Source organism: Delphinapterus leucas, chromosome 9 (assembly GCF_059928025.1).
Source record: "Delphinapterus leucas isolate spDelLeu-1000000601 "Yukka" chromosome 9, BTC_Dleu_Yukka2, whole genome shotgun sequence".
In the NCBI taxonomy this organism is placed as follows: domain Eukaryota; kingdom Metazoa; phylum Chordata; class Mammalia; order Artiodactyla; family Monodontidae; genus Delphinapterus; species Delphinapterus leucas.
The window spans coordinates 14893829-15182186 of NC_143137.1; the positions used below are offsets into that span (position 1 = coordinate 14893829).

General features: G+C 40.2%; 3 protein-coding genes across 7 annotated transcripts; 2 read left to right on the top strand and 1 right to left on the bottom strand.

The window, feature by feature from the left end:
- The first annotated feature begins 5425 nt into the window (after nt 1–5425).
- On the top strand, nt 5426–55201 carry ATP6V0A4 (ATPase H+ transporting V0 subunit a4). The gene is made up of 21 exons (XM_022589388.2): nt 5426–5762; nt 7103–7236; nt 8822–8900; nt 9179–9273; nt 16052–16177; nt 16699–16793; nt 17984–18110; nt 20303–20385; nt 20829–20922; nt 23154–23366; nt 26582–26732; nt 27377–27516; nt 28955–29112; nt 32657–32750; nt 36122–36240; nt 38257–38473; nt 41571–41672; nt 46810–46938; nt 50759–50876; nt 52407–52578; nt 54514–55201. The coding sequence occupies exons 1-21, from the start codon at nt 5426–5428 to the stop codon at nt 54605–54607; spliced, it is 2877 nt and encodes a 958-aa protein (XP_022445096.2). The 3' UTR covers nt 54608–55201.
- Nucleotides 55202–63725: 8524 nt separating this feature from the next.
- SVOPL (SVOP like) lies at nt 63726–126656 on the top strand. The gene is given in 15 exon segments (XM_089917350.1): nt 63726–64013; nt 64191–64282; nt 65804–65902; nt 71254–71325; nt 72907–73031; nt 75225–75288; nt 79477–79602; nt 80644–80772; nt 88115–88188; nt 92507–92519; nt 92521–92713; nt 93377–93488; nt 94195–94276; nt 96200–96270; nt 126017–126656. Coding segments are annotated over 15 exon segments (1509 nt in total). The 5' UTR covers nt 63726–63931; the 3' UTR covers nt 126192–126656.
- Nucleotides 119421–233682, bottom strand: TRIM24 (tripartite motif containing 24). 5 transcript variants are annotated; one of them, XM_022580180.2, is made up of 19 exons: nt 233020–233682; nt 194865–194983; nt 191348–191495; nt 187369–187501; nt 181698–181814; nt 178179–178293; nt 175075–175221; nt 168235–168352; nt 165560–165726; nt 160432–160605; nt 156356–156529; nt 153063–153198; nt 151506–151578; nt 150253–150421; nt 147654–147982; nt 146216–146348; nt 145173–145247; nt 143429–143578; nt 138941–142684 (listed from the first exon to the last, which is right to left on the bottom strand). In XM_022580180.2, exons 1-19 carry the CDS (start codon nt 233381–233383, stop codon nt 142475–142477), a joined length of 3051 nt encoding a protein of 1016 aa, XP_022435888.1. In that variant the 5' UTR covers nt 233384–233682; the 3' UTR covers nt 138941–142474. The 5 variants fall into 5 exon arrangements, with proteins under 5 accessions (XP_089773475.1, XP_022435888.1, XP_022435885.1 ...); XM_022580177.3 differs by having other exon boundaries at nt 165458–165726; XM_089917349.1 differs by lacking the exons at nt 138941–142684; nt 143429–143578 and adding an exon at nt 119421–121175 and having other exon boundaries at nt 165458–165726.
- Nucleotides 233683–288358: the final 54676 nt, after the last annotated feature.

Genomic DNA, 288358 nt, shown 5'->3' on the forward strand with positions numbered 1-288358 from the left:
CAAGAAGAGATTTCCTTGTCAGTAGAATGCTTTTGGTGCTGTTTTCATAGCTGCACTGTATTCTATCACACAGCTACATCATAATTTATTTAACCAGTTCTGTAATGTTGAACATTTATATTGTTTCTAACTTCTTAAGATCTTTTTCCCAAAGTTTTGTAATTTGTTTTTATAAAATTATGTATGCCTATCACAAAAAGATTAAATAATCAAAGATTCATAGCATGGCAGCTATAAAGCCTGCATCATTCTTTTTACCAATTACAGTGTGAGGACAAACAACTTGCTCTCACTGAAATCATTTTAAAGTTCTTCCTGACAAACTAGCTTCCTCTCTTGTCCATTACTAATCCTTTCTTCATGCAGCTTTCAGAGTAATTTGTTTTTTATTTTATTTCTTCCCCCCCCCTAGTTTTCATACTTCTTTTTCATGAGGAAATTCTCTGTTCAAACAAAAACAATTATACAGCAATACCATAGATAAAGGTGTTGCTCAGGGTGAAGCAGGGCATCTTGACTCTTCCTTTCCACTTCCCCAAAATGGGACCTGAAGAGGGCTGTGCAAAATCCCTAGGGTTCTGTGCCCCAGTTTAAAAACCACTCATCTGGCTCAACATCTTCATTTTGCAATGAGGGAACTGAGTCTCATGGTGGGGACTTATCGTTTGAAGGTCGCTCAAATCTCTTGGGCTAGCTTGATCTAGAACACACATCTCCAAAATTTTTCTCTGCTCTCTCTCTTAGGATGCCACCTAAGTACAAGTCATCTTTGCTCTTATTGAAATCTTAAAAAAAACCAAAAACCAAAAAACTTCTATTTTGAAATAATTGTAGATTTCACTGAAAGTTGCAAACATAGTACAGGGAGGTCTCCCGTTTCCATCACACAGTTTCCCCATTGGTTACATCTTACATAACTATAGTACAATGTCAAAACCAGGAAACTGGCAATAATATAAAGCGTGTATGTGGTTCATTTTATCACATGTATAGATTCATGTAACCAGCGCCACAATCAAGATATTAAACTATCCCATCACCACAGAGTTCTCCTTCATGTTTTACCCCTTCATCGTCATACATACATGTCACCGTCCCTAATCCCTTGCAACTATTAATCTGTCCTTCATGTCTATAATTTGTGTCATTTAAAGAATGTTATATAAATGGAATCATCCAGGGACTGCCCTGGTGATCTAGTCATTAAGACTCTGTGCTTCCATTACATGGGGCACGGGTTCGATCCCTGGTCGGGGAATTGAGATCTCACATGACACATGGTGAGTCCAAAAAAAAAAAAAAAAAAGGGAATCATCCAGTATGTGACCTTTTTTCACTAACATAATGACCCTGAGATCCACCGGAGTTGCGTTTATCAATAGTTTACTGCTTTTAGTGCTGAGCAGTAACCTATTGTATGGATGTATCATAAGTAGGAAATTTTGGTTGTTTCCAGGTTTTGGGATATTATAAACAAAGCTGCTATGATTGATGTACAGATTTTTTTGGGAACATAAGTTTTCATTTCTTTGGGTAAACGTCCATGAGTGTGATTGCTGGGTTATAAAGAAAATGCATGTTTAGTCTTTAAAAAAACTGTCAAACTATTTTCCAGAGTGATTGTAACGTTTTACATTCCCACCAGCAATGCATGAGAGATCCAACTTCTGTTCCTTTTTGCCATCATTTGGAATTGTCAGTATTTATTATTCTGGCTCTTTTAATAGATATATACTGATATTTCATTATGGTTTAAATTTGAATTTCCCTAATGGCTAGTGATGTTGAACATCTTTTCAAGCGCTTATTTGCAACCTGTATATCCTCTTTGGTGAAATGTCTTTTCATGTCTTTGGCCCATTTTCCAGTTGGATTGTTCAGTTTTTTTCCTGTTGAAGAATGAGAACTCTATAAATGCTAGATATGGGTTCTTTATCAGATATGTGGGTTGCAAATATTTTCTTCCAGCCTTTCTCTTGTCTTTTCATCCTTTTAACAGGGTCTTTTTGTTCAGCAAAAAGAAAAACATTTAAATCCATTTTATTCTTTTTATGAATTGTACTTAGGTGTCCTGTCTAAGAACTCTTCACCAAACCCTCAGTTCTGGAAGTGTTCTACCGTGTTTCTTCTAAAAGTTGTAGAGTTTTATGTTTTCAACTTATCTCTAAACCATTTTGAGTTAATTTTTTTAGAAGGTGTGAGACAATACCATGCAGTGGTTGTAAACAAGGATTCTGGTGTCAGATGACCTGTCATAAGTGACTGTGTGACCTTGGGCAAATGACTTAGCTTCTTTGTGCCTCTATTTCCTCATGTGTAGCATGAGAATAAGAACACTGCCAACCTCATAGAGTTATTAAGAAAATTAAATGGGCTAATACACATAAAGTATTTTTTTTTAATTGATTTATTTTTGACTGTGTTGGGTCTTCGTTGCTGCACGCAGGCTTTCTCCAGTTGCGGCGAGCAGGGGCTACTCTTTGTTGTGGTGCGCGGGCTTCTCGTTGTGGTGGCTTCTATTGTTGCTGAGCACGGGCTCTAGGCATGTCGGCTTCAGTAGTTGTGGCTCGCGGGCTCTAGAGCGCAGGCTCAGTAGTTGTGGTGCACAGGCTTAGTTGCTCCATGGCATGTGGGATCTTCCCGGACCAGGGCTCAAACCCGTGTCCCCTGCATTGGCAGGCGGATTCTTAACCACTGCCACCAGGGAAGTCCACATGTAAAGTATTTAATTGTGTTTTACAGCCATGAGAACAATGCCCAGCACATGGCAAGCACTCAATAGATACATTAGCTATTGCGATGATGTCACACCCCTGCTCTTATCTTGGGGTTCCTGATGCCTAGAATACCCTTCTAGCAGCTTCTTTTTGCAAAACTGGCTCATTTAAAAAATTTCCACACCTCAGCTCAAATGCCACCTCTTCTCAAATGAGAGAGCTCTTCCCTGACTATTTGTCTAAAATGATCTCTCTTCATTTCTCTAAAGCCTATCTTCCTTTGATTACACTTTTCATAATCCTCAATATCTTGCTAACTTATTACTTGTTTACTGTTTGTCTCCTTCCATCTGGACGTAAGCTTCATGAGGGGAAGACCTTGTCTCTTATCTACCACCCTATCCTCAGAGCCTAGAACAGAGTGGCACATAATAGACTCTCAATAAATATTTATTGAATGGATGAAAGAATTCAGGTCTTTTACAATTACATGCTTATTACAGACAATATGATTGTAGTTAAATTTTGGTTTACATCCTTTTTTTTTTTTAGGATGAACTTCCAAAAGTGGGATTATTGGGTCAAAGGACAAGCAAATTGACTTTCAGACAGATTGTACTTATTTATTTATATTTTTTGGTCTTGCTGCGTGGCACATGGGATCTTAGTTCCCCGACCAGGGATCGAACCCACGTCCCTAGCAGTGGAAGCTCAGAGTCCTAACCACTGGACAGCCAGGGAGTTCCCCAGGTTGCACTAATTTAGCGTCCTGCCAGTGGCATATGAGCATGCTGGCCTGCTGCACCTTTGATTTGGGGCTCTAGGAGAAAAAATAGCAAACCTGAAAATAACCTCTCCCTCCTATATTTCCACATGCTAAATAAATATCTAAGATCCTATTGTATTTTACAGATAAGGACACTGAGGGCCTGGGGCTAAATAGCTTCCCCAAGGTCACACATGTTAAAAGGCAGAGATGGGCTCCTGACCCAGGCAGTTTGGATGTTGACTCTGCTCTTAACCATCAAGACGTACTTTTAATTTTTTTATTTTTTTATTTTTTTGCGGTACGCGGGCCTCTCACTGCTGTGGCCTCTCCCGTTGCGTAGCACAGGCTCCGGACGCGCAGGCTCAGCGGCCATGACTCACGGGCCCAGACGCTCCGCGGCACGTGGGATCCTCCTGGACCGGGGCACAAACCCGTGTCCCCTGAATCGGCAGGCGGACTCTCAACCACTGCGCCACAGGGAAGCCCAGGATGTACTTTTTTCTCTATATGCTTCTCAGTGACTCCTGGGCACCAGGACCTGTGGGAGCTACTGTTCCACCCACTGACCGGAAGACACAGCACTCCCAGCTGGGGTGAAGAGCAGAAGGGAGGTGGGCAGGGGGAGGGGCAAGAAGAGGGAGGCACTAATTGGGGCAGGGGCTCCTCTTGCCTCCGGAGCTTATCTGATGGGAGAGGCAGAGTCAACACTGATGATGCCTCGGGAAGTTTTCAGTTCTAATCTTCCTGCTCTGCTTTGCGAATCCTGAGTTCAGTCTTTGAAACTTTGCCCAGGTGAGTCTGGACTCTTGAGTGGATCTGCCCTGTTGAGATGGGTGGGTGTGGTCAAGTTTGGCTTCTTAATACCCCGTCCTCCACTGCCCCAGGGGCAAAATTTCTGCTGCTTCTTAGCTGATTGTTTGCAAACTGCCTACACCCTGCTTCTCTCTGCTTCCTCCCAGGCTAAAGTTAGATTTTTCACCCTGTGTTCTCAAAAGCAATGGTTCTAATTTGATCATACACAAAAATCACCTGAGGGGCTGACTAAAAAGGCAAATCCCAGACAACCTGGGAAATGTGAACACTGATGGGATATTTGATATTAAGGAATTATTGTTGAATTTTAGGTGTGACCATAGTATTTTGTGTGTGTGTGTGTGTAACATACACACGGGAGAATCCTTATCTTTTGAATATTTTGATATTCAAATATTTTGAAAGAAAAATGTGATGTATGAGATTTGCTTCAAAATAGCCCAGAGTGGGTAGAAGTGGGTGGGAATTAGATGATACAAAATTCAACAACTCTTGCTGCTGACTGGTGTGTACATGGGGGGTTCTTATACTATCCTCTGTACTTGTGCATATGCTTGAATTTTTCCATAACAAAGTGTAAAAAACCAAAAAGCACGCTCCTCATTCTAGGGTACATTTTACAGGCACCCAGGGCCTCGGTGAGGGATCTGCTCACCTCACAAAGTGAACTCAGGTGGCCCCTGCAGAGAAACACATCTAATTGGCTCACTCTTCTGCCCCTCACCCCTCCACCAGATAAATGGGAACGACAGCAAACCTCAGTAGGAAAAGAATAAATCTCTCAACTGGCTCCGTCTCTTTACCTGGGCCACCTGGAAGCTGAATTTTAGCCATAGGCTATATAGATGGATTTGTTTGTCTATTCTCCTTTGAGAGTTAAGTGTTTTTGAAATTGTTGGTAGGGTAGTGAGTGTGTGTGTGTTTGTTTTTCCGAAACCATTTTTAAATGTTATTTCATTTCTCCACCGAAAAGGAGTGTTTTAATGTGAGCAGTAGATACGCAGGAAGTTGTCTCTGGGGCCCTTCTGAGGCCTCGAGCAACCTCTTCCCAAACCCTCCGCTCACTGGGGGGTAGGTTTCTTCCTCAGGGAAGAAAGTCACCGCTTCCTGGTGGGGCCCCAAGGTCATGGCCGAGGGCATAGGTGGGGCGGGGAGAGGGAGGGGGTTTGAGCAGGGCCGGCCGGCGGAGCAGGTTTGTTCTCGCTCCGGACAGGTCGGTGTTGGTACAACAGAGCCGCCTCCCGGCCTCTGCGGGCGCCCGGGGAGGAGAAGCCGCAGGAGGGGCTCGGCCGTCGCCGCAGGGAGGTCGCCTGCGGAGTCCCCGGCCGGGCTGGTCCCATCCGGCCCGCCGCTCGCCAGCCCGACACACCCGGCCCGGCCGCTGCGGCCCGTGCTGCCTGCTCGGGGTCCGGCGAAGGAAGCCGCGGGAGACCCGCGCCCAGGACCTGCTCGAACAAGGCTGGGTAGGAAGGAGGGGTCTCTACCTTGTGCTCTTTGATCTGCAAGAAGCTAATGTCTTCCGTCTCGTTTCTATGAAAACATCGCCGTAGTTACCAGAATTGGCAGGATGAAAAATTCCTTCATCTCTGGTGTCAAAAGGCAAAAATGGAAAACCAGACTCTGCATTCTGGAGGGAGGGATGAGGGTTAGCCTCTAGTCCATAAATCGGGAAACGTTTTTTGAGCACCTTCTTTGGCATTGAGCTAGACTGGTGATGGAGTGAAAAACACAGAGTTCTGACCTCATGGATTTTTCTGGTTAGTGGGCAAAACAGACACTAAGCAAGTAATTGCATACGATTATATTCTGGGAGGAATATATAGGAGGGGGCTAAGTTCACTGGGAGTGCTGGGGATCGGAAAGCTTATGGAGGAAGAGGATCCTGACACCCAGAGGGAGGAGTGACAGAAGTATTCGTGGTGTGGGGAAAGCAGGGTGGGGAGGAAGCCGTTGAGGTTCTAAATCTAGGGTAAGAAGGAGAAATTCTGTGAAGCTGGAGGGGAAGGCCGAGGCCGGATGATGCACGCAGCCCTTGCTGGCTACGTCAAGGGTTTTAGACTTTATCCTGTGGGAAAATGGGACAATGGAAGGATTAAAACAGGAAGGATAAACCCAGTGTCTGGCAAATAGTAGATTATATATTATAAAATGATAAGGAAAAGGGACTCCCTCTGGGAGGTGTGACAGTTCTTCCAAAAGGTTGGACTTTGAGGAAGACAATTTGGTTTGGCAGCAATAGGGCAGTCTATTGGGTCTTTTCCTTATAGAGGACATACAGATTTTTTAAAAAATTCCTGCTGACTGCACAGGGTTCTGTTGTATCAGCTGAATCATTCCCCCTGTTGATGGATATCTAGGTTAGGTCTATTTATTATAATTAGTATACACAGTGTTATCAGAAACATCCTTGTGAGTCTATTTCCCCATACATCTCCAAGTTTTTCTGGGTGAAGAGCAGTGGAAATTTTGGGTCAAGGATATGAGTAATATAAAGTTTGGTAGATATTGACAAATTGCTCTCTAAAAAGCTGTACAAATGTAACACTTCAAGTATTAAGTGTATGAAAATGCCTGCTTCCCCATACTCTCCACAAACGTGAGTTTTTAATCATATCTTTTAATCTTTTGCCAATCTGATAGGTGGTGAAAATTGCTACCTTGTTTTTGTTAATATTTTTAAAATCAGGAGTGATTCCTGTTGCATTTTTTAGTTCTGTTGGATTTTAATTTGACGCAACTAAAACCAGCTTTCGTCCTAAGGTTTTCACCCATTTGTTACCTCAAATACCTTTGTCTCCTGCAGACCAAGGCTGGGTCAAGATGGCGTCCATATTCCGAAGTGAGGAGATGTGTTTGTCACAGCTCTTCCTCCAGGTTGAGGCTGCATATTGCTGTGTAGCCGAGCTTGGAGAGCTTGGATTGGTTCAGTTCAAAGATGTAAGTACTGCATTCTTTGGAGACCAGAAGAAGGTGGAGTTTCTACTTCTTGGTAGTGAACAAAGTTCAGGGAGAAGAGCCCTGGGCTGGAATAGATGGAATTCGGTGTTTCTAGTTCTTCTGGCTGGGATTTGCGATAACACTGGGCAAGTTACTTGCAAACATGTTCTCCCTTCCTCCCTATGTGTCTCCTCTCTAGGAATGTTTTGAAACTCTAATCACAAAGATGGCACTGTATTTTATTTTCTGATGTACCATCTTCAGAACATTTGATATATCCAATGGGCACATGGATTACCAACCTTTTTCTCAGGGCAGAAACCAATTCTTCCTGACTAGTTAGTCTGAGGAAAAAGTATCCTGGAGTCCACAGTCTCTGCAGTGACATTCTTGGGCTAGACTGTTTCTTATTTTTTTTTTCTTCCAGTTTTATTGAGATATAATTGACCTGTAACACTGTGTAAGTTTAAGGTGTACGGCATAATGATTTGACTTTCATACGTCATGAAATGACGACCACAGTAAGTTTAGTGAACATCCATTATCTCCTGTAGATACGAAATTAAATAGAAAAAAAATTTTTTTCCTTGTGATGAGAACTCAGGATTTGCTTTCTTAACTTTCATATATAACATACAGCAGTGTTAGTTATAATTTACCATGTTGTATATTACATCCCTAGTACTTGTTTATCTTATAGTTGGAAGTTTGTACCTTTTGGCTATCTTCATCCAATTTCTCCATTCCCTCACCCCCCACCTCTGGTAACCACAAATCTGATCTCTTTTTCTATGAGTTGGTTTGTTTCTGAAGTATAATTGACCTACACCTATGACTATGTTAGTTCCCGGTATACAATGATACCAGGATATCGATATTTCTTTTCATTTCAAAATGATCACCATGAGAAGTCTGTTCACCATCTGTCACTATTGGACTGTCTTGAGTATGATGTTGGGTTATCATTTCCCAGAGGCAGTTTAGATCCTCACCAAAATCTTTTGAATCCAATTTAGAAAATTGAACTCTTTATTTTCTCACTAAGGTCAGGGTCAAAAGTAAGCCCTGCAGAGAAGGGTCATGTCTTGTTCTTTGTGGCCCTAGTTCCTAGCTCAGGACCTGACATGGGGCAGTTCCTCAATAACATTTATTGGGCTGAGCTGTGAAGTCACCACCACAAGGACACTGACTTTTTGTTGAAGACAGGGATACATTGCAGGGAGCTGTGCAGTTTTCAAGGTCCTGCCATATGCATGACTCCATTGAGGAATTCAAGGCAATTTGGATAGCCAGTGCAGCTAAAAATAAGGAAACCTTAGCTACAGGAGGACTCTTAGAAGTATAAGGAGGCCAGAGCTTAAGGCATTTGGGGGGTTGAGTGTAAGAACGTCAAGGTGTGTTTTGCCTGGAACTCTCCTGTCTTGTGCACAGAAGTATCTAGTCCTAAGACGATTCCAGCAACATTCTCCAGCATTAAAAAAATGTAATAAAATAACCAAAGAGAATATGTTGGCAGCAGTTGCTACTAATGTGTGCCTTGTTTCACGTGCCTTGTGGTTTCTTCCCCACCCCCCACCCCTTCTAGTTAAATGTGAATGAGAGCCGCTTCCAAAGGAAATTTGTGAATGAAGTCAGAAGGTGTGAATCGCTGGAGAGAATCCTCCGTGAGCCAATTTTCTGCTTGCTGTCTAAAAGTGAACTGGCAGGGAGGGAAATGGTTTGCAGGGCTGATGTCCTGTAATATGCCCCTATTTGTAATGCTACTCTAGGTGATCCTGGAGATGGGTCGGGGAGGTTAGAGATGGGATCCAGGTGCCCTGGCAAGTCCCCAGGGCCATTCAGGCAGCTGAGCTGGGAAAGGCACCTGTCCTGCTTGACCCCATTTCGTACGTATGAGAAAATACAATCACCTCGGGCTCTCTGGTGGGGTTTTGTCCCTCAGGTTTTCTGGAAGATGAGATGCAAAATGAGATTGAGATTCAGGTGCCTGAGAAGTCCCCGTCAACCCCTCTCCCACGGGAAATGATTACCCTGGAGGTAGGTTCTTTGCGACTTTACTGAGGACAGTCACGAAGTCTGTCTCCTGGGGCCTCTGCAAGCCTCTCATGGGTCCTTTACCCCGTTGCTGAAGGCGGGGAGGCGGATTTATGTGTTGTTCCACTTTTCAGTGTTACTCCCCCAGGAAAATCCCATGGTGCAATTTTTAGAGTCACTCTCCCTGATCCAGGAGAGAGCTCTCTTTCTCAACGTAGCCCTAGGGAAGCTCACTCCACTTTGAGGAGTGGTTTCCTTTGGGACATAAGATTCTTACAGGTAGCAAAGTTTTGTCTATATGATGCCACCGAACAGACCTTACACTGGCACAGTGGGAGGTTTTCTTTTTTTCTTCTTTTTTAAAACAACAGTCATCATGCTGTACATTACATTCCCAGGACTTATTTTATAACTGGAAATTTGCACCTTTTGATCCCCTTCACCCATTTCACCCACCCCCCTCACCCCGCCTCTGGCAACCACCAATCTATTCTCTGTATCTCTGAGTTTAGTTTCTTTTTAGGCTCCACATTCTACATGTAAGTGAGATCATACAGTATTTGTCTTTCTCAACCTGACTCACCTCACTTAGCAGAATGCCCTCGAGGTACATCCATGTCGAAAATGGCAGGGTTTCCTTCCCTTTTTTATGGCTGAATAATATTCCTTTGTGTATATATACCACATATTCTTTATCCACGCATCTGTTGGTGGCACTTGTGTTTTTCCATGTCTTGGCTATTGTTAATTCTGCAGTGAACATGGGGCTGTCGATATCTTTTTAAGATAGTGATTTCATTTCCTTTGGATAAAATACCCCGAAGTGGAATTGCTGGATCCAATGGGTTGTTTCCTAATTATCTGTCTGGTGGGAAATAGCTGATGCATTTGTTCCAGTCTGGATTGAGGCCTCTCCTCAGACTGGCTCCTGAGGTCAAGTGTGAGAAGACAGCAGTTTTCTTTAGCCAAGGTCACTGTGGCCGGTGGGTCCCTTCCTCTTTCTTTCTGCTTTCTGTCTAGTTGCTTTTATAAAACACTGAGTACCTGCCACACACAGGGCACCTTAGAGAGAAGTGAAACATGGCCTTGCCCTCTAGGAGCCCTCTAGAGCAGGTGGTAGAGAAGGCAGGGTGAGGCAGAGGGAGAGGATGCCAAAAGGTAGGCAGAACCAGATCCCAGAAGGCCCTGTAGATCTTTTTAAAAAAATAAATAAATTTATTTATTTATTTTTGGCTGCGTTGGGCCTTCGTTGCTGCGCACGGGCTTTCTCTAGTTGCGGTGAGCGGGGGCTACTCTTCGTCGTGGTACGCGGGCTTCTCATTGTGGTGGCTTCTCTTGTTGCGGAGCACGGGCTCTGGGCGCGCGAGCTTCAGTAGTTGTGGCACATGGGTTCAGTAGTTGTGGCTTGCGGGCTCTAGAGCGCAGGCTCAGTCGTTGTGGCGCACGGGCTTAGTTGCTCCGTGGCATGTGGGATCTTCCCGGACCAGGGCTCGAACCCATGTACCTTGCATTGGCAGGCGGATTCTTAACCACTGTGCCACCAGGGAAGTCCCAGCCCTGTAGGTCTTGATTAAAAACAAAAAAAATTGGAGTTTTTATTGTCAGAGGAGGAAGGGCTCCCTAAGGGAGGCGGGCAGGTAAGGAGGAGCTTCACTGAGTTGAACCTTATCTCTGGCTGGGTTTTCTCGTTTGTTTTTTGTTTTCTTTTAAGATAACTTAAAATTCTTGAAATTGTTGAAGCCATCAGTAGTATAAATCTAGATCCTCTAACAGAAATATGAGGCTGGCAACTCCCCTAGGAAATATTTTGGATCTTGTCTTATTAAAATCTGGACATTTGGGGAGAACGTTTTTAATCCATATGAATCGGATTTCCATAAAGTCATCTCCAGTTTCAGTCTTATCACTAGTCTTCTAATACCAGCCCTGTTAATTAACAGCTCCCCTCCCCGGCTGTTATCCCCCTTACCTTCCTAAACACCTAGAGCTGATCTTGTGGACTGTGAGATATCTTAATGGCTCATGTTTTTACCATAATCCTTTTTTTTTTTTAATTGACGTATGGTTGATTTACAATGTTGTGTTAGTTTCTGGTGTACAGCAAAGTGATTCAGTTATACATATACACATATATGTTCTTTTTCAGGTTCTTTTCCATAATAGGTTATTAGAAGACATTGTTCCCTGTGCTATGTAGTACGACTTTGTTGTTTATCTATTTTATATATGGTAGTGTGTATCTGTTAATCTCAAATTCCTAATTTATCCCTCCTCCCCTTCCCCTTTGGTAGCCTTAAATTTGTTTTCTATGCCTGTGAGCGTAAATAAGTTCATTTGTATCCTTTTTTTTTTTAGATTCCACATATAAGTGATATCATATTATATTTGTCTTTCTCTGCCTCACTTCACTTAGTATGATAATCTCTAGGTCCATCCACGTTGCTGCAAAATCACTCTAATCTTATTTCTGAGTTTTGGCAGAAGTTTTCCTAGTTTTCCAACTTTCTTCTTAACTATTTCATTCTTTTTTTTTTTTTTTTTTACAGTGTTGTGTTAGTTTCTGGCGTTCAGCAAAGTGGCTCAGTTATCCATATGTATAATCTTTTTCATCCTCTTTTCATTCCAGTCCCTTCTGCCTCCCTACCGCCAGCCTAATTTTTGTCATGGTGTCGCTCTATCTTGTCACTTCCCTGCTTGAGAATGTACGATGGTTCCCTTCTTGCCTATGTCAGGCCCATGCTGGCAGCAAAGCCCGCTCCCCTCAGCCCTGTCCTACCTCTCAAGTCCTCCGCTGTCCTCGGGCAGGTCCCTTGATTGTATACTCTTATACGATATTGAGGATCCCAAAGAGCTTTATTTATGAGGGTTATATTTACTGATATTACTGCATTAGGAACTAAAGCTGAAAAAAAGCAAACTAGTTATTACAGTGGGTCCCCTACATACGAACCTTCAAGTTGCAAACTTTCAAAGATGCGAACGTGCATCTGGTTCCAGCAAAGAACCAGAACCTGTGCCATCAACGTCAGGCGTGAGTGAAATTGCAGCTTGCCCTCCGTCTCCTGTTGCTGACAGTCCTTCAGCTCTACCATCTCCCACCTCCTCTCCCTTCTCCAGTCAGTAACTCTTCTTGCCTGTTCACTCGATGCCAGCCTCTGTATGCCAGCTGTTGTACAGTTGTACCTTTCAAAGTACTGTACTGTAAGGTTAAGAATTTTTTGTGTGTGTTTGTTTTTCGTGTATTATTTGTGTGAAAAGTATTATAAACCTATTACAATACAGTACTACATAGCCGATTGTGTTGTTAGTTGAGTACCTAGGTTAATTTTGTTGGACTTACAAACAAATTGGACTTACAAACGCGCTCTTGGAACAGAACTCGTTGGTAAGTAGGTGACTTGCTGTAACTCATTTAAAAATAACAATATCTCATTACATGTTAACATTTTTTTAACGAAAAATAATTGTATTTTCCAAAACAAAAACTTTAGTGAAAAAAGTGACGTTGTTTGCAAATTTCTTGAATGCATGGCTTAATAGAAGACTGACTTCTCGTGTCTGTTCTACTTTGAATCTGTTGGGATATGTTATTCTCACTGAAGTATGTAAAGAGAATTCAGCCTTGCACAATAGGTAGTTGGAAAGGGAGGAGAATTTTAATAGCCTTTTCAAATAATTGCAGATATTCTTTGATATTACATTGAAACTTGACACGCATGGAGACTCTTGCTTTTGTTAAACAGGTAACAAGTATTTTTATTTCCAAATTGACATTGGTTATATGTTTTAGACAGGAGCTTAAAAAATCACTTCATCCCAGTGAGTTTGTTATGGGCTGACTGGTTGGTTTGAAACTGTACACATTTGTAATAATAACCAGTTAGATAAGGGGCAGTCAGATGCGTGCCAACAGTCTTTGCTCAGTATTTTCCTTCTAGATACTATTTATTGTAAAGATGAAATTAAAACAACATGTGCTTATGAGAGTAATATGTGTCTTACCATTGATCACAGGGATTGGTTAGTTGATTCAGCTGATCTGGCAGTGACTTGAGTGTTCCTCCCACATTCCTAGAAAGGAGAATCCTGGCAGTACTACACAGTGGCTTGGGCCCTTGCCTTGTAGAATTTCTAAAGAGGCTTTCGTAGCAATCCTAGAGGGAATAATAATTCAGGAAATAAAATGTACCCACAAATCTACCATCTCAGCTTAAACTGCCTTAATTTTTCTGTTTTTATTCTTGCCAGCTGTATTTTTTATAACTACGTATCCATAATATACATTATAGTTTTCTACTTTTCCATTTACCATCATGTTGTAAACCACTTCTTAGATACTGCATAGTCCTCCAAAATATTTTTAATGGCAGCATTACTTTTAATGGAATCATTAAATGGATAGAGCAGATGGTTAAGAAATGAGGATTTTGGGGCTTCCCTGGTGGCGCAGTGGTTGAGAGTCCGCCTGCCAATGCGGGGGACATGGGTTCGAGCCCTGGTCCGGGAGGATCCCACATGCCATGGAGCAGCTGGGCCCATGAGCCACAACTACTGAGCCCGCGCTCTGGAGCCCGTGAGCCACAACTGCTGAGCCCGCGTGCCACAACTACTGAAGCCTGCGTACAGTAACAAAGACGCAACGCAGCCAAAAATAAATAAATAAATAAATTTATTTTTAAAAAAAAGAAGAAATGAGGATTTCATTTTTTTCCCCAACTTGTGCCACCTATAGTCAGTGTTCAAAATTCAGGGTAGTGATTGTTTTTGAGAGGGGAAGGAATGGGATGCAATTGAAGCTGGGTGACCAGTGTGTGGGTTCATTATGTGGTCTCCCTACTAAAGTATGTTTGAAAAATGTTAAATATTCAATTTTGTCTGATATTAAGGTGCTTTTTTTAGAAGATAGGAACTAACATTTGCATGGATATCTTTTTATTTATTTATTTTTTGTTTGTTTAATTTCTTCGGTAAGGGTGTCTCTTAGATGGATTTTTAAAACATCTAGCTTGATACTGTCAGTCTTTTAATAGGTGACCTTAATCCATTTTCGTTTATTGTGATTACTGAGTTACTGGCTCTTTGTTATACCATTCCTTTGTTTTTTTCCTCCCCTTTCCTGCCTTTCTGTAATGCCCTTCAACCCTTTTCACCCTTCTCTTGGGTTGAAAGCTATAGATTATAGTTAAGCTTAACATCTGGAGATACACGCTTAGTAAATTTTTCCCATAAAATCTGCTGCTGGTTCACTGCTCCTTCCTTTGTGGATTATATGTCTTTTTTCCCTCAATGGCCTTTAAGGTTTTGTCTTTGTTCTATAGTTTCACTACAATGTGTTTAAGTATGGATTCATTTGTAATTGTTTTTATTAAATAATTGGTGTATTAGGATTTTTAGAAAATACATATATGGTACAAAGAATAATGATATAGCAAATATCAAGTGTCACCACCCTGTATAAGATGAAAGGTGACTGCAGTGATGCTCTTAAAGCCCTCTGTGTGCCCCTCATCTCACCCCTCCCCTCCTCCCTTGGAGATAATCACTACCTGAATTTTGTATTTTTCATGTTTCTGAAATGAATTCATTTTCACTGCTGGGTAGTGTTTCTTTTATTTAATGTACCACACTTTATCCATTCTATTGTTGATGGATATTGGATGAATGAGAAATGAGCTTTCATATTTTAACATTATTTGCTAAATCTCAAATTGTGTCCAGTAGAGAGTTGATCCTCACCTGTTGGATTTTTTTTTTTTTAATATTTATTTATTTGGTTGCACTGGGTCTTGGTTGTGGCTCTAGGGCTCCTTAGTTGTGGCATGCGAACTCTTAGTTGTGGCATGCATGTGGGATCTAGTTCCCTGACCAGGGATCGAACCCAGGCCCCCTGCGTTGGGAGTGTGGAGTCTTAACCACTACACCACCAGGGAAGTCCCTACTCACCTATTGGATTTTGAATTTCAGTAGCTGTATGTTACATTTTTAAGATGTCTAAGTAGTTCTTTTTTAATACTTCCTGTTCTTTCATTTTATGACATGTTTGTTTAGTAGTTTCTAGTTTTACTTTTTAGTGGAAGTAATACCTTTGTCTATCTCTTCGAACATTCAAAACTCTTTCAGACTATTCTGTAAAAATAATTCCACCCACTGAGATTCTGTGTTCCGATTGTTGATTTTGTTGGTGACTTTTCCTATCATTAGATTTCTTCATGAGCCGTATTCTTTTTGTAGCCTCACTTGAAAGGGAGATTGGTTTCTTCTTCGTTTTTGTAATCTTGCCTTCTTTGCTCACAGAAGCCTTCTGTGCTTCTCTGTGTTGCCTTTTTCACTTGCTTGTACCTGGTTCTCCAGGACCCCCCAACTCAGAACTGGTGGTTTATCTTTTTATATCTTATGAGAAAATATATTTTGTATTTTATCACTACAACGTGTTTGGGGCAGAAGGAATTCTCAACATGTAAATTTATTCCAGCTTCCCCATTCAGTGTTTAAAATGGGGGAAGAGATGTGATTTGCTGAAATGCCTTCACTTCCTCATGCAGCTAACGTCCCTTCCCCCAGATTGTTTTCTGATCCTCCCCATTTGATGAGAGAACTCCTGTGAGTGGCTTTACTTACAGCTCTACAATCCTGCTGAGTTTGACTGGACAGGCCTCTCAACTTCAAGCTACCTTGTGATGCACTGAATACCGCTTTGATATTTAGTTATCCGTTACGGTTAATGTACAGTAAATGTCATAGTGCTTTCTGCCCGGCTTACTTTCTTTTCCCTCCTGCATAGACTGCTCTAGAAAAACTGGAAGGAGAGTTACAGGAAGCCAATGAGAACTATCAGGCTTTGAAGAAAAGCTTCCTAGAACTGACTGAATTCAAACATCTCCTGAAGAAAACCCAGGACTTCTTTGAGGTTGTAATTTGGGGACTATTTATTCAAGGGCCTTTTCCGCCAGAACCTCAAATTTCCATATCGACAACTGGCTGGTTTGGAATATGAATAAATTGCGCTGTTTCTGTCACATGGCTGGGCCGAGGGGGAGGGGGAGGGTTAGGGTGGCACGTGGTACTGGTTGAAATGAATGCAAAAATATTAAGGTGCTCACTAAAAAGTATGTGCCCCAAATGGCCCAGACAGAAGTGGAAGTCAGAAAAAAGCACCAGTTAGTTTGAGCAGGTTTGGGATTTTGGTAGGAAGAGACTGCGGAAGCTTTTTGATCTGTCAAGGGGCCCTCTACCTTTTTTTTTTTTTTTGACACACACATAAATCTTTATTTAAAACAGAAAAATAGATCAGGTCTAAGCAGTCTACCTTTTGAATTCTAACTATTTGTGGAAAATTGAAATATCATTAAAAGCAGACAAAACTATGAGGTGTGGTTTTAAGGTAGTCTAAATACATTTAAATGAAAATAGTGATTCTTTGACTTTCAGACGGAAACCAATTTAGCTGATGATTTCTTTATGGAAGACACTTCTGGTCTCCTGGAGTTAAGACCTACACCTGCATACATGAGTGGAAAGCTGGGGTTAGTGAAACTCCCTGCTCTGAAGGTTATGTGTAGATGGCTCCCTGGTCGTAGCTCAGTGCCCGGTGCAACATTTCCCTGAGTGTTTGAGTGAATGAATGAATGAATGGACAAATAGCGACCGGCATGAGGACTCTTTCACACGACTGTAAGGCCTCCACCAGTAATAAACCCAAGTTTAACCTGACCAGGTTAGTGGAGTTGCAGGTAGTGTTACCTTGTTTATGGTGATACTGACCTTCTTGGGTCTGAAGAGTGCGATGTGTGTATTGTCTCCACATGGGAAGGATGTAGTGATAATTGTTTAGATGGGGTTTCACAACTGTTCCCTGGCTTTGGAACAATTATGGGATACATGTTTTTTTTTTTTTTCCTGGTCTCTAAAATACTGTTTTCGTAATAAAATAGATTTGGAGTGTGAAGTTTGAGTGTAATTAGCGATGAGGTAGTTATGCAATCGTGTCTTCCACAAGTAGAGGTAATAGGATGTGATAATACCCACCAAAATGTGTGGTGATTCAAAATGGTGGGATTTCATTCAGTGTCCAAGTAAAACTGATGAAAGTGAGTTTTAGAATTCTAGTTTTTTATTCAATAGGTACTTGGGGGCATGCTATTTGAGGCACTAGACATTGAATTTGAAATGGCAAGGAAAATATGTATTGAAAATATTTGATCAGAAGGTAATACAGAATCAATGTACATTTAAAGTAATAGGCCGGTGAAAGTAACCATTCTAAAGTTCATTTGAAAAGTTCGGATCAGAAATTATCTAGATACCTAGATGACTGTAAAAGCAGAGGTGTATAGAAATCAATATATATGTTTCAGTTTTAGTACCTTATTTGTATAAACTCATAGAGGCCATTGTTGAGCAGATTGAACACTTGTTCCCTTTAGCTACAATGCTATAATGAATGGTCTATCATATTTTTAATTGCAAATAAGTGAATGTATAGTATTGGGATGATTAAGGAAACCCGGACATGTCAAAACAAACAGGAGGTCAAAAGGGACTTAGGGAAAGTTGGGGCTGGGATCCAGAGCGGCCTTGCGGCCCCTGCCCATCAGGGCTATGTCCTTACCTCCCGCTCAGAGGGAAGGTCATCCTCCACCTTGTGATTGCACATCTTCCTATCCTGCACCCCACTCCCTGTGCCTCAGTAATATGTCCTCTTCTGACTGCCCAGGTTCACGGCTGGTGTGGTCAACCGGGAGAGGATGGCTTCCTTTGAGAGGCTGCTGTGGCGAATTTGCCGAGGAAACATCTACTTAAAGTTCAGTGAGATGGACACAGTTCTGGAAGATCCCGTTACAGTGGGTATCTCAGCCTGCAGGAAATGTTTTCTGAAATTTTCTGTAGCCCCACCAGAAGGGTTTCATTCTCTCAAACACTGAGTCTTTAGCTCTATGAAGCTAATATCTATTTCCTTTTTTTCTCCTTTCTTTTCTTTCTTCCTCCCCAACCCCTCCTTTTAAAAAATACCCATGAAAGGACTGAGTCTTGTTAACACCTTGTAAATGTTCATTCCTCCAAATACCGTAGCTGTACCAGTTCCTGGAAACTTAGCTGTAGTAGTGCCACGTGGAATGGCAGCTGTGTCTTCATCACAAAGCACTGAGAACTGATTTAGGTCAGTGCGTCCCAAGCTCCAGTGTTCATGGGAGCATGAGATCTTGTTCAGTGTATCGACAGATTCTGATTCAGTGGGTGGTGGTGCCCGGGAGCCCGAATTTCTAATCAGCTTGCAGTTAGTTGCTGGTAGTCAGTGGGCCACACACTTTGAACGAAGATTTTGAGGGTCCCCTTCACTGAGTGCCACACGGTTATCGCTACTAAATCTGTAGGGTATGCTTCCTCCACCCTTCCGGCTAGTATTTAAATCCACTTACTTTTTAATTCCAAGAAACTGGGCTTATTCTAAAAGAGTCATAATCTTGTCTATAGTAGAGGCTAAAAAAATGTAATTTTAAGTTTTATTTCATGGAAAACAACTTCACTGTTAAAACAAATACAATTTAAAATAAGAAAAAAGCACTTGTTTAAAAAAAAAAACGCATTACCATTCTAATGTCTTTATTTTTTTCTTGTCTTTCTCGCTAGCCCATAGCCGTAGGCAGGTGTAATTTAATATGGTTGTAGTAATAGCATGGAAGTCATTTTTTTGTTGGCCTTCTCTTGATTTTAGATAACATAAATGCCCTCCTGTATTACTATGTGCCATTTATAAATATTATTTTAAAATTCGACATTGAATCATTCCTTTTCACAATCATGGTTTGACATGGAATAGTCTTGGTGGTAGAGAGAGTATTTACAAAGTAAGATGACTTTAGCCGCATGACATTGAAGATCACTGAACAGAGAGCATGAGATCAGAATGGATTCCTAGTTCTGGTGGATCCAGAGACAAAGAAGGATCTGAGAAATTCAGCAAAGGACTAGGGTTGAACTCCATGGTTGAAGGAACCTTTATTCCTTCAAGTAATGTAAAGCAGTCAGTTCCCCAAATCCTGAAATACTTCCCTGCTCCCATGAGCAACTAGCAAAGAGACAGTTCGTTCTGATATTATTTTCAGTTGGTGCCTCATATTTCCATTGAGTTGATGGGACATTAACTGTCGGCTATTAGACACTTTATTTCCAATTTTTCTCCAGAATATAGACACTATGATAAGCATCTTCATGCATGTGGATTTTTATTTTGAAGTATTTCCATGGTATGAATTCAGGAAATAGGATTTCTGGCTTAAAGGGTGTGAGCATTTTCATGACCCTTGATAGGTCCTGACAAATGGCTTTTCATTGGGGTCGTACCTGATTCCAAAGATACATCATACCCGAGTGGTGTGTGATGAGTGCGTTGGATTTGTTACCGCTTTTCCAACAATGGGTTTCATTTTGCCTTTACCCCCCCATCCCAAACTAAATAGAGTAAAACAGCACATTTCTTTGCTTACAGTAAACGTTGAACTTTTCCAGATATTCTTGTGAAATGCATATTTTTTCCTTTCTTGTGAAATGTCAAACTTGGACTTTTAAATTGCATTTAATCAGGGTTCGTATGGGCATACACTGAGTGTATGAGTCCAACATTAGACCTGGCTCTACCTTTGTTAAATATCAAACACCCAGTCCCCCCTGAAATGTCAATGTTGTGTATGAGTTAACTCTGGTGAGCTAGGTCAGCTCTTTTTATTTTAAGCCTTTGCAATATCCTGGTCCCTTTCTTCTGGGTGTTTTCTTAACACACCTCTTAAGCACAGGGCTTAGAGCTGAACACAAGGCTCAGCTGTGATCCAAATAGTGTAGCAAACGGCAAGGTGGTCCCTTTAAGGCTGTATCGGCCTTCCTGGGGGCCCCGCCCAGCCTGCCTCAGTGGCCTTGCCCTCAACCATCATGAGTTACGAACTTGAATCAACTGGGAGAAGTTTAAGTTTTCCAATTTTAAATTTAGAAAATTTAAAAATTTTCTAAAAATATATTTTTCACTGTTTTGATTTTCCAGAGAGAAGAAATTAAAAAGAATATATTCATCATATTTTATCAAGGAGAGCAGCTCAGGCAGAAAATCAAGAAGATTTGTGATGGGTAAGTGGCTATTAAGGGCTTTTTTTTTTTTTTTTTTTTTTTTTTTTTTTTTTTTTTTGCGGTACGTGGGCCTCTCAGTGTTGTGGCCTCTTCCATTGCGGAGCACAGGCTCCGGATGCGCAGGCTCAGCGGCCATGGCTCACGGGCCCAGCCGCTCCGCGGCATGTGGGATCTTCCCGGACCGGGGCACGAACCTGTGTCCCCTGCATCGGCAGGCGGACTCCCAACCACTGTGCCACCAGGGAAGCCGAAGGGCTCTTTTCATCAGCAATTTGGGTCAGAATTGGGTCAGGTTGTGTGCAATACATTGAATACAATACGTAGAACCTAGGGGAAGGCGGTCATCTAACCAAAGTGGGCAAATGATGGGTTAGCGGAAAAGAATGTGCAGAAGGCTTCTTGGCGATAACCCACGTGTGTCCTTTGAAATGTATGAAACACAGGTTTCGAGCCACCATATACCCCTGCCCAGAGCCGGCGTCGGAGCGCAGAGAGATGCTGGATGGTGTCAACATGAGGCTGGAAGATTTAATCACTGTGAGTGAGGTGTTCGGGCTGGTGACCCGAGCCGGGGCTGCCGATGGGCTACGTCTGCCATTTCCTTATAAGTCCTGTCTCCCAGGGCCCTTGCTCCAAGGCCGGCTGGAATGTCTGCTATGCTCTTCTGGCTGTTGCGGCAGGAGGCTTCATAATTAGGGAACAGTGTTCACTAAGCTCACGGTGATGATTCTGCATGTCAGTGATGCTTTGCCTGGGCTTAGAATTAACCACAGCCCTGGTCAACCTGCAGGTGCCCACCCCAGTCTGATAAAAGGAGGCTTTTATTGCCAGACTGGCCTAGGCCGCATCTGTGATATAACTCACTAGCCAATTAAGTCGACCAGCCAGTCTTGCTGATTCTTTTTCCACGGAATTGCCCAGTTGTGTGAGCCAAGCAATTAATTCTGTCAAGACAGTGAGTCTAGTTTCACATATGAACACGCCCCCAATTCATATCCTCTTCTCGAATCTGTCATCAGCTAGGATGGGCTCTCAACACATATGATTTTCTTCAATAAGCTTTGCAAGTAGTCACTGAAAGGAGCTGGGCCTACATCAAATCGCCTATTCCAGACCAGCCCTGTCCAACAGAACCCTGTGTGGTGGTGAAAACGTTATATAACCTGCAAGTCCAGTGCGATAGCCATGGGCCACATGTGACCACTGAGCACTTGAAACGTGGCTAGTGCAGCTGGGGGACGGGATTTTTATTTGTGTAAAATGCGGCTGCTATTTTGGTCAGCACGGTTCTAGGTCCTCAATGAGTACCTTTAGAAATTAGGTGTGTGTGTTTTTCGAAACTCCTAGGCTAACAAACATCTTTATCGTCCCAGAAAAAGCTGTGTTTAATTGTTCTAATCCTCTCTGTTCCCTCTTTGTCACTTGTCAGGGAGACCGTGGTTCCCTGAAGCAGTTACCCTTGAAGTCCTTTCCCCCCAAATACTCTGCTGGATTTTATGAAAACTGCACGAGGAGAATGGAAGTTATGCTAAACTTACATTTCGGATGACTTGAGTAGCCCCGTGTAGAGGTTACTGAAGAGGGTTTCTGTGTTGTATCACCAGAACAAAAACTAATTCCACTAAATAAATTCTGTGGGGGCCAAATTGCCTATTCATTCCTTCATTCATTAATTCATTTGTCATTTATTGGAGAGGTTATGTATGTAAGGCATTTTGATAGGTGTATTTGTTTCCTATTGCTGCTACAACAGGTTACCACAAACTACGAGGCTTAAAACAACAGAAATTTATTCTGTCACAGTTCTGAGGTGAAAAGTCTGAAATCAAGGTGTCAGCAGAGCCAGGCTTCCTCTGAACGCACTAGGAAATGATCTTTCCTTACCTGTTCTCCTATGGTTTGAGTGTTTGTATTGCCCCCAAATTTGAATGTCAAAAACCTAATGCCCAAGGTGATGGTGTTGGGAGGTGGGACCTTCCGGGAGGTGATTAGGTCGTGAGGGTGGAGTCCTCGTGGATGGGATTAGTGTCCTTCTAAAAAAGACCCCAGAGAGCTTGCTTGCCCTTTCTGCCATGTGAAGTTAGAATTTGAGGTCTGCAACCCAGAAGAGGGCCTTCACCCAACCGTGCTGGCATTCTGATCTCAGACTTCCAGCTTCCAGAACTGTGAAAACTTTCTGTTGTTTATAAGGCACCCAGTCTATGGTATTTCATTATAGCTGCCCTAGTTGACTAAGGCATCTTCCTAGCCTCTGGCGGTTGTCAGCAATCCTTGATGGTCCTTGCTTTGTAGATGCATCACTCTGGTCTCTGCCTGCATCACACATATCTTCCCTGTGTGCCTCCATGTCCAAATTTCTTATAAAAACACCAGTCATACTAGAATAGCGCCCACCCTACTCCTCATTTTATGACCTCATTTTAACTCGATTATATCTGCAAACACCCTATTTCCAAATAAGATCCCATTCACAGTTACCAGGGGTTAGGACTTCAGCATGTCTTCTGGGGAGGACACAATTCAATACATCGCAATAGTACTATAAGGAATTTAGAAGAAAAGGAAGATATAGTCCTTGCCTGAGGGTTTTAACCTCTAGTGGGGGAGATAAACTGCTCCTGAGAGTGAAAGGCCGGGTGAGAGCTGCAGGCCGGAAGAGGGGGCCAGGAGCAGAGGACGCCCCCGTGGCCGATGAGCCTCCATTGTTGCCACATTGTCTGGCATCTCCACGAGTGCCCCTTGTTTTGCTGTTGGTATTTTTTGCCCAGGTCATAACACAGACAGAGTCTCACCGTCAGCACCTCCTGCAAGAAGCAGCTGCCAACTGGCACTCCTGGGTCATCAAAGTGCACAAGATGAAGGCCATTTACCACATTCTGAACATGTGCAACATCGACGTCACCCAGCAGTGCATCATCGCTGAGATCTGGTTCCCGGTGGCAGACGCTGTGCGCATCAGGAGGGCGCTGGAGCAAGGCATGGTGCGTGGCGTGTGGAGCAGGAGGCGGGTAGTCACGTCCAGCCTGAGCAGCCTCTCTGCCAGGCCCTCAGCCGGTCAGCCTCCTAAGTCAAGCGAACCTCACCTGGTAGGATTGTCTCCTTTATCTTTGCGCCTTCGGTCCTTACCCGGGGCGTGGGCGCATGTCAGAAACTCCCACTCTTCTCAGCGTTTGATAAACATGCACCATTTCTTTGATCTTAGCAAGTGTGTACTGGGCACTGATGTGCCGTCGCTCTGCTAGTTATGCCTGTAGATACCACCTTTGTCTGGCTGGAAAGACAGATAACCAGGCACCTGCAATAACAGCCGGAACGCAGGGAGTGGATTGCTCCCTCGTGCCAGCCGCTGTGCTGAGCACTCAGCGCACCTTATGTGACTCTCACCGCGCTCTTGAGTCACCCCTCTAGGTGTTCACTGTGCCCCAGGAACTGATCTAGGGCTGTGCTGGCAGAACAAAGGCCTGCTCTGATAGACTTTCTCGAAAGGGAGATAGACAGCAGGCTTGTCCCTAACTAATGTGATTTCAGGCAGTGAAATCATGGTGAATGGGAAGTAAAGCAGGGGGAAAGTGAAGGGTGTGGGGAGTGAGGGGCCTGTCTGATCACCTATTCACCCCATTGGTGAAGAAGGGACCCTCTGCCCTAACTATTGCAAGCTGGCCAAACAGACGACACCTGATACTGGACAGATGAGGTTGGCCAGTTTGTCACATATACTCACAGCCCAGGGGAGGACACTGCACGTCACACAGGACCACATGGAGGTTGCACTTGGGACCTGCACTTGGGAGCAGAATGAATCAGCAGGAGCTATAGGAGAGGCAGGCTTTATAGTGACAGGAGGATAGGGGGACCCCTGTTTCCATGGGAGAATGTGATTATTAACTTGTTTGAATGATTTTCTGGGGTGGCAGGGAGGTGAAACTCATCGGGTTGAAGCCTGGGCAGTGTGCTGTTGGTCTGTCTGCTGGGATAACTGGCTAGGTGGGAAGCCTTTCCTGTTAAGTGGGTGGCATACCTGGTGGGAGCAGAGGAACGCATGGCTTGGCCTTTGGGGCCCTGAAGCTTTAGGTCTTTCTAATACCGTTCTAGGGCTGTTGGGGAGAAGGCCCCTCTGAGCAGCTGGCACTGGAGCAGACTTTCCTGCACGTCATGGGAAGATGAGGCAGGGTGGGAGGAAGAGCTTTCGGGCTGAAGGGTCTGAAGGGACCCAACCTGGAGGTCGGGTTGGATGAGGAGATAGGAGCTATCTTTATCCCCTCTGTACAGATGAGGAAACCGAGGCACAGAGAATGGAAGTAACTTGACCCCAGTCCTGTAGCCAGGAGGTAGGATTTGAATGTCCCCACACCGTGGTCCAGTAACTACCCAAATGGGGCACTTACACAGAGCGTTTCACCCAGACTGGGAGGGGCAGCTGCTTCCCGGAGGAGTGCACGGGCTGAGCCGTGGAAGGGCGGTCAGTGGGCAGGTGGAGAGAGGTGGGGTGGCCAGTGGTTGGAGCTGGGGCGCGGCAAGTTGAAAGGCTTCGAGTAAGGTCAGGGAGAGGCTGCAGGGCAGGTGCTGGTGGACGGACTCTCTAGTGGTGTACCTTCCTGTGCCCGAGCGACACGGTCCAGTTTGTGTTTTAGAAACATTTCACTGCCGTGTGGGGCAGACAGCGGGCTGTGGGGGAGGGCTGCCCTAACACAGGGGTCTGAACCCAACAGTGACATCCTGTAATCGTGAAGGGGCCAGACTCCTACAGGGCTACTTGGGACCATTTCTACAGCATCTCCAGTCCTCTGAGATAACTCCTTCCCGAGATCGGAGCAGAGGACCTGTGTGGGTAGGAGGTGAGGAGAGAAGTGGAAGGGAGGGGCTATCGTTATCATCATCACATAAGCAAGCAAAAGATACTTACTCCATGCCAGGCATTGTGTCAGCTCCTGGAGGGCATGTTTAGAAAAAAGGAGGAAGCCACAGTCCTTGCCCTCGAGGAGATCATAATCACACACATGAAAAGGCATGTAAGAATGGAGTGAGGATCTCCTCGACCTGCTGTGTGACCTTGGGGAAGTTCCTTAATCTCTCGGCACCTTAGCTTCCTCATCTGTAAAGTGAGGCTTGTGGTGATACCTACGTCATCGAGTTGCTAGGAGGATGGCTGAGCACTCATTTAGTTGGTGCTAAGTTGTACTGAGTGTACAGGTGGTAAGCACTGCTGGAGTTTGGAGTGACCAGAAGGTTCCTGGGGGCTGAGCTGGAGAATTGTTAATGCTTGGAGAAGGGAAGAAGAGAGAAGCCTAGTGTGGAGTTGGCTGATTTCCATGGAGAAGTAGTGCGGGTGAAGGTGTGAATACAGGATTAAATCAATGTTGTAAAGAAGTCTGGATTATAAGACCAAAGAGATTTGATTTCATTCTTTAGGTAATGGGAAGCCTTTGAAGAGTTTTGAGTAGGAGGGTAACATGACTAAAGTAGTGCTTTTTGTTTGTTTTATTAAAAGAATGATTACGCGGTCTGGAGTAGGCACTAAATGGAAGGGAAGGAGACTGGAGTCCGATGGTGAGGCTCGGGGCCAGGCTGGTGGCTGTGGGAATGGGAAGAGGAGGGACTTAAAGGGGACGATTAGCAAGATTTGGTGATTAACTGAATCAAGAGAAGAGACAAGTCTCGTGATTCCAAAGTGTCTGGAATCTGGAGATTGGAGATTACTGAGAGGTCAGGGGAGGACCTGGCTTTGGGGCAAGTTGGTGAGTTCAGTTTTAGGCTCCTGGATTTTTGTGGGGTTGTTGAGACATGCGTGTTTGAAAGCCTAGGCAGGCAATGAAAAGAGAATTGAAATTTCAGAGAGGGTCAGGGCCATTGGGAATCTAGGAACAGAATTAGGAAAGTGAGTGAACTCTTGAGAGAGTGAGTAGGAAGGAGGGAGGGAAGAGTAGAGGGCTCAGAAGTGTGCATGACATTTGCAGGAGCCGGAGAATGGAAATTACCAGAGAATCAGGAGGAACTCTACTCTCTTGACGCCTCTCCTGTAAGAGGAATGAGAAGAGTACTAACTTTACAGATGAGATCATGAGTCTCAGAGAGGTCAGAAAATTGTCCCAAGTTCACCCAGTAAGTGACGGCAGCAGGAGTAGGACTGTGAGATGTACCTGCTGACACCTAGCCTACGGCTCTCTTCCTTACATCCTCTTATATGTTCTTTTTGCAGGAACTGAGCGGCTCCTCCATGGTCCCCATCATGACTGCAGTGCAGTCTAAAACAGCTCCTCCCACATTTAACAGGACCAATAAATTCACAGCTGGCTTCCAGAATATTGTCGATGCATACGGTGTAGGCAGTTACCGGGAGATGAACCCAGGTAAAGGGACCGATGTATTGCACAACTAGGCAGCTTGAAAATGAAAACTGGATAAGATTTACCCCTATGGTGGCCTTGGCAGTTAATCACTTTGAACTGTGACATTCCTAAAATCTTATTTGGTTTCCTAATGCCCTGCATTGTCTTTTGCAAATGGTGATTAGTGAAAGATTTGCTCTTCGTCAAGATTTCACCTGTTCTCCCTTAAACCGTAGATGTATCAGGCAGCCAACCTCTGTTCTTGTTTCCTTACTGATTCAATGAGGGTCATCTGTAGGCATCTGCACAGTCCCATAGCTGTTGTGTGGGAGAGATGGAGATGGACGTAGACAGGACTTGTAGTCAGAAGACTGGAGTCACAAGCTGTGTCACTAAGTTGACTTGTAAATGATCATGGGGAGAGTCACTTAGCTGCTCCAAAACTCAGCTCATCTGTAAAGTGGGGAATAATAATACTTACTCATTGATGAGCTAGTGTATGGGGGAGCTAAGTGAGTGTCAGGGGTGGGGATGGTGAGGGAAGACAGAATCAGAAAGACACAAGGAACCAGCTTGTAGATCGTGGAGCGTGGTAGAGAAATCTTTGACGTGGGGCCCAAAGAATGCTGGGAGGACTCAGGCTGTGGTGGGTCTCACCTCTACAGCTCCCTACACCATCATCACTTTCCCCTTCCTGTTCGCTGTGATGTTTGGAGACTGTGGCCACGGAATTGTGATGCTACTGGCAGCCCTTTGGATGGTCCTTAATGAGAGACGCTTGCTGTCCCAGAAGACGACCAATGAGGTGAGTGTTCATCAAATGTCTCGCCTCATTTCTTGGAGGTTATAAGTGGAATATTAAAAATGTGTATATTGTTTTCACCACGGAAATAACATGTTGTTATAAAAAGTAAGAGAAAGATGGAAAGTAACAAAGGACCCAGAGTTCAACATAAAAACTCCTGGCCAAAGGTAAATCCTTTGGATGGTTTGGTGCAGTAGCATCTTTGTTTTTTGTACACTACTTGACATGCATTGATCTTTTCCTTTACTTTTTTTTCTTAACATTGATTTTTTCCTTTGATTATAAAAGCAATATATGTTCACTGCAAAAATTGGGCAAATACAATAATCTAACTACCTAGAGAAAATCACAGTGTTTTTTTTCCTGTGCTTATACACAGGTATATCATTTTCTAAAATTGGGATGAAATAGTGCATATTAATTTGTAGCTTCCTTTTTTTTCACTCAAAATATCACGAATATTTTTTTACGGCAGAGCCCTTCTCCTACGATCAGCCCATGATCAGCATTCTTATGAAAGGCTGAGAAATCCTGAATATCGGGTCTTCACTTGCACACTTGAAGTTTCCACATTTTCTGTGAAGTCCCTGCACAGCGTTGTGAAGGTTGAGACAACTCAAGTCCGCCTTGTTTCAAAGTTGATCAGCTAACGTCACTTTATGTCCACTGTAATACATTTTATAAACTGGAAACACGCTTCTCACTCTGTTCTGAATTTTAAGAATATCTGCAATCTTTAATACAAGTTGACTTAAGTTGAGTTAGTTCAATGATGTCATAGCAAGTCAGTCATAAGCAGGGTTAGTGGGAGAATCAACCTGTGACCAGTAGAGTTTTCCATGACAAGCATCTTAACAGCTGGGCTTTCCTATAATAAATATTTAAAGTCTCAAATGGACACTTCAGCTGTTCTGAGAACGGCTGATACACATCATCCAGTCCTACGGAAAACGCTTTACTCTTCTTGGTGGATGTGCTTAGACAGAGACTCACTGTTATAACAAGACCCCAGATGAGTGTAGACTTCACTTGCTGTAAAACTTAGCAGCATAGGAGGCAGGTCCCAGAAGCACTTGAGGCAGCCGCCACCCACTTTCATGTCCCTTCCTTTATAAGGGAGGCCTCAGCTGCTTCAGTTACGTTTTCTAACCAAGGCTGAATTAAAGAATATGAAGCTTATAGTGCTTTGTTTCCACAGGGACAGCTACCATTCTAGGACTTTTCTGAATCACCCGCAGAAGCTCAGGAAAATCAGGATGTGTGTGCCCTGTCTGTTTGGATCACTTTGATGCCTGCCTGGTCACATGGCCCCTCTGTGTGGGATGCCCGTGTGCCTTGCAGTGGCTGTCCCAGTGGTGCTGGCGGCATCCTGTAACACACGTCCCCGGGGTCTGGTTCAGAGCCCACTGACAATCGTCCTCTGTCTCCCTGGGGCCAGATCTGGGACACCTTCTTCCACGGACGCTACCTCATCCTCCTCCTGGGCATCTTCTCCATCTACACGGGCTTGATCTACAACGACTGCTTCTCCAAGTCTTTCAACATCTTCGGCTCTTCTTGGAGCGTCCAACCCATGTTCAGAAATGGCACGTGGAAGTAAGTTGGGACAGAGCTGGGTCACTCAGTGGCCATCCAGGTGGCCTCAGTGACAGTTCTCGTGGCGGGGGGATCCTACGCCTGGCCCTGCTCAGAGGTGCGCCCACCACTTCACCAGATAATTTGGTTTTATCTGTTGAGTGTGAGACCTTGTACCGCTTCCTCAGTAACTGCGCTGGTAACTGTAATGCGTGGAGAGAGTTTTTAAAACTTCAGCTGAATTAAGTAGGTATCCTGGAGTGCACCCCGTGTGCCAGGCACTGTTGCGAAAACAACGGTGGGGCAGGTATAAACTGGGCATCCGAGTAGTGGTCGTGGAAGTGAGGCTTCCGGGAGAAGGAGGTGGCGTTTGAAACATACCTTGCTTGGCAGGGAGTTGGGGATAGAGTGAAATTATGCAGCCACATACTTAGGACAGAAGGCTTCGCTTTAAGAAAGGCTGATGCAGGTCTGAACTATATATAAGTGATTGGTTTCCCATGTTCAAAGCCCCGGACTCACCAGAAGGGCATTTTTGTTTTGACGGCTCAGAGCAGCTTGATTGAATGTTGAAAGCAAAGGAGGAGACGGTTAGTTTTGCGCTGCTGTACTTGTTCCCTGTACTTGAGGGGGACAGGGTGAGGAACGCAGAGGGTAGGGTGTGCAGGCTGGTGAGAAGTTTGGGCTGCAGGAAAGAGACCTGGAAGCTCTCTGCGTCCCCACCCACCACACCTTCCGCAGGCATCCCCAGTTATTATGCAGTGTGTCAGACACACAGTCATCAGGATGGAGAGAGCGCTTCGGAATGGAGACTTTTATGGAGAGGGAGAAAGATTTTTGAGTTTGAGGGGTGGGTCAGTGTGATGAATTGGGGGAGAAGAGGAGGGCAGTGGAGGGGCAGGGGTTTCGAGGGAGAATGCTGACTCCCTTGGGATCTTTGGGGCACCTTCGGCTGCCTGCGTCCGAGACACACTCGAGACAACCACAGTGGGTTCCGGGTTGCTTTGCGAGGCCTAAAAGTCCCAGGTGATGTTCCCTCACGTCTGCCCACTCACCTGCTTCAGGGCAGCTTCAGGTTTCTCTGTCTCTTTCTGGAACGTCCAGTGGGAAGTGTGACAGGAGAGCACCGCGAGAAAGGGGAGGCGGAGATGTGTAACCGTATTTGCAACCTTGCTTCCATCTTTTCTGTCTCAAGCGTGGTAGGACTTTCTATTTAAGGCACGTCAGGGGTCTTATCTGCTCACCAGAATCTGCACCACACATCGTAAGTTGGGGGAGAGAATACACCATCCGTCTCCTCTGAGGATTTCTCAGGAAAGATTCAACGCAGGGTTCCTTTCGACGTGAATGTTCCTAAGTGCATTTGGGGGCTTGGTGCTGACTGAAGGCCCAGGGGGGCTCAGGGGCTATCGTAGTACAGGTGGGTGTGTCACAGAGGCTCCGTGCCTCTCCTTTTAGTCCCTTTGCTGGGTCCAAGTGCCCTGTAGTAGAGGACAGGAATGTTGAACAAAAAATAAGTAAATAAAAATGAAGAAGAAAACATTTTGCAGGACTACAGTTACAGATGGCTATGGCTATGGGGTTTTGTTTGTTTTTTCTTTGCAATTAGTACCCTGAAGAGAGGCCTCGAAGAACAAAACTTTTCATAGCATTTGGAGAGAAATTGCTGAGTTTTGCTCTTCAGCTTTAAACTCATAAGCACAGTGATAGATCCCGAAACATGTGTTAAATCAGCATAACTTTAGCAAACTATTTACACAAAATTTCACTTGCCCTGGAGTGTGACTGCGAAAAGTCCGAGTCAACTGGCTTGCTGTCACTCTGCAAACGTGGGTTGGAATATTGTTCTTTTGTGTGCATGTAAGTTACCCTGGCCCCAGTTCCAGGCTGTGGAGGCCAAGCCTAGTCGGAGAGACCCCAAGCTCAGCCCCACGCCCAAGCATGGATGGTATGAAGCAGACCCTCTTCAGCAGGGAGGCGAAAGGAAATCGTAGGCACACATCAGAGCGGCAAAGGGCACAGCGGGCTGATTTTGTCACTGGCCACAAGCTAGGTCTTGGGCCTGCCTTCCCTGACAGTGGGCTAGAGACACTGTCACACCATCCTTCAGCCACAGACCACAAGGATCGTGTGTGTTGTCACCAAAATTGGGTTGATTGACTCAGTGAGGGAGATGGTGCCCTCTGGGGATGGTGGGCATCTCAGTAAGAGGGTGTTAGAAGGGCTTAGAGGATTTGGCCTCTGGGAGGATAAGGGGAGTGGTGGTCATTTTTGTGGTTTGGACAACGTCCTTATTTTTGAACTGTCCATATTTTGATATCAGATATGATTGTGGAATGGTCTTGTTTTTGTCTTGGTCCCTGATGGTCACAGGGTGGCCTTGTCTGATGTTCTGTGAAACAGATACTATGGCTTAGCTGTGGGCGCCAGGCCAGTTCCCTCTTTTATCTTTGTTGACACACAAACACATCTCTGATCATTAGATCCAACCATTTGCACTGAGGCGTGCTGTTAGGACCGGGGTCTAGGTCTGAGATGGCCGGTCAGGGCCAGCTGTTTACACTGTCACTGAGGGCCTGGTCAGCATAATCAGGCTTCCTAATTTCCCCCGTGCTACCGAACACCCACCACACCCCAGGTGCAGGAGGGAGGGACTGTATTTCTAGGCAGCCCGTCCACGTTGTCAACATTCTGTTCTTCATCCTTTCAAATACTCATCCTTGGGCCCCTCCATAGATGTGTGCTCTTAAAAAAAGAAAAATTAAGGGCTTCCCTGGTGGCGCAGTGGTTGGGAGTCCGCCTGCCGATGCAGGGGACACGGGTTCGTGCCCCGGTCTGGGAAGATCCCACATGCCGCGGAGCGTCTGGGCCCGTGAGCCATGGCCGTTGATCCTGTGCGTCCGGAGCCTGTGCTCCGCAACGGGTGAGGCCACAACAGTGAGAGGCCTGCGTACTGCAAAAAAAAAAAAAGAAAGAAAAATTAAGCCCTAATGTTCTCAACCCCTTCAGGTTTGCACAGATGGTAAGAAATTCCTGCCCATTGACATTTGTGCTTCTGGGTGAGAATGGGACACAGATTTAAAGGCAGTTAATGGACCACAGCTTTCAGGGGCTGAGTTTCCCAGAGGTCAGGGGCCATGTGTGAAAGCCAATTCACTCCTCCAGGATCAGTTCTCGTGCTGCCAGGGGAGATTTCCCAGCCTGGTCCCAGGGCTGGGTTTTATCTCCTCTATACTCTTGTCACCGTTGCCCCCTGCCTCTTTTCTGATGTAGTATAACTTTTTCTTTACTATACCCAGTCAGGCTGAGAGCCCTTTGGAAACTCACACTGTGACCTCCTTGGGGGCCAGATGGTCATTTCTGTAGCTCAGTACCTAGGGTGATACTCAGCACATAGTAGGTATTCAATATCCATTTGTGGAATAATTGAATGAACCAGTTGGTGAGTCGCACCAACAGTTAGGCTTTGATTGGCTTGCAAGTGGATGACTGATGGTACTATAGTATTTTTCCTACCTCTAGTTGATCATTGGTTTTGTTTTGTTTTTCCTTTCTCCCTCTGTAGTACACAAGTAATGGAAACAAATCCATATTTACAGCTGGACCCAGCCGTTCCGGGAGTGTACTCCGGAAATCCATACCCTTTTGGGATTGATCCGGTAATAATGTCTTCTGAGATTAAATATTCATTATGTAAAATGTCTTGCTGAGGAGATCTCTGTGTGGAGGGGACGAAAGTACCAGAACCTGTCAAATCCACCAACTTGTACTGAGATAGAATAGCATGTCCTAGAGGTTTTTGTGACGCATTGCAATGGATTCAAGTAAATGTCCTACCTGCACCCTTTACCCAGCCCCTGGGTCATTTTCCGTGCAATTTCCAAACATCTGCCTCTTTCTTCTCAGTTATACCCCTGGTGGTTTACCGTTGCTTCTTTAAAAGGCCCTTGGTTGCTTGGAAGGTATGCATATTAGATAAGCAATTTAGCAACCTAACCAGGTTCCCAACTTTGGCGTTTTCTTGCAGTGATTAACATCTCTCTTTTTCCTAGAAAAGTGTGGATTTGCTTTTATATTTGCTTTATTTTATTGCATAGAATTATACAAGTTTTTAAAAATGTGTTAACTTTAATGGTTTGTTATATCTACCTCAATTGGATTTGAGCCAAACAAACAAAGGTGCTTCCTCGCCAAGCCTGCAGGTACAAAGAGATGTCAAGAAGACACATCCCTATTTGGGTAAAACCCCTCACACGATGGCTTAGCACCATATTGCCACCAGGTGGCGGCCTTGTGCCCCAAATGAGCACAAGTGTCTGGAGCTGAACTTGGCAGATGGGGTTCATAAAAGTTTCCTCTACTCTCATTTTGTTGGAAGAGAACCTGAGACCACAGTTTTACTTGCTGACAGTTGAGAGTAATAGCACTGGCCTTAAAATTGGTTCTCTGGTCTCTCCTATCTTGTGGGTCATCTCCTCTTCAGTTTTCCTGTTCCTCCCACTTGCTGCCCAACCTCCTGTCCCTTATAAAAGCAGCAAGCATCACCCAGGATTGGTTTATACTTGCCACCCAGGGGCACTTGCATTCAAAGTTTTATCAAAAGAGGCGAAGTCCTTGAAGTCCTGTTTGTAAGCTGCAAAGTGCTAAAAATAAATGCAAGTTGTTATTTTTGTAGACTGGAAGGCTTTATCTTCAGTCCAAGGAATTTCATGATTAGCGAACAGGCAGCGGAGGAGTATTAGAGGGGAGTGATTTTTAGGGTCTGGTTGACCTTCCTTTCCTTTGAATCTCATTGCTCCCACTGTCCTGTCTCTTCTCTTCACAGCCCCCATCTAATGCATCAGCAAATCCTGTCTACCCAATTTTGCCCCTCGTGGACAAAGGGAGGGTAGCAAATTTCACGATTCAGAATTGAGTGGTCCAGTCTTTACTCTGTGTGCAATTTTGTCATCTGCCCACTAGTTAGAAAAGAAAAGAAAAATGTGAGGGTGAAAGGGAAGGTGATGTGTTGAAAATAATTAATTTTTTCCTAGTAACATTTCGATTTTTAAAGATTTTTGGCCTTTTTATACATTATAAAATAATATATATGATTAAAAACCCATATAATACAAAAATTATTAAAAAATAAAAAGATAAAGCAGAAACTAACACACCATTGTAAAGCAATTATACTCCAGTAAAGATGTTAAAAAAAAATTAAATAAAAAGGAAGAGTTGCCTTTCTTACCTTTCCTCTTCCTGCAATCTGATTGCCCAGAGATAACCTCTTTAATGGAACATTTCTGTGTTTATATTAGCACTTATATATATTAATGAAGGGTTTGATTTTTACATAATGTAAATTTCTACAGCTGCATTTATTAACCCTGTTGAGCATCTATTTGTGAGTCAGATCACAAAATATTCGGGCATCAGAGCTGAGGGGGCTTTCTAAAGGCGTCTGTAAATATTTTATAATAAATGAACATTATACAATGGTTACAAGCCCATGATTTAGAATCAGATAGGCTGTGTTTAAATCTTGGATTTTCTATTTACTTGCTACGTGATTTTGAGCAAATTATCATCTCTGGGTCTGTGTTTCCTCATCTGTAAAATGGGTATAATAATAGCCCTCATAGAATTGCTCGGAAGAGTAAACGAATTTTATAGGTAAAACACCCAGAAGAGTCTGGTGCATAAACAGAGTAAACGCTCCATTTGCTGTTATATTATTTCTCTTTGGGCGTGTAAGTAACTTAGTCTCTCTGAGATTTTGATAAATGCCCTTATCTGTAAAATGGGAATACTTATAACTATCTCATAGAGTTTTTGTTAGAATTAAATGAGATAAATACACTTAAAGAGCTTAGTATGTACCTGGTACTTAACCGTGAACATTTTTTAGTTTTTCCAAGCTGGGTCTAAGGTGTACTGGTAACCCTGCCCTTACTGTGTTGAGTGGTTCTGTGGAGACTGGCCAACCAGGAGGGCAAAGGGAAAAAGCAGAGGGTGGAGGGCAAGCCTGGTGCAGCTTCAGTGCCAGGGCAGATGGGGAGGGTAGTGGAGGTGCCTCTGGGGTCTGAGCACCTGTTACAGGAGTCCCTTTCCCCATCTTCCCAGCAGCCCCCTTAGTGTTTGTTAAGCTGGTGGCCGCTCAGGACATTGTTGAGACAGAATCAGTGAGAGGTGGTTCCTGCATGGGGGAGGGGAAGGTAACTGTGCACTGAGGCTGCACTAGGTGGACGTCGACCCCTTAGCAGAAGCAGAGGAGTTTGGAGGAGGAAGTAGTTTAGGAGGAAAGAAAAGAAGACCCTGTGGCTTTGTTAGTTCTGAGGAGCAAACCCTCCAGATGCCTAAAGTTCCAGAGGGGTCAGAGGCAGAAGCAAGGACTTGAATCATTCGCATGGGGGTGGGTGTTGGAGATTTCTGCGGGGAAGAAGAGCGTTAGTGACTGGGACCATTAACCAGGGTGAGGCCACGACAGCCCCCAGCCACTGAGTGCTTGTCCTGTGTGCCCGTCTTGTGTGGGCAGGACAGGTACACACGTCCCTCTCTGTGCCAATAAATGTTGGCTACAGGAGTGGCTTCTTGAGAAGGGCCTGGGAAAATGCTTTGTAATGTAAAGTGCTATAGAAATTCAGCGTAAAAGGTGGTATTATTAAGAGGGGATGGGCTAAATTCATGGGCCAGAGATCTACACCATTAATGTGGGAACCCAGGCAAGTTTGAGATCTCTCCATAATGTTTCAGAATGTCTTTTCATTTAGAACAGGGGAAAAATCATGTCGGTTTTTTTTTTTTTTTCTTCCAGTTACTTGATGTTTTACTAATGGTGCTATTGGTTCCAACACAGTTGTCATGAGAATTGCATTTATAAGGGGTTTGGTCCTTTTCTGAGCCTAAAATGCATGGGCTGAACTGGACAGAAATTTGAAAATGTGGTTCCCAGAGCGACTTTTTCAGGGGAAATCGAGCTTTAGCCCCTGACTCTGGGAGAACTTCTAGACTCTGGTCTCATGTCTTCCTTGTCACGTTTCCCTTCCAGGTTTGGAACTTGGCTTCAAACAAGCTAACATTCTTGAATTCCTATAAGATGAAGATGTCAGTTATCCTGGGAATTGTCCAGATGGTTTTTGGTGTCATTCTCGGCCTTTTCAATCACATGTAAGTTTCACAATGAACTTTCTGCCTGTTGGTCTGACCGTGTCGGGGATGAGCAGTGGCAGAGCCCCCAGTTTGCTCCTGTGTCCCTCCGTGCAAGTTTCCTTCCTATGGGGACTGCTTTCCCCGGTCTCTTGGCTTGAGTTCAGACAAGCTGGTTTGCCAGAAATGACACCTCTGTTTCTCCTGAGCTGAGGGCACCTTTCACCTCAGAAGTATTTGAGGGTTCAGAAAGAGACTGCAAGGCCACAGTGCTATGTGTCCTCCCAGCCTGCAGGGCCTCCGCTGGTGCTAGATCCAGCCTTATAACTCCCACCAGTGGGCAAATGGGGACATAAGTGCCCTCAAATTCTGAATTCCATTCGGTATAATTTCTTCCTGCTGGCAGCAGCCTCTCTCTCATTTCTTTGACTGTTAACGTTCTCCCATCTCTTCTTTCTGTTAAGATTGATCTATAGAAAGCTTCTCAAACTTGCATATTTGTGCTAAGTTGTAAATGTTTGAAAACGGCCTCCAATATGCCTATTTAGAGAGGCTTTTGTGGACATGGCAGCTTGTGGGTATCGCTGAAACCCACCTGCCAGGAGGTCAGCACAGTGCCAAAGAAATGGTACAGAGTTTAGAGTCAGAAAGTTGACTGATGGTTCTAACTCTTTATAGCTGTGTGATCATAGATGTGTAGCTTAACGTCTCTGAGATCGTTTTCTGCTGTAGAATCAGAATGGGAGTCAGAATGGGTCGGTTACTGTGCAGTAACAAACAACTCCCAAATCACAGTGGTTTATGACTGTGATGCATTGTCATCGTGGGCCACCGGGGACACTGCTCATCTCATCCTCACACTGGGACCAGAGCTGATGGGCTGCCACCACCTGGAAGCTGCCAGTTGCTGTGACAGGAGAGTGTGGTCAGTTACACACTGACTCTTAAGGTTCCACCTGGAGTGACACAGGCCACCTCCATTCCCATTTCATTGACTAGAGCCAGTCACATGGTGACCTCCAATCAGAAAACCAATAGATGTACGATTCTACTTAAAAAATAAGAACTATTTAGTGAGTAAACGAATGACAGCGCCTTGGTACTACTGCCTGCCTGAAAGTGCTGTGAGAGTTAAATGAGAGAGAAAACCAGGAGGTGATTTTTGGACTATCATTGACATTGTGTGTCAGGCTGGCCTCAACTATCTCTAGTAATCCTGCTTTATCATGGGATCTCCATTTTTCCCTCCAATAACTCTTACAATTAACAAAGGGTCTGGGGCCCTTTTCTGACATTTTAACTGGGTGTCCCCCAACTTAGTCTTGTGGGACTCTCTCTATGTCTTAGAGCAGAAGTTGGCAAACTTCCTCTGTAAAGGGCCAGATAGTAAATGTTTTAGGCTTTGCAGGCCAGATGGTCTGTGTCACAGCTACTCAATTCTGGTGTTGTAGTGTGAATGCTGTCACAGACTCTGTGTAAACAAACGAGTGTGAGTGTGTTCCAATAGAACTTTATTTATGAAAACTGAAATTTGAATTTCCTATCATTTTCACATGTCATCAAATATTCTTTTGATTTTTCCCCCCAACCATTTAATGATGTAAAAACCATTTTTAACTTGTAAGCTATACACAACTAGGTGATGGGCTCAGTTTGGCCTGTGGGCCGTTGTTGACCGACCCCTGTCCTAGGGCATCCTTAGGGGCAAAGCTGCCAAGCCATGCTTCTATATCCTTGTACCATTAATTGTGTTGATATGAATTCGGTCTGCATGGGAAGCTGTGGCCAGATCATCAGTTGTCTATGTGAGCCTGCCCTCTGCCTCAGACTTTATCTTCTAGACCCTGGTTCTCTCTGAACCTTTTGTGCAAAAGCACCTTTCTTTCTCATCTTCTCCAGCCATGCATGATTGCCACTTGCCTGGGGAGTGGATGCAGTGTTCAAAGAAATGAACATTTGGTGATTTGGAGAGAATAGCGAGTTGCTGGTATTCCTTCAGTGTCCTGTCTTGTATGTGTGTATGTTTCCCACCCTCAGATTCTTCAGGAACACTCTCAACATCATTCTGCAGTTCATCCCCGAGATGATTTTTATCCTGTGTCTTTTTGGATACCTGGTCTTCATGATCATTTTCAAATGGTGCTCCTTCGACGTCTCTGTGTCCCGGCGAGCCCCGAGCATCCTCATCCACTTCATCAACATGTTCCTGTTTAACTATAACGACCCTTCGAATGCACCCCTATACAAACATCAGGTACTGATGGGGCTTTTTTCTTCTTTTACGCACTTGATTATGTTAAATCTCTCTCCTACTCTTGGGTATTGCAGAGAGTAATTATTTGCAAGACTGAGCCATCTCAGCACCCGATGTGTTAGGTTCTTCCAATTCAGAAGGTCCTATTGGATGAATGTCTGGGTGCTGAAGGCAGTGCTGTGGTGTGGCTCCAGCCGTTCCTATCTGGGTAATACGTGGGAGGGATTATTGCTGTGGGGTTGAAAATTAGCTTGTACGTTGTCTGCGAAGAAAGAAAAAAAATAATCCTTCGGATTGATTGGCTTGAAACTGTAAACGCTCTAAATAGCACCTTAAAAATGAATAATCTTTTATTATAAAAGTAAACTCTAGTTAAGGTTCACAAGAAAGAAAATTGAAATAGAGTCAAGAAGAAGAATCCCTCTGTTCACATGGGGAGTGAGTTTCTGGAAAACTGAACCAAACTCATGCTGTCCTATGAGCTTCCATGGCCAATTGGAGATGCTTTCTTTCTTTTTTCCTTTGGGCTCTTCTTCTATGGATGATACCTTCCAACAGTTGGATGTTATTGCCATTCTGACTTCTGTTTCTTTCAGCCTCATTATCAACTTAATATTTTATTTTAAAAAAGTATAAATGTCCCATGAGAGGTGGGTATAAAAATATCTCAGTGACTAATTTTTGGTCACACAAATAGTTCTTTTCCTCTGGCCTCTCCCAGTGATAACCTGATCATATTGTTTGCTGGTAGATTTTCACTAAGGGAGGATCCACTTATATAGGTTCTAATTCCTCTGGATCAAGCTCTAGGGCTAGATTTCCCAATATCAGCACATGGCACCTGCCAGTGACCGCTCATCCTGGGTCCCAGTTACAGCCATGCTCCTCCTACAGCTGCACACGTCCTCATGAGTTTGAATCCTAGCTGTGTTCTCCTCCCCTACAGAAGCAGCAAATAAGAAGAAGAAAAAGTAAGGAATGATTTTAGCTAATAATCAGAGACGACATATAGCTCTGAAAGCTCTCTTATATCCCACCTTACTATTGTTGCACCTGTTTGTTATACATCAGCGGTGTAGGAACCATCCCTAGACTATTGGCATTAAATGAATGTATCTGGAAGGTTCGTTTGTGCAATGCTGGAGTCTAAACGAAAGTTCACTTGGATTTCCCAAACAAGTCTTCTCTTTGAGGCACGGTACTCAGATTCACCACATAGTTCATGTGCTAATTCTTTTCTTAAAGACTAAAGTCCTGTCTTAGTGCACTGAACATTGAACAGTGAATGGCTTTTCCAGCTTTTTTCCATTCAAAAATGTTATTTGGAGTTGGCTGGTTTCCACACCCTGGAATGAAGATTCATTATCTAGACACAGTTTGCAGTTTCCATAACCTCATCTTCCCGTCATGCAGCTGGAAGAGACAGTGTAAGTTACTAATACAGCCTCCTCCAAACACTGCCCTGGTTGCTTCGTGCCATGTTTCAATATCAAAGAAGAAGAGCAACAGATAAGTAGACATCTCTGGTTGCTTTGTACATTGTGAAGGGAAAAAGCATGATATCTAAATGGGCAAATGGCAACGAGGTAGCTTCGAGGACAGGGACCTGGGACTGGCAAGTGCAGTGTGTGTTCCCGTGGTTCTCCCCCTTCTTGGGAGCAGTTAAGAGTGGAGGAGGGGGCTTCCCTGGTGGCGCAGTGGTTAAGAATCCACCTGCCGATGCAGGGGACATGGGTCTTCTCCCTGGTCTGGGAAGATCCCACATGCCACAGAGCAACTAAGCCTGTGCATCACAACTACTGAGCCTGCGCTCTAGAGCCCGCGAGCCACAACTACTGAGCCCGCGTGCCACAACTACTGAAGCCTGTGCGCCACAACTACCGAGCCTGTGCTCTACAGCCCGTGTGCCACAACTACTGAAGCCCACATGTGTAGAGCTTGTGCTCCGCAACAAGAGAAGCCACCGCAACGAGAAGCCCGCGCACCGCTACGAAGAGTAGCCCCCGCTCACCACAACTAGAGAAAGCCTGCGGCCAGTAACGAAGACCCAACTCAGCCAAGAATAAAATAAAATAAGAGTGGAGGAGGGTAGGAGATGGAGAAGATAAAATGTTTCCACTGTTATCGGGGTAAATCTTGTTACAATTGGGATGATAATAAATTGTCTCACTGGGAGCTTGGCCAGAACAGTTAAAGAAATGTGAGGGCTCAAGAAGCGTTTTCCCTTTTACTCTGAGCACCCCATTTCTACACCTTTTCAATGGCTCTGATGAAGCCTTCCCAGGAGTCTTGGTTCTTCAGACCATAGCAGCTCTGGGTCAGTCCTCAAACCCAGTGACTCGGGAGGGTAGGAAAAAGAGTTGGGGGTGAGGATGTGAAAGGAAATATGTGACAGGATGATAAAATGGGATGTCGCCTGGGCTTCAGCGAGGCATGAAGACCATAGACGCCTCACTCCAGAGTGAATTCTGACAGTGAGAGAGACAGCAAAAGAGAGTTCAGCCCAGGCGTCCCAGGACCCGTTAGGTGACTCACCCATAATGAGTTCTGTGCGAGTAGGCGACGATTGTTTTGAAAAGGAGAGCACAAGGGCTTAGTAGTACTGGAAATACAAGGTTACTGATGGAGACAGTAAATTTGTGACTTAAAGTGACCCAAGGACTTTTGGTCACTCCAGAGTGACCAGCGCAGTGCCAGGCCAGCGCTTTGTCCAGGGCCAGGGCTGACTGTCCCCACGGAACAGGGTCAAGGGGACCAGGGACAAATCTGCCCTTATGATGTGGCTCATGAGCTCTTCTGTCCAATGACAGGCTCCACATGGTGCGGGTGTATGATAAGGGACCACTTGGAGAGTAAGGAATAAAGACAGGGAGACTCCAGTGTCCACCATGAGTGGACACCCCGTACCACCGGACTGACAGCTGTCTCCCTGCACTGGGAATAGCCCAAGATGGGAGGGTGAATGGGTCCATTGAAACGCTGTAGATCACTCCAAATAAAGTGCAGCTAAAATGATACATATTTACCATTTGTATCATGTGAAATGTGCTGTGCAATCACCTTGAAATGATAGGATCTTACGGTTTTGGTCTTACAGCAAGAAGTCCAAAGCTTCTTTGTTATTATGGCTTTGATTTCTGTGCCGTGGATGCTTCTGATTAAGCCGTTTATTCTTAGAGCCAGTCATCGGAGATCCCAGGTAAGCACCATCCACTTCCATTCACTCACTGTGGGTAGGAATGTGGGTTCCCTGCAAGTGTAAATTGGGGTTTAGAGAGAACACCGCATTGACCAGGGCCTGAAGGACCTGGTGAGGTGAGGAACCGGCCCACCCCAGGTATGCTTCCTACTGCAGAGCTCAGCTTTTCCTTGGGGCTTTCTTGATTCCAGCATGATGGTCGCATTTAAATCTTACGTGCTGCAAACCGTGCTTGGGGTGTGTGTGCTGAGTCAAGTGGTAGGTAATGACTTTTAAGGCTCTGAATGTGGTTGCTGTATTAGTTGAAAATAAGAGTCTTTTACTGTAGTTTTAGTGTGTTAATGAGTATTGAACGTTGTTTTCATCAGGATTCTAAAGTTGTGGGGAAAAAAATAAAGTTGTGGGCTTTTACTGTATTATGTTACAGATGGTGAGAGGGAACTAGAGGAGGAAACACGTTTAAATAAGTCTGTTCTTGTTTTTCTGATTTTCACCCTATTGTCAAACACCAGTTTCAGCCCACTTCCTCCTTTTGTCTAAACTTCTCCTGAGCCTCAGGTTTACTCAGGGGGTGATGAAGTGTTTACTGTCAGCCTAAATCAAATAGGATTTGGGAAGATTAACCTTCCAGGGACCATTAGAGTCTAGAAATGACACACAGGCACTGTTTGAGATGATCGGTCTCTGCTTCCCTCTATTAGTGCAAAACATTAAGTGGGCTGTGCTGAGATCACGTATGTTTTAAGTGGTTGGAAATATTTTCAGGTAAACTTTTTTTTTTTTTAACATCTTTATTGGGGTATAATTGCTTTACAATGGTGTGTTAGTTTCTGCTTTATAACAAAGTGAATCAGTTATACATATACATATGTCCCCATATCTCCTCCCTCTTGCGTCTCCCTCCCTCCCACCATCCCTATCCCACCCCTCCAGGCGGTCACAAGGCACCGAGCTGATCTCCCTGTGCTGTGTGGCTGCTTCCCACTAGCGATCTACCTTACGTTTGGTAGTGTATATATGTCCATGCCTCTCTCTCGCTTTGTCACAGCTCACCCTTCCCCCTCCCCATATCCTCAAGTCCATTCTCTAGTAGGTCTGTGTCTTTATTCCTATCTCACCCCTAGGTTCTTCATGACATTTTTTTTCTTAAATTCCATATACATATGTTAGCATACGGTATTTGTCTTTCTCTTTCTGACTTACTTCACTCTGTATGACAGACTCTAGGTCTATCCACCACATTGCAAATAGCTCAATTTCGTTTCTTTTTATGGCTGAGTAATATTCCATTGTATATATGTGCCACATCTTCTTTATCCATTCATCCGATGATGGGCACTTAGGTTGTTTCCATCTCCGGGCTATCGTAAATAGAGCTGCAATGAACATTTTGGTACATGACTCTTTTTGAATTATGGTTTTCTCAGGGTATATGCCTGGTAGTGGGATTGCTGGGTCATATGGTAGTTCTATTTGTAGTTTTTTAAGGAACCTCCATACTGTTCTCCATAGTGGCTGTACCATTCACATTCCCACCAGCAGTGCAAGAGTGTTCCCTTTTCTCCACACCCTGACGTGGCTGATGGTAGAGTCGGGGACCTGGGTGGGTCCAGGCTGGAGTTCAGGAGGTTCGTCTCTAGGTGGCGCTCTCTTTCTAAATCACCTGCCTTTCCCACTATTTCCTGCCAGCCTCGACCAGATCCAAAACCTGTCTGAAATATAATTTATGTGGGATATAAATACACAGGAAGGCAAACCAAAGAATACTTGTTTATTGTTTGGTTAATAGGTGAGAGACCAGGATGGTAAAGGAGAGTTGAGGTGGACCATTGTCCAAACAGGTGAACTGGTGTTTCAAAGGAAGGTGGCAAATACCTTTCTGCAGAAACAGATGCAACTGTCTTTCTTAGAAACTCAACCTGTCCGTAAGTCGAGGACTAGGTTACTGCTGGCTCGCCTGAGTCCCAGGACTCTCAAACCATAGCTTGTCTTATTCTTTGCTCCACAAAAACTGTTTAAATAGTGGCTGAGCCCAAAGTGACGGATTTCTCCCTTTTCCCCATGGATGACTTGTATGACAGGGAAGGAGGTAGAGGTGCTTTTGTAGTCTGCCATCTTGGGCGATACCTCCTAGGCTGACTCGGGGGAACAGGGGCTCCCAAAGGCTGCTTGGAGGCCTGCCTCCTTGGCCCCTGGGACGTGTAGCTGTCGATTGACTCCTTAGGCTGCTGGCTACGTGGTCCTTTTTCATGTTAGAAACATTTCCTTCCACCTCCATCCAAGACATGATTCCATAATGGAATTATCTGGCCTCCTCTCAAGTCCCCCTGTGAAGCCTTAAAGAGGCCCAGTACATAGAGATTATAAACAGACTTGTTCTGATGGGCCTTGGGGGAAATGAGCAGAGGTCCCATCTCCTCAGGCTCCTCTGTAACCCTGTAGCCCTGGGTCCCTGCAGGACATGGTTTGGAAACCCCTTCACTAGAGGGCCACCTGTGATGTGGCCCTTCTGGCACGCACCCTGTAGGCAGCCAGTGAGCGCACACCTCCTCCTCAGAACTCCTCGTGCCAGCCCCCTGGACCGCCTGGACCACCCACATTCTGTTTCCTCTTCTGACTTGCTGCCGTGGACCCAGGTCTCCTATCACTCCGTATCCCAGGTCACGGTGAAGTCACTTTGCATTTCTATTGAAAATCTTTACATTGACATGCGTGTTTTCTATGCTAAAATTCACTGAAGTATAACCTACATACATCAAAGTGCACAAATGATAAGGGCACAGATCAGTGAAGTATCATCACACGAACACATCTGTGTGACCAGCAGTCAGATAGAGACGCAGAACACCGTAGACCCTGAAGTCCCCGTGTGCTTCCTTCCGGTCACTGTCACCCCAAGGTCAACCACTATCCCGACGTCTAACACCACAGGTTAGTCTTCCCTGCTCTGGAACTTTATGTAAGTGGAACCATACACCGCGCCTTCGTCTGGGTCTGGCTTCCTTCATCCAGTGTTATGTTTGAGAGATTGTGTGTGCGTGTGTGTGTGTGAGTGTGTGTGTGTGTGCGCGTGTGAGATAGCTATGTATTATAGTATTCCCTTGCGTGAATATACCACAATTTGGTTATCCATTCGTATATTGATAGTTATTCGGCTTTTTTCCAGTGCTGTTAGTAATTACAAATAGTGCTGCTGTGAACATCCTTGTGTCTGTCTTTGTGCACATGTGTTTTACGTGTTTTTAGACAGTTGCAAGTAACTCATTTAAAATTGATTACTATTTTATTTCAGACGGCATCCAGCTCAAACATTGTGAGATGTTTAGTTAGGGGGATTGCAAAGTATATTTTGAATGGGAAGAAGAGTCAGTAAGATCCACAAAGTCCCAGTGTCACGCTTCTACACAGTTGTTCATGCTCATTTGAACCAATTTCAGGATATGACCAGAAAAGGCTAGCATTTAAAGATGGAAATGGAAAAACTGTCTTCTGTTTCTTCTTTGGTATTTTCTTCCTTAAGTTGATGGGGAGAGAAAATAGGATTTCAAGAAGACAAAGTAATGTTAACTTGAGCCCCATTTCCTCACCATGGGGCAAGGAACCATGGGCCAAGGGGAAAGGCTTACCCAGAGCCCCCTCTTGGTACCCAGCACCCTGGAATTCCTGTCCAGATGGACACAAGCCCACTTCCAGGGCACAAAAAGGGCCAACCACGGCACCGGCCTGGGTACCACTGACCCTGGTGTGGCCAAGGGGCAGCGGGACTCCCAAGGAGGGAGTGTGGGTGGAACGTAGACATTTGGGTGGGAGTGTCCACGCATGTGCACACGAGGCCACGGCCCTTGTGCTGTGAGATGAAATCACAGGTGAGAAGGGAAGGGTCACACGCCGGGGTGCAGGGCCAGCTCTCCCATGCTGCCATGTCCTGGTGTGGGATGCTGAATTTGAACCTGGCCTTCCAAGTTCTTGTGAGAATTTATTTATCAAGACAGACGCCAGAACATATTTTATTTAGGAGTTTGTTGGCTTGATTTCTAACTTTTAAATATTTGAACATATGGCATGTGGGCTTTCATTTGTACCTTTGCCCAAAGATCTGCAAATATCAGGTTCAGACCTGCTGAAGAAAGAATGGTAAAGACACTTTAATGCCTAATTTGCAATATGCCACCCGTGAAATTATTCTAGGAAAAACTTTGGATGTGGGACATTAAATTTCACAGTGACTTGAAAGAAATATTTTCTTCAGACTCAAGGAGAAAACCAGGCCAAATTGAATGGTGACTACACCTAGATTTTTTTTTTCCTTGAATTTTTTTCTTAGCTATTTTCATAAAGTGATGTTTTTATTTTAAAAAGTATATTTGTGTTGGAAAAGTCATTGTCTAGTCCGTTTGGGCTGCTGTAACAAAATACCACACACTGGGTGGCTAAAACAACAGAAATTTATTGCTCACAGTTCTGAAGGCTAGAATTCCAAGATCAAGGTGTCAGCATCGTCACCTTCTGGTGAGGCCCCTTTCCTGGTTCACTGCTGACATCTCTCTGTGTCCTCACCTGATGGGAGGAGCTCGGGAGCTCTCTGAAGCCTCTTTTATAAGGCACTAATCCCATTCACGAGGGCTCCACCCTCATGACCTAAGTGCCTTCCAAAGGCTCCACTTTCTAATACTTTCATCTTTGGGGGTTAGGATTTTAACATGAATTTTGTGGGGGGACACAAACATTCAGACCATAGCAGTCATTAATCTCTCTTAATTTTGCTTGTAGAAATATGGCTGTTTGGGTCACACGACGATTGGTTTACTGTAAAGAGTGTGATTAATTTGGCACATTCTGGAACACAGTGGAGAAAAGCACATGCCCTGGAATTAGACTGCCTGGATTTGAATCCTGGCTCTGCCACTAACTAGCCTTACCAGCTGTGCAGTCCTGGGCTCATTTCTTAACCTTTCTGTTACTTAAGTTTACTTCTCTGTAAAATGGGGTGATAATTGTGCTTACATAAAAAGATTGAATAGAAGGTTTAGAACAGTATCTGGGACATGGCTAGTATTTAATGAGAGCCTTTATTTTATATAGAAGTTTTGTCATTCGAAGGGTGAATTTGACACTGCATTTTCTTATTTGCTGAAAGCTACAGGCCTCCAGGATCCAAGAAGATGCCACCGAGGACATTGAAGGTGACAACTCCAATCCTTCCGTGAGCCCTGGCCACAGGGCTTCTGCAGGTGCCCATGGGGCTCAGGATGACCACGATGAAGAGGTATCTGGGGGAGTTCCCTGGTGGCCTAGTGGTTAGGATTTGGTGCTGTCACTCCCGTGGCCCAGGTTTGATCCCTGGTTGCAGAACTGAGATCCCACGAGCTGCATGGCCAAAAAATTAATTGCTTATCTAAAGAAGAGGGAAGAGGTATTTGGGACTTGACACCCTATGAAGACTTCCAGTTTGTACAGATTCTAGAAGCCAGATCTAGTCAGGGGTGGTGCTCACGTATTTAACAGCCAGTAGTGTGTGGGCACCAGCCAATCAGAACGGACTTAGGCAGTAGAGCTGGGAGGGTTGGGAGGACACTGCTGGTGGCAACCCTGTCATCACTGAGTCATGGGAAATTGGGGAGGTCCCAGGAAAGGGGGGTCACTTAAGCTTACAGCTACTTACTAACCAATCAGGGAGCCTTTTAAATAATTTCGCCCAGGTGCCGCTCTATCTGTGAGTATGAGGTGAGTATCAGCCTCACATTTAGTGACATAGAAGGTCCTAAATGTTACTGAGGTCTCCTTGGCTCAGAACTGTGCCCCTGGGAGTCTGCTAAATTTATGATGATCTTTCCCATCAGTGACCCTCACTCATGAGAGCAGAGGCCAAGTCTGGTCCCTTATATTGAAGCAAGAAGTGGGTTATGGGGCTTCCCTGGTGGCACAGTGGTTGAGAGTCCGCCTGCCAATGCAGGGGACACGGGTTCGTGCCCCGATCCGGGAAGATCCCACATGCCGCAGAGCGGCTGGGCCCATGAGCCATGGTCGCTGAGCCTGTGCGTCGGGAGCCTGTGCTCCGCAACGGGAGAGGCCACAACAGTGAGAGGCCTGTGTACCGCAAAAAAAAAAAATAATAATAAAAAAGAAGTGGGTTATTTATTCTCAGTCCTCCTCCCCAGCGTAAGCAGCCTCAGATGCCATCACCGCCTCTGGCCTCAACCCTGGCTCAGTCTCTTCTTTGTTCACTTATCTTTGTAATATTGTCTGCCTCTCAAGGGAAGTCACAAATTCATGTGTTCTTCTCTCCTCCCTCCCTGTCCCTTTCCATCCAAGGGCAGCCACTCCCCGCTCAGGAATTTACCGTGTTTTCCCAGACAAGACGGCTGGCTGTTTTTATACCATGACTGAAGTCACCCACGGTCCTGAACCCCGGGGCAGGGGGTTTTAACCCGAGCTCTGTTCTAATTCTGGAGTGAGGCCTGAGGAATGCTATAAGTAACTCCGTCTGTGGTGTTAATTACTTTAAAAAGCCAACAGGTGTTCATCTGCACCAATGGATAGTCAGGATTAATGAAAAATCTGGATCATGGCAAGTTTTCCCAACAAGATTCCAGGTACAGAGAGTAACCCATATTCACGGCGATTGGTATCACTAGGTCTGTCAGACCTGCTGGAATGTTTTAGAATCCAACCCACACATCTTCTGACTCATCAAGTCCCAGCCTGTCCAGTACAGCCTTCCTCATCCATCCTCCTCGTGGCCTCGGTATATATCCGGTCAATGTTCACCTGCCACCTCCTTCGTGAACCAGCTGCCTTCACTGGGGGCAGCTTCAGGCTCCATTGGACGGCTCTTCCCCCAGTACAATAATGCCTGGGTCTCCCAGTACAAGGCACATACAGGCTCGACTCTGCTTCCCCCTCCAGGTCCTGTCCCACTTCTGTCCGCACCCGGAGTTAGCCAAACTCCAGGTTAAGGGCCCAGTTCTCCAGACTGCCAAGTCTACCCAACACTTCTGACACCACCCACAAGTCTGGAGGTCCCCTCAGACTCCCTCATGTTCAGTCATTTGTAGACAGCTCACAGAACTCAGGAGAATGCTATACTTTCAATTACAGTTTTACTTACAACAAAAGTCTACAAATCAGAACTAGCCAGAGGAAGACACAAGTAAGCAGAATCTGACACTGGGAAGGTTCCAGATGCAAAGCTTCTGTGTTCTTAGGGATGCATGACTCTCCCAGCATTGACGTGTGGCAGTATTATCGTATTGTTAACTCAGGAAGCTCCCATGAGCTTCTGTGTTTGATGTTTTATTGGGGTGTCATTATGTAGGTGTGATTGACCCAAGTGCAATCCAGGTGGTTGCACTCAATCTCCAGCTCTGTCCCCTCCCTGGAGATGGGTTTGGGTTGATAATGTGTGGCTGAAGGTCTCAACTCTCTAACCACGTGAAGCCAGCTCCCACTTAAACTACCAAGTGCCCACCATAGACACCTCATTAGCAAAAGTGGTGAGGTGTGGTCCCAGGGACGGACCATGAATATCAGACGTTTCTTTCACTTGGGAAATGCCAGGCGTTTAGAGGTTGCCTCCCAGGAGCCAGGGCAAAGCCAGACCTCTCTTTGGCTGAGGTTCATTCTTCACCAGACATTCCTCTGTTACTGTGACTCTCTCTACCCACTCTCTCCACCTCTGCCCATCCCTGCCCCTTCAGTTCCTCTCTGCTGTTTTCACTGATGAATGGGAGGGGAGGCACTGATTTTGGTCTTTTCCCCATAGCATCTGACTACAACCCCCAGTGACCACAACCCCCATTTCTTCCTGGATATCCCTCCATCCTTGACATCCTGGGCCGCAGCCCTGTGACTGCTCCCAGCTCTTTGACCTTTTCATTTCATCATCAGTTTCCTTCTTTCTTATCTCCGAGTTGAGATGTTTCCTAAGGGTGGCAGCTCTTCTTCTCGTGATCTTCCCCTTGTTCATCTTCTCAGTCCTCTTAGCTCCCACTCTCACCCCTCGCACAGCTGTGGTCCCAGGTGTCCCTTTCCGGCCCAGACTTTTCCTCTGAGCCTGTTCTGCCTCTGTCTGTGCTGAGAGATTCAGCCTGTATGGCCAGCTATCACCTGCAACGCAACACGTCTGGGAATCAGCTACTCCCCTTCTCCAATTTATTCATTTCTGCCAGTGCCATTCTTTCACCCATTCGGGCTCAGGGACCTCAGAGCCCTGTATGACCCTGGCCCTGCTGGGTGAGGGACCCTTCTCTGTGTTCCCACGACACCCCTGCATTCTTGGTTATTGCAGTTCCCATGCTGATGTGTGGTAACTGTCTGTTTGCATCTTCTCCCTGCTGGGCGGTGAGCTGCTTCAGGGCAGGGATGGTGCCAGTCAGATTGTTTCCCTCGTAACATCAGAGTACGTGAAAGAAAAGAATGATCTATTGCTGTCTTTGCACTGTTCCTTTTCCCCTCATACCTGGATTACTAACATAATCAACAAGTTGGCTTTTTTTTTGCTTATGGGCTGTCCTTTCCCTGATTCATTTTTCTACCAGATTAATCTTGCCTCCAATATTTCTTTATTTTATTGAGATACTTCTACTGGTTCCTCGTGACTCCAGGTGGTTTTCTCGATTGTGTCCATCCTTGCCTTTCCCACGGCTTCCACAGCTGAGTCTTTCCTCACCTCAGCAAGCTCCCAGTCGAGCCAAATGGTTTTTCTCCCAAACTTACCTTCATGGTGCTCCCAACCACCTGCCTTTTCCTTACCCGGAGTCATTTTCTTTACCAGGAATGAACTGGCTTCTCTCTTTCCTTCCCTGTTCTTCACGGCTCAGCACAAATCTCAGCTCCCCTTAACAACCAACCACTCTGCTGCTTTGAGCTCTTTTCAGCCATTTCTGGGAAATGTTACTGCACACACACCATGTCCTACTGTGGGCTGCTCATTCTGTTTCTACAAGTATATTAATACCTATTTCCCCCTCGTTCAACTGGAAATGTCTTAACAGCAGAGTCCAGGCCTTATTCGTCCGTTGTATCATTTGTAATCCGTTTGAGTAGAAAGTACTTAATGAAATAGCATTACAAATTCTCTCTTTCAGTTCAGCTTTGGAGACATCTTTGTGCATCAGGCCATCCACACGATTGAGTACTGCCTGGGCTGCATTTCCAACACAGCCTCCTACCTCCGGCTCTGGGCCCTCAGCCTGGCGCATGCACGTGAGTGAGCGGGCCGCATGGCAGGGCCACCATCGCCTGTCCCTTTGGAAACAGATGCAGTGTACTTCTGGGTCATCTCTGGTGTGCTGACCAGAAGAGTGGCTCTTCTTTTGTAGCAGAAGTGACCTTTTTCAGTGGGTCTGGCTTTATCTTGCTGGAATGGTTACCCTCTGTATCAGCTTCCAGTTGCTGCTGTGACAAACTACCACATATGTGGTAGCTCAGAACACTGTGAAATTGACTATTGGACCGTTCTGGAGGCCAGAAGACCTATAAACAAGGTGCTGGCAGGTCTGTTTTTTCTGGAAGCTCTTGGGGAGAATCTATTTCCTTGCCTTTCCTAGTTTCTACAGGCCCCTTGCATCTCTTGGTATAAAGATTCAAGCCCCAAGAATGACTTAAGTCTGGAATTTGGACTCATCAACTTACTTTGTAAAACCCCTCTTGATTTCTGCCTGCTTCTCCAGTCTTGTCTCTTGGTATTTCCCTCCATGCCCCACCGGCTCCCGATTACCCCCACCCACTTCCCCATTTCATGTGCAGTGGCCACAAGGAACTGCACTGAGGCTCCCGAAGATGCCACACTAGCTGGGCCCCTCTGTGTGTTTGCCCTGCAGCTCCCTTGCCTGTAAAATTCTTCCCTTCTTTCACTCTCTCCCCACCTGATGTCTCATCCTTCCTTCAGAACTCAGCTTAGCTAGCACCTTTCCCGGGTAGTCTTCCTCCCTGGCCCCCAGTCTGGAAGGTGCCCTTCACCTGGGTTCTGGAGGTGCCCCTATCCTAGCACCGATTGTAATTCTGTCTCATTAGCCTGTCTCCCTACTAGACTGTCATCTCCTGAAAGGCAAGGACCCTGACTTTTATCTCTGCATTCCCAGCACTGGGCATAATGCCAAGAACAGAGAAGCCAGGCCAAAATGTGTGCTAAAGGGATAGAAAGCAAAGCAGTGAAAGTGAGCCTGATTGTTGACTTACAGCAGAAAAGCAAGTGCTCAGCGTTAGTGTGGTCTTGACTGCTCTGGCTGTGTTTGTTTCCTTGCACAAACTCCTGTAATTACAGTATCTCCCTGGAAGGGGTGGGGGGTTCTCTGGTATCTCTTCTTATAAGGGCACTAATCCCATCATGAGGATCCCACCCTCATCTCCCGAGTACCATCACTTTGGGGTTAGGGCTTTAATATATGAATTTGAGGGGCTATCAAATCATAGTACATGTATTCTTTTGTGTTTTGCTTCTTTGGCATAAGGTGATGTTACTCGGATTTATTCACGTTGCTGCCCGTAGCTGTGGTCTGCTCACTTTCATTGGTGAATAATATGCCATCCTATACTTGTCCTCTTGATGGAAGCTCCTCCAAAGCTGCGTAGACAGCCTCACGCAGGTACCCTAGGGCACACATGACCGCGTTCTCCACCTGGGAGTGGAGTTGCTGAGTCGTAGGGTGCGCAGGTCCAGGATTATGGTGTAAGAATAATCTGCATTTGCCAGATAAACCGTGTGGTTGAGAATGTTTCTCTTGCATCTTGCAGAACTGTCTGAAGTGCTCTGGACCATGGTGATGAACATTGGCCTTCGCGTGCAAGGCTGGGGAGGACTGATTGGGGTCTTCATCATTTTTGCCATATTTGCTGTTCTGACGGTAGCCATCCTTCTGATCATGGAGGGCCTCTCGGCTTTCCTGCACGCCCTGCGGCTGCACTGGTAAGAACTGGTTGTAGGGTAGATGCTCTCAGTGTGCTCTAGGGAAAGAGGATGGGCTGTAGGGCCAGCCAACTGGGTTCAAATCCTGACCTGCTGTGTGACATTAGCAATTCACGTACCTTTTTGGAACCTTAGTTTAGTCCCCTTGTTGGTATGATATTAAATGATGTAATACCTGGGAGCATATATACATATATAGTGACTGCTCTGTAAGGCATGTTAGAAATGTTCATTTGTTATTATAATTGGCCTCAGAATAACAAATGTTCATTTGTTATAATTGGCTTCAACTGTTGGTAAGATGATGGATCTGAAAGGCTCACAGAGGGCAATGCTGAGCAAATCTGGGATGTCTGGCCTTTGTTGCTGAGTGCTGGAGTTATACCAACAGAACAGACACCTAAACTCTTTTTTTTTTTTTCTCTTTTTTCTTTTTAAATTAATTATTTATTTATTTGGCTGCGTCGGTTCTTAGTTGCAGCTCGCGGGATCTTCGTTGCGGCGTGTGGGCTTCTCTAGTTGTGGCACGCGGGCTCTCTAGCTGTGGGGTGTGGGCTCAGTATTTGCAGCGCATGGGCTTAGTTGCCCTGCAGCATGTGGGATCTTAGTTGCCCGACCTGGGATCGAACCTACGTCCCCTGCATTGGAAGGCAGATTTTTAACCACTGGACCACCAGGGAAGTCCCGCGACTAAACTCTTGGAAAGTGGAAACAGAAGGAGGGTACCCAGCAGGAGGAAGGCACTCACTGGAGGCCCTTGACATTCACAGATGTGTCCAGAGACTGTCGGCCATCACTGGGCTGACGAATATGAAAACATTTGTTTCGGCTTCTCTCTCTCCCAAGTCACATTTCAGCCAAGAGTTTTGAGTGTGCGGTCCATACTGAAGCATCAGGGCTCCTGTGCATCCTGAACCAGACTGTCCTTAGCAACCCTGGGGCTTCCTCCCTCCCTCTGTGGCCACTGTTCATAAAGGAAAGGTTTTACACTTCACCTGTTGAGAGAATCACAGGGTCCCCCGCCCGAGGCTATAACATCATTTCTCCCCGCTTCATTAAAGAAATGAACTCTGCAGTATAATAAAGCGGAAATGATCATACATGATATCTGTTATGTAAGTTATAAAAATATAAGTCAAGGGCTTCCCTGGTGGCGCAGTGGTTGAGAATCTGCCTGCGAATGCAGGGGACACAGGTTCGAGCCCTGGTCTGGGAGGATCCCACATGCCGCGGAGCAACTGGGCCTGTGAGCCACAACTACTGAGCCTGCGCGTCTGGAGCCTGTGCTCCACAACAAGAGAGGCCGCGATAGTGAGAGGCCCACGCACCGCGATGAAGAGTGGCCCCCGCTTGCCACAACTAGAGAAAGCCCTCGCACAGAAATGAAGACCCAACACAGCAAAAATAAATAAATAAATTACTAAACTCCTACCCCCAGCATCTTCTTTATATATATATATATATATATATATATATATATATATATATATATATATATATATATATGTGTCAAGGCTCTGGTGGTTCTGCAATCACGTAAGCCCCGCAGTTTAAGATCAGGATGGAAACAAAAAACCTCGTACAACCTGGTGACACGCTGTCTCATCACCAGCTCCTTATCCGGTACTGCCTAGCGAGGGCTTCCCGGCTGCTGGGAGCTGGGGGAGGTCGTGCTCTGGTCCTTGAGGCCACTAGCAAAGGCCTGGAAGAAGTGGGGTCGGGGGAGGGAAAGGTGTAAGAGGGGGGCAAGAGAAGGATTAAAAAAATAAGCCTCAGAGGATTCCTGTGGTGGCTGCCAGCCTGGGGCGCCTTCGTCACCTGGTGCTTGATTTTACACATGCTCAGCCTCTCCCCTCCAGCTGCCAGCCTCTCCCCTCCAGCTGCCAGCCTCTCGTTTATGTGTTCAAACCCCCTTCTCCTTGCCCCTAACAACAGGGTGGAGTTCCAGAACAAGTTCTACGTCGGGGCTGGTTACAAGTTTTCTCCATTCTCCTTTAAACAAATCCTGGATGGGACAGCTGAGCAGTAGCTGCACGTCTGGTGGCTGCAGCCACCTCTTCCATCAGTCACCTCCTACGCCAGTCTCTGTGCCAATGAAAGAAGTTTTGTCTTGTCTTTAACGTCAGCCTGCATAAGGCAGTCAATGGAATGATTGTTCTCGCTAACCGGAGGGAGGAAGCCATGTATTGTATCTGTAAGCCTTGGGATTTGATATGACTTAACCATGTCGTAGAGAGAACACAGGCAAGTCATTTCAACCTCATGCAGGGTCTTAATTGTTAAATCCTAGAATGATTGAGAAATGGGGAGAGGGGAGTGTCAAACTGAGATTTTCTTATAATTAAACTTCTGGGTCATCCACTTTGTTATTAAGGTGTCTTTTTTCAACATTATTCTGTAAAATTGAGTATTGATAATTATAGGCCAAAGCTAAACAATAGAGTTACACAAAGTAACCCTAGAGAAAGGTTATGGTTTTTTATTCCTCATTTCCTCCTTCCTCAAATACCTTTTTTCCTTGTCGGGGGCTAAGTTTTACAGGATTAGGGACTTTCTCAAGAATTTTCACTCCAGGTGAGGAAAAACAGATAATGTTCTCTGTTCAGATGGAGAGCTGGCCCTGGCGTGGCTCGAACTGTTAAATCCTGTGGAATGAAGTGTGACAACATGATATCATCAGTGATTTTGTTTATTCTCAGTGCACATCGTGCTGGAGTTAGCTGGAGAAAGAGATCTGCAGGCTTCAGCAAGTTCTGGAAAATGGCTTGCCGGAAAGGAGACTGCCAGACAGTCTACCCTGATGCTCTCTGGGTCAGCCGGCCCCAGAGTCACTTCTTACGCATCTTTACTGGCAGACTTCCAAGATCCAGGTGTAGAAGAAGATGTGTTCCATCGACTAGTCTGAACAGCCTGTATTCAGGTTAATTACCATCTTTATGGTAACTATACTGGTAGAATTAAGTGTCATTAACACTGGTGTAGTGCTTTACAGTTTACAAAGCAGTTTCACATAGTATCTAGCTTGTAATAAGTTTCCAGAAGATCTGACCAAATGCAAAATCGCCTTTTGGACAGATCTCTATTTTTTTTAAGCTCCCACCTGCCCCTCCGTGCAGTGGGGTTGACGATTGTTCATGTTCAAGTGTCGTTGTTCAAGCCCAAGGAAACGTCCGTGTCACCTTCCACGTTGGTGTCCTGACTTGTGCAGCACAATTTAAGGCACAATCAGGTGCTCAGCAAGTATTCATTTAATGATTAAAACAGGTTGAGCTCAAGAATGGTATAGCTGGGGTCAGAAGACTCCGTATCTATGAGTTCCAACTCTGATACTTTATCATGTGTGCCCTTGGGCAGGAACTGGAGTGTTCTACATATTGCTGGGGGTCGAAGAGCACCAAGCATGGATGAGGTACTCAGCCAATGGCATCGATCAAAGAAAAGGACAGACTAAAGTAGTATGTAAATGGTTCTTGTAAGCCCATAAATCCCCATGCTGCCAAGGTCACCAGAGAGTTTCAAGGTTCTCTCAGCTCATCACTGCCCTTCTCAACGGCTATCTAAAAATACGCTATGCCTAGATGGATCACAGCCTTTTGCCGTTTAATTCTAAACAGTGATGGCTGTGAGAAAAGGCATGAAAAAACAAAGCTGCCCTCTGCCCCTTGCTTGCTGAGACCCCTGTTCTTTCAGAAATCCCCGGCCTCCTTGAGAATGACACAGTAGTTTCCTCCAAGGATTAGCAGCCTCTTTCTGTCTCAATGAGAGATGTAATCTCCCCTTTAAAAAGGGATTAGGTGAAGGGCTGCTGAGAAGAGGGCGTGACCGGCATGTCACTCAGTCGCCCAGGATGCACGATTGTTCCTTAAAGAATCCTGTTCACAGAACTAAGCTGAAAGGGGAGGAGAAGACCTGCGAGCCAGGCTTCTTGGGAAGGGAAGTTCAGAAGCCCCCAAGAGGCCATCAGCGGCCCAACTTCTGTGTAAGACTCAGCTGCAGTAAGGAAGAGCAGAAGAGCCCGAAACCGGAAAGCTTCCCAGGAAATACAGAGAGGTAAGAAACTCCGACAGGCAGCATGGATCTGGATTTACTTTTTCTGCTCTGGGAGCCAAGGGGATTTGACCATTAGTACTTGGCTGAATACAGACGGAGTATAAAAATTTCTCTCTTCTTACTGATGATATTGCAAAACAAATTACATCACACACACACACACACACACACACACAAGTTCAGTTTTAAAAAGCTCTACATGGCCTAATTATTTTTGGCTCAAAAATTAAGTGTAGCAAAATGCAGTAGAATAAAATGTCCATCAGTTCCTTAGAAATTGTTTGAATGAAGCCTGAACTCCATCTGAGCCCTTGAGTTTCACAGTAAATCCCCAATATGTCAGTTCTTTGAAGGCAGGCAATGGTTACTTTCCTATTGTAGGTTTTCAGGAATGATGGTGAGGGATGTGGAGCGTTCTTCCCCATGTTAGTCCCTATTTTCTTGAATTGGTCTGACTGGTTATCTATCTGTCCATCCCTCCGTGCATTTATCCATCATCCATCCTCTTCCTAGGCTAGAAGGGATTTAGAATGACTTAGGGAGCCAAAGAATAGAAGATGCCAACTCAGCTTTTCCAACATTCTTTTTCAGCGTTGAGATTACAAGCTCTATCTCTCAGTAACTTTCCTCATATTCATCTCTGAAATATTTTGTCCTCTTTATAAAAACTTTTTAAATGAAACTTTTGGCTGGAACTCAAGAAAATATAGTAAGAGAATACTTTCCATATCTGTTAACTTTGAGTTAGTATTCGAGTGTCCTCTTAATGACATGGAATGAAAGCCCCTTTATTTTTTTTACTTATTTATTTTTAATTAATTAATTAATTAATTTTTGGCTGCGTTGGGTCTTCGTTGCTGCCCGCGGGCTCTCTCTAGTTGCGGCGAGTGGGAGCTACTCTTCGTTGCGGTGCGTGGGCTTCTCGTTGTGGTGGCTTCTCGTTGCAGAGCATGGGCTCTAGGAGTGCGGGCTTCAGTAGCTGTGGCATGTGGGTTCAGTAGTTGTGGCTCACGGGCTCAGCAGTTGTGGCCCGCGGGCTCAGTAGTTGTGGCGCATGGGCTTAGTTGCTCCGTAGCATGTGGGATCCTCCCGGACCAGGGCTCGAACCCGTGTCCCCTGCACTGGCAGGCAGATCCTTAGCCTCTGCACCACCAGGGAAGCCCTGTAAGCCTCTTTATAATTCACAGATGTGAATAACAAAATCCTGATAATATCCTATCAACCAACAACCCTGCACCCCTACAACCAACATGCCCCCACCAAGGAATCCTGTGGTTGAAGGCCCCGTATAACCTACTAGGGCAGGAATGAGAACTTTCTCTGTTGCAGGTAGTTTATATGTTTGTTTTTTCCATCCCTTGGCAACCTCCCCTGACACTGGGAATGCACCTGAGCCTTGACCATCTTCAAGGAAGGGCTGGGCATTAGAAAGATTGATGTTACAGTTGGCGAAACTGAACGGGTTTGTTCCTCTGAGTGGAGTCTGGGTCACACGTGACTGCCAGCTTTTTTGTCCACCAGCACCGCACCCCTGCACCAACCAGGCCATTCCATGTTCAGAAGGTTTTTCTTTCTGTAAAATACGCTGTTTTTACAATTGAAAGCAATGTAGAACAAGTGCGTTTTTAGTGAAAATTACCCCTTTTGTTGTGCTCTTCATAAGTATAAGGTGACTGGGTTGGGTGGATATCACTGTTACATATCTGATTAGAGAGGTTATTTTTGGTCTTATGTTCCAATAGGCGTATGGCACATGTGAGGGCTTCCTAACACCACTTAAGCTGACCCTTGAAATTTAATCAATCTATTTTAGAAAACAAGCAAGTTTTTTTCCCCCAATTTGGGTGGTTTTTAATTTGAGTCCAAGGTGTTTTCATGTTGGCCAAATACTAGCAATAATTGCATTTGGAGAGATATACATTTGATAACACTGTAGATGCTTAAAAACTTACCGAGTGTATTTGATTTGTGATTATGGTGAAATTTTAGAAATTTAGTTGATACTTTTACTCAGAGATGAGAAACAGTGGGACCATGAGTGCTTATCTTGCAATGAGCACTGTGCCGTATTATACAAGCATTATCTCATTTAATCCTCATAACACACTTAAAAGAAGGAAGTTTATCAGTTAAAAATCACACATACCTGGCTAGTCCGAGTGTAGTGGTGTTTACAGTCGATCACAGACAGTACAGATTTCTTTGTTCCTTCTCTACCCCCACTGCTTCACTTGAGTAGCCTAAAGAAAGCACACACACACACACACACACACACACACACACACACACACAGCTTTATTTTTTCCCCGTGGAAAATATGCCTGGAAGTGAACCATTCAAGGCTGTAGGAGAGCTCCAAATCCTCCTCGTCCTTCAGGTTTTTCAGGACTCGCCTCCCTGGGTCCCAGGACTCGCCAAAGCAGGGCCTCCCTTAGGTTGCCAGAGCAACCTCTGCTACCCTTGGGACCATGTGGTTCCCACCTGAATACTTGCCTTTATCCCCCATTAGATTGTAAGTGCTTTGGGGGCAGGAGCCCTTTTCATGATATTTTATTGTCTGATACATAGTAGTGTTCCATAAATATTTGTTGAAAGACAAAACACAGTTTCAGACATCTCTCCTGAAATTTCTATGCAGGTATGTATTTAAATGAGATTTTATGAATTGGGATCATTGTATACATACATTAGGTACATACACATTGGAAAATGCTTTTCAGAGCCAAATAGCCTTTCACCTAAGAGCTTTTAAATGACATTCTGTTACAGGAGTGTATTATAATTTGTTTGGTCACGTCTTTACTGGTCGGCATTTAAGTGGTACCCAATTCTTTCATCGCTGTTGTCAAAAGAACAGTGTGTTGAGCTTTCATGCACCTTTATCTTCATTCACCTCTGTGATTACCTCACTAGAATGAATCCTAGGAGTGAAATTGCTTAGTCAACATTCTTTCATCTTTGCCTAACTGCTTTCTGGAAAAGTTGTAGCCATGTACCCTCCCACCAATATCAGTGCCTGTTTCCCTTACATTGGGCACAACTGATCTTTAAGGTTTTTGCAAATCCAATAGAGGAAAATAACCCACTTTAATTTGAAGGCATAGTTCTCTTCATATTATGGAAACCAAGTAATATCAGTCTCTTCAATCAAGAAACATATGAAATCGCAAATGTGAGCCTCCTTCCTGCCATCAGCTTGTTTCTTTTCCTTTTTTTCGGCCGTGCCACTTGGCTTATGGGACTTTAGTTCCCAGACCAGGGATTGAACACTGGCGCTTGGCAGTGAGAGCGGGAGTCCCCACCATTGGACCGCCAGGGAATTCCCTCAGCTTTAATTGAAGAGAAACTGAAGCAATTATCTTGGACCTAACACCTTTCTCTCCAGGAACTCTGTGATGAATCACTTCTCTTTGCTGATAAGAGAAGGAAAGTATGTAGGGTATTTATGACCCATGGAACTACCTAATCAGTTAAAACACACACATCAAATTAAAACTTAATAGTAAGTGGCAGATTTCCTGGGTTTCTTTTCTTGCCACTCAATTACTTTAGCAAGCAGACTTGCTGGAGATTGTGTTATTAGTCTCTAAAACGTAAGCCTTCATGATTGTTAAAATTGTAAAACATGTTTAGACTGCTATGAGAAGTCATAAAACTTGACTGGTAGAAGAGATTAAGTGTTGATTGAATATTTAATTTACTGTTAAGCATTTTAGTTGTAACTGAACTTAAGATGAACTTACTGGGATTTTAAAAAATTATTTGCCCACCAAACTAAATTCTTTTATTCTCTAACACTAAAAATAGCCAGAATCACTTTTGGTTTTTAAGTCGGCTACTGCGATTGGCCTGGCTATTCTTCAGAAAAAAAATGGATATAATTTATACTCAGTAAGATTCACCGTTTTAGAGTGTATAATTCAGTGATTTTTAGTATAGTCACAAGGTTGTACGACCATCACCACCATCTAATTCTTACTGAATGACCTCATTCTCATATTTTGATTAAGTTAGTAGTTTATCATCTCGAAACATGATAAGTCATAGCCAATTTTTAATGTGTACTGAAGTCCTTTTTATAATCAAATTAAGCTGATTTTTCTCATAACTACTTTATTTTAAAAGTTACCAGATAAAGAACACCCCTCCAAAGGGTATTTGGACAACTTCTGGAAAGGGAGCAGTAGGAGTTTCCGGAACAGTGTATCTTTGTGAATTTCAGCCTCTCAGATGGGCTGAGAGACGAATCATTTTTACTTTTTCCACCCTGTGAAAATAACAGCTTTTTGTACTTTTCATGGTCTCCCTTGGTAGAGAGGATTTCATGAACTCATTTCTGAGCGTTATTGATTGCTCTCCCATCTGGGAATATTTGTGTCTCTGTGACAGTGTTTTAAGAAAACAAATAATATCTACTTTACAGTATAGTTGCTTTTATGTGTATCTTTTGTGTCCCCAGCTAGATTAAAAACTTCTTAGGGAAGGGAACACTGTCAGACCCTCCTACAAGGTCTCCACAGGAGCCCACACAACAAGATACAGGGCTGGCACTTGGCAAACATTGATGACCTTGACGTGCTTCTCTACAGCAGCTCTGCAGCTATTTCTGTGCTCTGGGGAAAGGGGATCTTTGAGTTCTGATTCTGCTGCTTCTTAGTGGTCTGACATTGGAAAAGTTACTTAAGAATCTCAGAACCTCATTTTCTGAACTATTTATTTTGAAGAATATTACACATCTTCAAAAGCAGAGGATGGTCAAATAAACCGCAGCGTACCTGAAACAGGAGGGAAGGAGGCAGGGCACAACCTTTGAAAGAATGACATAGCCCGAGGACATGACATAAACTGATTAGAACCAAATGGGTCCAAGATGGCAGACAAGTCGACTGCACTAGACCTTGATCCTCAGTACACACTCACATCAGCAAGCTAAATGACACACCCACGGAAGCCATGACAGTTCCGAGACCCACCGTAAGGATCAAAAAGTGGGCGGTGGCCCAGTTCCTGGAAATCCCCGCCCCTTTCTAAAATAGCTGGAATACTCCTCCCACTCATTAGCCTAGGAAATTACCCACCCCTATAAAAACTGACAACCGCATACCCTGGTGCCTTTCTCACCTTTTGAGATGGTCCACACTCTGTCTGTGGAGTGTTTCTCTCTAAATAAATCCACTTCTTACCTATCACTTTGTCTCTCACTGAATTCTTTCTGCGATGAGACATCAAGAACCTGAGCTTCATTAAGTCCTGAAACCAGGTGTGTGATCTCAGTTGGAAGACTGTGGGTTTTGGCCGGGTTTGAGTCCCAGCTGCATGGGTTCAAGTCCCAGTCTGAGGTGCACGGTTTCATACCCACTATCCCCTTCAATAATTTTCACCATATGGCCATTCTTTTTTCATCTATACACCCATCTCCTTCTTTTGCACTCTATTGCCAACCCACAACTGAATTATTTTAAAACAAAACCCAGACGTCAAATTTCATCTGTAAATATTTCAGCATGTATCTCTAAAATGTAAGGATTTTTTCCTACTGTGACCATAATATCATTGTCACACCTAATGATGTCATCAGTAATTCCTTAATATCATCAAACTTTCAAACTTGCTTGCATTTCCCTGATGTTCTATCATCTCTTTTTCATCTCATTTGCTTTCTTCTTGTTGTTTTACAATTGGTTTGTTTGAATGAGGCTCCAGACAAATTAACTCATTTATTTGGTTGGTGTGTCTCCTTTCTGTTAGTCTACAGGTTCTCCTTTCCTCTTTTTTTCTTGCCATTTATTTATTGAAGAAGTTGGGTCATTAACCTGTAGAACTTCTAGCATTCTGGATTTTTCGTATTGCATCCACATGGTATAGTTTGACATATTTCTTCATCCCCTGTGTAAACTGTTAGTTAGAGCTAGGGGCTTGTTCAGATTCATGTTCAATTTCTCTTGATGAGACTATGGCACTGGTGATGTTGTGTATTTCCTTCCTTGTGCATCTCATCGGGAACAACATCACATCTGATCATCTCTTTCCATGGCATGAGGAGCCATTGTTGGGTTCAGGGGTTATAAGTCTTATCCATCTGAGTAAAGTTCTCTCTCAGCCTTTCACCTAGTAGTTTATCAGCCGTTGATGGTCATTGCCTGGATCCATTATTTCTTTAGGAGTTGTAAAATCACAATTTAATTCTATCCTTCTTTAGGATGTTTTCGCTGAAATTAAAAAATACTTTTCTTTCACCAACTGTTTGGTTACCCTGAAATACAGACAATCTGTACAAGAAAGGCAAGATATTTACTAGTTTTCAGAATAATGAGTTGGTTTCTTAGTATTCTCCAAAGGTGATCAGTGAGATTATCATTTTAGTAATCCTAAAATTTTGGTATCTTTGATGGGCTTCAGTTCTTTGCAACCATTCTTCTTTGTGTGTGTATGTGTGTGTGTGTGTGTGTGTGTGTATATGATAGGTAATGAACTCATATTGATATTTGCAATTCAAAATTAGGATATAAAGTCTTTATATAACTTCTTTGATATTTGTGTCTTCTTACACTGAAAATCTTTGTTTCTAATAATAGTAACATAATTGCTTTATTCTATAATATGTACTAGTATCAAAATAATGATATCAACATTATTACTAACAGTATAATTACTGAGAACAGGTTAGGATATCTGTTTATCCCACTAGGGATGTAGAGTTAAATTACTATGTTAAAGCCATTTGAAAAAAATTTTTCACTAATTTCAGCTTTCCTTGTTTTATTTTTCTTTTGATTTTTAGGGTTAAGATTTTTTTTAGGATTAAATACCCAAAAAGGGGTGGGGGGGGATAAAAAGAAGTGCTCCATGGGTTTCTGTCAGGATTAAGTGAAAATAAGGTGAGAAAGCACGCTATAACATATGACTACACTGTAAACCGTAGGATCTATGAAGATGTAAAGCATTGGCTATTGTGATTAGTTTTCTGTAGCAAAGCCTACCTTCATTCCCAGTCAGAAGACCCTATTGGTTAAACTGTCAAGAGCTCACCTGGCCCCCCTCTCCAGGTTGATTACTAGCCACCAGGGCCCAATTCTCTCATTTGGCCATTCAATCTCTCCATGATTTAACTTGTCCATGTTTCAGGTTTTTCCTTGTAAAATAGTGATAAATTATAATACCTACTTCACTGATTTTCTATGAAGATTAAAGGAGAATATACACTAGATTTTATTTCTTTCCTTCTTCCTTGCCCTGTTTCCGGCATTTTCCCTCCCCTGTTTCCTGCAGGGAAACCGTGTGGGGAATTTGAACCATTTACAAGATGGAAGCCAAGCGGACAGAGCCGGTCACCATCATTAGCCTTCGGGAGTTGAACCTGGGGACCCCAGAGCCACAGCCAAAAGGTAAGGGGATCATAGAAATCTCTGGACCTCAAGTTACCGTTTAATTCCCCCTCTTCCCTGTATTTACTATTTTTGTAATAACAAATTGGTTTTCCAACATCCTCTGGGGTGAGTGATAATCTGCATACATTCCCTTCCCACAGAGGCTGTTGCTTTCACTTTGCCTTTCCTTGTTAGAGTCAAAGACATTCACTGTGGAGGACACCGTGGAGACCATTGGATTCAGACGTTTCCACATTGCCCTCTTTCTGATCATGGGCGGCATGGGGGTGAGTGCTTGGAGATCCTCTGAGTCTCCCAAGCTAATTCATCGTCGGACATGTAGAGTCTTCCACTTCCCTCCAGCTCGGGGTTGTCCACTCAGGGACGGATGTGAGAGGGAGCGGGAACCCTGTGGGGTAGATAATCCCCAAATACTTTTCTTCCACCTTCGGCAGTTGTTTGGTTATGAGCAGATGAATATCTGTGTTCTATCTTCTGGAAATTCAATACCCTTTTTTTTTTTTTTTTTGCTAGCTATAGAACTTTTATTTCTCCTGTAGTTTCTGTTGGGTCTGACATTTAATCTTTTTTTTTTTTTAATGGACGTGTAGTTGATTTACAATGTTGTATAAGTTTCAGGTATAAACAAAGTGATTCGGTTTTATATATATTATGTATACGTGTGTGTGTGTGTGTATATATATATATGAATATATATATTCTTTTTCAGATTCTTTTCCATTATAGGTTATTACAAGATATTGAATGTAGTTCCCTGTGCTAACAGTGGGTCCTTGTTGTTTATCTATTTTTTTTAATTAAAAAAATTTTTTTTGTTTTTTAGTTTAGTTTATTTATTTTAGGCTGCATTGGGTCTTCATTGCTGTGCGCGGGCTTTCTCTAGTTGCAGTGAGTGGGGGCTACTCTTCGTTGTGGTACGCGGGCTTCTTATCGCAGTGACTTCTCTTGTTGTGGAGCACAGGCTGTAGGTGCACGGGCTCAGCAGTTGTGGCTCGCGGGCTCTAGAGCGCAGGCTCAGTAGTTGTCGCGCACAGGCTTAGTTGCTCCGTGGCATGTGGGATCTTCCTGGACCAGGGCTCAAACCCGTGTCCCTTGCATTGGCAGGTGGATTCTTAACCACTGCACCACCAGGGAAGCCCTGTTTATCTATTTTATATATAGCATTGTGTATCTGTTAATCCCAAACTCCTAATTTATCCCTCCACACTCCTACCCAGGGTAGCACTAATTTTAGCACTAATTTTGCTCTATAGTCATTCTTTCCCGATGGTGAACTCATATTGTTTTGTACTCGTTGCTTTTTTGCTAGCTTTCATGAATCTTGCCTCTCCATCCCAGCTTCTTGAAATCAGGGACTATTTCAAAGACCCATTTGCAAGGGATGTGCCCTAAGATCTTGATGATGGTGAGTATAAAACAGCAATGCTGGGTTGACGTGGATGCTGGTGGCTAGCTAGGGTCACCTGCCAGCTACGTGGCTTCCACACAACACCTTCATAGTGTTAAATGCAAAAACATAGATCAGCAACGTCACAAGGGAATACGTGTCATAAATCTTGAGGGATACTCTCAAATTGTTCAAACCATAAATATTACATCCACGAAAGCCAAAGTTCTTCTGTACTTCTTTATCCAACTAGCAGTGCTGAATCGGTACATAATAGGTCCTCCCTATGTGGGGTAAGGGAAGGAGGAGTTTAGGACTAGAAGGATGATGGACAGACAGATGTGGGAAGAAGTGATGACAAGCTAGCACTTTGACATGGTGTTTTCCCTCCTTCTTTAAGGTTGCTGAGGCCATGGAGATCACGTTAATAGCGGTTGTGTCTCCTGTCATCCGCTGTGAATGGCAGCTGGAGAATGGGCAGGGGGCGTTAGTGACCACGGTAAGTGACTGCTTCCTGTGCTGAGAATAAACCAGCTGAGGACCTAGGGCTTCTGCTTCCTTTCCGATCCCACTGGGCTGAGAGCCACAGGATCCGTCTCCACTTGGTGTGGTGGCTTCCCAAACTCATGCGTTTGCAGGCCCAAACTAGCATTTGAGGCCTTTCTCCTGTTTCTCTTTTCCTCTAGGGAGCATAACCTTGAACTGCTCGTTTTCCAGACCCTAGCAAGAGCCCGGAAGAGACAGATGCAAATCAGGGAAAGTGAGCCTTAGCCATGGGTTAGTTATGGTTCAAGTCAGATCACTAAGAGCCTACTCAGGCCATAGTGACCTAACCAATCACCAACTTACTCTCAGTGAATTGTGTGTGTTATGCATTAAATTTTTCTCAGAGACCATCATGAATAGCTTTATGAATTGGACACTAAGTTTTGCTACGAAATGGATTTAAGGATGTTACTCTTCATTCTTTCAAGAGGTATTTATTAAGCACCAAGTAATTGCCAGCAGACTGTGTGTGTGTGTGCGTGTGTGTCTGTGTGTGTGTCTGTGTCTGTGTGTGTGTGTCTGTGTGTGTGTGTCTGTGTGTGTCTGCGTGTGTGTGTCTGCGTGTGTGTGTCTGTGTGTGCCTGTGCGTGTGTGTGCGTGTGTGTGCGTGTGTGTGTGTGTGTGTGCGCGTGCATTCATTTACTTGAGTACTGAAGCTGGTTTTCATGAAGGTGAGACTTAATAGAGAGAAATCCCATGAGCCAGATGCCAACTCCTCACTGAAGGAGGGGAACATATGGGAGGTAGGTAGTTGGTGATGGGTAGAGGATGACAGTCAGATGGCAGAGGCCTTGAAGGAGGGTAAGGCTGCAAGAGACTAAGACCTCCCTCGCCCCCAACCCCTGGGGAGCTACAGAAGGCCGTGGGGTAAGGGGGGCCCCTACCCTCTCACTTACTGCCTTAACCAAATTTTACCTGGGAATTCTCACCTGTATTGGGTACTAGGAAAAATTCCCCCTCACCTGAGGAACTGATCTCTGTTCTCCTCCCAGATAATGTATATTATACGCCCAGTTGTGTTTATTTCTGTGTCCTGGAGGCCAGGAAATTTGGAGCCCAATTTTATGCCTAATCGTGGCAGCAAATCTGCCATTATCCTTTTTTTTTTTTTTTTTTTTTGCGGCACGCGGGCCTCTCACTGCCGCGGCCTCTCCCCCTGCGGCGCACAGGCTCCGGACACGCAGGCCCAGCGGCTATGGCTCACGGGCCCAGCCGCTCCGTGGCACGCGGGATCCTCCCGGACTGGGGCACGAATCCACGTCCCCTGCATCGGCTGGCGGACTCTCAACCACTGCGCCACCAGGGAAGCCCTGCCTTTATTCTTTTAGCTCTGTTTCCTTCTTTAAAATTGCACTTGTTCCATTTTTAAGTTTTCCTAATACTTTTAGAAGAGAGAGAGGGTATAAATAAAAATAACTAAAGACCTTATTAGGGCTTGTACCAATAGTTAAGTGACTCATTGTGTTTTGTTTTCTTTTACGTATAAAATATGTACAGTTTAGAGCTTCCCTGGTGGTGCCGTGGTTGAGAGTCCACCTGCCGATGCAGGGGACACGGGTTCGTGCCCCGGTCTGGGAGGATCCCACATGCCGCGGAGCGGCTGGGCCCGTGAGCCATGGCCGCTGAGCCTGCGTGTCCAGAGCCTGTGCTCCGCAATGGGAGGGGCCACAACAGTGAGAGGCCCGCGTACCGCAAAAAAAAAAAAAAAAAGTACAGTTTTGAAAGCATGCCTTGTCCATCCTTGTAGCTTTAGGGTTACTGCTGTAACGTTTTGTGTAGTTATCAGCGTACCACAGCTGGTTTGTAGGTCTGCACGTCTTCATTCCTGAGAATGTTGGTGGTTGAGGTGTGGTGTTTGCATCTGTAACTGTCATGAAACTATATTTTATGGTACCATTTCTATATTTACAGCTCACATTTCGTTGGTTGCTTTTTTTTTGGCGGTACGCGGGCCTCTCACTGTTGTGGCCTCTCCCGTTGCGGAGCACAGGCTCCGGACGCGCAGGCTCAGCGGCCATGGCTCACGGGCCCAGCCGCTCCGCGGCATGTGGGATCTTCCTGGACCAGGGCATGAACCCGTGTCCCCTGTATCGGCAGGCGGACTCTCAACCACTGCGCCACCAGGGAAGCCCTCGTTGGTTGCTTTTATGTTGTTCCTACTGGTGCCTAAAGAGGCTCCTCGATGTCAGCAGTAACCTGGCTTCCCTTGTTAGGTGGGTCACAGCTCACAAGTCTTTTCTCTAGGTAATTCAACTCACCCAAGATGTGACTGCTCCCTGCTCCAAGTTCCTTGCCTCCTCCTGTCATTTAGTCTCTGTCATCCTGGCTATGAGTCCCATCTGTCCCCTGGGCTCACTGACCACAACCTTACTAACAGGAGGGGCTCAGACTGGTTTAGCAAAGAGGCAGCATTTTCACCATCTCCCAGGCTTCCCATCCCCCAACTTCAGCTCCACTTTCTGGACGGTCTGGCCATGAAGACTTAAGGCCTTAAGGATTGTGAGTGAATTATGTCCCTCACATCTTTTGTGAATAAGAGAGTTAGTGCTGGAGAAACAAAACTGTAGAAAGAAGCAGGCCCTCCAAGGTAGGGGGGAGAGAGAGAGAGAGAGAGAGAGAGAGAGAGAGAGGGAGAGAGAGAGAGAGAGAGAGAGATATTAATCCCCGTCTCTATGTGGTCCCCAGGATTAGAGTTCACAAGCTTTGGGGTTCACATAGGCTTGGAGTTAAGGTTTATTCTCTAGACAGGCTTAATAGTAAAGAACTCAGCCTTAGGAAAGTCACTTTTTTACACTGAATGGAAAGAAAGCAAGGAGTAAAAATCTGTCACTTATGCGGGAGAACAGAGTAAAATTTGAATTTAATTTTAGTTGACTCTTTACTTTTTTTTGTTGTTGCTGTTAAAGATTGTTTTTTTGATGTGGACCATTTTTAAAGTCTTTATTGAATTTGTTACAATATTGCTTCTGTTTTATGTTTTGGTTTTTTGGCCACGAGGCACATGGGATCTTAGCTTCCCGACCAGGGATCGAACACGCACCCCCTGCATTAGAAGGCAAAGTCTTAACCACTGGACCGCCAGGGAAGTCCCTGTTTCCTTTACTTTTATTAATCAGCTAATTCACTTTAATACAGTGTTATTAACACAGCATCTCAATAAAGTTTTTTTTTTTTTTTTTTTTTTTGCGGTACGCGGGCCTCTCACTGTCGTGGCCTCTCCCGTTGTGGAGCACAGGCTCAGGACGCGCAGGCTCAGAGGCCATGGCTCACGGGCCCAGCCGCTCCGCGGTATGTGGGATCTTCCCGGACCGGGGCTCTAACCCGTGTCCCCTGCATCGGCAGGCGGACTCTCAACCACTGCGCCACCAGGGAAGCCCTCAATAAAGTATTTTAAGTCCTAAGAACTAATTTCCTCCCTGCCACAGGCAGTTTGTCTATCGTTTCCTATTATTCAAGTTGATTAAAAAAAAAAAAAAAGTTCACCTTTCCCTTCTTGGAGGGAGTTTGATAATTGCAGGTTCCACAATAGAAACTGCTTATATCAGGAGACCCAAAGTTTGGAGATTCACCAACTGATATGACTTCTCAAAAAAATGGTGTGGCTGACATAAGGTTAAGATTAAAAATATATATATTTGACAAGGAAGGCCATCAGAAGAAGAGGAAAATGGAGCAGAACATGTGACCCCAAAATATGCCCCTTTGGCATGTGAATTATTTTGAGCTGAAGGCAATCAAGACCCAGCCGACTCAAGAAAAACTTTTACATTTCCCTTCACTACCTAAAAGAATTTAGATGGGGGGCCTGGCTCAGAGAGAGAGAGTTATTGCCAGAGATGACTTTCATCTGAATGACCTATCTGTGTGGCAGGGCAAAGATCTAATCACCAAACATCTGCTCTTCTTATTGTCCTGTGAATTACCACCCCCCCCCTTGAAGCCCCAGTTCCCCTCCCATTCCTCAGCTCAAGGTGGCACATAAGCCTCTACTGTCCAACTTGCCCTTGGGTCTTATATTTTTATGGGACTCCTGTACATACAAACTTAAACTTGCTTTTCTCCTGTCAATCTGTCATAAATCAATTTAATTATTAGACCAGCCAAAGAATGTAGAAGGGTAGGAGGAAAATTTTAACCTCCAACCAAGAGAAAGAGGCAGAAAATCTTGCCATCAACTACCGTCATCTTTCAAAAAATAAGGGCATGTTAATACCAACAATCAGAAAGAAAATTCTTCCAGAATAAAAAGCACCCTTCATAATGAATAAATTTGGATTTATGCAAAATGTGTCCCATTGTCCTTATTTTTATCATTTTGCTGAGGACTGACTAGATTTCATTACGGTGCGGCATCTATCCCAGGCTGGGCATTGAAAATATTGGCTTTTCCTTCCTTCAACTCTATCCTAGAGAGAACAGTGCACAGAGGAAACGTATGGCTTTTGTTGTTCGAGTATAAATATGATTTATTTTTTTATAGTTCCCTGTAGAAGAAATGCTTTTGAGTCTTCCTTATGAAGAGTCGGGGGAAAAAGAAAAAGCAAAGCAGGCAGCAGAGAGAAAGAGCTTTTTCACTGAAAAAGTGTTAGAAATGCCAGCTAACACCTTTCCTTTGACTACCCTGGAAGCAATCAGTCAGGGATCTTACTAGAAAGGAGAGTTAAGTAAAGCTTGGAACTGCTGGAGGCAGAAAAATAAGTCACCTAAAGGCTTACACGTAAGAGTACAGCTCAGGCTGAGTTACATTGCTGGTATCACACCCAAGTTCTTGAATTTTATCAAGGAAAAGCTATTGTGAGAACAAGTAAGGAAAAGAAGTAGGTTTATATTAGTGATGAAGAATGTTTCTAAATGGATGACTGGTTTTGGTGTTTGTTGAAAGTTAGGTTTCCCTGTAATAACCTGAAGGAAGACTGCTTCTAGACGTCTCAACTTGAATAAGACAGAGCATGCATGAATAGGCTTTTTGAGTCTTCTTATTAAAATGGAAATTCACAATTGTACATCTGAGTAGAATGAGGCCAGTGCTGTCATCTTGGATCAGAGGCAAAGCAGTTACCTGCTTCTAGGACTCCTGTTTCTACCTGGTGTCAGTGACTTCAGGTGTGGGAATCGTCAACCTCTGAAGCCCTGAACATATTATACAGGAGTCAGGGGAGAGCTTTGTGAAAGCCTGTTCTTCAACTTCCAATCCTCCCACGTTTCCCGTCTTCTTTTAGTTCAGGTGGGTGAATGCTTAAGGTAGTAATTAGCATATTATGAAAACGCTGCTTAGAGGATAATTTCTTTTCACCCCACCTCCAGATGGTGTTTTTTGGCTACATGGCATTCAGCATCCTCTTTGGCCTCTTGGCTGACAGATATGGCCGCTGGAAGGTAGGTTGGCTCTGAAGGATGATTTAGAATTTTCTTTTGTGTGTTCTTTTGTGGTGACATCACCACTGCTTTTCTTTTGTGGACGTTTCTCTGTCAATACCCAAGTTAGACAGTACGGAAACATCCTTCTCTGACACCACATGCCTGAATTCCAGGCTTGTCTTCCTGCTTTCTCATCCTTCCCCGAGATACCTGTCCCCATACCTTGTCCCCATAGTCCAGGTGTACAGCTGATGGATGAGCCTAGTTAGAACATAGCAGGTAGAATGTGAGAATTGCATGTATAAACATAAGCAGTTTCACATTAGTTAACTTGGGTGTAGCTTTGAAACTAACCCACTTGCTTGATGTCACACATGTATTGAGATTCCACATCAAGACATAAAACTATATCTCCTGATGATAAACCCAGGTCTCTCTTCTCTTCTTGTCTGATTTCTGGTGGTAAGGACCTCTCTAGACGTAAATACAAAGGGAGAAGTCCCCCACAAAACAGTAATAGGCTTGGATGTATGTTTTGAAGTGCACAAAATATCATAGATTCTTACAAATTAATATGAAACCACAAGTATCTCAAAAAAATGTGGAGAGCACAAAAAAGGCATTTTACAAAAAGAGACATACAAATGGTCAAGAAACCTTGAAAAAACTTTCAATCGCAGGAGTTATTAGAAGCAAGATATCATTTTTTCCCTGTTATCAAATCCATATCAAACACCAAATCCATAAGGAATTTTTACTTTTCTTAAAGAAATCTGCAAGTGTCTAGACACCCTCACATACAATTGATGTAATTTTTCTGACCATCAATTTGGTAGCATAAGCCAAGAACATTGAGAATATCCATTCTCCTTATCTGATAATTTGTCTTCCAGAAATCTAGACTGTTTAGGTCATCAGAGAACCACAAAGATTTATGCACAGACATTGTCACAGCTGATTTTAATAGAAAATGTGAAACCACTTCAACATTCAACCAGAGGGGAAAGAAAGGTTTATGTGTTATATTACATGGATTATAGTATGTCTTTTCACTGGAATATTTTGCAGCTATTAAGATTATGTTTTCCCTTATAATCAGTGAAAATAGGATAAAACTGTGTTAATAGTATTTTCTCTGGGTTGGAGAATCAAAAGTGATTTAAATATTTTTATATCTTTTTTTTCCCCATATTTTCTACTATAAACTTGTTCTTACGATTAGAGAAAAAGCAAATCCTTACATTTTCTCCTTATACTCATTCCAGCACAGTGCTTCGTTGTGCTCCCAACATCCCTGTAAGCAGGGAGGACAAGTTTCTGCATTCTGATTTACAAGTTCAGGTCCCTGCCACCTGTGAGGGCGGAGGCTGTGGGGAGTTTTGAAGAATGGTCTAAACTCGGGATGTCTGGGCTTTCAGACAATAAAATGATATGAATTGTATTGTCTGATGATTGTGAGTGATCAGTAAGCTCGCTAAAAATTAGCTCCACAGAGAAGCAAACATCTGGAGGAAACTAAAAGTCACCTTCAGAAGTTAGGTTTGCTTCCTGACCTTCCATGGGGGCAGGTCCCATTAATGTCTCCTTTTGTTGCTTCAGATTTTGCTCATCTCGTTCCTGTGGGGAGCCTACTTCTCCTTGCTGACCTCATTCTCTCCCTCGTACATCTGGTTTGTCTTCCTGCGGACGATGGTGGGCTGTGGCGTGTCTGGCCATGCCCAAGAGTAAAGACATCACCTAGAGGACCCCAGAGGGAGATATGTGAACACCCAGAGACACATCCACTTAGTCTGTTAACCACATTCACTGTGGTTAATAGACTAAGAACATCAGTAAGTTTCAAATCTATACACTTCGCTTGTGCTAATCATTTTTGAGTCCCCCCACCCACCCAGTGATGGCTGCTTATTCCGCTAGGAGCTCTTTGCCCGTCAAAATGATGTCTGATGGTGAGGCTAGCAGGGTGCTAGACTGAGCATGTGTTAATTTCTTTGTTCCTAAGGCTGATCAGCATTTTTTAGATAAATAATATTTTGTTAGACTAAAGGCTAACAAAAAGTGCCGTATGAGGTAGGTAACAAAAATGTCAACCCAGACACAATCCATTAATTTATTGAGAATTTCTGGAAGACTTCAGTTTGACCATCAGCACCTGTAACATTCAGGAATAACTTTTAACGTGCCACGGCCCTGTAACTGAAGACGGTGTCAAAGTGAATTTGCAGAGCAGGTGAGACAGATTGAAACAGCTATGCTGCTGCTTGTCTTTTTTCTGCCCTGGGTTAGGTGTGTAATACCTCATCATTCAGGGGTGTGAGAGTTGTAATGCTAAATGTTCAGCAACTTGGGAGCCTCCCTTAAATTAACAAGGCTCCTCAAGCTATTTTCTCCTGGGTGCCTTGGAGCAAGTTGCCCTTAGAATATATTAGGAGATGTCAAAGCACCTAATTATTACCCCAATGTGTTAGGGAAAGAATCATTCTTCTCTGGGGGCATAAGTTAAGCATCACCTGTGCTCTGGAGCCCTAAAGGCGGAGAAGTTAAGTAGAATTTGAAAACATCCCTGAGGAAGCAGCTCAGTAAATATGTTAAAACTCCAAACCCTGGTTAGTAACTGCAACAGATAAGAACAATTAGAAAACAGATGAGATATAAGTCCATTTGTTCTCCTATTCAAAAAATTAATATGTACTTAATTAGAAACCTGTGCTTTGACTGTCATCATTAGTTGGAGAAACAATTTGCTTTCTCTTGGGCGTATTTTAATTTCCCACATATGTTTTAGAAAAGGGAATCAGGCTTGGCAAAATATTTTGACAGTGTTTCTCTTGGTGAAAGAAATGAGGCTAATATCTCTTACATGGCTGAAGGTTTAAAATAACTTTGGGAATAAAAATGTAAACAGAAGAGCACTTAGAAGTTTATTTTATATTGTTTTCTTACATGGGTTAATAATTGTATTTTGGTGTATGATCGTACAGGGAAAAATCTCTCTTCTGTTTTTCTTTACACACTCACTCAATAATTCTGCCAATACTTCACTTCTGGCACCAAACGTGTGGATTTCTTTACACGCCAACAAATTCTCCAACACCCGCTGGGTGTCCTATAATTCCATTCAATTCTGACCCTCGCTGGAGTTTGCGTAGACCCCGCAGGTTTAGGGCTCGGTCCCACAAGACTGTCCTCCACTTCAGACACCAATCACCAGTCGTAGGTCCCCAGGTTACCCACAACTTGTCTGACTTGCTACAAATTGGAAGTTCCCACAAACTCCTCAGGTTCAATAATTTGCTAGAGTGTCTCAGAGAATCCAGGAAAAGTTTACTAATTGCAGATCTATTACAAAGGATATTTTAAAGGAAACAGATAAATAACCAGCTGAGGAGAAATACACAGGGCAAGGTCTGGAAAGATCCCAAGAACAGGAGCATCTGTCCCCGTGGAGTTCGCAGTGCACCGCCTCCCAGCACATAGCTATGTTCACCAACCTGGAAGCTCTCCGAGCCCGAGCCCTGTATGTTAGGAATTTTTATGGAGGCTTCATCACATAGGCATGATTGATTATTAACTCATTTTCCAGCCCCTCTCTTCTCTCCAGAGGAGTGGAGGTTAGGGCTGAAAGTTCCAAGATTCTAATCATGGCTTGGTTTTTCTAGACCAGCCCCCATCCAGGACTCATCAAAGAGTCTCTGCATTAGAACAAATGATGCTCCTATCACCCAGGAAATCCCAAGGTTTCCAGGTTAGCAGGAACCAGGGACAGAGACCAACACACCTATTTCTTATCATTTTACAATGATGAATATTTATGTTTTTGAATTCTTTATCCCTGTGACAAGAAAAATTACGATTTTTTAAAAAAAGTTATTTGGTTTTATAAAAGCATGATTGTGTTTTCCCCCCTTCCTGTTTAGGCTAATCATAAAGACTGAATTTTTGCCTACAAAATATCGAGGCTATATGCTCCTCTTGTCTCAGGTAAGGTAAAATGGGAATTCTTCTGATCACTCTTCTGATCCTGTAGGATATGGTGTACATGGTGTTTCTTCTGGTTGGTTGATTGTTCTTTGATTAGCATACTCCTATTACTTGGTACCAACCAAAGAGCATTAGGGATGCTTGACACCAGAAGTCCAATTCCAAGGTTTTCTGAGCCAGGATGTATATCATCCAGCAGCAGCATTTAGAACACAGTAACCCCTTCCTCAGGAAACATTCTGCTGGCTGGTTTCACTAGAATGACAGAAGCTCAGGAATGCATCTGGGATGAACGTTCTCTCCCCACTGGGTCTTCAGTGGAGGGATACAGCTACCACCCCTTTTAGAGTCTCTCTTATGGATACTCGGGTCTGCAATTCCATAACTGGCTCATGCCTGTGGGAACTTCTGTAATTGTCTCCTCCCAGCTGAGCCATTTATCCAGGTGAGAAGGTGGGGATGCGCCCCCACCCTCCTCAGACCCCTGCTGGCTACTGACTAGAGGTTTTGCATCCAGAAGCAATCTAGGTGCCCTTGTACCATCTTTGATGTCATCGTTATCCAAAAGCCCTGACTTTCAGAGCCCAGGAAAGTGATGACGCTTCCCACTGAAGCATCATATGTTGGGCAATAAATAAGGCAGTAGGAGAACATTTTAAATTTTATGTTTAATTTTTCTGACACTAAATTTAGGCAACAAAAAAAATTAGAAAAACCCTAATAAATACTGAACGCTAACTCTTTACATTCTTCCCAGCTTTCTTCTTCTGATCTTTGTTAAGATGAAGACCCATACTTTCAACAATTAGGGGTTAGATTTTACACTTAATGGTATTTAATGGGCATAATCCTGTTCAAGCTCATCTGTGAACATTGTCTCTTCCACCTGCTACTCATTCTTTGTCCTGTTTCCTGGTTATGTCTTCTCCTTGCTGGTCTTATTTTCCAGGTCTCCTGGGGTCATCTACTGATAATTGAGGAGTCCAGTGGTTTTAGCTATCTATGTACCTATTACCTCCCCCAAAATTATCTACAACCAAGAGCATCTCCTTGAACTTCAGACCCAGGTGGCCAGTTACCTGATAGCCACTTGAATATCCTGCAGGCTACTCAAATACAACATTCATAGACCTGATCTCTTCATCTTCGTCTGGAGCCTCTTCTGTCCATGTCTCCACTGTCATTTCATAGCAAACTCTGTCCCCTCAGTTTTCTGAGCCACACATTCAAGAGCTGTCCTGGACCCCTCCCTTTATGTCATCATCATTCAATCAATCACCAAGCCCCACTGACTCACCCCCTATTAGTGGACCTATAACTCCAGTGTCCATCAGCAAATCCTGTTGCCTTTACCTCCAAAATGTGTGCGAAATCCATCAGATAAAATTTTTTTTTTTTTTTTTTTTGCCATTTCACTACTAAAATCCTTTTCAATGCCACATCACCTCTTACCTGATCTACTGCAATGGCTTATTACTGGCCTTCTTACACGTTGCCTCTTCAGAAAGATCATCCCTGATCATTAAAAGTCACTCTCCATCACATTACTTTCTTTTTTTCATAGCCTTATCACTTTCTGAAATATTCTTTTTTTTTTAAATAGAATTCTTTGGTGATGAAATAGTCACCCCTTAATTAGCCCCCCAAAGGGTCTTTTTTTTTTTAACATCTTTATTGGAGTATAATTGCTTTACAATGGTGTGTTAGTATAACAAAATGAATCAGTTATATATATACATATATCCCCATATCTCCTCCCTCTTGCGTCTCCCTTCCTCCCACCCTCCCTATCGCACCCCTCTAGGTGGTCACAAAGCACCGAGCTGATCTCCCTGTGCTATGTGGCTGCTTCCCACTAGCTATCTATTTTACGTTTGGTAGTGTATATATGTCCATGCCACTCTCTCACTTTGTCACAGCTTACCCTTCCCCCTCCCCATATCCTCAAGTCCATTCTCTAGTAAGTCTGTGTCTTTATTCCCATCTCGCCCCTAGGTTCTTCATGACTTTTTTTTGTTCTTCCTTAGATTCCATATATATGTGTTAGCATACAGTATTTGTTTTTCCCTTTCTGACTTACTTCACTCTGTATGACAGACTCTAGGTCCATCCACCTCACTACAAATAACTCAATTTCGTTTCTTTTTATGGCTGAGTAATATTCCATCGTATATATGTGCCACATCTTCTTTATCCATTCATCTGTTGATAGACACTTAGGTTGCTTCCATGTCCTGGCTATTGTAAATAGTGCTGCAGTGAACATTTTGGTACATGACTCTTTTTGAATTATGGTTTTCTCAGGGTATATGCCCAGTAGTGGGACTGCTGGATCATATGGTAGTTCTGTTTTTAGTTTTTTAAGGAACTTCCATACTGTTCTCCATAGTGGCTGTATCAACTTACATTCCCACCAACAGTGCAAGAGGGTTCCCTTTTCTCCACACCCTTTCCGGCATTTATTGTTTGTAGATTTTTTGATGATGGCCATTCTGACCGGTGTGAGATGATATCTCGTTGTAGTTTTGATTTGCATTTCTCTAATGATTAATGATGTTGAGCATCCTTTCATGTGTTTGTTGGCAGTCTGTATATCTTCTTTGGAGAAATGTCTGTTTAGGTCTTCTGCCCATTTTTGGATTGGGTTGTTTGTTTTTCTGATATTGAGCTGCATGAGCTGCTTGTATATTTTGGAGATTAATCCTTTGTCAGTTGCTTCGTTTGCAAATATTTTCTCTCATTCTGAGGGTTGTCTTTTGGTCTTGTTTCTGGTTTCCTTTGCTGTGCAAAAGCTTTTAAGTTTCATTAGGTCCCATTTGCTTATTTTTGTTTTTATTTCCATTTCTCTAGGAGGTGGGTCAAAAAGGATCTTGCTGTGATTTATGTCATAGAGTGTTCTGCCTATGTTTTCCTCTAAGAGTTTTATAGTGTCTGGCCTTACATTTAGGTCTTTAATCCATTGTGAGTTTATTTTTGTGTATGGTGTTAGGGAGTGTTCTAATTTAATACTTTTTTTTTTTTTTTTTTTTTGTGGTATGCAGGCCTCTCACTACTGTGCCCTCTCCCGTTGCGGAGCACAGGCTCTGGACGCGCAGGATCAGCGGCTATGGCTCACGGGCCCAGCCGCTCCACGGCATGTGAGATCTTCCTGGACCGGGGCACGAACCCATGTCCCCTGCACCGGCAGGCGGACTCTCAACCACTGCGCCACCAGGGAAGCCCTAATTTCATACCTTTACATGTAGCTGTCCAGTTTTCCCAGCACCATTTATTGAAGAGGCTGTCTTTTCTCCACTGTATATTCTTGCCTCCTTTATCAAAGAGAAGGTCAAAGGGTCTTTTTTAATATTCTCTTCTCTCCATCTCTGTGAGGTGGAATGGAGTTATCATCTACTTCTCATCTTCTGATGGGAAAATAATGCTCAGAATAACACTCAGAATTGTTCTAGTTCCAAATTCATGGGGCCTGGTCATAGGTGGCTCTCATGTTATTTGTTGATATAAAATGATCTCAAGATAAATTTTTCAGTACAAAAAAGCAGTGTTGAGAAATATTTTTACTATGTTACCATCTGTGAACAAAGAACAAATATCCTTATTAGCTTGTATATGTTTCAAGCAGCTTTGGAAGGATATAAGAAACTGGTGATATTGGTTTCTTCGGAGAAGAGGAACTGGACAGCAGGGAACTAGGAGTAGAGGCAGGTCTGTTCACAGTGCTCTCCTTTGTACGTTGAGTTACGAACCAGGGAATGTATTATTTATTCAAGAGAAGAAAGTCAATGTCTTGGGTCCCAGATTTGTAAAACTTTGGTGACATTGCTGACCCCGTCTTGCTGAGTCTTCTACTTATAGACAAGCAAACAGAGTCATGGAGAAGTAAAGTAACTTCCCCAGTTCATCCCGGTCCTGGAGGTGGTGCTGCTCCTTAACTAAAGCCTCTCTCCCATCTCACCTTCTTTCATTCTTTCTTTCTTTTCTTTTTCTTTTTGGGGGCGCAGCTTATGGGATCTTAGTTCCCCAACCAGGGATTGAACCTGCACCCTTGGCAGTGAGAGCACAGAGTCCTAACCACTGGACCGCCAGGGAAGTCCTCCCATCTCACCCACTTACAATGCAGAAGAGGGTGGCTCCTGGCGGGGGCTGTGCAGCATCAACAGGAGGACATTAACCTTCCCTCTCCCCCAGGTTTTCTGGCTAGCCGGCTCCCTGCTCATCATCGACCTGGCTTCCGTGGTCATCCCCACCATCGGGTGGCACTGGCTCACCTGCATCACCTCCATCCCTGGCATCATCCTCATCATGGCCTTCATGGTAACCAAGCTCATGGGCTCCCTCTTGGCCTCCCCCTCCAGCTGGCCCAGTGGCCTTGTTGCCCCACAGATATCTTTCTCATGTTCACCTCTCTCCTTATTTAAGTATGTGTCTCAGTTGGCTCACTGTGGAAAGGGTGTTTTGGCAGAGTTAATGCACAAGCCCAGTCATGAAGGTGTGAATGCAGAACATGTTTGCGGGAGAGCAGGCAGGCTGGAATGGCTGGAATGTGGGGCGCTGGTGGGAGGCCGGCTGGGAAGACAGGCCTGTGTGCAGATTACAAAGGGCCTTGAGGACCAGGGGCACTGGGGGTTTGGAAGGGGTTATGAACTGGGAAGCTGGTACATGGCGGTGTGGAGGCTGTAGGAGGGAAGACAGAAAAGGTCAGAAAAGCAGTTAGAAATGATCAGATTAATCCCAGTGGGTGATGAGGATGACCTGAACTGCCCCCTGGCTAGGGAATGGTGAAGAGGATGCTGCTGGGGAAGAACCCACTGGCCTTCATTGCGTGGAGGTGCCAATGTCCCAGCATCAGTGGAGGGCTGTGCTGTTTTCTGAGTGTGGTGTTCAAAATATGCCGTAATCAGTGGGTTGTAGGCCTCTACAGTCAGGATGGTTCCTCCACTCGTGGGTGCTGGAGGCCCTGCCATGGTCACCCTTTAGGTTCTTGCACTGTGGGAGGTCCTGGGATTCCTGGGGGAGTGGCCGGGTGATGGAGGAGTGGAGAGGCGCCAGGGACCCCGGGCAGCGGCTGTTCACACATTGGATGGAAGAATTTCATTGTGTTAAGTAGGTTGGGTCAGACTGGGGTGAAGCTCTGTATCAGTCCACTGTCGTCCGAGATGGGACAGCGATAAGGAGAAGGCAACTTTTTGTTCCGCTAGGGTTGCAAGAGTACACCTGCTATATTTTTGCTATAAAGCTTGCTACATCCTTTCCCATCTCGGGGAACTGGGACAGTGTAGTGTATGGAACCGTGATAGTGGTACCTCTGAGGTCCACAGCAGTTGCAACTCTGGTGTTCTTTTCATCTGTGCCCAGTTTATTCCTGAATCTGCTTGGTTCAGTGTCTCTACCGGGAACACTCAGGCTGCCCTGGTTACACTGGAGCGCATCGCCAAGATGAACCGCTCAGTCATGCTGGAGGGGAAGCTCGTGGAGCCTATCCTGGTGAGTTCTTCTCCCCCAACCAGGGGTCGCCAGAAATCCCCTTAGTGGTGGAAGGCTAGAGGGAAGGGCAACCGATCCCTCCAGTGCGGAAAAGAGCAGAGGGAACTGATACTAAATCCAGCTCCACCATGAGCCAGGTAGCGCTGTTACCTACTACCACTTTTTAAAAAAAATTTATCGAAGTACAGTTGACTTACAATGTTGTGTTTAATTTGTGCTGTACAGCAAAGTGACTCTGTTATACATATGTATACATTCTTTTTCATATTCTTTTCCATTATGGTTTATCATAGGATATTGAATATAGTTCCGTGTGCTATACTGTAGGACCTTGTTGTTTATCCATCCTGTATATAATAGTTTGCATCTGCTAATCCCACACTCCCACTCCTTCCCTCCCCCTGCCCCGCCCCCCATGCTTGGCAACCACAAGTCTGTTCTCTATATTTGTGAGTTTGTTTTTCTTCATAGATGAGTTCATTTGTGTCATATTTTAGATTCCACATATAAGTGATATCATATGATATATGTCTTTCTCTGTCTGACTTACTTCACTTCGTATGATAAGCTCTAGGCCTATCCATGTTGCTGCAAATGGCATTATTTCATTCTTTTTAACGGCTGAGTAATATTCCATTGTATATATGTGCCACATCTTCTTTATCCATTCGTCTGTTGATGGACACTTAGGTTGTTTCCATGTCTTGGCTACTGTAAACAGTGCTGCAGTGACATAGGGGTGCATGTGTCTTTTTGAATTATAGTTTTGTCTGGGTATATGCCCAGGAGTGGGATTGTTGGATTATATGGCAACTCTATTTTTAGTTTTTTGAGGAACCTCCATACTATTCTCCTTAGTGGCTGCATCAATTTACATTCCCATCAACAGTGTAGGAGGGTTCCCTTTTCTCCACACCCTCTCCAGCATTTATTATTTGTAGACTTTTTAATGATGGCCATTCTGACTGCCTACCATCACTTTTCTCATCAATGAAATGGAAATAATAACACCTTGCAGAGCTAGTCTCATGATTTAGCCCCACTGTTTATAGGGGAGAGATTGTTTTATAATTTTATGTTCCTTGTATTGGCCTTGTCTTACTGATATCAAACGTATAAACCTTATTAAATGATTTTTTAAAATAAAATTTGGCATTTAAATTCTATTGGTTCCAGGACTGTCAAGGTCAATCTGCAATCATTTCTCACACCAGCCCAGACCACCCACTTCACCCATCTGCAGGCAGGTCAGTCACAGGCTCCTGGAAGAGCTTTCCAGCTCTGTCCTGCGATCTCCAAGACAGTTTATGTGAGATAGGAATTAACCTCTTGGAATGTTTGGTAAAACTTATCTGTAAAGTAGTTTATCCCTAATATTTATTTTAAGGTGCGTGGTAACAGAATAATTGGGGGTATCAGAAAGAGGAGTTCTAAAACTATCATTCAGTTTGTGTAAATGTTAATGCCTACTTAGTTTAATACTCTTGATTGAGTCAATTTTGGTAATATATATTTTAGAAAATTGCCCAGTTCATCTGGGTTTTCCAATTTATTGGTATAAAATTATTCCCAGTGTTCCCTTTTGTTTCAAATATCTACTGTGTATGTCTTCTTTTTCACTTTTAGTATTGTTTATTTGTGCCTTCTTTTTTCTGTGGTCCTCTTACTAGAGGTTTGTCTGTTTTATTAAACTTCAAAGAATGAGGGCTTTTTTGTTTCTGTTGTTTTTCTCTTTATTGGTTGTTTTGGTGGTCTCATTAATTTCTACCCCTTATTTTGTTTACTTCTTTGGCTTTTTATGTTCTTCTAGCTTCTTGAGTTCAGTATTTAGCTCATTTATTTTCAGTCTTTTTGATTTTTAATAAACCATTTAGTTGCATTCAGCAAGTTTTGTTACAGAGTAATTTTATTTCTATTTTGTAACTGCTATGAGTTTCTCTTTAACCAATGACTTATTTGTTAATGATTTTTTTATTCTTTGTTTCTAATTTAATTGCATTTTGACCAGAGCATGTTATCAATTATTTGGAATTTGTTGAGACTTCTTTTGTTCTCTACATAGTGACTTTTTATTAATATTCCATGTGTGCTTAAGAAGAACATGTGTTCTCATTGAGCATATATATTGTTATATTCAATATAATTATGCCATGTAAATATCTGATACCTGTTCTAGATTTTGCCAGGTTCAGCTAACAGTTTTTCAATAAGACGATGGTTTTGTTAGTTTCTCCTTATAAGCCTGACAGTTTACTCCATATAGTTTGAGGCTATCTTGCTGCATCCTAGCATAAGATTGACTTATTCAGTGTGTGGATTGATCTGACTACCTGAAATATTTCTTTGTAATGCTTTGGGCCTTAAATTTTATTTTCTTTCATACTAATATGTCAGAACTAGTTTGGGTTAATGTTTTCCTGGTGTACCTTTTTCTAGCTCTTCATTTTAGCTTGTTTATGTTGCTTTGCTTTAAACATATTTCTTATAAGTAAATAGCTGATCTTGTTTTTCATTCAGTCTGAGAGTCTGTATCTTTTAATAATGAGTTTGATCCATTTGTATCTATTGTGATTACTGGCATACTTGCACTTACCTCTGTCGTTCATTTTCTATTTCTTCTTAACTGTGTCTTTCCTTTTCTGCTTTCTTTCTCCTTTCTCCTTCTATTAGATTGATTCAGTTTGCTCCACTCGCCAACCCCTACCCCCATACTTCCTTCTACTGGCTTGGAATTTACGCATTCTGTTTCTTTTATTACAGCCCTTAAATAGTGAAAATGTGCGCCTACAATAGCTAATGTCATTTGGTATCTTTATCTGCCTTCGGAACAATACAAGAACCTTAAACATGTTCATTCTGATTTGCCCATCTCATCTTCCAAATCATTTTTGCCTGGTATTTTAATTTCATATTGTTCATAAGTTGTCCTGAATGAGACATTATTTTAAAGTCAGTATCTATTTAGATTTATTAATGTTTTTATTACTTTTTTATTAGTGTCAAACTTAATTTTTACAACCACATTCTTGTATCCCTCTCCTTTTTGTTGGGTTAATTTGGTTTCACATTTAATATGTAAATGTTGGATCTATGTCGGTTTAATTGGATATAAGAAGCATGATAGAGATCTAGCTTTGTCACATCCAAATAGCTAACCAGTTGCACTTATGTATTTTTACTGAATAATCCACCCTTTATATATTTGAATCTATTGTTGAATATTATGTTCTAATTGATAGGTTTGTAGATTCAAATATATATGAGATTTATTATATAATAAATAGAGCATTTTATATTTTTGGGAAAAGGATACAGGTTAATTGTAGGTCTAATATAGCACTCTTAATTATAGTATTTTATAATACAGTTTTCATATTTAGTAAGGTACTTACCCCTTGTAAAAATTCTTTTTCAGAATCTTCCAAGCTATTTTCTCAGTCCTATTTTTCTAGAACAACTTTGAAGTGAAGTGGGCGTGAAGATCTCTTTGAGATCCTATTTTCATTTCCTCTGGATATTTACCCAGAGGTGGGATTGCTGGATCACACAGCAGTTCCATGTTTAATCTTCTGAGGAATAGCCATACTGTTTTCCATAGTGGCTGTACCACTTTATGGCAGAGCCTCTTCTTGACCCAGCTCTTGCTCCATGCCTGAGCCGGGTCCAGAGCGGCAACAGCTCTTCCCACCCACCTCCCCAAATCTGACTCTGTCAGGGATTATGTGGCAACAGCAGGACAGGTGATATCCAAATGTACAGTTCTTAAGTGTCCTACACACAAGTGAGAGGTAGGCTTTTCTGGGTGTTTCTGACTGGTTTCCCAGGACATCACTGATGACAAAAACACTGTAATCCCACTGCCACCTGGCCTGCTGCTGGACGTGTTAAGTGTGAGATAGAGTGTGCTCAATAATAATGTGAAAATGAGGATTAAATGTCCCAAACTTCCCCACACTCACAATTGTAGTTTGGTAAGGTATTCTCACTTTGCTTTGTGGAGTGTTTCCCCTAATTATTACACATGCCTCAAAACCTAATTGGGAAATAAGAAACTCAAACTTTTGGGAAGCTCCCTGGCGGTCCAGTGGTTAGGATTCTGTGCTTCCACTGCAGGGGGCACAGGTTCAGTCCCTGACTGGGGAACTAAGATCCCATGTGCTCTATGGTGTGGCCAAAAAAAAAGAAAGAAACTCAAGCTTTCTTCCAAAGAATTAAGGATGATTCTGTTATTCTAATTTATTTTCTGGAGTTTGGATATAAGCCCTTGTGGTTCAGAGGTCAGGACCCTACTAGTAGGCAGTATCAGATAACCCCCACCTTCCTACCAAGATACTGACAGTTACATCTTATCTTGCAAAGCATGGTGGGAAGACTAATTAGTTGCTAGGCAACAGTGATTAAATGAAGGAAGTGATTATGCTTTGAAGAGACTGGCACATAATCTTTAAGTGGCTATGAAATTTTGATTGTCAATATATAAAAAATAAACTTTGTTGCAGAGAGAGAAAAAAATCTTAGCAGAGACAATTAACTCAAAACCATGGACAGTTGAATGATCATGAGCATCCAATTCCAACCATTTTTGATGCGTATTTTTTACTTTGAACCCAGTAGTTGTTCCAGGACTGAAGAGCACCGAGGTTACTTCTCTCCTCTTTCCTTTTTTCCTCCTCCTTTTCCGTCCCTCTCCACCCTCCTATCCCCCATCCTTCATCCCCCACCTTCCCTCTGCCACTGTGTATTAGTTCACCTGGGCTGCCATAACAAAATAGCACACACTGGGTGGCTTAAACAACAGAGATTAATTTTCTCACAATTCTGGAGGCTAGAAATCCAAGGTCAAGGTGTTACAGAGCTGATTTCTTCTGAGGTCCTTTCCCTTGCCTTTTAGATGTCCATCTTCTCCCTGTGTCTTCACATCATCTTCCCTTTGTGTGTGTCTGTGTTTTAATCTCCTCTTTTCATAAGAACATCAGTCATAATTGGATTACAGTCCACCCTAATGACCTCATTTTAGCTCAGTTACCTCTCTCTTTTTTTTTTTTTTTGGCTGCACCATGCAGCTTGCAGGATCTTAATCTCCCTGACCAGGGATCCAACCCAGGCTCCGGCAGTGAAAGCGCCAAGTCCTTACCACTGGGCCACCAGGGAATTCCCCAGTGACCTCTTTAAAGACCCCATCTCCAAATACAGCCCCACTCTGAGGGTTAGGACTTCAACATATGAATTTGGAGCAACACAATTCTCATAAGAACCGCCCTCCCTCCTCCAGCCTCTCTATATGCTCAGCCGTCCCTCGACATTCTCCTTCCTCCCTCCTCCCTCTCACTGTACATCCTGCCCCTTTCTCCTCCTCCCTTCTTCCTCCCACTTTACTTCTCTTGACTTCACCTTGCTGCCTCCATCCATCATGCCCATTAGATGATCTTGTTCTTCTCCACGGTGGTCTATAGAGCAAGGCCCTGTGGATACAGAGCTATAAACAAGAGACCCTGCCTTCAGGGCTCTTAAATCTGGTTAGAGAGATGAGACGCACGTAGGAAAGAATTTGTCACAAAACAGAGCCCCGATGCTTAGAGCCAGGTGAGTGGACCAGGGAGCAGAGTGCGTAGGATCCGAGCAGAGAGGTGACCATAAGCTGGTGGGAGCCACCCCCAGAGAGAAGGGGGGCAGTCACTGCGCACTGAAAGGAGAGGCAGCCTCAGGGGAGGAAGAAGGCCACTGATGGCAGGAGGAACAGTGTGAGGCCAAAGGTGGGAATGCGCAGTGAGTTTGGTCCATTGGTGTCCGTCAGAGTGCCATGCAGAGGAGGCTGGGCAAGATGCTGTGGGCAGTGGAGCCTCTGCAGCTTCACTCCCAAGACGCTGAGATGAAAGGCTTTGGGGGCTGTCTGAGGACGGGTCACACCATGCAGGAGGTGAATAAGTCCACCCATTTGGATTGCAGCCAAAGGTTCAGAACCAAATGACTTATTAGGATAAAAGGTATATATTTTATAATGACATGACTCTCCAATGACACTTGGGGCGGTGAGGGGACCACAGTCACATCTAAACCCAGGGGACATGGCAGAGAGGCAGATGGGCAGGACTCAGGACTGGTGCATGGGAAACTGGGAGTCCAGACTGGCTCTGCCTCCAAACGGCTGTGTGATCTTGGGCAGGTCACTTACCCACTCTGGGCCATATATTCTGTGTTGGAAAATGGGAGGATAGGGCTAGATCAGAGGTTTTCCAAAGATGAGTAACCAGAGCCCCGATACGTAAAGCAGATGAAAGTGGAGTGTCAGTTGCTCAAGTCCACCCACAATGAAATCCAGGAACTGAGCCTGAAAGTTGGGGGCGGGGGGGCGGTGGTGTATGGGGCAAAAGACCTCTAAGTTCTCTGCAAGCTCTTTCGGTGACAATAAAATCCAGGACTCCCAGACCACACTTCTGGACTCCCTAGAGGGGGCCTGTAATCCCAGGTCAATTTGTGAGAAAAGAATAGTTGGTTTTCAACTGAGCACCTCCTCCAGCCCCCAAGCATTCCTAGCTTTACGTAAAAATCCATTACTGCCCAATCATCTATAACCCATCCTTACTTATTTTGATCCAAACATACTTAATAGGCACTGACTATGGACAAGAACTTTTACAAATTACCCTGATGACACACAGAGAAATTGGGCACTGTATCCTCTTTTCAAATTCAGGCTGCTTGTTTTTTGCACAAGCCTCACACTCTTTTTTATTTATTTATTTATTTATTTATTTTGCGGTACGCAGGCCTCACTGTTGTGGCCTCTCCCGTTGCGGAGCACAGGCTCCGGACGCGCAGGCTCAGTGGCCATGGCTCATGGGCCCAGCCGCTCCGCGGCATGTGGGATCCTCCTGGACCGGGGCACGAACCCGTGTCCCCTGCATCGGCAGGCGGACCCTCAACCACTGCGCCACCAGGGAAGCCCCTCACACTCTTTTTTAATGTTAGGTTTTTTCATCTTAATGTTAAAAGATTCTCCCATCAGTTTTATAGTTGCTTTTCATGTATACTCCTATTTTCCATACTCCACCCCACCTCTTGCCAGCACTGGTGAGAAGAGGAAGAGTGAAAGGGTTAGAATCTTAAATTCAATGAGTTTTGGTACTTGACAATGATAACAAAAAGTATGCAAAGACTGATTGGCTGAGACGAATGTGTTAAAAACAGTATTTATGTGAGGGGTATCCGGGGAGCTGAGTGGCTATCTCACCCTACCACACTCCCATGTTGTTCTTGTTTTCTGTGATCTAAAATATTAGAGTCACCTTTGCCTGTCCTTAACCCACTAAATCTATTCTGTCTCCCCCTTTCACTACCCCAGGAAAAAAGAGGAAGATTTACAGACCTATTGGATGCTAAATATTTACGGACCACATTACAGATCTGGGTCATATGGTGAGAATGGTATTATTTCAAAGCTAGGTTTAAATAAACAAGCATTTCAGTGGGAGAAAGCCCACTGAAGTAAATCCCTTCTGAGTGCTCTGGGGAGAAAACACAAGGCAGACACCAGCAATGCTTTATCTTTCTGCCACCAACCAAAAAATAGATATAAAATAACAATATAAAAAGAAAGAGAAAGAAAAATATCCAAATCATCTACAAACAGCTTTTAAGTTTTTCATCTGAGTGTATGAGCTCTGTACTAACCTTTTGCAGCCTGGTCTCTTCCCTCACCACATTCCAGGAACTGATCCTTTGAGGTCACTGATAATCAAATTCAAAGGAATAGACTGAGCTCTGTACTAACCTTTTGCAGCCTGGTCTCTTCCCTCACCACATTCCAGGAACTGATCCTTTGAGGTCACTGATAATCAAATTCAAAGGAATAGACTCAGTGGTCCTCTTTATGCAGCCATGACCTTGAGTAAGCAAAGATTTTCTAAACAGGACGCAAAAAGTGCTAACTCTAAAGGAAAAGATTGATGAGTTTGCCTACATTAAGTTAGGAACTCTGTGTCCTGAGAAATCATGAAGAGCCTGAAAGGTAAGCCACCAACTGAGAGAAGAAATTTCCAATATGTATGTCCAACAAACTATATATACATGTTCTATATATTATTAATATATATTTCTATTATATAATTTTTTTTCAACAAGAAAAACATACACAACCCAGTAGAGAAATAGGCAAAAGACTTGAACAGGCACTTGACCAAAAATGTGTATCAAATAAACATACAAAAACATGTTCAACCTTAAAGTCACCAGGGAAATGCAAATTAAAACCAAATGAGACACCATTACAAATCCACCCAAATGGCTAAAATTAAAAAGACTGAGGACTTCCCTGGGGGTGCAGTGGTTAAGAATCTGCCTGCCAATGTAGGGGACATGGGTCTTCTCCCTGGTCCGGGAAGATCCCACATGCCGAGGAGCAACTAAGCCCGTGCGACACAACTACTGAGCCTGTGCTCTAGAGCCCGCGAGCCACAACTACTGAGCCTGCATGTGACAACTCCTGAAGTCTGCACACCTAGAGCCCGTGTTCTGCAACGAAGAGTAGCCCCCGCTCGCTGCAACTAGGGAAAGCCCGCATGCAGCAACGAAGACCCAACGCAGCCAAAAATAAATTAGAAAAAAAAAAAGTTTGAAAAGATAACCTTAAAAAAAATAAAAAATGAAATTAAAAAGACTGACCATGTTGGGAAGGATGTAAAGTAACTGGAATTTTCCTGCACTCCTGATTGGCATTCAAATTAGTACAACCACTTTGGAAAACTGTTTAGAGGTTTCTACTACAGTTGGAAGTATGCATAGCCTATGGCTCAGCAATTCTACTGCTAGATTTCTACCCAACAGAAATGCATTGTAAAATAAAATAGCATTATATTATTTGTAACAGCTCCAACTACGAACAACCCACATGCCCATCAACAGGTATAATGGATAGATTCTGTTATATTCATAAAATAGAATACTACACAGTAATAAAAATGAGAAAACTGGTGCTCTGTGCTCAACATGGCTGAATCTTACAAATGTAATAATGAGCAAAGAAAGTCAGACACACAAAATACAGATTATGTGGTTCCATTTATATAAAGATTCAAGACAGAAACTATAGTGTTTGAATTCAGGAAAGTGGTTGTCTGCCTGCCTTTCCCAGATATAATCACTAAAAATAGGTAGGCGTCTCCTCTTGAGACTCTTTAATTTTTAAAATGCTCTTAATATTTGGGGAATTCCCCGGTGGACTAGTGGTTGGGACTCAGTGCTTGCACTGCCATGGCCTGGGTTCAATCCCTGGTTGGGGAACTGAGATCCCGCAAGCTGCGTGGTGTGGCCGAAAAAAATATATACTTCATATTTGGAAATTAAACCAAAAAAATATTAAAGCTACCTTAATAACAAGGAGAGATATTGTGATTATTGTCTTCCTCTTAAATATTTCATTATGAGAATTTATAAACGCACATGAAAGTAGGGAGGATACCATGATGAACCCTGATTTACTCATTGCTCAGGTCTGACAATCACTCATATCTACCCATATTTACTTCAGCTGTTTTTTTCTGTTCTGAAGTATTTTCAAGCAGGCCCTAGACTTCATGCCATTTCATCCCCAGATACTTCATTAAGAGTCTCAACTACTTGAGGACATTTTCTTAGATGATTCCAATCCTAAAATCACACCAACGAGATTAACAATCGTCACTTTAACATCATCCACTATGCAGATCACATGTGATTTTCCTTGATTGTCCCCATCTGTCTTTTACACGTGACATGTGTCTTTTACAACCATTTATAAAAATGAGAGAGGCATGAGGGGGGCTTCTGGGAGGCTGATATTCTTTTTCTTTTTTTTTGGCCACACAGCTTGTGGGATCTCAGTTCCCTGACCCAGGATCGAACCCGGGCCCTCGGTATTGAAAGCACAGGGTCTTAACCACTGGACTGCCAGCGACTTCTCCTGATATCTTTTTCTTGACTTCGATATAGGAACTTTTCTGTATGTTATGTTTATATTTCAATAAAAATATCTATTAAAGAATAGAACAAAAGATAGTAAGAAAACATCAAGCAAAAGCAAAAACCTTCCGTAGCTTCATGGCGTCCGAAAGGCAGAATTCTAAAGATGATGCCCAAGAGTTCCAACACCTGGGGATTCAATCAAACACTAATTTGGATGTAGATGTGAAGGGACTGTAGGTGTAATTAAGGTTATGAGCCTTAAAATAGGGAGAGTATCCTGAATTAGGCAGGTGAGCTCAATATTATTGCTTGAGTCTTTAAAAGTAGAGAAATTTCTCCAGCTGGAATCAGAGATGCAGCAGAAGAGGAAGCGCGAGGTGAGGTCGAAGGAGAGCTTCAGTGCATGAGAAGGACGCGACCTGCTGTTGCTGGCTTCACAGACAAGGAATGAAGGAAGCCTGCAGAAGCTGAAAACCACTGGTCAACAGCCAGCAAGGAAATGGACACGAGTTCTACACCCCCGTGCAGCTGGATTCTGCCAACCATCTGGGTGAGCTTGGAGATGGATGCTTCCCCAGAAAGTGGAGCAGCCCTGCCTGCACCGTCATTTCTGCCACGTGAGACTCCGCGCAGAGAAGTCAGCCAGAGCTGCTGAACTGCTGACCTCCAGAACTGTGAGATACTCACTGTGCTAAAGCGCTAAGTTTGTGCTAACTTGTGGCAGCAACTGCAGAAAACAAACTGTTGCAGAGTCTAAGCTCCTACTGCTTGCCACATGGCAGGTCAAGAAGAGACAGTGTGTTGGGGCGAGTAATATCGATTTTATTTGGAAAGCCAGCAGACGGAGAAGATGGTGGACTAAACTCTTTTTTTGCAGTACGCTGGCCTCTCACTGTTGTGGCCTCTCCTGTTGCGGAGCACAGGCTCTGGACGAGCAGGCTCAGCGGCCATGGCTCACGGGCCTAGCCGCTCCGCAGCATGTAGGATCTTCCAGGATTGGGGGCACGAACCCGCATCCCCTGCATCGGCAGGCGGACTCCCAACCACTGCGCCACCAGGGAAGCCCTGGACTAAACTCTTAGAGAACCATCTTAACTTAGAAGAGAATTCAGGCTGCTTTTATGCTAAGGGAAAAGGGGAAGTCGGAGGGTTCAGGATTAAAGGTGGGCTGCAGACTTCCTGGAGCCACCTGGCCTTCAAGGGAAGCATAACATTTCTCTGTTCTGCTTGCTCACAAGGCTGCATCACGAGGCTGCTGCAAAACTTCGAGTCGTGAGCAATTACTTTTACTTTACCACACTTATCTCTGCTTATTTGCTAGCTGAAAACGAACTTATCTACAAGTAGTAGCCATAACTAACCCAGGACCACCTGGGATGGGAACTTGCTTCAGGGAACTTAATGAGCTGTTTGGGCACAAGCCACGTTTCTCTAATATTTAACTCTTTATGGTCAGGGCTACAGTACATAAGCTGTAGAATGAGGGAGACAGTTTCAACGCAGTGTTAGTTCTGTTCTGCCTCTTAACAAAACTTCTTCCTGGCCTGAGCGGTCCTCCCCCATCTAGTTCCATCCTGTTTTTTCTTGCAAATGCATTTCCCACCATACAGCCTCCGCTAAAGGGCACCCCCTAGTATCCCCTTGAAACGTGTCCCCACTTTCCACTCCCCTCCCCTCCCTACACCGTGCCTTCTACCTGAGAAGCTCTCCCCACTTCTCCCCACCTCTCACGGTGCTACACCTCCTTCAGGCCTGGTGACAGCCTTTCCTAATGTCCATCTTTTTTTGCTTCCAGGCTGGGCATCTCTTTTCGCCTACTACGGGGTCATCCTGGCCAGTGCGGAGCTGCTGGAGCGGGACCTGGCCTGTGGCTCGCGGTCGGAGTCTGAGGCAGTGGTGACCGTAGGGGTCTCGGAGGAGAGCCAGAGCCCCTGCCACTGCCAGGTGTTTGCCCCTTCCGACTACCAGACCATGATTATCAGCACCATTGGCGAAATTGCTCGTAAGTATCTCTCTATTGGGTGGCTCTCTGTTTTGGGTGGGGGACGTGCAACTCAGAGGAGAGAAGAGTGACCTGTCACACACTTGACTCCTGCCTGGTAGAAATGGACGAGTCCCCACATCATGCTGAGTTGTCTCCAGCGCGGATCCGTGTGGGGAGAAGTCTGGAGGAGTGGAGCTTTGAATTGGCGCACGTATCAGTTCTAACACGCATTCCCCCACATCGTAACGTCTCTGAAACTGGGATGTGTCTCACAATGGCATGTTAGATTTCAGTTGGAAGCACTGTTTCTGCTTTAATAGACATAAAATAATGGTACTTAAAAATCAATGGCACCTTGAATTTGAAAAACAGCATAAAACATGTAAAGTATGGGTCTAGCAAGTTGGCAGTTTGCAATAGACCTGCGTGCCGTAATAAGCACCCTGGGTGTGAAACGTCCTTCGTGTACTCCAGTGCTTGTCGTTCTCGGATCCCCGTGGGAAAAGCATGTTGAAGGAGTCATGAAGTCGATGACAGTGTGACTGGGTCTTGGCTGGAATACGCATGACGTTTGGATTAAGTTGCTTCTTTCTGAAATGACAGGGAGGAATCCACGCCATTGTTAATAAATTTCATTTTCTTTCAAGGTTCTGAAAATTGCCCTTGTCATTTTCTTCCTAGTGAATCCTTTAACTATCCTGGGCATTAATTTCCTGGGAAGACGGCTGAGCCTTTCTATTACCGCGGGATGCACAGCTTTGTTCGTCCTTCTCCTCAATATTTGCACTTCAAGGTATTTGCTTTCCGTTTGCTTTAAAGCAATCTAGTTTTGTGCAGTGGTTTTAATATGAGGTCTCCTGACCCATGGCCTTCAGTGGAGGTTAGGGGCAAGTCCCTTTCACCAAGAGACTAGAGTACAGGCTGCTTGTTTGACTAGAACGATCAAACAAGCCCCTGGTACCTGCCCCTCCCCTCTTCCCCCTGAGCAGGTCCATCGTCAGCACTCACAGGACATGGGTACCAGCGTGGGAGTATTCAGTTCACTTACCGAGATATTTAGGATCTTTATGCAAAGCTTCCTGGAGAATGGAGACTCTGGTTGTTTACCAAATGCTCTGCACCGTTGTCAGGATAGGGATGTAGACAGCATACCTGTGGTGGGAAAATTCATTGCACTCTGAATTTGTGACCCTAGAGTGGGCCTCATTTATAATATATATGACTTATTCTGCAAACTGTCTGTACCATTTTCCAAGGGTGGTGGCAGAGGTGTGCTCATCTTGGGGGGCTGGGCTGGAATGGCACACTCTGGGGGGACAGGATTGAAGGATTGAGTCCGGCTTTTGCTTTCGGACCCCACGGTCAGGCCAGCTGAGGAGCAGCCCCTTCCTCAGGACCTGGTCTTCAGAGATGTGTGTTGGCATCTGTAACGTCCTGGGATCGGGGCCCCAGAAGGCCCTCTGTGTCGCCTGTGGTAACGTCTCGCTCTGGTTCCCTAGTGCCGGTCTCATCGGCTTCCTCTTCATGCTGAGGGCTTTGGTGGCGTCCAGCTTCAACACCATCTATATTTACACTGCTGAGGTTAGTTTTGGGGATGGGGTTGGTTCCATCAAGGTGTGCGAGGTGAGCTACTTAGAGCAGGTGTTTGTCTATAGATCACGCATCCCTGGCTTCTGTTGACTTTTGATGATTTTCTAAAGACATCCTATTAAAATGACACCAGAAGGTTTATTTGATGGGGCCTTTCTCCTGCCCCATGGGGCCTAGTGAAAGCCAGTCTCTGAGAAGAAAGATAGGACCTTCTCCCTTTCTCACTAAACTGCATCCATGTAAAAAACAACTCTTGCCCTCATACCATGCTTCCCGAAGAAATAGGGATAGGGCCCGGTACCTGCATGTTGCTGATAAAATGCAAAACACCCTATTTCTCCCTTTTTAAAATTAGAATGTAGTTTTCGCCTTTATTCTTTTGAAAGATCACATCCCACTCTGTCTGTTGTTTGTTGTAGGTAGCTTAAATTCAAATATACTAGTAATTTATTCTTAATTTATTGAATTACTGTGTCTCCTTAATACATCACTTGTGAGGAGCTTCTCAGAAACCACCACTTTAAAGAGCAAATATTCCTAGAAATAAGCAATATCTGAGTAGGGAACTTAGTATTTTAACTGGTTTTGCCTTTCGTTGAGCCAGAGAAAGTGGTGCTATAGGGACTGCTATAGCTGCATTCGTCTTCATCTTGGGAAACGTAGAAGTCTGTTTAGAATACAGATGACATATCAAAACCACAGAGAAAAAGATTCTTTTCCCCTCACATAGATAAAAACAGGAAATTATGACACATTTGACATATCTGTAGTATTTCATTTAGTTCCATTAACAATCTTCTAAAATTATTGTGAATTTGTGAACTTAAAAGTCTATGTGTATCGTGGTGTGCCTCTCAAATTATATTTGAAATATTCAATTTAACATTTTGGGATGTGTTCATTTAAAGGGTCATTCCTAAGTATTTTTTCCCTGATACTTATTGCTTAAAAAAAAAAAAGATGTGTACCTGAAGTTGCTTGTCTTCTGTTATTTCATCTCCTAGAATTGTCAAAAATGAACAAAATAAATTGACATTCGAGCAAAGATCATCTGTATGTATCTGAATCCATTGTTTTCAATAGCCACTAGCCTCATTTTCTAGAAAAAGAAAAAGTTTCTGTGAAAAGGCACTCCACCCCCAGACATTCTTATAAATATAGCAGTGCCCCCCAGGGCAGGAAAGCGTCTTGTTTTTTGCATTTGACAGATGGTGGCTAACACGATGTGGCCAAGTAAAGAGGCCACGTGCTTTGCTTCAGTGAATTGATGAAAACTGATCAGTATTTATAGCGTTAAGAGAAAAATTTCTAAAATTAAAAGAAGCATTCTTTCATATATTCTCCCTAAAATCTTCTTTATTAAATACTATTTGCTTATTTATTAAGAACTCTGAATCAGATTAATGAGGTTTTACTATAAATGCAAGAAAGTTGCAGCAAGAAAGTAGATTGCACCATAAGATCTTACAACACAAACATGGTGAACGGTGTAGCATGTATGTGGCACTCTCGTCAGTTCTTTTCACTGTATCTGTATTAAAGGTTTGGTTGGATTGTTATTACTTGGGGAGTATTTTCTTTCCATTCAGTAGAACCACCTTTATATGTTTATAGCTCTAAAGTGGAAATCTTCTGTCTGACTGCAAGTACCTTTCTAAAATTACGTTTGGAATATTAAACACCTATTTTGGAATTTGCTCACTTAAAGGATAATTTCTAAGTGTTTATTTTCTGATATTGTTAAAATTCAAACTTGTGTACCTGAGAAAATGAACATCTTTCTATATCCTGTATATCCATATAGAATATTTGACCTTTTATATATACCAAAGCCTGACCTGTGGAGGGAAGGGCAGAGGACTTGGGAGAGAGGGGTTTAAGCTAACTGATGCTTTCTACGCTTCTCTACTCCAGGTCTACCCCACAACGATGCGCTCTTTGGGGATGGGGACCGGTGGCTCCCCGTGTCGCATTGGTGCGAGATGGTGGCGCCATTTATATCCCAGGTACAGCCCAGGGAGGATATGTCTAAGGGAGGTGGGGAAAGAGGGACCTGGCTCCCTTCAGGTTAAGGGTTTAACCAAGGATTTGTTTACTTGAGTTTCCTTGAGGTGTTGTTTTCCCATTGTCTGGTTAATTTGGCTGGGAAAAGAGGCTAAATTGATGCTTCCAGTCTTCCAGTCAATAGCATGTATTGCATTGCATGCAGGGTTTAGATTTTGCTGGACATTGTTGGGGGAGGATGCAAAAGACATGGACGACACAAGGAGCTGGGGCAGCTGAACGACAGTGAGCTCCAACCCTGACACTGTCAAGGGTGCAATCGAAAAACAGCCCAGAAGTGCAGGGAGGCTGCACCAGGGTGCAAGGATGTGGCCCTGGGCAGGTTAAGTCCAGCATTTAGACGAACCAGGCACAGGCTGGGAGAAAATCCAGGGGTGATCTGGACCGTTGGATGGGCCCTGTTTCAGGAGAGAAACAGGCAGATATGGTGCCCCACATGGTCATGGTTCCTCAGAGGGCCAAACAGCTTGCCCCTCTGCTCTGATCTTTCTCTTTTGGCCACGAGAAATGGAAATCCCCCTGAGCTGGCTGCAGCCGAAGACGAGAGTGAGGCTGGGCCCTGGGTGGGCCTGATCCAGGCAGTGAGGGCTGTCCGGGACCCAGGCTCTGTCCTCTTCACATCTATCTGGGGCCCAGGGTCACTGAGCATTCAGGCTGTACTCCCTCAAGACCAGTGCGCCATGCTCGTCCACGGACATGGCCGCCCCGCAAATCCCAAACATCTATCCTTAGTTCCAGGCACCGGAAGACACCAAAGTACTCTCTGCACCCCAGAAGGATGCTCTCTCTGGCATCTCACTGGTCAGGCCTGGTCAGTTGTTCATAGTTGAGCTAAATCAGTTGTGGCCAAGAGTCAGGCTTATGGATGAATGCAACCTGGGAGGGGCAGTTTTCAGAGAAAGGGGGTTGACATGGGCTAAACAGACTGTAACGTGTATTTCTTATAATTTAATGGGATTTTGCTACCACCCTTATTAAAACTATTTTGGGAATATTTTGCCTACTTAATTAAAAATGAGGGCAGTTTTGGTCTTGCAGTTGTACTTTTCACAGTTCTTTTGCACTTATTATTTCAGCATGTTCAGAAAAGAACATAATGCTGAAAGGCAGCAGTAAAATATTGATCCTATTTCTGGATGGTCAGACCGAGGTAGAGTTTATTCTCCAAGCTTTAATTAGGAATAGTCTCTTGGTTCTCAACCACTTGGAACATTTTCTCTGGGTATTTGTGGGCATTTATCTTTGAGGCCACCCTGCTTTCGGTGACTTTGTGGACCAGGAAATATCTCAACTAGGACCAGGTCTCCTGGGGCATAGGGCTTTGTTCTGCTTAGCATCCTTCTCGGGGAGTTCTCAACTCTTCACAGTGACGTCACCCAACTTTCTATGCCCCCCTCATCTGTAAAATGAAGATAAACAATAACACCCACTACGTAGGTTTCTTCTCAGTATTACGTGAGATTAATACATACTAAGCACTGAGCCCAACATTTGACACATAGGAAGCCCTCAATAAGTGTTAGCTAATAACCATAACGGTGATCAACAGCATCAAGGCCAAATGCTAAATATTCAGATAAGAGTATTTCTGTTACTGAGAAATATTTAAGCCCAGTTGAGTGATTTCAATCACTATGCAATTGGAATGTTTTGCTTTCCTCACCAGGTTTAGGATGGGAAGTTAGAATCTGGGAAGCTTTGTGTTTGCTCGTAGAATATTTGCCTGGGTTTGGAGTGGGGCCGGCTGCTCCAGGTAGACAGGAGAGCTTGGTGACACTCTCGTGAGCTCAGCAGGCAGTGTACCCTTGGACGCGGTTCTCAAGCTTCAGTGCATATCAGAGTGACTAGGGTAACTTGATACCGTGAAGATTCCTGGACTTCACCCAGAGATTCTGATTCTGTATATGGGACCATCACCCACAGTTTTAGCAGGAATCCAGAGTGAATCTGATGCTATTGGTCTGGGGACCAATGAGAGGTGTGGCCATCAGCAAGGAAATTGACTTTACTTTCACTTAATTCTTCTTCTTCCTCCTCTTCCTTCCCTTCCCACTCCCCTTCCCTTTCTCCTCCTCTTTCTTGTGTCCTTCATTTAGGAACTTATTTTGGTGGCTCATTCGACAAGTTGTTTTCAGGGTAATTCTCTACAAACCGCCTTTTTCACAGTTTGGCAGTTAGAATGCCAGAAAGGACTCCATAAGCTACCATCTATATTTGATAGAGTAGAAGCAAGACTTTATAAGGGAATTCCTCACTTCCACTGCAGGGGCCGGGGGTTTGATCCCTGCGTGCCGCGAGGCACGGCCAAAAAAAAAAAAAAAAAGAATTTATCCCAGTTCAACTTTCAACCAGCATTTATTGCACGCTTACTCTGTGCCTGACATTGTTCTCTTTATTTATAGCAGTAAATAAGCCAGACCAGGGTCCAGTGGTGTGCTGCAACTGGCCTGCACTGGCTTGTGAAAACTGATTGTTAAATTTTCAGGAAATTACTTTGCAAGCCAGTTGATGTCACGTTGTAGCTTGAAATTAGCACGGTGGTGATTTTTATCCCATGGCCACAGGCAAATGCTACCATCAGGACTGTTTCTGGAAAGCCTGTTAAACATTTCGCAGCGCATCACCACAAGATTCCTGCTCTCAAGAGGCTTACTTTCAAGTTGGGTGCTTTACAAACATGCACAAAATTAAGATGATTCAAATTAATTATTTGCGTATCTTAATTATTTGCATATCTGTAAAGCACTCAACTTGAAAGTATGTTGGGAGGCAACGATAATGAGTGAAAGGGATGACAGGCCTTCCCCCCACCCCCTCTTTTGGCTCAAAATTCCTTTACTGAAGGATAAATTGAATTAAAATCCATACGTTCCATGAGGGACAGGCCTTTTTAAAAGACAAGGCTTCATATAGCCAATATTTTAGAGTAACTGTAAATGGAGAGTAGCCTTTAAAAATTGTGAATCGCTGTATTGTAGCCTGTCTGTAACTCACGTAATAAAGTACATCAACTGTACTTCAACTTAAAAAAGTTATAAAAAGAGGCAAGGTGACTTTGGAGTTGAGACCTGAAGTATAAGAAGCTGACAACTTGTAACGGGTAACAGCATTTCAGGTGGGATGACATCTGGTGCAAAGTCCTGGGGATGGGAAGAGCTTGGTGTCTTCTCGGAATAGAAGCTACCTGTGATGAGCAAAGTGCAGAGAAGTACAGGGAGAGAGTGTGCCTTGCAGGCATACTTTGGATTTTTTTTCTTAGGAGGAGTGGGAAGTAATTGAAGGGTTTTAAGCAGCGTCATGATCAGTTTTGCAATTTACAAAGAGCACTGTGGTTGCTGAAGAGTGAACTGGCAGGGGATTGGGAGAGGGCAAGGGGGGAACAAGCTTATCATAAGACTCTAATTTCACATCGCCATGTGCTCAAATGAAAAGGGAGATTTCAGAATTCTGGAAAACCATTTCTCTTATAGAGGGAAATACTACATAAAAATTTTTAATTTCTGCCCAGGAAAAAAAAAATACTAGACAAGGATGAAAGACAAACCTTTACCTTTCAAGGGTTTCAAAAAACCCTAATTGAATTGTCACAGCTGAGCAATGATTTTGTTGTCCTGTTGAATGCCTGACCTTCCTCAGAAGCATGGAAACAATGAATCAACGCATAAGATGGCACACAGAACTTCACCAGTTAATGGGAATAAAAAATCTATCCATTTCATAGTTTCATTAGTGATTTCTAGTAAGCAGTAAACTTACTGAGAAACTATGTTGTCCAAGATAAAGTCAGACACTAGTTAAAGTGGTAGGGACAGATTTTGATTAGTAATTATTGCAGTAGGGAAAAAGAGTCCAGTGTGAACTGAATTCAACTTTGATTTGTACAGAGGTGATTGGGCTTTTTAAAGGGAGAAGAGGGAGTAGGACAAGGAAGGTCTCAACAGAGAAAGGGAAGTGAAAATCGGCAAAAAGTGGTAAGAGGGGTTGGTCCACGTGAAACCCAGACAGGAGCCCTATCTCCAGGTATCGATCGGAACAAACAGTAAATTTTTTGGAAGCCTTGAGTATGTTCAGGTAGGCACTTTTAAGAGAGCTAGGGTCATCCGAGAGGTGTGGCTTTGAGCTGTTAGAAACTGTTAGTCTTTGTTCAAATCTTTATATACCAAGATTGAGGCTTAGGTGAGAAGCAGCTTAGAAAAGCCTGGCTAGGGTTTGGTCAAGGAGAAAGTTTTTCTCAATGTCAAGTGTGGTTCATAAATACATTTGTGTTTATTGTATTTTCAGTGATTTAAGAGATTTCCAAAGGCAATTTTGACCACGTGATTTTTTCTTCTTCCACACTGAAAACACAAAAATTAAAAACTTAGAAATAAAATTTTACTACCCTAATATTTTACTGGAGATAACAAATATAAATATTTTAATGAAGCCCTTGCAATATATCTAAGCATATGTACATATAAATATGCATATACATTTTACTCAAATATGATCATAGTTATATACTTTTTATTTTCTTAATAGATTTAAAATACTTTATTGGAATTCAATTGTTAGCATGATATTTATGGTAACATTATTCATAGGGTGATTCTTTCCACTTTAATGAGGTCTATTTTTATTAATTTTTAAATTTTACTGAAGTATAGTTGATTTACAATGTTTTTAGTTTCAGGTGTACAGCAAAGTGATTCAGTTATACATATACTCATTCTTTTCCAGATTCTTTTCCCATATAGGTTGTTATAGAATACTGAGTAGATTTCCCTGTGCTATACAGTAGGTCCTTATTGGTTATCTATTTTATATATAGTAGTGTGTTTACGTTAATCCCAAGCTCCTAATTTATCCCTTCCCCGTTTCCCCTTTGGTAACCATAAGTTTGTTTTCAAAATCTGTGAGTCTGTTTTGTAAATAACTTCATTTGTATCATTTTTAAAAATTAGATTCCACATATGAGTGATATCATATGATATTTGTCCTTCTCTGTCTGAATTACTTCACTTAGTATGATAATCGCTAGGTCCATCCGTGTTGCTGCATATGGCATTATTTCGTTCTCTTTTATGGTTGAGTAATATTCCATTGTATATATGTACCACATCTTCTTTATCCATTCCTCTGCCTGTGGACATTTAGGTTGCTTTTATGTCTTGGCTATTGTAAAAAGTGCTGCAATGGACATTGGGGTGCAAGTATCTTTTCTTTTTTAAAAAAATTAGTTAATTGATTTTTGGCTGAGTTGTGTCTTTGTTGCTGCGCGCGGGCTTTCTCTAGTTGCAGCGAGTGGGGGCTACTCTTCGTTGCGGTGGCAGGCTTCTCATTGCACTGGCTTCTCTTGTGGCAGAGCATGAGCTCTAGGTGTCCAGGCTTCAGTAGTTGTGGTTCACGGGCTCTAGAGCGCAGGCTCAGTAGTTGTGGCGCACAGGCTTAGTTGCTCTGTGGCATGTGGGATCTTCCCGGGCCAGGGCTCAAACCCGTGTCCCCTGCATTGGCAGGCGGATTCTTAACCACTGTGCCACCAGGGAAGCCCCAGGGTTGCATGTATCTTTTTGAATTATGGTTTTATCTGGATACATGCCCAGGAGTGGGATTGCTGGATCATATGGTAGCTCTATTTTTCATTTTTAATGAACCTCCATAGTGGTTATACCAATTTATTTATTTTTATTTTTTTAATTGAAGTATAGTGGATTTACAGTGTTGTGTTAATTACTGCTGTACAGCAAGTGACTCAGTTATACATATGTACACATTCTTTGCCATTATGGTTTATCACAGGATATTGAATATAGCTCCCTGTGCTATACAGTAGGACCTCATCCATTCTATATATACAAGTTTGCAGCTGCTAATCCCAAACTCCCAATCCATCCCTCTCCCACCCCCTCCCTCTAGGCAACCACCAGTCTGTTCTCTATGTCCCTGATTCTGTTTCTGTTTCATAGATAGGTTCATTTGTGTCATATTTTAGATTCCACATATAAGTGATATCATATGGTATTTGTCTTTCTCTTTCTGACTTCACTTAGTATGATAATCTCTAGGTGCATCCATGTTGCTGCAAATGGCATCACTTCATTCTTTTTTATGGCCGAGTAGTATTCCGTTGTATATAGGTACCACATCTTCTTTATCCATTCATCTGTTGATGGTCATTTAGGTTGTTTCCATGTCTTGCCTATTGTGAACAGTGCTGCTATGAACATAGGGGTGAATGTATCTTTTTGAATTATAGTTTTGCCTTGATATATGCCTGGGAGTGAGATTGCTAGATTATATGGTAATTCTATTTTTAGTTTATTGAGGAACCTCCATACTGTTTTCCACAGTGGCTGCACCAATTTACATTCCCACCAACAGTGCAGGAGTGTTCCCTTTTTCTCCACACCTCCTCGATCATTTGTTGTTTGTAGACTTTTTGATGATGGCCATTCTGACCAGTATGAGGTGATGCCTCATTGTAGTTTTGATTTGCATTTTTCTAATAATTAGTGATGTTGAGCATCTTTTCATGTGCTTTTTGGCCATCTGGCCGCCTTCTTTTTTTTTTTTTTTTTTTTTCCGGTACGCGGGCCTCTCACTGCTGTGGCCTCTCCCATTGCGGAGCACAGGCTCCAGACGCACAGGCTCAGCTGCCATGGCTCACGGGCCCAGCCGCTCCGCGGCATGTGGGATCTTCCCGGACCAGGGCACAAACCCGTGTCCCCTGCGTCGGCAGGCGGACCCTCAACCACTACGCCACCAGGGAAGCCCCTGGCTGTCTTCTTTGGAGAAATTTCTATTTAAATCTTCTGCCTGGGACTTCCCTGGTGGTACAGTGGTTAGGACTCTGCATTTCCAGTGCGGGGGGCACGGGTTCAATCCCTGGTCAGGGAACTAAGATCCTGTGTGCAGCGCAGTGCGGCACCTCCACCCCCACTAGATCTGCTGCCCATTTTTCGATTGGGTTGTTTGTTTTCTTGACATAAGCTGCATGAGCTATTTGTATGTTTTGGAGATTAATCCCTTGTTGGTTGCTTTGTTGGCACATTATTTTCTCCCATTCTGTGTGTTGTCTTTTTGGTTATGGTTTCCTTTGCTGTGCAAAAGCTTTTAAGTTTAATTAGGTCCCATTTGTTTATTTTTGTTTTTATTTCATTACTTTAGGAGGTGGATCAAAAAAGTTATTGCTGCGATTTATGTCAAAGAGTGTTCTGCCTATGTTTTCATCTAAGAGGTTTATAGTGTCCGCCCTTACATTTAGGTCTTTGATCCATTTTGGTCTATTTTTGCATATGGTGTTAGAGAATGTTCTTTTTTTTTCTTTTTTAAATTATTTATTTATTTTAACATCTTTATTGGAGTATAATTGCTTTACAATGGTCTGTTAGTTTCTGCTTTATAACAAAGTGAATCAGCTATACATATACATATATCCCCATAGCTCTTCCCTCTTGCATCTCCTACCTTCCCACCCTCCTTTTTAAATTTAAAAAAAATTTTAATTTTTGGCTGCATTAGGTCTTCATTGCCATGTGAGCTTTCTCTAGTTGTGGCGAAGGGGGGCTACTCTTCATTGTGAGCAAGGGCTCTAGGTGCATGGGCTTCAGTAGTTGTGGCTCAAGGGCTCTAGACTCAGGCTTAGTAGTTGTGGTGCACGGGCTTAGTTGCTCTGCCTCATGTGGGATCTTTCCAGACCAGGGCTCGAACCCATATCCCCTGCATTGGCAGGCAGATTCTCAACCACTGTGCCACCAGGGAAGTCCCATTAGAGAATGTTCTAATTTCATTCTTTTACATGTAGCTGTCCAGTTTTCCCAGCACCACTTATTGAAGAGACTGTCTTTTCTCCATTGTATATTCTTGCCTCCTTTGTCATAGATTAATTGACCATAGGTGCATGGGTTTATTACTGGGCTTTCTATCCTGTTCCACTGATTTATACTTCTGTTTTTGTGCCAGTACCATACTTTTTTGATGACTGTCGCTTTGTAGTATAGTCTGAAGTCAGGAAGCCTGATTCCTCCAGCTCTGTTTTTCTTTCTCAAGATTGCTTTGGCTGTTGGGGATCTTTTGTGTTTCCATACAAATTTACAATTCCTTTGTTCTTGTTCTGTGAAAAATGCCATTGGTAATTTGATAGGGATTGCATTGAATCTGTAGATTGCCTTAGGTAGTATAGCCATTTGACAGTATTAATTTTTCCAGCCCAAGAACATGGTATATCTTTCTATCTGTGTCATCTTTGATCTCTTTCATCAGAGTCCTATAGTTTTCAGAGTACAGGTATTTTGCCTCCTTAGGTAGGTTTATTCCTAGGTATTTTATTATTTTTGATGCAGTGGTAAATGGGATTATTTCCTTAATTTCTCTTTCTGCTCTTTCATTATTAGTGTATACAAATGCAGGAGATTTCTATGTATTAATTTTGGTTTTTTGTTGTTTTATTTATATTTATTTTTGGCTGTGTTGGGTCTTTGTTTCTGTGCGAGGGCTTTCTCTAGTTGCGGCGAGTGGGGGCCACTCTTCATCGCGGTGCGTGGGCCTCTCACTGTCGTGGTCTCTCTTGTTGCGGAGCACAGGCTTCAGACACGCAGGCTCAGTAGTTGTGGCTCATGGGCCCAGTCGCTCCGCAGCATGTGGGATCTTCCCAGACCAGGGCTCGAACCCGTGTCCCCTGCATTCGCAGGCAGATTCTCAACCACTGCACCACCAGGGAAGCCCTGTGTATTAATTTTGTATCCTGCAACTTTACCAAATTCATTTATGAGCTCTAGTAGTTTTCTGGTAGCATCTTTAGGATTTTCTATATATAGTATCATGTCATCTGCAAACAATGACAGTTTTACTTCTTTTCCAATTTGGATTCCTTTTATTTCTTTTTTATTCTCTGATTGCTGTGGCTAGGACTTCCAAAACTATGTTGAATAAAAGCGGTGAGAGTGGACATCCTTGTCTTGTTCCAGATATTAGAGGAAATGCTTTCAGTTTTTCACTGTTGAGAATGATGTTAGCTGTGGGTTTGTCATATATGGCCTTTAGTGTGTTAAGGTAAGTTCCCTCTATGCTCACTTTCTGGAGAGTTTTTTTTTTTTTATCATAAATGGGTGTTGAATTTTGTCAAAAGCTTTTTCTGCATCTATTAAGATGACCATAGTTTTTATTCTTCAGTTTGTTAATGTGGTGTATCACACTGATTGATTTGTGTATATTGAAGAATGCTTGCATCTCTGGGATAAATTCCACTTGATCATGGTGTATGATGCTTTTAATGTATTTTTGGATTTAGTTTGCTAGTATTTTGTTGAGTATCTTTGTGTCTGTGTTCATCAGTGATTCTGGCATGTAATTTTCTTTTTTTGTAGTATCTTTGTCTGGTTTTGGTATCAGGGTGATGGTGGCCTCATAGAATGAGTTTGGGAGTGTTGCTTCCTTTGGAATTTTTGGAAGAGTTTCAGAAGGATGGGTGTTAGCTCTTCTCTAAATGTTGGATAGAATTCACCTGTGAAGCCATCTGGTCCTGGACTTTTGTTTGTTGGAAGTTTTTAAATGACAGTTTCAATTTCACTACTTGTGATTGATCTGTTCATATTTTCTATTTCTTCCTGGTTCAGTCTTCAAGGTTCTACATTTCTAAGAACTTATCCATTTCTTCTAGGTTGTCCATTTTATTGGCATACAGTTGCTTGCTGTAGTCTCTTATGATCCTTTGTATTTCTGTGGTGTCAGTTGTAACTTCTGTTTCATTTCTAATTTTATTGATTTGAGTCCTCTCCCTGTCTTTCTTGATGAGTCTGGCTAAAAGTTTATCAAGTTTGTTTATCTTTTCAAAGGACCAGCTTTTATTTTTTATTTATTTTAAAAATTTTCTGTATGTATTTAATCTCCAGTCTTGTTCAACTGCTACAGTCTTTGTCACACATTTAACAGATATTTATTGAGTTTCTACTATGTACCAGACTATGTGCTAGAAGAATTCAGATACATTGATTTGATTGATTGGATTTCAAAAAGCTTAGAGTACAGTGGGCATCCAAAGGTTTGATATACATAAAACTTCTTAATAAGGCACCATCATTCTACAATTTTTTCTCAGTTTCTAAATTTGGAGTCTTTTTAATACTTGGGGAATGACCTAATTAACCAATAGCACTATGATGCTGAAAGCACTTATATTATAAAAAATATACATGATTATTCTGTAATTATAAGGCAAATATGCAGGGCATTTGCTTAATTATTATTTTAATAGAGTACTTTGTCCATTTAGGGAGTTAAATTTAAAGTATCATGATAAAATCATAATAATTATGACATTTAGGTAACCTCACCTAAACCTGTAACTTCAAATAAAATCAGTGACTCCCAAATGTGTATTTTTGGCCAACAGCTTGCTTTTGAGTTTCAGAAACTTGAAACCAATGCCCTGCTATACATTTCTACCTAAGTATCCCTCAAGTACTTCAAATTCAAAACGTTCATATATAAACACAATATTTTCTCTTACAGAGCTGCTTTACCCTCAGTATGTTTTAGATTAGTTATTCATCCCAGTCCCAAGAGTTAACCTAATCCCCTGCTTCATATTTTTTTTTCACACACACACACTGTATTTTATTTTTACAAGAGATAAATAAACTGACACCAAGCATTGTAAATGGATGACCACAACAAAAGCAACAGTGATTGCAATTACCAAACACGAAACACACTCATACTATGTCATAATATTGACGTTCAGTCCAGGAATCCTCCACTGTAACAGCTCCTTTACTTTGCAGTGAAAACTGCTTTGTATATTTTTTGCCTCTGAGTCCTTGTGGGATTTTTTTTTTATTCAAACAAAGTCACAAAAATTATAATTCTCATCAGTTCACTCAGTCCCATGTATTAATTTTTTTTCATCTTGATCTTTTGTTAGCACTTTTATGAGTTCATCAGTTTTCCATTAGAGCTCTGAAAATGCTTATTCATTCAGTTCAGCAGTATAGTCAGTTACCAGAAACCTGTACTTGTCAGACTCTTTTCCATGAATCCTTGAAGATGAAACCCTTTTATAGGAACATTTTTGCAAAAGCATCAGAGTCCACCCAGAACTGTCTGTAAATGACAAGAGACTTAAAAGTGACCACGGTTAAAGATTTGATGAATGTTCATAACAATGCAATTGACAAGGAAATTTAGTTATTTCTGAGATATGCATTTTAAAGTAATAACTAGAATTATGACTTATAACATTATACCAGAACATATAAGATTTTTAGAAATTTCATGTAATGTCTGAAACATTTATATTAATATATTGCCATACAAATAACCCAAAAAAAGTTTAGTATTAGTTGTTTTCTTTGTTTCTTTTTTTATACTGTAGGTTCTTATTAGTCATCAATTTTATACACATCAGTGTATACGTGTCAATCCCAATTGCCCAATTCAGCACACCACCATCCCCACCCCACCGCGGTTTTCCCCCCTTGGTGTCCATACGTTTGTTCTCTACATCTGTGTCTCAACTTCTGCCCTGCAAACCGGTTCATCTGTACCATTTTTCTAGGTTCCACATAATGTGTTAATATACGATATTTGTTTTTCTCTTTCTGACTTCACTCTGTATGACAGTCTTTAGATCCATCCACGTCTCAACAAATGACTCAATTTCGTTCCTTTTTATGGCTGAGTAATATTCCATTGTATATACGTACCACATCTTCTTTATCCATTCGTCTGTCGATGGGCATTTAGGTTGCTTCCATGACCTGGCTATTGTAAATAGCGCTGCCATGAACATTGGGGTGCATGTGTCTTTTTGAATTATGGTTTTCTTTGGGTATATGCCCAGTAGTGGGATTGCTGGGTCATATGGTAATTCTATTTTTAGTTTTTTAAGGAACCTCCATACTGTTCTCCATAGTGGCTGTATCGATTTACATTCCCACCAACAGTGCAAGAGGGTTCCCTTTTCTCCACACCCACTCCGTTTGTAGATTTTCTGATGATGCCCATTCTAACTGGTGTGAGGTGATACTTCATTGTAGTTTTGATTTGCATTTCTCTAGTAATTAGTGATGTTGAGCAGCTTTGCATGTGCTTCTTGGCCATCTGTATGTCTTCTTTGGAGAAATGTCTATTTAGGTCTTCTGCCCATTTTTGGATTGGGTTGTTTGTTTCTTTAATATTGAGCTGCATGAGCTGTTTATTTATTTTGGAGATTAATCCTTTGTCCATTTGCAAATATTTTCTCCCATTCTGAAGGTTGTCTTTTCCTCTTGTTTATGCTTTCCTTTGCTGTGCAGAAGCTTTGAAGTTTCATTAGGTCCCATTTGTTTATTTTTGTTTTTATTTCCATTACTCTAGGAGGTGGATCAAAAAAGATCTTGCTGTGATTTATGTCAAAGAGTGTTCTTCCTATGTTTTCCTCCAAGAGTTTTATAGTGTCCGGTCTTACATTTAGGTCTCGAATCCATTTTGAGTTTATTTTTGTGTATGGTGTTAGGGAGTGTTCTAATTTCATTCTTTTACATGTAGCTGTCCAGTTTTCCCAGCACGACTTATTGAAGAGACTGTCTTTTCTCCATTGTATATCTTTGCCTCCTTTGTCATAGATTAGTTGACCATAGGTGCATGGGTTTATCTCTGGACTTTCTGTCTTGTTCCATTGATGTATGTTTCTGTTTTTGTTCCAGTACCATATTGTCTTGATTACTGTAGCTTTGTATACAAAGCTTTGTATACTATACAGTATAGTCTGAAGTCAGGGAGTCTGATTCCTCCAGTTCTGTTTTTTTCCTTCAAGACTGCTTTGGCTATTCGGGGTCTTTTGTGTCTGCATACAAATTTTAAGATGATTTGTTCCAGTTCCGTAAAAAATGCCATTGGTAATTTGCATTGAATCTGTAGATTGCTTTGGGTAGTATAGTCATTTTCACAATATTGATTCTTCCAATCCAACAACATGGTATATATCTCCATCTGTTGGTATCATCTTTAATTTCTTTCATCAGTGTCTTATAGTTTTCTGTGTACAGGTCTTTTGTCTCCCTAGGTTGCTTTATTCCTAGGTATTTTATTTTTTTTTTGCATTGGTAAATGGGAGTGTTTCCTTAATTTCTCTTTCAGATTTTTCATCATTAGTGTATAGGAATGCAAGAGATTTCTGTGCATTAATTTTGTATCCTGCAACTTTACCAAATTCATTGATTAGCTCTACTAGTTTTCTGGTGGCATCTTTAGGATTCTCTAGGTATAGTATCATGTCATCTGCAAAAAGTGTCCGTTTTACTTTTTCTTTTCCAATTTGGATTCCTTTTATTTCTTCTCTGATTGCCGTAGCTAGGACTTCCAAAACTATGTTGAATAATAGTGGTGAGAGTGGACATCCTTGTCTCATTCCTGATCTTAGAGGAAATGCTTTCAGTTTTTCACCATTGAGAATGATATTTGCTGTGGGTTTGTCATATATGGGCTTTATTATGTTGAGGTAGGTTCCCTCTATGCCCACTTTCTGGAGGGTTTTTATCATAAATGGGTGTTGAATTTTGTCAAAAGCTTTTTCTGCATCTATTGAGATGATCATATGGTTTTTATTCTTCAGTTTGTTAATATGATATATCACATTGATTGATTTGCATATATTGAAGAATCCTTGCATCCCTGGGATAAATCCCACTTGATCATGGTGTATGATCCTTTTAATGTGTTGTTGGATTCTGTTTGCTAGTATTTTGTTGAGGATTTTTGCATCTATATTCATCAGTGATATTGGTCTGTAATTTTCTTTTTTTGTGGTATCTTTGTTTGGTTTTGGAATAAGGGTGATGGTGGCCTCATAGTATGAGTTTGGGAGTGTTCCTTCCTCTGCAGTTTTTTGGAAGAGTTTGAGAAGGATGGGTGTTAGCTCTTCTCTAAATGTTTGATAGAATTCACCTGTTAAGCCATCTGGTCCTGGACTTTTGTTTGTTGGAAGATTTTTAATCACAGTTTCAATTTCCTTACTTGTGATTGGTCTGTTCCTATTTTCTATTTCTTCCTGGTTCAGTCTTAGAAGGTTATACCTTTCTACGAATTTGTCCATTTCTTCCAGGTTGTCCATTTTATTGGCATGGAATTGCTTGTAGTGGTCTCTTAGGATGCTTTGTATTTCTGCAGTGTCTGTTGTTACTTCTCCTTTTTCATTTCTAATTTTATTGATTTGAGTCCTCTCCCTCTTTTCCTTGATGAGTCTGGCTAATGGTTTATCAATTTTGTTTATCTTTTCAAAGAACCAGCTTTTAGTTTTATTGGTCTTTGCTATTGTTTTCTTTGTTTCGATTTCATTTATTTCTGCTCTGATCTTTATGATTTCTTTCCTTCTACTAGCTTTGGGTTTTGTTTGTTCTTCTTTCTCTAGTTCCTTTAGGTGTATGGTTAGATTGTTTATTGGAGGTTTTTCTTGTTTCTTGAGGTAGGCTTGTATTGCTATAAACTTCCCTCTTAGAACTGCTTTTGCTGCATCCCATAGGTTTTGGATCATCATGTTTTCGTTGTCATTTGTCTCTAGGTATTTTCTGATTTCCTCTTTGATTTCTTCAATGATCTGTTGGTTATTTAGTAGCGTATGGTTTAGCCTCCATGTGCTAGTGTTTTTCCGTTTTTTTCCCGTAATTGATTTCTAATCTCATACCGTTGTGGTCAGAAAAGATGCTTGATATTATTTCAATTTTCTTAAATTTACTGAGGCTTGATTTTTGACCCAAGATGTGATCTATCCTGGAGAATGTTCCATGCGCACTTGAGAAGAAAGTGTAATCTGCTGTTTTTGGATGGAATGTCCTATAAATATCAATTAAATCTATCTAGAACCAGCTTTTAGTTTCATTGATCTTTTCTATTGTGTTCTTCATCTCTATTTCATTTATTTCTGCTCTGATCTTTATGATTTCTTTCCCTTTACTAACTTTGGGTTTAGTTTATTCTTCTTTCTCTGGTTGTTTTAGGTGTAAGCCTAGGTTTTTTATTTGAGCTTTTTCTTGTTTCCTAAGGTAAGATTGCATTGCTATAAACTTCCCTCTTAGTACTGCTTTTGCTGTGTCCCGTAGGTTTTAGATCATCATATTTTCATTGTCATTTGGCTCTAGGTATTTTTTGATTTCCTCTTTGATTTCTTCAGTGATCCATTGGTTGTTTAGTAACATATTGTTTAGCCTCCATGTGTTTGTGTTTTTTACAGTTTTTTTTCCCTGTAATTGATTTCTCATCTCATAGCACTGGGGTAAGAAAAGATGCTTGCTGTGATTTCTATTTTCTTAAATTTACTGAGGCTTGATTTGTGTCCCAAGATGTGCTCTATCCTGAAGAATGTTCCATGTGCACTTGAGAAAAAAGTGTATTCTGCTGTTTTTGGATGGAATCTTCTATAAATATCAATTAAGTGCATCTGGTCTAATGTGTCATTTAAGGTCTGTGTTTCCTTATTGATTTTCTGTCTGGATGATCTATCCATTGATGTAAGTGGGGTGTTAAAGTCTCCCACTATTATTGTGTTACTGTTGATTTCTCCTTTTCCGGCTGTTAGCATTTGCCGACCCCTGCCTTCTTAGGAGATCCTCCAAGACCTGCAGGTAGGTCCAGCCCAGGATCCTATGGAGTTACTGCTTTGTGTTGGGTCCCAGTGTATTTGAACCCTTGTGAGTGCTCTCCAAGAGTGCAGTCTCTGTTTGCCCCAGTCCTGTGAAGCTCCTGTACTCAAGCCCCACTGGCCTTCAAAGCCAACTGCTCTGGGCGGGTTCCTCCTCCCAATGCCAGACCCTCAGGCTAGGGAGCCTGACATGGGGCTCAGAACTCTATTGTGGGAAAATCTTTGTGATATAATTATTTTTCAGTTTGTGAGTTGCCCACCCAGTGGGTGTGGGATTTGATTATGTCATGAAAGCACCCCTCCTATGGTCTTGTTGTGAATTTTTTTTGTCTTTGAATGTACAATACCTTTTGTTGGTGGGTTCCAGTCTTTTCTGTTGATTGCTGTTCAGTAGTTAGTTGTGATTTTGGTGCTTTCAGGAGAGGAGGTGAGCTCAGGTTCTTCTACTCCACCATCTTGTCCAGAATCAAGGGGCTGCTTTTAGTTTGGATGCTTGCTGCCTCTTTCATCAGTGTGTGCCTGCCGTTATCCACTTGATATGGGGTGTGCAGGTGTGGTGGCTCTTGTGCAGTCCTAGGATGGTGGGGGAAGCACTTGGCGCCTGCTTGAAGGTCTCATAGTGGCAGCTGTGGCCAGTGCACTCCCGGGACAGCACGGGCAGGGCTTGGTAACTGCTTGTGGATATCCTAGGGATGGCTGTGGTCTGTACACTCCCGGGATGGGTGGGCAGTGCTTGGCACCTGCTCACATGTCTCATTGTGGCAGCTGCGGCCAGTGCACTTCTGGGACAGCAGGGGCAGGGCTTGGTGTCTGCTTGTGGGTTTCCTAGGGGGGTAGCTGCAGTCTGCACACTCCTGGGACGGGAGGGCGGTTCTTGGCACCTGCTCACAGGTCTTGTAGCAGTGGCGGTGACTTATGCCCTGCTCCTGTTGGCAGTGTCCTGTTGCTTGAGAATGCTTGTAGGGAAAGAACCTCTTATGGTGGTCCTGCCCCCTCTCCTTGTGCACCCCCCATTAATGGCAGTTTGCCTCTCTGGTGTGCCCAGGCTTCTTCTGTGTACACCCTTGGTTGCCACAGTCCAGCCTCTTCAGGCTGTCTCTGCACAGCCAACCCCAGTCCTACCCCTGGGTCTGGCCTCTGAAGCCTGAGCTTCAGCCCCCAGCCCCCACCTGCAGCAACAGATGAGTGTCTCAGCCTGGGGAGTGCAAGATGGCAGTGCTGACCTTCTGTGCAAGTTACTTTCTGTTTTGCCTTCCACAAACCGGTTTCTGCGCTCTCCTCCAAGGCTCTGAAGCTCCCCCTCCATCCAGGCTGATCTCCCCCGCCACTGAGGGGGCTTCCCAGGGTGTAGGAACCTTTCCTTCACAGCTCCTTCCCTGGGGTGCAGGCCCCATCCCAATTCCTTTCTTTTTCCTTTTGTCCTACCTGGTTACATGGAGATTTCCTTGCCCTTCTGGGCAAGAAGTCTGAGGTCTTCTGCCGGTGTTCTGTGTTAATCCTCCTACTTGTAGATCAGTTTTTAATGTTTTTGTGGAAGAAGGTGAACTCCATGTCCTACTCCTCCACCATCTTGATCCCATCCCCATATACTTTTTAAGTTGAGATACAACTGACATATAATGTTATATTAATTTCAGGTGTACAGCATAGTGATTCCATATATGTATATATTACAAAATGATCACAATAAGTCTAACATCCATCACCATACATACACATTTTTCTTTTCTTGTAATGAGAACTTTTAAGATTTAACCTCTTAGCAACTTTCAAGTATATAATACAGTATTAACTGTAGTCACAATGCTGTACCATACATCCCCAGGACTTATTGATTTTACAACTGGAGATGTGTATGTTTTGATCCCCTTCACCCATTTCACCCCCACCCCTGCTGCTGGCAACCACCAGTCTGTTCTCTGTACCTGTGACAGTGTTTGTTTTTAGATTCCACATAAGTGAGATAATACAGTATTTGTCTTCCTCTATCTGGCTTATTTCACCGAGCATAATGCCCTTAAGGTCCATCCATGCTGTTGTAAGTGCCAGGATTTCCTTCTTTTTCATGGCTGAATAATATTCCACTGTATATATACATACCACATTTACTTTATCCATTCATCCACTGATGGACACTTAGGTTGTTTCCATGTTTTGGCTGTTGCAAATAATGCTGCAATGAACATGGGAGTGCAGATAACTCTTCAAGCTAGTATTTTTGGTTCTTTTGGATAATTACCCAGAACTGGAATAGCTGGATCATATGGTAGTTCTATTTTTAATTTTTTGAGGAACTGCCCTACTGTTTTCCATATTGGCTGCACCAATTTATATTCCCACCATTGGTGAATGTGGGGTCTTAAAGTTCAAAAGAGTTCCCTTTTCTCCACATCCTTACCAACTCTTGTGATCGCTTGCCTTTTTGATAGTAGCTATTCTAACAGGTGTGAGGTGATATCTCACTGTGGTTTTAATTTTCATTTCCCTGATGGTTAGTAATGTTGAGTAGATTTTCACATACCTGTTGGCCATCTGTATGTCATCTTTGGAAAATTGTCTCTTCATGCCCTCTGCCCATTTTTACATTGAATTGTTTTCTTGTTATTGAGTTGTATGAGTTTTTCTGTATTTCGGATATTATTCATTCATTCATTGGTGAATGTGGGGTATTAAAATCCCCTACTATTACTGTATTGACATCTATTTCTCCCTTTAGATCTGTTAATATTTGCTTTGTATATTTAGGTGCTCCTGTATGGGGTGCATAAGTATTTACAAATGTTATATATTCTTGTTGGAGTGACCCTTTTATTATTATGTAATGACCTTCTTTGTCACTTAAAGTCTATTTTGTCTGATAAAAGTATAGCTACCCTAGCTTTCTTTTTGGTTTCCATTTGCATGGAGTATCTTTTATCATCCTTTCAGTTTCAGTCTGTGTGCGTCCTTACATCTGAAGTGAATCTCTTGTAGGCAACATATAGATGGGTCTTGTTATTTTTTGAAAAATCCATTGTCACTCTGTCTTTTGATTGGAGAATTCAGTCCTTTTACATTTAAAGTAAGTATTGATAGATATATACTTATTGCCATTTCTCTGTTTTCTGTCTTTGTTCCTAGGTTCATTTCTTTTTGTCTTACTCTCCCTTTCTGATTTGACAATTTTCTGTCATGCTATGCTTGGATTCCTTTCTTTTTCTCTTTTGTGTATCTACTCTAGGTTTTTGCTTTGTGGCTACCATGAGACTTACATAAGACATTTTAGAGATACAGCTGTTGATTTGATAGCAGCTCCAGTTCAAATGCTTTCTAAAGCTCTACATTTTTACTCCCCACGCACACTTTGTTTTTGATATCACAATTTACATATTTTAATCTTGTGTATCCATTAACACATTATTGTAGTTATAGTTATTTTTACTACTTTTGGAGTGGGCAGAGGAAGAGCAGGAAGATGGTACCAGGCAGTCTTCTGGTCTCTGGAGAGGATTATAGTTGGTCCCTAGATGTGTGTTTAATTAGAAGCCTGCCACTCAGGTTGCAGCTGTGAAGATAAGCTTACAGGCCTCTTTCCCAGAAAGAAGGTGTTTCAGTCTGCTGGCTCTCTGCTGCTGTGCCCTGGGGTGTAGGTAGTTAAGAACTCTTTCTCTGTTACTGTCTTGTGGGACCCATAAACATAAACCTTGCTGGCCACCAGAGCCAGGTGATCAAGGGGTGTTCCCTGGGCAGTAGCCACAAAAATTGGGACACCATACATGTACACAAGCTCCTTTTGGGGAGACAGCAGAGATTTGGAGCAAGGCAGAGAGACAGCACAAAGATGGCACCTGCCAGCCTTCATCTTTGCAGAGTATTTCAGTAGGCTCCTGGATGTATGTTAAAGCAGATGCCTGCCCCACAAGGTGATGGTTTAAAATAAGCAAATAAGCCTCTTTCACAGAAAGACTGGATGTGTTTCAGTGGGCTGACTCTGCACTGGTCCCCAGGTGGGTAGCCAGGTGAGTCCCTGGGAGCCCTCTAAGGAAAATGCTCAGTTTGCTATAGCCTTGTCTTATAGTGGGTGCAAGCCCTCTTGGCTTTCAAAACTAGATGTTTTGCGGGTTCATCTGTCAGGTGCAGGTCTTAAAAGTTGTGGTGCCAGATGTGGGGTTTGAACCCGTCACTCCTCATGGAGAAGCTCAAGGTTGTGAGTTTCCCTCTTTTTGTGTGTCACTGAACCGGGGGCGGGTTCATGGTAAGATTGTGTCTCAGCCTCTTCCACCCATTTTGATGTGGGATTTTCTTCTTTGCCTGATGTGTAGGAGTCACTCAGCTAGTTTTGGGGTTTCTTTCAGAGGATACTATTTTGTATGTAGCTGTAGATTCAGTGTGTCTGTGAGAGGAGGTGGGTTCATCTTGAACCCAAACCTTCATGGACTTTTTTTTTTTTTTTTTTGCAGTACGCGGGCCTCTCACTGTTGTGGCCTCTCCCGTTGTGGAGCACAGGCTCTGGAGGCGCAGGCTCAGCGGCCATGGCTCACGGGCCTAGCTGCTCCGCGGCATGTGGGATCTTCCCGGACCGGGGCACGAACCCGTGTCCCCTGCATCGGCAGGCGGACTCTCGACCACTGCGCCACCAGGGAAGCCCTCATGGACTTTTTATAGCCTGCTTTTGGCATGCAACAATGTTACATTTCTCATGTTGATAAAAATAAAAGTCAAGCCCTTTTTCACGCTGAAAAATGTCATATGTATACTCCAAAAATTACTTTCAAGAACTTTGTCAGTTCTGTATTGTTAAATGTCTAGACTATTTGATATTTGTCTGTTATAAACAACAGTTATAAGCACTCCTGTGCTTACATTTTTATCCAACTGTGCAATTATCTCTTCAGGATAATTCCTAGAAATTGGATTGGTAGGTCAGGGGGTCTTCTTATTTTCCATTTTGATACATTGTGCTAAAATTCTCTTTGGGAAGGCTGTACCAGTGTGTTAGGCCTTGCTGCTTCACATACTGGCCAACTAGTTTTGTTTGTCTATTTCATCTTTGCCAATATTACTGGCAGTAAATGATATCTTTGATATTGTAATTCACGTTTCTTTGATTAGGAATGAAACTGAATGTTCTTTTCATATTTTAATTGGCTATCTTTTTTAGTTTGTTCACTCAGGTCCTTGTCCATTTTTCAATTTGGTCTTTAATAAATTGATTTGTAAGAGTCCTTCATATATATAAAGGATTTTAATCATTTTCCTGACATACTGCAAATGTTCCTCCCAACTTTGTCTTTCCTTCTTGTTTATGGTCCTCTTTCTCTGTACAGAAACTTAAGGTTCATAGACACTCAAATTTATCAATATTCATGATTAGAATTCTGAGAATACACATCTCTTTTCTTCCAGTCCTTCTCTGGTCTTGTCTTTTTTTGGGGAAAAGGTATGCATACTTTTTATTGAAATATGACATACATATAAAAGTGGCCATAAGTGTACAACTCAATCAATTTTCTCAAAGTGAAATGCATCCCAAATTCTGACCTAGAAATCCCTGACGTGCCCTCTTTCAGGCCATCATAGTGTCGAAGTGTGAGGTCTGATGTAGGAAACAGCTTTATAATTTCCTATATGGCAGGCCAGTTGTCCCTACACTATTTATTTAACTATTTTTTTCATTTATTTACCTATATTTTTACTCATGGATTAGAAATGTCTGCTTATATTCCCACAATCACTTGGTCTGTTTCTAGCCTTGCTATTTTAGTCCATTGATCTGTGTGGTTTCGTCACTGTCATATTCTTTTCATTAATCAGGTGGGGTTTATAGTACATTTTCAAAACTGGTTGTGTAAGCTCCACCTCATTGCTATTCTTTCTAAGATTTAGAATCATTTGCAATGTGCCTCCCTTGTCTGCCCAAATCCTATTAAGATTTTAATTGTTAAGTCATTAAATGTATCAGTTAATTTAGGAAAAGTTGACTTTTTTTCTTAGTGTTGTCTTCCCATATAAGAACAAGGTTCTTCTCTCCATTTGTTCAGTGTTTCTTTTGTGTTCCTTGCTGGGATTTTGTTTTCTTCAAATAGATCCTGCACATCTTGTTAAGTTTATTCTTAGGCATTTTAAGGCTTTTCATTGTTATTGCAAATAGATGATTTTCTTCCATTATAACTTCTAGTCTAACATTCTAACTAGCTATTGGTATTTAGAGAGGCTATTCAGTTTTTTGTCTATTGATTTTTCAAACCGCCAGCTTACTGAACTCATTCTGATGGGTTTTCATTTGAGTCTCTGAGTTTTTCAGGTTTGTCATTGATCTGCCCTGTGCTTTCAATCTATCCCTCCATGTTGAATCCTTCTGGTCAGCACTTTAATGTTAAGATTCCGTAGCTTACAAACTGTAATGTGAACTCCATTGACTCACTCTTTCCTCTTCTTTCCAGTCAAGCTACTTAAAAGAGTTCTTCCTCCTCACTGTCTCATTTCCTTCCCCTCATTCACTCGTCCACCCGCTCCAACTGGCTGCAACCTTCCTGACTTCATCCAACAAAATGCTTGGTAAGGTCTCTGTGAGCGCCACGTCTCTAAATCCAAACGTCGTTTTAACCCTGCATTTTGCGGGACCTCTCCTTCACATACAGTTCTGATGGCCTCACCCTCGCGCGCTGTCCCCTTCCTACGGTATCGTCACCTTGCATTTTGTGGTCTTCCTCCTGCATCTTCCACTGCTCTTCCTCAGTCTCTCCGTGGTACACCTTCCTCTACTCTTTATTATTGAGGATTCTTTATTTTTTTATACAGCAGGTTCTTATTAGTTATCTAATTTATACAAATTAGTGTATATATGTCAATCCCAATCTCCCAATTCATCCCCGCTCCCCCACTGAGGATTCTTATTGCTTAATATTAGATCCTCATCTATTCATATTTTACTCTCCACTTAGGTGATTTCACCCATTTTTATGATTTTAATCACCAACTATATGCTCATGACTCCCATCTTTATATCTCTAGTCTAGGCCTTTCTTCTGAGCTGCGATTCATATATCCATTCACCTCCTCCACATTTCTGCTTGAATGTCTCAAACTCACCTTAAATTCACCACGTCCAATATTAAAATCATGACATTTCTCCCCAAGTCCACTCCTCTTCACAGTTTCCATCAGTGCATGGCATCACTACCCAACCTGGAACTGTCCTTTGCTGTTCCCTTCTCTCTCATCATTATAGCCGGTCCTAAAACCATGTGGATTTAACATCCTAATAATAGATGCTGAATCCTTAATCTTGTCTCCTTTTCCACCACCAGCATCACTCTGGTTTGAACTACCATCACCTTTCCCTGGATGGCTAAGGTAGCGTCCTGCCTGGTCTCCTCTGTGCTCTTACTCTCCTCCAACTCATTTTCCTCACCGCATCCATGCAGATCTTACATTGTTCTTGTGCTTAAACTCTTTGTCATCTTGCCCTTGCCATTCCTCAACAATAAAGACCAGAATCCTCAACATGTGCTATGGGGCTGTGGCAGTGAGGCCCCCGTCTTGTACTCTTACCTGCTTGTAAAATTTCAAACACAGAAATGTGTAACTGAGAAAGGAATAATTCTCTGTAATTCTATCACCAGAGATAACCACCAGTGTATGTCTTAATGGTTTGGGGTATATTCTTCCAGATGCTTTTTTATGCATATATATTATGTCTCTCTTGGTATATCTGTTGTTATCAGTAATATACCAGAGTTGTATGAGTGTATCTATAAACTTATTACATACATATTATACTAGAGGCTTGTAAATATGTAGATAGACTTACTTAATAAATATCTACATCTATCTGTGTATCTACCTGTTATGGTCACCTGCAGAGACAGATGGAACTTCCCTCCACTCCTCCCCACCCCCCCAAAAAAACTGGGGGTCAGATGTCAAGACTGATGTCACATACACACACCAAGAGGGTATGAAAGGTTTATTGTTTAATTACATAGCTGAGATCTCTGGGAGAGCAGGGTAGCCCTCTCAGGCAGATCCAAAATGGCCTGAGAGAGCAGGCAAGGAGATTGGCTGGGGTTTTTCTTGCGGCCAGATTTGAGTGTTTCCATGCTAGGGCAGGGGCTTGTGTGGTTTGAATCTCCTACCAGTACCAAAGGATGAAGCATCCAGGCTTTCTTACCAGTTTGTTCAGAAATAGGGGTACAAGGGGAAGAGGGAAGGGTGAGGCTTAAAGGCTGTCAGCAGTCATCAAGTGGAGTCAGACTCCTCTTTACACTATGTATCCATGTGTATGTGTGAGTACACATGTGGATAGGCCCATGTTCAAACATACACATACACAAACCTGTCCATCCGTCTATCCACACATACCTACATATATATCTACATATTGCAACTGCCTTTTGTCATTAATAATCATTTTATGTTAGTATGTGGAGATCAACCTCATTCTCTTATGTAGGTGCACAGATTTCTATTGTAGGGATGTGTATAATTAGATGGCCATTACCTTGTTGATGAAGTTGTTTCTAATGTTGTTTCTTTCTGCTTTTACAAACAACGGGGCAGTGAACATCATGCACAACTTTGTAACTGTGCGACTATGTTAGTCATTGAGCTCTCTTATGTTCCGGATACTGTGAAAACCCAGGTCCCAGATTCTTTGAAGTGACATTCTAGTGGAGAATAGACAAGGGACAAACAAACAGTTTGCTAACATGTTCAATATGATTACTGATATAAACACATATAAAACAGGGGAAGGAGATGGTGATGGGAGCGGTCTGCTATATAGGGTGGTTAGGGAGGGCCTCTACAATAGGGCGGAGTCATGTGGGAATGGCCACAGAGTATGTCTAAGGAAAAGCATTCTTTTTTTATAAATTTATTTATTGTATTTATTTTATTTTTGGCTGCATTCGGTCTTTGTTGCTGCGCGCGGGCTTTCTCTAGTTGCAGCGAGTGGGGGCTACTCTTCGTTGCGGTGCACGGGCTTCTCATTGCGGTGGCTTCTCTCGTTGCGGAGCATGGGCTCTAGGAGCGCGGGCTTCAGTAGCTGTGGCATGCAGGCTCAGTAGTTGTGGCTTGCAGGCTCTAGAGCACAGGCTCAGCAGTTGTGGCGCACGGGCCTAGTTGCTCCGCGGCATGTGGGATCTTCCCAGACCAGGGCTTGAACCTGTGTCCCGTGCATGGCAGGCGGATTCCTAACCACTGTGCCACCAGGGAAGCCCAGGAAATGCATTCTTACGTAGAAAAAGCCTACTGAATAATTTTTGAGGTCAAAGGGTGTGCATATTTTAAATTACAATGGATCTTTTAAGAAAATTTATATACTCCTTGATATATTAATATTAACACACTCTTAAACAAGCAACCCTGTTTCTTTCCGTCATCACTAAAAAGCCTTTTTTAACCTTTTTTGATATGGTGGACAATAACTCATATCTCCTCTTAATTTGTACTTTGTTATTAGTAAGGCTGAGCATCTTTCATCTGTTTATTATCCATTTGTATTTCTTTGGTAAACTGCTTATTTATGGGATTTGCTCTAATTTCTTCAGGCCATTAGCTATTTATTATTATACTACAGATATTTTTTCATTGTTCATGGTTTGCCTTATGATGTTACTATCAAAGTTTTTGGCATGCAAAATATAAATTTTTTTGTAGTCAACTTACCAATTATTTTCACGTAAGGAGTTAGTGTTTTGGATCATGCTTAGTGGCCTTCATTAATCCATATTTCTCAAAATGTTTCTTAAACACTGAAAGTGCAAAGGCTTTCAATGTTTCATCTAAAACATTAAATTCTTTGATTTATTCACAATTTACTTATGCTTGAGACCTGAGGTAAAGGTCCAGCTTTAAAAAGCAACAACACAAACTGACTTAATGAGCCTGATTCAATAAAGCCAAGAGAGAGAACTGGGGAACCAGAGGTCTTCAAGCCTTTCCAGCACTTTTCTTTGGCCAGGCAGAGGAAGAGGCTGCTGAGGTTACTAGGAAGCTGGAGAAACAGGAGAAGAAACACTTGAAGAAGGAAAAGGCTGGCTGCAATTGCCCTTGCGTCTTCAGAAAACAGCAGCAGGACCCTGGAGGAATGTGAGGGGACAAGTGAAAGAGCCGAAAAGAAGCAAAAGCAAAAGCCCCAGGAGGCTCCTCAGGAGAATGGAATGAAGACCCACCTGTCTCCTCCAACCCCCCCCCCCCAAAGAAATCTTTTTCCAAGGAGGAGCTGGTTAGTAGTGATCTTGAGGAAACAGCTGGCAGTGGAAGTCTCACCAAGAGGAAGAAATCTTTCCCCAAAGAGGAACCAGTGAGTGACCCTGAAGAGTCAGGAAACAAGAAGGTCCCCAGGCAAAAGAGGAAATTCTCTTCCAAGGAGGAGCCACTCGGCAGTGGACCTGAAGAGGCTGCTGCCAGCAAGAGCAGCAGCTCCAAGAAAAAGAAAAAGCTCTGAAACCTCCCCCAGGAAAATCAGAATGGACGTTTCCCTAGTGGGGCATAACTTGCAGACGTATTTCCCAGCCCATCCCCTATCTCAATAAAAACCAAACCAAAACAGAACAAGCAAACAAAGCAACAAAACAGTGCTTAGCTGGTTGCTCCCAGGCCATTCATCATCCTTTTGTCTGGCTCCTCTCGGTTGATTTAACACGCCCCTATTACAATAACCAAATTTCCATAGATTCTTGGATCTGTTTTGTGACTCACTGTTTTACTGATCTATTTTGGCACTGATATCATATTGCTGATGACTGGAACTTTGTTTAGTGCCTCTTAGCCGAATAACCTCCCCAGATTCCCTCACCCGCACATGTTTTCAGAAGTGTCTTGATTTTTATAGATATGTTAATGCTTTCAAATTAACTTCAGAATCAGTTTTTCCCCCCAGATTGACTCAAAAATACTACTGGGATTTTGACTGAGAATCCATTAGAGTTACTACAGATTACTTTGAGAACCATTTTTTAAAACAATACTGCATTTTTCTAAGAACTAAACAAATTTATTCAATTTTTCATGTCCCTTAGTAGGGACATGAAAAATACCTTCATATATGTAATACATTTCTTAAGTTTATTCCTAAGTACTTTATTTTTGTTCCTATTTATCTGTGTCCAACAAAGTTAATATGCTGTATTTTCATTCCATTCAATGTTATTTTTTATTTTTCTTGAGACTTCTTTGACCTGTGGACTGTTTAGCAGTGTTTGGAGATTTTGCTGTCATCTTTATTTGTAGCTTTGATAGCATTTGAGTCAGAGAACACATTCTATAATTTCAGTTCTTTTAAATCCTTTGAGGTTAATGTTATGGCCCAGAACGAGGTCTATCTTGGTGAATGTTCCATGGGCAGAAAAAAATGTGTATTCTGCTGTTTGTTCGGTGGGTGTTCTATAAATGTGAATGAGATCCTCTTGGTTGATGGTGTCATAAAGTTCTATATCCAGCTGATTTTGTCTAGTAGTTTGTCAATTGAAGTCTCCAACTATATGTAGATTTGTTTCTCCTTTCAGTTTTTTCTGAAAGAATGTAATTTGAAACTCTTTGGTGTATTAACCTTTAGGAGTGTTTTCTTGTTGGACTGAACCTTTTATCATTGTGTAATATCCCTCTTTGTCCCTGGTCTGGGCTGATTTTTAGAAGTAGAGATTTACAGATCTCTGTTTTTTGATACAGTGAATCTGGAGTGGGGCCTGAAAATATGCATTTTAACAAAATTCCCAGATGATTTTTAGTGGTTTTGGTTTATTTGGGTTTTTTCGATATATACCCAGGAATGGAATTGCTGGGTCATATGGTAATTCTGTTTTTAGTTTTCTGATAAATCTCCATACTGTTTTCCACAGTGGCTGCATTCTCACCAACAGTGCAAAGGTTCCCTTTTCTCCACATCTTCGCCAACATGTTATTTGTGTTCTTTTTGATTATAGCCATTCTGACAGGTGTGAGGTGATATCTCATTGTAGTTTTGATTTGCATTTCCCTGATTAACGATGTTGAGCACCTGCTAACATGCAGATGTGCCTGTTAGCCATCTGCATTTCCTCTTTGGCCGGATGATTTTTATAATTAGGTATTACTCAGAGTTCTTGCTTACAAACAATAGAAATTGACTTTGGTTAACTTAGGCAGAAAGGAATTTTTTATTTTTTTAATCAATTTTATTTTTGGCCATGCTGTGCAGCATACAGGATCTTAGTTCCCTCACCAGGGACTGAACCTGTGCCCCGTGCAGTGGAAGTGTGGAGTCTTAACCACTGGACTGCCAGGGACATCCCAGAAAGGAATTTATTGAAAGAATATCCAGTAACACTGACTTGATTGCTAGAGTCCTGCTAGGAAGCAGAGCCCTAAACCCCTCTAGGGAAGCCAAAGAAATGAAGGAATTGCTCTCTCTGATCCTAGTTGGTAGAGCACAAAGTTTTATGACCTAAACTTAACCATCAGGCTCTCACAACATTTCAGACTTTGAATCTGGTGCAAAGAATATGAAGTAGAGCTAGTTTAGAATTCAGCCTGGTGGTGGTGAGAATTTTGGTGTCAAAACAGAAGTGGCAGTAGTGGCAGAACCTAGACACATGCCTAACTGTGGCATCATTTGGTCATGGTTCAGACTGCCTGGTCTCCTTTGGTTTCTATCCCTTTTCCCTTTTATCATCCTGGCTTCCCAAAACTCCTGTTTGGCGAAAATTGTAACATTTTATTTTGGGAGATAAAATCAGAAAATAGTAACTATCACTTGCTAGGTCAACTACGAAATAGTAAATGTGGTTAATACCATGGGTTCTGTTTGCCTGACAAATGGCATGATTTACTGCTTTAGAAGGCAAACAGGCGGACTTCCCTGGTGGTCCAGTGGTTAAGACTCTGCGCATCCAATGCAGGGGGTGCGGGTTTGATCCCTGGTTGGGGAACTAAGAGCCCACATGCCGTGTGGCACAGACAAAAAAAACAAAAAAAAAGGTCAAGTAGGCCTTATACACAGGATGGGCTCTCAAATTGTGTATCTTAGGGGAACCTTAGTGGTGGTGACAGCAGTAGGGATCTGTTATGTGTCAGGGATCTATCTGTGACTTTGGACAAGTAGTCACTTAGCCCTTCCTTACTCTAGGATTATCTGTAAAGTGAAAAGGTTGGACTAGACCAAAGACTAGACTAGTGTCTAGGTCTCCAAACTGCAATATTCTGTGACTCTAGAGAGCCTCGTTGTTCCTTAATCATTTCAGTTAACCATCCTTGTGAGATTAGTTGACAACTACTACCATGTGTTTGGCTTTTTGCTAACTTTGGGCAAAGTCCTAGGGAAACTGATGTGTGAGATGGAGTGTCTAAACCAGTGGTCTCCAACCTCTTTGGCACCAGGGACTGGTTTTGTGAAGACAATTTTCCACGGATGGGGGTGTGGGTGGGGGAGATGCCTCAGGCGGTAACGCGAGTGATGGGAGCGGCAGATGAAGCTTCGCTCGCTTGCCCGTCACTCACCTCCTGCTGTGCGGCCTGGTTCCTAACAGGCTGCGGACCGGTACCGGTCTGTGGCCCGGGGGTTGGGGACCCCTGGTCTAAACTAACCAGTATCAGGATGAGAATGGTGTCCGTTTTTTCTACGGTAAGTTTTGATTGGTTGTGACCCATGAAGCATCATGAACACACACACGTTATCATTTCAGAGACCAGAAAATTACATCTATTCCCAAAAGACTTCCTCCTGGTTGATCCTGTCAGAACTGAAGAGGGAAAGTAGACTTTTAGCAGAGGGGGTACTGCAGGAAAGGAGAGGGTTACAAGTTAAGCTGAATTGGTATGGGAGAGCGGGTAGGAAAACAGGCAGCTCTCCCGTCTTCCCCAGGTACTGGGTTGCTCTGGAGAAGCCTGAGGGCTGAATGCAGGGAGAAGTCTGACTTGGCCAGTGCATGTTAATGTCACTCGCAGCTCATGGAAGAGTGGCACAAAATTGCCTACAGTAGCTTGGCCCAAATAAATAATAGACCTAGGATGTCAGGAGTGCACAAGTTACAGAACGGCTGCAAAGCCCTTTGTTTACATATTTGGTGAAGTGAATTCTTATTTTCTCTTTAGCATAAAAGTCAGTTTAAAAGTGACTGGGGCACAATCTATTTAGTCATTCCTTGTGCTTTGCAAGTTCTCATGAGTGCATCATTTCTGGGAGCCTTGTCTTTTCTCATCTGTGTTGTGTGTGCCATTTCTGCATTTACTCTCCCTATTGAGACCAAAGGACGGGCCCTACAGGTAAGTGATGCAGGACTCTCGTAAGCATTCTCAACTAACACCTTTTGACTAAAGGAAATAAGCTTGGAGTATGGAAATTCTTTTAAGCAGACGATGATGCCCAAGTCTGTGCTAACACAATGGTACATCTGTTTAGCAGGTTCCAGTAGAAAAAATGGGTATCCACTGTTCCTGCATATAACTTTGAGCAGCAAACCAATTATTCATTTCAAACCTTTCCTTCCTGTAAAAGTTGACTAAGATGAATGATATTATTGACACCTCAGCTTTCTACCCTTCACTTTTCTGTTTGTAAGCATTGCTGCAGAGCTAAATGTGGCCAGAGGATCAGAAACAGCTATTTGCATTGCCCTTAGGATCACAGGGTCATTACTGTTGGTCCAGCTACCTTTCCCCCAATTTTGTCAGCTGCCTGTGGTAAGACTGGAGGCAAAAACTTCTGTGCTGCCCCAGTTGTCATCCAATACTAACAGACACAAAGTGCATAAAAAAGGATATCCCAAAAGTATAAGGTATGCTCCCGGGGGCAAAGTTGTATCAGAGATGGCCTCTCCTAGCCCCCTTAAGGTTGGCTCCATCTCAAAGTACAGCTGGTGGCTCTGTTGTTTCCCTGCCTTAAACGTAAAGCTTGTTGCTGGTATGCAAGGGTGTGTGTGTGTGCGCGTGCACACGCCCACAGGGAAAGGGGGAGAACACCTGGGGTTAGCTGTACACGGGTGACCACTGAACAGCAGGGGAGTTAGAAGCACCAACCCTCCAGGCTGTCAAAAATGCCAGCATAATTTATAAGCAGCCTTTGGTATCCAGTTACTCGCATCTGTGGATTCAACCAACCACGGATCGTGGATTGTATAGTACTAGAGTATTTACAACTGGAAAAAAATCCATGTAAACGTGGACCTGCACAATTCAAACCCACGTTATTCAAGGGTTAACTGTGTCTTATCTGAGCTGCCACATCTAAATGGGACTGTGAAGTCATCGTGCTCCTTTGGCTGAACATGGCTTGCCTTCTCTCCCATATCCTATTTATAGTGAACCATGGACACTTGTTAATGTCTGTGAGTAGTTGGAAAGTATTTTTGAGTAAAGGGGGCGGGGGGGGGGAGCAAAACTAAAAAAAAACCCCTATTTACACCAGTCTTAATGTTTTTTGCTTGCCCTAGATCCAAAATGTGTTATTCCATTTTCCCAACTTTTTTTTTTTTTTTTTTTGCGGTACGCGGGCCTCTCACTGCCGTGGCCTCTCCCGCCGCGGAGCACAGGCTCCGGACGCGCAGGTTCAGCGGCCATGGCTCACGGGCCCAGCCGCTCCGTGGCACGCGGGATCCTCCCGGACCGGGGCACGTACCCGCGTCCCCTGCATCAGCAGGCGGACTCTCAACCACTGCGCCACCAGGGAAGCCCTTCCCCCTAACTTTTACTCTTCAAGGTAATACTCATTTTAATCACAGATTAGATAACCTGCTATGTAATTATAAATTTAGGGCTTTGTTTAGATTCCTTACGTGGAAAGGTGACCCATTCATTGCATACCTGAAGCCAGGGATTGAATTAGGTGATTCAAATGATTCCTTTTAATCTTAAAGGATTGTCACATGCTTCAAACAGAAACTAAGGCAAAAGGAGAGTTGTGTAACTCGAATAAAGGAACATACTGTCGGACTGGAATTTAAATTAGACTGCAAAGTTAAGTGATGCTAAATCTTATGCTAATTTTCTGTGATGGTGGCTTTTTTAAAGTAGTAACAATACATATAAAATGAAACCTGGCTCATCTCACGTGCTTTATGGATTTCCAATTCAAGCCCTATCCACTTATGATGACCATTCCCTCTTTTGTTGACTGGGACTTGGTTTTAGGAGTGTAGTGAAATTATTTTGCATGTATGCTTACAAGACATTAATCAGTCCCTACCACTTTAAAATGCGGATACAATAAATACAGTTGTATGGGCATGTAGCCCTTGATGGCTCTGCCACACAATGGCTATATGTCTTTGGGCAAATCTTAAAACGTGTCTGTGTGTATCTCAGTGTTGTGAGCACTTAACATATGAAACTATCTGGTGACTGATACAATAAAACTCCTAGAAATATTTAAAACATGCCAAAAAATTTAACCTTCTACAGCACAGACAGCATCCCTAATAATTTGGATGAACCAACCTGGTCAATAGTTTAATAGTAGTAATTCCACTTTAGAATGACTCTAAAAAGCTCTTATTTTGATGAACCTGGTAAGTAATCAAAACACTCTTGAAAGAAGTATTTATAATGTGACTTTTTTCCTGAATGATGTCTGTATTGCACTAGAATAACTGAATTATAAAGGTACTATTGCACTGTCAGGTACACAAAGGTAAATGTTAGACCCTTAATTCCTTATAAGCTTATTAAAGAACCTTCTATTACTAGTTTTTAGTGCCAGATAGTTGAATATGGAGAAGACTTTATAAAAAATTAAATGTATTATCTAATAAATTACTCATTTTCCAGCAACTTAAATGAATTAAATAAAGACCTGCAACACTATGTCTACCAAAGAAGAAAAATATATTTTTATCTTCACAAAGAGCTGTGGCACATTTAAAATACACCTGGCTTGGGCCTTCGCTGGTGGAACAGTGGTAAGAATCTGCCTGCCAATGCAGGGGACACGGGTTCAAGCCCTGGTCCGGGAAGATCCCACATGCTGTGGAGCAACTAAGCCCCTGCACCACAACTACTGAGCCTGCGCTCTAGAGCCCGCGAGCCACAACTACTGAAGCCTGTGCACCTAGAGCCCGTGCTCCAAAACAAGAGAAGTCACTGCAATGAGAAGCCATGCACTGCAATGAAGAGTAGCCCCTGCTCGCCACAGCTAGAGGAAGCCCGTGCACAGCAATGCAGACCCAACGCAGCCAAAAATAAATAAGTAAAATGTATTAAAAAAAAAAAAACCACCTGGTTTAATTTCAGTACACTACTTGGTAGTTAAGAAATATTGATTATGTATTTTTGAAAAATAAGACACATGAGAATGCAGTAGGTTAGCTGTATATATTGTCTCAGGGAAGAGATCAATAGAGGACTTTTATAAAATATTCATTAAAGTTGGCAAAGTGTATCTAGGAGAGATGGGTAGGGGGAAGGTGGCTTTCTTCCTTGGCATCAAGTCTGTTCAGGTATATATGAATATGTAATAAATATCAGACAAAACATATACTTGATATTCTCCCATGAAGTTTAAAGCAAAAATTGGACTGAAATTTTGTATCTAAGACTTGAATTTGAGGTGGTATCATTAAGCGTTTCAAAACAAATAGAAGTCATCCAACCTGGAAGAAATGGACATATTCTTAGAAAAGCACAACCTTCCAAGACTGAACCAGGAAGAAATAGAAAATATAAACAGACCAATCACAAGCACTGAAATTGAAACTGTGATTAAAAATCTTCCAACAAACAAAAGCCCAGGACCAGATGGCTTCACAGGTGAAAAGAGCTGACACTCATGCTTCTCAAACTCTTCGAAAAAATCGCAGAGGAAGGAACACTCCCAAACTCATTCTATGAGGCCACCATCACCCTGATACCAAAACCAGACAAAGGTGTCACAAAAAAAACTACAGGCCAATATCACTGATGAACATAGATGCAAAAATCCTCAACAAAATACTAGCAAACAGACTCCAACAGCACATTAAAAGGATCATACAACCTAATCAAGTGGGGTTTATCCCAGGAACGCAAAGATTCTTCAATATACGCAAATCAATCAATGTGATACACCATATTAACAAATTGAGGGAGAAAAACCATATGATCATCTCAATAGACACAGAAAAGGCTTTTGACAAAATTCAACACCCATTTATGATAAAAACCCTCCAGAAAGTAGGCATAGACGGAACTTATCTCAACATAATAAAGCCCATATATGACAAACTCAGAGCCATCATCGTTCTCAATGGTGAAAAACTGAAACCATTTCCACTAAGATCAGGAACAAGACAAGGATGCCCACCCTCACCACTATTATTCAACATAGTTTTGGAAGTTTTAGCAATCAGAGAAGAAAAATAAATAGAAGGAATCCAAATCGGAAAAGAAGAAGTAAAACTGTCACTGTTTGCAGATGACATGATACTATACACAGAGAATCCTAAAGATGCTACCAGAAAACTGCTAGAGCTAATCAATGAATTTGGTAAAGTAGCAGGATCCAAAATCAATGCACAGAAATCTCTTGCATTCCTACACACACAGATGATGAGATATCTGAAAGAGAAATTAAGGAGACCCTCCCATTTGCCATTGCAACAAAAAGAATAAAATACCTAGGAATAAACCTACCTAAGGAGACAAAAGACCTGTATGCAGAAAACTATAAGACCCTGATGAAAGAAATTAAAGATGATACAAACAGATGGAGAGATATACCATGTTCTTGGATTGGAAGAATCAACATTGTGAAAATGACCATACTACCCAAAGCAATCTACAGATTCAGTGCAATCCCTATCAAACTACCAATGGCATTTTTCACAGAACTAGAACAAAAAATTGCACAATTTGTATGGAAGCACAAAAGACCCCAAATAGCCAAAGCAATCTTAAGAAAAATGGAGCTGGAGGAATCAGGCTCCCTGACTTCTGACTATACTACAAAGCTACAGTAATCAAGACAGTATGGTACTGGCACAAAAAACACAAATATAGATCAATGGAAAGGATAGAAAACCCAGAGATAAACTCATGCACATATGGTCACCTTATCTTTGATAAAGGAGGCAAGAATATACAATGGAGAAAAGACAGCCTCTTCAGTAAGTGGTGCTGGGAAAACTGGGCAGCCACATGTAAAAGAATGAAATTAGAACATTTCCTAACACCATACACAAAAATAAACTCCAAATGGATTAAAGACCTAAATGTAAGGCCAGACACTATCAAACTCTTAGAGGAAAACATAGGCAGAACACTCTATGACATAAGTCACAGCAAGATCCTTTTTGAACCACCTCCTAGAGCAATGGTAATAAAAACAGAAATAAACAAATGGGACCTAATGAAACTTAAAAGCTTTTGCACAGCAAAGGAAACCATAAACAAGATGAAAAGACAACCCTCAGAATGGGAGAAAATATTTGCAAATGAAGCAACTGACAAAGGATTAGTCTCCAAGATATATAAGCACCTCATGCAGTTCAATATCAAAAAAACAAAGAACCCAATCCAAAAATGGGCAGAAGATCTAAATAGACATTTCTCCAAAGAATATATACAGATTGCCAACAAACACATGAAAGGATGCTCAACATCACTGATCATTAGAGAAATGCAAATCAAAACTACAATGAGGTATCACCTCAGAATGGCCATTATCAAATCTACAAACAATAAATGCTGGAGACGGTATGGAGAAAAGGGAACCCTCTTACACTGTTGGTGGAAATGTAAATTGATACAGCCACTATGAAGAACAGTATGGAGGTTCCTTAAAAAAACTAAAAATAGAATTACCATATGATCCAGCAATCCCACTTCTGGGCATATACCCTGAGAAAACCATAATTCAAAAAGAGACATGTACCACAATGTTCATTGCAGCACTATTTACAATAGCCAGGACATGGAAGCAACCTAAGTGTCCATCGACAGATGAATGGATAAAGAAGACGTGGCCTATATATACAATGGAATATTACTCAGCCATAAAAGGAAAGGAAATTAAGTTATTTGTAGTGAGGTGGATGGACCTAGAGTCTGTCATACAGTGTAAAGTAAGCCAAAAAGAGGAAAACAAATACTGTATGTTAATGCATATATGTGGAACGTAAAAAAAAAAAAAGTTCTGAAGAACCTAGGGGCAGGACAGGAATAAAGACACAGACATGGGCTTCCCTGGTGGCGCAGTGGTTGAGCGACTGCCTGCCGATGCGGGGGACGCGGGTTCGTGCCCTGGTCCAGGAGGATCCCACATGCCGCGGAGCGGCTGGGCCCGTGAGCCATGGCCGCTGGGCCTGTGCGTCCGGAGCCTGTGCTCCACAACGGGAGAGGCCACGCCAGTGAGAGGCCTGCGTACTGCAAAAAAAAAAAACACAGACATAGAGACTGGACTTGAGGACACGGGGAAGGGTAAGCTGGGACAAAGTGAGAGAGTGGCACTGAAAATATATACACTACCAAATGTAAAATAGATAGCTAGTGGGAAGCAGCCGCATAGCACAGGGAGATCAGCTCGGTGCTTTGTGACCACCTAGAGGGGCGGGATAGGGAGGGTGACGCAAGAGGGAGGGGATATGGGATTATACGTATATATACACACACGTATAGCTGATTCACTTTGTTACACAGAAGAAATTTACACAACACTGTAAAGCAATTATACTCCGATAAAGATGTTTAAAAAAACCCCAAAAAAACAGAAGTCATCAAATTCACAATTAAAATTAGAATACGTAAATTGTGACCTCCATACTTTATAATGAAATTGCTTATTCATAAAATAATATGTTTAAACTCATTGCAGTTTTGTATATAATAACCAAAGCAGCTGGGAATAAATTAATTTTTTCCCAGAGAATGTCTGTTTCTACTGTAATTTCATTAATTTTATAGGGGGAATCTGATTCCCAAGATGGAATAAAAAATTAGAGTACATCAAGCTCTTCTACCTCGTGTAATCATATGCCCTTTGTTGAGCAACCACTTGCATGCATGGTATCATACCTGTTCACACAGGTATGCTGTGGAAGAAAAATAGCCAAGGTTTTACATTTAGATTTAGTCTTTTACTGCTGTTCAGGCTTATTGTAGAGACTTCTGAAATTGGGATCCCCAAAGACTTGACTCACCTACTTCTTCCCCTAACTCCTTCCACTCCCATTTTGCAGTGGAAAGAAAAAGAATTTGCTGCTACCATGATGAAGTGTCCCTGGACTAGCAAACTAAGTGTATGACAGGTTTATACCCCTGCTTCAATAGCGGTGCAAATCATTCCTATTTGAACTACAGGCACAAATGGCTTAAAGTCAGGAAACCTTTTGTATAAAGGGCCAGAGTAAACACTACAGACTTTGAGCTACATATGGTCTCTGTCAACAGCCCCCGCCAGCCTTTAGAAATGTAAACATTATTAGCTCTCAGGCTGTATAAAAGCAGGCCATAGGTTGAATTTGTCTAACAGGCCATAGTTTTGTTGAAACAAGTTGTAGGCCCAAGACGGAGCCACTCCTGCCTGGGTGCGGCCTCAGCAAACCAAAATTTAAATAACCTTCATGTCCCCGTAAATGCTCCGCTTGACCAGAAACACAGTATATCCAGTTGGCCAAACACCAAGCCAACTTTGGGCTCTCTACTCACCTCTTTGTTCCTTATTCTTCATCCTCCCACCTTCAGCCCCACTTTGCAGTTCTTTGAGCCCTTGCAAATGGAGAGTGCCTGCTTCATCAAGTGTCAGTTTGTTTGGACTGCCTAAATTGTCTTCTTTGATCATCTTTAACAGTCTCTGGTGATGAAGATGGAATCCAAAGCTGACTGCTTATGGCCTGTGGGACAAGATGCACAGGCGAACGACCCACTGAACCCTTTGCATTCATTGTTTTCTCATCAAAACCGAGGGCAAGCCACTTTTGGATTTGAGCCTCTGATCCCCCGCACACAGCTCTGATCCAAACCAACTTTATGTGAGGAAAAGCAAAATGTATTCACACACACACACACGTGTATATATATTTCCCAGAAAAGTTCCAGGACAGCTATAATAGGAGCCTACAATGGGTGGCAGCAGTTAGGGGATGCATAAAGATAAGTCCACAGCATAAAGCACGGGGAGACTTGGAAAACTAAAACAAGAAATTAGTACTATTTGAACTAATGGCACAACAAAATCTAAGTAGCACAAGTCATACTATTAAAGTCATTTAGGGTGACTGCCACTTTCATAAAGAAATCTTCTCGGGCTTCCCTGGTGGCGCAGTGGTTGAGAGTCCGCCTGCCGATGCAGGGGACACGGGTTCATGCCCTGGTCCGGGAAGATCCCACATGCCGTGGAGCGGCTGGGCCCGTGAGCCATGGCCGCTGAGCCTGCGCGGCTCCGCAACGAGAGAGGCCACAACAGTGAGAGGCCCGCGTATGGCAAAAAAAAAAAAAAAGAGATCTTATCATTTAAGGATTAAATAGGTCAATTGCTAATGTGAATCTTGAAGCCAAAGCTGCAAAATTGGTGGGCATGGATCAAACACTTAAAAGATGTTAAAGCACTCGCCACCTAAATCTAAGGCTCCTGTGCTAAGTTGGTCATGCAACGGGTTACACTGACACTGCGCCACCTGACAACCTCAAGAAAAATTCTGTGCAACAAGGTACACTGTAAAATACCACAAAATCCCCAACCTAGCAGTACACCTCTCTTAGGTATTAATTTGGTTCTCAAACATCCAATGCTTACCTAAGAATCGGGATCCTCGAGTTTCAAAGAATTGAGCACTCCACCTTCCGGCACACCTGCTTATTTTGTCTAATAATTGTGGTCCTGGAAGCTGTAGACATCTACAAAAATGGCAAGTCTCACTAAGACAACCTAGCATTACAATGGCTATCATGGGGAACATTCCAATTAGACATATTGTTTAAGAACCACACTTGAAAGTGTTTCCAAATCAACCAGAATGGGACACCTATTTTAATTGGTATGCATTAGATTCCAAAAGGCTTCAAAATTCCCAATCAACTTCATTGAAAGATTCAACGCAAAAGGCTAATTTTTCATTAAAGAATGAAACAAGACAATAAGACAACGTGACTCCTAAAACTCCCCTCTATTTTCCTTTACCCAAGTACTCACTGTCTACTAATCCTCTTACCTGAATTGCCTTTCCATTCTGAAGAGACAAGACCAAAAACAAAAATTCAAGTTGGTTTTCAAATTGCAGCATCTCCAAGGCCAGAAACCTAAGATAATAATACCCACCCCCTCCCCTGAACTTGAATACCCCCATATCTACTCTCAAAGGAGGGCCCTCATGTGGGTCCCTCCCAGGGCTGATGGGACTCTGAAGGATTCTGATAAACTTCTATCAGTTATTCCCTGAAACAGCCAAGTGGAAACTAAAATTAAAACTCATGGAAAACCTTGTCAAATTCTGGTAGATACCAGAACTTACACTCTTCACTATAAACTCCACTCTCCGGGGTATGCAGAATGGGGTTCTGGGGAAACTGACAGAAGCCACAGCCAGAGGTGAGAATTCCTACCAATGTCACCTCTTCCTGAACCCTGTAGTTGCTGGTCAAGAGAGAAATTTCACGTCCTTCCTTTTCCAAATTCAGACCCTTGGGAATTTGATTTGGGGAACTCATTGGTTATTGATCCTTTCTGTCCCAGGGATAACTATTGCCTTCTTGTGTCCTGAGAACTTGGCTTTCTGCCTGCTGGCACATGCAGGTTGTTGGTTCTTATGTATGGAGGCAGTTCAGCCATCAGGCCCCAGAATATGGTTGGACAGAAATGTGGGTTGTATCCCATTTGCAGCCTACCAACTGTTGCCAGCTCTCAGAGGAACTGTCCAAGTACTTCATTCTTTTGGCTATCTTTGGGAGTGGCTCTAGATCTTGGGAGTCTATTTTGGTGGTGTTCAGTACTGCCAGGAATAGTTACTGTTTGTCCAGTTTGAAACTTGATAAGGTATTTGAAAGAATTTTTTTTTTTTTAAAGTAACTTTATGGTCAGAAGTTGGCTGAACTAGAAGCTGATATTCAGAGCCAGACAGAAACTTTTTAGGCTTTCTCCCCTCCCCCACCCCCAAGCTAAAAATAAAACTATGTACCCAGAGGGAAGAAAAAAATATTCCAAACAACTCTAAATCTAGAACATAGGAATCTTTTAATTTTTATCTTAGTTGAAGATCTTCTCCCTGATATAAAGAAGCAAACTGAAGATAAAGTAGATGGTCAAGAGGATGATCAAAAGGTGGTACTAGGCCCATTCTAGGCCCAAGACAAAGCCACTCCTGCTGGGGGTGCCACCTAGGCAAACCAAAACTTAATAACTTTCACGTCCAATAAATGCTCTGCTTGACCAGAAACGCTGTATATCCAGTCAGCCAATCACCAAATACCAAGCAAACTCTGGTCTCTGTACTTACTTCCTTGTTCCTTATTCTTTACCTCATAAAAACTTCCTGCCTTCCACCCCGTTTTGTTGTTCTCTGAACCCCTGCAAATGGAGACTGCCCTCTTCATGAAATGTTAAATGAAGTTTGTTTGGATTACCTAAATTGTCATCTTTAATCATTTTAAATAGTTTGCAGACCTGTCTTAGTCTAGTTATTAGAAAGTCTTAGGCTAAAATATTTTTGATGCAAAGATGTCTAGGCTACACATGTAGGGTTAGCTAAACAACCCATGACAAACTGTAATTCAAAACACCAAAGCTGACATTAGCAGCAATTTATAATTAAAACCAAAGGATAGCAGTGATTGAAAACCACAGTCAACCACTGATAAAACTGATGCTTAAGCACCTTCCCAAGGATTTTAGGAACTTTCAATACCTGTGGAGGTATCCAGGCTTAAGATACTTTACAATGTTGTCTAGTACTGTCTAGTACCCAGGCTTCCTAGAAGACACTACATTAGTCTATAGCAAATTTTATCAACATAATTTAATTCAAACACTCAATTTCAGAAACCCTTTATAAACTCATATATATTGCTTACCTTAATAGTATCAGGCACTAGTAGAAATGGAAGTCAACAAATTTTAAGTCATTGACTTGTAAGAACTTTTTTGGATTGGTTTCACAGCCCACTAAAAGACAATACTGGTTGACATAAAACCCAGCAATCTCACTACTGGGCATATACCCTGAGAAAACCATAATTCAGAAAGAGTCATGTACCACAATGTTCATTGCAGCACCATTTACAATAGCCAGGACATGGAAGCAACCTAAGTGTCCATCAACAGATGAATGGATAAAGAAGATGTGGCATATACATACAATGGAACATTACTCAGACATTAAAAAGAAACAAAATTGAGTCATTTGTAGTGAGGTGGATGGACCTAGAGTCTATCATACAGAGTGAAGTCAGGCAGAAAAAGAAAAACAAATACCGTATGCTAACACATATATATGGAATCTTAAAGAAAAAAAAATGGTTCTGATGAACCTAAGGGCAGGGCAGAAATAAAGACACAGATGTAGAGAATGGACTTGAGGACAGGGAGAGGGGGAAGGGTAAGCTGGGGCAAAGTGAGAGAGTAGCATTGACATACATACACTACCAAATGTAAAATGGACAGCTAGTGGGAAGCAGCTGCGTAGCACAGGGAGATCAGCTCCGTGCTTTGTGACCACCTAGAGGGGTGGGATATGGAGGGTGGGAGGGAGATGCAAGAGGGAGGAGATATGGGGATATATGTATATGTATAGCTGATTTACTTTGTTATACAGCAGAATCTAACACAACATTGTAAAGCAATTATACTCCAATAAAGATGTTAAAAAAAAAAGATAATACTGGTTGAGGTATTAAAAACAGTAACAACTGGAATCTCTATAAAGCATATTTTGCTTTCTGCAATAGGACAGAGGTGGAATTTGTCTGAATCCATAGTTTTATGTATAGAAGGGAATTTGATTTCTGTAAGTCTCTTCAGAGCACAGTCTATAGTGGCAAAAAGAAAAAAAATCCTCCTGTAAGATGAACGTCAAAACCTTTATTCTGGACTTTTTGTATTTTGGGCTTTTCTAACATACACCCTCATCAGTAAATGCCTTAAACAATCAGATTAGAGAACCAGCATCATTGCCAAAGCATGGGACCTGGTGGCTCACTGAGCTTGTTGTCTCTCCTATTAAGAATGCCCTGATTTTCTTTGGGAAAATGTCACTTCTCATATAAGTACCTTCCCCTTCCAAGGCTGAGACATTTGTTTAACCCTGGTTGATCCTTATATTCCATCCCCTCCCCTCAGTGAGAACTAGGCTTCAGCCACTGTTTTCTGACTGAATTTTCTGGCTCACTTGTCTTGGATTAAAGGCAGTAGAGGACATGGGTAAAGAATTCACATTCACAAGTATGCTCATATATGGCAGACGATATTAAAATAGCCTTTCTTCCACACCACATTTGAAAATGTGGGAAAGATAGAATTTTGCTAAATGTTTAACTTCTAAGGAAGGATTTTTTTTCTAGGACTCAAATTAGGACTATTATTCTAGTTAAAAACACATTTAAGAATCAAAGAGAAGGCTTTTCCCACCCCCATCAATTAACATCTAGAAAATATTCAAAACGGAGTTTTAAAAATACTTGTAATATCTGAGAGTCAGAACTTTCCAAACTTTATAGGTGAAATTAACATAGGCAAACTTTCAAAGTGACTTATAAATTCCCCACTTTTTTTGTCCCCCCCCCACCCCCCCAAGCCCCACCTCTTCCAATAGGTTTCAGACAAGTAGAATATTTCATGGCATCTTTGGTTCTTCTTTCAGGGGGGTGGGACTCCTCGATTGAATATTATCTATCACCCTCTTCCTTCCTGTTTGCTAAATTAACTTTCTGCTTAGTTAAAGCTGGTGAAATCCATGTGTTAGAGTTTTTAAAAAAAGTTTTCCTATTATTTTATGGACTAGTAGATCATCCCTATATGTATTGATTTTATAGAGGAACACACAAAGGCAGTAATGGAGACCCGAACTAGTTAACATTCTACTGCATGACATAATTTTTCCATTAAAAATACCTTGTTGTGGTTAAAATATTCACAGTAAAAATTCATCAAAGCTGATTTTTATTAAAATCAAAGCACCAGTTGACTCCCGCAAATTAAAAACAACAACGAAGACTACTGTCTCAGATATCCTTCACAATAAGTGAAACCTTCATGGGCAGAGAAATCTGTGATCTGATTGGCTAGCATTATTCTCACTCAAAAGCATGAGCCACCAACCTGTGAATTTTAGTAAATTCACACCAAAGATGAAGGGGCAATATAAATAAAAAGACATGAACTCTTAACTTACATGAGGTTATATAATACTTTAAAAAATATGTATATGCATGGTTATTTTAAATGAGGGCCTCTATTTCAATAATTAGATGGCTGAACTCATGGTTATGTCCATAATTTTAATGGTCAATCAGATCACTCAATTTCTCTCATTCATAACAGATACAGATAAACAGAAAATAAATATACCTTCTATTTAAACCTAAAAACCTTTTGCTTCAGTGCAGCAACCTACTGTTGGGATTCACGTTCACTTGTAGATCAGGCCTCAACAAAAGGGGGAGTTCCTCCTTTCATTGTCTAACTAGTCTCTCCACGGAACCCCAATTTAAAAGCTTAAACACTGTAACAGAATAGAAAGTCGAAACACAAATTCATAAATGGAGCAATCGGCTATATACTCACCCTTTTGACTGTGGAGTGAATCTTTTTTGAAAGCATTTCTAAGTTGTATTACATCTACACTACTGTGTAGTAGTAAAATGTGGAGCCTATTCTTTAGCTTGGAAAAGAAAGTAAAGCTACCAAGGGAAGAGGACATTTTCCTCTCAGGACCTTCCAATTTCCTACACTTCCATTCAGAAAAGATAAGCAGGGCCTGTTAATTTAAAGGACAAAATAACTGCATTGCCAGGTGCTGAAGTACAGTAGTATTTTGAATTTAATATGGTATACATTATCCATTTATACTTCTACCAAAGCCATGTAAGTCACTAACTGTGTACTGGGTTTCCTTTTTGCTGGAAAGATCAGATGCTTGGCACCTGGGAAAGCTTTCGATGAGTTTCCCAGGATTGAGTATATTCTAGCTGCCACATGGCCTGCTCATCATGTGATCCTATTCAGCATTGGGGGGTCTTGCAGATATGACATAAGGCTATTGGTTCTAAATCCAGAGGGTAATCTCCTGGAGTTTTTGATCAGAGGTAAACACTGGAGTTTTTTAAGTTTAGGTCAAGGTTGCTTGAGTTGCACTGACCTTCTGAAAGGAATGCTCTCCAAATGGGCATGAGGTATAGTTAGGCTCATCTTATAGCTTACTACTATTATAGTTTAAGGACTACTTTGCTGGGATCCACCTGGACACACAGGCACCTGTTAATAAGGTCATAGGACTTTAATTTTCAGATCATTAAGAAAATGTTATTTGGAGAAATACTTTTAGTATATATTATGTATGATTACAGGAAAGATGGTTTTCAAGTGCCTTTCATTCTGCAAAAAAATGATAAAGGTGAAAGAAAAACATTGTTTGAAAAGATTAATATGGCACTGAATAATAACAGTGAAAGTTTTGGGTATATTAGTAGAAATTCTGGCTCAGATGCATTTACAAAATTATAATTTTTCTCTCTTAAGTGCTACTTCCCTTTGTGATCATCCTCAAAATTTACCTGTGGTGCCCTGCTTTAACTCAGGAGACAAGTATCGGAGAAAAAACTATCATAAGAATAGTATTCTAAAATAAAAACAATAAACTTATTAGGAAAAGCTCCACGGCTGCTGTGCTAAAAATGCTGGAGCAAAAGAAGACAATTGGTGGTATATGCACTATTATCAAAATTTGTTCAAGTCTTTGGAGAATAAATGTCAAACACATATTCAAAACAATACAACAACAACAACAACTACCACCCTAAAACACATATTTGGAAAAGTGATTAAGACTTTTTAACCTTTAGTACATAACTGACATATTATGGACTAAACCTAAGTGTACACAGAAAAGATGCTCTTGCCAGGAAGTTCTTTTCTCATTTTATCTTTAGCAGTATCTGAAAACCCAGTGACTTAGCCACAGGATATTTTCAAATTGTCCATTTTAAGAACTAATGCCTTGTGGATACAAGCAAATCCTCTAGGTTTAATTCATGGGAGATGACACTATCCAAAGGATAAAATTCTTTCAAGTCAGCTATATTTTCATTCTATCAGCCTAGAGAGGAAAATTTCCTCAGCCAATTAATGTTTTATAAATAAAGGTTTACTTTGGCAAACTAAAAAAGTTCACATATAAGTATACTGTCAATTGTTAGATTAGCAAATGGCACAATAATTTTCTTCTATCTTAACCTGGTTTCCTTCTTTGATACTGAACAACAAGTAAAAGGAATAAATGAAAGTCAGTAAACTAGCTAGGTCTGACCCATTAAGAATATGCTTGCCCTCAGAAGGTAGGTCTTTTGTATCTCTATCGGGAGAATGAAAATGAAGTCCAGAATTAAGTCAGATGAAAGATTCAGTTTGAGGTTCTGACTCTGAAGAATGGGAAATAGATGCTTCAGAAAAAAATGTAAATTTCACTCTAATTTCCTCCAGTTGCCTGCTCCCAAATTCCACAACACACTTCATTCCAATTTATGAAGACAGATGAAAACCACAAAAACTGGTCCCTTCCAGGGGAATTTATATTTAATGCCCAATAGGGTATAAGTTGAAGAATCCTTACATCAAATACGGCACACACTGCTGTATTGCATATTCTGGACAGGTCCACTAAAAGCCATACTGAAAACAACGAGTCTTGTTATAAAAGGATCACCTGCACAGTTAAAAAGCAAACAACAAACCACACATAGACACACAGCAAAACCAAACGAGTACACTTACTTCCTCAGTGGAAGAAGGTAGGTTTAGAAATGTACGAAAAATGGGCTTGAAAACCTGCTATACCAAACACACCGCTATAGACAGGAAAAAAACAAAAACAAAAATCAAACATCTGTTTTCCTTTTTCTTTAATACAATTGCCATCTTACATGATATACTATTAGGTGCCTTCTTAATAGCATCTAATCTACTTTTTCGTTGCACCAGTGGGCATCCTAGGATAGAACTCTTATTACCACTCATATTCATTGGAGTACTGCTCTTACGTACAGTACACCTAACTCATGGTTGGTCCATAGTTAATGAGTAGTGGTATTTTCTAAAAATGGATTAACGCACACATCCAAACCACATTAAATTTTCAACTTAGAGTTCAAACAAAGTCTATTTCCTTTCTATAGTTGCTATCACTCCAGACTGCAGTTTGAAATCCAATAAGTGGGGAGAATGTCTTTTTATTTTGTTGTTGATGCTTCTTTCTTTATTCCTTTCTCCTTCCTTCCTCCCTCTTTTTCTTTCTTAATAAGAAGGTTAAAAAAAATGGGTTATTAAGGAAATCAGAGTCTAGTAAACATTGAAAACTTAAAGTGGTGACAAGCTCTTCTTGGTAATGATGTTAAATTACTGACAAAAATGTTTTTTGAAAACAAAAAAAAATCTAAAAACCAGCACACGCCAGTGGTGTTGCTTATTTAAGCAACTGGCGTTCCTCTATGCTTTTGAGGCGTTTCTTCCGGGGCTGTACAAAGTCATCATCTGAGTCATCACTAAATTTATTATCTTCTGATTCATTCCTGAATTCTACTTTAGGAAACCGTTTTTCTGGATAAAGGTTCTTCAGAAGTTCTTCAAAATAGCTTTCAAGTTTTATACCAGCATTGGCTACTTCTGAATCAGGCTGTTGAATAAAAATAAGAATTAAAAAAAATTTTTAGATAGTCAATAAAGTCGTGGATTTCTCACATTTTTGTTCCCTTCTAACTGAAGATTATGAATATCAGTGGATTGTTTTGGAAAAAATGTTTATGTATAGCTTTGATATAAAGTAAACAAAAGTCTGGGGCTAGACAAAATCTAGAGAAGATCAGATAAGAAGTAAATAAAAGGCTTTGACTCATCTGGATTACCAAAGAGATATCACAGAGATGCCATAATCAGAGAATCATCTAACAGGTATTTTTAGAACAAATTAAATGAAACGTGGAACTCTGGAATGAGTAGCCAATACAAAGGACAAACTATCAACAAAAGGCTATAAGTCTGATAGATGTTTAGATAAACTAACAGATGATAAAGTTTTTGAGAAAATTCTTAATTAAGAACTATCTAAACCACATTCTTAATATTTTAATATCAACATCACAAAGACTAAACTCTGGTGAAGTGCCATATTTCAAGAAATAAAGGTGCTTCTGGGTTAGATAAAAATATTTTCTAAATTGTTTTCAAGTTGTCACCATATAATAAATCTTTGAATATACATGTGGATAAAGTCTTCCTAACTACCTCTTTCATTCCCTGACAGACTTGAACTTTTGGTTATTTATGCTACCACAGATAGATATCTTGATCTCCTCGTTTGTCGGTAAGGTGTTTGGTTTAACATTACTTTCACATTGCTATTATTTTTTTTTCTTCTCACCTCATTGAATTCAGCACAGTTTTGAAAGATCAATCTAAAATCAGCTACAAAATCTTCAGGCTTTGTATACATGGAATAATCTTCTTGTAGTCTTTTCTTGATGGTTGACAAGTCCATTGGATTTTTAATTATTTTGTAATAATCTGGCACCTTTCAAAAGATATGAGATGCTATAATAAATAAATTCTACCTGGTCCTATATAAATCCTATAAGAAGTAGTATAAAATTCAGATTGTTCTCATTGCTTTTCTCTGTTCTATTTTGTCATTGATAAGGAAATCTATTCAGCAAAATTTACAAGTGCCTGAATGCTTCCACACACTGGTAAATGTTTAGTGTCACTTTTATCAAAAATCTTCACCAGTTATTTTTAATGAAAAAAACTTACCACATTTTCCCTCTTACTATTCTCCTTCATTATTAAACAAAAAGCAATCACTAGAAAAAGTATTACTTCTAGTAAGATTTGACATGCTTTTGCTGCATGTGTTATAGCAAGTGGGCTTTGAATCTGGGTTTGAACCCCAGCTCTGCTACTCACTAGCATTCTCCTGGGTAAGTTACTGGGTTCAGTCATTTCACTGAACCTGTTTCTTCATATTTCAAATAGAAATAATTCTACCAATCTCATAGGATTTTGTAAAGACTAAATGAGATGATATATATTAAGAAAAAGGAGGCTATTTTGCTGCTGCTATTAATGCCAAATGTAACTACAAGCCAACATCATAAAAAGTGCCAAATTCTAGGTTAACTTTTTAAATGAATAAAGTTTTTACTGGCATATTTTTGCCCTGGCTCTTTTGGGTACAAAGGGCCCTTCCCCCTAAAAACTGTTTACAGTGGATCCTTGAACTGTGCAGGTACACTTATACACAAATTTTCTTCACTGAATTCATACTATATTACTACAGGATCTGTGGTTGGTTGAAGTTGCAGATACAGAGGGCTGACTGTAAAGTTATATGCAGACTTTCAACTGTGCAGAGAGTCGGTGCCCCTAACCTCTGTCTTGTTCTAAGAGTCAACTGTATTCCTTTTTCCTATCTCAACTTCTCAAAACTTGTTTTCAGGACAGAAGTTCACTGTTTATCAGCTCAATGTATTTGCTAAGCTTGTTTTCTTTTCTAATGTTGCATTAAATTTTCTAAATTTATTGAACTGTTCAACAAATCTATTAGCTTTTTAAAGGAATTTCAGACCTCAGAGAAGAACACATTTTGAGTAGCAGGCCATTTCCAGCACTCTAAAATTATGCACTGAAGTCACATCAAATTTTAAATATGAAGCTTTTTGAAGTCAATGGTAAACACACACAAACACACACCTCTTCCTCTACTGTTAAAGTCTACTTATTACTTGAAGTTTGGACCTATAAATCAAAATGTGTACAGAGATTTGGAGAGGTCTTTATCTCAAATGGCAAGTTTTTTTCCCAACAGCTTTAGGATATATACCTAAAACTCCTGAGAGAGAAACAATTGATAGAAATCATCCCAGGGAATAGTAGGTAAAATACATGAGATGAGAAGAAAGAATATATGAGAAAAGAAGTTTTGGGCCAGTTTGTTAACCTTAAAATGTGCTTAAGATTAAAGCATGCAGTATGTATTAATAAGCTTTAAGATTTGGATTAATGTAAGAAACTTACTATTGAAAAATGGTACAGAAACTAGATTGTCATAAATTTCAGAAAAATCATCCCACTGTACAAAAAAAGCACAAAATAACATCCATACTTACAGTTAGAGGAACTGGGTCTTGAAAAGCCAGGCTCATTTCATGGCAATAAAGAAATAAAAGTAGGCGTTCACACTTCTAAGCAATAAATAAATAAATAAAATGAAAATATAATGAAATAATGAAGTCACGGCTAATTTTTAGCAACAACGTTACAGGTCTCAAAGTATCAGAATAAAGGTTAAAACCAGATGAATACAAGAAAAATACTGATACTTGGAGCTTTGCTGTCCATTTCAATCATTTACTACAGTGTACTGTTTGACATTTTGGGGTGTATGTCATATATGAGAGCAGTCGTTATAATTAGAGGAACAAAAGCAGTATCACTAGAAACCTATCTGAAGTTCTTTAAAAATATATTTCCACTTCTCTCTCCAATTTGTGTACTGAATTATTAATAGTACACAAATTAACAGAAGAACATCCATCTGTTGAGATCCAGATATGGAGCCCCTGCCAGGGGGTGTTGGGTCCTAAAGACCCGCCTCTGAATGCAGATGGTTCCATCATGTACTCTGCTACTTCTCTGCTTACAAGTTTACCCCAATAAACACTGTGTAGCAGTGGCAGTGCATGCTTCAGCTCTCTCTTGCACGACAACTTTCATACTGACTGTTCTACTTAATAATTTAGCAAAGGAGCTTCTTTAGTGATAAAGAAGTGTTGACTTAGTAGCTTTAAATGTTAATTACAGTTAAATATATTAGCTAGCTTTGAGGTATAAATCTAGTGCCATTTGGTGAAAGGATGTAATTATTTCCAGGAAGAGTAAACAGAAAAACCCATCTCTTTGGTGCCAATTCTTAACAAATTCTGAGGAAGAAAACATATCTGAATCAAACCCGAAACTGACTAAAGGTAGACTAAATTTAAAAGTCTAAATCTGCCATTATTTAAGACTGTTATTTTTTGTGGAAAAAGAGTACTAAAGAAAAAAGCAGTATAAAATTGGACTGAATATACACTTCTTTGATAAAGACACATCTGCATTACAGTAATGCATCTAACCAAAACAACTTTAACAGTCTAGGTTGGAAACTTACCCTTTTATCTATTGGTGTTAGTTTGATAAGGCCTTCAGTTTTCTTTTTTTCTGAGTTGTGAATGGGAGCATCACAATCATATTCAACCTCTGGTTTAGATAAGTCTCGGCAGAAAGTGCAAATCCACTCTCCACTGTTGGGGAATAAAGTATCTGGCTGAGTTCCTAATGCATCATTGCTCTCTTCACCACCTCCCTTTCCCACCTCCCTCCATGCCATCTATTATGCAGAATTACTTATTTGGCATCAGTGTTAATCACTGAGGATTTAGCACACATCTGCTTTGTACGTGGCACCATGCTGAGTGAGCTTGCAAGCAGAAATAGAGTTCACAGGCCTAAGTGGTAAACGTTAGCCTAGTTAAGGAGGCATGAAATATACACAAAATAAAAAATAAACACACACATTAATCTATGGCTGATGTGAGGCACAACTGACCTTTCCCCCTAAATGATTTAAGAAAAAGAAGCACTCTTGGTACTGTTCTTATAACTTTAAAATGATAAATATTTATTTATTTATATATATATATTTTTTTCGGTACATGGGCCTCTCACTGTTGTGGCCTCTCCCGTTGAGGAGCACAGGCTCTGGACACGCAGGCTCAGCGGCCATGGCTCACGGGCCCAGCCACTCCGCGGCATGTGGGATCTTCCCGGACCGGGGCACGAACCCGTGTCCCCTGCATTGGCAGGCGGACTCTCAACCACTGCGCCACCAGGGAAGCCCTGAAATTATAAATATTTAAAAGTACAGCCTTGGAAGGGACTTCCTGGTGGTCCAGTGGTTAAGACTCCATGCTCCCAATGCAGGGGGCCTGGGTTCGATCCCTGGTCAGGGAACTAGATCCTGCATGCTGCAACTAAGAGCCCGCATGCCGCAACTAAAAGATCCCTCATACTGCAACTAAGACCCGGCACAGCCAAAAAAATAAATAAATATTAAAAAAAAAAAAAAAAAAAGAGTCTTGGGGACAAGGCTCACTTAAACAAACAAACAAACAAAACCTACAGCCTTTGAAGAACTAAGATATCAACCCAATGGCTCTTCTCTATGACCATGATCATCTCATAGGGTTTGAGAATTTACTCAAGGTATTTGTGAACAATACAGCTCAATGGCTGGCAAATAAGATGCACTAAATTATGGCAGTGTTGTGCATAAGGATAACACTTTATGGTACTTCCCTTGTAATAATTTAAAGGGCCAGTTATTTTTTTTTCTCGTCATAACAGACTAGGTTTTTCAGAGAAGCACTGGGAATGGGAGGCAGGGTATGGGAAACCCTGTGTTGAAAATTTTGGCGTATGCATTTATGCCAAGTGGACTTCTATTTAAGTTTTTACAAAGGTTTTATGTTACAGTGATCATCAAAAGTTTACTGCTGTTATTATTTATAATGAAAGAATGTAAGAAAGGGAAGCAAGCACCATCTTACCTTGGAAAATTTGCCAATGTGGGCACATGACAAGAGAGGTGGAATACTTTGGGACATTTCTCACAGCATAGGAGTTCCCCTCCGTTCTGACAAACTGCACACCAGTCCTCATTGGGGTCATCCTCTTTCCTTGTCTCTCCAACGTGAAGGGGTGACTTCTGCGAGGCATCTAGCCACTCAGACTTTCCATTTGAGGAATTTTCCTGGTTAAGTCCAGGTTGATCTCCTGTGCTGTCAGGGGCATCTGATCTTAACACAGACTCTTCAGATGCAGAGCTCTGACTGCTATTTAAGAGCAGGGAGGTGAGTATGCTTCTTGGATAGTTGGTCTGCAGTGGAAAGAGTTAACATATGCATATGGGTATCTTAAACTGCCATTCTTTATTAGCACTACTGCAATTCTGGACTGCAGTCTGCCCACTCATGAGCACCTGGTTATTTCAAAGGAGTCTGTGAATCTGCATGAGACCAGAATACGTTTACTGCTAACTGTCCCTAATGGTAAAGAAGACATGGACCTCTACTGAAAAATATCTTCAAAACAGAAGATCAGCAGCTGTAACAGGGTATGGATAACACAGGGAAAATCTTTGAATCTGCAATGGCTATAGCAACGGGTGGGTACTGTAGAAGTCAACCACGTGAACTATAAATACATTTTACTGGAGCTGTTAATTCAAAGTATATCTAAACACAAAACAGGCCTACTGTAGATTTTTTATCATTCATAAAAAGGTATACTGCTTTAATTCTTAGAAGTAATTTCACCTCTGCAAGTGCCATTAATAACTTTAAAATGAACCTAAATGTTACGTTTGAGCCTAGAATGGTGAAAATTTCAAATTAATAACAAAATCTATTATCTCCTTTAAACATTTTTAAACATTTTGAAGTAATAAATGTAGATTTAGTTAAAAGCACAGGTATATAATATCATTCCTTGGAGGCAATTATTTTCAAATTATTTAGCTTTTTCCTCTGCTATTTACCTCCATACTTCTAAACAGTATGCTTATAATTTTTCAGATTTTCAAAGTTAAACATATTTTCAGTTTTTTTTTTTTGCGGTACGTAGGTCTCTCACTGTCGTGCCCTCTCCCGTTGCGGAGCACAGGCTCCGGACGCGCAGGCTCAGCGGCCATGGCTCACGGGCACAGCTGCTCCGTGGCATATGGGATCCTCCCGGACCAGGGCACGAACCCGTGTCCCCTGCATCGGCAGGTGGACTCTCAACCACTGCGCCACCAGGGAAGCCCTTCAGTTTTAAATGTATATATTTTCTCTTCTATGGAAGGTCAGATTTTTCCTTCCTGATTCTCCACACCCTCCTTATACTTACACACACCATTCATACCATCCTCTGAACATAGTTTTATTAAGCACTGTTTTCTTTTTAGTTGGTAGGCGCCAGTATAACTGTTTATAGCCAGCATCTATTCCAGCTGGTCAGTATCATTGCTGTACTGGTTAAGTATCCTGAAAAATCAATTTTTTGTCAAATGCATATTCACGTTATGTCCTGATTATATCTAGTTTTTATTTAAATTTGTATTCAGGTGTTTGTTTATATCATTATGACTATATACTGTTCATTGCATAACCACAGAATGTACTATGACTACACTTCCTTTTTGTCTAACTTTTTGTTTTTCCTGTGAGTCAATAATTACCATATTTTAAAATTTAATCCATTTGCTTATTTTTCTAGATATCTAAGTCATTCTCACAATCCCCAACAGGGTTATAAAATGTTTCTCAATACTGTCAAAGCATTTTTCTCCCACTACATACATTCCTAATGGAGTCTTCTGTCCTCCTCCTACAGGGTGTACTGGAGGAGCTGTTGTATTGGGGACTAACTACCCTTTTCTTTGCCTCTCTTCTGTGTTAGATCCCAGAAATGGGATCTTATGTCTTTCTCTTTCTGGTTTAATTTATTTTTGATGAAGCATATTCTCAAATATCTTCCTCAAATATCTTCTCAAATGAGTGCATGGAATTAAGTTTTTGAGAATCTGCATGCATGTCTAAAAATGTTTATTTAATCTTTACACATAATTGATAATTTGCCTGGGTACAGAATCCTGGCTACAAAATATCTTTCCTCACAATTTTGTTATTTTCTCTATTGGCTTCCAGCTTTGAGAGTCTATGTTGAGGACTTGGTGACACTATGATGTCTGATCCATTATGTAAGGTGTTTTTTTCCTTTGGAAGCTTTTAGAACCTGTTTAGAATCTGTTTAGAATTCTGAAATCGATGAGGATATGACTTGAGTCTTTTTTTCATTTAATTGTTCTGGTACTTGGTAGGCCCTTTCAATTCAGATGCTCATGCCCTTCAGTTACAGGAAGTTTCCTTGTATTATTGCTTTGGCAATTACCTTCCATGTGTTTTACTCTGTTCTCTCTTTCAAATGCCCAACCTCCTCATTTAACCTCTGACTTTTCAAACTCTTCTCCCTGTTTGCCATCCATCTTTTTGTTTTGATCTACTGAAAGATTTAAATATAATAGTTTTTATCTCCTACGAGCTATTTAAAAGTTTCTCTCATCCTATCCCTCAAGTAGGAGTAGTATTGCAATCATAATATAATTACATTTTGAGCCCTAGATTCTTCATCTGATTCTTGTTTCACTATAACAACAGGAAAATCATAATTTTCAGGTGGTCCACTGTTTTCTTGTTTTATTCGGATTGGCTCCAACATGACCACTGGGACTTTGTGTGTAGAATCAGCTCCTGCTGGTTTGCTGGAAGAGCCAGAGCTATAAGTATAAGAAAAAAAGAAAGAAAGAAAGAAAGAAAAAATCTAAGAAAGCTACCTTAAGTATCTTAAAACAAGGTATAATAATAGCTTTTCGGAGTAATGCTGTATCTTCACAGCAATGGTAACTATGTTACATCAGCAATAAATGATACATAACTGAAATGCATCTGCTGTATGCAAAACAGTTTCATTTATGTATAAAAAATGTTCCACATATTAACCTATCAAAATGGTTACATTACATACCTGGAAAGGTATTTAAATAAATTTAAATAAAACCTGAATTAAAACTGACTTCAATATCCTGAGGCTCTAAAATTGGGCAGCCAGATCTTAGAACTATCTTAGAATTAGCATCTTTTTTTAGGATTTTCCTTTCGTTCTCAAGTCAGTGACAAAGAGAAGTCTAGGCTCACATTAACGATTTACTGTCACAAAGTGTGAAGATAATTAACTAGGTTCATAATTTACTGGTGTTCTGCTATTTTAAAAAATGTAGTGCAACAAAAAAGCCATTTACAGATAGCTACTCTGTTCTCATAGGATTAAAGGCAAACTTTTCCCCTTCAGAGTATGCTACTTCCATACAATTAGGAAAGTAAGAATTGGGTTCACTATCTAGGAGAAATTTGCAAGCATTATGAGTGGGTGTGTAACACATAAAATACAGTTTCAACAACTGTAAAACAGAATCAATGTTTGGTTATTAGAAATGTCAGAACACCAATTTTAGTATAAAATTATTATTTGTTTTCCCTAAGTTTTTATTTGTGCATGTTCCTATATAGTGCAGTGTGTTACACAGAATTCATTTTTGTTTTTTCCTTGCTATTATACTAAAGTCAAATGTATTTTCTTATTTTCAACAAATAAACATTTTTGTATCTCTAAAGATAAAATTGTACTCTACTAAACCCATTGATTTATTACATTAACATATAATATATAATAATTATTAAACATTTAACTTAAAAATAAGGGAAATTGCTTAAAATGTATTGAGTACCAAAGCATGCTGAACACTGGCGAGAGAAATCTAGTTACAGATTTTATAGGCTAGAGAATAAGTTAAGTCAGTTTACCTTCCTCGGCTCCCAACGCTGGAGGCACTAGGTGAACGTATTGGTGGGTGTACACTTGTCATAGTAACAGGTCCTGAGATCATACACATTCGTAAAATGAATTAATAACTGTATTTAATTCCTACTCAATGTTCTCACTTAGTACTACATTGAAACTGGAAACACATAATGAAACTATATAAAACAAGAGTAGCTGCTGAACTCCCAGCACAGTCTAAAGTCCCCCTAAACTGGCAGGGCTGTTCAACCTCAGCAGTACTGACATTTGGGCACAGATAATTCTTTGATGTGGGGGCTGTATGTGCATCGTAGGGATGTTGAGCAGCACCCTCGGCCCCTACAGTTATTAGATGCCATGGCACCTCTACATACTCAGCATGCAGGGGTGTGACAATCAGAAATGTCTGCAAACACTGTCGAATGTCCCATGTTAGAGTAACCAGGGTAGGAGCTTAGTGAGGACACTAATGCCAGCAAAAGCTACAGAGGACAATAAAAAGTTGGTAGGGCTGGTATAAAAGCAGTCCAAGAGAGAAAGCCCCACAGAGGCTAATGAACAGAAGACACTGAAGCAATGTATAGAAGATACTTTGTCCCTTGCCTGACACAGAGTTAGTACTGGATAAACGTTAGCTTTAGTAATAGTGCCAAAATGGTTTCCAGAAATGTTTTGTCAAGTTATACTCCCACCAGCTATGTATCAGAGCACTTGTCCCATCACATCCTCATCAATGAGTATTTTCACTATTTAAATCTTTGCTTATTCAATAGTTACAAATTATGTCTTTTTGATTTTATAATGACTACTGGTGAGACGGAACCACCCATCTTTCTTCCTCTCCCCTGTTTTACTAACTAAATGTATTTCCTCTTTAGGGAATAATCTACTCATGTCCTTTTGCAATACTGTGTACTTTCCTTATTAATCTGTATGAACTTGTTACATAATTAAACAGTTTCTCTACCACATTTTGTCAACAATTTCCTTTCAGTTTATGTTTTAAATAAGTACCTCCTTTAAAATTCGACAACTGCTTAATTATGCTTGTATGACTGGTGAATGGCTTAAGAAACTCTCCTCTTTCCTTATTTTGGTCTAAGGCATCTAATTTGTCAAGGTCTCCGCGAGTAGCATTAGTCAGAGTGCCTCTCTCTTGAAGGAAATATCCAAAATTCTTGAACACAATTAAATAGCGAAAAAAACCACCAAAAAGAGTGATTGTCACTGATAAATTTTGATGCTAGGAGAATTCCATGCAAAAAGAGATGATACTACAGGCAAATTATCAAAAAGAGAAAGTACAATACTAATTTCCTCCTGGGAGCACTATAGTGCCCATAAGTTCTATTCAAATTGAAAATGTACAGAGGTTTAACTTTTGCTTCCCACTTCGAAAGTACATTAATTATAAAGAGTACCCAAAACACAGACCCATTTTAATCATCCAACAGAAAAAGGGAGGAGGCATAGGGTGATTTTTTAAAAAAATTATTATAAATAGAATAAAAACTGAAAAAAAAAAAACACTAATAAAATTTTTAAAAAGCCCACTTTACCTGTAAGGCCTGGAGATGGCACTGATGAATTCGGTGACTGGACGGTTCTGTTTGAGGGTGGTCTTGGCTGGCCATGATCTGTACTAGTATCTTTCCTCACAATATTGTCCAGCATAATAGTACTTGAGCAGTCAATCTGATGAGAAATTATTTCACAGCATTGTGACTTTGCAAGTTAAAAGCTACTTTGAATTTATAAGAAAACTTTAATAGTTTAATTATTATCAGGTAATAAAACATGTAAATATCATATTTGAGAAGTTCTGATCCATACTTTCCCCATAAACAACCTTGAAAAAAGCTTTCACACTTCTTAATATTTCACCTTAGTAAATATACTGAGTCACACTATTTCAGAAGTCATGAGCCAGGAGAAAAGAGTATTGTGTGCTACACCCTTAAAAATTAAAACAAAATTATAAAAAGAAATTCTAATAATGTTTCTTAATTTATTTAAAAATAATAAAAGGTACCAATTTACAAAAAAGCAAACTTGGTAAGAGTAGCACAGTTTCACATTTTGCAAATTTATTTATTGTCTGGCTTAATAACAGCCAACTGGAAACTTGTATCTTTTACTCAGTCTGCTGAGATGTGTGGTTTTGGCTGAAGAATAAGAAGAAAATCTGGTCTTACACAGAGAGGACCTTGTAGAGCCTCTAAAAAGGTTGTACGGACCATGTCCTTGGCCCACACTTTGAGAACCGATGCTCTGGTATGCACTAGATTGATGAAACAAGTCTACGCATAACACATTTTCAGAACAGTAACCTCACTTAAATACATTCTTAATGTTTGGTATGAAAAAATTGATCCCTTAGAGATTCCTGCTTTAATGCAACAGGTATACAAATAATTGACTGCTTTCCTAATTGACTGCTAAGCTAAAATATCGATAAATTTCTACTGAATAAGACTTTAACACATTGTAATTCAACTATTCTTCAATGAAAAAATTAAAAAAATATTTGCATCTAAAGTATTAATTTCTGCTGTACAGAAAAGTGATTCAGTTATTCATACATATATTGTTTTTCATATTCTTTTCCATTATGGTTTATCACAGGATACTGAATATAGTTCTCTGTGCTATGCAGAACTTCATTGCTTATCCATTTCTATATATACCAGTTTGCATCTGCTAACCCCAAACTCCCAATCCAACCCTCACCCACCCCCCTTTAGATGCAAGTATTTTTAATGCTTAAATATACCATTTATTCCCCAAGAACGTTTTTGTGATTAAAATCCAATTTAATAGTTCCAGCCTTTCTCAATCAAGATTCTCCAAGAGAATTAAGTCCTACAGTCCGAGGGCATAGACTGTATATAATGAATTTACTTCTTGCCTCTGCATCTAGAATGGTACTACTTATGAACCATCCTTGGGAGGACTGAGGAAATAGTCACTCAAATCAGTTTCTTTATTCTGTGGTTCAGATGAGGAATTTCAGTTGAGAAAGCTGGTGGACAAAGGGTCATCTGTATCTGAGGACGGCAGAGGAAAATTTACTTTTTGTGGGTCCTCTTTCAGTAGGGGAAGGAGGAAGTACACAGGGTTATTTATGTTTAATATTCTTTGGGCACTACCTTGGCCAATACTTTTCAGAGAGTGCAAAAAGTACTGGAATGACTAAATTTGTTAGATCTTAATGTAAAAAAACTTATTTACATTGTGGAATAATCCTAAAAGCTAAAATAAAATTATAGGAATGACACACAGAAAGTTTCCCTATCGATCGCCTATGCATGAAAAATACATGTACTCTACCCATTTAAAGTATAAACAATTATTTTAAAAATGAAATAACTCTGGTAAGGTTAATGATGCAACTTTTAGGAAATATTAGTTGATCTCAGTAACTTGAAAAACAAACTAAATAATACAAAATTTTAGATTCCTTCACATCCTACAAGATTTCTTAAAAGTTTTTATTGTCTGTATGAGTGATTACCTTAAGCTTATAAGATGAGAAAAGGTAAAACAAGTATCAACTTATGTATAAAGATTTGTTTATTCAATGTTATATTTTCTGTCTTTGAAAAATATTTTTTAAAAAGTTATACTGACAAAGAGCTTAGAGGGTAAATGTGTTTAATTTAAATAAAAATGAAATCAGAGGTAATTTTGCACTGGTTAGTAAATGTTATCATTTCTATTATTATTATTATGATTTTTATTTGAGGGGAGCTCTTCCTGTGCCAGGCACTGGGCTTTACTTGCATTAGTTCATTGAGTCTTTTTTTTTTTTTTAACATCTTTATTGGAGTGTAATTGCTTTACAGTGTGTGTTAGTTTCTGCCTTATAACAAAGTGAATCAGCTATACATATACATATATCCCCATATCTCCTCCCTCTTGCGTCTCCCTCCCACCCCTCTAGGTGGTCACAAAGTACCAAGCTGATCTCCCTGTGCTATGCGGCTGCTTCCCACTAGCTAGCTATTTTATATTTGGTAGTGTATCTATGTCCATGCAACTCTCTCACTTCATCCCAGCTTACCCTTCCCCCTCCCCGTGTCCTCAAGTCCATTCTCTACGTCTGTGTCTTTATTCCTGTCCTGCCCTTAGGTTCTGCCCTTCAGAACTAATTTTTTTTTTTGATTCCACATTTACATGTTAGCATACAGTATTTGTTTTTCTCTTCCTGACTTACTTCACTCTGTATGACAGACTCTAGGTCCATCCACCTCACTACAAATAACTCAATTTCATTTTTTTTTATGGCTGAGTAATATTCCATTGTATATATGGGCCACATCTTCTTTATCCATTCATCTGTCGATGGACACTTAGGTTGCTTCCATGTCCTGGCTATTGTAAACAGTGCTGCAATGAACATTGTGGTATACATGACTCTTTGAATTATGGTTTTCTCAGGGTACATTTCTATTATTAAACTTGTCTCCATCTCTTCTGGTGTCTTAAATGTTAGACTCCTTCTCTAACCTTATTCTATTGTAATATATCACATTCCAGCAATTCAACCTTCCAGTACCTCCTCCCATGTCCTCACCCCTTCCTTCCCAGCTTAGATTCCATAATCCATCACCATAATCATTCATTTACAAACACTTTAACTCCAGTGCCCTGAAAGACATTCTGTAGTATGTTCAAGTGTTAATATTAATCTTTTTATTATTCCTGCTGTTACCATATTTCTAAAGGATAAAAACAACTTCTAAACACAAACGCACAGCCTATAATCCAACAAACCCATGCCTTTTACCAGATCCAAGTTCACTTAAAATTTTTGAAACAGATTCTTAGAATAAATTTTATGTATACTTACATCTGGAAGAGAAGGAAGATTATAGGGACCTCCCACGGGTGAGCTCAAATCAATCATAGGTGACCCAAAAGCCTTTCCATCGTATCCTGCTGCACTAGTAATGGTGGGACTGGAAGGAGTAGAGGACGTGCTGTTGGCAGCTGATGGGGTGGCCTGCCCACTGCTGACCTGCCACTGTGGTAGCAAGAAGGAAAGAAGAAAGGTTGTCTATCAGCAGGCCTGTAACATAAAATGTCCATCTAATCCCTGTTCCAGACACAAAACAAAGTAAAAGACACAGTCTGCTATTTGAATTCAACTGTAATTTTAATGGAAAGGGGAGAGGACACAAGTATATATAATTTTCATTAATCCTGTCCAAACGTAAAAAATAAAAAGAACTGATTTTTACCAGAAGACAACAGTTAGTATTCACAAGAAAACCACAGCACCCAATCTTGGAGAGCTTACACATATGGAAAAGAAATATAGACATGTACAAAGCAACTTCAAGGTAAAAATGGAGGGCTGAAAACATACATTTTCTTCTGTCCCTACCTGATACACCTGAAAGTAAAATGACAGTTAAGGGAATTTTTTTTTTGAAAAAGGCACTGACCCATAAAGACAAAGAAAACAGGGGAGAAGACAGAAATCACATTTTGGAAGCTGGAAGGCAAATGGACAAAAAGCAAATGAATTAGTCGTAGCCATTTGGATAAAGCTGAAATCTAAGCTGGCAGTGGGAAAAACAGAGAAGCAAATCAGCATATACTGTAGAACCCCTAAGAGCCTGAGAATTTGAAGCATAAGAGGTGAAACTGGGACTAAAACCAGGATGATCTGTTGAGAGTCTGTTTAAGAAGGATTAAATCTCACGTTCGTTTGCTACTTTACCTGTAGCTACCCCAAGATAATAAGGACCACCTCCACCTCTGCAAAAGAAGGCTGGAAATTAATTTTCTAGAATAGGTAAAACAGTCTTTGGGCTGACGAGCATCAGGCTCAGCTGAAGGCAGAAGTATTGCACTTGGGCTTCCCCAGTGGCACAGTGGTTAACAATCTGCCTGCCGATGCAGGGGACACGGGTTCGAGCCCTGGTCTGGGAAGATCCCACATGCCACGGAGCAACTAAGCCCGTGCGCCACAACTACTGAGCCTGCGCTCTAGAGCCCGTGAGCCACAACTACTGAGCCCACGTGCCACAACTACTGAAGCCCACGTGCCTAGAGCCCGTGCTCCGCAACAAGAGAAGCCACCAAAATGAGAAGCTGGCGCACCGCAAGGAAGAGTAGCCCCCACTCGCCACGGCTAGAGAAAGCCTGCGTGCAGCAACAAAGACCAAAAATAAATAGATAAATAATTTAATTAATTAAGAAAAAAAGAAGCATTGCACTGAAAATGACGAGTAAGAAACCATACAGACGCTGAATGCCGAGCTTCCTGCCCACTCTGCCTCCGGCCCGCTAATAATCTTCTTCCCCCAGCTGGCTTCAATGAGCAGCCAGGCCCTGCATTTCAGGCATGAAACAGAAAGATCTTTTGGGAATTGGACCACTACCTATGGACAGTGACCTTAGTAACTCTCCTAATAAACATGCCTAGCAAACCTCACGTAAGAGTGAAATTCAGCCATCAAACGTTAGCCCCACACCCTGGCTTTCAGGTTTTTTTTTCCCTAAACACCCATTTCTCATATACAAACAGGTACTTAAGCATCAATAAACATCTGAGGAAACTCTTTGTCATTTATGTTAGAGGCTGAAATAAACACATTAATAAAGGAACGCTACAGGGTATACAGAGATGGACCATGCTGCTATCTATACTTTACTTTGAAACCTATCAAAAAATGAGAAGGTTTGATTGACAGATGGATGGATAAATGGGTATATGGATAATAAGTGAGAAGGCAAATAGAGCAACCTGTCCCCTATACAACTCTTTCAACTTACTATGTTTGAAAATTTTTATAATAAAATATAGTGGGGGAAAAAGCCACTAAGAGGTATCTTAAGACTATGCAGGGGAAAAAACTCCCAAACTCAGTTTCATTTATATATGGACTACACAATATAGAGTGACAGTGATGGAAATATTCTAACTTTGAAAAATCTAATTTACATGCTCCACTGAAAAAACTAAGTAAAAAGCCCTGTGAATATGAATGTCATCTTTACCACCTACCCACCCCTCGTATCCATCCACCTGTCTGTGTCTCTCTCTCTTCCTCCTTCCCTCCCCAGAATAAGCAGTTACAGTTGATGTGTATCTTTCCAGGTTTTTTCTATATCTATATCTATATCTATATATATATATGAGATTTAAAAAAAAAAACAAAACCACAAAATTGAAAATAACTCACAAAAAAATCCGACAAAGTTTTTTGCCGTGTAGTATACTTCGCAGATCATATATAGTTTACTGCCTTTTCTTAATAGCCAAAAAGCATTTCCACTGTACAAGTATACTATAATTTGTTAAGCTACTCTATCAATTAAAACAAATTCCCCATTATCTTTTATCCTAGCTTGTTCATTTATTCATTCATGTTTAGACTTTTGACCAGGAAACATTTTTAAAAACCTTCTTAGAGTGCATGTCTACCCATTAAAAATAATACATAGGGACTAGGTGAGGAAATATTTGAGTACCCAGAATGCTCCAGGTGCTTTTATATACACTAGCACTAAGTCTCAGCAAAACTCTGCAAGGTACTCACTCTACAGTGGGGGCAAAGGAGACTTTAAAGAGTACACTTGTACAAGGCCACAAAAGTATTAGGAAAATAAACAGAATTTAAGACCAAATTGCAGTCTCGTCCCTTTTCACCTCACCTCTAATGATGAAACAGAGATAGGTATAAATTTTATTGAAAATAATTAAAATATTATTTTAGAAAGTATTAATATTTTATCGAAACCAAACTAATTATAAACATATACACACACACACACTTAGTGTATGTACTTTTAGAATACTACTTTCAAATCATTTGATTAAAATGAATGTCACAGAATTATGGGAATAGCATCATATTCTTTATTTTGGTCTTGGCAAAAAAATTAAACTGAAATCAATCTACTAGTCCTAAGCTGGAAAGGCTTGACACAAGTACTTGGAGAAGACAAAGCACTGGGAGAACTTTTTAAAACAGTGTAATAGGGCTTCCCTGGTGGCGCAGTGGTTGGGAATCCGCCTGCCAATGCAGGGGACGCGGGTTTGAGTCCTGGTCTGGGAAGATCCCACATGCCATGGAGCAACAAAGCCTGTGCGCCACAACTACTGAGCCTGCACTCTAGAGCCCGTGAGCTACAACTACCGAAGCCCACGCGCCTAGAGCCCGTGCTCCGCAACAGGAGAAGCCACTGCAATGAGAAGCCCACGCACCTCAGCGAAGAGTAGCCCCCGCTCACCACAGCTGGAGAAAGCCCGCGCGCAGCAACGAGGACCCAATGCAGCCAAAAATAAATAAATAAAATTTATAAAAAAAATAAAAAAAGTGTAATACCTAAAAAATATTTTTACCTGTAAACACTAAGAATATATATATAATATATATTATAAATTTATATAATACAAATATAAATTATAACTTAAACATTAAACCTTCTAAGAGTTAATATATAACCTTAAATATTAAACTTTATCAGATGTATATGTACTACATATTAAAACTGTGTGATACTAAGTTTGTGCCCAAGAAGTCTCCCTGAAACACTTTGAAGATTTGTTTATTGGTCTCTCTTTAAGTATGCAATCTGTATTTGTTAGAATAATTCTGTCCTAGGAAATTTAATGCACTCACCTAAAAGCTACACACATTAACATTGAAAAATTCATACCTATGACTCACCCTCCTTCACTTCTGTATAAGTGGCTTGATTTCTCTTGTTAATTACAAAGCATCAAGATCCTCTCTTAGCTTTGTCTCTCTCTATAGGGCAGTCTGTAATAAACTTTGTAATCCACATTTATTTAAAAAAGGAAAAAGCTTACTCTTGCTCTTTATCACCATTGCTCTATCCATAAATTCAATGTGATTTGGAAGTAGAGAGAAGCAGAACAAGCAACTGTGGAGAAGTAAATATATATACCTGTTTTATGGCTTGTTGAGCCAGGAAAGCCATCTGCAGGGGGTTGGGCTTTATTGCTTGTCGTGGCGTACTCTGGTTTGGTGGATATCTTAGCTGTTGAGGATGAGGAGGAAGGACTGGTCCATTGGGTTTGGGGCTGTGATTCTGAAAATTTATCAAACGTGGAGGAGGTTGCTAGAAAAAAAGAAATTCAACCAACTCAGTGACAATCATCTCCTGAAAGACGAAGTATAAAGAACTCCATTTTATAACTTTTACAGAACGACAGCAATTCTGTCACAGATGAATCATTTATTAAAATTACAGTAAGGGTACGGGGGGAGGGGACAGCCTTCCAGAATGTGTATAAGCAATTTAAAGAAAAGAAGTTTTATTAGGAAAGACCCTTGGGAGAGGATTTTCCAGCTGCAAGTAGGTTAAACTAGGATTAGATCTAGGCCACACTGGGAAGTAGGGAAAATTTGTCGTTGGTATTCTTCTAAGTCCCTGATGATTATATTCTGTAAAGAATTGCCCTCTTCAATCTTCCTAAAATAATGTGATGGTAGAATAATTACTAACATTTACTGAGTAGTTATTACATGTCAGGTACTACTTTAAGTGCTTTACATGTGTTAACCCATTTAATCTTCACAATGATCCACTAAGGTAGGGATTACCTCTGTTTTACACAAAAGAGAACTGAGATATAGAGAATTTAAATAACTTGTCCAAGAGTAACAAAGATAGGAGGAATGGAGCTGAGATTTGAACTCAAGTCCTCTGGCTCCAAGCAGTAAAACTAATGAACAGATGAATATTAATAACATTTAAAAATTAATGAATCGGATCTTATTGAGATCAAACTATGTGCCAGGCATTGTGACTGGCATTTTACATGTGTTATCTCATTATTACCCTCCCCTCATTTTACAAATTAGGACACTAAACATTAAAAAGCTGGGATAACTTGAAAAAAGTCACACAGCTCGTTAAAGGCAGCACTAAGGCTTTAATCCAAAACTAGTCTGCCATTTCATTACCCAAACAGGTTTTGGTGTTTAGCTGGGGGTTAAGGTACTAATTACGGCTTAGAGGATGAGTCTCTCTAAAAGAAAACAGATTTTGAAAGGACACCCTTCAAGGACAACACTGGTTGATTATAGGGCAGGGTAGGGGCTGGGAAGGCAAGCCTAGTTTGCTCAATAAATGCTAGCCCTAGAAATTGAGACCAGTGTTCTAGAAAAAGGTAACCGTATACGCCAGTCTCACCTTGACTACCCAATTCTCTCTAAGGCTGGCAACTTATTGCAAAGTAAATACTTACTTTCAGGCTATCTTAACTGCATATGAATAAGAACTTCTCAGAAAGGGAACTATTAACTCCCACATTCAAGGTGGGAAAAATAAATGTGAAATTTATAAAGGCTGAAATAGCAACATCTTAAACTTTGACACTGTGAAGGCAGACAGCCATAAAGTGTAGCTCTGCCCTCTTTTTGTTCTTTTCCTTCTCCCATTTTTGGAATTCATCTCCTTTCCTGGGTAAATTATTTCTCTTTCCCCTCTCTTGCAAATTACTTGGCACTGGGTTCACCGTCAATAACTTTCAAGAGTGACCAGCAATTACAGACCCAATGAAAAGTAGATTTAGACACTATTTCAAGATCAAGGGAAATTCTTGAAATTCTATTCTTCTGGGTGAAGAACAGAAAAATATTACAGAAAACGAGAAAATGAAAACATCTTATAAAAGCGTAAGTCTGAAGCCATAGCAATTCTCTTTGATTCTTCTATTAAAGTTTTGTGACTTGAAGGGTTTTATATCATAGAAACACAAACAGAAGAACTGGGGAATCATAGTGGAAAACTTCTAAGTTAATCAGAGAGACAATTTTTTAAAAAGGGGAAAAGCACCCAAAATGATCCTTAAGGGAGAACAGAAGTAGTTATAGAAGTCTTCTGCCTACCCCTGCCCTGAGATTTATATATTGATTCAGTCAAGAAATGACACTTGATGCCAGAGTACTGTACTCTGTGAAAAATCAGTGTGGGACTGGATGTCGACTCTCCCATCAAGGAATCCCAGTGTGGTAAGATGTAAGGTGATTTTTCTTTCCTCTCCCAAACTGTTATAGTTGATTGAGTTAATTTCTAAGAACCCTGTGACAGGAAAAGCAACTTGAAAGAATAAGACTAGCAGCTAGTTATAAGCATAGAAGAAATAGCAAAACCAGTGCTATTTTAATTAAATGGAATCAATTAATTTGCAAGAAGGAAAAAAGGGAGAGAATAGAGAAATAATTGAGAGCTTAAGCAAACTGACATATAATCATCACTATCCTCACCTTCACCGTAAATACTTTTATTATTACAGGTTTTCATTTTATTCTAGGTCAGTATAACCATGAAGCATAGCAGATGCCCTTCTAACATCCACCCACTGTTTAGGAAATTAATGTATACATATGAATGAGAGTTATCTCCAGAGCAGTAAATCTAGCCCGGGAGTGACAACCATTATGTATAAAATAACATACTTAGATCTAACAAACTTAGCCCTGTCCATTAGAGTATGATAGAGTATACTGTACACCGCTCAAAAACAGAGATGCATAATGTTTATCAAGTTTGTACCACTCAGTCATATAACTACGTATTCTAGCTCTGTATCACACAACTCTTTAATCATTCAGATTACACGGCTCATCTTCAGAGGAAGAAATAGGGAACTACTGTATAAGTGATTTTTAGAAGGAGGCCTTTAAATTGACCTGGCTCCTATTGGACAGATGTAGAGTATGACTTGAACACACCCACAAAGAGGCACACATACACCCTGCTTACAGACAGATATTTTCCCACATATATATGCAAATAAACTGTTAGAAAACTAAGAAAGCAGGTGGGTAGGGCAGTGTAAAAGTTTACAGATGAGGGGAAACTGATGAGTGAAAAATGTAGGAGTGGGTATTTGGTACGGAAGAGATAAAATGAGAGATGAGAGTACTGGAAGGAAGTTCGGGAGTCATTGAGAGGGGACAAAAAGAGAGGTGTGTGAGGTAATGGCCAAAAGATGAGAAAATGACTTTACAGTTGATCTTTGAACAACACAACATGGGTTTGAACTGTGCGGGTTCACCTAGACATGGATTTTTTTCAATAGTGAATACTTCAGTACCACACAATCCATGGTTGGTTGAATCCTCAGATGCAGAACAGTGGATACAGAGGAACCACAGAGAGAGAGGGCCAACTATAAGTTATACATGGATTTTCAACTATGTGGAGGGTTAGCACTTCTAACCCCTGCATTGTTCAAGGGTCAAATGTATTGATAAGTGGGAAAATTAGGCTGCATAATAAAGATTGTACATTATATATATCATATAGCAGTAAATCCTAGAGAGAAATAATAAGATCAAAAGCAAATTTCTGAGATAAGCAGGCTAAAGGCTCGATCAAGGTCACTTCTGGTTTGTCACTGCTTATATAAAAAACTGTTTGAGAATGTGACCAAGTCACGGAGTATATATTAAAATGCCTCAGTTCTTCACTCCTTAGTGAAAAGGGAATTAATACAAATGATGGATTTACCTTATTTCAGGTTAAATATTAAATAAAAAATCACTGTAACATCTCTCGGACACTTAAGATAATCATGCAAATGCTTAGTGCTAGTCACTTAACAAGTAATTATTTTCTCTCTCTTTTCCTCTTCACATTTATCTTCAGAACAATTTGGGTGCTCTGCAGTCTACCTGCAATATGTCACCCTGCAGCCTGCAGAGGTAGTGACAAAATTATTCCTCAATTTTCTTAACAAAATCTCAACTCTGCCAGTTGCACTCCTGATATCGAAAGCGTACATGTCTTTTCCCATTGAACACTCACCAAACAAAGACCACTTAAATTGCTTGTTATTTACTTCCTTTTAAAACCTAGGTTAAAACAAAGTTCAAGAGGAATAATCAACTGGTCATACTAATATTCTCCTGGATTTGACATGCCTTCTTAATCAAATTACTAGACAGCCATAAACTTCAAATACATCACACCTCAGGCCTTCACAGAAGCAATTTAACAAAATCAGTATCTACATATGCCCACAACTTTTATTCAGGGTTGAAATAAGAGTCCTATGAAAATCATGTTTTGTAAAACTGCTACCAAAAAATGCTATTATGCCATTTAATTGCTTTTTCATAAAGAACCACATTATATATTCCTCTTAGTGCTAGAAAAATACTAGTAAAAAATTTCTCCTCTAATGGCATGTTCCTTTTAATCAAATAATATAGATATTATTCCTGTTTCTTTTTTGTTTGGCTGACAAAAAGTTGAGCTAAGTCTTGCTCTCAAGCATGATGAGAACCCTTAGCCTAGCTCTGCATGCTTTGAGTATTCTTAACACTTATTAATCCCTCTGCCATTTCATTTGTCATTTACTGTAAATCAGTTCAAATTCTTCTGAGAAATAGGGAGTATAAATTAATAAATAAAAGTAACTGAAAATAACAGACAATTTGTATGGATTAAAATAAGAATGGTTCATGGAACATTTGCTCAGAAATAAAGTTTGAAAAAGGTAAACTTCTAACGAATCAAACCCTTGCCCTTTTCTATTTCATTTTGTCCTAGTTTCTAAGATGCAATGTGATTTTCTAAACGCTGCATCCTTACAGAGAAGAGATAACCTAAAGTATTAGTCATCCTGAAGCACTAATATAAGAATTATGAATTACAGGTACACAACTTTTCCCATCAGTCATATGCATTGGTTATTTAGGAATGGAATCATTTATCCTCTTATAATCTGAAGATGAAAGAGAGAAGATGAGAATAGGTGTCCCAATTAAATAAACCATTAATTTCTTTTTGAGAAGGGCTAAAATCTAGAGTTAAATCAGGGATCCTTAATGTGATAAATTTTTATAAATTCATGTATTTAAGTCAGGGATGAAAGATGCCTTGGTTATTTTAGGAGCTGCTGAATACAACTGTACTATAATTATCTAAGTTAGGACAGGCCTGCTTCCAAATTTACCTGATGAGAGATGGAAGGTTGCTGGATGGGCCCCTGCATTCTAGGGTTTGGTAAACCCACAGGTGCTGGCCTCCGTTGCACCTGTTGCCTCTGAGCCATTACCTGTTGCTGCATATGCTGGAGTCGTAATTGAGCTAGGCTGATCTGTGTTGGAAACTTGGATAACTGGTTTGAAGATAAACCACCTGGTGGCTGTGAATTCTGTTCCATGACAGGATTCTGCTTAGGCATTTGTGGTTGACTCTCTTTATCTTCGATTACTAAAGAACCTAATTAAAGAGAAAAGGTTAAGTTCTAAAGATTTTCTGGTAGTGAAATACCGTATTTTGTAGGGCTATTTTTACTGATCTTCAGAATTGCCAAGGAACTTCTTTTTCTCTCAGGAACCCTTTATACTCTTAAAAATAGAAACCCCAAAGAGCTTCTGTTTATGTAGGTTCTATCAATCAAAATTTATCATATTCGAAACTAAAAATGAGAATTAAAAACATTTTTCCTCACTAATTCATTTAAAAGTGACAACCCATAATAACACATTTTTATGAAAAAATACTTATTTTCAAAAAAATGTAGTGAAGAGTGGCGCTATTTTACATTTTCGAACATCTCTTTAAATGTCTGGCTTAATAGCTGAACTCTCATACCTGTTTCTGCATTATCTAATATATTGTTTAAATATATGAAGAAAATCCAGCCATACATGGATATGTACTTGGAAACAGGAGGCCTGTCATCACCTGAAGGAGCCTCAGATCCTACTTTGAGGACTGCTGTTGCATATCAAAACACAACAAGCAAACCTGACACTGGATCTAAAAACAATACCACAGTATTTCTGATTTAGTTATCTCTCAAGTTCTTTACACCTTCACAGAGTACACTGTTAGTTCTCTGATGGAGAATACTCTGCCTTATACCTATACTGTTAGAGTTTAAAGGTACCTCTAACAGGTGTGGTCCAAGCATAAGGCAAAGCTTGATTTCTTCAACAGCAGAGACTCAGTTAAATGTTTCTGATTTAATAAACATTTGTATCCTAAAAAATACAGTTATCATTCATTAAATACTTACTCTGTATTAGATACTGCGACAGTAGGTCTATGTATATTGTTAAAGTCCTCTGTACAGATAAGGGATTTAAGGTTCAGAGAGATTGAACAACTTACCCAAAGTCACAAAGACACTAACTGAATATTCATCCAAATCAACATTTTTCCCTTGCAGTCTTCTATAACATGTTTCTCAGAAGCCGTAAATAACCAAGTTTGGGAAACTTGTCTCCTTAGAAGATTTAAAATGTAAATCTCATTGTAAATGGCAATTTACAGAGCTGTATAGGACAGCTCTGAGAAGTCCTACAGTAAAGGATATTGTTTTACAAACTCCTCACAAACAGATGTTTTTGTTTTCGCTGTAGACTTATCTAAAACTATATCCATTTATGTGTATACAGTTACACATATTCTTAATTTTATTTATGTTTACATCATGTGGTCTATGTTTTAAATGATATGCTTACAAGTACATACAATTCTACATATGACTATTTGTGTGGATATATAACTGTGACAGGTTCTCTATATAGCTGCATGTATGGTGGAGGGTAGGAGATAGTTAACTTATATACACGCTTTGTATTAAGATGCTTCTTTTTAGTTACATAGGTGAGAGTGTGTATGATTCCAGTTGCTTGCTATGTATCAATCAATCAATCAATATGTGCTTCTAGACTGAGCTGCAGGAGTCAACTTATGACCTTTCCTTCAAAGGGTCACCTTATTACCATTCCTTCTATTCTTCCCATGTATGAATGAGGTTTGTGTAAGCCTATTTCTTCCTTTCCTGGTGTGTTCTGAGAGCACTGGCTCTCTCTCCAGCCGTTTCTTCCTTTCTTACCCAGAATCTAGCTTAGGGATTGAGAGAGCAACCATCTTTCAAGATTTTGAAACAAAGTCAATGAGCCCAAAAACTGTCATCAAAGGGAATACTGGTGGTTGATGAAGAATGTATATGGAATTCTTAAATTTCTGTTTCTATAGTCTCCCTGTGAGAAGTTAAGAAAGGAGGCAAAAACTGAAGACTTTTTCTACTAGCACATAATGTAGCAAGTACTGCCTGCAAGGATATTTGATGTTACCAAATGATACCATAATGATAGTCTCCCTTTGTGATAACTCAGTGCGCTCTAGTACTTAAAATTTGGGCACTTATCTGTACATATGGTACACTTCAGTTAGGAGGTTAAAAATTATATAATAATTACATAAAAGGCAAAAGAAAAAATGAGAAGTCTTCCCTAGCTAGATAAAGCAAATGAACCATTAGGTGCCTGATGACTGGCTCTCAAGAGTAAGTAAGCCAATATTTGTATGAGAAGTCCTGTTTTAACAGAAAACATTCTAAATACAAAAAATCCTATATTAATGGCAGTCACAAGTCAAGAGTTTTATCAACCATTCTGATAAGTATGTAATTAACAGTACAAGCAAGATTCTATGGGAAAGAAAAAAAAACCTCCTAAATCCAGAAATCTAGACACCCTGTGAGTCAATATAAAGGATGTTTCATATCATCCACATATTTACATGTGTGTTTATATTCATGCATGTGTCACGCATATACACATGCTAATGAAATACTAGTGAAAATTCCATGTATTTAAAACAAGATGATAAACACACTTCGGGGGTAGAAGGGAATACATTTTCAATAATCTCATAATCATTAAGAGTTCCAGAAACAAATGGCACTTTGAGAAAATGTACATAACAGCCTACCTAAATTGATAATATTTTGAGCCCAGAAACTAGGATCACAGTGAAATTGGATGGTATTGTTGGTCACTGGGGAAGCATCACACCTTGCTCGAAGGAGGTGCCGTAACCGGTATGTAATCTAGAAGAAAGCAGAGAGACAACTAAACATCAAAATCTTTATTAGCGGGCTTGCCTGGTAGCGCAGTTGCTGAGAGTCCGCCGGCCGATTGCAGGGGACACAGGTTCGTGCCCCGGTCCGGGAAGATCTCATATGCTGCGGAGCGGCTGGGCCCATGAGCCATGGCCGCTGAGCCTGCGCTCCGCAATGGGAGAGGCCACAACAGTGAGAGGCCCGCGTACCGCAAAAAAAAAAAAAAAAAAACACAAAAAAACCTTTATTAGGCAAGTAATTTATTAAGTTCCCAATAAATACACAAAAAATGGTTTCTGTATCATATGTATGCTAACACAAAATAAGCAATCATATATATATATATATATATATATATGTTATAAAAAAGTGGACATACAACGCAGTTTTCCTTCCAAAACATGTTATTAGTTTTGAGGTACAACTCAGTTAGCTATACCGTTGAATACAAAAAACTAACTTTAACTATCTTAAAGTTAGTTTTTTGAATTATTTAAACTTCACAGAAGCACCAACGAACTATTTGTAAAATAAAAAATTTTCACAAATTCTGCTCTTTTATTTATTTTACTTACTCTTTCAAAGAAGGATGCAGAATTGAGATTAGGCGGCTAATGAATTACAGAAAATACAAATTACTCTCTGCTCAGGAAACATAAGTACAGCTCATAACTAGGCCTACCAGTGGGATGGCTCTCCTTGCTCCTATGCTGTGAATCTCGGGTCATCACACCACACCCCCCATCTCCTCCACACTGCAGTCCTCAGTGAATACTCAGTCACTCTCCCTCAGTCTTTTTTTTTTTTTTTTTTTGCTGTGTGGGGGCCTCTCACTGTTGTGGCCTCTCCCGTTGTGGAGCACAGGCTCCGGGGCCATGGCTCACGAGCCCAGCCGCTCCGCGGCATGTGGGATCTTCCCGGACCGGGGCACGAACCCGTGTCCCCTGCATCGGCAGGCGGACTCTCAACCACTGCACCACCAGGGAAGCCCTCTCCCTCAGTCTTGAAGAGTTTAGCTCCTGGCTCACCATCACCAACGCCAACATTACTCCTGTCTTAATTCTTGATGACTTTATATCCAACTAGATGATCTTTCTTTCCAGCTTACTCCCTTCTAGTGCCCAGATACCAATAATCCTACAAACCCTAAAGGTCCTATAAACCTTTGCTCTTAAAATTTTCCCTGTCCTTCGACCTCATCTTACCAATACCCTTACCCTAGCCCTCAGTTTCTCCTTCCGGCTCAAATCCCAGGGTTAATCCTCATAATCATTTCCTGGTATATACCCTCAACCCCTCTTTCTCTCACATGTCAAACTACACATACTCCCTTCCCTCTCCTCAACCTTTTCCCCAAACAACAACCAACTAACAACACTGGTTAAATCTAACTTTTGACTCACTATAATTGGACTGATAAAGGGACTGACCAAACTTCAAACACAGCCTGCTTACTTTAGGTAGGGCCCTAAGGTTGACGGGCCTCTGGTCCTTCATGTCCCTACTCTCCTAAATGACTATTTCAAACCTCCTTTCTCTTTTCAAATCTCCAGCACCTCCTCCCCCATTCTCCATCTCAGCTGATGGTCCTGATTACTGTTCACTGAAAAAACAGGAACAATCAGGGAACTTCCACCACCTACCAGTATTAGCGTTCCCTCCTATCACAATGGATTAACTGGCCACGCTTCTAGCTAAAGCCAATCCTTGCACTGGTGCAATAGTGCCCAACACCCTCTTGCCGACACAAAGACACTGCCCAGCAATTTTCTCCCCTCTCCTGTATCCATCAAGCTTTCCATTTTACTGCATCAGTCCCATTAACACATAAACATGTTTAACTTTTCCCAGCTAAAAACAGCACTCTTGGCTCCTTTTCTCCTGCCATCAACTGCTCTCTTTTCTGGCAAAACTCCCACTTTTCTGCTCTCTTTTCTGGCAAAACTCTTCAAAAGACCATCTATAATGTCCCCCGTTCCTCTCCTCCCATTCTTCCCTGAAACCATTCAGGCTTAGTAGCTTTTCACATAGGTGGTCACTTGGCCCTCAGGGAAGCATTTTCTTCTCTTGGCTTTGAACAAACTATGATCTCATGGTTTTCCCCTTATTTCACCAGCTGCTATATTTTAAGGCCGCTGAGAATAGGTTTGCGTCCCAATGTACCATCTCAGTTTCCATTGTTGGTTCTTTCACATCTCCCACACCAGGAATGTCCCAGGGCTCAGTCTTGCAACTGCTCTCTTTTCTCCTGCACCCACATACTTTAAGTGATCTCATCCAGTCTCATCGTTTATCCGACTCTTAAATTTATATCTCAAGCCTGGACCCCTCTATGAACTTGCACTTCCAACGGCTTGCTCAATATCTCTACCTGATTCTCTAACAGGTACCTCAAATTTAATATGCCTAGAAGGGAACTCTTGATCCTTCTCTTCAAGTCTACTTGTCCTATGATCTTCCCCACCTCAATTATTGGCGACACTATTTTTCCTACTGCTTAGTCCTTGGTTCCTTTCTTTTCCTCATGCCTTACGTTCCACCTGTCAGCAAATTCTGTTGGCTCTATCATTAAAAGATATGGACAATCCTACCAATTCTCCCATTATCAACTCTACTGTTACTACCCTGGAAAAGCTACCTCATTGCAGTAAGGTTATAAATAGTCTCCCTTATTTCTCCCTTGCCTTCAACCACCTACAGTTTTTTTTCAGCGGCCAGAGTAATTGTGTTAAACTGTAAATCATATTCTGTCATTCCTCTCCTCAAGTCCCTCCAATGGTTTCTCATCTCACTTAGATTAAAAACCAAAGTCCTCATAATCAACTACAAGGCTCATATACTATTTGGCTTTCCAGTACTTCTGACCTTACTCATCCTAGTGTCTTGCTCATTCACTGTGTCCACCCTCTTAGGCCTACTTGCTGTCCATATCACAAATAACTCCCACCTCAGTCTTTGCACTTGCTGTCTGTACTTGTGCTCTGCCTGAATACTCTCCCCGAGTATCTGCATGGCTTGCTTCCTCACTTTCTTCAGGAATCTGCTCAAATATCACCCTCTTTAGATAGAATTCCATATCTAAAATCACAATCCTACCCCAATGCTCCTCGACTCTTCCCTTAATTTACTTTTCTCTAGAGCACTCAATACCATGCAATGGTCTATACATTTTACTTATTTTGCTATTGTGTATCTCTTCATTAAAATGCAACTTTAAAAAGTATTTATTTATTTATTTCGTTGTGCTGGGTCTTAGTTGTGGCTCACGGGTTCCTTAGTTGTGGCACATGGACTCCTTGGTTGTGGCAGGCAGGCTCCTTAGTTGTGGCATGGGAACTCTTAGTTGTGGCAGGCAGGTGGGATCTAGTTCCCTGACCAGGGATCGAACCCAGGCCCCCTACATTGGGAGTGCAGAGTCTTAACCATTGCACGACCGGGGAAGTCCCTAAAAATGCAACTTCTTGAGGGCAGAGATTTTGCTTTGTTTTCTGTTCCCTTAGTACTCAGAATGCCACCTGATACATAACAGGTATAAATAAGTTTGCTTCATTCGATTGCTAAATTATCTTAAATAGCTATAATAAATTCTGTGTAAAAAAACGTATTTATTTTGGGACTATGTAGGATACATGGCACAGTGTTTAGCAAACAGCACTCAACACAATGTTCTTTTGCCTAAGTTTTTCTACCTTTCTTAATTTTTTTTGCATCTTCGAATAATTCTCATTATAAAACATGCTCATAATATGCTAAGCAAAAGAATTATGGCAAAAACTTTCCTATGAGGAGTCATAAACCCTGGCTACTGTAAAAGATAAATAAGGATTAATTAAATATACCTGTTGATCCCTTCAGATGTATCTGAACTTAAACTCAGGTTTCACACTGAAAACTTAGCTACTGTTCAAAAAGCAAAGGACAAAATTATTTTAAAAACTATGGAAGATGTCAAAACAGCTTTTCAGATGGCAATACTGTATACTGTCTCCTTGCTATTGAAGTTAAAATAAACTTAAAAAAGAAATTTAGTATTCGAGTTTCCAATCCTGTAAAATATAACATAAGGTTTTGTCTACACTTATTTATAGCTTCTGACAAGAGATGTTATCTGCTACCTTATTTATTTACCATCAATCTTTCACTGAGTTCCTATATATCAAGCACTGGGTAACACAAAATTTTTACCCTTTAAGAAGTAAAAAGTCTAATGAAATTCACAGAAAAATATGCAAATGTAATAATGGTAGATAAAAATCAGTAATAGTATGATGGATATATGCATAAGGGCTTTGTAAACACAGAGAACAGTAATCCAACCCAGTCTTGGTCATGGAAGGCTGCCAAAAGGAAAGGAAGACACATCTAAACTGAACCTGGTAGTCTCTACAAACATGAGGATTTACTCAGGAGAAAGAAAAAGCATTCTAAGAAAGGCTAACAGTACCCAGGCAAAAGACCAAGACATTCTGAACCCTGAGGACTAAAAGCAAGGAATTGTCGATGTGATATTCAGGAAACATAAGTCTTTGAAGATTAATTATATGGGAGGACAGGGGAAAGGGACTAAAAAAGATTGTGGATTTCCCTTTTACTACCTATACCTTAACAGCTTCCTAATCACTAGTATTATAGAAATATCTATCGCTAGTAAAAAGAATACTGTGTTTTACTCTCCTGGTCTCTTCTGTCAGTATTTCTTGCCTTCCTTCTAAATAATATAAGGATAAACTCAATGTTTAACAGATGACAGAAGAATCCTAAGGAAATACTGTGAAAATGTTTTAAAATATATTTAAAACTGGACTTCTGAAAGGATCCTGCTATTCCAATGGGTTTGGTCTTTTACTGATTATAATGCCTATAGCAAAAAAAAACCAACTAAGAATTACAAGCTAAGCTTGAAATTTCAGGCCAGCAAGACGTTTCTTTTTAATTTTTAAGCATATAAAAGCCATCATTAAAAAAATAACCTTAGTAAACATGGCTATATTTATGAAGCACAGAAGCTGTAAAGGACAGAGTTGCATAATATAGTGACTTTCAAATTTTCTGAGGTTAAAAATCCTTCTAAATGTTTAAAAGTAATCACAAGCCTTAGCTCTGCATTCACTATAGGTAACTTATTTTACTAGCTTTATCTGCTGCTAGTGATGCGATTGGGTTCCACAGGCTTTTAAAAATTAAAAAACACAATTTAGTAAATCAGGAAGCTGGTAATACTGGTTCCTTATGCTTCACTGTGTTTATTTTCTCCTGTGTATAATATAGAGACCAATCTTCCTCTCTCCTATTTCAAGAGATCATTGTGCAGATTAAGTAATCCCATCTTCGAGTTTTTACTGTTTTGTCTTATAATCACAAACAAAATCATAGAAACAAATTCTTAAACTGATAAGGAGATTGAATATCTGATTGTGTGAATAACATGCTTTCTTACACACATACAAATAAAAATATTCATAATGGGTCTAGTTGAAAAAAAGACAATTCTCTCATTTTCTCCTTTTATCCGTTTTGTTTGACTTACAGGAAAACATAAGTAACAGAGAAGGTATGTACTGTATAGAAGCTGTTTTTCATTAGACCAATGAAGCAGTAAAACGGAAGAAAAAGAAAAAAAAGACTCAAGATTGACCACATCATTGATAATTATGAAAGAAAATAATCTTAAGAGTTGAATACAATTCATGATTAGGAATACTTATATAAATCAGTTTTCTAATAAGTTACTCAATATTTGAACCTAGTTTACGGAAGTTTATCCTGAAGTGCATTTCCTTATTTCAAAATGGTCATAGAAAATTCCTTCCACAAAACTGAGTGGGTGAACAGAAAACAGATTTGGATGTCATAATTTGATTTCAAAGTGTAAATCTCTGTGGAATCTTTAATAAAATAAGAGTAAAGCAGGAGATTTTAAGAATGCTTATGTGGTGTGACTTCCACGGCTGAATGTCTTCTAGATCCTTTGCTACTAAAGGTGGTCTATGGAGCAGCACAGCAGCATCACCTGGGAGCTCGTCAGAACCACAGAATTTGGCCTCACCCCACATCTACTGAACCACCTGATTAGTATGCAATGACCATATTTTCAGTAGCAAGGTTCTAGACTATTCTGAAAACAGCTGAACAAATGAGAGCCACTTTTCTCTAGCAATGGGGTTGAAATATCCAGCACCATATATCACTGACAGAGTAAACAACGCAGTAGAGACAAAAGGAACACAGCCTCTGGGTTCAGGTGTCCAAGCTGAGTGGCCTTAGGCATGTTACTTAACTCTGTGCTTTGGTTTCATTACCCATACAATGGATGGATAGGTATACCTATCTCATAAAAATGATGTAAATGTTTAAATAAAATATTACATGGAAATGCTTAGGATTAGTGCCTGGCACACTACAGGTGATCAGGAAATGTTTACTCTTATCTTTATTGTTAGTATTAAGTTCAACTGCCACTAAGACAGAGAAAACTTGGAAAAGAACAAAACAGGAGGGATGATGGTAAATTAAAATTGAAGATACGCCTCAATCATGGCAATATAAGATTTTTTAAAACCAAAATATTTAGATTGGTAAAAATTAGAAAAAGGTAAAAAGCATTTAAGTACAGACTAATGAACATTTCTAAATTTTAAGCATTCTAATAACTCCATTGTTTCTCTCTGTATTTTGATAGTATGTTAAATGCCATACTTAGTTTATCTTACCAGTCGCTTGCTATAAAGTAATGCTGTACTGCTGCCACTGGAAACTGCCCATTTAGAAAAATGCATGACATGTTCCAACTGTTTAGAAAGTCCAGCCACTTCCTGCTGCTGTTGCATAAGTTTCATTCGATGATCTTTTGCAAGACTCTGAAAAAAAAAAGTTTCAAAATTAGTTCTGCATGTAACATATATTTTAATGGTCATCATCAGATTACCCAATTAGAATAACCACCACCTCTAAGAACCCAGGTGATAGCAACCTATCCCTTGGTACAAAGGCTCATTCTCACTGAAGTAAAAACCGTGCCCCCAGTGCTGTAGCCACCACCAACGCCACCCTGCCTCTGCTGCCTGCCCCTTCTCTCCAAGGCCCTTGGTCTGGTTGTACATATTTTGGGATGCAGGTTTCTGTTCATGCATCTTCCAGTATCCAAAGAGGTACAAAACCGTGAATTAGCTATAATACAGTAAATGCCCATTAAATTCAATACTCACAAATAAAATAGATGTACCATCCAGCAATCAAGTAAAGTTACCAGATCACATGATTTACTCAAGCACATGATTTCACCTTTTAGGCATTCTTATCCTGATTGCAACTAGTTTGTGCCAAGTCATGCCACGTGGTAGACAACATTTATGCTTTGTGTGTAGTAAAAAAAAAAAAACGAAGCGGGCTTCCCTGGTGGCGCAGTGGTTGAGAGTCCGCCTGCCGATGCAGGGGACATGGGTTCGTGCCCCGGTCCGGGAAGATCCCACATGCCGCGGAGCGGCTGGGCCCGTGAGCCATGGCCGCTGAGCCTGCGCGTCCGGAGCCTCTGCTCCGCAACAGGAGAGGCCACAACAGTGAGAGGCCCGCGTACCGCAAAAAAAAAAAAAAAAAAAGGAAGCACATAATTTTTGTCTATTGAAAATTACCATGGGAACCAATTGATATAGTGACTAATGGTACCAATGCACTCAAAAAAAACTACAGAAAAGCAGACTATAGAATTTCTCTAAGGGAAGTATACAAGCAAGAACATAGGTTAGTCAAAAGTGGAAGAAAAACCCACTGAACCTGTGCTATTTTAAAGGTCTCTAACCCCAAATCTCCTTTACCTGGCAAGGAAAGGAGGAGAGAACAGGACTTTCTACTAGCTCTAAAAAAAAGTTTAAAAGTAAAATTGCTACACTCCAATATGGAATTATATTCTCAATAGAGAAAATGAACCTAGATCCTGGCCCTAGTTGGTTTCAAATTTGGAAAATACACATATGCTAAACTGAATTAAGTCATTGCAGTGACTATCAGTGGCTTTGTCGTATCTAATTTTAAGTCCAGAGATAATTTACTTATTAGGCTATTTCTGACCTCTGTAAAAACTAAGCGTTACTTTGGACACATTCTAGAAAGAACAGAAATTCTGTTGACTTTTAGGGATGTTGCAAATTGAGAATCAGAAGCCCAAGTTTCTTGGTCTTCTATAGTAACAAACTATTTGGGTCTGGAGTCTTAGTAAATACTGACTACATTTATTCGCCTTAAAGAAGGATTCTGTGAACCAGGAGACTGGGTATGAAGACTGGAAAGCATTTTTAAAAGGCGCTGCAAAAATTATAAGTCAAGGGCTTCCCTGGTGGCGCAGTGGTTGAGGGTCCGCCTGCCGATGCAGGGGACGTGGGTTTGTGCCCCGACCTGGGAGGATCCCACGTGCCACAGAGCGGCTGGGCCCGTGAGCCATGGCCGCTGAGCCTGCGTGTGCAGAGCCTGTGCTCCGCAACGGGAGAGGCCACAGCAGTGAGAGGCCCGCGTACCGCAAAAAAAAAAAAAAAAAAAAAAAATTGTAAGTCAATAAAGTTGATTTAAAATAATACTGATGACGAGGTTCATCCCTAGAGATTTGGGGATGTGGTCATCTTTTGTTCCTTATCTTGATTTTTAAAGAACTCCTCAAGTGATTCTGATTTACAGTGAAGTTTGGAAACAGCCACAGCAATGTGTGCACTATTCATCTCTGAGAAGCAAATCTATGTGACATTTGATTTTAAGCAGAGCTTTGAAATCTTTTAAAATAGTTTAAATGCTTCTATCTAAAATAAAACCCAACCAAACAAAAAAAACACACCACTGCCCGCCCCCCAGAACCTTGAAAACACAGTTACTGTAAATGTATTCCTCCTAGCCGAATACTTTTTCACTAAGTATTTGTTTCCAAGAGGAGAGAGAATTATTTTGGTCTTTGTTTCCTGTATGATTGATAAACCATGGGAATGACCATGCTTTCCCAGGAGGAAGAGAACCTTCTGACAAAGACCTTATAATTTTGTCAACTATAAAATAAAGATGTCGAACTAAATTTTTTCTATGAGGCTTTTTTTTAAATCTCAGAACATCAGGATTCTTTTATTCTCTTCTTAATTTGCTCCTCTACTGTTAAATTCTTTTTGCACCAATATATTAAATGGATACCAAAATATCATGCAATTAATATTATGTTAAGATACCATGTAGAAGTTGTAACCCTCATGCTATTTGAGTCAAACACTGACTCTGGATCTTGACCTTCATGAATGTAAGAAAGCTGATTAAGTTAGTAATATTTTTCTTACCTGCAGTGACAAACAACTATCTTAAGTGACTTGAGCATCTCTCCCTGAGTACTGCTTTCACAATTAAGACTGCTGAGGGCAGGAGGCACATCCTTTTACCTAATTTCTCATAAGGTTAAATGTATATATTTGAGAACTAAATATAACTAACTTAATGTAACTTTCTGAAAAACTTTGCTCAATTGCACTCCTCTGGTGACCCAAAGCTGTCAATTCAATGAATCTCTAAAAAGATTCATCTCTTTACATCTCTTTAATATTTACTAAGCTCCTCCTTCAAGCAAGGCATTATGCTTTGTGCTCTGAAGTAAACAATAAGGATTAAGACATTCCTACTGTATCATAAAGCCGTAAACTGTCAGCTACAAGGTAGAGCCTGAGAATGGAGAAAAATATTACTGAATCAAATGTAAACAATTATATGAAAAAGGCTGTGATTTCAAATTCACAAATACACGAGAAAATACTACGTTAAATCACTACAACATACTGTCCCATTAACAGTAACTTACCTCAAGCTGATGCAGTAGAGCTTTTCCTTTTTTATTTATTTCTACCATCAATGTAAATATGGCAACTTTAATATCCTGTTCCACCTGCTTCTGATTTTGATTTACTTCTATTATCCTGAAAATTAAACAAAAGGGGGAAGTCTAAAATCTAAGGCAGAAGATTTGTTTTACAATATGTAATATTGATTTTCTAATCCCTAAATTAGACCAAAAAGTTTTCAGCTCTTAAAAGCTCATCTTTTTCTAAGGGTCCTTCAGTTTAAATAGACTTTCTTGAAGATGAGATAGCAGAAATATTAATTCTTCCAAAAGACATAGTCAATTCAATCTTAAAATCAAAATGTATAAAACTGCCAGAGAATGAACACATCTTAAGAAAACATTATTTGGAAAGATTATGACACCTGGAAAAATTCTCAGCCTAAAAGGTCGGACAAAAAAATGATTTATAAACAAGATAAGGAAAACCAGGACTGAATGAGTTCTACTGTATTCACTGCAACTAAGAAGTAGAAAAGCTTAAATGTGTCACTATTATGTTAGTCATCTGAACTGTTACCCATTCATTATATCTGAATAAAAGCAGAAAGACAATAATAGTAGTTTGCTACTTTTAATAGCACATTTGTCTTGAAATAAGCAGCCAAATAACTATATGTTTTTATCAACCAGCATATACATTTTTTCCTTTGATTAGAGAAAATGGGAATGCTATTTTCATGGAGATCAAGACGGATAGGAAAAAAAATACATAGCATTATACCAGAATATCTTATAAAAGCAGAAATAGAATAATGAGGCATCCACCATCAAACATTCTGAGATAAACAAAAAGCTTTATTTCTAAGGTAGATAGCTAGTGGGAAGCAGCCGCATGGCACAGGGATATCGGCACAGGGATATCGGCTCGTGCTTTGTGACGGCCTGGAGGGGTGGGATAGGGAGGGTGGGAGGGAGGGAGGGAGACGCAAGAGGCAAGAGATATGGGAACGTGTATATGTATAACTGATTCACTTTGTTATAAAGCAGAAACTAACACACCATTGTAAAGCAATTATACCCCAATAAAGATGTTAAAAAAAAAAAAAAAAAGCTTTATTTCTTCTGCCTGCTTATCTTCCAAAACTTAAGATGAAAAGGGCAGGGATTTTATTCTTTGTTGGAAATTCTTTTTTTTTTTTTAATTATAGTTGATTTACAACGTTGTATTAGTTTCAGGTGGACAGCAAAGTGATTCAGTTATACATACATATATATATTCTTTTTCAGATTATTTTCCCTTATACGTTATTACAAAATATTGCGTATAATTTCCCTGTGCTATACAGTAGGTCCTTGTTGGTTACCTATTTTATATATAGTAGTGTGTATATGTTAATCCCAAACTCTTAATATATCACCCCCCCACCAACATTGGAAATTCTTCAAGATAATTATTTGATATCAATATTGGCTAGAGGATCAAGGAAACCAGATAGGTCTAGGAAGCAAACAACCTCAAAAAAAAAAAAAAAACCCCAACAAAACAAAAAACCCAACTAATTCAAATCCTCATGATGGTAGAACAGGATGAAAAAGGGACAAGTAATGCCATGTTTGCACATGCATAAAGATGAATTAATAGCAAAGTCAGTCCAGTAAATTTAATCCTTCTATAATCAGGTAGCTATAAAGATACAAAGAATTAGCACCTAATCCAAAGAGTCTTTAATTTTTACCACAATTCAAAAACTAAAATCCTTCCACACCATAATGTATTATTTTGTAAAAAGAGCATAAACTACTACTACTAAAAAAAAAAAAAAAAAAGGTAAAAAAAAATTTGGAAAATTCACACTATGTGATTTTAAGGCTTACTATAAAAAGCTCTAGTCATGAAGAAAGTGGGGTATTAGCAAGAAAGAAAGCACAATGGAAAGAGAGTACAAAATAATCTCACACATATATGGTCAACTGATTTTCAACGAAGGTACCAAGGCAGTTTAATAGCAACAGGATAATCTTTTCAACAAACAGAACAAGTGTTGGAACAAATGAATATTCATATGTTAAAAAAAAAAAAAAAGAGTAAACTCTGGCCCATAGGTCATACCACATACACAGTGAAAGAGTAAGAAAAAAGTCAAAAGGGTGAATTTCATCAACGGTGGATCGTTTACATAAAATTAGGTCTTTTACAATTACTACTGTTTGCCACTAGATGGTAGAGATTATCTACCCTTATCATTCCATAAATATTCATTATATATTTTCAATTACTCAGATACAAAATTTTAAACCCACCAATTACATCAATTTGGCAAAAATACAGTACTGTTATTAGAATACAACAAAGGAAATAGTATTTGGTCAACTACAGTTCTCATGTGAAAGAGAAAGGTAAAATGAAATGAGAGCTGATAACAAAAGAATAATAGAAACTAAAAGACGCACAAGAGAACTTTTATTATCACAATGTATAACAGATGTAATAATAACACCAGGGAGTCAAGAAAAGGTTAAATTATGTTTAAAATCTCCTTTAAGGAAAGCAGGTAAGCCAAGGAATTCCTTGGAAAAAAGTACCAAATGCCCCACCCTAGCCATGTTGAAAAATGATGAGTAACAGATTGTGACGACTGATCTTAAGGAAGATGAACTACAAAAAGGCTGATATACTTTTCCCTATGAACAACATTCAAAGCCCCTGCAAGGCCTCTCTTATTCAGGCTCTTTCTAATAAGCATTTCTTTATCTATTTAAGCAGTGACATGTTACTTTCATGTGCAAAACAACAAAAGAAAGGGAACATGGGGTTTCACAGGTGTTGTAAAATGTCAGCATGTGCCTCAAATGGGATGCAAAGGGGGGTACTAGGCAAACTCCCTCCTCACCACAGAGGTCAATGGTTTGCTCTCCAATCACTGAATTTTAGGACATGAGCCTTTGGACAGTTGATGATTTACCCCCTTGGAGGACAAACAGTATAACAAGCAATATGTAGAAGCTGTTTAAGTACTGTATCTGACAAGGAGTAAAAGGTATGTGAAACAGTTTAACAAGCCCTGTCTCCTGGTGTTCTATGATCTCTGCCTCATTGCAGTTAAAAGCTGACAGCTCAGGGGAGGCATCTCTAAGTCTAGCAATCCTTAAAATAACAATTATGTATCTAATTAAGTGTTAAAATATTTTACGGTACTATAAAAATAGTTTTGTTTTTAAATCCTGGCATTTCTTGGATAACTGGAAAACAAAAAATAATTAAAAATTATTAATACTTACCTGATAAATGAGCTGTTATTAAATGTAGCTTATTACCATAATAGTTTTGAAATTTCATGGCTGAAAAGAATACTTTCCAAACTTCCCAGAAATCCAAAGTTTCTGGAAAAGTCTTATCAACTATGTGTTATTAGACCCATCCGACAGCTTACTTGGATGTACTTCACCATGAGTTAAGTAAAATGTCTGTTCTTAAAGTTAATATACTTAACACATTATATATAGATGATTTAAGTAATACCATAAATATAAATTTACCTGTTTTGGATCTGATTTCCTGTGAATTTTATGTATTTTGTTTTTTCCATCAGTTTGGTGATTAGTGTATCTATGATCACTTTCTGATTCTGAAAAGCTTCTTCTATAAATTGATATCTGAAAAAATAATAAGCAATTTATTTCATACAAATGTCTGTCTAAAATGAGGAAAAGCCCCAAAGCAAACAAATAACTAATAGGAAACTATTTATGAGTATAAAGGATATAAATAATAATCTTTTTAAAATACCAAATATATCCACAGAAGGCAGGTCCCCCCCACCACAAATTCTCTCTTAAAAAGGAAGGAGTCTTTACAGATATTAATCATGGACACTCTGTTTTCTTAATTTCTATTTTTTAAATAAATTTATTTATTTTTGGCTGTGTTGGGTCTTCATTGCTGTGTGCGGGCTTTCTCTAGTTGTGGCGAGCGGGGGCTACTCTTCGTTGCAGTGTGCGGGCTTCTCATTGTGGTGGCTTCTCTTGTTGCATCTAGGCGTGTGGGCTTTGGTACTTATGGTGTGCAGGCTCAACAGTTGTGGCGCACAGGCTTAGCTGCTCCGCAGCATGTGGGATCTTCCCGTACCAGGGCTCGAACCCATGTCCCCTGCACTGGTAGGCGGACTCTTAACCACTGCGCCACCAGGTAAGTCCATGGACACTCTTTAAATAATTTTTAAAATCTGAGAAAAACACATTCAATCATTCAGTTTTACAAGCTTAACAGGCTCCCTTGGTGGACCCGGCAAAAAGTAATCATAGATAAATATCTATGTAGATTTATTAACTATTTTGCTATTTTATAATTATGAAAGTTTGATGCTTTGTAAACAAATATTTTGAAGATCACTTTTAAATAACAGGTTTAAATATACTTTTCAATATTCATTGTGCTACAGGTCACAAATAACAAATATTGCATGCTTTTAATAAATGGGGGGAAGTGAGGCGATGGGGGTAAAACTCCTGATGTTATGCCTTGCACGTGACAAAGCTTCAAGCAACAATATCATAAAATACCTAAATTTAAAAAAATTGACTTGAAAGTTAAGATAACAACCTCTGACAAACTATGTAAGATGACTCTAAAGGAGCTCTAGAGAAACAGATGATGTGTAAGATACATAAAAAGAGTTTTATTAAAAGTTTTTCATAAAATGCACAAAATACATTATTTTACATAATGTGATTTAAAAGTGTGAGTGTAATTAAATCAGTAAGTATTATAAGTAGGGTTGCCAGAGTTAGAAAAAAGGGGGAACACACAGTCAATAATATTTCTATTGGATTTCTTTTGTACATAATCATATCATTTGTAAATACTGACATTTAAAATTCTTTCTTAGGTGCAAGTTTTTTTATGTTAGTAAACTTTTTTTTTGTTATACACTCTTTGGGACCCTAATACAATGTAATTATTAAATGAAATGATCAAACTGGTCGTCTTTATTTAGGTTTATCCTAAACTCAATGCAAAAAATTTACAATATTCCATTATGATGTTTTCTAGCTCTTTTCATAGATAATTTTTATCAGGTTTGAGAAATTTTCTTTTATTCCTAGTTTGCTAAGATTGTATATCATGGATATACATTTTTTCTTGACTGTTTCTTCTGCCTCTGTGGAGATGGTCATATAATTTTTCCTTTAGTCTTTTAACAGGACGAATTACATTAATGATTTTCAAAGGTAAAATGAACTTTGTATTCCTATAATAAGGCTAACTTAGTTGTGATTCTATTATCCAAAAATCACAATGCTCCTGGACTTGGTTTCCTAATGTATTTCTTAGAAATTTTAAGTTCATTTCATGGGTAAGACTGGTTTGTAATTTTCGATTTTGATTTCTCATAAAACAAGTTGGAGAGAATTCATTCTTTACTGTTCTATGGACAAGACTGTATAGGAAAAGCATTATTTTAACCTTACCTAGTTTGTAGATTCATCAGTGAAATCATTTGGGTCTGTAGTTTTCTTTGTGGGATTTACACTAAAATAAAGGACTGTTCTGATTCTCTATTTTATATTGTGCTAGTTTTGGTAAGTGTATTTTCTAAGAATTATCCCATTTCATGTAAAAATTTTCAAATCTCTTGACAAAAAACCTTTTTATATTTTTAAATGCCTGTAGAAAATGTGGTGATGCCCCCCCCTTTTCACTCCTGGCATTGGTTTTTTGAGTCTGTTTTCTTTTTAATCATTCATAAAGAGATTTGTTAGTCTTTTGAAAGATCCAATTTTTGGCTTTGATTCTGCATTGTGTTTATTGCATCCTTTTTGCTACTTACTTTGGGTTTAATTTGCTGCTTTTTCTAACTTGAGATAAATGTTTAGGACATTTACTTTTTATCCTTAATATCTAATATATGCATTAGCGATATATATTTTCCTCTAATCATGGCTTTAGCAGGATACGTCAAGGATAGTATTTTCACTATCATTCAGATAAAAATATTTTCTAATATTCATTGGAATTTCTTCTTTGATGCTTTAAATTTATTTTTACCTGCTTATCTTTGAAATAATTTCAAAGTTAGATTTGCAATAGCACAGAGATCTCACATATACCTTTACAAAGATTTTCAAATATTTCCTCAGCAAAGTCCTTTAACTCCTTAATAATTAGTATGCATTTCCTAAAAACAAGGACATTCTATTATGTAACGACAGTATAATTACTAAATACAGGATAACTGACATTGAGATAATACTTTCATCTAATCTACAGACCATTCTCCAATTATGTGATTTGTCTCAATAATGTCCTCTATATCATTTCCCCTCTCTAGTCCAGGATACAGACCAGGATCATACATCATTGTGTTTTGATATGAATTACATTTCTTCATTTTCCAATATATGGAGATTTTTCTCATTTATTATTGTTTTCTAGATTGACTGCATTGAATTTACATAAGAATTTATATGATTTCGATCTTCTGAAATGTAAAACTGCCCTGGCATATGGTTAATTGATTTTTTCCTTTTTTATGTTTGGAAATAATGTTTATTATTGGGTGCAGTGTCCTTAATGTCCATGAGGTCATTTGCTAATTGTGTTTTTTGACTCTTACTGAAATATCCTTACTGAGTTTTAGTCTGCTTGTTTTGCCAATTACTGAGAGAAATATGTTAAATGTCCCACTATGTGGATTTGTCTCTAAGTTCTGTCTTTTTTCTTTATATTTTGTAAGGCTATGAGGAATATAAATTTAGAACTATTATATCTTTTAGATAAAAAGAGCCTTTTATTGTTATAAAGTTTCTCTCTTTATCTCAAATAATGTACTTTGATATACCAGCTTACCTTTGATCAGTGTTTGTATGGCATAGCTTTTCTCATCATTCTTTTTATATACTTAGGTTTTAGATGTTTCTCTCACAAAAAGCAAGTAGCAGATTCTCTATTTGCTTTCTTATCCAGCCTGGAATCTTTTAATTTGGAACATTTTATCCATTCACGTTTATTATAATTACAAATATATTTAGAGATATACCAACTTATCAAGTCTTATTAAATCCCATTTGTTCTTTGTTCCTATTCTCTTTTTTGGCCTGTGTTTAGACTAATTGTTAATTTTTCTACTTCCTCCCTCTGTTATCTTGATAATCATATTGACTTTTACTATTTGTTTAGTGACTACTCTATGCATTAAAAAATGCAGATCTTAACTTATCATCTAAGAATAACTTGTAGTTTACTACCTTCTTCCTAAGCAATGCATGAACCTTAGAACATGAACTCCATATCCTCCTAACATATCTGTGTGATATTTAACACACACATGACACATCAAGACATTACTGTGTAAGTCAACATTTATTTAGATTTATTCATACTTATCATTTCAGCCGTTCTTTCCATCATGCATCACCTACCGTTTTTCTTCTGTCTAATGTATGCTTTTGTGAGTGTTTACTGGGGATAACTTCTCCCAGTTTATTTTGTCTGAAAATGTCTTTCTTATAAACCTTCATTTCTGAAGAATATGTTCACTGGGTATAGAATTTTAGTTTTATAGTATTTTCTTTTTGCACTTCAAAAATATTACTTTATTTTTAAATTATCCTGCTGGGGAGTTATGGGGCTTCTTGAATATGGGTTAGATGTCTTTCTTCAGTATTACAAAGTTCTAAGCCATTATATTCTGCCCTCAAATGTTGCTTCCTTCCCATTCTTCTGTCTCTTTCTTGGACCTCAATTACACCTTGTGTTACATCTTCTCGATCCCTCTTCCATTTTCCATCTTTCTGTTTATCATGCTTCATTTTGATGTTTTCTTAATTTTCTCCCAGTTCATTAATTCTCATTTCCTGGCATGTCAGATCTGCTCTTAAACCCTCTATTGAGTTAATTTCAGTTACTGTAATGTAAGTTCTAGACATTGTTCACATTGTCTTATCTCCTAGCATATTTGGTTATTTCTAATTGTGTGCTGAACCATTTTGTAAAACTCATTATTAAATAAATCTGAGGTCTAGGATGATGTTTTCTTCCTCCAGGGAGGATTTACATTTTATTCTAACAGGTACCTTGGGACACAAGCAATAAGATTTCAATTTAATCCAACTTTGGGTACTGAGACGATCTGATTCTGCACTTTAGTTCCAGTGAGGAACTGTAATATTTACTAGCTAATTCATCTTTACCATAATAGTGTAGACTTTCAGAATCCCAACTCAAGGCAAGAAGAAGCCTTTAACCCCTGTGACCCTGAACTCCAATCCCTGTCTTTCAGCCCTGTGAGCATATTAAAAGCACCCCTCAACCTCTAGGCAAATGCTTCCAAGGGGAAAAAAGCCTGTGCCGTTCTTTGGATTGGGTTGGAGTCCCCACTCCAACCCAATCCTGGTCCAATAATTCTTTATTACCAAGCTCTAAAAATATCTTATCAATGATTTCTGTATTTTGTCCATGTCTTCTAGTTACCCTCACTGGTATGGCTGGTCCAAATTATCTAGTCTGCCATTATTGGGAGACCTTTTTCAACCAATTATATCTGTATCAGTTTATCAGAATCTTACTGTTTAATTCAGTTGTTGCTAATTCAAATGCCTATGGAGGACAGGTTTAAAAGTAAGCTTTGGTAGGAACTATGATGAATTAGAAGAGCATGCCCATCCTAAAGACGACTAAAGTCAATTCCAGTCAAATACTGACATGAAAGTATTGAATATATGGGACCTAGGGCTAAAACAGAGCCAATTTTCTTAAAAAACAAAACAAAAAACCCCAGAAAACAAAAAACAAAACCAAAGCCAGAGATCTAAATGTTTTTTTAAAATGTAAAATCTTATTTACAACGCTGGCAACTAATTCCATACAGTTTAAAAAAGTGCGTCAGCCAGTGGTTCTCAGCTAGGGTGATTTTGCTGCCTAGGGCATTTGGCAACGTCTAGAGACATTTTTTGGTTGTCACAACTGGGAGAATCCTACTGGAATCTAGTAAACGGAGGTCAAAGGTGCAGTTAAACACCATACAATGTACCAGATAGCCCCCACAACAAAGGCAGCAGCACCAAAGTTGAAAAATCTTGAACTAGGCCAACATACTGATGGCCAAACAAAACATTATTTGCAGACGGCCGTTTGGCTGGGGTGCCAGCAGTCGTCTAGTCCTCATAAAGCTGTATTATAAATCTATGTATGTAGGAAAGATGCAGGTACCTGTGCTCTTTATGTTCTAATAACTGGCAGTCCCGACATGTCAGTTTGTCACATGTTTCACAGTAAAGTTTCAGCTGCTCCTTCTTATGAAAAGGACAAAACACTGGTCGCTGACTGGTCACACCAACTGCCTCTGTAGAGACAATGGGAGGCAAAAGAAGAAAATTAACATAACCGAATAGTAAATAATTATTAGATTGTTCATTTAAATTAAAGTCCATTGAGATATAAAGGAGCTACAGTTTCACTGACACCACCATTACCAACAGGTTTTACAGATAATAAAATATTAAGTATTTTTTGCATTTCTGGAGGAAAAGATAAATGGGCTTTCCACTTTTCAGTGTAAAAATTAAAATTAATTCAGGAGAAAAAGGAAGTGTGTAGCTAAAAAGATGTTTTATGAAATTAAAACATCTTAATAGCCCAGTTAAGTGAATGGAACCAACTGGAATGTTTTGTGTTCCAAATGTGGGAGTTTTTTTTTTAATGCAATGCAGAAAAATCTAATAAAAATGTATAAAAGAGGTGGTGGAAAAATTATTTCTCCACTTTTGCAAAATTCCTAACAGAGGATACCCATTAACACAGAGATAATCATAAAGTTTACACTATTACACTGTAGTCATCCACATAACTTCTTAATAGTTATCTAGAGTGGAGATAAAACTGGGCAATGCTTATGTTACAATGTTAAATAGAAAAATTAGAATACAAATAAATACAATGACTGATTAAACAATACCAAGGTAAGCTGAGAGGAATTAAAAATAAAATTAATGAACTAAAAAATATATTGAGGGTAATTAGATAAATTTAGGGATAAAAACAAAAAGGTAAACTACTATTTAGTTATATCAAAAAGGGAAAAATATATAAAATTCTGAACAAAAAAAAGGAAAACAACCAGATAGAGAAAATTAGCAACGTATTAAAAGAATACTAAAAGCACAACACATCAAGACCAAATGGAATTAATTCCAGCAAAGCAAAAATGGTTCAATATTACTATTGTCATAGCTCCCTGCACCCTTCTCCTTGAGGTTCATATCATCTGGGCATCACAGTAGATGATGGGTGACCATACATCCTTAGTTGGCTTGGGACATCCTGGTTTGTACCTGCTCTTCAGGAATAATTATTTATAGAGCTTCTGATTTAGATAATTATGACATCATGTCATCCCTTTATAGACTTCCTTTATTTATGAAGAATTTCGATCCTGACTCATAGTCATCCTCCTAGCCCTTAGTCTCATCATCACCCTGGATGATTCGGAAGTCCACAGAGGGTACCACATAAAGACAAGCCTCTCAGACTTTTTCATCTCTAGAGACTTGTACTTCATTTTAGCTACTTATTCCATTTCATACACACCATGGTCCCACCCTAGATTTATTGTCCATTACTGTTCCATTTCTATAATCATAAATTCAAAAATCCCACTCTAATAACTTCTACTTTCTAACTTCCCAATTCTTAAACTACTCTCACTGTACCTCACTGATATTTCTAGTCCCTAACCATTTATTTCGCCCTATCAACTGACACTGTCAACTTCACTTTCTTTATACAGTTAAAATCCCCAAATTCTTAACGTCAACACATGCCTATATCCGCATCTCTTATCCTGTGGAACTTCTAGAATGTTGGTCCGGCTAAACCCCAACCCTAAATAGTTCAATTCTTCTCTATAACTATATCAGACTGCCGAGGACTGATAGAGGAAGTTTTAAGGACTATACCAAATGTAACCTTGATGCTACCAAGCAATCCTATTTCCAAAGCTAGAGCTCTCTTTCAACTGGAGTTATTTCAAATATCCTCCATATTTCTTACCTTTCAGTCCTATTTCCTCTGCTCTCTTTTTCAATAGATGGCTGACTTTACAGAAAAACAGAAGTCTTTCTAGAACTAATCTATTAAATTTACCTGAGTATATACCTGGCCTTTTCTCTTTTGTGTCTCTTCTTCATCAGTGTTCTCAGAAATTATATCCCCCTTTTCCTGTGTCTCAAGACTCCTAGCCTCATCTCTTACTTCTCCTCTTCTTGCATCTTACTCTCCAGCTACACTCAATGTTCCCCCTCTGGAAATTTGTGCATGTGCTTCAGTTTTCCCCACCCTTCTCATTTATGTGATGAACTTCCATTCATCCTTGAAGTCCCAGATGTGGCCTTCAATGTAAATCCCCAAATCTGAGTTTGATACTCCTTTCATGTGCTCCTACAGAACTTATGAGGCTAAACTATGATTGCTAATTTGTTCACAGTCTTCATCATACTAATAACTCCTGGAGGGTAGGAAGTACCTATTTTATTCACTTTTTCATCTCTTTAATCTAGCAAAGTTCCTGGAATATAGAACAGGCATACAAACACTGGTTGACTCAATGAATAAAAAGCAGTGGATTAGTTTTTAAACAGAAATATACTAATGAGCCATAAAAATCAACAAAATGCTGATAAATATTACAACATGGATAAAACCTGAAAACACTACTGTGGTAAGTGAAATAAGCCAGATATTGAGGGACAAATACCCTATGATTCCACTTGTATGAACTATCTAGAATAAGCAAGTTCATTGAGACAGATAGTAGATTAGAGGTTAGCAGGGAATGGTGAGGAGAGGGGAATGGGCAATTATTATGTATTGGGTACAGTTTCTTTTGGAAGGGCTAAAAAAGTTTTGGAAATGGTGGTGATGGTTGCCTAATACTTTGAATACAATTAGTGCCAATGATTTGTACACTTAAAAATGGTGAGAATGTCAGATTTTAAGTTATACATATTTTACTGTACAAAAAATGTTATTAGTGAACTTTACATCATAAGCATAAGCAACACAATAAGAACCCAGAAACCATAATTAAATACATAAAAAGCAAAACTTCTTTGGTTATCTATATAACAAATATCATGAAACAGGTTTACTATAAGAATATCAGAGAGAAAAGAGTTGTAAAACTTTTTTTAAGCCCACCCCTTATCATCTTAAAAATAAGAGACAAGAGAGAATATAAGTTTTTAAAAATTTTTAAATTTTTATTGGAATATAGTTGCTTTACAATGTTGTGCTCGTTTCTACTGTACAGCAAAATGTGTCATGTATACATATATCCCCTCTTGTTTGGATTTCCTTCCCATTTAGGTCACTATAGTACATTAAGTAGAGTTCCCTGTGCTATACAGTATGTTCTCGTTGGTTGCCTATTTTATACATAGTATCAATAGTGTATATAGAAAATAAGTTTGTTTTTTGTTTTTTTTGCGGTACGCTGGCCTCCCACTGTTGTGGCCTCTCCCGTTGCGGAGCACAGGCTCCGGACGTGCAGCCTCAGCGGCCATGGCTCACGGGCCTAGCCGCTCCGCAGCATGTGGGATCTTCCCAGACCGGGGCACGAACCTGCGTCCCCTGCATCAGCAGGCGGACTCTCAACCACTGCGCCACCAGGGAAGCCCCGAAAATAAGTGTTAAAGGCAACTTTTTCACATGTTGTACATTCATACCAAATTAAGGCATTTATAGGAGAAGGAGAGTTGTGAGTATAAATATAAAGCAGAATTCTGTATCTATTCATACTGACCAACATTGACAAGTATTCAAATTCAGCCATAATACAGACTTCCTTGTAGTAAAAGACAAGAGTATATTTAATGCTTATGAGTGTATCAAAACAAGTTAGTAGGGCTTCCCTGGTGGCGCAGTGGTTGAGAGTCCGCCTGCCGATGCAGGGGACATGGGTTCGGGCCCCGGTCCGGGAAGATCCCACATGCCGCGGAGCGGCTGGGCCCGTGAGCCATGGCAGCTGAGCCTGCAAGTCCGGAGCCTGTGCTCCGCAACGGGAGAGGCCAAAATAGTGAGAGGCCCGCGTACCGCAAGAAAAAAACAAACAAAATAAAAAAGTTAGCATGGGAAAGAAAGAATGACTTGGGAGGGATAGAGAGAAAACGAAATTTAAAAATTAATTTATTACCTGGAGATACTTCCTCTTTCTGTCTCACAGTGTGGTCTTTTGTGAATTTCACCCTTTGATGAGCTCTGATGCATGTCTTGCAGAGCCATTCAACACACTCTACACAAAACCCATTAGCTTCTGCATTGTCCTCACAGCTTGTACATACCTAATAAAAGAAACCTCACGTCAATTTTTGAGAATAAAGAAAAGGTGGTCACATGACTAATCATACATAAATGATATACCACCTATACTTGACTCTATCAGTTATCTTCTTAACAGTATTCATAAATTTAAACTGACACTATGTTTTAAATTATAAACATATGAAATGGAAATATAAGGACATTGCCCTTAGTTCAATATATCAAATATTCTAGGCACTATGCTAACTGCTGAGGATATAACCATCAGAAAAAGCAAACACAATCCTTGCCCTTATGACATCCAGTCTCCTAGATGAAGTGTAGGTTCAAATCCCAGTTCCCCTACTTACTGGATGAGTAGTCTTGGACAGGTTACTCAGAATGCTCATCTTTAAAATAAGGGTAATAACATAAATTTTACTGAGTGGTTGTAAAGATAAATTTTACTGAGTGGTTATGAATTTTACTGAGTGGTTGTGAGGAAGTCAAACATTACTGAAACAATAATACTAATACATAACTACAAATTGAGAAGTGCCATAAAGGAAAAAGTATGAGAAGCTAGAAGAACATATGATGGGGGAAAGTGATCTGTTTTTAGTGGGGTTGAATGGTTGGGGAAAATGAGAGGAGCGATTACCCAGGCAAGGCTTTCTCTAAAGAGATCATATTTGCACCAAGATAAGAAAGTTGAGTCATCAATTACTGATGAAAGCTTTCTAGGCAGAGAGAACAGCATGTACCAAAGCCTCCAGCAAGAACATGGCAGGTTCAAAGAAGTGACAGAAAGCCAGTAGGACTCAAGTGGAGAGATCAAGGGGAAAACTGGCAACAGAAGGAGCTGGTGGCAAGAGGGGCCAGATCAAGAAGGATCATGTGACAATTTTGGTCTTTGTCTCAGAAGTCTCCTAAAAGCTTTTAAGTAAGTAAATGAAATGGCCAGATGTGCATTTTTAAAATCACTGTCCCTGCAATGTAGAGAAGAGATTAGAAAAAGGGCAAGTGCTTCTGCACAGAGATAGGTAGGAGCCCTTTGCAGTGGTAGAAGTGGAGATGAATGAAGGAGATTTGGGAAGTAAAACTGACTGGTTTGGAGGATGCACTGGCTATGAAATGAAGAAGAGATAGCACCTTTTTTTCCAGCTTATATAACTGTGTAGATGGTGGCACTATTCTCTGAGAACAGGTATTAAGGTTACACAACACATAAGCAGTCCTCATGATATCATTTGTGGTTAGGAAAAAAATTTTTCCCCCCAGTCAGTGGTTTACATTAGCCAAATTCCAAATACCTGGATAATATTTCCATAAACCAAAACCTGCCCTTTCTCAGTTCTTGTCTTCTACCTTTCTAACATCTTTTGATGCCACTGACTCTTACTTCCTAGAAGTCATCTGGATTCCTTAACCCTTCCAGATTCTCTTATCTCCCAGATTGCCTCTCTGGACCCCACCACTACTCTTTCTCCTCTGATTCTGTAGATTTTTGTTAGGTCTAGGGATTGGTCTCACCTACTCCCTCGGCTTCAACTATCACCTCTATAAGTATGTCACCTAAAACTTAATCTCCACATTATGCGGCAAAAGGAGTATGGGATTTCTATACATAATGTTAAAGAAGGACCTCTAGTATAAAAAGTAAAAGTAAAAAAGCAAAGTGTTAAAGCATATCATACCACTGCTTATCTAGGAAAGATGAGGATGGGATGGGATGACTTATTTGCTTAAATCTTAAAAATAACATAAAATTACTTAGATTATAAAATAATATTAAAAGTGTAAGGATAAAACATAAAAGAAATTAAATGGTTAGCTATAAGGTAGAGAAAAAATAAGGTAGAGGGGTAGGTGAGATGGAGATAGAAGTTTGAGTTCTCTGAATATACTCTGTTTCATAGATTTTATTTTGGAACCAGTATATGAATGTTCTATATGTAGTTAAACAAATTTCAAATTAAAAAAAAAACTAAAGCCCTAAACAAAAGCAAAATGAAACTAATGAACCTGCCTATCAAGTGGGTGGCTTAACCATACAGAGAAGAATTACTTATTTCAACTAACTTTAAAACATGATGATTTGATTGAATATCTCCAGTACATACATATACTAATTATTGTCTTCTTGTTTTCTGTTTTGACAGAGATAATGCTATAATCTCCATTTTCAGTACCAACTCTATTCTTCTATACTCTTACTCTGCAAGGCTCAATTATGCTTAATGAGCTGGCTCCACATTAGATTCTAGCAATAGGTGGTGCTGGAGGAAGACTACAATGCCAGAGGAAAAAGGGACTTGATCATCTTAGTTGGCTTCCTATTTGCTTGAGTTTTCTGTGAACATCTACAATGCTAGATTCAACTTCAAAATGTCAATATATACTTGTTATATTTTCCCTTCCTCTCTTTTTAAAATAGAAAGTATCTATTAAATCATTCTCCTGAAAGTCCTAGAAAAATGACCAACTCAATGGTGATGAGCATCCCCTAGTATCCATATTGTGCTCTCTAAATACCATTTCAGACTAAAAGGAACCAAGGCTCCTAGGAGAACCAACCACCTGCTGGTTCCAGGTGTAGAACAGAACATGAACAATATCTTGTCAAAATAGAAAGCAAGGGAGATAACAGTGACACTGCGACTGTATCAGAAGGGCTCAGGAATCCTCACTGCCAAGATGGCACAAATTGAGCACCAATAAGGATAACTACAACACATTTTATGTTAAAAATCCATGAGTTCATAACAATAAACACACATACACACCACTCATTAGTCACCTCTGAAGAATGCTAAGAAACTAAGTCACTACTCTAATAATTAGCAACTAAAGGGAAAGAATCAAGCATTTAACCACCTTTCCTGTATAACCTAAGAATAGAAGAAGGAAGCTTTTTTTTTTCTCTTCCAGTTGAGAAATAAAGAGGAATGACAGAATGAAAATGTCACCATTTTTCAAAGTCCTAATGAAATATGGAATTTTGGCAGTGCTCATTAATGCCATTAACCTCAGGAAAAAGACAACCAGACATCATAAGCTTCCTGCTTGAAATACACACAGACATATGGATGAAAGTATTCTTATGAAACAGCCTCTACATTTTTATCACCAGTTTACACAAAATACAGGAGACAGGGAAGCATGTTAAATGACTTAAGGAGAGGTCAGCAAAATTCAGAATAAGGCTAACTCTACTGGACTAACAACCCAGTTTATCCAGCAAATATGTTAAAAGGAAGGAAAAAGAATGCCAAGCAAGGTGAAGGGGGCATCTGAAATTAATTAAAAGATATGTTTGAGACAAACCTACCAAATGCATGGTAAGTTCTCCAGCATTTCAGGCTGCCTCATTAAGAGGAGGCAAAAGATTCAAGACTTAATACACTTACCTGATTAGACTTTTCTACTGTACTGCTGGGAACCTCAGTAGTGTCCTTCACAAAAAAATTATCTATGATGTGTCTCTCGGCACATTCTTGGCTGCAAACTGGACATCGAATGACTCCCACTGGGAAAGACAAAATGGTGTTCTAAGTTATTGTTGGTTAAATTCAAGTATAACTGACATAACATTAAAATTAGTTTAAGGTGTACAACGTAATGATTTGATATTTGTATATATCACAAAATGAGCACCACAAAAATTCAGTTAACATCTGTCACCATGAACAATTACAACTTTTTTTTTCTGGTGGTGAGAACTTTAAGATCCACTCCTCTAGCTACTTTCAAATATACAATACAGTATTCCTAACTATAGTCACCATGCTGTACATTACATCCCCATGACTTACTCATTTTATAACTGGAAATTTCTACCTTTTGCCCCTTTTCACCCATTTCGCCCCACCCCCACCCCCACTTCAGGCAACCACCAATTCTGTTCTTTATATCCATGAGCTCACATTCTAAGTTTTAATACAAACATACTGAGTCCTAACCCAACACATCTCATCCAAACTGTGAATGGATTCTGTGAATGTCCACTCTCTTCAAATTCATACCTATTACTTAACACAAAGCAATTCATTTTATGTATATATATAGGGGTTTTAGATGTGTGTGTGCACCCACACATGTGTATATACATGTGGTGTGTATGTGTATATGTCCCACACTAGTATATTAAATGATGAATAAATGCTCATAATTTTAAATGAGATAACCTTCCAAATAAATATCCTTTTGACTATTCTTTTTATTGTTTAGCAACTTCTCTCACAGTGTTTTTCAAATAGAGATGTGCAGAATCATATGGAGACTTTAAAAGAATGAGAGTTCTGGTTCTCTCTGGACCTATGGAATCAGGATTTCTGAAAGTGGAACACAGACATACCCATTTTGTTTATGTTTGTTTTTGTTCTGAATCTCGATTCAGAAACACCAATCTGCTTCCTTTAACAGGTGCAAATAGTGTTCCTTTTGGGTGGGGGGGCGTGAATCTTTCATAGTGATTGGTAAAACAATAATTAATAATTGTGAATGAATTAAAATCTAAATTTTTAATTAAATTAAAAAATTTAATATAAACTTGATGCAGTAATTTGTACCAAGGAGACTGCAGTAAGGTTCCCAGATACATTTTTTTCAAAATGAAATGCATAAGAATGAACACAAAGTAATCCAAAGGTCAATTTCATTTGTATATACAAGCAATAAACAAACATTTTAATTAAAAAAACTATTTTACAATAGCAACAAAAAAAGTACTTAGTAGTAAATTTTTTTAAATGTATAAGGCCATTGTGTAGAAAAATGTTAAGCTGTATTTAGAATCATTAAAAAAAAAGTCTAAGTAATGAAAACACCATGTTCTTGATGGTAAAGATGCCAGTTCTCCCCAGACATGCCTATACATTCAATGCAGTTTTTAATAATAATACCAACAGGGATTGCAATAGAGTTTTGACAAGCTGGGGGAACATGTCTAGCAAATAAGACAGTAAACATATAAAGCTATGGTAATTAAGATGGTGTGATATTTATGAAAGGATAAACAAAAATGGAACAGAATATACGTACCAGAAACACAAGACAGATGTGGCACTAGAAATTGGTGGAAAAGGGGTGCTATAGTTTGCTACAGTGGGAGAAGGATGAAATCAGATCTCTCCTTAATTCAAAAAATAATTCTCCAAGTGGGGAAAGCCGGGTGGGTGGGGTGGTGGGATGAACCGGGAGATTGGGATGGACATACATACACTAATATGTATAAAATAGATAACTAGTAAGAAACTGTAGTATAAAAAAATAAAATAAAATAAAATTCAAAAAAAATTCTTTTGGATAGGATAGATTAAGAACTTTAAAACTTTCAAGAGGAAATACAGGAGAGTATCTGTGTAACCTTAGAGTTGGAATAAATTTCTCAATCAAGAAACAAAGAGCAATGGGCTTCCCTGGTGGCGCAGTGGTTGAGAGTCCGCCTGCTGATGCAGGGGACACGGGTTCGTGCCCGGGTCTGGGAAGATCCCACATGCCGCAGAGCGGCTGGGCCCGTGAGCCATGGCCGCTGAGCCTGCGCGTCCGGAGCCTGTGCCCCGCAACGGGAGAGGCCACAACAGTGAGAGGCCCGCGTACCGCAAAAAAAAAAAAAAAAAAAAAAAGAAACAAAGAGCAAGAGCATAAGAGTAAGATGAGTAAGTTCAGTAAAGTTAAGAACTACAGTTAGACAAAAGATTACCATGAAGAAAGTGAGAAGATAAGCCCCTGATTGGGAGAAGATATACCTGACACATAGCACTGACAAGAAATTAGTAATTAAAATCTGTAAAAACGTGACAATGCATTTCACAAAATAGAAAGATTGAGTAAACATGTTTTTCCTTATTCCAGGTAAGTACAGCTAAAGATTCTAGACAGTCTACATAAAACTGAGAAAGGCAGACAGGAGGCAGACTGTCTAGAGACCTCAGGACCCAAGGAATGACAACGGTGAGTTCACCGGGTTTTCTTTTAGCCTCATATATGCCAAAGTAGGTGCTCATGAAGCTACCATCTCAGAAATATCAACAGGTGTAAACAAAAAACAGTCCACAAAAGCCTGTTCCCTCTATCCAGAGGACAGGAAAAGGGCAGCCTGGCAAGAAAGAAAGAAAACTACTCCAGCAAAACACCACAGAAAAAAATGTGCTTCCTCTCCCACCAACAAAGACCCAAGGGGAAGCCTAGACTTCTACCCTGGCCAAGCAGAAACCAAGCGCCCCAACCATCTCCTGCTGGCTGTGTCAGAGAAGCCTGGTGGGGAGTTAGGGCTTTGGTCCTCACTAGGTGGTAATGAGGCCCCCAGCAGTGTCAGTGGAGACTACGTGAGGAGCCTGAGCTTGTAACTCCAGGGCAGTAATGAGGTACCCCTCCACCTCCATGCTGAAGGGTAGTGGAAAGTCTGGACTTTTATCGCTATTTACCAGTAACCTCCCTCGCCCCTATATCCCCACTCCTTAGATGTGTCAATGAAGAACACGTGGGAAGCAGTAAGTAGGCACCCATACCCCTACTAGCCAGGGAGGTATCAACAGAGGCCTGGTGGGAGCATCAACTTCCACACCATTGACCAGTAAGGAGGAGGGCCTCCCTCTCAGGATATCAAAGGATGCAGCAAGGGGAACTTAGACTTCAACCTTTACCTCACAGGAGGCAGGAAATAATAAATATAAGAGCAGAAGTGAATGAAATTGAAAACTGAAAAGTCAATTCAACAAAAAGCTCGTTATTCAAAAAGGTCAATAAAATTAACAAACCTCCAGCAAGACTGACAAAGACAAAGGAGAAGACACAACTTACCAAACATAAAGAATAAAAATGGGGATATCACTATAGACCATACAGACAGCAAAAGAATGACAGAGAAATATTAACACTACTCACACAAAATGACAATATAACTAAAATGGACCAATTCCTCAAAAGGCACAAACAAATATGAAATAATTTGAACAGCCTTTTAACTACATGGAAATCGGCTCTAAACAAAATGAAATACTAACAAACATGTATATTACTTGTATGCTGAAAACTACAAAATTAAGAAATCAAAAAAGATCTAAATATATGGAGAGACAACGTTCATGGATAGAGATAACTAATGTAGTAAAGAGGTCAATTCTTAATGGGATCTACCAGTTTAACAGAATTCCTAATACAAACCCAACAATATTTTTTTGTAGATATAGACAATATTGTTTTAATATTTATATTAAAAGGCAAATGAAGGACTTCCCTGTGGCACAGTGGTTAAGAATCTGCCTGCCAATGCAGGGTACAGGAGTTCGATTCTTGGTCCGGGAAGATCCCACATGCCGCAGAACAACTAAGCCTATGTGCCACAACTACTAAGCCCACAGGTCACAACTACTGAAGCCTGCGCACTCTAGGCCCTCATGCCGCAACTACTGAGCCTGCATGCCTAGAGCACGTGCTCCACAAGAGAAGCCACTGTAATGAGAAGCCCGCACACCACAACGAAGAGTAGCACTTGCTCGCTGTAACTAGAGAAAGCCCACGCGCAGCAACGAAGACCCAACGCAGCCATAAATAAATAAATAGCAAATGCATTATAATAGCTGAATCGATAATGGAAAGAAGAATACAGTGGAGGAATCACTCTATCCAATTTCAAGGCTTATATAGCAACAGTAATCAGGAATGCCTGTTATTGACCAAAGAATAGACACACAGATGAATGAAATAGAATAGAGACCTGAAACAGACCTATACAAGTAGGGCCAACTGATTTCTGACAGAGGTGCAAAAGCATCTTTATACTGATTAAGTCCAAAATGCTGATGAGAGATATACTGTGTTCATGGATTGGAAGACTCATCACAGTAAAGATGTCAATTCTCCCCAAATTGATCTATAGGCTAGTGTATTCCTATCAAAATCCTAGCTAGATCTCTTTGTAAATATAGACAAGATTATTCCAAGATTTATGTGGAAAAGGAAAGGAACTAGCATAGCTAAAGCAAGTCCAGAAAAAGAAAAATATCGTGAGAAGACTCACTATCCAATCTTAAGACTTACATATAGTGAGTTAGACAGGGTAGTATTGGCAGTATACATGCACAGATGAATGGAACAGAATACAGCACCCAGAAATACACCCACACAAGTAAGCGCAACTGATTTTGGACAAAAAGTATGAGAACGATTCATTGGAAGAAGGAAAGACTTTTCAACAAATTGTTGAAACAACAGGATATTCATAGGCAAAAACTGGACTTCAAACTAACCTTCACATTTTATATAAAAATTAACTCAAAAGTGGATCAGATTTAAATATAAAACATAAAACTATAAAATCTTTGGAAGAAAACAGGAGAAAATCTTAAGGACGTAGGACTTGCTGAAGGTCTTAGACATATCAAAGACAATCCATAAAAGAAAAATACGGATGAATTTGATTTCATCAAAATTTAAGACTTTTGCTCTGCAAAAGACCTATAAAGAAGATGAAAAAACAAGCTACACACTGGGAGAAAATATTTGCAAACCACAGATCTGACGAAGGATTCATATCTACAATACATAAAGAACTCTCAAAACTCAAAAATAACAAAAACCCAATTAGAAAATGGGCAAAAGACATGAAGAGACATTTCATCAATAAGGATATGCACATGGCAAATAAGCACATGATAAGATGTTCCACATCACTAGCCATCAGGTAAATAAATGCAAATTAAGATCATGATGGGATACCAGCACAAAGCTATTAAAACAGCTAAAATAAAAAGTAGTGACAATGCCAAATGCTGACAAAAAATGTGGAGGTATTAGATCTCTTATATGTTCCCACTGGGAATGTAAAATAATAGAGCCACTGTGGAAAACAGTTTGGCAGTTTCTTCAAAAAGCTAAACATAACATTTATCATATGAATCAGCAATCTCATTCCTGGGCAGAAATAAATTTAGGTTCACACAAAAATCTGAACACAAATATCGTAATTCAGTGTTATTCATATTAGCCCAAAGCTTGAAACAACCTAAATCTCTGTAAATAAGTTAATGGTTAAATAAACTGTGGTACATCCATACCATGGGATAACAGTCACCAATCAAAGGGAACTAATTATTGATATATGCAACAAACTGGATGGATCTTAAGGGCATTAGTGTTTTTTAAAAAGCCAATTTCCAAAGGTCTTATGAATGATCCACTTACATAACATTCTCAAAATGACAAGATTATAGAGATGGGAAACAGACTACTACTTTCCCTGAAATTAGGGACAATGGGGTGTGGGGAGAGAGGGTAGGTTTGACTATAAAGGGGTAACAAGAGGGAGAGCTTTGGTGATGGAATAGTTCTGCGTCTTGATTGTGACGTTATATGAATCTACACATGTGATAAAGTTGCATTACAACTATACTCACTGGGCTTCCCTGGTGGCGCAGTGGTTGAGAGTCCGCCTGCCGATGCAGGGGACACAGGTTTGTGCCCTGGTCCGGGAAGATCCCACATGCCGTGGAGCGGCTGGGCCTGTGAGCCATGGCCGCTGAGTCTGCGCGTCCGGAGCCTGTGCTCCGCAACGGGAGAGGCCACAACAGAGAGAGGCCCACAAAAAAACAAAACAAAACAAAACAAAACCGCACACACACAAAAACACTATACTCACTATTGTAACAATGTTAATTTCCTGGTTTTGATATTGCACTGTAATTATATAAGAAGTAATCAATGGAAAAAACTGGGTACAAAGGATCTCTCTGTAACTTCCCATGAATCTATTATTATTTCAAAATAAAAAGTTAAAAAAAACCTAAAAAGAACATTTATTTAGTGCTCTCCTTATATGTACTGCTTTATCCTCATACAAATGAGGAAATGGAGATCAGAGAATCTGATTAACTTGACCAAGGTCACACAGCAGTGGAGCTGTGATTTGAACCCATGGCTGACTGACCCCAGAGTGCAGTGTACTACCACACTTTACAAAAATGTCTTAGAAAGCCATGGGTTCACAGATTGCATCATTTTGACAGATAGGATATTAGTCCACGAATTAAGGATCCCATTTGTTGTAAAATGGATGGCTAGTGGGAAGCTGCTGCATAGCACAGGGAGATCAGCTGGATGCTTTGTGAAGCCTAGAGGGGTGGGATAGGGAGGGTGGGAGGGAGGCTCAAGAGGGAGGGGATATGGGGATATATGTATATGTATAGCTGATTCACTTTGTTGTACAGCAGAAACTAACACAACATTGTAAAGCAATTATACTCTAATAAAGACATTAAAAAAAAAAGAAAGAATCCCATTTATGTATGGTGGTGAGTTTGACCTAAATGAATTTAAACCCAAATAAATGCTAGCTCAACAATACTTTGTTACCCAGAAAAAGTCAGTGGGAAAATGTAATTTCTGTTCCAGTCTGAGCACATTTAAAGTTCCTCTATACAGACTGGTGGAGATCAGCATCTGGAATACATCCTTCTAGAAATTAGAGTGATTAAAATCTGATTAACTAAAGAAAAATAATTCTGTGGGAAGTGTGTAGATATTTTCTTCAATCATTCATCACTGTGTACTTAATGGCCATGGTTGTTTTTTTCTGTTATTTAGTGGGTTGAAAAAATTTTAAATGGTGCATAGCCTCCTTTAAGTCTGTTTTCAAATGTTACCTTTGATGATGCCTGCACCCCCATCCACCTTCCTGCACCACAGATTCCCTAATCCTGCTCTAATTCTTTTCTCTCTGGCAGTTATCCTTCAGTTTCAATTATTTATATTTATTGTTTATTGTCTGACTATCCCAAGTAAAATGTAAATTGTCTGGTTAGTTCACAGATATTCCAAAGCACCTAAACATGTGCCTGGCACATAGCAGTGCTCAATAAATATTTGGTGAATGAGTGAATGAACTCCCTTAGTGATGCACACACCTTGTGATCCACAGTTTCACCATGGAGAAACTCTTCAGCATCAGGAAACATGCTCAACAATGTTCATAGCACCATTTTTCAGAAAAGTCCACAACTAGAAACAATCCAAATGTCCATCAACAGAACAAAAATACTGTGGTATATTCAAATAATAGAACACTATACAGCAAGAAAATCAATGCATGTAAATTACAGATGGCTGAATCCTCAAAAATATGTTAAGTGAAGAAAGTCCCAGAAGAATATGTATTATACTCTATCAAAGTTCAAAAATAATATATAAGAAAGCATATATAGCTGATAAACTATAAAGAAAAACAAGGGAATGATTAACACAAAATTCTGGATAGTGGCTAGGCTATGCCTAGGATGGAGGAAAGAATAAGCAGCTCCCCTCCAATACTAACTTCAAGCCCATCTATCTTTCCTGAACCAAACCATTTCGAAGGCCTAAGAGCACATGGAGATAAACAGGTTGCAAGCCAATGAAACCTCATGCCCAGTCTAGGGTTAAAAGAGAGCCTGAGGACTAGTAAGCAGCTACTCAGCTCTAGTGCATTAAGTATTATCCCCATTTTACAGATCAGGAAACTGAGCACCATGACTTGCCTGTGGTCATTCAACTAACTGGCAACTCTGGAATTTGAATTCTGCATACACATCTTATGTACATTCTACATGGAAACTATTTAAATAAAAAGGATATAGCATGGACTTTAAAGCTATATAGACCTATATTATTCCTCTTTATTGACTGTTCTATATCCCCTAAACAATCTTTCTGAGCCTCTATTTCCTCTTCTGTAAAGTAACAGTACATGATAATCATGATAATGGTTACCATATTGAGAACTTATTGTGCTCCAGTTATAGTGCTAAGTATTCCATGCTCAACAGAACGAATTTGAGGCAGAACTGTTATAAGGATTATATTAATAAATGTATAATAAGGGCCTAACGATGTTGGGCTGGTACCTGGTAAACCTGTACATCATACTCTATGCCCCCAATTAAAATCAGGTAACAGTTGACTCCTTCTGAAAGGACCAGCACAACCTCACCTACCTCATTCCCTCAAATCATCTACTAAGACTTACACAAATGAACTCTGAGTCATAGAGGTACCTCAGCCTAACAAGGAACAGTGAGGCCAAACGTTGGTAAATCTCAAATTTGCATCTTTACCCATACTTCATTCCCAAGCTCAAGATGTACCTTGTCAGTAGAAGAAAAAATAAGGCACTGCATATTATACAGTAAATACCTGAATGCCTATATGAAGAAAGTGATTCTTTGACACACTATCCTGGAAAGGGTGGGGATACCGCAGAAACATAATAAAGTTCCCATTTTTGAAAAGGGAAAATTTGAAATAGGAAAGGCAAGCAGGGAGTCAACTTTAATTCAAGAGAAATAGTAAAGCAAACAGACTAGTACAAATGCTACAAATTGCTTCTCTTTGCTGTTGCCAGAATATGTGCTGGTAACAAGCTAAACAAGGAAATCAACTATTTATTAATCAAGTTGAAAGAGCTAACAATTCAGTATTATATTTATCTGTATTTTAAAGGAAAAGGACTGTTGAAGTTATATGTAAGTTTCTGTGTTTGCCAAAAGAAATCATGAAAGATGTTTAATTATAAGGTCATAAAAACATGACTGATACAAGAGATTAATGATAGATCATAAATTACACATTTATAAAAGTAGCTGGACTTAAACTTACTAGGATCTGGTTTTATTCTTTTTATTCTACAAATTAAATATTTACAGTTTTGGGGCTCTGAGATGTAAATATGATTTGCTATCTCCTTTGTGAAGTTTTAGTGTCTAAACCTAAGCACAATGCAGGGTTTATGCTTTGAAATTAAGTACTAGGAATGGCTGGCAACTCTTTGCCCATCTCCATAAAAGAGACGTATGTGGCTTCAAAGCCTCTTATTACACACTGTGGATCACAGACATAAGTGAGTTGAAGGATAGGACCATGAGATGGAGCACCACCAGTCAGGCAACTATATTTCAACATCCATGGGAGAAAAAGGAGAGGATCTATATAATGCAAAATAGTGCTCTGTCCATGGTCCTGTCAATACCATTGATGGCTTGCTACTTAAGCATATGGGTGTGAATATAACAAAAGACCCAATTAGATGCTACCTACAAGAAACCCAATTTAAATACACACACAGGTTTAAAAAAATGAAAGGATGGAAATAGATACACATTCAAATAATAAGCATATGAAACCCTGAGGACTTTATAATAGTATCAGACAGAGCAGACTACGGAACTAGAACTATTACCAGATATAAAGTGAGGACAGTGTATAATGATAAACAGCTTGATTCCCCACCAAGACATATAATCCTAAATGCTCAAGTACCTAATTAACATGTCAGAACACATCATGTAAAAACGGATACAGCTCTAAAGAGAAACAGATCCACATGATAGTTGGAGATTTCAAGTCTCCTCTCAGTAATCAATAGAGCAATAGACAGAAAATCAGTAAAGACATAAAAGACTTGAACAAAAGAATCAAATAACTTGATCCAATTGATGTTTAAAGAACACCTAATGTTAGCAGAATACATATTCTTAAAGTGTGAATGGAATATTCACCAAGATATAACATACGCTGGGCAATAATCCAAGTATGGGTTAAAAGAACTAAAAACACACAAAATATGTTCCATGAGTACAATGAGATCAACTTAGAAATCAGTAACAGAGAGAACTGGAAAACCCCCGAATATTTGGAAACTGAACAACTTACTTCCAACCAACCTGTGTGTTAATGAAGAAAGGTCTAAAAACCAATGGTCTAAGCATTCTCCTCCAGAAGCCAGAAGAGCAAATCAATCCACCAAAAAAAAGTAGAAGGAAGGAAATTATAAGGAGCAGAATACAATGAAGAAGAAAGAAAATGGCAATAAAGAAAAAAAAAATCAATGAAACCAAAGCCAGTTCTTGGGGGTGGGGGAAAAATTATTAAACCTCTAGCTAGACTGATAAAGGAAAAAGAAAAAAAACGACCAAAATCAAAAGTAAAAGAGGCCATTTCTACAGATTCCATGGAGCTTAAAAAAGTATGGGAATATTGTCAACGTGACTAAATGTGTTGATACTTTAAAAGAAACAATTATCAGAATCTTCTCAAGAAGAAACAGAAAACTTGAATATATCAATTAAAGCAATTGAATTCGTACTTAAAACCTGTCCCATAAAGAAAAGTCTAGACCTAAAAGGGACCACTGGATCCCATCAAACATTTAAAGATAATACTAACTCTAAACAATTCTTTTAGAAAATAGAGGAGGGACACTTCCCATCTTGTTTTATAAGGCCAATATTACCCTGATATTAAAATCAAGGAAAGAAAAGTACAGACCAATATCTCATTAACGAAATATCAGAAAATCAAATTCAGAATACATAAAATTGATAATACATCAGTTAAGTAGGGTTTATTACAGAAGTGAAGGGTTGGTTGAGCATTCAAATCAATTGAAGTAATTCACTATATTAACAAAATAAAGGAGAAAAGCCATATGATTATCTTTGAAAATTTCAACACTCATGGAAGATTTAAAAAAAAACCTCTCAGCAACCTAGAAATAGAATGAAACTTCCTCAACCTGATAAAGACCATGTATGAAAATCCTACACCTAACATATTTAATGATGAAATGCTTTCTGGTGTGATTTGGAAGAAGGCAAGGGTATCCACTCTCACAACTTCTATTCCAAGCTGCTTTAGTGATAATATTTTCAGTTTTAAAAGTTTACTTTTTTATTTTGGAATATAATTATTTTTGAATATGTAAAATATTTACATGGTTCAAACGTCAAAAACTATATTAGAAAGTATACCAGATTTCACTCCCATCCCTATCCCTCTTATCCATTTCATTCCATCTACCCCACTTCCTATAGGTAAGCATTTTTATTAAACCATGTTTGTGGTTTATCCTTCTAAGAAACTTCATTTTTCTGTCCATAAAAGTTCTTTTTGCAAAAATACTTCTTTTCAAACACAAAAACTAGCAAACTACTATATACAAAGTATATAGCATCTTCTATGGAGTATTCTTACCTAACAAGGTTTAACATGAATTTAATCAACTACACTACTAGTGGAGAGGAATGACTTAAAAAGCCTATGAGGGAACACCACACAAATCCAGAATGCAAAATATTTTATAATCTAACTGATTGGTTCTCTCCACCAAGTACAAATTATAGAAATGAAGATAGAAGAGGGAACTATTCTAGATTAAGAAAGACTTAAGAAACATGATATCCAAATATCATGCTGTATAGCTAATCCTTGACTGGATTCTGGTTTGAACAAAACAGCTTAAAGGACATTTTTGGGGGGTAAATGTGAAGATGGACTTGTACTAGAACACTAGGAAATAATAGCTATTTTAGTTGTCCATCCATGCTAATAATGATATTGGGAGTATCAAGGTTACTTTCCTTATTTTTTGGAGATGCAAGTTAAACTATTTAAGGATGAAATGCCAAATCTGTGATTTACTTTAAAGTAGCAAAAATGGCAGCAAAGGATGTTGTTAAAAAAACGGCAGCTTGGGGGTTGGTTTCTCTACCAAAACAGCCATTAAGCTGGAAAAAACTATCAGAATCAACTATTCCAGAACTTTGAAACTGGTTCAGACATTTACAGCAATCAGGGAAGAGCTTAATGAAGGAAGGGGCTGCTGTACTTTGGTAAGAGGGCTGCTTGCTTGAACCAGCTACCATGCCCAATTCCTTAATTCTGCTGCAAAGTGGGGACAGCAGCCCACATCCCTGAAGTGGCTGGCTAGTGCCAGGTGCACAGGACCTTGAACTCAAAAATTAGGGGATTATGTGATTTAGTTAGCATAGGGGTTCCCTGAGGGTCAGCTGAGATGCTTGGCTTTATTCAGCTCCCCTAGGGCTGCAGCTGTTTCCCTGGCAGCACATATCAGAACATTTAAAGAGGTATACACACTTTTAAATCTACACATTTGGGGCTTCCCTGGTGGCGCAGTGGTTAAGAATCTGCCTGCCAATGCAGGGGACACGGGTTTGAGCCCTGGCCCAGGAAGATCCCACATGCCGTGGAACAACTAAGCCCATGCACCACAACTACTGAGCCTGCACTCTAGAGCCCGTGAGCCACAACTACTGAGCCCACGTGCCACAACTACTGAAGCCCGCACACCTAGAGCCTGTGTTCTGCGACAAGAGAAGCCACCGCAATGAGAAGCCAGCGCACCGCAACAAAGAGTAGCCCTCACTTGCCACAACTAGAGAAAGCCAGCATGCAGCAATGAAGACCCAACGCAGCCAAAGATAAATAAATCTACACATTTAAAGAAACCTCTAAGAGGTCGTAGGCTGAGATAACAGGTCAGTAACACACATAAAAAGGAAGGCTTTGCAAAAGTAGTTTCGAAGAAAAATGAACAGAACTTGAGGGACCTGTGAGATACCGTCAAACATACCAACATACAAATCATGGCAGTCACAGAAGAAGAGAGAGAGAAAAGGGCAAGGAAAAAAATATTTGAAGAAATAATGACTAAAAACTTCCTAAATTTGATGAAAGACATGAATACACATGTCTAAGAGACTCAACAAACTCCAAGCAAGATAAACTCAAAAAGATCTTGGTTATTATGGTAACTCTAGAACTCTAATTTTCCCACTTCTAAGGGATTGCTGAGTTTTGCTCATTGATTGCCAGAGCAGTCCATTTGTGACTTTTCCAAACTATTTTGCAAAGTGTGTATGAATTCCTAGTGAGTGTGGTCATTGAAGTTTCTGTTCCATACTATCTGGTAGCCAGCCAGTAACCTGACAAAGATGTCCTTAAATGTCTGGATCCAAAAGGGGAGAGAGTTACCATCTCTATATCTCAGCAAATGACAGAGTCCAGCCCTCTAGCCCTAAAGGATCTGTGAGACTGACCAAAACATACAACCCCCAATTTTTGGAGCCCTCTTATCAAAGAGCAGCAGCCTATCCCTTCAGCAAGCACTCCCCTGGTTCTTTCAAGTGTTTGATCAAGGTCCAGAGTCTGAAATAGTTCATTCTGGTAATTTTTTCCAGTACCTTTTTTTAAATTGTTTCAGTGGAGGAACTGACACCTAGAGAAGTGCACATAACTCTAAAGAAAACTTCATACAAGTAATATAAAAAAGGAAAATCATGGGCCACCTCTCTCATAAACATAGAAGCAAAAATCATAACATTAGCTAACCAAGTTCTGTAATGCATAAAAGGATAATATAACATCACTAAGTAGCCTTCTGCCTGGGAATGCAATTATTCTATTATTAGAAAATTAAATCTTAGAAATCACCACATAATAGATTAAAGAAAAAAATTATCCTCACTAGATGAAGTGTTTGATTAAAAAAAATTTATTCACAATTAAGGAAAAAAACAAAAACCTTTTGTGGATATTAGGAATAAATGAGGTAGTGTAAGGCCTATATATTGTGCTGTCTCAATTCTGGAAGAATTGGGATAGCCTAACTGCAAGTATCCCTCCCCATTCTACTACCACAGATAAGATCCCCTAACAAACAATTGCTCCTTTATCAAAGGGACCAGACAGTTTCTGCTTACCCTTAAATAGTGGGTTTCAGTTCCTGGCCAACTTACAGAATTATTCAAACAAGCCAATCACATCCTCCTGTGGGAACCAGGGGGCACCCTACTTTCATAATAGTGCGTACAAAGCCTGCCTCCCACAGTACCTGGTTGTTCACTCTGTCCCTTTGTGGCCTTGCATGGCATGCAGTGGCCTCCTCCCTAGGGCTGTGAGTATATGTGACTAATACACTACTGTCCATCTCATTTGTCTAGGGTTAGGGCCGTTCTTATGATGGGAGTCCTTCCCTCACCGATGGAACAAAGAATAGGCTATTAAAACAATATATTGTATGTTTAATAAGTTAAAATAACACCTATAATCTTATAAAAGATATCTATAAAATCTCTATAGCAAACCTTATATTTATAAGTTTTCTCTGTGAGATCAGGAATAAGACAATGGTACCACTGATACCACTTTAATCCAACAGTGTACTGGAGATTTTAGACAGCACAGTTAAGCAAGAAAAAGAAAAGGTTTAAGGATTGGAAATGATGAAATAAAAAGTGTTGTTATTCACAGATGATATGACTATATACGTAGAAAAGCCAAACAAAGTTATAGAGAAATTACTAGATTTAGTAAGATTCAACAAAGTTACTGAAAATAAATCCACATTTAAAACACATTTGTATTTATATTTACCAGGAACAAAAAGGTAAAAATGAAGTTAAAATAGGACACCATTACAACAGCATCAAAAACTATCAAATACCTAGGAAAAATCCTAAGAATATGTGTGCAAAATCCCTACAGGAACAATTATAAGTGTTTAATGAGCCACTAAAAAATATATAAGAGATATAGCACAGCTGTGGATTAGAAAACTCAACATTACAAACATATAAATTCTCCCCAAACTGAAACAATTTTCCACAATCAATATCCTATCAAGTTTTTTGTGGAACTTGAAACTGGATTGTAAAATTCATATGATAATTCAAACAGCTAAAAATATTCAAAAGATGTTTCTGAAGAATAACAACAAACGGTGGGAGGGGAGGTTTACACAAGGATCTGTTTTACCTGCTGTCAAAACCTATTGTAAAGGGGCTTCCCTGGTGGCGCAGTGGTTAAGAATCTGCCTGCCAATGCAGGGAACACGGGTTCGAGCTCTGGTCCGGGAAGATCCCACATGCCACGGAGCAACTAAGCCCGCGAGCCACAACTACTGAGCCTGCGCTCTAGAGCCCGCGAGCCACAACTTCTGAAGCCTGCGCGCTTAGGGCCCGTGCTCCGCATCAAGAGAAGTCACTGCAATGAGAAGCCTGCACACCACAATGAAGAGTAGCCCCCGCTCTCCGCAACTAGAGAAAGCCTGCACACAGCACGAAGACCCAACGCAGCCAAAAAAAAAAACAAACAGAAAACACAAGGGCTTTTAAAAAACTTTTGTAAAGACAGTGATTCAGAAAGTGTGGCAATGGTTGGGGGAGTGACAAGTAGACAAAAAGATCAGAATTGGCTGAGAAACAAGTACTGAGAAACAGACTAATGCATATATAAATACCTAATAACTGATAGGGATGGCAGTGAATTAGGGAAAGGATGGTATTTTCAGCAATGGTGCTGGGGCAGTTGGTAAAAAAATGAAACTAGGCTCCACCCACTTGTCATATGTACAAATCAACTGCAGATGAACCAGAAACCTAAATGTGAAGGGCAAAACTATAGAACTTTAAAAAGAAAACACGAAAATAATTTCGTTACTTTGGGGTATGGAAAGATTCTTAAAACAACAACCACAAAGGAGGATTCATTAAGTTTGGTTGGGAATTTCCTGGCGGTCCAGTGGTTAAGACTCCATGCTTTCACTGCTGAGGGTCCAGTCAATCAATCAATCAATCAATCAAGGTCTTGGTTAAAAGACCCTATAAAAAAGACAAACAGAATGGGAGAAGGTATCTAGAATGTTAAAGAACTCCTATTAAAATTAAAATAAACAACTCAATATAAAGATGGGACAGAGACTTGAACAAGCACTTCACAATAGCTGAAATCCAAATGGTCAATATGTGTATCAGACCCAGAGAAGTTAACAAGAAACATCCATCAGATTGCCAAAAAATAAAAAGAAGGATAACACCAAACGCTGGTGAGCATCCACATCTCAGCCAACAGGAACACAGGTTAGCTGCTGGTGGGTATTTGAAAGTTGGTAAAAGTTAAATTGACTATTTGCATACCCCATGACCCAGAATTCTGCTTTTCAGTAAAACAAAACAAAACAAAACTCAGGACTCCTATATATGAACAGCAGGATACATTAACAAGAATGTTAATAGCTGCATTGCTTTAAAAAGTCCAAAATGGGCAACATTTCAAATGCCCAGCAACAATAGAAAAGTTGTGGTATATTTGTATAATGTATTATTACACAACATTAAAAATGAATGAGCTATAGCTATATGCAGTAACATGTATGACCCCTTCAATGCTTAATGAAAATAGCAAGAAATGAAATGAAATATAACAATATTGTTCTTTTTACACCAAGTCCCCAACAGGCTAAATTATATTTACCATAAAGTAAATGAAGGAAGTGATTAACATAAACGGGCAAATCGACTCCATCTATGGGACGGGAAGGGGTGATGAAAAAGGGACACACAAGGAACTTCTGGGGTACTGGCAATGTTCATTTCTTGATCTGGGTGGTAGTTACATGAGTGTTCACTTAAACTGTTAACTGCACATGTGTTTTCTTCACAACTTTAAAAAGTTTAAAAGTCCTAATTTGGGCAGGGGTGGAACCTATTCAACAAAACTGAGAAAGCAGCAAGAACAGTTAGGAAGTAGCTGAAATGACCCTAAGAAACAGAGAAGGCCTGAACTAAGAGGATAAAAAGAAGGGAACAAGATTTTTGACAGATGTAAAAAGGAAAGTTGACAGAATCTGTCTGGGAGGGTAGCTTTAAAAAGTCAAGAAAGAAGCTTTAACTTTTAGCTTAGTACTTTTAAACACACTGAATATATAGGAAAAGAACATATAAATAATGAACACTTCCACAATCAAATTAAATATTATTTAAACAAGTTGACTTTAACTAACTAAATACTGCCACAGGCATGATTTTAAGAGAATTTTTTCTACTTTTAAAATAATTTAATTTGCCCTGACTTATCATCATGCTTTCCAGTTTTTTCTTTAATTCTACTAATACATGACACCAAGTACTTTTTAAATTACTGTATAAGAGTTAACAGGAGTCCCCTGTCCAACTGTACAATGGAAGATGATGGATAAGCCCCCATCCAAAACTCCCTCTTTATCATCCTAACATTTATTTCTATTAGTTTTCCATTAAATCAAACCATTACGAGCCTTTACTAATATTCACAACTGAGCCACATATTACATTTATATTTCCTTTCTCAATTTTGTTCATAGTAATTAACAGTTCCTACATTTTACAATTCGCTTACTTTTTAGGTATTCATCACTAAATCACCCCACACTTTCCAACAAATCCCTTTCAATATGTTCAAGTGTATCAAGTGGTCTTTGAACTTTACTTTCGTTTACTCAAGATGTGTCCTTCTCTGAGAAGTCCTTACTCCAGCTCCAGTCTTTCTCAAGCCTGCTGCAAGCTGCTATCCTGGACTTTCCTTCACCATTATCCTGCAAATTCCTTTGTCTGATGACATTAACATAATTATCTGTTTGCTTTAATGCCAATGAAATAGAAAGTTTCCAAGTAACTATACCAGGATAATAACTAAAAACAAGCCACAAAATGAAATATAAAATTTATTTTTCTGCTTAGGGAAATAGCATACTAGAGATGCACAGTTAATGTTGTAATTTAAAATCAGGTGAAGAAAAATCCTTTATTATGTTAGTAAAAGTACCCAGTTGATTATATTCATGTGTTCATTTGTTTCGGGGTGGTTTTTTGGGGCGGAGGGGGCTAATACTTTAGTTTTTATTATATAACACTCTTACACTGTTCCAAAAATCAATACTGCAATGCAAGTTACATAAATGGGTCTGCTTTCATGCCTATCCCTTCTCCATTCCCTCTTGCCTCCACTGGTAGTCATTTTTCAGATTTTTATTATTTTTTAAAAAAATATAAGCATGTATTGGGTTGGCCAAAAAGTTCATTATGGAAAAACCCAAACGAACTTTCTGGCCAGTGCAATATTTTCTCTTTCTCCCTTTCTCTTATTTCTTATTGTTACTGAGATATTGCTTTTAGGCCATTTTAGTGGACAGGGGTAAGAAACGCACACTGACACAACTTAACTCCAGTTCTTCAAAGTCAGCATTACAGTCTTCTGCATCTTGCCATTTTTTTTGTTTGTTTGTTTTTTGGTTTTTTGCGTTAGGCGGGCCTCTCACTGTTGTGGCCTCTCCCGTTGCGGAGCACAGGCTCCGGATGTGCAGGCTCAGCAGCCATGGCTCACGGGCCCAGCCGCTCCACGGCATGTGGGATCTTCCCGGACCGGGGCACGAACCCCTATCCCCTGCATCGGCAGGCAGACTCTCAACCACTGCGCCACCAGGGAAGCCCCATCTTGCCATTTTTTACTCAACCATACATCCTGGAATTCACTCCATAGCAGCCTATGGAGATCTTCCCCCCTCCTCTTACGTCTGCACAGTAATACATCAGAGTGTATTCCACCAGTTACCTACTGCTAGTCACTCCAATTTTTCATTTTTGCAAGCACTGCTGCTACAACCCTGCACATACATAATTTTATACTTTTGCAATTCTACCGTTGTGATGTATTCCTAAAAGTGAATATTGCTGGGTCAGTGAGGAAATGCATTTCCCATTTTGCTGGATGTTGACAAATTCCATTCTTTAGGAGTTTTACCATTTTTCATTCCCACCAGCAATACCGCTGAGTGTCTTACTTTCTCCACAGTTTCACCCAAAAAGTATAATGCCAAATTTTGGGGTTTTTTTTGCCATTCTATTAAGTGAAAACATGGTGCTTCAGTACAGTTTTAATTTGTACTTCTACTATTATAAGCATATTGTCATGTTTAATGTATTACTTCTACTCCTTTTCTGTTATCTAAAACCTACTCTTTATCATTATTAAATCTTTCCTTCTGCATTCTTTTCTTTTGTTGTCTACCTTTTTGAGTATTCGCTTATTTTCATTTTCATTGATGTAAACATTTGATGCTAAGAATTTTCTTATGATAAAAGCTTTGGCTATAACACAGATGTTCATGTGGCATATCCAGTCTGCCACCTGTTTTTATAAAGTTTTGTTGGAACAGCCAGATAAACTTGTTTATACATTGTCTACGACCGCTTTCACACTACAATGGAAGAGTTTGAAAGCTGCAAGAGATCATATGATCTGCAAACTTTAAAGTATTTACTATCCATCCTTCTGTAAAAAGAGAAAAAAAACAAAAAAGTTTACTGACCCCTGCTATAATGTACAGATTCTGATGTGTCATGTCAAGTAACCTAAAAATTCTACTTGAATTTTCACTTTAAGCCAAGAGTTGTTTGGCAGTATGTTTGTTAGTTTCCAGGTGGAAGGGCCTTTTTTTCAATTTTTTGTACTGATTTTTAGTCCAAAAATGCTATATCTATTTGGGGGGAAATTTTGGAGAGTTTTCTTTATATGTCAACAAAAAATCATTTTTTCATCAATGCTCCACACGCTTTTTCAAAGATGGTGTATTCTCCCATATGCAATATACAGCCACGAGATTCTCCCTTTGGTTGTGTTATTTAGGTCTTAAATAGCCTTATAAAATTTCTGTCCACTTGACCTATCTTCAACTGAGATTTTAAGTCTTCTTTTACTAATTCTTATTGACTCTCCTGAAACTGTTTTTAAAAAAATCAAAGTTGTCATTAATATCCATGTATCCAATAATACATCTTCATTAAGACTGGCAGCTTGTAACCTTAAAATGTTACCTCTTTAATGATTTCTAGCCTGAGTTCTACCTTGTGCAACATCAAAATAGTGACCTCTGTTTTCCTTTTATTTGATTTGTCTGGCATATCTTTGCCTAACCTCTTATTAACTTTTCTGAGTCTTTCAGTTTTGTGGTTATATCTTTTGTATAGAGCACAGAGGCGGCTTTCGCTATGTTAATTAACCTGAAAATACTTTTTTTCTCTTAAGAAGCCAGTTAAGCTCATTTAATGATATGCCTGATATGGTCTCAATTCTGTCAGAGAGAATATATAAATGATCTCACTGTGTTTATTTCCTTTGTTCTTTTTTTCCCCCTTCCATATTTCTTTTGGTATCTAGAAAGGTTTTGGTTTTTGTCCTAATGGTCCCTTTTTATGTGAATACCTTTATATAACCTTAGTTCTCTCTTAAATATTGTCTATTGATTCCCTAGTATAAACAATATAGAAATTAGCTCTTTTCTTCCTCTCATACCATCTCTGCACTGCAACCCCCAGCATCTATTTAAAGTAATAATATTCTTTGATGCCCTGGTGAATTTCTATAAGGCAATCAATGAGTCTATTAAATCATTTCTTGGTTGTCTGAAATTTATTCTCTAATAGCTTTCTCAGGAAAGATTTATGTGAACTATATTCCTTAAGTTCTTGAATAACTGTAATATATCTACATTGTCACAGCATATAACAAGTACATACTACTTTCTCACCCTTTCTCCCGCTTATTAAATTCAGTTCTACAGTTAGACATAAGAATTCCCTGCAGAACATCTTCCCTGTTGTTTTCTTGGCATAAGACATTAATATACAGACTCAACAGCATGGTATTGGCATAAAGACAAATAGATCAATGGAACAGAACAGAGAGGCCAGAAATCCAGACATACCTGGACAATTAAATTGACACTTGACAAAGGCAGTGCGGTACAAAAAGAATAGCTTTCTCAGCAGCAGTGGTGGAAAAATTAAAATATCCACATGTAAAATGAACTTGGATCCATGCTTTATACCACATATAAAAATTAACTGAAAATAGATCATTGACCTAAAAGTAAAACTTAAAATTATGAATCTTCAGGGAGAAAACATTTGTGTTAGGTAGAGATTTCTTAGATACAGCACAAAAGAAAAATTAAAATAAGATAAATTGGACTTTATCAAAATAAGAAATTGGGGATACTTGAAGAAACAACTAAGGCTGGTATACAAACAACATGAGATGAATCTAGAAACTCTCTGTTTTGCCAGAAAGTAAGAAGTGTTCAAAAATCAACAGGGGTGTGTCAAAGGACAAGATGTCAACTTGAAGGATTTGTACTACCCAAATGGGAACAATCTGATTATCAAAATGAAAAATTAAAGAAATGGATTATTACATATTAAATAAAAAATTTCATAAGCCTATAATGATAGATAAATAAATGGAAAAGGAAAATGTCACTGAAACAGTAAATTATCAACTGATAAGCATGGAATGATATAAAAATCACCATTTTGCAACATCAGAGTAATAACTGATGAAAGCATGAATCAGCAGTGGATGCCCATCAAAAAAGTTTGTGGGAACAGAATATTCACACAGACCCCAAAGTACCTCACGGGATGTTACATATTAATTACAAAGGGGAGAAAAGACATCTTTAGGGTGGAGAAATCTGGCATTCACCCCCTTAAACAAGTGATCAAAGCCAACACCAATAATAATGGGACAGAATGAGATCATGGTTTCCTAATGTAAAGCACTGAAAAGGACACATCATTTATGCCCAAAATGCTGCTTCAGTCTGGTTACAATAAGGAGAGAGAAACCATACATTGAGTTTGAAAAAAGAAGTTTAATATAAATATGTTAACCACATGAAGGAACTGGGTTAACAAAACTGGTCAGTAAGACGTAGAGAGAACTCTAAAGAATACAGGTATAATATCAGACATGATATGATACGATATGGCATAATAGCCACTACCTCTAAGGCTGAGACAGAATGCCCAAGGAAGTATTTTCCCTCCAGGGCTGATATTAGACTTTGGTGGAGAAGGCACAGTGAAGGCTTGCACTTTGGTGCTGCACCAGAGGGATTTGCTGGAGATCCAGTCTTTGGAACTCGTCCACAAATGTATTCTATGGAACGTGCTGGCAATCTGTATCTTGGATCCTCACAACATCCCCTCCATCCAAAAACAAAAACAAACAAAAAAACCCCACAACTGGGTTTTTTTTGTTGTTGAAAGGCAATATTGGGACTATTGGCAAAATCTGAATATGTATTACGTATTAGATAATAGTGTTGTATCATTGTCAAACTTCCTAAATTTGGTAACTATACTGTGCTTACATACAAGATTATCTTTGCATATGTCAAAACTCATCAACTTGTATATTTTAAATACGTGAGGCTTACTGTATGTTTAATCTTATCTCAATAAAGCTTAAAAACACTTTTAAGAAGAGAATCTCTATTCTTCAGAGACACATTGACATGTTCAGGGCTGAAGGGTCATGATATTTACAATTTACTCATATGGGTCAGAAAAAAACAACTAAGTATACTAACATGAGAAATTTAAAGAAAATATAGCAAAATCTGGTATCCTTAGTAAGGGTACATAAGAAAAATACTTGCTAAGTTCTTAAACGTGGTCTTTATGCTTGAAAATCAGTTGGTTGGATACAGTCTCAACTCACATTTTCTTTCTGTGAAAATCTTAAAATCTTTACTCCACGGTCTTCTGGACTCTAATGCTGATGTTGGAGTCTAATGATAATCTGACATTCTTTCCATTATAAGTGATGTAGTCGTTTTGTATAGCTGTCCAAAGTGTTTTCTTTTTCTTTAAAGCCCTAGAACACGTTTCAGTGGTGCCTGTTCTGTTTCAATTTTCCTAGGCACATGGTAAGACCTTTTAATACAGATGTTTATCATCCTTTCAACATTTTCTCAGATTGTAATTTTTTTCTGTTCTGTTGTTTTAGTACTCTTCATACTATAAACATCCATTTATTTATGGGTATGTGAATATAAGATCTTGTCACTTTCTCTATGAATTTCTTTGATCTCCTTCTCTACTTGTTTGATTTGTTTTCATCTGTCTTTTTCCATCCTTTACTTTTTTTTTTTTTTTTTTTAATTTCGGTACGCGGGCCTCTCACTGTTGTGGCCTCTGCCGTTGCGGAGCAGAGGCTCCGGACGCACAGGCTCAGCGGCCATGGCTCACGGGCCCAGCCGCTCCGTGGCATATGGGATCTTCCCAGACCGGGGCACGAACCCGTGTCCCCTGCATCGGCAGGCGGACTCTCAACCACTGCGCCACCAGGGAAGCCCTCCATCCTTTACTTCTTAAAAAAAATTTATTTACTTTTACTTTTTATTTTTGGCTGTGTTGGGTGTTCGTTGCTGTGTGTGGGCTTTCTCCGGTTGAGGTGAGCGGGGGCTACTTTTCGTTGCGGTGCTGGGCTTCTCATGGCGGTGGCTTCTCTTGTTGCGGAGCACGGGCTCTAGGCACACAGACTTCAGTAGTTGCGGCACGCAGGCTCAGTAGTCATGGCACACGAGCTCTAGAGCGCAGGCTCAGTAGTTGTGGCGCACGGGCTTAGTTGCTCCACGGCATGTGGGATCTTCCCAGACCAGGACTTGAACCCATGTCCCCTGCATTGGCAGTTCTTAACCACTGCGCCACCAAGGAAGCCCCCATCCTTTACTTCTTTTATGGTAGTTTCTAGAGTGTCTATTCATTCAAGAACTTTCTGGTTTATTTTCATTTCTGAAACACTTCTAATTTCATTCCTTAACTGTCAGTTTTTCTTTTCATGACATCCTATAGCACAGCCAACTCATTTCTAAACTTTTGTAATTATGGTTTATGTTGTTTTTACATAACATACTGTTTTATTTGTAGAAATAGGTTTCATTATATCCCTACTTTAAGACCTAGGTACAATGCTATCTCAATTTCTTTAGATCTATTATTGAGGGCTATTGTCCTTTTTTCTTATGTAATATCTTTGAATGGTGTAAAACCACAGTAGATTCCATAATTCATAACAAGGGATTTTCCTGTATTTATAAGAGAAGTTTCCTATGTAGAGGTTGTTTCCTAGATTCAGAGTTCTAAGGTTTCCTCTTACATTTTTACCACAAAGTATTCAAACCTATGGTACCTTAGTGTAACCACTTCTCTAATATTTTCTGAAATCTGCCTCCTCTGGTCCCCCTTCCCACATGTATCTGAACCTTCTCTCTTCTTAACCCCTAAATTCCTATCCTAGTCAACTTGTGTTTATTTGCAGCAGTTTCTTCTCAGCATGGGGCTCTGTTCTTTTCACTGAATATTTCCAAGAACCTCAGGCACCAGGCTGTCCTAGCTCCCCCAGACTTTCCTGTGGCAAACTCTTTGCTTCATTTCAGACTCATGTTAACAGTTTGTGGACCACACGTTGAGTAGCACTACCCTGAAACACTCTGCTGCTTCAGAGAAGGCATACAGGTATCACTATAAATTCTGATCTCTAGCAGCAAACATGATCTATAATCATACTACGTTTTACTGGGAAATGCCACCCACTTTGAGCACACACAGAGAAACCTTCTATATTTATGCCTTTCCTTGCCTTCTGTCCTGTTCACAATGAAGAAAACATTTCTTCTCCTATCCAGTCACTAATCTCTCCACGATGCCTTGGATCAATCCTACCCTGTCTTCTCAGAAGCTCACACACTCACAAATCTCTTCTTTTGTATATTCAATAGCTCACTTGACTGGATCCCAAAACAGATCTACTATATGATCCAGCAATTCCACTCCTGGGTATATATCTGAAAAAAACAAAAACACTAATTCAAAAAGATATATGCACCCCAATGTTTATAGCAGCATTATTTATAATCGCCAAGATACAGAAACAACCTAAGTGCCCTTCAACAGATGAACAGATAAAGAAGATGTGGTGTGTGTGTGTGTGTACACACACACACACACACACACACACACACACTGGAATACTAGTCAGCCATAAAAAAGGACAAAATTTTGCCACTGGCAGCATCATGGATGGACTTGGAAGGCATTATGCTAAGTGAAATAAGTCAGACAGAGAAAGACAAATACTGTATGATATCACTTATATGTGGAATCTAAAAAAATACAACAAACTAGTGAAAAAACAAAAAAGAAGCAGACTCACAGATACAGAGAACAAACTAGTAGTTACCACTTGGGGTGGGGGACAATATAGGGATAGGGAAGTGGGAGGTACAAACTACTGGGTGTAAGATAGTATTACAAGGATGTATTGTACAATACAGGGAATATAGCCAATATTTTGTAATAACTGTAAATGGAGAGTGACCTTTAAAAATTGTATAAATAGGGCTTCCCTGGTGGCGCAGTGGCTGGGAGTCCGCCTGCCGATGCGGGGGACACGGGTTCGTGTCCCGGTCCGGGAGGATCCCCCGTGCCGCGGAGCGGCTGAGCCCGTGGGCCGTGGCCGCTGGGCCTGCGTGTCCGGAGCCTGTGCTCCACGGCGGGAGGGGCCACAGCAGTAAGGGGCCCGCGTACCAAAAAAAAAAAAAATATATATATATATATATATATATATAAAATAAATAAACATGCTTAAGCCTTTCCTATTCACAAAAAAATAAACAAGAAATATTCCTCAACTCCTATTTTTTTCTCCCCAGGTACTGCCTTATCCCTTTCCTCCCTCCCTTCAGAAGTAAACTTTTTTGTTTTTTTAACAGAGTTGGTAAACTTTTCCATCTATATCTCTTTACCTCCCACCCACCCCAATATGGTTTTCCCTTCTATCTCTCTACCAAAATAGTTGTGGCCCGCGTGCCTAGAGCCCGTGCTCAACAAGAGAAGCCACTGCAATGAGAAGCCCATGCACGGCAACGAAGAGTAGCCCCCGCTCGCCGCAACTAGAGAAAGCCTGCACGCAGCAACAAAGACCCAATGCAGCCAAAAAAAAAAAAAAATTCCTAAAGGTTTGTCCTAGGTGATCTCTACATTCTACTTTCCAAGAGTACAAGGGAAGGAAACAGAGGGAAGACAACAAGGAGACCAAAAAGGAAGGGTCAGAGAAGTGGGAGAACTTGAACAGCAAGTCTAGAAGATTGATGAGGACAGGAAGAAACGTAAATCAACATATACCAGTACAGAGACAGACAGACACTAAGAATCTCATGTGCTTTAGGCTCTCTTCCTGGTTATGCTTAATGCTGATACATGTAGTCAAGAGATCCCAGGGAAACTATTTATCCATAATCAAAGATCTTCTGGTGGTTCTTTGAGGAATAGGGTTGTTTTGCAACTTCAAAGAAGAGAATTTGAAAAATGTTTTTAAAGACTAGATAAACATGCAAAAACACTGAGGCAATTCAGCTGATATTTATATGTTCACGTGTTGTTTTAAACACAAATATTTGAACATGCACCCTATGTATATATTTATTATGTACATATGCTAAAGTACTAGTGTATCTTGTACATAGTAAATCACATAAATATATTTTTAAAGAATGAAATAAATGCTTTTAAATGTATTGCTAATCATGAAAGCTTCATACCGTTACTGGCTAATGGTCCAAGATGTGATATACACTTATGGCACAGTTCATTAACATAGAGGATGTCAATCAATTTCAAAGAGTCTTCTTATTAATTTTGAAACTTTTAGGCCCAATTCTTGTTAGACCTAGTTAATCATTGCTGTCAACTTCACAATAAGACTGATGAAGAGCCTATGAAGGATCAGTTCTGCCATTTTATGCTGCTATGCTTGCAAAATTAGCATTATCTTTATCACAGCTGAATTACGAGACTTCAAAGATTCAAGTAATTTAAGCCTGGTGGGAAAAATCACAACTCCATCAACTCCATACACCTGATAAAATTAAACACAAAATGAGGCAGCAACGGTTACAAGCTTTCTATAGAACATGGATCTCCTTGCCTGCTAACCCACCATTGACTGCATATTCAGGTATCAAGAATGCAAGTATCTATCCCCCTACAAAACACTGAAAAAGTCATTAAATATGAGCAGCCCTGATTTCTCTGGGCTCACTTTTCTGTATTTTCCTAAACTGGGTAAGAACCAAGCCAACAGTACCCAACCTTGATTACAGACTTAAATGGAACTATCTCTATGCTTTTAATTAGAATTGGGATCACTTTTTTTTTTAAAGAATTTATAATTTTTTAAATTGAATGAAGTATAGTTGATTTGCAATGTTGTGTTAGTTTCAGGTATACACCGAAGTGATTCAGTGTTTTATATATATATATAAAATATATATATATGTTCTTTTTCAGATTCTTTTCCATTATAGGTTATTACACGATACTGAGTATAGTTCCTTGTGCTATACAGTAGGACACTGTTGTTTATCTAGTTTACATATAGTAGTGTGTATGTGTTAATCCCAAACTCTTAATTTATCCCCCCACCTTTTCCCCCTTTGGTAACCATAAGTTTGTTTTCTATGTCTGTGAGTCTATTTCTGTTTTGTAAATAAGTTCATTTGTATCATTTTTTAGATTCCACACATCAGTGATATATGGTATTTGTCTTTCTCTGACTGACTTAGTATGATAATCTCTAGGTCCATCCATGTTGCTGCAAATGGCATTATTTCATTCTTTTTTATGGTTGAGTAATATTCCATTGTATATACGTACTACATCTTCTTCATCCAGTCATCTGTCAATGGACACTTAGGTTGCTTCCATGTCTTGGCTATTGTAAATAGTGCTGCTATGAACATTGGGGTGCATGTATCTTTTCAAATTAAGAGTTTTCGTCTTTTCCAGATATATGCCCAGGAGTGGGACTGCTGGATATGGTAAAACTCTATTTTTAGTTTTCTAAGGAACCTCCATACTGTTCTCTATAGTGGCTGTACCAATTTACATTCCCACCAACAGTGTAAGAGGGTTCCCTTTTCTCCACACCCTCTCCAGCATTTATTATTTGTAGACTCTTTGATGATGGCCATTCTGACCAGTGTGAGGTGATTCCTCATGGTGGTTTTGATTTGCATTTCTCTGACAATTAGTTATGTTGAGTATCTTTTCGTGTGCCTGTTGGCCATCTGTATGTCTTCTTTGGAGAAATGTCTATTTAGATCTTCTGCCTATTTTTTGATCAGGTTGTTTGTTTTTTTGATATTGAGCTGTATGAGCTGTTTGTGTATTCTGGAAATTAATCCCTTGTTGGTCACATCATTTGCAAATATTTTCTCCCATTCTGTAGGTCGTCTTTTCATTTTGTTTATGGTTTCGTTTGCTGTGCAAAAGCTTTTAAGTTTAATTAGATCCCATTTGTTTATTTTTGCTTTTTTTCCATTACTCTAGCAGACAGATCCAAAAAATACTGCTACGATTTATGTCAGAGTGTTCTGCCTATGTTTTCCTCTAGGAGTTTTATAGTATCCAGTCTTATGTTTAGGTCTTTAATCCATTTTGGGTTTATTTTTGTATATGACATTAGAGAATGTTCTAATTTCATTTTTTTACATGTAGCTGTACAGTTTTCCCAGCACCAATTATTGAAGAGACTTTTTCTCCACTGTATATTCTTGACTCTTTTGTGGAATATTAATTGACCATAGATATGTGGGGGGGATCATTTTTTATGGCTATTGCACATGTGCCCTACATCTTATAATTTAGGGACTTTCCAGACTGTTGAAACCGAGGGGCTTTTTTGAGTGGCATCCATATGGAACTTCTCTAGGAATGGAGATTAGACCCTAACTTTAGGGTCCTGGTAATGGCCTACCATGATCTTCAGTCTTTTGACAGTCATTTTAGTTAAAAACAGATGTGAAAATCCATAAACTTACTTATCCAAATTGTGTTACCATTTGTGGGAGAAAAAAAAACACAACGGGGTCTGCAGTAGAGAAATCCCATCACCTCCAGGGCAGCTGTGTATAGTTTTGTTTTTGTTTTTTTCTTTTATGAGAAGATTTATTCCTAGTTCTAGGTCCCAATCTGCCAGGGCTCTAAGCACAATTAAACTTGGTGGGTAGGTGAGGGGAGGCCCATTCAGATACAGCACAAGGGACTGCCTAATTTTAGAGGGCAAATGAGGATTATTCTCGTTCCATTTGCTAAACCATGTATTCCCTGGGGCTACATACGCCACACTTATTTCTAACTCACACAAAGGTAACTTTTGGACTTGCAGCAGCCCTGACTCCTCCCTCAGGATACTTTGTGTATAATATGTGCAATGTAGCCAGTTAACATGCTTATTCATGTGACCACAACAATCTACACATCAAGTACTTTCCAGCTTAATTTATGCAAATAAGTTCTAATGTTTTCCCTCACCTCACTAGAATTTTATTTCATAATGCAGCACACATCCTATTTTAGAGACTACTGGTCTAGTGCATACTTGAAAATGCACATAAAATTTGAGAAAGGGGTCAAGGTAACAGGAAGACACAAGAGATGTGTGCATCTAGGTGATAGTTTAAATTGGTGCGGTCTCTAAGAAAAATTAAAGGGACAAATCTAAGGCTCTAAGAACCAAAGTTTGCTGATTACCCACATTTGAGTATATGAAAAAAGTGCAATGTGATTAAAAAATGGTCTTCGGACATCAACTTTTCACCAGGACAGAGTAACTAGTACCAAGACAAGCTTGCCTGACATGAATAACTATATGTAACTGGGAAGAATAAACTCAGGAAGTGAGCCCCTACAATATCTTGATTGTCTGCCTGGGAACTATATCTTGACCATGGTACAGGGAACTAGAGGCTCAGCAGAACACAGCTTAGGAGCCAGGGGAAATTTGGGGCTGTGAAACAGATAAGCACTGGAGAGAAGGGAACTGCACAGAGGAAGGGTGCCAGTAGTCTATGTAGGGTTTCTCCAAATTCTTGGCTGAAGGCTACCACTCATGTGCAGAGTGAGACTTGCCAGAAGTCTACCAGAGAGCAGCTGCTAAGGGATTGAGAGAGGGGCAAAGATACTAGAGGCCCAGCAGGAACAAAAAGAAAATAAATAAAAAGATGGTAATCTTAAATTGGACCATACTAATAAACTACTTAAAATATAAATGAATTAAACAATTAAAAGCAAAATTTTACAACTTGGATAAAAAAGCAAGACACAACCATACACTATCTATAAGAGATACACTTTAAATATAAAGGTTAAAAATAAAAGGATGGAAAAATAAACAATTTAAACACAAAGGTAAGAAAACTGGTAGCTATATTAATATAAGACAATGCATAGGTCATGAAACAGTAGTATGAATGATAGAGAAGAACATTTCGTAGTGTTAAAAAGGGCAGACAATTCATCAGTAAGACAAAGCTTCAAAATACTTATAGCAGAAACTAACTGGATTAAAGGAATAAAGAGAGAAATCAGCAATCATGATTGAAGATTTAAACATTCTTCTTTCTATAACTGATAGAACAAGCAGACAAAAACAACAACAAAGGGACTTCCCTGGTGGTGCAGTGGTTAAGAATCTGCCTGCCAATGCAGGGGACATGGGTTCAAGTGCTGGTCCGGGAAGATCCCACATGCCGCAGAGCAACTAAGCCCATGCGCCACAACTACTGAGCCTGCGCTCTAGAGCCCGTGAACCACAACTACTGAGCCTGTGTGCCGCAGCTACTGAAACCCATGCGCCTAGAGCCCGTGCTCTGCAACAAGCCACTGCAATGAGAAGCCACGCACCACAATGAAGAGTGGCCCCTGCTCGCTGCAACTAGAGAAAGGCTGCGCGCAGCAACAAAGACCCAATGCTGCCTAAAATAAATAAATAAATTTAAAATATGTAGCTTTAAAACAAAAAACCAAACCTAGCAACAAAAACAATAAAAATATAATTTTTTTAACAACACTATCAACCAACTTGACATAACTGACATTTACAGAACACTACTCCCAACAACTGTAGAATTTAAATTCTTTAAGTGCACATTCACCAAAATAGATGATATGCTAGAATATAAAATGTCTCAATAAACTTCAAAAGATTTAAACCCTACAGAGCATTTTTTTACTACAATGAAATAAGCTATCTAGAAAATCCCCCATATGCCTATAAATTAACACACTTCTAAGCAACCCATTGGTCATAGAAGAAATCACAAGAGAAATTAAAAAAATTTTTAATGGAATGTTAATAAAAACACAACACAAAATTTGTTTGAGGTGGCTAACACATGCTTAGAGAAAAAACTGTACCTTTACAGCAGAGACAATAAATAAAATTAACAAAGCCAAAAGTTAGTTGATAAGCCCTTAGTAATAGTAACCAAGAAAAAGAATAAATATGAATTACATATAGAAACAAAAGAGGGGATATCATTCAACTCCTGAAAACACTAAAAGGATAAGGGAATACTGTGAACAAACTCATGCCAGTAAATGTACAAACTAGCTGAATCATATAATTTTCTTCAAACAATTTACCAAAATGGATTTGAGAAGAAACAAAAAATCTGAGAGCCCTATCTCTATTAAAGACACTGAATTCCTAATCAAAACGTTCCCCGTAAAGAAAACTCCAAGTCCAGGTGGATTCACTGGTGAATTCTGTCAAGTATTTAAGGAAGCATTCATAGCAATTTTACAAAAACTCTTTCAGAAAATAGAGATGGAGGGAACACCTCACACCACATTTTGAGGTATTACCTTGATACCAAAATCAGATAAAAACACAAGGAAAGGTTTTCCCTGGTGGCGCAGTGGTTGAGAGTCCGCCTGCCGATACAGGGGATACAGGTTCGTGCCCCGGTCCAGGAAGATCCCACATGCCGCGGAGCGGCTAGGCCCGTGAGCCATGGCCGCTGAGCCTGCGCATCTGGACCCTGTGCTCCGCAACGGGAGAGGCCACAACAGTGAGAGGCCTGCGTACCACAAAACAAAACAAAAACAAACAAACAAAAAAAACCGCAAGAAAACCATATCACCAATGTTCCCCATGAAGAAAAAAAAAAAAACACCCCCAAACCCCTTAAAGTGTTAGCAATTCAAATCCAGAAGTACACAGAAAGGATAATACATCGTGACCAAGTGGGGTATACACCAAGAATTCAAGACTGGTTTAACATCTGAAAATCAATGTAATTCACCACAGCAACAGAAAAAAAAAGAGAAAAACCATATGATCATTTTAATAGATACAGAAAATGCATTTGACCAAAATTTATCATTCATTCATGATAAAAAAAAAAACCTTCAGTACACTTGGAATAGAAGGGAACCTCTTAATTTTGATAATGGGCATTTATAAAAAACAAACAAGCTAACATATTAGTGGTGAATGACTGAATGTTTTACCCCTAAGATCAGGAATAAGAAAAAGGATGTCATCTCTCATTTAATATTGAAATTAAACTTCTATTCAATATGCTACCAGAAGTCCTAGCTAGTGCAATAAGGGAAGAAAATGTCATAAATTATAAAGGATGAAAAGAAACAACTACCTGCAAGTAACATGATAGTCTATGTAGAAATTCCTAAGGAATCTACAAAAAACCACTAGATTTAATAATTGAATTTAGCAAGAGAGTAGCATACAATCAATATACAAAAGCCAATTGTATTTCAATATATTAGCAACAAGTAATTGGAAATGAAAAATTTTAAAACACCAATTTGAATATTGTTAAAGAACATTATCATAAAATATTTTAGAATAAACTTCACAAAAATTGCCCAAGACCACTATAAGAGTACTGAAATTAAAGATCTAAATAAATGGGAAATAAAACATGTTCATGGATAGGAACAGTCAATATCATTAAGATCATTCTCCCCAAATTGATATCTAGATTCAATGCAATTCCAATCAAAATCATAGCAGACTTTTGTGTAGAAATTGATAATTCGATTCTAAAAACTTGTAAAGAAATGCAATGACTTTAAAGGGCCAAAACAATTTTGAAAAAGAACAAAATTGTCCAATTTCAAAATCTGCTTAAAAAGCTAAATTAAAAAAAACATTATTAGTACTGAACGAATAGATCAACAGAATAGAATAGAGAGTAGAGAAACAGAACCATACATATATGTTCAACTGACTTTTTACAAAAATGCCGAAAGTAATATAATGGGGAAAGTACTCTTTTCAAAAAATGGTGCTTTAACATACGGTTAAAAACATAAACCTCAACCCTTAACTAGCACAAAAATTACCCAAAATATATTACAGATCTAAATATAAAAGCTAAAACTATAAAAGTACTGAAAGAAAAGACAGGAGAAAAATCTAAGAAAACTTGGAGTAGGCACAGAATTGTTAGAACACGAAAATCACTAACCATAAAAGAAAAAGAAATTATAAACTAGATAAAATTTAAAACTTCAGCTTTTCAAAAGACACCATCAATAAGAAGGTATAGTCAGGGAGTTTAGGATGGACATGTACACACTGCTATATTTAAAATGGATAACCAACAAGGACCTACTGTACAGCACAGGGAACTCTTATCAACGTTATGTGGCAGCCTGGATGGGAGGGGAGTTTGGGGGAGAATGGATACGTGCATATGTATGGCTGAGTCCCTTTGCTGTGCACCTGAAACTATCACACTGTTAACTGACTATACTCCGAAATAAAATAGAAAGTTAAAAAAAAAAGAAAAAGAAAATGAGGGACTTCCCTGATGGCCCAGTGGTTAAAGACTCCACGCTTCCAATGCAGGGGGCGCAGGTATGATCCCTGGTCGGGGAACTAGGATCCCACATGCCGCATGGTGCAGCAAAAAAACAAAAAAGAAAAAAAGAAGATGAACAAGCAAGCAAAAGGAGTGGAAGAAAATACCTGCAATATATGTATGTAGACAAGCGCCAGGAAACTGGACATATATAAAGAATTTTTACTTTTCAGTAACAGGCCAAATCACCTAGTTTTAAAAATCTACAAAAGCCTTAAACTGAAAAATAAGTAAGAATAGCCAATAAGCACAGGAAAAGATGCCCATTATTATTCATCGGGGAAATGAAAATTAAAATCATGAGATACCTCTTCAAACATGTTAGAACGGCTAAAATTAAAGACTAACACCACCCAAATTAGTGAGGACATTAACGCGAACTCTCATACACTGCTGGAGGGAATGCAAAATGGTACACCAGGGTAAACATACACTTATGACACAAACAAGGAATTCCAATTCTAAGTATTTACCCAAGGAAATGAAAACATATTGACATAACGACTTGTCTACAAATATTTATAACTGTTTTATTCATAACAACCCCAAACTGAAATCAATAGTAACTTCCATCAACAGGTGAATATTGTATACAGATCTTAAATCTTAAATCCTGTGTCATTATATATTGTACTCGAAACGTGATTAATACCTTTCTCCAAGAACCAAAAGAAATCAGCTCCCAGAATTGATAGTTGTATCTTACAGACTGCCAGTTAATAAAGAGGACTGATGGACTCATATTTTACTCTCCCTTGACCCCTTTCAAAACTGTGCTCTCAGTATTCTTTAAAAATAGCTCTTAGAGCTTGCTACTCTTTGGCTGAACAGTACATCCACACTACAAAATACTGCACAATGTTGTAACATTTCTCCAAGATCAGTTTGTCTCCTGACTTCATGTACCAATATGTACCTAAAGAAAATGTTTTCTAAGCTCTTCCCTCTTTCCTGGACATTACCGCATACTAAGAAAATGAAAGTCGGGACTGAGGTAGTAAACCAACTTTAGCTTGTGGTCACTCACCCTCATTCCTTCCAACTGGTAGCCTTACAAAAGTTTGAACCAATGTTCTCAATGGAGGCTTGGTGGCTAGTGTAATTGTGTCGAAGCATTTACAAATTATATGTTTGTTGCTATAAATTAGCTTTGTTTCTTCTTTAAAATAGTCAAACCATTATGTTGATTTTTGTAAAAAATACGTGTTAGAAAAGACTTGCTTTCTATAAAGTTCATTTAGGATATAACAAAGGGAGCAGCAAACAGTACTTAACAGAAAGGGAAACTAGGTCTGATACTGTGGAGAACACTACACCTTGAATTTTTAATTTTCTAAAGAATCCTCTTTGATCAACTGTACTTTGGAATATAATACAGCTTGAGCTAAAAAAAAACTCAAAAAACCCCCCAAAAAACTAGGGTTTATGATTATACTCTAGAACTCTAAAACTATGACATACTGGGCTCTCTGGGGTGAGAGGCCTAGAAATCTAGATTCTCAACAAGCATACCAGGTGATTCTAGTAGAGCTAAAATTTGAAAACCCCTATCTAAATCTAAAAGAGTATAATTGCAACACATGTGGCTTCAACAAAACTTGTTTTGTTTGGCTTACAGAACGAGGTCTATATTGTGTGTGTGTGTGTGCATGTGTGCGTGTGCGTTTTTAATTACTTGCCAATATCTAATACTAGAAAAACATGACATAAAATCCAGACTCCAGACTTCTCGTTAAAAAATAAATAAATAAAATATCCTCCAACCCTGGCCCTGCGCTATCACAGGACAATCTGCTGCAGCTAAGTACAGTTTGCTCCCCTTTCCTTTCACTCCCCACCATTCCCTATTATTTTACCCCAGGCTCACAGTTCTCCATCTCAATTACTTGCTTAGCTCCTGAAGGTACTGTAGTTTGACCTATGATGCCTGCACCCACAAGTTCATTAGGAGAATGAAGAACAGAGATAATCAAATGAACCCTATTTATTTACAGTTGATCCTTGAACAAGTTTGGGGTTAGGAGTGCTGACCCTTCCGCAGCTGAAATTTCGAATATAACTTACAGTCGGCCCTCCCTATCACCAGTTCCGCATCCTTGGATTCAACCCACCGCAAATCTTGTACTACTCTAGTATTTGCTATTGAAAAAAACCTGTGTATAAGTGCACCCTTGCAGTTCAAACTGTGTTGTTCAAGGGTCAAGTGTAGTTCTGAAATATATTGCCTAAACTTTTGTTACAACTAGTATTAAAATAAGTTTGCAAGGAGAGAGGAAGGGAGAAAATATTCAAGTTATTAAGACTCAGGATAGTATTTTTAATTTATTGAAGATAGCCCTAACTATTTTTTAGAGGTGTATGTGAAAGTATCATTTAACAAAGACTTCTTCTTTCTTAGTATAAAAACAAAAACATTATCTTCCAATTTAAATGCTTTCCTGAACTCTTGCTTACAATACAAACACAAAGGTAAAAAATATTTGGAGACTGGAACATTTTGAGAACTCTATATAATTGCAAACTTGCCTCAGAGTTGAGGATCAGAGCTTTTATTACCCACGTTCTCATTCATTCAGATCTAAATGTCATGGCCTGGCACACAATACATCTTAATTCTAGAATTATGCAAAATTTAGTTCCAAATTAGCTACTGGCCCATTTGATCATTTAAAATATAAATAAAAGAAACCCTTAAACGTGTCTAAAAATTAAGAACTAAAATTTAAGTTTCACCTGTACTAACTTTCCAACAGGTGGGCCATGGCAGAGCAAATCAGCGTGAAGGATCCGAGATTTTACCCTACTTGTAAGCTAACAAAGTAGCTTCCACGGATGCTGGTTGAAGACAGGAGACTTGTGGGTCAGATACAAAGGGCAGTTTGTTACTTCCAGTAATAATATAAGCCAAAGTGTCAACATTTTTGCACTGGTTTCCAGAGGCCCGGTTCCCACCTGGCAAGGTGAAGAGGGGCAGCTGATGCTTGCACAGCAATGGGTTGTGTTGCAGAAGAGGAAACCTAAGCCTAGGGAACCCTCATCTTTTATGATGGGCAATAAGCATGCCTGCCTTTCACTCCAGAAGGTGACATCTATCTTTATTATACTGCACCACATGCATGGCTATTCTTTGCTCTGGTGGAAGACACTATCTCTACCTTCCAAGGCTCTTCCTTATACAAACATCCTTTAAAAACAGAAACAAAGGGCAGTCAGTACCTCCCCTGGTAAGACCTGCAGAGACAGAGAAACCGACGGAAAACTGTCTCTCTCAACTAGGCACTGTTCCTAACATATAATTAAATCAAGAATCTAACACTACAACCTATTTAAAAGCATCAATTTCATATGTTCTTTGACCTAGCTCAACTGTTTAATCTGCATTTTCTCTCTAATTAAATCAACTAGTCCCTTTAAAAAAAAGGCAGTATATATTAAAAACGAATTGTTTCCACTTTGTATTTTTTAAACGGAGGTGCTCAAATATTTGCAATATGAACATTTAAAACCTCAATTATTCTACTAGAAACAATTTACTGTGCTTACTTTAAGTGTTTCAAACCTGTTAACGTTAGCAATGGGAACTACCTGTCAAAAGTCTCATTATACAGTAACAAACACCACAATGGGAACTACCTGTCAAAAGTCTCATTATACAGTAACAAACACCACAAAGAGAACAGTAACTTCAACATTTCCAGCTGCTGTCCACAAAATACAAGAAAATGCGGCACCCCAAATCACTTTGTTCTCTTTCTCTTTACCATTTACTGTCTCAAAATAAAATCTCCGAAAGGGAAGGACAACAAAACACCGTCTCTTAGTTCCTTTGTCCCCATCGGAGAGGAGAGAACTGGGGGCTCATTAAGGTAAATAACCCAAAACATGCAAGACAAAAAATAGACGGCATCCGATCTGTAATCAATCATCAAAGAAAGTCACCATCACTTCATCTTTATCCCTCCCTCCCCCTCTCCAGCTCAAATAACATGGGTACATACGAGATGATTAGGATCACATGGACCTGGACAAAGCTTTGGGGAGGCAGAGGGCAGCGGTTAACTAGATGCAGTCGTCAAAGGGCCCGAGATACTACAGCAGACTCCAACAGAGGTTTTCAAAAGTGCGGGTCGCATGGGCCATGCACCCAGGGGGAGAATGCTGGGGAGCAGCAGCAGCAGCGCGGCCAAGTCTACAGCGCCGTGGAAGTTGCTCGCGGGGCGCGCGGTACGCCGCACAACGCGCGGGCCCTCCATGTCACCGCCGGCAGCACAGACCCTCCTCGCCCCTCCCCCGCCGCGCACCCCGGGCGGCGGCGACATGACAGCGGGTCGCTGCGCCGCTCCAGGGCGCCGGCCTGCCCAGGCTCTCCACCCCCTACCGCATCCGCACCCGCCTCTCACCTTGGGTAGCGAACGGCGAGGAGCCGCTGACCGGCGAGCCGGGGGCGGGGACGGGCGGCGGGGTCTCGGCCGAGCCCAGCATGGGGGCGGGCAGCATGAGGTAGCGCTGGGGCGCGGGCAGGCAGCGCTGGCAGAAGGAGTGCAGGCAGGGAAGCAGCTTGGGCGCCCGGCTCTGGATGTTCTGGTGGCACACGGCGCAAGTGTCCAACAGGTTGAGCCGGGCCGCCTCGCCTCCGCGCTCCGAGTCGGGGCCCTGCCGACTCTCGGCCTCGTTCTCCCCGCTCGGCGGAGCCGAGGGCCCCCCGGCGGCCGCCGCCGAAGCCGCCGCGGCCGCCGTCGCCGCCTTCTCTACAGCCACCTCCATTGTCCTGCCCCCGCCGCCGCCGGGAAAAGAGGAGCGGGTTCTCTGCCCGCCGCCGCCCCCGACGACTTCCTTCTCCTCCTTCTCCCAGGCCGCCCGGGTGACTCGTAGGAGAGGGAGGGAGTCCAGGGCCAAGGAAGCCTCCTCAGGCCCCGGGGATCCGCCTCCCGGGTGGCGCGGCCGGAAGAAGGGGATCTGTCAGTGGGGACTGCTCTTCGCACCGGAGAGGCTGCGCCCCGTCCGCTTCGCCAACCGCCGCGGCTCTCGTCAAATCCGCCCAGCCCGCCCTCGCCTCCCGGCCTTTCTCTCGGGCCACGGGACCCACCTCAGGCCCCGCCCCCTCCCTCCCTCTCCCAGCAACCGAGGCGACTGCAAGGAGTGCGCCGCCCAATAGCCGCCGCGCCTGGTCGGGGGGCGGGGCGTGCGGAAGCCCGCGAGGCTCGGACGGCCGTTGCGAGAGGCTGGGAGGTGGGAGGTAGCTTGCCTAGCCCCGCCCACCGAGCTCCTGGAACCGCGGCCTCTGATTGGGCCTTTGTGTGTGTTTAGCTCCTCTAAAAAGATTAAGGGTTCATTTGTTAACGATCGACCACCTAATTCGGTCCGTCTGTGTTAGCTCCTCCTATGGGGCGGGGCTTCACTGTGTCGGCCCGACATTGTAAATTAAGTAACTGCTACGAAAAACTCATTTTACTACTGCAGACAGGGGTCCTGTAGGAGGAATAAATATGGTGGGAGGGTAGAAGGATGACGAAGTGGAGAGAGTGAAAAGCAAAGGAAAGAATTTTGAAAAACGGGAAAATGTGTAGAAAAGATGTTGTGGAGGAGGCATGGATTTTGCCACCTGAATTTACTCATCTCTATGATGAATTGCGAGCATGAAGAGTAAGAGGGGAGGTTCTCTTGCAAGTCGGGAATTTTTAAAGGGTTTCCCCAATGAAAAAGGTGAAATTAATTTTTAAAGTCAGTGATTTGCTTTTTAAGTGAATAAAAATGGTTTATTTTCCAAGGAGTTAATATATAAAGATTGTTTGAAAGTGTTTTATTGCATAAACATGGCATCATTACAAGAAATAGAAACAAATGTCAATACTGATAGCCAAATAATTCTAAAATATTCTTTTTCATCCCCCCAACCCCACCCCACACTTATATCAGAAGTTACACATATTTTCACTCTAAAAATGGCCAAAGGGGGCTTCCCTGGTGGCGCAGTGGTTGAGAGTCCGCCTGCCGATGTAGGGGACACGGGTTCGTGCCCCGGTCCGGGAAGATCCCACCTGCCGCGGAGCGGCTGGGCCCCTGAGCCACGGCCGCTGGGCCTGCGCATCCGGAGCCTGTGCTCCGCAACGGGAGAGGCCGCAACAGTGAGAGGCCCACGTACCGCAAAAAAAAAAAAAAAAAAAAGGGCAAAGGGCAAACTCCAGGCATCCTAGCTCTCCCTCGAGATCTTACCTTTCGCAAATTATTCCTCTCCTAGCAGCCTCTTTCCCAAACAGATCCTTAAATCCAATTTCCATAGGCCTCCAGAGTGAAGTTTTCCTTCTTAATGACATTCAAGGGCTATTTATTTTGTATAGTAATAGTTTCTTAAACCTTAGTTTGCGTAAGAATCACCTGGCAAATTTACTTAGACTCTGATCCTTGGACCCCTCCCCATATTCAATTTTAGCAGCATCTCCTGATTGTGATGTGGATGGTCCAGGAACAGCTTTAGCGCAACAATTTTCTTATCCCACCTGTTATCCCTCCAAATTTCATCCCCATACACCTCTCAAGCTGAAACTCCCACTACTTTGTGCTCCAGCAATTTTAACTCTTCCCTGCTTTACACATGCTTTTCCCTTTGTTTTGAAATGCCCTTCCCTCTGTACCCTATGTTTTTGTAGCCGTACCTTGAAAATCTTCATATAGTAGGAAAGCAAATTCTGTATTAAAAGTAATGCTTTTAATATGCTAATAATTCATTGTAGAGGTGGTATACAGGATTCAAGCAGACTGAAAGACAAGTGCCTTGTATTCCTTCAGATGATGGCAGTGGAGAAGAAAAGAATAAGAGGTAAATTGGGGAGGCTTGTTTGGAGAGAATTCCATGCAATTTAATACAACCCAGTAGTTCAGTTTCTCAAATCATCATGGATAATTAGTTTTAGAGAAAACTATTTTCCATATTCTTAGACTTCCTAGTCTCATGTAATTAAAACAATCATGTTTTACTTTGTTCAAATATATACGGCTTCTGGGTTTTTTTAAGTCCAGAAAATGAATTTATTGTTTTAGGTTTTTTTTTTTTTTTGGTACACGGGCCTCTCACTGATGTGGCCTCTCCCGTCGTGGAGCACAGGCTCCGGACGCGCAGGCTCAGCGGCCATGGCTCACGGGCCCAGCCGCTCCGTGGCATGTGGGATCTTCCCGGACCAGGGCACGAACCCGTGTCCCCTGCATCGGCAGGCGGACCCCCAACCACTGCGCCACCAGGGAAGCCCTAGGTTTTTTTAATCACAATTATCTTATCTATATATTGTCCTCCCAAATGTATTGCAAAAATATTTCACAGAGATCCACACTCTTATTCTTCCTTAATTACAGCTCTCTCTATTGCCCTCTCTTTTTCTATAATTTCTATGGCTCCCCACTGCATCCAAGGCTCTCCACGATTTCATCCCTGCCTGATAGCCTCATTCGATCTTCCTGCCTGATCCTCACTGCTTTCCCATACCCATTCTAGGCTTCAGCCTAATTGGATGGCTTGTCATTTTCTAAACTTCACCAGCACTACTTTTATCACCACTTCTCAGAGAGGAGATACAGGTTGCCTGTACTGGAAGAGAAGGGAGTCTGCAAGGAGAGCAAGAGCATTAGATGCTGGTGAGGATTTCTCACACCCACCCCTTAAAAGGTAGCAATGGATGGAAATTCTTGAACTTCCAAGGAAGTTTAACAAAATTATTTTTGAGTAGAACTCTCAGAGGTTGTGACACCGGTCTGGACAAGATGAGTTTGAGATTACCCCTTCGCTCAATCTCCTATAGCTTTAAAGGAACAAAGTAAAGATTGCTGTCCCTTCAGTAGTAGTCCAAAGGCTTGGATGACTTGAGGCTTCATTGTTAGGACAAGGAGGATGCAGTGTGCAGGGACCAAAGACTGTCCTGTGTTACCTCAGCGGCTTCCGGAGAGATGTCAGCAGTCAAGAACCAATGGAGGCAAGGCACATTCTATGTATGCCACCGTAAACCAAGGATGCCCAAGGACCCAGTGTCTCTCCCACATATGCCATGGCCCTATTACGGCCTCGGATCTTCAAATTGGCCCTAGATAGAAGGGAGAATGAATATTGTATTGACTGACTTAAAATCTGAAATGATGACCAAAACCAAAATAGAAACAAAACCTAAAGTAACTGAGAATATGACTAGATTAAGTTTCCTGCTATCAGAAAAATGTTAAATTCCGTTATTTTTTTTAAAATGTTTATAGGGAATTCCCTGGCAGTCCAGTGGTTAGGACTCTGCACTCTCACTGCTGAGGGCTGGGTTCGATCCCTGGTTGGAGAACTAAGATTCCACAAGCCACAAGGCAAGGCCAAAATAAAATAAATAAATATTTTTTTAATTAAAATAGCTTATAGTCTGCATACTACTTGGTGATGCAGTAGAGGGTGGGTTACACAATCATCCTACATATTCCACAGAAAGAACTGGCCCTTGAATAACTCCTGGGAGATGATCTCTGAACTGTTATCTTACCTAATAAGAGTATGTTTGTAAGCTTGAAGTTTTGATCTGTTTGATCTGATACTAACAAGGCTAACAATGGTTTTTGCATACCTGAGGCCCTGGGCCACGCTGTGTCAGTTTGACCTCTGAGGGGCTGGAGACTAAGTAGTTAAGATCAATCACACAGGTGCTGCTTGGCTTCACAACTTACCCCCAATTAAAATCCTGGATATCAGGGCTTGAGTGAATTTCCCTGGTTAGCAACATTTTGCACTTGTTACTATGTAGTTGATTGGAGAATTAAGGCTATTTGTGGGATGCCACTGGGAGAGGACATTTGGAATCTGGTTCCTGGTTTCTCCTGGACTTTGCCTATGCACCTTTCCCCTTTGCTGATTCTAAGCTGTATCCTTTTGCTGTAATAAACTGTAACTGGGAGTATAGAAACTTTCTGAATCTTGTGAGTCCTTCCAGCAAATCACTGAAACTGAGGGTGGTCTTGTGGACACCCAACACAAAAGGCATGTTATTTCTCCTACTAGATTATAATTCCTCGAGGCTAAGAACCATTTCTTCTCTTCTGTATTCCTTTAATATCTCACATATTTCATGGAGGCCAAAAATCTAGAGCTTGCTTTAGTCCTGCTTTAGTCCTCTCATCCTCTGCTCCTTTCCAACTATTTGCCTTGATTATGGTCCCTTTCCTCAAATGTTTTGCTCTTGTGAGCCATCTGCAAAAGAGTAAGTAAGGTCCAGGACAGATATTTGCAGGTGATTTTCCATTTTCCTGAACACCTCCCCTCCCCAATGGTTTTTTTCTTCCAGGTAAATCATGTTTTCAGAATGCTACCTGCAGAAGAAAAGAAGTTGGGTACGGGCTAGAGAGTAATAGGAGAAGGGGTATATTCATCCCCTTGTTTGAAGGACATGTGTAACACAGAAAGCTGTAAATTGAATATTCACTCATGAGGCTCTAGTCAACTTACTACCTTTCTGAATAGTTGGAGTGAATCAGCTTAAGAACTGGAAACAGGGACTTCCCTGGGGGTCCAGCTAAGATTCTGTGCTCCCAATGCAGGGGGCCCGGGTTTGATCCCTGGTCAGGGAACTAGATCCCACAGGCTGCAACTAAGAGTTTGCATGCTGCAGTGACGATCCTGTGTGCTGCCACGAAGACCTGGCGCAGCCAAATAAATAAATACATAAATATTTTTTAAAAAAAAAAAAGAACTGGAAACAATACCTGAGCACACTGTTCTGGGACTATCTGGGGGAAGAGAGAAGCTCCACATTTTAATAGAATGCCTGCTCTGTGAAGGCAGTTTTATTTTTAAAATTGAAATATAGTGGACTTACAATGTTTTGTTAGTCTCAGCTGTACAGCAAAGTAATTCAGATATATATATATATATACATACACAGACATATGTGTATATATATGTATATTCTTTTTCAGATTCTTTTCCATTATGTTATTACAAGATATTGACTATAGTTCCCTGTGCTATGCAGTAGGCTGTTGTTGGTTATCTATTTTATATATAGTAGTAAGTATCTGTTAATCCCAAACACCTAATTTATCCCTGCCCCCCATCCCCCTTTCCCCTTTGGTAACCATAAGTTTGTTTTCTATGTCTGTGAGGCTATTTCTGTTTTGTAAATAAGTTCATCTGTATAATTTTTTTTAGATTCCACATATAAATGACATCATATATGCCCAGGGGTGGGGTTGCTGGATCATAGGATAATAAATAAATAAATAAATATTTAGTTTTTTAAGGAGCCTCCATACTGTTCTCCATAGTGGCTGCACCAATTTACATTCCCACCAACAGTGTAAGAGGGTTCCCTTTTCTCCACACCCTCTCCAGCATTTATTATTTGTAGACTCTTTGATGATGGCCATTCTGACCAGTGTGAGGTGATTCCTCATGGTGGTTTTGATTTGTATTTCTCTGATAATTAGCAATGTTGAGTATCTTTTCATGTGCCTGTTGGCCATCTCTGTGTCTTCTTTGGAGAAATATCTATTTAGGTCTTCTGCCCATTTTGTGATTGGGTTTTTTTTTGGATGTTGAGCTGTATGAGCTGTTTGAGCTGTTTGCATATTTTGGAAATTAATCCCTTGTCAGTTGCATCGTTTGCAAATATTTTCTCCCACTCCATAGGTTGTCTTTTCATTTTGTTTATGGCTTCCTTTGCTGTGCAAAAGCTTTTAAGTTTGGTTAGGTCCCATCTGTTTATTTTTACTTTTATTTCCATTACTCTAGGAGATGGATCCAAAAAATATTGCTGAAATTTATGTCAAAGAGTGTTCTGCCTATGTTTTCCTCTAGGAGTTTTATAGTTTTATAGTATCTGGTCTTACATTTAGGTCTTTAATCCATTTTGAGTTTATTTTGTATATGGAGTTAGAGAATGTTCTAATTTCATGTTTTACATGTAGGTGTCCAGTTTTCTCAGCACCACTTATTGAAGAGACTGCCTTTTCTCCATGGTATATTTCTGCCTCCTTTGTCGTAGATTAATTGACCATAAGTGCATGGTTTTATTTCTGTTCTATTGATCTATGTGTCTGTTTTTCTGTATTGGGTTTTATTATGAGGTTAGGGATTGCAGAGGGGGAAAAGAAGGAAAAAGCAATGAAAAACTCAATAGATCAAGAGTAGATCAATAAGAGGACCAAGAAAAAGAAAAAGAAAAGAGGGTGAGAACAAGGAAGATAATAAAGGAACAAATGAAGGAAAACAAACAGAATAAAGGGAAAAAGCAACAACTGTTGCAGGTAACATAAGAAGAGAAGAAAGGGAAAGTGTAGTAATTAGGAGCTATAAGGAGAATGAGGAGATCTGTGACCCTCTGTGAAGGGGCAGATAGTGAAAGATGAGTGATTGGACCAAAGCAGGAGATGGAAAGGACTCTGAAGATGACATGGTTTATTCTTTTTTTGTCAAACTTTTTTTTTTTTTGCGGTACGCGGGCCTCTCACTGTTGTGGCCTCTCCCGTTGCGGAGCACAGGCTCCGGACGCGCAGGCTCAGCGGCCATGGCTCACGGGCCTAGCCGCTCCGTGGCATGTGGGATCTTCCCGGACCGGGGCACGAACCCGTGTCCCCTGCGGACTCTCAACCACTGCGCCACCAGGGAAGCCCTGGTTTATTCTTAAGAAAAAATTTCTAAAACGTTTATCCTGGCGCAACTCAACATAAAGCACAGCAGTAGCACAGGAAATTTCTACTTTTCAAGAAATATTTCACTTGATAGTATAATGCATTGTACAGATTTCTACTTCTGAAAAGTGTCATTCTTTTGGGTTATTTTGGAAAAACCTTTAACTCTATTTATTTGGAACAAATCTTAATTTGTTACATAGCTTTTGTTTGCTTTTATGGTGGTGATATAATTAACCACTACTTTTAGTTATGCCTGCTTTTCTGTTCTACAATTTGTTCTTAATGCAGCCCAAAGATGCCTGTCATTGCCACCTACAGATTTCATTGCTACTGGGGAGCATCTTTTCAGACCCTATCTAGGTAAACATACTCTATACGTACACACCCACACATATGTAATTTTACATAATCGAAATCACAATATACATGATTTTAGTAATTTTTTAAAATGCAATGCTATGGACTGATTTGTGTCTCCCTTCACATTCACACGTTGAAGACTTATACCCAGATGTGACTGTATTTGGACATAGGGTCTTCAGGAGTAAATTAAGGTTAAATAAGATTGTAATCTGATATAATTGGCGGGCTTATAAGAAGAGAGAGCAGAGTGCAGTGCGTGCCACCCTGCTTTCTCCTTCTCTCTTTCCTGGAGCATGTACACCAAGGAAAGGCCATGTGAAGACCTAGCAAGGTGGCCATCTGCAAGCAAGGAAGAGAGCTCTCACTGGAAACTTAATTGGCCAGAACCTTGATCTTGGACTTTCCAGCCTCCTGAACTGTGAGAAATAAATTTTTGTTGTATAAGCCATCCAGTCTATGGTATTCTGTTATAGCAACTCAAGCAGACTAAGAAACCCAACAATACATGTAGACATCTATAGATTTCTAAAGCCACTTTTAATGACTGCCTATGACTCCATGATAACAAAATTTATGGGAAAAAACTATACTGACAGACATTTAAACTCATATTAGCTAAGTTATGCTGTGAAAATTTCTGTGGCTCAAACAATAGCAAGTTTATTTCTCTTTCGTATAACGTGTACCACTGCTCTGTGCTCATTCAAGACAGCTGATTCCTTCTAGCTTGTTATTCTGCCATCCCTTAAAATGTTGTCCTTGTCTACATGGCTAGACCTGACCCACAAGCATCATGTTTTCACTTGGGAAAAAAAGAGGAACTGGCAATTTTCATCAGGTAACACAGAAACCGACCATTTACTTCCATTATGTTGTTACAGGGCCACAGGAAACTTCAAGGTCAGCTGGGAAATGTCCTCTTCAGACATTTGGCTCCCTTGAAAGGGCATCAGAGAGCTTTCAGAGTTCTTCAGTGGAGTAGTCATGTATCCTAAAACTTAGGCGAGTGGAGATTCTATTAGTAAAAGGATAAAAGGATAAAGGAAGGTTGGATGTGGCAGAAATTAGTAATCTGACTTATGATTTTTTGCTGCATTTCATTTATCTCTGTGGGCTTAGATTAAATTTTTGAAGTGGAATTCTTAGATCAAGGGTAGGACAATTAATATCTTTAAACGTATCGCCACGCTGCCCTTCAGAAATAATTTCTATTACATTCCTACTGATGTTATATGTGAATACCAATTTCCCTGCATCTTTGCCATTATTCTAGTTAATCTCTGCGATCTGAATGTCTAAAAAAGGTAAGTTATTATTAATTTTATCTTCATTTCTTTGATTAGTGCTGAGACAGAACATATCTTCATATATTTAGGGAGCATTTATAACTTTTTCATTTGTGATTGCCTGATCATGGCCTTGGCCTATTTTTTCTATGGCGTGCTCATCATTTTTTCTATTGTTTTGAAAGAATCATTGTTTATCACACACCATATGTTGCAAATTTTTTTCCCATGCGTCATTTGTATTTTAATCTTGTGGATTTTTTTTCCTTCTAGACAGAATTGTTGACTTTATGGTCAAATTTATCATTTTTTTTCTTTATGGCTTTGGATTTTGTGACATGTTCAGAAATGCCTTCCATCTCAAGATCATACAAGTATTCACCTATATTACCTTCTAAGGTATAATTTTAAGAGGTACATATTCATATAGTTAAAAAATAAAATAAAGCTACATAGTGAAAAAATCTTGCCATTACACCTAACCTCTTCTGTCTCATTAACCTCATGACTCTCCTCTTCCTCTGGAAAATTCACCGTAAACTCAAGAGAGAACGAGAGCAAAAAAGGCAAGTAACATATCAGTGTATTTAAAAAATTGTTTTGACCTCATGGCTCCCTTGAAAGGGCATCAGAGAGCTTTCAGAGTTCTCAGACCACATTTTGCGAACCACGTGACAGCCCGATACTAGCAGCTAAAAGACTTTTCATAAAAGCTCGCTGAACAGATTAATTTACTAAATAATTACATACTTCTTTAGTAATTTATAATTTTTACAAGCTTTTCCAAGTGACTGTTTCATAGTATTATATATTTTTAAATTAAGCAATTATGGAAGTCTGGAATAAAGGGTAATGGCTCCCATGTACAACCAACCCAGCACTAACTTGACTCCTCATGGTAACAGAGGTAGCAATTTGTTGTAAATACGTCTACACCCTTTTTCTACAAATGTGTATTCATATACAGATGTGTACTGGGGGCTTCAGGTTTGTCCTCCCCTGCACCCGAGCACACATACATAGGACTGTGCTGTAGAGATGTTTTTTCTGTAAGTTGCTCTTTTTACTTTACAGCCTGAAGATCTTTTCATAGTTTTACATACGAATGTACTTCATTCTTTTTAACAACCACATAATATAGTAACAACTCTGTGACATGAACATTTTATTAGGTGGGGGGAGGAGAGGAGGGAAAACCAAATTCATTCTCGTTTCCATGTGGATTACCGGTGGTACTAACCATGTTCATTAAATGATTCATCCATTTCCTCCTCATTTGATATGCTACCTGTAGCTTATATCAGATTTCCACATATGCATGGGTGTGCTTCAGATACCATTTTGTTGATTGTTCCTGAGTACTATTTTTTTTAATTAATTAATTAATTAATTAATTTTATTTTTGGCTGCCTTGGGTCTTCGTTGCTGCGCATGGTCTTTCTCTGGTTGCGGCGAGCAGGGGCTTCTCATTGCAGTGGCTTCTCTTGCTGTGGAGCATGGGCTCCAGGTGTGCGGGCTTCAGTAGTTGCGGCACATGGGCTCAGTAGTTGTGGCTCACAGGCTCTAGAGCATGGGCTCAGTAGTTGTGGCACACGGGCTTAGTTGCTCCGCGGTATGTGGGATCTTCCTGGACCAGGGCTCAAACCCGTGTCCCCTGCATTGGCAGATGGATTCTTAACCACTGTGCCACCAGGGAAGCCCCTGAGTACTATTTTAATTTCTGTATCTTTATAATATATATTGCTATCTAAGAGGGTAAGCCCACTCTCCCTTTTATTTCTCTTCTTAAATTGTTTATGCTTTTTTTCTTTTACATGACTATAACTTATTGAGTAGATATATTCATAGTTTCTTTTTTCTCGTATATGATCATAGTTTTTATTTAAAAATTTTTTAAATTTGGAAATATAGTTGATATACAATATTATGGTAGTTTCAGGTGTACTACATAGTGATTTGATATTTGCATACATTGTGAGATGATCACCACGATAAGTCTAGCAACCATCTATCCCCATACTAAGTTATTAAAATATTATTGATCATATTCCTTATGCTGTATATTATATCCCTGTGACTTATTTATTTTATAACTGGAGGGTTATATCTCTTAATTCCCTTCACCTGTTTTGCCCTCAATCCCAACCCCCCCTTGTTTAGACTATTCTATGTTTACTATTCCGTATACATATTTTTTACAAGAAAAAGAAGTACCTTTATTATCTTCCATAATCTATTTAAGGAATTTTGCTTCTCAGAAGCAATTTGAATAAGAATACAAAGACATTTTTTTTTTGCACAGTCGTGTATACTCTAGTCAAGACCTATCACAGAAACTTTAAACAATCAGGAAACAGTTTTTAAAAGGTATCACATCATTATCCACATACATTTTATAATCAGCTTATCAAGTTCTATAAAAAATCTAATTGTGATTTTAAAAATGAAATTATCTAGTTTCGAACAGGAAATACATAGGCCTGATGGAAAATTCAAAGTGTATATGTGGATTTTCGAAAGCAGTCATAGCAGATGGCATGTAGATGCTAATGGCTAGCAGAAAATTAATTTATAACTCTTATGTTCTTAGTTTGTGTCATGACCATTAATTCTGTCTTTAGTTTGTACCTCTATTTTTCTCAATCTTATTTTTATTATAGTTAATTATATGTATGATTGTATCTCTCTCCCCAAAAGGAGTGTGGGCTTCTCAGGGGCAGCACTTGTGTTGACTTCTCTTTGTAGTCTAGTGCCAAATACATAGCCCAGAGCCTTGGAATGGCATTAAGGAAAGAGAAAAGTAATTGGTTTTGATATGTAGGAAGGTGAGTTATATTAATACAGGGAACAGCAGGAGTAGACACTGAAAACTGAAAACAATTGTCACTTAAAACATGTAAAACATCATCTGCCTCCTAGAGGGAGAGACGTGATTTACATTAAGGTCGATCATCCCTGAGTTCCAGGAAAACCATTCTAATTTTGCTTTGTTTGTGCAAATGCAAAGTAAAGACCTTTTTGGAATGGAGCTGTGGTCTAGGAGCTAATATGCTCCTCATAATTTTATAACATTTGTCTTAAGGCTGGGCAGAATTGTGTATTATGTTTCCTTTAGATTCTCATTTAGAGAAATGTTTGTTTCCTAGATTCCAGTTGTCCCGTGCAATCACTTCTGCGTATTCTTGGGCCATATCTGTAGTTATATCATTTATGCTGTTATTTGCCCACAGGAAATCACAGAAACCCTGGAGACTGCTGAAACAATATGCAGGCCTGGTCATCCCTTCATGTGCGAGGGAAAACTGTCCAAGGAACTACACTGATCTTGGTGCTATTTGACATAGACTAGACTGTTGATAGGACATGGTTTTATTCAAGACTGAATATTCTGGACTTTGGTAACACTACTAATAAAGAAGATGCAATTTAGGGAGTAGATGAATAAGAAGAGAGAAGCATTAGAGAAGTGATTAACAAAATCTGGAGATTAGTTACTAGATCTATTAGTTTGCCCAACACAATACTAAAGCTTTGACTTTTCCCCCTTTAGTCTTTTCTATTTATTTATTTATTTCCATTCATTTTAATAGACTTTCATTTCTAGAGCAGTTTTACATTCGCAGCAAAATTGAGCAGAAGGTACAAGAGTTCCCATGTACCCCAAACTCCCCACACAGGTATAGCCTCTCCCGTTATTAACACCCTCTGATGAACCTGCATTGGCACATCTTTATCTTCCAAAGTCCAGAGTTTACATTAGGGCTTGCTCTTGGTTGCTTTGACATTTTATTTATTAAAATCTGTTGCCTGAATTTTTAAAAGCTTGTTTTCGTCTAAAATCTTGGAAAAGCAGAAAAACACATATAAGAAAATAAAAATCACCTGCACCCTCACTCAGGAAAAGACCACAGAAATATTTTGATATACAGATTTCCAGGTCTTTCTGTTCTTCCTCCCTTCTCCCTTCTTTCCTTATTTCGACCTCTCTTTCTCCCGTTCTTTCTTTCTTTCTCCTTCCTTCCTTCCTTCCTTTCTTCCTTCCTTCCGTCTTTCTTTTTTCTTTCTTCCTTCCTTCCTTCTTTCTGTCTTTTGTAACACTGTTTCACCTATTTTCATTTTCCTATGTTGTTTTCTGACAGGAGTATTTTTAGTGGCTATATAACATTTCATCACATAGATACAATGCAGTTTAGTTAAGCATACTCAGTACTGGTTTATGGGTTGTTTCTGCTTTTTTGGCTGTTATAACTATTGCTGTGACTTTTTAAAAACTGTACCTATGCAATCATTTAAGTTTGTGCATGCTTTTCTCTGTAGCATAAAGTCCTAAGAGTAGAATTTTGGGGTCAAATGTATATAAATGTACATATTTTAAATTGAACTGATTTATACTTCCACCAGTGCACTAATACATAATAAGATTATGTTTTTAGGGCTTCCCTGGTGGTGCAGTGATTGAGAGTCCGCCTGCTGTTGCAGGGGACACGGGTTCGTGCCCCGGTCCGGGAAGATCCCACATGCCGCGGAGAGGCTGGGCCCGTGAGCCATGGCCGCTGAGCCTGTGCGTCCGGAGCCTGTGCTCCTCAACGGCAGAGGCCACAACAGTGAGAGGCCCGCGTACCGCAAAAAAAAAAAAAAGATTATGGTTTTATAAAAAGAAATAGGAAAAAGCAACTACCAGTCATGCAGCTGACGGCTTCTAGAGGAGCTAAATCGATATTGCTTTCCATTTCCAAGGAATGGATGGTCACCAGTGTAAGGGATAAACTGGAGTCATTCATTGTACAATTTAGAAAAAAAGGTATACTTGAAGCTCTAAGAAGTTCTGAAATCAAGTATTCCAATAGAAAGCGAGAGTCCATATTGCAGTTTTTATTACCAAATCTCATCTCTAGTGATTCAGTTCAAATATTTATCAGCAATGGATAATGAATCGAGTGTAATAAACAGTTATTTCTCTTAATGATTGATACTTACGTGACAGAGGCAAATATTCTCAGGGGATGAAGTGTGACTGGACCTCATGATTTCAACATGAACTTTTGTTTCCTATGCAGCAAATTACGGTTTTACAAGAACTTTTCCTTTTTTTTACTTTGAAGTAGGAATGGTGTTGGGGAGGAAGTCTGAAATACTGGAAAAGTTTTTAGAAAGATTTCCAAAGATATATGATTACTCAAGATGTAGAAACATTCAACACAGAGCTCTTCAGCACCTACCAGGTTCAAGGTCCTGTGCCGGCAACTGGGTGTAGCAAGACCATTAAGCTGAGCTTCTGACCCTCATACTCCAATGAGGAGACAATTAATCATGATACAAAATAAAAGACGTTGGAGTTCTGGAAAGGAGAAAAAACTCTTCTTGGGAGGCAGGTACGAGGGGGGCAAGGCTGCTCAAGGAAGACCTCAGGACTTTCTAGGGCAACGAGTCATTCAAGTCTTACCATGTAACACATTACTATGATTATAACATTAAAAACAGGACAGAGACGCTGTTCCCGTGAGATTACTTTTCAGGGTGGAGAGTGGTTAGGAACACACATAATCATAAAGCTGTGAACTGATGTTGTCTTTTTAAAAATCAAAATAATGTAGAAGACTTTTCAGGATTGGTAATAATTTTTCGCCATAATTCTAAAGGCTTTTCCCCATTGTCTTTGAGCTTCCTGGGTGGCTGTTGAGAAGTCTGATTTTGTTTTTCTTTAGAAGTTTATAGGATGTCTCATCACCCGCATGTTCTAAGTAGACTCCCTCTCCCTTCTCTTTTGTTGTTTGATCCCAAGCATGGGCACTCACACTTCCTTCTGTTCCCAATGATGAGCGCCAAGACTTGGCTGGCGCATTTAACAAGACTTTACTAAATACTTCAAAGATTTCAGAAGGGAATTGCAGCACATCATTGCTATTGTTGTGTACAAGGCTAAATTTTTTGTACTTATCATTCTTAACCCATAGTAACTCTTTAGTCTCCAGCTTTTCACCACAATAGTCATAATGTCATTTTTTCTGACAACTCATTCTTCCAGTATACTGTTTTTTCACTCAAAAACCTCCTAAAGAAATATTCTATAAGCAGCAATACCTTGACATTACGATTTCAGACAAAGACCCACGCACCAATATTGTTGACACAACAGTTTCTAGCTAAAGAACATCATGGGGAACAAACCTGAATTGTGTGCTGTGTTTGGTTTTTGTATTGCAGATGGTTTCATGTGCATTAGGGAGAGAGACTCTTCGGTCTGTTTTGAAGGGCTTTTCTGTTTAGCCTTAATTTTGTCCTAAAGGGTTTTTTTGTGTGTCATAACTTTATTTTTAAGAGCATCTCAAGTGCAAAGTAGTATAAGCCTCCAAATGGTTCATATACCAACCATTGAACAAAGAGGTGTGTGGTAAACAGCATGAAAAGGTAGAAAAAATAAAATGCTTAAAATGTTTTTAAGGGGAGCTCACCATATTGTGTGTAAGAATTTTTGTAAATGGTGAGAAGATGAAGAAAAACTCTGAATCAGTCGTACATGCTGGAAAGTTGACCAAGGAGCTGCTTCTAGCATCAGTCTCAAGAAAGAAGAGATAATTGTCAAGTGCATCTGACTCTGGTCTTGAATATCTGAACGTCCATTTGTATCCTCTTCACTACCTTCCCAGAAGGACTCCCCTGCTTCTTCCTCCACCATCTACCACCAGGTCTTTAATTCATCCTTTGGCAAGTACAATAAACTTTCATTACATTTCGCTTTATATACAAATCATGTTTATATATTTTCAAATTGTGTATTGCTTATATACAATTATTTGTATTACTTATTACATTTTTCTGCCAAAATTATATGGGTTCTTGGGTTGAGATTTAAGGCATCATAATTTTTCCCATTAAAATTTCATTTCCCATTTTAATTTCATTAAAATTAATGAAATAAAGTTTTTGAAAATGAATTTTTAATTAACACCAGTGTTTGGAGGAATGAATTAAAGATGTTAAACAAAAGGATAATTGTAGATGGTGTTCCTCAAACTCCATAGGTCCAAGTCCCAGTTGGGGTCTTGAACTGGGAGTCCCTGATCCTGGCCTGCAGGGCCAGCCTACCGCTCCTTAAGGGAGTACCTTGAGCTAGAATAACCAAATATTTACTGTCCAAACTAGATACTTTCAACAGTGAAAGGGGAGCTATTAATAATAACCTCAGGAAAATTGGTGTCCAGTGAGACTGCCCCAGGCAGATGAGGGATGTCTAGGATGTCACTGTAATGTGAGTCTGTCTCAGTTACCTGGAGTCAGTGATGTGCTGGTATAGGTCTAACTGGCTTGGGGGTTGGGGGAATCGGGAGTGTATCCATTTATATGTTTACTGATTTCCATGGTGTAAATAGTCTGACCATGGCCGATTTTAAGCTACTAACAATTTAACCACCAGCTCACAAGGTTCCTGAAAATTACAGTAATTGGTTCTTGCTAGCCAGTACAAGCCAGCTCTAACACGCTAGTGCCTACAGGCCAGACATCAAGTACTTTGAAGCTCGGAGTAGACTTCAGTTTCCCTTCATCCATATCCTATATTCTTGTTTTCTCTCCCAGGATAGACTTCTTCCTAACAGACTATAGATTCCATGAGCTTCAGAGGAATCCCCATCCTCAGCCACAGATGTGGTCCTGCTTTTTTATTTCTCCAAACATAGCTTATTTATTTATTTAATCTATTCAAGAAATATTTAGTGTGTTTTCTATGTGCTAGGTATTGTAGTACATAAGAATACAGTAAAAGTTCTTGCAAAACCATAATTTGCTGCATAGGAAACAAAACTTCATGTTGAAATCATGAGGTCCAGTCACACTTCATCCCCTGAGAATATTTGCCTCTTTCACGTAAGTATCAATCATTAAGAGAAATAACTGTTTATTACACTCGATTCATTATCCATTGCTCATAAATATTTGAACTGAATCACTAGAGATGAGATTTGGTAATAAAAACTGCAATACGGACTCTCGCTTTCTATTGGAATACTTGATTTCAGAACTTCTTAGAGCTTCAAGTATACCTTTTTTTCTAAATTGTACAATGAGTGACTCCAGTTTATCCCTTACACTGGTGACCATCCATTCCTTGGAAATGGAAAGCAATATCGATTTAGCTCCTCTAGAAGCCGTCAGCTGCATGACTGGTAGTTGCTTTTTCCTATTTCTTTTTATAAAACCATAATCTTTTTTTTTTTTTTTGCGGTACGCGGGCCTCTCACTGTTGTGGCCTCTGCCGTTGAGGAGCACAGGCTCCGGACGCACAGGCTCAGCGGCCATGGCTCACGGGCCCAGCCTCTCCGCGGCATGTGGGATCTTCCCGGACCGGGGCACGAACCCGTGTCCCCTGCAACAGCAGGCGGACTCTCAATCACTGCACCACCAGGGAAGCCCTAAAAACATAATCTTATTATGTATTAGTGCACTGGTGGAAGTATAAATCAGTTCAATTTAAAATATGTACATTTATATACATTTGACCCCAAAATTCTACTCTTAGGACTTTATGCTACAGAGAAAAGCATGCACAAACTTAAATGATTGCATAGGTACAGTTTTTAAAAAGTCACAGCAATAGTTATAACAGCCAAAAAAGCAGAAACAACCCATAAACCAGTACTGAGTATGCTTAACTAAACTGCATTGTATCTATGTGATGAAATGTTATATAGCCACTAAAAATACTCCTGTCAGAAAACAACATAGGAAAATGAAAATAGGTGAAACAGTGTTACAAAAGACAGAAAGAAGGAAGGAAGGAAGAAAGAAAAAAGAAAGACGGAAGGAAGGAAGAAAGGAAGGAAGGAGAAAGAAAGGAAGAACGGGAGAAAGAGAGGTCGAAATAAGGAAAGAAGGGAGAAGGGAGGAAGAACAGAAAGACCTGGAAATCTGTATATCAAAATATTTCTGTGGTCTTTTCCTGAGTGAGGGTGCAGGTGATTTTTATTTTCTTATATGTGTTTTTCTGCTTTTCCAAGATTTTAGACGAAAACAAGCTTTTAAAAATTCAGGCAACAGATTTTAATAAATAAAATGTCAAAGCAACCAAGAGCAAGCCCTAATGTAAACTCTGGACTTTGGAAGATAAAGATGTGCCAATGCAGGTTCATCAGAGGGTGTTAATAACGGGAGAGGCTATACCTGTGTGGGGAGTTTGGGGTACATGGGAACTCTTGTACCTTCTGCTCAATTTTGCTGCGAATGTAAAACTGCTCTAGAAATGAAAGTCTATTAAAATGAATGGAAATAAATAAATAAATAGAAAAGACTAAAGGGGGAAAAGTCAAAGCTTTAGTATTGTGTTGGGCAAACTAATAGATCTAGTAACTAATCTCCAGATTTTGTTAATCACTTCTCTAATGCTTCTCTCTTCTTATTCATCTACTCTCTTAATTGCATCTTCTTTAAAATATTGGAAATATGCCTAATTATAATAAGTTTATATTTTATACAGCTAATAAAAAGTTATCACCCCCCTCAGGGAAATTATGTGGGAAAAATCTTCCTTATAGAAGAAGTCTAGGTTATAAATATAGAAGCGTTGATAAAATTACGATATTACCACATATCCCTTAATGAAGTAATGGATCTAGGAAATGATTGTCAATAGCTGCTCAAACCATTAGGTGGAAAGTTGGTGGGAAACTTTATAATGAATGGATTAGACAAGCATCAACAGAAACCAAAGAGCAGTCTTAACATCACAAAAAGAGAGAACATTAATTATTATACGCCTCTTGATGTAATGCAATAGAGAATGTATAGTACGACCAATAAACTATTTTGAGGAATAAAATCAGACTTGAATCTGATCAAGCCCCTACCTCTAACTACCAGTTTACAGGAAATTCAGAGAATTGAAGAATCTGTTAGGGGAACAAACATGGAGACGGAACTGGCCAAATCCAGAACACGGGAAATTCTGTGCAAATACAAACAACTTGGGTCCTTCAACATCGACAAGAAAATGAAGAGACAGAGAGATGGAGAGAAGAAGCAGAAGAAGAAGAGAGACAGAGAAAGAGAAAAAGAAAGAGAAAGGGAGAGGCTATCTTAGAACATCAAACAGGTTTCTGTTGTGGAGGAAAATGTTCCTCTATTCTCATAGGTTCTCCAGCAGGCTTTGCAAAATTAACTGACAACAGATTAACAGGAGAAAAGTCATACACATTTATTTGATGCTAAAAGTATTATGTGGCATGAAGGGACTTCATAAAAAGAGAAAACCCCTAAAGAAACAGCTAGGCTTGTAAGCATTTATACCATTCTCCCAAAGAGGTTACATTTAAAGAGAAGTGACAAGACAAAGGAAAGGGACTTTGAGCTTCAAGAGGTGGCAAATTGTAGGAAGGCAAATATATGAGGAAACTAGTGGTAGATAAAGGCTAGTTAGTAAGATTTGCTTACGTAGACTCTTTTTCAGCGCCATCATAAGGTTGTTATTTTCTTCCTCATATGAGAAGTGGGGGAAGGCACCTCCAAAAAGGGGAATTTATGTCGTTTTCAGGAACATAGGAGGATGGCTGAGAGCTCATTTGAGTCTTCAGCTCAAAATAATCCTTATGTCAGAGTGGCATATTTTGGGGTGACATGTTCTGATCTCCTATACATCTATAGGTGAAATCTGGAATTCACGTTAAAATTATCCAGTTTGGGAGGGGAGTAGATAGGAGTGTACATGAATAAGATTGACTGTGTGTTGATACCCACTGAAGTAAGGTGATCTGTACTATTCTCCTTAATTTTGTATACAGTTGACTCTCGAACAACACAAGTTTGAACTGCATGGGTCCACTTATACATGACTTTTTTGCAATAAATATGTTCTGTACTGTGAGATTTGCAGTTGGTTGAATCTCAGGATGTAGAACCACAGATAGGGAGGGCCAACTGTAAAGCTGTACACAAACTTTCAACTGTGTGGAGGGTCAGTGCCCCTAACCCTGCGCTGTTCAAGGATCAACTGTATATCTGAACTACAATAAAATGTTTTAAAATAAAGAGCCTATATAAATACTAGATTTCCCCACCCAGTTTTGTGAGGAGTAACTTGCATATGAGGAGCCTGATAAACTGTACCCAGACATTTTTCCTTGTATTTATTTTTCCTAAAAATGTTATCTAGCTATGTATTCTTGTTAGAAAAATTGCCTATGCAAGAAATCTATGAAATGACTTTCTTCAAGTTCCCTTGAGCAAGATTGAAAGAAACTTTGACTATGCTTGCAATAAATTGTTGCCTTGACAATTATTTGGACAACCCGGAGAAGAGGTAGTGTAAATATTAGCATGCCCATTCTTTAGATAAGGAAATCTGAGATTCAGAAAAGTTGACTTTCCCAAGGTCAGAGAGTTCTACCCGAATAATTGGAAGAAAGATTAGTAGAATCCAGGTCATGTAATACTCAGCTGAGTGCTATATTTTCTTCCTTTCTTTGTGGATCATTCTGATATACGATTATTGCATTATAATATCACACTACTAGAGCTTTACTATAAGAAGATCACTTTATGTGTGAGAGGCTATTTTAAGACACTTAATGCTATTCAATTAGGGGGAAATACAGTAAATCTCTCAGACTGGATGTGAAAGGAATGTAAAACCCTGGCTTGCAAAATATGATGTCTCTTCTTTGTCAGCCAGACCGCTGATGTTCCTTGTACTCTGTGCTCATTTTCATTTTGTGAGTTATCTAAAACATTTCAGTCTGTTTCAATTCTATCTGAAGGGAAAAAGGCTTTTGTCCATTCTTGCTCCAGCAAGTTAACGTGGAGGCAGGGTCGCCCTTGGGTCAGGATAACGGTAGTTGTAGCTAAAGTCATGTTGACTTAAAGGAAACTGCACAACATAAGGATTGTGAGTTTAAGTTTTATTCAGGGACCTTACTGAGGACTATAACGCAGGAAACAGCCACTCAGTAGCTCTGAGGAAGCTGTTTCAAAGAGGTAGGGAGAGAAGCTTGTGTATATATGTTTTGGCTGGGGAATATGTGCAGTCAGGTACACATCTTGGTAAAGGAAAGGATGCTACTAGTCATAAAGAACAGGTATCTCAAGTTAATGATTTCAGTGCTTCTCTATGTGTGGGAAGATGCAAGACTCTGGGTTCACAAAAATTCTTCCTGAGATACACATCTAACTATCTAAGGGCCTTGCTTGTCCAAAGCACAGAGCATCACGTTATCATCTTCATTGCCTCTGTCTGGAGCACTGAGTGTACTGTTGGTCAGCGACTGCGGTGAGTCAATCTTTGTATAACTGGGTAGCGAGCAACACCCTTTGTTCTGTGTTTACAGTTTTACAGTCATGAGTAAAATCATAACCCAAAGGGAAGCTAACACACCATTTAATTTGGCAAAGCCAAATTCATTAAGTAGCACATAGGAGAATGAAATGATGCGTGTGGGCTGTGAGTAGGCTTTCTCAGGGAGCTCTTTTTAACTTGGGAAGACTAAAACATGCATTACTATAAAGATAACAATAACAGAGTTTTCAATCTATCAACAAACACTGATTGTTCACAGTATCCGTTAGGTCAGCACTCTGACACTAGATCTCTAGAAGCTGGAGGGAAACAGAATAGAAGCACAGTAATAGCTTAGTTCAATTTACAAAAGAAAGGGCCAAGAAAGGGTGAGCTTCAGCAAGAAATGAAAAAACCACTTCACAATCAAGGCAACAAGATTCTCTTCCAAATTTCACTGCAATAATTCTCTCTTATTTTTTCTTTTTGCTGTGTGTCTTGCAGGATCTTAGTTCTCCGACCAGGGATTGGACCCAGGCCCTCGGCAGTGAGAGTGCAGAGTCCTAACCACTGGGCGGCCAGGGAGCTCCCTACTGCAATAATTCTGACAAGAGTCTATTACATACTAGTGAGTTTGAAGCAGAAGCAATGGGAGAATTAGAACAACTTAGAACTTCAAACTGAGTTAATCAGTAGTTGAAAAGATTAAGCAATTGAGAGGATGAGAGAGGGGAGAGATGATATAAAAGCTGTAAATCCACATTTAACACAGCCGAAGCCAATAAGTAATGTCTAAAATTGATTTATGACAAAACAGTGGTACAATGAAAATACTAGTAGCCAACCTTTTTTAAGCATTAATGTGGTAGGGGTGGACAAAATGGGTGAAGAGAGTCAAAAAGTACAAACTTCAGTTGCAAAATAAGTAAGTCCTGGGGATGTAATGTACAGCATGGCTACTGTAGGTAATAATACTGAATGGTATATTTGAAAGTTGTTTAGAGAGTAGATCTTAAAAGTTCTCATTATAAGAAAAAAATTTCTGTAACTATGAATGGTGGATGTTAACTAGACTTATTGTGGTGAACATTTCACAATATATACAAATATGGATTCATTATGCTGTATTTGTGAAACTAATATAATTTTGTATGTCAATTACACCTCAGTTGAAAAAAGGTACTCCCGTTGCGGAGCACAGGCTCCGGACGCGCAGGCTCAGCAGCCATGGCTCACGGGGCCAGCCACTCCACGGCATGTGGGATCTTCCCGCACCGGGGCACGAACCCGCGTCCCCTGCATCGGCAGGCAGACTCTCAACCACTGCACCACCAGGGAAGCCCTCTAAGTTCTTGATATGTAATAATTCATTTCTATCCCTCAATAATCCTATGGGGTAGAAATTATTATATTTTCTTAAGCATGTTATTTAAATTAATGAAGGTAACTACTAAGAGAAAGAGCTAAGAGTTAAAAGCGGAATCCTCTGGAAATGGGACAAAGAAATAGAGAAAGATGGGGCAGGGTTCCACTGTTTTTCATTAAAACTTTACTGAACTATTTGATTTTTAAAAATTACTTCAGTAATGTATTTTCTTGTAAAAATGTAAACATTGCAGGTAAGGCTAAAGGCTAAAATCTACTCTGGATATCCACCACCAGCAGCAGACACCGTTTTATCAGTTCAGTGTGTATGTTTCTAAATATTTTCATCTGTGTTTACATATATACATATAAACTCTTGAAAATGTATGGCATTGTTCTTTGTGTGTTTCCATATATGATATACTATTTTCTATGGGTTGAATTGCATCCCCCCACCAAAAAAGATGTGTTGAAGTCCTAGCCCTCAGGATTTCATAATGTGACCTTATTTGGGAATAGGGTCTTTACATACAGCTAATCATGGTCCTTATAGTGCATCCTAATCCAATATGACTGGTATCCTCATAAAAAGGAAAATTTGGACATGAAGGTAGACACATACACAGGGAAAATCATATGAAGATGGAGGATTGGAGTTGTGCTGCCATAAGCCAAAGAACACCTGAGGCCACCAAAAGCTAAGAAAACTATTCCCAGAGGAAGAGGAAGGAGTCCCCTACAGCTTTTACAAGGAGCATGGCCCCTATGACACTTCGATATTGAACTTCTAGCCTCCAGAACTATGAGACAGTAAATTACTGTTATTTTAAGCCACCCGGTTTGTGGTGCCTTGTCTGTGTTTCTTTAGGTTTCCTGCCCTTTTTTCCCCACCCCAAAATAGGTTAGAGAGCTATCCAATGTGGTACTGTTGAGTGTGAATAGGGGAACAAGTACAAACTGGGGCTATCCTGGATTAACTGAAATGTACGTCACCTAGTATATATAAAGCTACCATCTTCTAAAATGCCACATAATATATATAGCTACAGTTTATTTAGCCATTTTTCTTCCAGTGGATGTGTTAGTTTTTTCTAAGGTTTCATTGTAAAAATGATGCAATAAATACCTTTTAATGAGTTTGCTTGCATATATGTGTTAGGGCTTCTCCAGCTTAAGTGCGTAGAGGTGGAACTGCTGCGTCATGAGGAATATGAATTTCCAAATTACCCTCAAAGTTGTTTTACTGATTGCACTTTCACCAGCAATGTAAGAAAAACTCCATTTTCCTATAACCTTACCAAACCTGATACAGTAAACTTTTTAATTTTTACCAATACGCTTGTTGAAAAGTTGTGTCTTATTTTTGTTTCAACATTCATTTCCCTGATTACCAGTGAGGTTTAGCATCTTCTCATATGTTTATTGACTATTTGTATTTTGTCTCCAATGATATGAATTGCTTGTTCATATCATTTGCTTACTTTTCTGTTGAGTTGTTTATCTTTTTCTTATTGATGTAAAGGAGGTAGATAGATAGATAGATAGATATACATGCACAAATAGATATACACACAAATATATTCATAAATATATATGAATATATATTCTGGCTTAGAGACCTTTGCCTGTTATATACAATGCAAATATTTTCTATCAGTCTATCCATTTCTTCACATTTGTTTGTGGTATTTTTTTAATCAAACAAAAATTTAAATTTAATGTAGTCAAATTTATCAATATATTGCCTTTTTGTCCTTTGCTTTGGTGTGTGTGTGTGTGTGTGTATATATATATATATATATATATATATATATATACACACACTTTTTTTTTTTTTTTGCCACAGGGCTTGAGGGGATCTTAGTTCCCCGACCAGGGATCAAACCCAGGCCCCCGGCAGTGAAAGCACCGAGTTCTAACCACTGGACAGAGTTCAATAAATGGTATCACTCTTATTTTTAAGTTAATCAGTGATGATTGCACAACATTGTGAATATATGGTCACTGAATTTGTATATTTAAAAATGGATTAAATGGTTATCCTTATGTTATGTGTATTTTACCATGATTTTCTGGGCAATTGACCTAGATTAATTCAAAATTTTATGAAAGACTATGAATTTAGGTTTGACTTTTAAAAAGAAAACTGCATGATTTAAAAAGAAAAAATAATCTAATCTTAGCGTTTGGAAGACCATGATAATAAAGAAATATTTGGAAAGAGAAAAGAAGGAAATATGTGTAAACATTTAATATGAACTGATTAACACAAAATATTAACTAGTATAAAGAAGTCTTATAGATAGTAAATGGATTTGGAGGAAAAGATAGTTTATAAATAATATAAAATATAATTATAAAATCCCATAGCTTACTTCAGGGCCATTATAACATGGGTTTTGGGTCTAAGGACCACAGATAAAATGCTAATAGAAGACATCTGGACCCTTATCTTACACCATACACAAAAATTGACTCAAATGTATTAAAGACTTAAACATAAGACCTGAAACCATAGAACTCCTAGAAGAAAACATAGACAAAATATTTCTTGACATTGGCTTTTGCAATGATTTCTGGATACAACACCAAAAGCACAGGCAAAATTAGATAAGTGGGACTATATCAAACCAAAAAGATCTGCACAGCAAGGGAAACAATCAACGAAATGAAAAGGCAACCTACAGAATGGGCAAAAATATTTGCAAACCATATATGTGATAAAGGATTAATATCTAAAATATATAAGGAACTCCTACAATTCAATAGCAAAAAAAACAACAAACTGATTTTAAAATGGACAAAGAAACTGAATAGATGTTTCTTGGAAAAGAAGACATACAAATGGCCAACAAGTTTATGAAAGGTGCTCAACATCACTTATCATCACAGAAATGCAAATAAAAACTGCAAAGAAATATCACCTCACACCAGTTGGGATAGCTAATATCAAAAAGACAAAGATAACAAATGCTGTGGAGGATGTGGAGAGAAAGGAACCCTTGTACACTGTTGGTAGGAATATAAATTGGTACAGCTCTTACTGAGCCAGATTCATTTGTTGGATGTGCAGCAAGCCAAATGCAGAGTCTGCTGAGGTTTGCAACAGAGAAAAGGTTTACTCACAAGGTAATCAAGCCGGAAGATGGAAGACCAAATATCAAATCCACCTCCCCCCAAGGCTGGGGATCGGGGTATTTATGGGATAGAGCTGAGGCCTGGGGAGCTCGGGGAAAGGTGATGGAAGATAAGAAAAACGTGAGGTAATTGTCGTCTTCACAGGCGCAACAGGTGCACCTAAGCCACAAGCTTCTTAATGGGATGAAAATGGCTGTGTTAGCATGTTCTGAGGGTGGAGTTTTTGGCTCTTTGACATCAGAAGGTCACCAATCAGACACTCATGCATGCCCAGTTGGAAGGTCAATGGTCTCAACCAGTCTTAACTGGCTCAAGCCCAAACTAGACGCAGCTGACTCCAAGTTGCTGAAAAACAACTTGGGCAAACACCTTACTGTTTAGGCTTGGAGGACATGCAAGTTTTTGTAAAAATAATTAAAGCAAGCTTGATCAGTGAAGGCAGATTATGGTTCATTATTTCTTAAGCAAATTATAGTTTAATGGGTCTACCTACTGATGACTATCCTCGGTGTCATAGCCACTATGGAAAACAGTGTGAGGTTTCTCAAAAAAAAAAAGTGCTGATGGAAGACATACACAGTTGTACCTTATAATGGCAATATGATCACACAGTAGTATTTGAAGGCATGTATAGCAGAATTTTTAGGGAAAAGCCTGCATATTGAAGGGGGCAAAAAGCCTGGTAGCTGCCAATACTAAGGAGCAGAGACTTTCCACCATGAGTTCCCTCTACATAAAGAAGTTTCAACTGCAAAAGATTCCAAAGAAGGATTTGTGATTCTAAAAAAGATTAAAGTATCCAGGGCACTTAGTTTAACAAGAATAATGAAAAGAGGGAGTTCCCTGGTGGCCTAGTGGTTAGGATTCCGGGCTTTCACTGCCGTGGCCTGAGTTCAATCCCTGATCAGGGAACTAAAATCCTATATGCCATGAGGCATGGCCAAAAAAAAAAAAAAAAAGAAAGAAAGAAATAGAATAATGAAAAGAGAAAAATATGATAAAATGTAGACACCTCTAAGTATTTCAGGCTCATAAACATTCCACAGACACTCTGAGACATTATAATCTTAAGTAATAAAATTAATTCACTGGGGGTCTTTTTCACCAACCTCTATAAAGACTTTGAAAAACCATCAGGCTTGTTGGCCTCCTAACAGGATAAAATTTAAGTTTAACTTATATTCAGTTTAGAGCTTCAGCTTTCTATATTTTGACTTGAAAAATAGACTTGCTCACAAAGAAAAGTCTACTTTTTATTATAAGAATGAAGGATTTTAAATATTCATCTGGAATAGTAATACAGAGTAAAATCTTAGAGTAAATGTGATATGTATATTTATATATAATAGAATATTATTCAGCCACAAAAAAGAAAGAAATCTTGCTATTTGTGACAACATGGATAGAACTTGTGGGCGTTATCCTAAGTGAAATAAGTCAGGTAGAAAAAGACAATTACCATATAATCTCACTTATATGTGGAATATAAAAGAACAAGCAAACAAACAAAAAAACCCAAGGTCATAGATACAGAGAACAGATTGGTGGTTGCCAGAGGTGGGGGTAAAGGGTTGGCAAAATGAATGAAGGGGATCAAAAGGGACAAACTTTCAGTTATAAAATAAATAAGTCATGAGGATGTAATATATCACATGGTGACCATAGTTAATAATAGTGCATTGTTTATCTGAAAGATGCTGAGAGTAGGTCTTAAAAGTTCTCATCACAAGAAAAAAAAATTGTTAACTATCTATGGTGACATGTTAACTAGGCTTATTGTGATGATCATTTTGTAATATATACAAATATTGAATTTTAAAAAAGGAATTGATTAAAAAAGAAATGCCCACTGGTCAGATGATAAGTGATATACAAAAATCTGTTCAGGCACTACTTAATTGAATAAATTTAGATTCAACTCCCTATAGGAGTCACAAATAGAAAAGTCTACATGTTATATAAAGAACATGGACGCTTAAGCGTCTGAAAAAGTGGTTTTAATGCACTTCTAGCTGGGCAGATCTTTTGGGAATATGATTATTGCTCAATCACTGAGTTGCAGTTTTCTTATTCACCTTAAGAAAATTAAATGGTTTCCCACTCTAAATTTCAATGATTCTAGTCATTTAAAAAATATTGCACTTGATGTTTAATTTAGGGTACGAAAGAGGTTCTCTACCTTTGTTAAAGCAACTAGATGAATAAACTACTAAAATTAGAGTTAGTTTATGCACCCAAATGCCTCAAAATATTGAAGAGTTATAAAGTTTTTATAGCTGATGAATAATTAGTGAGGCCTTTAATAAGAAATTTTAAAATGGCTAAATCTTTTCATTTGTAGCTCTCATGGAATGCAGAGTAGAGAGTATATAATTTAATATACATAATAATCTCATGGACAGCTGGGAAACACAAAACTCATCTAAGAGATTGCATTTTTATTCACGTACAGGCAATTTACTCAAGAGTGGACTATTTTTTAATTGTATGTGTTTGAAGAAATTTGGTTATATCAAAAGATATTAAACAATAACATACGTCTCACTCTGCAAACTTTTACAAAAATACAGCAGACAATGAGATATTGCATTGTAGACTTAACAGTTCTCTTTTTTAATGCTCCACAACCATCTGTCACATATTTTCTAGGACAGACCTGTTGTAATATCCTTTCTAATCATCGCCATAAACTTGTACAATTCTCTAGGAACGCAAATATTTTAAGTATTTTGAGAAACGAATAAATCAAGTTAGTATCCATTGAAATAAAAACATACATCCATTAAAAAAAAAAACCCACAGGAAGTCACAAGGGACAGGGAATCAAAGGTTTAAGAAACATCTTGATTGTTTACAGGAGTGCATGCTTGCCTGTTAAGTATTTACGCATTATATCATCATCGATCCAGGAGCTGTGGGGAATAAGCACAAATTCTACTCAGCCCCCAAATCTCCAGACACACTTTCTCAAATAAACATGGTTCCACCTCTGTTAGTTGCTCTGTTTCCGCCCATCTGTTCTGGTAATTGCTTTTCCTTCCTCATTATAGTTTCCAGTGTCTGGACAGGCCTATCCTGTTTCCTCCGGATGGTGTTTTTGTTTGGAGTCAGTTCCTGATTCCTCTTCCTGTTCCCTTTTATCCACTCTTGTTTGGCCTCTCATTTGCAGTATAGGCTCCTTACACAGAACATTCTAAGCATGATTCCAATAACCACCCCAACTTTCGGCACAATGGCTGGAATACTCTGGCACTTGAATTTAATATCATAATCTTTTGTATCATTACACACACACACACACACACACACACACACACAACCTTGGGAAACTGAGAAGAACAGGGTGGATGGGGGAGTGACTAAGGGCTTTAAACAAATTGTGGTACCTAAGTTGTATAGCTATATACAGACAACCATGATCAATAAAATTCTACTTGAAGAGTCATGAAACAAGAGAGAGCATTTAGCTCTGTGTTAGTGTTGGGGCAATAGGGTGGAAAGGATATATATTTCTTTGAAGTGCCACCTATTGAGCTGTGAACGAGAAGGGAAGGTATCAAACTGGGGAGAAGTCATCAGCTAAAAATGCAACTTGCTCCCAGAAAAAGGGGAACTCAGCTAGCTATGGGGGTGGGAGGGAGGAGTCACTGTAAAAGACCAATTCCAATTAGGGGCTGTTGAGAGGGACAAGTCTCCAAGAGTTTCTTGCATTTCTGCACAACTTGCACACAGGGCACTGATTGCCTTTTGTTCTGAACTGTGTTTTCAAGGATGTTTGTTTACCAAACTGCCTTGGAAGATAGAGATAGTGTCTCCCTCCAGAGCAAAGGACAATTTGCTTACTGTCCAGAGTAGTAAAAATATTTCCTTCTGGAAGGGCACATATGCTTATAGAATTATAGTGCTTTATAAAAAAATTCTTGTTCCCTAAGCCCAAGATGCCTTTTCTATAAAGGAATCCACTGTATGTATGGGTATAAGCTGGCCCTTGTGTCACCCTGTGAGAATTGAGGTTTGGGGAAATGGTGCAAAAATGCCTTACTCAGGCTACTGCTCTTGCCGTGAGTAATAAACTATCCTTCACTCCTTACACAGGGGTCTCCTGTCTTCTACAAGCATCCATGAAACTGTGGAAGACTAACTAGATAGCTAGCACATAGAGTAAAAATCTCAGATCCCCTAAAGTTCTTAATAGGGGCCCAAGCCCAGATATTAAGATTATATGGGCACCTGCACTGTCACCACTATTATTCAACATAGTTTTGGAAGTTTTAGCCACAGCAATTAGAGAAGAAAATGAAATAAAAGGAATCCAAATCAGAAAAGGAGAAGTAAAACTGTCACTGTTTGCAGATGACATGATACTATACATAGAGAATCCCAAAGGTGCTACCAGAAAACTACTAGAGCTAATCAATGAATCTGGTAAAGAAGCAGGATATGAAATTAATGCACAGAAATCTCCTGCATTCCTCTCACTTCACACCAGTTAGAATGGGCAATATCAGAAAATCTACAAACAACAAGTGCTGGAGAGGGTGTGGAGAAAAGGGAACCCTCTTGCACTGTTGGTGGGAATGTAAATTGATACAGCCACTATGGAGAACAGTATGGAGGTTCCTTAAAAAACTAAAAACAGAATTACCATATGACCCAGCAATCCCACTACTGGGTATATACCCAGAGAAAACCATAATTCAGAAAGACAGGTGCACCCCAGTGTTCATTGCAGCACTATTTACAATAGCCAGGTCACAGAAGCAACCTAAATGCCCATCGACAGATGAATGGATAAAGAAGATGTGGTACATATATACAATGGAATATTACTCAGCCATAAAAAGGAATGAAATTGGGTCATTTGTAGAGACGAGGATGGATCTAGAAACTGTCACACAGAGTGAAGTACGTCAGAAAGAGAAAAACAAATATGGTATATTAACGCATATATGTGGAGCCTAGAAAAATGGTACAGATGAACCGGTTTGCAAGGCAGAAATAGAGACACAGATGTAGAGAACAAATGTATGGACACCAAGGTGGGAAAGTGGTGGTGTGATGAATTGGGAGATTGGGATTGACATATATACACTAATATGTATAAAATGGATAACTAATAAGAACCTGCTGTATAAAAATAAATAAAATAAAATTCAAAAAAAAAAGGAAATGAAATCTCTTGCATTCCTATACACTAATGATGAAAAATCTGAAAAAGAAATTAAGGAAGCACTCCCATTTACCACTGCAACAAAAAGAATAAAATACCTAGGAATAAACCTACCTAAGGAGACAAAAGACCTGTATGCAGAAAACTATAGGACACTGATGAAAGAAATTAAAGATTATACAAACAGATGGAGAGATATACCATGTTCTTGGATTGGAAGAATCAACATTATGAAAATGACTACACTACCCAAAGCAATCTACAGATTCAATGCAATCCCTGTCAAACTACCAGCGGCATTTTTCACAGAACTAGAACAAAAAATTTCACAATTTGTATGGAAACATAAAAGACCCCAAATAGCCAAAACAATCTTGAGAAAGAAAGATGGAGCTGGAGGAATCAGGCTCCCTGACTTCTGACTATATTACAAAGCTACAGTAATCAAGACAGTATGGTACTGGCACAAAAACAGAAATATAGATCAATGGAACAGGATAGAAAGCCCAGAGATAAACCCACACACATATGATCACCTTATCTTTGATAAAAGAGGCAAGAATATACAATGGAGAAAAGACAGCCTCTTCAATAAGTGGTGCTGGGAAAACTGGACAGCTACATGTAAAAGAATGAAATTAGAATACTCCCTAACACCATACACAAAAACAAACTCAAAATGGATTAAAGACCTAAATGTAAGGCCAGACACTATAAAACTCTTAGAGGAAAACATAGGCAGAACACTCCATGACATAAATCACAGCAAGATCCTTTTTGACCCTCCTCCTAGAGAAATGGAAATAAAAAGAAAAATAAACAAATGGGACCTAATGAAACTTCAAAGCTTTTGCACAGCAAAGGAAACCATAAACAAGACCAAAAGACAGCCCTCAGAATGGGAGGAAATATTTGCAAATGAAGCAACTGACAAAGGATTAATCTCCAAAATATACAGGCAGCTCATGCAGCTCAATATCAAAAAACCAAACAACCCAATCCAAAAATGGGCAGAAGATCTAAATAGACATTTCTCCATAGAAGATATACAGATTGCCAACAAACACATGAAAGGATGCTCAACATCACTGATCATTAGAGAAATGCAAATCTAAACTACAATGAGATATCACCTCACACCAGTCAGAATAGTCATCACCAAAAAATCTGCAAAAAATAAATGCTGGAGAGGCTGTGAAGAAAAGGCAACCCTTCTACACTGTTGGTGGGAATGTAAATGGATACAGCCACTATGGAGAACAGTATGGAGGTTGCTTAAAAAAATAAAAATAGAACTACACACAACCCAGCAATCCCACTACTGGGCATATACCCTGAGAAAACCATAATTCAAAAAGAGTCATGTACCAAAATGTTCATTGCAGCTCTATTTACAATAGCCAGGACATGGAAGCAACCTAAGTGTCCATCAACAGATGAATGGATAAAGAAGACATGGCCTATATATACAATGGAATATTACTCAGCCAGAAAAAGAAATGAAATTATTTGTAGTGAGGTGGATGGACATATAGACTGTCATACAGAGTGAAGGAAGTCAGAAAGAGAAAAACAACTACCGTATGCTAACACATATATATGGAATCTAAAAAAAAAAAAAAAAAATGAAGAACCTAGGGGCAGGTTCTGAAGAACCTAGGGGCAGGACAGGAATAAAGATGCAGACATAGAGAATGGACTTGAGGACACAGGAAGGGGGAAGGGTAAGCTGGGATGAAGTGAGAGAGTGGCATGGACATATATACACTACCAAATGTAAAATAGATAGCTAGTGGGAAGCAGCTGCATAACATAGGATGGGAGGAAGATGCAAGAGGGAGGAGATAAGGGGATATATGTATATGTATAGCTGATTCACTTTGTTATAAAGCAGAAACTAACACACCATTGTAAAGCAATTATACTCCAATAAAGGTGTTTAAAAAAAGAAAAAAGGTTATATGGGTACCTGATCCAGGGGAATCAAAATGGGGGATAAGACATGGAACCAGAGGATTCAGCATTCTCAAGTGAGTCACGGAGGAACAGGGCTTGAGCCCATTTCTTCATGAAATGGACACACAAGACACGAGGCAAGTGTCAGTTCTCTGACTTGGAGTTGGCAGTGATTTTGTGGTAGCCATGGTTAGAAATCCCAGGTACCCAAGAAGTCTGGGTAGAAGAGTTCAGATAGCTTTGCAAGCTTCCCCATGGAGAATTCACAGGCACTGCTGTCCTACAGTGCCATAGAAATTCTTGGCACTTCAGTCTGTGGACTCTGAGTGGGTCAAAAATCTCCACATTCTTCTGATCTAGAGCTGCAGGCCCACCATGTGCCCCACATGGTTTCTTAGGGGGAGAGTGGATCAAGCTGAGACTGCTGAGAGGCCATTTTGAATAACAAGTATGGGGCAAGGACTGACAGATCAGACACTAGAGCAGGAGTCTGCAAACTTTTTCTTTTTCTTTTTTTTTTTTTGGTCACACTGAGCAGCATGTGGGATCTTAGTTCCCCCACCAGGGATTGAACCTGCACCCCCTGCAGGGGAAGCACGGAGTCTTAACCACTAGGCCACCAGGGAATTCCCAGCAAACTTTTTCTTAAAGGCCAGATAGTAAATAGTTTAGTCTTCGTGGGCCATACCATCTCTGTAGCGTGTACAGAACTCTGCTATTGTAGAGCAAAAGCGGCCATAAGCTACATTCCAATGTAACTTTACTTATACAGAAATAGGGAGCAGCTGAATTTGGATTGTGGGTGGTAGTTTGCTGACTCTTACACTAGAGGATTGTTATATATAGACTAACTTCATTAGTGTGTGACCTGAGTAATCCCTCAGGTTTGATGCTCTGCTGTCACTGTCTTGAAATTCTCAATACTTTTCAAACAAGGATCTCTATATTTGCCCACATCGTATGTAGCTGGTCCAGGTTATATACAATCTTTTTGCTATCATATCATTGTAGGCCTGAAGAAAACCAAATCAGCCTGAGATACAACTATGAGATAAGGTCAGATGTTTGATACTAGATATGTGCCAGAGATGTCTCAGAGATAAAATGTTTCCTGGTCCAGCAGCAAGAAGATTAAGCACCTGCCTCTTATCTTATCAATAATATTGGCATATATAAAGAAGGGATGGGTCGGTCTGAAGAATGGCTATTTAGTGATCCAGTAGGCAATATTCTGGACTGCTGTGGTTAAGGGTTCAATGTACGGTAGTAATCAGTTGTTGAAATGTCGAGGCTAATGCCAACATGCTCCTAAAACAGACCACTTCTTGCCTTGTGTCCAAGTACCACAATTTCAATTATAATCTGGTTTCTCATACATTTCTCTCCAAGAATTCAATATTGAGTTGGTCAGAGTAGCCAGTCCTCTTGCCAGTTAAATCTCTCATTGTACTTAAATATGTTGGTATTGTCGTTTACATATCAACCTTCTGTTACTTTAGTGAGCCTGGGCTCTTAGTAAATTGACAAAATTAATTGAAATGAAGACCCTGCACAAAAGTGATGACTTCAGCAAGGCAAATGCCATCTTGACAAGCCAGCTGCTCATCAGTACTGTCTTCTTCATCGTATGTCTTCTTTTAGTTTTCACATTAGACTTTATCCAGGCAATGATACTCCATTAAAAACATGATACAGGGTGGGCATAGGACTGACTCTACATCTGCTGATAGTTTGAAAGAAGGAATGGATAGAGACAGACTGGTGGGGTGGAGTGGGAAAGGAGAGTAAGGAGGGAAGTGAGAAGGGGGTGGGGATCAAACACATTCCATCATGTCTGGGTCTGATAGTTTACATGAAATCTGTAAGAGTTAGCCTTTCTACTCAGCCTAGTGATAGAGAGTGTAGGATTACCTCACGTGTCCCCTTCATCTCACTAAATGATCAGTGTGAAGACAGGATGAAAGGTAATCTTTTTCATATGTGGTGGGTTTGCCTAAGGACAGTTAAGATTTAGAACAGCATACTTTAATTACGAGGAATGTTTGCTTAAAGACATTTGATTACTATTAAATACATTCCATAAGATCAATGTTTAATTTTTAAAAGGAAGTTTGCTTTTGATTCTAATAGCTGTAAAATTCTGCTAAAGAAATAAATCAGAAGAATATACTCAAATCCAAGCTTGGGTGAATGAGGTATGGAAAGATAAGATGCAAGAAAGACTTATCATAAATGAAAACACATTTGCAACTTAAGTATGTCATTTTTTAAAAAAAACAGGATGACTTTTACAAAAGATCAAAAATTAAAAGGTAATTTTAAAATAAGCTACAGGGGACTTCCCTGGTGGCGCAGTGGTTAGGAATCTGCCCGCCAATGCAGGAGACACAGGTTCGAGCCCTGGTCCGGGAAGATGCCACATGCCGCAGAGCAACTAAGCCCGTGTGCCACAACTACTGACCCTGCGCTCTAGAACCCTCGAGCCACAACTACTGAGCCCACGTGCTGCAACGACTGAAGCCTGGGCGCCTAGAGCCCGTGCTCTGCAACAAGAGGAGCCACCGCAGTGAGAAGCCAGTGTACCAAAACTAAGAGTAGCCCCAGCTCACCGCAACTAGAGAAAGCCCATGCGCAGCAACAAAGACCCAAAGCAGTCAAAAAAGAAGAAGAAAAAAAAAAGTGATAATAAAAAAAAACCAATAAGCTACAAAAACCAAAGTGTAATTTATAAACATGGTGATACAGCATAGAATAAATGAGCTGTATATATCTGGATTAGTAGCTAAGAACCAAACAGTAGTTTAAGACATTTATATAAAGCAACATACAATGCATGCTTTTTTGTTACTAAAAAAAGTTTCATAATAGAAAGGTCCAAAAACTGCTTATTGATTGTCTACATTATGTAAAGGAACTATTTTAGGGGAATTAGAATACCCATACTATATTATTACATAGTCTTTCCCTCAACCTTGGAATCTAGTTGAGGGAGAAAGGGCACACGTAAAAACCAAATGAATTTTATAAAATACTCGACAAGTAAAAGTCATAAAAAGCAATATTTATAAAATTCTGAAGCTTAAGCATTTTTATGCAAATACAACTAAATATTTTTTAAAAGTTGAAAACACACAAGGGACTATTGAAGAAGAAAACTTTTTTTTTTTCTGCATTGGGTCTTCGTTGCTGTGCGGGCTTTCTCTAGTTGCGGCGAGTGGGGGCTACTCTTGGTTGTGGTGCGCGGGCTTCTCATTGTGGTGGCTTTTCTTGTTGCGGAGCACGGGCTCTAGGTGTGTGGGCTTCAGAAGCTGTGGCACGTGGGCTCAGTAGTTGTGGCACACGGGCTTAATTGCTCCACTGCACGTGGGATCTTCCCAGACCAGGGATTGAACCCATGTCCCCTGCATTGAGAGGTGGATTCTTAACTATTGCTCCACCAGGGAAGTCCAGAAAAACTCTCTTGTATGACCCTCCATCTCTGGGGCCATGCAAATTAAAAGAACAAAAAGATTAACAGGAGAAAAGGCACACAATTTTTATTAATATTTACATGCATGGGAGTTACAGGAAAGGAATAAAACTCAAAAAAGAGGTTAGGGCTTCCCTGGTGGCGCAGTGGTTGAGAGTCCGCCTGCTGATGCAGGGGACGCGGGTTCGTGCCCCGGTCCGGGAGGATCCCACATGCCACGGAACGGCTGGGCCCGTGAGCCATGGCCGTTGAGCCTGCGCGTCCGGAGCCTGTTGTCCGCAACGGGAGAGGCCACAGCAGTGAGGGGCCCGCATACCGCAAAAAAAAAAAAAAAAAAAAAGAGGTTAGGCTCAAGGGCTTATATACCCTTGTAACAAAAGAAAGGGGGTTTGGGCTTCAAGGGATGAAATATTGTGGAAAAATGACTAGGAAATATATGAGGGAACTAATGGAAGATAAGGGTTATTTTAGTGAGGTCTGTTTATGCAAACTCATCTTGGTGTTGACTCCCTGTCTTCAATGATAACAGTTGTACTTCTCTTTGGAGATGGTGGGGGGCCACCTTCCTCAAGGGAATATTTATGCCTTGCTTTTAGGCAAATAAGGGGAAGGCAGAAAACTTCCCAAATCTCTTGATTCTTTTTAAAATTATTATTTTATTTTTAATTTTTATTTTTTGGCCGTGTTGTGCGGCATGTGAGATCTTAGTTCCCTGGCCAGGGATTGAACCCGTGCCCCCTGCAGTGGAAGGGTGGAGTCTTTACCACTGGACCACCAGGGAATTCCCATCTTTTTATTTTTATTTATTTATTTATTTATTTTTGGCCGCACCATGTGGCTTACAGGATCTTAGCTCCTTGACCAGGGACTGAACCCAGGCCCTGGCAGTGAAAGCACGAAGTCCTAACCACTGGACTGTCAGGGAATTCCCCCAAATCTGTTGATTCTCAATTGCCTTCAGCTCAAGTTAGTCCTCATGACAAAGTGGTTTATTTTGAGGTGACTCCTGCAGATCAATGCAGCCTACCCTGATGGCCAGGTTTAATACTTGTGATAGGAGAGTTGGGAAGGAATATTGCTCTGTGGCCTTCACAGACACAGGAAACTTTTCCTTAGGAAGCGATGACAAATTTGCTATCTCTTATTATGAAATTTTGAAATAACTTTATAACAGTTTTTACTGATTATGAAATAATACATGCTGCTCAAAATGGAAAATTAGGAAAGTTCAGAAACAACTCCAACATCCGGAGATATCATCACTGTGACATTTTTTCCACATTTCTTTCTAACTAATTTTTAAATTTTTTATATATTTAAGAACATGTAACTGGGATGCCAAAAAATCCCTCTTGAATGCCAAGACTAATTAGTAAGTATTGGAGTATGGAATGGAGAAAGGTATTAAAGCTCAGTCCAGTCTGTGCTTTTTCATGTCAAAAAGGGCATAATATTCATTAATTTGTCAAATCCGTTTTGGATGATTGCTGAGAGGAGAGTGGCAATTGACTCTCACGCTTTGTTCAAAACTTCTTGATTCCATTTTAAACAGATTTATTCAAATATAATTCACATACTATACAACCGACCCTCTTAAAATATACAATTCAATGGTTTTTAGTGTATTTACAGAGTTGTGCAACCATCACCACAATCTAAATATAGAAGAATTATATCAGTCCAAAAGAAACCTAGTGCCTTTTAGCAGTCCCTCACTCTCCATTTGCCCCCTATCCTACCAGCCCTAGGCAATTACTAATTTTTTTTCTGTTGCTATAGATTTGCCTATTCTGGACATTTCATAGAAATGGAATTATACATTACATAGTCTTTTGTGACTTTTCTTATACTTAGCATGAGGTATGATTCATCCACATTGTAGAATATACTGGTATTTCATTTCTTATTGACAAATAATATTCCATTGTATGGCTATACCATATTTTATTTATCCATTCATCAACTGATATGCATTTGGCTGGTTTCCATTTTTTTGCCATTAAGAGTAATGCTGCCATAAATACTTGTGCATACGTTTTTGTATGGACATATGTTTTCATTTATCTTGATAGATACCTAAGAGTGAAATTGCTGGGTCATGTGGTAACCCTATATTTAACATTTCAAGGAACTGCCAGACTGTTTTCTGAGGGAATTGGGCCATTTTATGTTCCCACACAACGTGTGAGGGATCCATTTTCTTCACATCCTTGCCAAAACTTGTATTCTGTCTATTTGATCATAGTCATCCTAGTGGGGGGGGGTGTGGTTTTGATTCTGCACTTCCCTGATAGACAGTGATGTTGAGCATCTTTTCATGTGCTTATTGGCCATTTGCACATGTCCTCTGAAAAACTATCTTTCAGATCACACCTGTGAAACTATCATCAAAAAGACCACAAATAACAAATGTTGGCAAGGATGTGGAGAAAAGGGAACCCTTGTACACTGTTAATAAATTGGAGTAGCCATTATGGAAAACAGTATGGAGACTGCTCAAAAACTAAAAATAGAGCTAACATATGGTCCAGCAATTCCACTCCTGGGCATATACCCAAAAGAAGCAAAAACACTAATTCAAAAAGATACATGCACTCCAGCGTTCATAGCAGCACTATTTACAACAGCCAAGATATGGAAACAACGTAAGTGTCCATCAACAGATGAATGGGTAAAGAAGATGTGGCACATATACACAATGGAATATTACTCAGCCATAAAAAAGTGCTGCCATTTGCAGCAACATGGATGAACCTAGAGGGTATTATGCTTAGTGATATGTCAGACAGAGGAAGACAAATACTGTATAACTTATATGTGGAATCTAAAAAATAAAACAAATGAGTAAATATAGCAAAACAGAAGCAGATTCACAGACATAGTGGTTACCAGTGGGGAGAGGAAGGAGGAGGGGCAAGATAGGGATGGGGGATTAAGAGGTACAAATTACTATGTATGAAATAAATAAGCTACAAGGATATATTGTAAAACACAGGAAATATAGCCAATATTTTATAATAATTTAAAATTTTTTTGATTTGTTTTATCTTTGCTTCTTACTTTTGACCTTCTCTAGGTTTGCTTTTGCTAATTTTTTTCTGATTATTTATGAGTACCTACGAAATTTTATTTACATTTGTCACAAAGAAAGTGACCTAAATATACTGAAGATTAACACTTGTTAGTGAGATTCTAGGAGAAGAAAGAGAAAAACTAAACAATTACCTAATCATCCTTAAATTAGAGAAAAAAGAATACCTAGATAAAGCTCATTAGAATATTCACTGAGAGTGAGCTGATTGGATGAATACATACTTAGTTTCTCAGAGGCCTTTAATTTCATTAAGGTTTGTTAGAATTACCTAAACCTTTTATCAGGACTGCTAATTTCTTCCTAGAAGAAGATTATGAAGGAGTAGAAATTTTGGCCTAGACCAACTTTGGGAAATTCTTTTCTTTATCTCTGTATTATTCTTTTTTTCTATCTCCTCAAACTTATCCAAAAGAAAGAAACAAACAAGTAAACAAAAACAAACAATTCTATATGCAGCCAGGCAGAAGAAGTCACCTAACAGGGAAATCCACCAGACTGCACTGGATTTCTCAAATAATATTTGAGCGCACAACAAATTCCAAAAAAGCATTCTCCTGCTCAGTAGTTATTTATTTATAAAAGCAACAGGAAGATGTTCTCTTATGGGCAAATCCTCTAGAATGGTCCCCAGAACATTTTCTAAGGAAACCAACAAAAAGCCAACCACACAGTAGGGAAATAAATTTAAATAATTTATATGATAAATTATTTCAAATAATTTTCCCTCTGCTGTTCTGAGTTCTTGGCTCAGAAGAACTCAGACAAGATTAACAAGACCAGATTAAAAGACAGATTAAGAAGAGAAAAACAAATACAAGTTTATTAACATGTATATATCCTGTACACATCCATCCTGGTTCATAGCCAGGAAAATTGAATAGCTCCCTGAGATGGCCCCGAGCCACCACCTTAAATACCACCCTCAGCAAAAGACAAAAGAAAGACGTTTGGGTGGGGTAGAGGGGAACAGTTATTCGAGGTTATGAGGGAAAGCACTGGAAAGGAGGGTAAGGTTTGTTATGCAGATTTAAGTAGGTGCCTTCTGTACTGACAAAATTCTCTTGTGATTTAGAGTCAACCTTCTCTTCCTGGGAGAGAGGGAGACACAAATGGATATTTTCTTTATAAATGTACATTTCTCTTACAAAAGGATAACTTCTACTCTTCTTTTCAGAGCTTCTCCTGCATCTGCAGTTTCTCAAAATAACCAGCTCAAAATAAGCCTTATGCCAAAGAGGTACATTTTGGGGGTAGCATATTCTGCTACTCTTCAGCACAAACCAACTAAATGACATAATTCAACCACAGGGAGAAGACTCAAACATAGGAAAGACAAGAATGGAGAAACAGTTATGAAAAATAAGTGGCTGTGTGTAATTAATGCACTTATTCATTGAACTTAGTCTAAATAATTATAAAACAGGAAGTGTATGTTGTGATTTTTGAAAGAAATATAAGATGGTTGAGAGCAGGGGTTATTATAGATTTTGTGTCCTACCTACTTTATACCATAAAATAATGGTATATAGTTATAATGAACTGAGATAAAAATCTAAGAGCATACTAGTCAAGAAAATAGGACTGTTAAGAATATGTATACTATTTTTATTATGGGGAATTGATAAATATGGTTTTTTTTCCTGTAGTTGGTTCATTAAAAGTAACACTGAAAGGCTTTTACATGCAGAAATTGGCTTGTACCCTTTAACAGTGGGCAAGGGTTGTCTCCCCTGACAAGAGAGGATTAGGAGAATTCTAATATGAAAAATTCTTCAGCCTCATCCATATCTGTTCAAATGTCCTCATCTCATATTATGACTGAAAGTAGGGTCTGGCTGCTTGCTGCTCTGAAGCCAATAAAGAGGCAAAGTTGGTGGAAAGGAAAGTTTGCTTTATTTTGGAGTCTGGCAACATGGGGGGGGGGCTCCTGTCCAAAAGCTGACTCCCCCTCCCCCCCCCTCTGGCAATCAGTGGGCAAGAGCTTTTAAAGGGGAGTTTCAGGGGTGTATAGGCAGAGGGAGAGGGCTACATGCAGAAACAGCACAGTCAGCTCTGATAATTACCTTGAAATTGGTAGAGTTGGTCTTCAGTTCCAGGGTTGGTTTGTTCCCATTTCTTTGAGGCCAGCTCTCAGAATTGTGGCAGCTTATGTCATGGCTATAGTCTGGTCATCATGTAGTTAACTTCTTCCACCTGCTTGGGGTTTCAGTATCTACAAGACAGCCCAAAGGACATGGCTCAAAATATTATCTATAGCCCTTGAGGAGGAACTAAAGGCCCTTATTTTATTTTATTTACTAAAGGTCCTATTATCATTTGGTCTTGTTTGACTGCTTTCCTTTGTTTCTGCGTTTTCTCTCTTCTCTGATTAAAATTATTCTTTGGCTCACGTCTTTCTACAGACAAAAGGCAGGTGGAGGACATGAGAGGGAAGGACCATAGGGTCCTTCTTTGTTTCAATATCTCAGGATCCTTCCCTTTCCCCATCAATGTTCTTACTTTCATGCAAATGTCCAGCACTGCAACTCTGCAACTCTTACAGTCAGGTTGTGGTGTTGGTCCTTGGCAGTGACCAGTGTAGGAGGCGAGGGACTCCACAAAGCGGTCTTGGAAGCTTCCTAGTTCTCTTTGTGTTTAGTTGCATATGCATAGCTTTCCATTTCTCTTTATCCTCTGGCATCAAAAGATGCCCGGTGATTTTACTCTCTTTATTGTCATTATTGTTGTCATAATGACTGAGTACCCAAGCCACTAGATCCATGCCTTTCCCTTCACCTGGATTCACACAGCTAAAAGATAAACTAGGGTATATTAAAAATTTTAAGAGTTTAAAATCAGGCAGCACCAAACCAGAGGGGGTTACAAGTACTCTGCCCACAGGAACTAGGAAAAAGACTTGTATAGAAAAACTAGGGAAGCAGAGAAAGAAAATTGTATTAATTGGCTGTATAGTTGGCTCTTTGTGACTGGTTGACCTTAGTGCTTTGATTTAGAAAACGTGAGGCATTTTCAGGCTTAGATTTTGGTTTGGTTATGTAGGCTGTGTAGGGGAGTAGAATTTGCCACCCCAAAATATATCTCTTTGGCATGAGGATTATTATTATTATTATTCTTTTTGGCCGTGCTGCGAGACATGCGGGATCTTAATTCCCCGACCAGGGATCGAACTGGCGCCATGCAGTGGAAGCATGGAGTCTTAACCACTGGACCACCAGGGAAGTCCCCATGAGGATTATTTTAGTGCTGATTATTTTTAAGAAACTGCAGACACAGGAGAAGCTGTGAAAACTGAGTAATAGAAGTTACCCTTTTGTAAGAGACATTTACACTTGTAAGGGTAATCTCCATTTGTAAGGGTGTCTCCCTTGCTGTACCTGGAAGAAGGTGACATTATTTCTAGAAACTCTTATCAATGCAGAAGGCAAAGATTTAACTTTGCAAGACAGCCTTACCCTCGTTTACTGCGCTTTTCCTGGTAGCCTCGCATAACCCACTCGACCCACCCCCAACATTCTCTTTTGTTTTTAGCTAAAGATGGTATTTAAGGTGAGGGTTTCCCCCATTTTGGAGAGTTACTCAGTTTTCCTGAGTCTCTAGGAGGTATATATGTTATTAAACTTTGTTGTTTTTCTCCTGGTTATCTGTCTTACGGAAATTTGATTATTAGGCCACCGAAAGAACCTAGAAGGGTAGAAGTGTGAAATAAAATTCATATTTTATGGCAAGACAAGAAACATTTAAACATAAAAAGATTTCTCTGCCCTTTGGCCTCCTCTCTCCCCTCTGCTGTACATGGTGTATCTGCATTATGCATCGACCAAACCTCCCCCATGGGCAGAAATACCTGCTCAACCATATAGAGCAACATTCTTCTAGCATCAACAAGACAACTCCTTAAAAGATAACATTCCATCTTGATCTTGTAAGGGGTCATGATGACCCACCACTCTGTACTTGCAGATCTGGAATGTGTAAACTGTCAATAATGATGCCGAAAGTTTGGCCTCTCTGCACCAGTGACATACAGAGTTTTGGGTGAAGTAGAAAAGGATAGCTTTATTGCTTTGCCAGGCAAAGGGGGACACAGCAGGCTCCTGCCTCAAAAAACTGTGTCCCAACCCGGGAGGATTTTTTTTTTTTTATACAGCAGGTTCTTATTAGCTTTCCATTTATATGTATAAAACCCGGGAGGATTTGATGAGGAGTTTTCTAACAATACTTCAAGGGTGGTGCTGCTGACAAGATTAGGGTGTGTGCAGGGTCTCAGGTGACTGGTGTCCTAATCTTGATGAGCTTCCCTGGTCCTTTTAATCTTACCTCAGGTGGTTTGGGGGCTGCTCCTCCCTTGATTAGCAACTGTTTGAATCCTTATGCCTTTAGGTGCTGTAGCCATCTTAGAATAAGCATGAGATGAAAGCCCACATTGTAGATATGGTTGGGGAGAAAAAAAAAAAAAAAGAGCCCATTTGGAAAGCATCATACCACCCCTGGACCACGTACTTCTGGACTTATTTGTATAGGAGATAAATACACTTCTTTTTGTTTTATCTGCCATTAGTCAGGCCTTTATGGTACTCCCAGGCAAACGTATGTCTAATGAATACAACTTCACTGGGGCTGGAGAAGAACAGATTATTACTGAATTCATATTAAGCTCCATGCTGCTCCTGGAATAGCATCCCAAGGAATGAAACCATTCATTCCTCAGAATCCATCTGCCATGATCTAGAAGAACAGGGGTCGGCACACTTTTTCTAATGAGGACCAAGTAGGAAACATTTTAGGTTTGTGGGCTCTACGATGTCTGTAACAACTACTCAGCTCTGCCGATCGGCCCTTTGGAACTCAGGGAAGGTCATGGAGGCTGGAGTCTTGTCTACAAGAAATGAGGGACAAAAAAAAGTCTTCTGTGCCCAGGAGCCCACAGGGCCGCCCCTGGTTTCAATACTATGTCATTTAATGTAGAACCCTTCTGTCTCAAAAAATTTATATAACTGTGCCCTGACTTCAAACGGGTGGAACAGTTCTCAGAGATTTCTGAGATGCTCTTCCCAAGTTATAATCCTCAATTTGGCTTGAATAAAATTTTCCATTTCTTTCTTAGATTGACTGATTAATTTTTCATGGACAAAGGAAAACTTTTTTCCCAACAGCTGCCGTGGTATTAAAGCCACCTCAGTCTAATGGCTTCCTTGTTTAGTTAATTTCACAACCCTAAGCTAACGCTGATGATAATTTGAGTCATTTTGATACAGTATCATGCAGTGAATTACTAGGGTTCCATGCCTGCCATCCTCCACTCTACTCCATGTCAGGCATGAGACTGGGGTACAGGACTAGGGTGAAGTTGGCAAGACACTTAGGGTGCGTTTACTCTTGGCCTGACCCTGAGAGTGAGGGTCTCCTTGATTTTGTGCCCTGAGTGCTTCACTCACCTCACCCTGGCCCTGCCTGCACCCCAGGAAGGAGCTTATCCTGATGTTCCTCAAATATATGAGCAACCTAATCTAGAAGTCTATTTTGAGAATATGTTTTCTGGGGTCACTCCTGGCACCAATTAATTCTATCAGAGTCCCAGGAGGGAACAGATGTTACACTCAAATTAGAATAGCATGAGGAGGATTTATAAATGGACTATTTGCAACCATGAGGGCAAAGTATAGAGAAACCACAACACCCTGGGAATAATGACTGCATGGACCTATTACCGTGGAGATCTAAATGGGCAAGGGAGGGTGTGGTTACCAGGGTCCAGAGACAGAGAGAAAGAGCGGAGAGGGTACCTGACAAGTTCTTAAGCTCTGATCAAGTTCTCAGCGACCTTGCAGGGAGGGAGCCAGGGGAATAAACGCCCAGACCTCTTGCTCTATGTACTGATGTACTATTAGTTTTCCCATTGGCCAGTCGATATTGGTTAGCCTCCTGGAGTGTAGAAAGGGGGAGAGTAGTTTGAGAGGAGCAAGCAAAGTATATCCATCACTAGTGGGCAACTATATGCCAAGTAAAAGAGTATCAAAATAACATAAGGGGGCTTCCCTGGTGGCGCAGTGGTTGAGAGTCCGCTTGCCAATGCAGGGGATGCGGGTTCGTGCCCCGGTCCGGGAAGATCCCACATGCCGCGGAGCGGCTGGGCCCGTGAGTCATGGCCGCTGAGCCTGCGCGTCCGGAGCCTATGCTCCGCAGCGGGAGAGGCCACAGCAGTGAGAGGTACGCGTACCGCAAAAAAAAACCCCAAAAAACAAAAAATGGTACAAAGTATATCCATCACTAGTAGCCAACTATATGCCAAGTAAAAGAGTATCAAAATAACATAAGGAATAGAGGGGTCATTATATTCATATCAAAGTTGAGTACAAGAAAAAAAGTCACAAATTAAATAGGGTAACTCATTTATAACTCACAAAAAGCCCCACATCTACTTCATGGACACTTTTTTTTGCATCTAATAACGTAGCTACAAAAATATGAAAAAACTTAGCTGCAAGAAATCTAAGGAGAGATTAACAGATGGAATATAGTGATGATGAAATATATTTTTGGCAAGACAAGGAAAATTTAAACGTAAATTTTTTCTCTGGGCCTTTTCCCTCCCCTTTAGTGTGTACTGTGCACCTGCATTAATCAGACCTCCTTAGGAGATAAACTTCCTTCTTAATCTTGTGAGGGGTCATGATGACCCACTCCTCACTTTATAACTGCTTTTCCTGGTAACCTCCTATAACTTTTTTTCTGTGTATAAATGTCAACACGTCGTTTGTTGTATAATACTTTGTCTCAAAAAAGTATGTAACTGTGCTTTGACCTCTGATGGGTGGAACAGTCCTCAGAGATTTCTGAAAGACTGTCTCTCGGGTTATAATCCTCACGTAGGCTTGAATAAAATTTTCTATTTCTTTCCTAGATTGACCATTGGTTAATTATTTTGTCAGCAGTGAGAAGCTTTAGTATTCAGTTTAGAAGTATAAGCTTGGGAGAGGTTGATACAACCTTAACAGGAAAATCTGAGAAACTTTTCTAACTATGATTAGGCTGCAAAACTGGAAAACATACCATAGAACAGGAGCTGGAGATCTCCATAGAAAAGATGCAATATAAATGTGACCAGAGTTACAAGCTAAAATCCAAGCACTGGTCTAGAGAATTTATAATATTACAACTTTAAAATGAGATGTTTATCAGTTGGGATTCAGTTCAGCTGCAAGTAACAGAAAATCCCCAAATCATGTTGACTTAAACAGGATATAGCTCAATGTCCAGAGGAAGGCAGTCTAAGGCTGGTATGGTGGCTCTACACAAAATCCTCAGGAACCCAGGCTACTTTCATCTTTCTGTCCCACTGTATCAAAAAGGTGGCCTTGAGTTCATGGTTAAAGATAGAGCCATGGATTTATTCATACTGTGGGCAGCAAGATGGAGGAAGTGGGAAAGAATGGGCAAAGCAGAAGTGCCTATTATAAAGCAACAGTACTCAAAAAAAAAAAAAAAAAGCAGAAGTGCTAACTATCTATGAAGGGAAGCTCTTGAAGGAAGTTGCCATGCAATACTTCTGCTTATATTCCTGGGGCTAGAACTTAGTCATATTGCCACATCTATTTGAAAAACATCAAAAAAAAAAAAAAAAAAAAAGAAGGGGCTTCCCTGGTGGCACAGTGGTTAAGAATTCGCCTGCCAATGCAGGGGACACGGGTTCGAGCCCTGGTCCGGGAAGATCCCACATGCCACGGAGCAACTAAGCCTGTGTGCCACAGCTACTGAGCCTGCACTCTAGAGCCCGCAAGCCACAATTACTGAGTCCACGTGCCACAGCTACTGAAGCCTGTGTGCCTAGAGCCCGTGATCCGCAACAAGAGAAGCCACTGCAATGAGAAGCCTGCACACCGCAACGAAGAGTAGCCCCCGCTCGCCGCAACTAGAGAAAGCCCGCACACAGCAACGAGGACCCAACACAGCCATAAATTAATTAATTAATTAATTTAAAAAAAAAAAAAAAGAAAGAAAAGCATCACAGCAAACGTAGAATTCTTTTTCGTGTTCTGGTTGGCTATGTGGCTGGTTGAAAATCTATGACTAAGAAAGAAGGTGAGAGCAGATACCGAGAAGCAGCCAGCAGGTAGTCTCGGCCACAGCCAGCCCACACTTCCTGAAACACAGTAAAACCTCAGTATTTGTGGAAGAAATGTCAATGGTTTTTATCAGGTGCATAAACACAAAAGGTCCAGAATGAGAAGGTTGGAGTTATATCCTCAAGTTCTGTTTTCAGTTTGACCCATCAAGTTGGAAAACCAGGTGGTCAAGATAGTATAAGACCAAACCTGCCTTTTCTTCTTCTCTTGTTAAAGTACCTGCCCCTGGCGTAGTAATACCACATAATGTACATGAGAGTGATTGTGCAGTGGGTTGCCCAGTTAAAGATCAAGTGTGTTGTTTTTTTTGCCTCTTCTTTATTGGGATGATTCCAGAAACGACTTTGGACTCCCTGAAGGAACCCTTCTTAATTGTCAGTTACCCTTTCTCATCGTCTGCCTAGACAATGTAAATCGTGTTATATCTGCGATAGGAGTGACTCTTGGCTCTGAGTTTAGTAGTCAAGAGACAAGTGAGTCTTAAATTTACAGGTGCGTAAGAATTAGCTGCTGTATTTGCTGAAAATTCTTATTCCTGGACCCCATTACCCAGATACTCTGATTCAAAGTCAGACATGGGCTAGGACCTGCAATCTACATTTTAACAAGTTTTTCAGATAATTTCAACACATATATTTAGAGTAGCACTACCTAACAATTATATTGCGAGCCATATGTCCTTTTAAATTTCCGAGCGGTCACTTAAAAAAAGTGAAAAGAAATGGGTAAAATTAACTTTAGTAATATATCTTATGTATATCAATATATCTAAAACATTATCATTTAGACATGTAATCAGCATAAAAAATTATTAATGAAATGTTTTACATTTTTTTCTACCAAGTCCTCAAAAGCTGGTGTATATTTTACACTTACAGTACACCTCAATTGGGACCTGCCACATTTCAAATGCTCCATCACCTTGTGAGGCCGTGGCTGTTACATTGGACAGGGCAGGTTTAGAGGATTAGACGGCATTAGATTGAAACGATGGAGGTCAGAGACTGCATTTCATTCTTATGTTTGTAGAGTCCAGCAAAGTGCCCAGAATATAGGAAACGTTCAAGAAATATTGGTTGGTGGGTTGGTTAGTCACACTAACAGTTTGGGCTGTAATCACATGAAGCCACGTGCCTATGGCTGTTACTGTGGCTCAGGAAAGAGCCCCAGGTTTTTCTGGGGGGATGCAGAAATTTCTGGGGTGTTCAGAAATCTGCTGGGGCAGTTAATAGATGGGTGTTCAGAATTCTGTTAAGAATAACTTCAAAGGCAGTGAGGGAGGAGGGACTCACTTCAAAGGCTTTAAGAGGTGAAATAGAGCAAGTTAGTAAAGCCTGTTGCTAGGACAACCTGCTCGGGATTGAAAGAGACTCACACGTTGTGGACCTAGGCCTGGTATGGCTGTGATCTCTCCTTTTGTAATATACTCTCTTTTTGCTTGGCTCTAAAGGAAGAACAGTTTTAAAATGGCTATTTAAGAGTGCAATTTGGAGCCAGAGGGCCGTGTGGCACTAAAAGTGTTTTAAGTGCAAAGAGAAGGAAAATGGACCTAACGTTGATTGGAAAAGGGCCACCTGAAGTGAAGAACAATCACTGAGTTTCCTGTTAAATTACTGAAATATGCAGTTCAAGAAGAACTTTTATCTCCCAGCTGCTGATAGACTTCATTTATGGGCATCAAGAATGGGGATCAAAATAAGTTTTTCCTGGGGCCTAGAATATCATTAGATAAAGCAGTTTAAGGTTGTTAAGACAGTAATTATTTGGTACTAAGGTGATTTTATTTTCTTAAGTCTTATTCTCAATTTATCATTGAAATATTTATACAGATATTACCTGGTAATTAATATTTAAGTTTTTAAATAAATTCTAAATAGTGAACTTTTGTTGAGCAATTACTATATGCCTGACATTCTGCTGAAGGCTTTCATTTATTTAATTTCCAGGAAAAATTTTTTTGTCTATACTTTACCGATTTTTAAAAATTAATTAATTTATTTATGGCTGCTTTGGGTCTTTGTTGCTGCCCATGGGCTTTCTCTTGCTGCGGTGAGCGGGGGCTGCTCTTTGTTGCAGCGCATAGGCTTCTCATTGCAGGGGCTTCTCGTTGCGGGGCACGGGCTCTAGGCGTGCGGGCTTCAGTAGCTGTGGCATGCGAGCTCAGTAGTTGTGGCTCACGGGCTCTAGAGTGCAGGCTCAGTAGTTGGGGTGCACGGGCTTAGTTGCTCCGTGGCACGTGGGATTTTCCTGGACCAGGGATCGAACCCGTGTCCCCTGCATTAACAGGCAATTCTTAACCACTGCACCACCAGGGAAGTCCCCCGATTTTTAAAAAATTGAAATTTAGAGATATTAAGTGATTTGTTCAAGAATTGTTTCTATAGGAACAATAGAACTAGGGATAACTTTTAGAGTGTGCTTTCCACTTTTAGAAAGTACTTGTATTATTCCTCATAATAACCTTAGCTAAGCTGTAAAGTTCAAATTTGTAATATGTTGGTAAATGCATAGGGCCTTAAAGGATCTGACATTAACAATAGATTACAACTGTAGATTCATATAACAAAAGTGACATTTGAGAAATACATTGCTCTAACAATATTAGTTGAAATTGAAATAAGCAGAGACTGGAGGCAAATGCAGTGACTACAAATAATTTGTCATAATCCCAGCAGGAGGTAGACAGAGCCTAGAGTAAAAGAAGGTATTTGTACATAGAGAAAGGAAGGCACTGGTGATGATCCTTAGTAACTGGTCCCACTTAACCACTGTTCTCTCTCTTATTTCCTACAGAGCTCCTAACCAGACCAGTATGATTATTACTTCTACTCCATTCATTGCCACGTTGGCATTAAATACTGATTTCTCCAGCCTGATGTGCTTTCCTTGCACTCTCTGTAGAAAAGGAATCATTGGGTGAAGAACAGATTAATTCCACTCCCTTTGCCAAACATGAAATTAATTGGCTCATTTTGTAAGATAGTGCAGAAAAGATTCAAAATTCAAGGAGGTAGACACGAGTCACAAGGATTTTTCAAAATAATATTTTCTAACCTAACAGTAAGCCATCATCAGAAGTTATCTGTACTTTTCCTCAACCCTTCTTGGTGAGGGTGGTTTTTTTAATTCAAAAGCTCTAATAGTGAGGGCAACCCTCTCCACCTCTCCCCCACCCCATGTTCTCCTTCTCCTATCTAGGGAGAGGCAGATAAATAGAAAGTCCTCCATAGTCAAATTATACCAAGACATTGAATGCTCTAACTTCCTTTTCTGGCCTAAATTTTTCTGCTCTTTAAAAAAATTTTTTATTTGTTTTTCGGCCATGCCACACAGCATGTGGGATCTTAGTTCCGTGACCAGGGATCAAACCTGTGCCCCCTGCAGTGGAGACAGGGCGTCTTAACCACTGGACCACCAGGGAATTCCTTGGCCTAAATTTTTGACAGTGATACCATGTGTGGTAGTCAAATGTTACTGCCAAAATGAAAGGGAATAGAAAGTGCAGAAATTTGGGGATTTGTAGGCTTGGAAAAAGGGATTGTTTTTCAGCCTAACAACATAAAATTTAGACCTTTTCTGTGCAAAGGCTGATAAAAATTAATCCTCTTTGCAAGGATTAAATTGAGGCTGTGACCATCACACCAATAATAAAACTCTTTACCAAATTAAGGTGAAGTCAAGTAAATCCTTTTAGGTAGACCAGATGGCCTGGTGATGGTAGTGGAATGAAGCAGGGATATTAAGGGTATAGTTCTCTCACTGGAGCTTGATAAACTCAGGAACCCTCAATTAAGCCAGGCAGAATTATGGGGTTAGAGAGCCAAAAAATATATAACCCCCCAAAAAATATAACTAGAAGTAAACTGTGCTTGGGGTTATCGGTGTTTTCAGTTAACTGGAATCAGATGAGAAGCTGACTAGAATAGGTGCCAAAAGAACTGCCATCTTGGACTAAAAGATATTCTGATTGTTGAAGATATAAAATCATATTTAGCCCCCAACCTTCTATCAGCAGGAAACAGATTAAAAAAGCTACTCCGTCCCCAAGGATGGCATATTCTCCAATGCTCTTTTCAAATATAGCTGAGGAGCAAAATAGAAAAGGAAGGAAATTCCAGAGGGTGGAACCAAGGATCACAGAAAGTCATGGACTGTGGAGCGTTACCAAGGAGCAAAACTGGAGCTAACATGAACCTGTCACTGCAGTGTATCTCCTACTCATCCCCTTTTCAAATGAGAGTATTTTGTGTGTATCCTGCGTCTGTTGCCCCATTGTACATTGGTTGTATAAGGGAATAAATACTTTGTACTTTTAATTCAAAGGCATGATGCATCAGATTTTTGTTCATCAAATATCCATTCCTCTCCACTTTTCCCCTGTGTGGCAGTACGTTTCCCTGTTCTTAACACTTTGAACATGACCTTGCTTTGTGACTTGTGAACCTCTGACTTGCTTTGGTCAGTGTAATGCAAAGGTATGTAAAGGCTTCAAATGTTGAGCATTTATTTGGCTTGTGTTCCCCTGCTCTTGTAAACTGTCATGAATTGAGCATATTCCTTGGACCAAGAATATGTGGAGACACCTGGAGCAGAACTGAATCCAAGCCAAGCAAAAACGGAAATGTCTGTTGTTTTAAGCTATTGAATTTAGGAATGATATATTATACATCATTATTGCATTAATAGCAGACTAATACATTCATCCTTTGAATGAAGAGAAGCTACATCTGGATATGATGTAGAGAATCCACATATCATTCCAGAGGTAGAGTCGATCACGACTTGAGCTGGCTACTTTAACTAGCTGAGACTTTCAGGTTGTTAACTTGGGGAGGTGGTGAATGTGCTTGAGGTACAGGAAGAAGAGTGAGTTAAAGAGTTAATGACCATAAAGTATACAGTGGTTGTCCCTAGTGCTGTTCACTGTATGTTCTGTTCACCCCCTGACCCCGCCCTCCTTCCAGCCATATAGTAGAATTGTATTTGCTAGCCCCTTGTGATTGTGAGGGGTCAAGTAACTAGTTCTGATAAATGAGTTGTGAGCAGAAGTGACATGTGATTGCTAACATGAGAACCTCCAGGGCTTTCTTTTCATTTTTGCAAAGTGATCGGTATTCCAGATTATGGCTGCTCTATCAGCCTGGGGCCTGACTGACGACATTGATGACATAGACCAGAGCCTCACAAACACTCAACGGATGTGTAGCGTTAGTGAGAAATATTAATCTTTGTTGTGTTACGCTCACAAGGATGCTGTAGTAGGAGGTAAGATCTTTCCCATCTGTTTTTGGATTTGATGTCTGGGTGTGGAATAGCTGGGTTGATATTTTCCTAGTGTTCATATTGATATTTTACAGCTCATTCACGTTCTGCCTGTTCAACGCCCATGTTCTGCTGGTTGTTAAATAATTTGAATATCATCCCCCTGGCTGGCCAAAAATAATGGAAAATGCACAGTGTAATGTTGTAATAAACATTTTGAGTATGAAGAATATTTGTTTATTCATAAAATTTTTAGTTCCTGGATTACATCATCGGTATAGAATCCCCAAAGAAGGTACGTTATCTCACATTATCAGAGTATTAAGTAGTGTAAATACTTGCTTGCTCAAGGAAATACCCCATGAATCAACTGATCATTTATGAAGACTAAAATATACAAATCAAGACTCACTTGCCTCACTGTGCCCACCAATCCAAAGTTATCATGTGATAAACTATGCCCAGTATTCAACAGTTCCCCACCTTGTAAGTCCTGCTTTAAAAATCTCCTAGCCTAGGCACAAAAACTCTAAAAATATCCTATCTTAATTTCCCATTCTAAGATTCTACTGAAATTCTGACAAGGTCATGTTTCTACTTTACTGCAGTAAGTCTAACAAATTTACCTTTCCTTGATCCAACAGGGTTTTCTGATGATTTTTTTTTTTTTTTTGCGGTATGCGGGCCTCTCACCGCTGTGGCCTCTCCTGTTGCGGAGTAAAGGCTCCAGACGTGCAGGCTCAGCGGCCACGGCACACGGGCCCAGCCGCTCTGCAGCATGTGGGATCTTCCCGGACCGGGGCACGAACCCGTGTCCCCTGCATTGGCAGGCGGACTCTCAACCAGGCGGACTGTCAACCACTGCGCCACCAGGGAAGCCCCTAATGATTTTTTAAAGGAGTCAACTCAGCAATTGCTTTCTTTTTTTTTTTTGTAAGTATTTTATTATTTATTTCGTTGCACCAGGTCTTAGTGGCGGCCGGCGGTCTTCTTAGTTGCAGCTCGTGGGCTCCATAATTGCATCTCCTTAGTTGTGACATGCAAACTCTTAGTTGTGGGATCTAGTTCCCTGAGCAGGGATTGAACTTGGGCCCCCTGCATTGGGAGGGCAGAGTCTTAACCACTGGACCACCAGGGAAGTCCAAGCAAATTGCTTTCTTAAATGTGAAGTTTCACTAGCATGCATGAGGGTGATAGTATCCCTTTATCATTGCTAGCACTAATTATTATCATATTAGGAAATCTTTGCTTAAAATTTGACGTGGGGGTGGGGGGAGTAGTATTTTATTGTTTTAATTTCGAACTTAGATTACTCTCAAGTTTGAACGTTTTTCAAGTTTTAAGTATTCCATCTATTAAATAATACATGTGGAGTAAGAACTAAAATTAAGGTCCAATATAATGTACTGCTTTGAAATCTGGTGAAATTGAGAGGGGCTTCAATGGCCTAACTGCCAGTTCCCCACCCAGCTCTGCTCTTAAGAGTAAGGTACCCTCGCCAAACAACCCTCCTTATCAGAGGGCTGGGGGCAGTTCCTGCTTATCCCTGAGTAGTGGGCTTCAGTTTCCTGCCTACAAGTGGAATCATTCGAACGAGCCAATCACATTCTTCCTCAGGAACTGGGGGCACCCCACCCTCATGATACTATAAAGCCTGCTTCCCATAGCACTGGTTGTTCATCCTGTTCCCAAGTACCAGCCTTGCGTGGCCCTGCCTGGGGTGTCCTCCTTCCCAGGCTGTGACTATACACACTAGTAAACTGCTGTTGATCTCACCTGTCCAGTGTTGGGAGCTGTGTCTTCAGCCAGCCTCATAATCCTAGGGCAGGAATCCCTCTTTCACCAACCAGGAGAAGAGGAGGTGGATAATTAAAGCAATTCGACAAATATTTATTATGTGCCTGCAAAGTGTGAAGCAGTATGTCAGTTGCTGAGGCCACCAAAGTGAACAAAACAGACTAACTCTGCCCTCACAGAGCTTATAGGTTTGTGAGGGAGACAGACATCAAACAAATAGCCACATGATAATATGTAATTAACATTGCGTTAAATGCTATGAAGGAAAATGTAAGGGTGCTTTTGTGAATTATGTCTTTTGAGTATTTGTCTATTGGGTTCTTAGTGTTTGTCATGTTAATTTGTTTGAGCTAATAATAAAGATATAAATGTGAAATTTCTTGTGTAGCTTTCTCTGTTTGCAGCTTAATTTTTGTGTTTTATAAAAATAGATGTTTTAAATTTTATGTTGTCAAAGTGATCAATCTTTTCCCTCCTGATTTTTTTTGTTACTTTTACTTTTAGAGTTCTTCCCTGTCAGAAATTTTGCAACTATTCATTTATCTTTGCACATAAAAATTTTTTGGAAAAGAAATACATGCACATATGTTACATGCCCATGCAAAAAATGTCAAATAGTACAAAAGAATATAGAATGAAAAGTAGGTCTCCTTTTCATCCCAAATTTCCAGAATCCATGGATCTGTGTTCTTTCAGAATTTTTTATGCACATACCCACATATAGCCTTTAAACAATGACAGCCTATTACAAACTGTCTTCTGTCCCTTGTTTCGTTTACTTAAAAATATATATGGGACCTTTCTAGATTAT

Bases quoted from the DNA above. Each gene is read 5' to 3' on its own strand.
- TRIM24 (XM_022580177.3), bottom strand. From the start codon at position 233,383: ATGGAGGTGGCTGTAGAGAAGGCGGCGACGGCGGCCGCGGCGGCTTCG. The intron at 187,502-191,347 runs GTAATAAATTAA...TTGTCTCTACAG, and splicing joins GAAAGAGGAAGTATCTCCAG to AGGCAGTTGGTGTGACCAGT. The intron at 178,294-181,697 runs GTAAATTTATAT...TTTAATTTTCAG, and splicing joins GGAAATCAGATCCAAAACAG to GATAATAGAAGTAAATCAAA.
- ATP6V0A4 (XM_022589388.2), top strand. From the start codon at position 5,426: ATGGCCGAGGGCATAGGTGGGGCGGGGAGAGGGAGGGGGTTTGAGCAG. The intron at 16,178-16,698 runs GTTGTAATTTGG...TTTGACTTTCAG, and splicing joins AAACCCAGGACTTCTTTGAG to ACGGAAACCAATTTAGCTGA. The intron at 32,751-36,121 runs GTAATAATGTCT...TTTCCCTTCCAG, and splicing joins ACCCTTTTGGGATTGATCCG to GTTTGGAACTTGGCTTCAAA.